Genomic DNA, 243,793 nt, shown 5'->3' on the forward strand with positions numbered 1-243,793 from the left:
ATTGTCTCACAATGAGCTTTTGGGGGACACCTCATATATAAATCATAACAATCTCCAAAACTCTCATGAATAATCAGTTCTTTGATACTCACTTCTCTAATCATCAGAAATGAAAATAATCCCCTGAACTAAATGTGAGTTAACCATCCTCATTTCTCTGCTTCCTTCTTCCCTTTTTTAATGTTAATTCTACCCCCAACCCCAAAACAAACAAACATGGCCAAAGGTATCAAGAGATATAAAAGTGCCTTAGTAGTAATGAGTTAGATAACTAGGGATGAGGGGGACATTGTGGAAAATAAATATAAGATTCAGCCTCTTACCATCATATATTCTTATTCCCTGTGAGCGATGAATGTGTAAATACAAATGGCATATGCTAATTTAGCTGTATGTACAAAGCGCCATGGCACAAGACAGAAGAGAAAAGTCAGTCCATCTGGGGAGGGAAGGATGGTCATTTGTTCAACCCTGGCCCCAGCAAACAGGTTGTGAACATGAGAATTCAGAGAATATCAGTGTGTCTGATGTTCACTGAAAAATCACATACATTTTAGCCACAGTATCAATCAGTTTGGGCTGTTATTACAAAATACCATAGACCAGGTGACTTATAAATAGCAAAAGTATCTAGTAGTTCTGAAGGTGGGAAGTCTGAGACCAGGGTGACAAGCATGGTAGGTTCTGATAAAGGCCTTTTTCAGCTGGTGGACTGCTGACTTCCCATATATCCTCACATGGTAGAAAAGGACAAGAGAGCTTCCTGGGATCCCTTTTGTAAGGTCACTAATCCTACGTGTGAGCAGCCACCCTCATGACCTCATTACTTACCAACATCACACCTCCTAATGCTGACACATTGGAAGTTAGGCTTCAAATACATAGATCTGGGGGGGACACAAACATTCAGTCTATTGCATATAGGGATTAAAGAATTCAATTATTCTTTCATTTTTTTCAATCCCTCCTTAGGCCTTTGATGTTGTTCTTGTTTCTGTTCACTCATCCTAAAAAATCTGAGCTCTACAAAAAAGTTCCAAGTATATTTACTGTGAATAAATGCTCTGTGTGCCAACCTTTGTGGCTGTGAGAGGTACTACGAAGTAGAAAGAGCATTAGGAGAAGAACATTTACTCTGAGTTCACAGGCCTGATGATTATTTTTTATATTTTTCTTTTGCAAAGCTTCACAATATGCTCTGATTTCCTTTTTCTCAGTGGGTTTTTCCACTACTTCTTAATGAAGGCATCATATTTATAACTAACTTCCGGTTATGTTGATTAAATGCAGTAGCATGGCTATTCAGTCCTTGTAAAGCCAGTTGGTTCTGGGTTTTGAGTAGCCAGCTCATCTCAAGATTTAACACTCACAGCTAAGTACGTGCACTATGATTCAACGAATTCTTTTTTTTTTCCCTCCCATTGATGCTATAAAATTCCAGTACAGACCTAGTCTTTAGCAAATACATAGCTAGGATGCTTTATTCCTGAGCTGCATGTACATTTAGCTTATGAGAAAGAATGATATTCATAGTAATTTGAAGAACTTCCGGAGGGGTCTCTATGAGCCATGATTTCCATATTAGTCCCTTTTTTAGGGGGAAAAAACAAGTCTAGGTTGCATACTTGAAATGCTTTCAATCAGCGGCTTCACATGCCAAGCTAAATCCGCTTTCTACTTCCCTGGTCAAATCTCTGAGATTTGTTAAGGGCAGTGGACATTTTCAACTGGTCAGTCCCTTTGTGGAGTCAGAAGTTCCTTTTCTAAGCTCTAAGAAAGTTCACTTGTACAAAATCAGCCACCTAACTGCAGCTTTCTCTCAGCTGGATTTATGAAGGTTTAATCTCCATCATTCCGCTCGAATTGGGGAATTTGACAAACCGCGACTATACATCACTTTGGAAATCCGATTGAGTCCATTGTTTGTCCTTCTTAGTCCCTGAAAATTAGTAACTCTGGAACACCAAAGCCATGGTCACAGACCATAGTATTGTATTATAAATGCAAAGAAGAACAATTTCTGTTTCTACTTTTCGGAGGGGGAGTAGGTGTAGAAAGGATAGTAGAATAAATGGGGCATTAATACCCCATGTATGTATATGATTACATGACCAGTGTGATGCTACATAATGTACAACCAGAAAAATGAGAAGTTATACTCCCAATTATGTATGATGTGCCAAAATGCCTTTTACTGTCATGCATAAGTAATAAGAATCAAAAAGAGAGAGAAGAAAGCAAAGCAATATAATAAAGTGACATAGGGAACAGAGGATGGTTTTTGAATTTAGACAAAAGTGGTTTTGAATCCTAGTACTGTCACACACTAGCTGGAAGATCTTCTATTATTGTGAAATGGACATATTAAAACTAGCATACTAAAATCACTGCAAAATTTAGAGAAAATACATAAGTAAAGCAGTTGCTATTATTATTAACAGTATTATGTTTTGAGAGAGTAAAATAAATAGAATTCCATTAGATAACCACACTACTGAGAAGAGAAAATATGCAGGTAGGAAGGCAAAGCAGACAGATCTCACTGCCCAGGGGATGCACCCCCACTACCAGAAGAAATTCTATAGCCCTCTCTGAAATGCAAAGGGCACACTGTGGAAATGATATGCCAGATAAGTTATTTAGTTGAGGGGGTTGTGACTATCACCTAATTATACATCTTGTGCCTGTGGTTTAATCAAGTGTGCCTAACAGCAGCCTCGTACTAAATAAGAGAAAAAAGGGGTTTTATCAAGCAAGTGACATAGAGTGTGATGGCTGACCCGGGTGTAGAGTGATTTAGCATAGCAAACCATCCAGGTTATATCCCAAACCATGCAGTCAGGCAGCACAAGAACAAAAGTAATTTGGAAGATCTGAGAGTCGTCACCTTTTTATTTAGTAACATCTCTTTTCATTTGTTCCAGCTAATTTTTAAAGTAAACTTCCTACTTTGTTCCTAATTCTTTTACTTCTTGATTTTAATGAGTATATCTATATTATTTATAGTTATCTATGTTGTCCTGGGCCAATTTTATTAGACAAAGATTAAAAAAAAAAAAAAAACCAGTATGAAAGAATTAAAAATGTCATGACATCCTCACTGTTTGGCTCTTCCAAAAACGGTGCATATCTTCAGATAGTTTTCCCAGGCACACAGCTCCGTACTCAGTTTAAATTCAATAAATGCTTCTGGAACCTCTGCTGAAACTACAGACCCATTCTGCCCTCCTCTAATTGACAGCATGACTTTTTTTGAAAGGGAATATGACACTTTCCATTATTATAGATAAGCACTTCTGATGTAGATTAAAAATTCAGGGATTATACTCCAGATTCCAGCATAGATTCAGGTATGAACTCCACAAACAGCAGTTTACAATTTTTAAGCAACAGAAATCACACTAGGAAGAAAAGTGACCATGGTCTACAAACAAAAGATTAAATTATTTCCCCAGATGCAGCTCCTGAATTTTCAAGTTTGAAATAAGTGTCATTTACCCAACTAAAGTTTTTTACAACTGCAGAGGTTTCATAATTAATCTGTAATCACATCTCATTATCTTGACTGAGGGTGTAGCTCAATGGTACAGCAGCACTTGCCAAACACATGAAGCCCTGGGTTCAATCCCCAGAACAATTTAAGAAATAAAAATGTTCATTACTTCTATAAAATATCTAGTTTTCTATAAATGAAACTGAATCATAGACTTTCAAGTGTTTGGGGGCTTCTTACCAGATTAAACATGGAATTTATTGGGGAAATCTCTGTCCTAAATTGGGGAAATTAAGATAGAGATGAGAAAGCCATCAAATTGTCAAACCTGAAAATACTTTGTCCAGAATGAAAAGCATTCAGATAGAATATTCTTACCCAAAAGGCAAAGTTCAATTCAGTATTCCAGAGATCTACCAAATAGTTTAAGGCTAAAAATATGGATAGAAATTCAGGCAAAGTGCTTCATTTATGTATACTGTAAAGTATAAGACTATAAATTAATTACATTTAGAAAATTTAAGGCCAACTAGAAAAAGATCTAACTCAATCTTGAGTAAAATTGCTTATTTGAGGGAAAAAATGAACAAAACTTCCCACTGAGTCAATAGCTATAAACATTTTCACTGGACTTTTGGAAAGTCTTAACACAGCAATATCACAAACATCTGCCAGTTTCCCCGTTTATGTGAAGAACTAAGCAAAATTTCAACTGACATTCATGACTTGGGATTCAAATCTGTCTCCTACTAGAAAAGTTCAGGGATGGCTTTACTATTAAATAACAAGCCTACAGCTGGGGTTCTGGAAGTGTGGTTTGTAGTCAAGTATCATCAATATCGACTAGGACCTCACATCAGTGCAAACTCTAGGGCCCCACTGATTCAGACCTGCTGGATTGGAAATTCTTGTGGGGTGATCCCAGACATCTGTATCACAAGTTTGACAACCACTGGCCTACAGACTTAGTGGTTGCAATGTAAAGGTATTCCTACCTCTTATTCTCTTCTCTGAAACTGTCTGAAAAGAACAAAAAGGAAGAAAAACAAGGAAATTCCATTTTAAGTAATATTAGCTACTACAATACCAAATCAAAAACTATGAAGGAACATAGTGAGATTTGGATTCAATTGAGCATAATAGATGCATACCTTAACAGACCTCAGGCAGAGCATGGAATCCTAAAACGGAAAGAGACACAACCCTGAGGCGCCTGACCAGTGATTTCTTATTTGAAACAGCAAGTGGTAGAGAGTGACAGGCAACGTGGAGCCAAATGAGGAATGAGGCCAATACGCCATCTTTAAAAGTAGTAGGCTGGTATGTGGCAAGGAGAGGTGTCTTAACAGCTACTGTTAAAAATTGATAAAGTAAAATGAATAAACACTAATTCCCTTGCAAGATAAGTAAACTGAAAGAGCATAACTATGTGGTGAAGTGAACGAAATCCTGTTGTCCTCAGGCAGAAATTTTAGAAATAGAATTGAAACAGCATAACCATAATAAAGCTATCTGCTGCCCCAGCCTGCTTCCCTAGCCTTTTCTCAGACTATCGTTCAACAGCTAACCCTCAAAGAATGACCCCATTTAAAGATGGGAAAAAATATCAGAAAAGAGCTGGCATAATACCAAGTTGTATAGATATTACAAGAAAAAAATTGAAAAAATAATGAAAAATAAACACACAAGAATCACATGCCACAAGTATCGAAAAAATATATGATTTCTTCAAATACTTTTCAGTGATACTTTTTAAATCAAAGAAATAGAGCTTTAAAAAAAAAAGAAAAAAATACTTAAATCAAGAAAGAATGGCTCAAAGACCAAAAGGCAAGCCAATAGGAGGATATTAAAAGTGAGCTGGCAGAACATAGCAAGGAAACAGAAGAAATAAATATAATACATTCAGAAAGAAAATCTGCTTAAAGAAGCAGAAGCTTTTTAATGAATACCATTAAAGCTACAGAATTAATTATGGAGGTTAGACTTGAGAACACCAAGTAAAATGAATAGAACAAAAATAAAGAATTAGAAGTCACTAGACAGAATAATTAAAGAGAAATGAAAATGTATATGGAAGACAAATAAGACCCAACATGAAATAGTATAGACCATATTTTATAACCAGATTGCTATGACACTTGAATTTACGATAAAAATTAAGGCCAACACACTGAGAACTGAAACATTCTCATACAATTCCTGAGTCTAACAGGAAATCAACACTAAAATATCCAATTCAAAAGACTGGGGCCTTAACTGGTTCTGATCCTCAGGCATGGTCATCAGCTTAAGTCTTAGAAATAGCCTCTACATACAAATAATAACTTATTTAAAAAAAATCAAGGGAGAGGGAGAGGTGAAAAGATCTCATTTCAATAGCAAATTAATGAGTCAGGGTCCAGCTAGCAAAACAGATTCCTGACATATAATTAAACAGCGAATATAATATTGGAAATATTTATGAAGTTATGAGAAGAGTCAAAAGAGCAAGCAGGGAAAAGTGTTACCCTAAAAAATTAGTAACAGCAGAAAGTTGCTAATATCCTTAAACCAGAAAATAAAGGAAGAGACCATACTCACACTTAGAGTAGTATATGAACTGGACCCATGAGTGTGTAAGAACTCAGACAGCACTGCCTATTGGAAGCTGGGAATATGGAGATACCTGGAGCCACTGAAGAGACTCGACCAGAGCTGCCACCAGCTGCAAGGGTGGGAAACACCTAGAACCTCCCCAGACCTGCCCTCCATATTGTTCCAGTGCCTCCCACTGGCCAAACAGAAGCCAACTGGACAGAGAATCTGGGAAGGTAGTTTACATGGTTTCATTGTCTACCATGCAAACTACAGGGAAAGGGAGAGAATTGAATCTGAAAGCAAATACACAAAAGACTATTATTAGCACAGCAACCAAAAAATAAAAACAAAAATTAAGAGAGAAATAGAAATTTAGCTCCATTTCCATACCTTACTTTAAGGCCTTTAATGGGAAATGTGTCATAGATCAGGTATGTGTTTATTTAATTATTTTAAAATATGGGGTGGGGGCAGGAATATTGTATGTAAGTGCCGTGTCGAAGAAGATGAGCTTCTCTGTCCTCCATAACCCCAATCCCTCTCCACAGAGTGACCACTGTTAATTATTTTGCTTGCACCTGGAAAGGTTTCATATGTAAGCTTGAATATTTTTAAATACCCACAAGCATAAAAATATACATTGTTTTGTCTCACTTATGGATACGCATACATTGGAGACGGACGACAATTTATTTTTTAAAGGCTCTATTTTTTTAATAAGCAGGTGGTTTCCAGGTTTTTGTTATTACAGCCAATATATGACAAAGATGAGGGAGTGCTTCTAAGACCGCCAGGCTATTGTCTTTACATGTCTGGTATCTAAAACAATTCACTTAGCATGTGTTGGGCCAGGGGCAATACCACTAAAAGTAGAGCCTAAGTGGGAGATGGATTTAAAATTAAGTCACAGAAATATGGAGCTCATTTCACTCATATCTCACAATCAGTGTTTCTGATGATTCATACCCATATGTATGGGAATGTTTGGAAGGACATACAGATGTAGCCAATATGTGCATCTTCACCCCAAGGCAGTTGCACATACCAATGTTCTTATGCTCCCCAAAATAAATAAAACCTGATCCCTTCTGTTTTAGCCAGGCCAACTCACTTGTCTCTGAAAAGTTTAAGCTTTCTAAGACTGTGTAGTTGTATGCTCTCGGACTAGATCTTAACCTGGACAGCCCTCAGTTTCTTATTAAAATGAAGGTGTCATATTCATCTATCTTTCCCTTAATTTTCAACGATTCTACTCTTCAGTTCTTGCTGTTACATTTTCAATGCCACAATCAAAAAATAAGTTTCAGAATTAGGCGGAAGATATCCTGAAAACTCACTCGCTAATATTGTAGATTTTCATATAGACTTCTCTCTGTAATCTTTGTATTCTCTTCTTGACTCTTGTGACGCATTAGGAGTTCCTCAAGTCTCCTTCCAGGAAGAAAATCAAAAGAATAATATGTTGAAGAATGAGCATGAGAATGAAATTGTTAAGCATGATATTAAAGTTAGACTGCTATTGTTTTTACGGTCTTCAAAAAGAATAAATTATGATGTGATCCTAAAATAAAAGTTCTATAGGTCATTAATAGCTGTCACATGACAGAACATGCAGTTAAGGCCATAAAAGTTGCCAAATTTTGGAAATGATCATGGACTGTTCAAAGCTCAAAGAGTTCAAAGGGAATACACAGGTCCTGATGGACTATCAGGCAAATTCTGAATATCTGACCATTAAAGCTTTCGGACAATTTCCGAAGGAATTTGTTTAATTTTTGAGTTACATGTAATTCAGTTAAGGAAAAGGCAAAACCAAAAGTTTAATCAAGTTGGGTGTAGTGGCATATGCCTATGATTTGGGAGGCTAAGGCGGGAGGATCACAAGTTTAAGACCAGTCTCAGTAAGTTAGCAACATCCTGCCACAAAATAAAAAATAAAAAGGACTGGGGATGTAGCTCAGTAGTAAAGTGCCCCTGGGTTCAACCTCCATTATCCCTCCCCCCACAAAAAAAAGAAGTTTAATCAAGTAAGAAATGAACATAAAATTCAAGTGCTATTCAACACATTGAATTGTTCTGTTAATTCGAAAGGTGAAACTACCTAAATTGCCCAGTAGGAAGTATGAAAAACAATGAGCTCTCATATCCTTAAACACAACTACCCAAGACCAAAGGTCAAGACCAAAGGTCATCCTGCAGAATCTTTAGACTAGCTGTGTAAAAAATGCACATGCTCAACTTTGGGCTATTGGAGAAAAATAGTGACAGATCTGCTTTAACAAGAAGCTACTCTTGGTTTTTAAAATTATCTTTATGCCCAAGATAGTGTTTTGGAAAGAAGACATTACATAAATAGTTGCATTGAGAAAATAAGACAATTAGCTGAGATATGTTCCAGTAGAATTTTACTGAATTAAAAAGGCTAAAAAATACTGTGAGGACATATATTCAGGATTAATTCATCCCAGGAAAGTTGGGAAATGCTCTACATACAAAGCCAAGTTTTAAATAAAATCGAAGGATAAGATGTAGATCCCCAGTCATGGAAGAGGGGATGGGCAATCCAGTAAGAAAGAACTGCAAGAGTGAGGCACTAGAGCATGTTTGGAGAGAAAAGTGAAAAGTCTAGAATGATTTTTTTGGAGCATAGTGTGTACATTCATGGGAGGAAATCAGTTAGACATGTAGGGTGGGACCACATGTGCTGTGGAGTTTGAGGTATGCCCAAACACCATGGCCTCTTTAATAGCAAGAAACCACGCTAAGCTGTAGAGCCACATGTTTTATCACAGCACATTAATGACCACATGTGAACAGGGAGGAAACTGGAAAATAACCATCAGCCATGGCAATGGCTCAAACATTCTCTTTCTATTTCAGTCTTCAGAGCACCAGCAGGCAAGATGACACTAGAGAGTTACACTTGCTTTACATCATATTAAAATAAGCAGAAACCCAACCATTTCAGCATTTTAAAAACACTAAGATGAAAACTCATGAAACAAAAGTGGTGGAGCTAAATCCATTTCTCAGAGGGTTCTACATCTTTACAATCCTTACCTCATTAATGGAAAGTGCATCCGGGAAATATGTACATACCAGGGTACTGGTGAAACCACAGAGGTCTCATCATTCTGAAACCAAAGGAAAATTTGACTTCTTTTAGAACCTATAAAAGGTAACCATCTTTTCCTCAGCTGTATTTCTCCCTTTTTCCACCATACTGGCCCATGTATGCTCATACATACATTATCCTGGTCTTTGCCAAATTCACACTATACTCAACTCCCTCTTCATGCAATCTGCCTGATTGGCTTCTACCCGTGTCTTCTCCTCCTGAATCAAGTATTGCCGAGCATGTGCAAGAAGCAAGAAATACATTTGATGACATAGTGGTGGCGAAACAAGAATAATGGAGTAAATGGAACACCAAAACATATCAATCACTGGGCCTAGTTTTCAATAATTAATTAACTTTATTACCAGTGCCCATGAATCCAGAAAAAAACACATGCCACTTTTCTCTCACTCACTACAGTCTTGTGCAACCCAACCCCTTCCTTCCCCTTCCACTATGCTTTAGTGGACCCCTTCCACTATGCTTTCACTGAATTTATTAAAATCCTTATGTTTCCTTATTTCATTCATAAAAGTCTTTTCTTCAAACACTATTCCTCACCAAAACCAAAACCAAGCTTTCCCTTGGACATCTCAAAGTTCTAAATATATATACATATTTTTTTTAATTAAGGAAATTTAAAAGATCTTTGCCACAATTATAATAAGTTCTTCTCTTCACTTTCCTCAACTATCAAAGGATAAGGAGAAGTTTTCTGGATCATTTATGTACTTTTTTTCCAGTATTTGATGATGAAGATTTCCCCTTAAACTCAGTTATTGACACATTACAGTTCTGATTTCTTAGAAGTGCCAGCTCAATCACTTCTTAAAGAATTCAGGAAGAGAGAACATTAGGTACTTGAGAGGTGAGGACATTCAAATCACGATATTACTCTGTCTGGGCCAAGATAATCATTAGCTCAAGTCTTTCAGACTCCAGGCCCTTTCCCTGCTGGGTTAGCCGACAAGCCACAGGGATCCATTCTAATGATGAATGGGACCCAAAAATATGAAAGCAAACATCAAAGATCAGCAAGTTAGGGCTGTAGCTAGTGGAGGGCTTACTGAATATGGATTACTATATTTTACATGATGATGAAACTTGGCTGTTTTGAACTTTAAAATGTGGTGTTAGGTCTTTAGAACACCAGTGTTTATCAGACAGAATGTGTTTCGAAGACTTGATTACAAAATCCTGTGCCAGAAACTGGAATCAGGTCTCTAGAGAATTATTAAATTCTGTTTATTCTAGTTACATGAAAGCACATTACAGTACAAAATAAAAAAAATAATGTTAGTAAATTCAGACAACAAATGGTTCTTTGGAAGCTCGGGTGTGACCCTTGTGAGTACAGAGTTTCTGTGAGACATCGGCTAGACATCTCGCTGTGTTTGGGCTGTGCTCATCAGGTTCCCTCCGCATTCTGTCTTTTTCAAGACTGAAACAGATATGAGAAATCTTTCATGCCCAAACCCCCAAGAGGTGAAATTCAGAAGTCTGACTTAAACTTTATCTCAAGTTTGAGTGTTGTTGGGCAGCTCAAAAGATAAAGTCGATGAAAGCAGGTGTTGGAATGGAAGCAAAAATGAAAAGCAAAGACAGCCACACAGTCTCAAGAAATGAAAGCAGCTGAAATGGGAACAGCTCTCCTTGCTTACCCTTCAGAGACAAAGTGGCAGGAAATTGTGAGATTCCTCCCAGAGCCCCACTTGTGAGGAAGCCCATTTAGCAAATGGTATGAGTTGTTGGATCTGTTGTTGTTGGTTTTCTTCCCTGGGAACACGGCACACTGGGGATTCAGCTGCACCACAGAACAGTCTTCTAAACCCTCAGACATGTCAAGTGCAGACTGAGAACAGCTCCTTCTGAGTTTGCAAAGAGCCGTAACTCTCCTTCTTGGCCCACTCCTTCTTGGCACTCTTGAACTGCTGGAGGAAACCTTGTTAGGGGGCCACCATTAGCTCAGACTCACAATAGCTATTCTGAGCAGCACAGGGAACTTGACAAAAGTGACAAGTTTCTATTAAGCCACGAAATGTCTTCAGAGAGAGAAACCCCTAAAATGCAGCCTTCATCTATTTACCAAAATTAGGTCATGTTTTTCATTCTTGACAAAAGTTCTTTTCAACACCAAAAGAAAAAAAAATTAAAGAATCTGGAATAATTTACAATAACAGAAATATAAAGAAAATTATTCCCCAATGTAAATCTGTTGGGGAAGGGTTTTTTTACTATGTATAATAATATCCAGCATTTATTGAGTGCCTGATAGTGCCAAGTAGTACTCTTAAGCATTTTATATGCATTAATTCTTATAATCCCTATAATAAGTCACAATAAATCAGTTGGGTCAATATCAGTATCATCTCTATTTCACATTGAGAAGAATGAGATATGTCACATGTTTGCGGTCCCAGAATGTGAAAATAGAAGAACTGGGACTTGAACTCATTATGACTGGTTCCAGCCTTGGCTTCTTAGCTGCTAGGTCGTGTTTTCATGCTCACCAAAGCTTAGGAAGGTAAGCAGACAAATGAAAATCAAATTCAGAAGTTAAAAATTCTCTTGAATTTTAAACCCTAATAATTGGTCCCACAAGAATCTATGAATACCCAATTTCTCTTTTGGGGCTCTGTGGGTGGGTGCAGAGGCTTCCATTAATGGGGCAGAAGGCATCTTTGGGATCCTTCTCTTCAGACTCAGCATCGCTGTGCCACAGAGGGCTTCAGCAACATTCTCTGTGCTTCCTACACATGTATGAGTGAGAAAGAAAAAGTGAATATACAGCTGGAACAATTGTTCTTCTGTTGATAATAAGCTACATGCATTAGGAATTGTGTCTGACTCACTGTTGTGTCTCCATTGTCTAATACAGCACCTGCCCGTAGCAGACATTGTTACTATTTTCTAAGTGAAGGAACTCAGTCATGTTTGTGTATGTCATTTATGATTACTGTGACTGTATCGTACGTAAATACCTTTATGTTATTATGGATAGGGTTTTCAGTCATTGCAAGTTCATAGAAAACACAGAGTATACTCGGTGACATACACAAAAGACAGCAGGAAAGACTATGAACATTACATTCGTAAAGGAAGAAGGAATTTTTGCTTAAATCTAATTGAAATAAGCCTGACATATACTGTAGACACAATGGAAAATGGTCAAAGAAAATACAGATGATGTTTCTTTAAAGAATTTTTAATAAGTTAGGGGCTCAAATAAATTAGAGACTTTCATTATAATTTATATCTGCCAACTCTTTGTTAAAAAGATTTATTTTAGTGAATATAATTTTATGACACCATCTTTATTGCCAACACAGCTTTGAAAAATGTAGTCTATTAAATAGGATAATAATCCCTATTGAAGACTACACCAAAATAGTAAAAAAAAAAAAAAAAATCAGTTGTATTTCATTCAAAGTAAAAGTGATTAAATTTACCTCATCTCTGGATATGGTATTTGACCTAAATTGCATTTCTGTAGCAGGGTGGAGTTTGAGATCAAAATCACCAGAAAAGTCATGCTTTTAATGAAAGCCAATCTTCTGGCAAATGGGTTAGCACTTTTTGTCCTATTTCTGTGGAATTTTGGTCATGTCTCAGATTCAAAGAATATTCTTTATTCCTATATAACTACATCCTTCAGAAAGATAGGCACCATATCTGCAGTAGCACTTAATTTAATTGACAATTGTGTTTCTTCATTAGCAAAACAAAAGTACATATGAAGAAACCAAGAGAAAACATTACATATTTAAACCCTTCACTTTAAAATTAAAAACATAGATGACTCTGCCTGTCAAATCACTAGAGCTAAAAGGGGACCTTAAAAGTAATCTAGTCCCATCTACTGGTTTCACAAGTAAAGAAATTGGGATAGGGAAAGGGGCAATGATATATTCACAGTCTCACGGTTATTGAAGGACAAAGCCAAGACTTTGACCCAGGTTTTCTGTGCATAATCCAGACATTTTATATGGTCCCATGTTATCTGGCTGCAAGGCTGTACTGTCCAAGTCTCTGGTGAGAGTTCTGGGGCTGGCTTAAACTTGAAGATACAATACAGCCCCCTGGGGATGCTCTGGAATCTGTTTCCTATGCCTCAACCTCATGAGTATATGGGTATTTGCTTCCTTACAGTTGTGTCATAACTTGTGACAGCCTGGATAGATATATGTCATGACCGTGTTTATTTTGTGCTGTTATGTAATTGAGAGAGCTCCAAGAAACTTACTTCACTTGTCAATTAATATCATTGCAATTTTCTGTGAGATTTTTCTAAGTACTCAAATCCACTACTTTTGCCATTATCTGAAAGGAAATCATCCCTTCCTGTTCTTTCTCTTTTATTTTTTTTTTAATAATGGTCCATATACTGGTTCATGGAGTTTGTGAATTTCATGATAAAACAGCACATTTGAGAGTCAGAAAGACAAAACTCTGCTGTAACAAGGGACCTGTGAAGGTTGAGTTGATTTCTGTGTTGTATTGTTCTGTGATACAAACTGAGCCATCAGTCTGCAAGTCAGGAGGGCGATCCTCATGGTGTCGGGCCACCAGGAACAACTTCATCTCTGCTGATGTTCCTGTGAATTTAGTTAAAAAAATTTCCCCCCACAGGCTAACAGCAGAAGTCTGGTGGTTCTCAATGACAGCCTGACACTAGACAGGTTCCTGTCCTTGTGTACCACCCTATCACATTCCCATTTAGAAAACAAACTCCTTCTAGAATAAAGAAGACTATCCACTATTTCATATCCCTTATTCTGCAATAACCTAAAGATAAATAGATATTAAACAGTTCACCATGGCATATGTGATTATAATAAGGAAAGAGCCCTAAGAGTTAGCAGTGAATCCCAACACTGTTCTGTAATTGCACATTTTCCTAAATTTGATTGACACACTTTAGGGATGCAAAAAGCAGGGCCACCAAGGTAACCGCCAACACGATTGCCTCAACCTTTGACTTTATTTGCTCTCTGGGGTCAAATTCTGGGAACACAGATAATGATATAGCAACCTTGCTTGCTTTCACTCCACAGACCTCTTCACAGTCACGTGCTTTTGAACTCAAGAGGACATAACATCTTCTTACTCTCAAAAGTTCTATTCTAGTTCTATTCAAGTAGAAAGAGGTCAATAGAAAAAAGTATGTGAAGCATGGAGTTATCAAGATTATTATTGTAAGTTCCTATTTCTACCTATTGCATTTTAATAGAATTCCAGTTTCATAAAATAAAAATTGTTTGTAAGAGAAATTGGGATAAAATTTGTAAGCTCTATATGTAACCTTTATATTTTTGTATATTATAATTCAGTAATAAAAAGAAAAAGAAGAAACAGTGCAGATATTCTATTATAAGTACTACACAGTCTATTTTCTTTCTTAATTTCTTAGGAGAAATTTCCATTTTCCCTTTGTATGAAATGACTTTAGTCTCATCTCCATTCTATAAAGGTGTTATTTAGTTATGACTTTCATATTTGTGTAATTACTGACAGTTATAACCAATATTTCTCCAAAATAGTCTTGCCGGAAACTGTGGAACTCCATCCTTTTTAATATATTTAGATCTTCACTCACTTTGGTTATTTCTCCAAGAACTTACAAACCAGAATAACTATGGCAATTCTGGTTAATTCTGTACTTTATCTCAGTCATAATCCCACATAGCAAAAACTCCTGAAACTCTTAAATCCATAGTTTGTTTTCAGATATCTAAACTGTTTGTAATTGTGACCCATAAATGACAAGGTGACAAGATGAGGTTCAGGATCCAGAAGGACTTTAGTTAACTGGGCCCTACTCAGTATTGATGCTCCCAGAGTATCTATACCTGGTATGCACCCTGACCTGAATCTGAAGTTGAAGAGAAGCAATCATAATGACAGGTGGAAGAGTGGGTTGGTCTTCATTAACAGTGATTTAAAATTCCTCTTGTTAAGTATAATCATTACCATTCATGCAATGTGCTACATCTTGTATGAATCCTTGACATTAAATTTTCTTACTTGATTTTCACTATCACTCTGTGGTGTATAGTTTCTGATGTTATTCCCATTTTACTGATGATATATGCTTGAATCTCTAAGAGGTAGGATGCACGTACATAGTAGAGTCAAGGGTTGAACTCAGGCTTCTGAATCTAAGACCAAGATCTTAACCTCTCAGAATAGATAAGTAGGTAGGTAAAGCAAAATAAAATAAAATATTTTTTTTTAAAAAGAAAGGAAAGAAGGGAAAGAAAAAAAAGCAAATAACCAGGAATCACTGCTACCTGAGAAACAAATTGATCAATTTCAAATAGACACTTTCAAAAGAAATGCGAATGACACTGAACTTAAGATGTTGAATCTCTCTTAATCAGGATGATGCCACCTGAAAGGACAGTGTATTATTTGTTTAATCATCCATTACATTTGGATGCAAAAGTGAAAAACACTAAAATCTGATTTGAGTAAAGAGAGTTAAATGGGCTCTTCTATATTCTATGTGATTGATATCAGGCAAGAGTTTTTAAGAGGAAATTCAACTTTCTATTTGGAACATTTGACATTTGGGATAGAAATTTAAAAGTGAAATGTATATGAAAAATAATATTTTCAAATGCTTACTCATTTTCTTATTTTCTCCCACATTTTTATGGTTTTCTGTTATTTAAATATTTTATGAGAATATAGTTATATTATCCTGCATAATTTAGAACATTTACATAAAGTTTCAGCTGAAACTCTTGCTGCTTTCTACCTATCATATTCTTTAATCCTACTGTTTTTTGTTATTTTCAGGAGATTTGGGAGAGATGCCTTCTTCATCTTGTCTTGGCAACCTGAGATACTATTGCCACATTCCCCTCATTCTGCTAGCATTAAATTCCATGGCCAGCCCTTCCCTCTGTGTTCTAAGTTGAAGGAAGATATTGAAACTTAATTCTTTTTCAACTGAATCAGGAACCTCTAGCAATGCTTACTTCCTTGCCATTTTGCAAAAACAGGAGGGGTTTCAGGCTTCTGATTCTATCCAATCCCCAGGATCACCCACAAGCACAGGGAAGAGCTCCCCTCCTGTGCCAGCATGACCCTGCCTCCAAGGTCACTCTTTTTCACCTTCATTGCTCTGGGTTTTGCAATGCCTGTTCTTTCCTACCTAATCTCATGCCCTCTGAATTAACCCATTTCCTGCCAAGTACCTGCCTGGTCCTCTCCTTTGCTGGCACTGAATGCCCTTGTTGCTTTATCTATAGTGTCAATGAGATACTCCTTCTCCCCAGCATTTTCTGGACATTCTTGACCCTGAGGGCCTGCATAATGCTGGTTTTCTGATTCAGGGGACTCGGCAACAAGTAAATGTCTTTTAAAAATGGGAAATTTTGTAAAAGGTTACCAACTGCCAATTTCACCAAGTTGGGCCATCAAAAACAAGAAATATTGAATACAACAATCAATCTATGAAAGACATTTTAACACTAAAAATAGGGAAAAGCCATAATCTAAATAAATAAAATGTTTTTCTCAAAAAAAAAAAAAAAAAAAAAAAACAGCATTTAGGCACTCTCTGTGGGGAGATCTAAAATAGGAGAATGCTGAGTTAAAAAATAGCTGAACCTGTCTGTCTCGTATAACAGACACTCTTAGAAGTCTGCAGAATCACTTTTGCAGCCCAGCCCCTACCTCCTCTCCCACCTCAAGGTCAAGAATGAGTCCCTCATCTGCAGAAGCTAAGGGTCACATTAAAAGGTCTTGTCTCTCAGAAACTACATTTATCAACAACTGATTCCAAGCCAGGATGGAAATTCCAGTAAAATGAAGCTCACCTATGCCTGGAGTTCGCTGCCTCTATCACCCAAAGGCCCTAACTAGACCCCTTGTTATGTTCTGTGGCCTGGGATACTTTAAGCTCCCCTTGAAGAATATAGCGTCCCTAAGGTGCAGAGAAGCTGTATTGGTGTGGAAGAAAGGCCGAGAAGGAAACCAGCAGCACCCTCCCCCTAGTGCTTCTTTCATCACAGAAATCCATCATCACTTTATACCTGTCCATAGAAAGGTTTGTCGGGCAATCACCAACACGTTCTCCACTGAGACTTTAAACTCCCAAGTGCACTCTTTATGGATTGTTTTAGGTGAACATAGTTCTTGAAATGAAGTCCTTTTTGATATTTAATAAAGTACATTATATCATTCACCTTGATGACTCATCACAAATTCAAGCCAAAACCAAAAGGCAGAGTTTCTTTTTTTATTGGTTCCAGGTTCCAACTATTTTGACCCAGATATGCTAGCAGTATTTTGACCTACATGTGCTAGCAAGAGAAGTATCCTAACCTTCTGGTTCAGGGCATCAGATCCCATGTTCAGGAAACAGCGAAAGGAAAGGGAAGGAAGAAAGGTAGGCAGTAGCCAAAGTGGCCTGTGCTATGAGAGGAAATTGGTCGATTTTGGTCTACACAAGGGTGTCTAGAAAGTGTAGACTGCACAGATGCCCCATTTCCCCCATGTACCAAGAGAATATTAATAGTTCCCTTTTATAGTGGTATGATTTATTTGCTCCACTCACATTTGGTAGCAAAGGCATTGTCTTGCCCCAGGCTTATTGCTAAATAATACAGAAGCTAGAAGGAAATGTAATAAGAAAGTTGAGAATGTGAAACATGTGGTGAGGTCAGGACACACTCCCACATGCCCACACAACACATGACTTTGTGGTTTCTTCTATCACTATGAACACTACTGCCATTTCTATCACCATCATTAATTAGAATAAAAATTCTTAAAACTTGCTACACCATTCATCTGTAGAGCTAAGTAGGATTATTCCAGGCCTTCAGGCCAAGTTTTCTTAAAACCTAGTTGATTAAAAAGCATTAACATTGTGTTTTGCCAACACTGATTACACTGATTGCTGGCAAGTGTTTATGTGCTAACCAAGACCTAATAAGAGAGATGCAGAAAAGCCTCAGGAGCAGGACACTCACATAGAAGGGGGTACCCAGCAATAACTAAAGTATCTGCTTCCTCTTTGGCGAAAGAATGAAGTTAACTCATGGTCTTCAAGGCACTTCTAGAGCTAACGTTTTATAACTGATGAGCAGACGAGTTTTTAGAGAACATCTGCAGAATGACATGATGTTGAAAATTCTTCAAAGATGGATTAACAATTCTGAGTACTCTACTACATTGTTTTACCTTTATTCCTCCTATCTGTTACTGTGTGCTTATTTCTCATTAACATTGATAATCAAAGAGGGAAGGAAGAGAAATTCTATTAAGTCAAATTTGATGGGATCAAAAGTTGAAGTTCTGAGATTATCTACAAAATTTTCCCACGTATTTAAATTCTCTGAAATATCTTTCTCTGGAGGTGTTAAACAGAAAGAGTGAGCTGTGGTTTGAACCCTAGTGAGCCTAGCAAGATTCATTGCAAAAATCTCCTCTGAAGGAAAATGTCAGGGAAGAAAGCAATGAACGGCTCCTTCTAGAGACCCCGACTGCACCTGGGAATCTGGAAACTCATGTTGTTAGTGATAAGAGTGAAGGCAACCAAAAGACTTTGGTATTTTGAAACAAAGGAAAACCAGAAGCAGTGACTTGCAAGTTCATAGCAATCTTATCTCCTTTGGTTCAGGAGCACTTGTTTGCCGACTAAGTGTTTTCACAAATTTTAAAGTTGTCAACAACTTTTTTGGCATTTGTGAGTTCATGACACTATAGGTAAAATGGCCTACAAAAGGAGGAATAAAATGTTCAGGTTTTGAAGTTATACTCCAAGATTAGGAAAATAAACTATGTCATGAGTGTTTTGCTAGCTCATTTAAACTCCCCAATCCTAACACTTGATTCCCCAAGCAAGGAAACAGAAACAGGGAACATAGTGTGTTCAAAATAAAGCAGAGTGCAGCTTGGATTATGGGTTAAATCCCATATACCATTTATGCTTTCCCCACTTCACCACCATCATTACTATTATCAATGCTTTACCTTAGAGTTAAGCAGTTTGCTAAGTGCTTTCACAATTTTTCTCACTTACATGAACTTCCCAACCCTGTGATATAGACAAAACATTAAGCATTCTGAAACTGTGAAAAATGTAGTGTCCATCACTCTTATCCTCCTCCTCATGCCTACCATCTCTGTAATCATCATCTCCATTAATGGGCACTTTACTAGGTGCCGGTCCTACACTAGGTGTTTCACAGGATCATCACATTTAATCCTCACAACTACCCTATGCAATTATTTCTATGGTACAGATGAGAAAACACAGTTGATTGGGCATTGGATTCAGGGGCATATAACTCTATGCTCAGTGTTCTTTCCAAATTGTTTTAATAATAGAGTTTTAAAAGAACAAAGGAAATGCTAAAGTTTCCTGTTTATTTCATATCTGTTTCCTTTAGTCAGAAATAAGGAAAGAAAGGGGCCATGAAATAAAGTTAAATTCACAGCCTCTTCCTAAAATAAATACTAACAAAATGATATACGCAAAAATATTTCCAAATCTTTTGGAGTTTTACAAATTGCATTAAGGTTGAAATTTCACTTTATTTGCAGCTAAATGCCAATTCTACTTTTTAATCTGCTACCAACAAAACAAACACTCAAAAAAAAAAAAAAAAACTATTCTAAAAAAAAAAAAAAAAAGACTTTGTTTAAAAGCCAGACAGTGTAGGGTGACTTACCATGCCACCCTGGTTGCAGTCTGGTTGGTCTTGACTGCATGAAATTCAGTTTCCACTCAGGAAATATTTAATGAATACTTACTGCATGTTTAGTGTTGAGAAATATAGAAGCAAAAAGAATACTTACTGTTCCTGCCTTTCTAGAGCTTATTATGATACAGATGTCAAAACAGATATGAGAGATTATAGTAAAGTTTTAAAACAGAATATTATCCCAGACCTGGAAATTAGAAGATGATTCCTTACCCCCTCCCAAAAAAAAAAAAAAAAATATATATATATATATATAAATATTTTTTTTTTTCAGAACCAAGCACAGGGCAGCTTGGATTAGGGGTTAAATCCCAATTAGCATATGTGTGTGTGTATATACATATACACACACACATATATATATTTAAATGAAATTATTTAATAATAATATATACCTATATATTTAAATGAAACCTGAAGGAATGTCAATAGTCTGATAAGGAGGTGGCTTAAAGATTTAGGGGACATTGACAAACTTGGGAGAAATCTAAATCCACTTGAGATGAAGAAGGTTTCCATAATCTACTATTGAATATTAGGGTGAATATAGGGGTGAATATTTGGAGAAAAGCAGATTATTATATAAAAGTTCATCCTTAAAACACTTCCCTTACTAAGCCAAGAATTCCCACAGTTATAAGAACCTAGCTTAAAATTCCCCACTCTGGAAGAGGGTGAAGGAAACACTGGTAGTGCCTCAGATAATTAAAATAGGGTTTTCCTCTGCATCCGGAAAAATATGGAGTAGTCGCTCAAAAGGATGTGAGAAGAGAAGGTAGGGCTCAAGAAAGAAAGATGATTGGAGAAGGGATGTAAATGGAGAACAAGAAGCAAACAATATTCTAAGGGAAATAGAAGCCCAGGAACAAAATTTTAAAAACTTATTATGATGAGTTGTCTACTACCTGTATCTGACCTGAAGACTTTATAGCTTCCTATTCCAGATTCATTCATACTGCACCTGAGATCTCAGGGAAAGACCATTAGTTCAGCAGATTTACTTTCCTATGTTCTGCATAGGTTTAACACAGTGGATGAAAAGTAAATATACTACAATCCTTGATTCTTTTCCTTTTATTTGAGGGTCAATTGCTAATTTACTTTAATCATGCATGAGCATTAGTTTTGGACTACTAAAAAGACACCAACTAACAGGATAAGAAAGTAGCCCAAAAGGTGTTACAAAAAGAAGAAAATGGGAGTTTTCCACAATGTGCTGAACATTCTCTATTTGCCCACCTGGAGATACATGTCAATCTTTTCCATCCTCCTCTGCACTACAGCTTGACCTGCATTAGGGAACAACCCTGACTTTCAACTGGGTGTGGTTAGTGGTAAGCACCAACTGACAAGGAGATGAGGACCATGAGATTGATGTCCTTTACCACTTCTGAAGTTTTCCACCAGCCCAGTCTACAACCTTACAAATAGTACTTCCTTTTTCCTTAGGGGCCTAATTTGAATGTGTCATCTCTTTCCTCAGCCCCCAAAGTGGAAAAAGATAGTCTAATCAAATATAAATGCAATGCAACATTAGGGCAAGCATGATGGACAAGAAAAAGGAAGCTTATGAGATAATGTTAAAGTAAGAAATCCATCTAAAAACATCTCTGAGCTTTTGATTTTCCTCTCACACCAAGAAGAGAGAGAACTATCACTACATTGAGAAGAGGTAAGAAAAGAGACAGCCAGAGTCATTTGGACAGTGATTCATGATGACCACTGAGAGATGGAGGATCTGGAGAAATTATTAGGGAGGAGTTGATAATAAGCACACTGTATTTTTCTTTAGCATCCAAAAACAATAGAGCCCTGTAAGTACTTAATGTATGTCTCCAGTGTCATTTTCCCCTCTTCTCAGGCTTAAGTAAGTCCAGCCACAATCGCTTCAGTGACTTTACTGTTAATTCTTTCCAAAATTGAACATTGCCAATTTGGTAATGATTTCATTAAGTTAAAGACCTCAGTCTGCTAATGGTATAGTATCTCTTTATTACCACCATAATAAATTCCTATTGGTGTCCTCTTAGTTATATTCATTAAAGAAATACTAATTTAGCTAAGTGGTGAGTGTTAACTAAGTGAATATGATATAGTTAAATCAATCATCAAATATATATTAACTGTCTCTGCTTCTTAGATGAAAAACATATATTGTACTACATAAGGTAAAGCCGCTCATTTGAATTTCTACAATTTTCCTGTGTTGCTCCTTAAGTAACAATGACAGCTAAATTATTTTTTTCTCAGCCCAGGAGTAATGCGTTGGGCTTCCTATTTAATGACAACAATGTTTTTGTTGCCAAATGCTTCACGTCTTAAATAATGACTTGAATCTTGGCTGCAATTACAAGATAAGCTTTTTCTCATAAACTTTTCACAATGGATTTTCACCAGCTCTTTTATAAAGGAAACTAAAATTTGCATTTAACTTCAAATTCATGTATCTGAGATTGGACACACCATTGGTACAAATAGATGTATTCATAAGGGAATAAAATTTGGTTTAGCATTTTTAAAAAACTATTTTATCCCTAAAAGAAAAGAGGAGAAATGTAACTGAAATCGATGAACAATCAACTGTCATTGAAAGGCAGAGAAAAGGGACTCAAAAGGGCAGGCAGTAAGAGTAGTTTTGTAAATACATTATGCTAACTTCCAAATATGCCCAGAAGAAAACCTATTGACCTTCCAACATTTCTCGGTAACATCTGAGATCCAGACAATATGGCTAAAAGTGGGTTTGATGAATAACAGGATGTAAATTGCCAGAATATAAAAACCATAATAGGTGAGTTCTGTACAGTAAGTGACATCTTCATTGCCCAAGACAGACTGCCTAACAACAGCTATGTTCTAATAAAAGCAAGATGTCCTTGGGAATTAGCAAGAAACTCCTTCTAGGCAAAGTTTTTAGCTCATTTTTTCCAGAACCCAAGCAGAGATTTTGTAAAACCTGAGCATAAACATCCCTAATGCCAGAACTTGAGAAATACCAAACTCCAAACGTGTAGAGAAGTATCTATCCTTGATCTTGGATCCCAGCTCCTTGGCTTGCCCCAAATGTCTCCTTCCTTCAATGTTGCACAAATACTACACACTTTGATGGCAGGTGGGATTTGCCTATATTAGAGTCTCAAATCAAGAAAACATTCAAAACTAAATAAGACAATGGCCAATTCAAAGGCAACATCTGTGGGAAATATGATTGCAACTAAGAAAACTAGTTGTCTATCAGGAGACAAGTGATTCATAAATGTTTCTGGCAACGACTCACACAGATGGAGTGGTGCACACATGCTATTTTTTCCCACTAGGATTTTTGCCTAACACAGCATAAGTGATTGCAGGCCTGAGTGAGTATGCATTAAGATCTGAAGCAAATGTAATGAACTTTCTGATCAAAGCCTCATTGAGTCTTTTCCTGTGTGGTATTTCCCACTCTGGCTTCTTCCCTTCAGTAGGCAACTTGGGGAGGTTCTTGACTGAAATGTTTGTGCAGATGCAAATGTTGTGACTTCCTTCCTGGCGAGGATCTCAACCTTGACAGGATATAGAGAAAGGAAAAATCCGGTGTCTCCTTCCCAGAAGTTATAGAGAAAATGTCATCAGTCCTGTTTGGGTCAGATGAGGCATGACAAAATTAGTCTCTAGTGTGAAGACACCACGCACTCAGATTTTCAGAAAGTTAGAATTGGGCTTTGAGGCTTGTGGTCTACTTCTCATTGTACAGAAACTGAGACACGAGGAGGCAAAACAACCTGCTGGTTTTTATTAGAGTATAATGTTATAATTGTTCTATTATTAATTATTTTAGCCTTTCCTGTTCCTAATAGATTAAGCTTTCTTGTAAGCACATATGCATTGGAAAACATATAGTGTCTATGGAGTCTGGTACCGTCTGCTTTTCTGGCCATCCACTGGGGGTCTTGGAACATGTCTCCTGTGGATGAGGGAAGACTACTGTAAGTGAAGGTCCAGGGATAGGAAGTGATGACAGCTCTGAGAGAAAGTGATAAGGGGACTCTGAGGAGATATTTAAGCAGAAGTTGAACAAATGAGGACATGGTGACCCAAATAGTTATGGGAAGAATTTTCTGAACAAAGAGAACAGTATGTACAAAGTCCAGGAAGCTGCAAGGAGTTTAGTGTGGTGTGAGTGGCTGGTGTGGAGTGAAGCAAGGGCAGCAGTGAGTCTGGGGTCAGAGGCCACTAGAGGGCTTTCAACAAGGACATGAGTTAGCTTATTTGGATTTTTCAAAAGATTATTGTGGCTGTTAGGTGAAGAGTGGATGGAGGGTGGGGAGAAAAGAAATCTGTGAGACTAGTAAGAAGGTGTCTCTCTAAGCAGAACTCAAGTTCCTGAGAACAGGGATTTACTTGGCTTGTTCATCGCTGCAAAAATCATCCCAAGAAGAGTGCCAATCACATTGTAGGTGCCTCATGGGTGTTTGCTGGATGAATGGATGTCTGAGAAATGGGCTAAGGAGGAAGTTGATACTGGCTTGAACTAGGATAATAGCATTAGAGACTGAGAGGAATGTTTGGACTGAATGGATGTTTTGAAAGTGGAACTTATAAGAACAGATCCAAGAGTAGACATGGATCTGTAGAAAGAACTAAAAAAGGACTCCTAAATTTTTTACTTAAGCCTTCTCCTGTGAATAACAATGACTTGGCAACTCAGGAAGAAACAGTTTTAGTGGGGAAAAAATCAAGAATTCTGTCTTGATCATGTTATGTTTCATCTGTATATTGGTCTTTCAAATGGTGATACTGCATAAGCAGTTATATAGAAGTATCTGGAGTTCAAGGAAGAGGTTAAGCTTGGAGATGTAAGTGGACAGAGTTTAAAATTATTGAACACAATAAAGAAGAAATGTAGATTGGGAACTGATGAGGTCCAAGTAGCCTGAAACATTCCAGGATTTGCAGGTCACTAGTGGGAAAAAGAACCAAGAAAGGAATTTTGCCCAACACAAAGTAATAAAAGCAAAATCTGAAAAGAGGGACACCAGGAATGTATCTTAGAAGCCAAGTGATGAAAGTGTATTTTAAAAAGAAGGAGTGGCAAATAGTTTCAGTTGCTCCTGAAAGTTTGAGATGAGGACCAAGAATTGACCACAAGATTCAACAACAACAAGGTCATCAGTGTCACTCACAAGTGGTTTCAGTGGTGTGATGAGGACAAAACCCCCTCTAGAGTGAGTCCAAGAGCAAATGGGAGAGAAAGAAAGGAGACCACAGGAACAGGCAATTTTTCCAGGAAATTTGCCTTATGTAAAAGGAGTCAAAAAACGGGGAAAACTGGAAGAAGAAAAGAGGACAAAAGCAGTGTGTGTGTGTGTGTGTGTGTGTGTGTGTGTGTTGTTTCAGATGAGACATATCATAGCATATTTACATGCTGACAGGAAGATCCAGTAGAAAGGGCAGAATTCATGATGGAGAGAAATAGGATAATCACAAGAGAAAAGTCTGAGTTAGGCAAAAGCAAATGGGACCTGAAGCACAAGCGGCAGGGTTTAGCTTTAGAAAGCAGCGCAGTCAATCCAGAAAGGAAGGAAGGCAGAACATACTGGTATAGATACGATTTGTTGGTAGGAAACAGAGGATGTCCTATTCTGATTGCTTCTTTCATTTTTTCCCAATGAAATAGCAAGTTCATCAGCTAAGAAAAATGGGAAGGGGGGAGTATCTGAGATTAAAAAGAAAGAGAGAGTGAGAGAGAGAGAGAGAGAGAGAAGATGAAGAAACAGTTATAGGAGATTGATTCCCCACAAGACTCTCTATGTCGAACCAGTATGGAATAGAATTGCATCAGAGAACATCAAAAGCAGTCATCCATTTGCCAGAAAGTGAAGGACACTTAGCAGAGCCAGGTGTGGGTAGGTAAGGGGAAGGGGTGGCTCCAGATAAGAAAGAGGTGCAGGAAGACAAGACAGGGGTGTTTTAGAAAACAGACATCTACCTCAACAATTTGAAAAGGAACATCAAGATGGAAGATGTCAGTGTTGCTCTTTATGAAGTTGCAAATGTTAATTAGTAATAAAACATTTTTCTGAATAATAGAGGAAGAAATCTGTCATCTAAAATCACAGGGTTTTTTATTTAAACAACTCGAAATTTAAAAAAAGAGTCACTCTCAAATCATGAAATGTAGGATCCATGAATATTATGACATTTCATTATACAATAATACATCCTTTATAGGTCAAAAGATTAATTACTTGCTAAGTGGAGGTAATCAGCAAGCAATAAAAATAGTGAAAATGACAGAATTATATATTTCTTCTGAGTGCTTGAGATTGTAGGAATCAAAAAAACATTAATCTGAAGGGTTCCATTGTTTATTCTCTGTAGTAGTTTTTATTTTTAGCTGCTTGCTTCTTTTTTTTATGGAAGGTTTTAATTAAGTATTTTTACTGTTTTATAAATCTTTTTCTTAACTACAGTTTTAGATAAGAATTAGATTAAAATCTTTGAGTAGTTTAAGTGTTTCCCTTTCCTTTAACACTTATAAAGCACAAAAGTTCCAATGTGAGAAATTAAACAGCAAAAAAAGCAATATGAAGACATGTCGTAGAAAGCTTGCAACTTCCTTAATTAAAGGAACCATAGCACTGTAGTTTTCCAACTCCTTTCTCACATCACTTTGTGGAGGAGGAGGATGTATAAAATACACATGAGTTCATATACACATACACATACACGCCTGAAGCATTTTTTTTTTTTTCAAACTCAAATGCCTGGTCTTTGTACTTAAATACCAGGAAATTTCCTCATAATAAATGTTCTTTTGTTTTTTCTGAATTAAAAAAGAACTTTCTATTTGAAACATCTTGCATTTTGTTGACTCTAGTCTTGATAGAACGTTTTAAAAGCAATTCAAAATATTCTATGAGGTTAAAACTCTTCTTTTACTTTGAAAGTGTCAAAGTGTCTCCTTCATTCCCCTGTAAGCCCCTCACATTTTTTGGCTGAGTCACACTGGGGGTTTCTGAAGGAACATCACTGTAAGCACAACTGATACCTGCACACACCCATATGGATTTTTTTTTTTTTTTTTTTTTTTTTTTTTTTTTTGCGGTGCTGGGGATCGAACCCAGGGCCTTGTGCTTGCAAGGCAAGCACTCTACCGACTGAGCTATCTCCTCAACCCCCATGTGGATTTCTTTGGGTGAAGTAGAAGCCTTCCTTACCCCATCCAGTCAAACCACAGCTAAGTGACTACTTTCATTCAAGGAGCTGAACTCATCAGAAAAGAAAGAAAAAAGTGTTATTATTTTACAGTATTAATTTCTGTGTAATCAGTGCTCTCTATCTGTCCTGCAATATCAAAGTAAATTGCATAAGCTGAGGGCTGACCAGGAATCTGTGTGATCCAGGTCTAGGTGAAGCAAAGAAATGGAAGTCCTTCAAATTGAGACATGCCCTGGGTTGGAACAATTTGCCAATCCAACTTCAGATAATAGTTTGTTGGAAGTTTAGACTTTGGAGTCATGCCTGTGTACCAGTTCTAGCCACACAATTCAGTGGATGTTTAACCTATAAATGTTGTTTCATTCCTTTGATATAACTGTAAAAATGAGGATAATAATGGCCCTACCTCAAAGAATTGTGAGGTTCAAAAGAAATGATATATTTAAAGTGTTGTAGTGTGAATGCTTGTCCCTTCCAAAACTCATACTGAAATTTAATTGCCATTATTAACATCATTAAGAGGTGAGAAAGGTAAGGAATGATTAGGCCATGAGGTCTTCTCTCTCAGGGGTGGAATTGGTGCTGTTACTAATGGGTGAGTTCAGCTTCCTTTTACCCTCTATTGCCTTTCCTCCTTCCATCATGGGCAGATACACAGAAAGCTCCTTACCTGATGCTGGCCCCTCAGTCTCAGATTTCCCAAACTACAGAGCCATGAGAAAATAAATCTCTGTTCTTTACAAATTACTCAGTACATGGTATTTTTTAACAGCAGCATCAGACAAACAGATATGAGCCTATAAAGATGTGCTATGCGACTGTATCTTAGTTAATACTTCAAAGAGTTCTAATGTTTGGTAGCTAGTTAGCCATGAATGGGCGAGCAAGAAGGACAATGAAGGGTGACTGAAATCCATGGGGAGTCTTACTCTGACAGGCAAGCGCCAGGAAGATGGGACCACCTCCTCCAGCCAAAATTACATTTCCTTCAGAAAACTATTATTTCAAGACCAGGTCACACCCTATCAGGTGGCCTGGACCCTCTCTTACCACCAAAACCACCACAACTCCCAATCACCTTGGCAGTCAAAATATCTAGACCCTCACAAAGAAAGTTTGCTAAGTGCTATTCAAAGAATAATAAAGGGAGTAGGAAATTAAAGTGAAAACAGGGAACTGAATTTTCTTAAAAACTCCAACTCTATGCACTATGCCATCCTCTCTTCAGGGATGCCCATGCAGTTCCTATGCTGTCAGTCAAAAATGAAAAGTTGAACCTTGGGGAACTCTCTGAAAACTTTTCTGAGTCTCTCGGTAAGACTGGAGGGCAGGAAGTGTGTACTATCCTTCTCCTCTCTGAGAGAATCCACTTTATCCCTTGAGAGTGTCCCTTTCCCTTTTACTATCCCTTCTAATAAACTCATGCCTTTTACTCTGAGTGACACATCTGAAATCTTTCTGGTGTGATTGAAAGTGTCAGGATGAAGAGGGGACCTCCAGGGTTGCCTCAGTTTGGCAGTAGGTTGGTGCCCCGTAATACTGTGAGGTAGGCTCTATTAATCTCTGCCTTAGAGATAAAGTACTTGAAGCACACAGGAGTTGGGCAACTTATTCAAGGACACAGCTAGCCACAGCAGAGACAAAATTTCTGCAGTCTGGTTCTGAAAACCATCCTCGTAACTACCACATAATACTGCCTTTCCTAGTTCTTTGTTGTGAAAGTTCCATTGAAAGGGAAGTTACACTCATGGCTAGAATTAGTCAGTAGACGGAGAAGTGGAGGACATGATAACAATGATGCCAGGGAAAATTCAACACTAGGACCCCAACAGGCAGTATTTGCTATTATACCCAATATGACATTACAAAGATAGACATCAAACAGTAGGTGCTGGGGTTTGTGCTCTCCAGAGTTCATGTGTTGGAAACTTAATCTTCAATGTGATAGTGTTGACAGGTGGAAACTTTAAGAGGTGATCAAGACTCCTGAGGCTTCACTTTCATGAATTGATTAATGCCATTATCAAGGGAGTGGGATCCTGATAAAAAGATGTTCTAATACCTCCTCCTCCCTCTCCATGGGCCCCATCTCATGCTCTTTTGCCCTCCTATCTTCCACTATTGGATGATGCCACAAGAAGGCCCCTGCTAGGCCTCAACTTTGGACTTCCAGGCCTTGAAAACTGTAAAAACTAAATCTCCATTCTTCACACATAACCCAGTCACAGGTATTTTGTTATATATTAGTACAAAGCAGATTAGACAGTAGACCAATATCCAAGAATTCTGCAAGAATCTAGGGAAGACCAGCCTATCTGGTGTGTGGAGTTCGTGGAGTGAAGCTTCAAAGCAGGATATACAGATGCAGGTAATTCTTTCACTACCAGATACGGGAGACCACATCTCCCCTTTGTTACCCTGAATACTAAGTTTAATTGGTAAGAAAAATTAGTTCATGCACATAAGATAGTCACAGACCTCAAGGAAAGAGAAATTAAGACAAGGACTAGCTCCATTTTTTTTCAGAGCACCATTCATGGGATGGCAGGCTTTGTTGAGATTGCCTCTTGTCTTCAGTGGGAGATTTTTTACTTTCTTTTCACTGATGAGGACTTGATGATGGTTACACACTTAGGATATTAGTCTGGATACGCTTGGTTGAATTTGAAGGAAAGAAGCATGACTCATGATTCCAGATGGGGCACAAGAGATTACACTGGTCTGAGGCTTCCTTTTCCTTAACCTCTGAGTGCCTGCCCTTTTGCACAGTATCCATCTGCCCTCTTAAGCTGATAATAGTTTAAGGTTTGGGAGTTGTAAATAAGCTTGCTTTTACCATGGTTCTGACCTCTCAAAAGGTTTTATATATATATATATATATATATATATATATATATATATATATATAAAATCCTAAGATCATGTTGTATCTGATTTGCTGCATACTGCAAATAGGTATATAAATTCTTTTTTGATTACTTTCAAAGGGGCTAGAAAAATAGAAGTTAGTCAAACTGAACATCTTTACCCAATTTATACTTACATATAAACTGTGCCTCTCCTCTCTTCTCTTCTGTCCTCCTCTTCTCTTCTCTCCTTTCCTCAGATGTCTCTAAATGGAACTATGAAGACCATCAGCCTATTTACACACACTATCCCTCTTCCCTGTAGGGCAAAACAGCTGTAGGCAGTCAGCACCAATACTAGGGACAGCTCCTTTCCCTGGGGCTTCCCAGCCTGGTTCCCAGTTGTGGTTTTATTGTAAGGCTGACAATAAGTAGCTAGGAGGTTCCCCAACTTCTCATTCTCATATTTTCTTTTAATATCAGAGTTGAACTGAACAATTAAATTTCTTTGCTGTACTATTTTGAGTGCTCTCAAGGTCTAAAAATAGAAAAATGGAGATAAGTAAAGACTTGCAGATAGCATATTTGATTAAGTCCAGTCTTAAGTCAGTATGCACAAATCTAAGAGACTCTTAACTAGCATTTGTTAATCTTAAAAATCTTCAATGGATGCTTGGAATCATGAGGAATGGTGGGTAAGGAAATGCATCAGCATTTCAGGGTCCATCTGGTCTGAGTTGAACTTGCCAGGTTCCTAGAATATTCCACTCCCTCTAGGGCCTCAGCAAGTTCTGTTGATGCTCCCACTAACTTTCAAAAGGACAGAAAGACTGTTCAAGCACAGTTACATTATTCAGACAGAACTTACAAGTATGAGATGGCAATTCTAACTTTATCTGAGCATGTGTCATGACATAGCTCATGTTCTCTAGGACATTTTAGACAGCATCTGGGATTCCCATATCAGGCTTATATGTCTTTCATAGGCATCCACAGCGGTCTGAGTTGCAATGTGGTTTAGAAGCCAGGATTGTTACATTTTGTGTAGTCAGTGTGTCCTGGGGAGGGACCTAATTAAATCTCTTCAGGATAGTTCTAAGGGTGCTCTGATTTGGAAATTGTAGTTTATTCATATCTAACATAGAGTATTTAATTATTACAGAGTAGTCACTAAATTATCCAACCTACTTGTTCTAACTCACAGAGAAATTCATGCTCTATTTCAATGGAATTCCAAGCTATATTTTTTACCTTATTATAGTACTAAATCACTGGCATCTTCAGATATCTCACATTGGGATCTAGCATCTCATGTATATGTTTTTAAGGAAAAATAGGCAAGAGCACAGCTTGTATGGATTTCAAGACTAAAGAAACTTTCTACAACTAATACCTCTCTCAGATTCAATATGTTCAGTTGAGACTTGACACTTGCCCTCAAGTACTAGAGGATTCAGTTAAGTGAACATGTTTAGCAAAATCAGAAAATGAGAAGCTAGGTCCATAAACTCAAGAGAGCTAAGCAAAATCGTGATACAGACTCAAGGACACCAGGGCTACCAGTGGGATTAATCTAGCTTTAAGAGTGGGCCTTGTTTGACCATTTTTAAGTTGAGGGAGGAGACATTTTGTCAAGCTTTGCAACTCTAAGGAAACTCTGTACCTAGATTCTCTTGGCCACAGTAAATATGTATTTAGAAAGAGTTACAGTTGCTGATGGAGCAAGAAATTTTGAAGGGTCTATAAGCTCCTTGAGGGAATAACTTTAAATAAGTTGTTCAGTATTTAATCACTGGATCCTAGAACATGCCTGGCACATTATAAATGCCAGGAATGTTCATTATTGATTGGTGCAGCAACCCAGAAAACAATTCAAGTACCCTATAAGTTTGACAGATATGGCCAAAGTAGCCTTGAGATATCAAGAGTGCTAGATGTCACCTGTTTCTTGGTATTTTCTGGCCATCAAGATCAATTAGTCTTATTAAAATGAACATTTTGCTGACTTTGATCAAAGATTCTGATTTAATACATCTCCTAGAGTGTAATCTTAGAACTTCTTTTTGTCAAGCACCTTATGAGATAAGTCTATAGTGTTTGTAGTCTGAGAACAACTGAACTAACTCCTCCAAAGATATAACTGAGCTGTCTCTAGTCCTGGAACTAGGACCATAGTTGAACTGATATTCATGGGAAATGAGAACAGTGCTGACTTAGGTCTCTTTGAACCATCCCTGGAATAGCCTTATCCTCTGAGAACATCCAGAAGCCTGTCTAGACTCAAATACCTCAGAGGCCCTATGTTGAAGGAAGTGCTTCATATATAAATAGAGAATGTGAGTTTTTCCTGAACATGTCATTCTCAAGGAAGTCATCTGGATGGTGGGTAGGATGGTGGCTTATTCCATTCTGAGTCTCAGAGACTTAGAATTTCAAGGGATATGTAGTAACTAAGTTATGCTACTTTGATATCTATACACCTATCTTAATGATGAAAGCTTGGTTTGGGCTACATCAAGTCAAATTAAAAGGTTAATGTTTCACTCATATTGAAGAGGTATCATATATACCAGAGGATACTTTCAAACCCCAATAAACTCACCCACAGAGGTGAAACGTTCTCAAAAATGTCAGGAGATGTTATCAACTACAGAGATCCCAGTGGGAGAAGTACCTCTATTTCCAGGCACTTTTAATGAAGCATCATATCTGTGGCTGGACAAGATATGGCACATTCACTTGTGAACTATCTTCTATGAGAAGTCTCTAACTTATTACAAGGTAGGTACTTCATAGCACCATGATTGTGTTCCTAGACTTTTATTCAAAAAACTTCTAGATGATTCCAGTAAAAAAAAACTTTGAAAAGAACAGTTCTCCTAAAGAAACTATATTGGTCATTGTAACATCTTCCATGTATTAAATAATTCCTTTTTGTGTCAAAATTACTTGAGCAATGGTGTCTTTGAATGCTTTTGTGACTCCATTTGTTCCAACATAAAACCTCCTATAACCTTGAACATGATAAATAAAAATAAGAAAAGAATTATTAGTAGAGGTGTGATCAGTGGAAATTGACTGACTATAGAGAAGGTCTTGGCCAGAGTGGTTGAAAGTACATATTTAGTATATAAATGTCAGGCAATGCTCTGCCAAACTTGACCTCTGCTTGACAATCCTGTAAGCCCCAGAAAGTGGATCTAGAGCTCAAGAATAAAGCCAGAGCTTCAATTTAATTTCTTATTTACCCACAAAATAAAGATCAGCTTTTAACATCTGACAGAGCTAAGGAATTTCCTGAAAATCAGAAATGGATTTGGAAGGCCTTTCAGTTAACTGTTGCTGCAATAATGCTCCATAACAAATATCCACAAAACATCAGTAATATACAAGGATACACACTTATTTAGTTCGTATGCAATGCATGCCTGTTGAAAGTTAATTAATCCAGACCGGACTTGGCTGGATAGTTCTCCTCCAAATGTCTCTCAATCTTCTTCTGAGACTAGCAGACTATCCTGGGAATGTTACCATCATGGAATTTTCAGGAGTATGAAAGAGCAAGTAGAAAAACATAAAATCTCTAAGTCCTGAGTTCAATACCAGCACACTAAACTTGAACTCGAGTCTATCTTCCAAAATGAGCCCCATGACCAATCCCAAAGTCAAGAGTAGGGAAATAAACTGTAGCCTTTAATGGAAGAAGTTAAATCATCATATGGCAAAGAAGATGAATATGGGGAAGGTCATTGTGATTTTTCCAAAGAGGTACTCAACAAACAGACCAAATGACCAGCAGACCACAATGCATCTTCTACACAGATATGAAGATGACCTGCATCCTAGATCAAGGATGTTTCTACAAAGTGTGTCCCATTTATATGATACTTGGCTTTCGTTAGTATTAAAAGCAGGACAATGAATATTGAATTAAATCTCCTCTGGTCAATGCATACTTTCTGAAATAGCTCTGCAAGAATGAAATTAATGTTCATCCTTCTTGTTAAACATTATTTTTAAAAATTCATTAAGCATATTAGTAATAATTGTGAATAAGTAAAAATAATCAAAATATTTTACAAATCATTTATTATTTGGACACAGTGTGGTGCTCTCTTGTTATTGTACAATAATTACATGGGGAAGGAATAACAACCTCTCTCAGTCTGTGCCAAAGTTTAATGATCTGACCATCTGGGTGTGGATAGCATGAACTTCAAAATTTCTCTTCAGAGATTTCCAAATGCATTCAACTCTCAGTAGGTTTGGCAGTAATTGTAGAAAGAATTGTGTTATGACTACCAAGTGAGAAAGCTAGGCCTATCTGTTAGTTACTTAGGAATTACAATAAGATTGAAAGGAACTCTGTAGGGTCTTGGTAACCATGTCCTTGAATTTTGAATAGGATCTGAGTTTATTCAAATTGCCTTTACCTGGTGATAGTAAAAATATATTTTAGAATCAGAGGACTTAAGATAATAGCCCTTCCTTTGATTTTTGGATCATATTTTCAAGATTGTCATGTGTCTTCACAAACTTTCTTCCTTGTTTTTCTCTTTCAAATGTTTTGCCAGAGTATTTTATCTCAGAATATTTAACCAAGTGCAACTCAGCAGCTGTTCTTAGTTAATATCTTCAGGTTAAATCAGTACACACACTGCAAACTAAAACCTATTCTGAATGCTTGTTTTTAAAGTCAGTAAATGAATGCACAGCTTTGAGACTTGTATCCTACCCCCTCAGCATTCCCCAAACCAGGATGTTCCAAGGAGATCAAATCAGTCAATGCACTTGGGAAAGTGGATGTATTTTTCAAAACACGAACACCATTAAGGAAAAGTAAGAAGCATATTATGTTGGTTACCTGGGTTATTAATGACTATTACTGTAAAATAAGTCTACTCAACCAGTCTCATAATGTCATATAAATAAATAAACATATCTAGATATCATTCAATAAAGCTTCATTCATTAAAGATTCCCATTTGGTTTTCCTCATATTCATCTAGCTTCCAGGTAATGAAGTAATGCTTCAAAAGACTCTTCCCTTAACATAACAACTAGACAAACGTAAACTGTCCCTAAATAGGAAAATCATATAAGGGCTCTTCCAACGTTTTAATATTTCTTAAAATAGGGAACTAGGCTACCAAAAGTTTCTATGACTAGGACATTATAAATGTCCAACCAGAAGTCACAGCAACAACATGAATTCATCTCTCCAAGTAGCCATTTGCCTAGATCAATGACTTCCAGTTTTGACCATAACACACAGTAAAATACACTTTTCATACCACAATTCAGCATGCACAAATTCACACACACACACACACACACACACACACACACACACCACACACACCACACACAAAGTGAAATAAGTTTTAGGAAATGGGGTTTACCCTTGCTACCCAAGATGTACTCTGATGTTTTACTTCTCTTTTATTTAATCATGCTTTCAAATGTGGATGGAAATGCACAGAAAATGATTGCATAGACTGTTAATAGTTGTAACATGCTATTTTGGAGAAGTAGAACCTTAGCAGATGTCAAAGTCCTGTTTTCCCAGAAGTCATGTCCCAAGGCAAAGTTTTGGTGCTTTGGAGCTTTCATTCCAGAGAGCAAGTATGGAAAAAGAAGGAGTCAGGGAAAGGAGGAGGGCACATAAGAAAGGAACAATGCTGAGCTAGCCACACATTCACAAGGAAACACAACCTGCTACCCAGTTACAAGAAAGGGACATGTCTAGGTGGCCACGTGAAAATTATACCTGAGAGGACTATTTTGCAGAGGATGAGGAGGTAGGCAACCTATTGACTGCTAACTCTCCCATTCACATTCTCTCATTAATCAAAATTAATCCTGTTACATTTTCCTGTTCATGTCTAGATTACATCACTGAGTTCTTCTGGGCAGGCTCCTCCAGGAAGGTCACACCTATGCAGAGAACTGCTATGGAAAATATGCCCAGATCTCCCCACAAGGGATCTTGAGACAATCCAAGATGAGGGGATGGTCATACAGCAGTCCCTCATCACCACGGAAATGACACAAGTTGTCACTGTTCTCTAGCAAGAAAATGGAACAAGCAGTCAAGGCCCAGGAGCCATGTAGAGTAAAGGATATTTGAAGTGGCCCTAAAACTGGGGACACTCTATTGGGAAATACACAGATCTCAGAGTTGAACAGGCCAAGTTCAAATACTTACATCTTCCACTCCTCAGCTCTGTGATATCTATGTAAATTGCTTCATCTCTTTAATAGATGATACTAATATCCTTGCAGAGCTGCTATAAAAATTAGCATGTGTATGATTTCCTCTGAAAAGGTCTTTCATGTCATTTATTAGATTTATTCCTAGTTTACTTAAGATAGATAGATAGATAGATAGATAGATAGATAGGGATAGATAGATGGATATTTTTCATCTATTGTTGGGGGTTGCCATTTATGGTTGCCCCTTACAGTGAGGGCAAAGTGCCTTTATCTCAGCACAGTGTAGGTTTTGTTTCCTGTCTCATAACTCAAAGAGGAAATGGAATCTGACAGTTACTAATTCAGTAAATATCTTCTGGACAAAATTAAAATTTAGAAATAGCTAGCTCTCTGGATTTCTGTCTTCACTTACCTATAAATTATCCCAATAATTGCCTCTCATTCATGCTTTAAAGTACCACTAAACAGTATTTTTGATAGTTTTCAGTGAGAAGTTTTGTTTGGGTAACCAACCCATCATATTATAAACAGAAGGCGATATTATACTTGTAAATTATCAGGCACAGGCTAGGCATTCAATACTGTTGTGGTGTTTAGGATTGCAATTTATTCTCCTAGCCTAACCAGCTTGTCTCTCTGTTCCCTTCTCTCTTTCATGAACATGTCACACATGGAAAAAATGACAAGAAGTCTTTAAATTGGTAGGGACGTGATTCTTCACTGATGTTTTTGTTAAGAGAATGTCAACGTTAAGTTCTGAATTCTAGTAATTTGAACCAGAAAAATAGGAAGCCATGCTCATACATTTGTTCCAAGGCTCTCTAATAATAAGACAGGAAAAAGAGAAACAGTTCCTTTATTTTAAGTTGGAAAACAATAACTTTGATCATGCAAAACACAGTGAGGAGTTGAATAAAAAGAACACACACAGATCAAATCATACAGAAAACTTTGCCAGAGAAAGAAAACGAAAGGCCCATTTTTCCTCACAAATTCTAAATATCAGTTGGTTGATGTAAAATAAAATCTTTTCATGGCTGTGCGGCTACATGTGATCAAAACCCAAGTGTTTGATGAGAGTTGCTGCTTCTGTTTAAGGAATGGGAAAGATATATTACATTGTCATTTCAGAACATCTAAACCAGACAGGGTCACAGTAAGGATACTGCTCATGAAAGTCATCATGATCCTAAATCATGAAAGTAAATATGAAAATGCCTAAACACCAGTATCTCTTTACTGTTATCTGTTGCCAAGTTTGTACTGACAGAACTAATTAGAGGAAAAGTGACATTTTCCACATTCATCTCATTGCTAAAATATCAACCACATGACTAGCTTTTGAACTATCAAGATAATGGCAACATTTAACACTTCTCAAGAGAAGATAGAAGCTACAGACCAAAACTGTCACTTAATATCGCTGCCCACTTACAGTTAGGAAGATATGATTCCAAGGACAGCAGTATTTCAAGGGTCTATCTTTAGAAAAGAATCCATCATGATTGAATAGTTCTTTTATTTGTTCATTTGGTTTTGACCAGACATTCTCTATGGATCAAAGTTACTGGAATCCTACATTCTCCTAATTTTAAAATGCAAAGTAGTTAGCCATACTACAGAGAGATATCAAAATCTAAGAGTACTTGGATATTTCCTGCAGGTACAAGAATCCTAAGGAAAGTGAACCTGCAATCAGCTGAGGGCATTCCATTCCCGTCCAAAAGAAATCTAGTCAGGAGACTGTCGACAGTCAGTGGAAAATATAAAGAACCAGTTGTTTCCAAGTCCCCAGAACAAGCCCTGGGAGAGGAATGAATGACTGGGACTGATAGAGATCAAAGGAATGAAGGAGACGTATTTCAGGCACCTGGCTGTCATGCAAAGGAGCTTTACCCTAGAGGATCAAAATGCAAAGGAAGGATCAGGACACCCTGCACAATCCAGAATGGCTATAGGGAAACAAATGTTAGTAATTAGATTGGACACTGATATCAGTAACCAAGGGGGGTGGGGAACACTAATCAAGCAAAATCACATAAAATTTTCAAGAAGATATAAGATAATTCCTGATTTGCTAATTCTGGAATTTGCTTTGAGCATTAGACATTGAATGTGCTGATGATTGGGGCATTCAAATTGTAAACCATAAGGATTCACAGTTACTCCTAGTTACAAACAAAACTAAGGATCTTTGTGGAGAAGAAGCACTTCTATACTTTAAGGGGAGGAGGAAATGGAAAAAAATTAGGTGTTTAAAAGATTCTTTTTTCTTTCTTCACATAATATTAATTGAAGGCTATACCAGAACACCATAAAGTATTCCTGAAAGCATAACTTCCAACCCACACTGAAGTCTTTGGCTCTATACTTATTTTTAATATTTATTTAGTGTTTGTGCCCATGTGGCTCTAGACATTGGACAAAAAGCAGAGGATCCACAAACCTTATCAAATGAAAAAGTACCATTTGTTTGGCTCAAGTGTTATTTTTCTATTGCTTGAATAATAAATCAGCATGAAATTAGTGGCTTAAAATAACATCACTTATTATCTCCCAGTTACATGAGTCAAACATGTAGGCATAGCATGCCTTGACCAGGTCCTCTAACTGAGGATCATAAAGCAGAAATCAGGACGTTGTCAGGGGTAGGGTGTCATCTGAAAGCTCTGGGGTGGATTCTACTTCCAAGCAAAATTCAGTTCCTTATGGTTGTGGGACTGAGGCCTCCATTTCCTCACCATACAGCCTCATCATCTTCAAACCAACAGTAGCACCTCAACTGTTCCCAACTTCCCCTTCTGTTACCAACCAGAAAAAAACAATCTACTTTTCAGTATTTATGCAATTATGTTAAGCCTGCCCAGATAATCCAGGATGATATACCTATTTTAAGTGTCAGTTGATTAATTACAACTGCAAAGTCCTGTGGGTCATAAACCATAACGTATTAATGAGAATAACATCAGGGAGTAGGGAGTCAAATTTCTGCCTACTACAACCCAACTAATTGCAGTGTATGCCAAAAATAAATAAAATGGAATTGTTGGCTGGGAATTAGAGGAGCAATGCTGCCATCATCGTGGACGGAACCACACCTGAATACGTATCATCGACTCTCAGTCTCTTCAGTCTCTTAGCTGTGCTCCCCTCTGAACATAGCCTCATTCTCTCTTACTGCAGAGTAATTTCCTTCAACTCCAAATTCATATATTTCAAGATTAGCAAACCACAAAATAAAGGATTGTCTTTATTCCAGTATTCATTTAGAACCCTCTGTCTGTACTTGGAAGTTAAGTAAAGTGTTCCTGTGATGGTAACGTGGATGGTGCTCCCTCATTCCAATACCATGACAGCTTCCTCTTGATCATGAAACCCACTAAATCCTGCAGAGGATGCTGAGTTTTCACTTTGTCTGAGCTTAATCTTCTTGTCCTCCTTTAGTATATGCTGTGGTGCGATACGCCACATTATCCCACTACTGGGTCTGCTGGGTATGCTCAACCTATCAGCTCATACTTGCAACTTCCTTTATAGCATTGCCCTTGGATGACTGGGAACACCTCGCCCATCTCGCTCAGAGATGTGTGGAAGGGTTCACCATCCCTTATTTACCCCAGGCAACCCATGACTGACTTATGGAGAGGTACAAGAGCCCAGTCCCACTCCACCACCAATAGATACTTTTTAAAAAAATGAAATGAGGAGTTGGTTCTTCAAAAAGATAAATAAAATTGACAAACTTATACCCAGAGCAAGAAAAAGAGAAAAAATTCAAATAAATGAAATCTGAGCTAAAAAGAGATGTTATAACTGTCACCAAAAACATATAAAGGACTATTAGTAAATATTAGAAACAGCATATGCCAACAAATTTGATAACCTAGAAGAAATGGACAAAATCATAGAAATATACCAAGATTAAGTGATGAAAAAACATAAAACCTGAACAGAACAATTAACAACTAACTAGATTGAATAAATAACAAAAAGAGTCCCATCAAAGAAAAGCCTCGGACCAGATGGCCTCACTGCTGAGGTCTACCAAATATTTAAGGAACTAATACCAATTCTTAAATAATTCCAAAGGAAAAAAAATAAAGAGGAGGAAATCTTCCAAACACATTCTCTGAGGCCATCATTACCCAAAACTACATAAGGACACACACACACACAAAAGAGAAGAAAGAAAGAAAACTGCAGACCAATATTCATGATGAACGTAGTAGATGCCAAAATCCTTTAAAAAATACTAGAAAATCAAATGTAACAGTCCTTAAAAAGACTGCTTTGATCAAGTGGAATTTATCCCAGGGTGCAAGAATGGCTGGCTCAACATGTGCAAATCAGTAATTATGATACACTACATCAGAGAATGAAAGAAAAAAAGAATATAACAATAGATGTAGAAAAGGCATTTGATAAAACTACATCCCTTTATGATAAAAAACACCGTAAGAATTAGGTATAGAAAATAACAACCTTCAAAATAAAGAAGACCATATATAATAACCCAATAGTTAAAATGTCCATGCTACTGAAAGCAACCTATGAATTCCATGTAGTTCTATCAAAATACCAAATACCAATGACATTCTTCAAATAACTAGAAAAAAAAATCCTAAAATTTGTATGGGACTATCAAAAAAAAAAAAAAACAGCCAAAGATATCTTCATCAAAAAAGAATGAAGTAGGAGCCATTATACTCCCTGAATTCAAAATATACTACCCCTGTAGTAATCAAAACAGCATGGTATTGGCATCTACACCCTTCTATGCACACAGCAACTCCTTACTCTCATAACTGTAACTCAGTACCTATCTATCAAACTTTCCCCATCTCTTCTCCTTGCTGCTCTCAGACTCTATAACCACCCTTCTACTCTCAACTTCTATGAGATCAGCTTTTTAAAATCTTCTTCCACATGTGATTGAGATTGTGCAACACTTGTCTTTCTGTGCCTGCATTACTTCACTTAGCATAAAGATCTCTAGTTCTATCCATGTATCACAAATGATAGGATTTCATTCTTTTTATGGTTGAATAATATTTCATTGTGTCTACATACCACATTTTCCTTATCTATTCATCAGTTGATGGTCACTGGTTATTTTGATTTCTTGGTAATTGTGAATGCTGCTGCAGTGTACATGGAAGCGAAGATGTCTCTCACATGTAGATTTCATTTCCTTTGTGTATATACCCACTGTGTCATATGGCAGTTCTATTTTTTTTTAATTTTTTGAGAACCTCCAAACTGTTTATAATGGTTATCTTGTTTGACATTCCCATCAACAGTGTGCAAAGGTTGACTTTTCTCCTCATCCTTGCTAGCACTTATTATCTCTTGTCTTTTTGACAATAACCATTCTCAATGGAGTAAGATAATATTTCATTGTGATTTTGATTTACATTTCCCTGATTAATGATAATGAACATTTTTGCATGTATCTTTCAGCCATATATATATCCTCTTTTGAGAAATATCTATTTAGATTTATTGTCCATTTTTAAGTTGAATTTTTATATCATTGAGTTTTTTTAGTTTTTGTCTGTTACTACAGAGCCATAGTAACAAAAACAGCATGGTGTTGGCACCAAAACAGACAAGCAGACCAATGGTATGGAATAGAAGACACAGAGAAGTAGGAAGTAAAATCAAGAATCAATAAATGGAATAGACTCAAACTAAAAAGCTTCTTCACAGCAAAGCAAACAATAATGTGAAGAGAGAGCCTACAGAATGGGAGAATATATTTTCTTCATGCACCTTAGATAGAGCAGTAGTCTCCAGGATATATAAAGAATACAAAAATTCAACACCAAAAAAAAAAAAAAAATAGCCCAATCAATAAATGGGCTAAGAAACTGAGCAGACTCTTCGCAAAAGAAGATAAACAACCAATCAAAAAATATATGAAAACATGTTCATCATCTCTGCAATTAGAGAAATGCAAATTAAAACTACTCTAAGATTTCATCTCACTCTAATCAGAATGGCAGTGATCAAGAACACATGCAACAAAAAATGTTGGTGAGAATGTGGTGAGAAAGGTGCATACACTGCTGGTGGGACTGCAGATTGGTGCAACAATCACGGAAAGCAGTGTGGAGATTCCTCAGAAAACTAGAAATGGAACGACCATTTGATCCAGCTATCCCACTCCTCCATTTATACCCAAAGGACTTAAATCAGCATACTACAGTGACATAGTCACATCAATGTTTATAGCAGCTCAATTCACAATAGCCAAACTATGGAACCAACCTAGACATCCTTCAACAAATGAATAGGTAAAGAAAATGTGGCACATATACACAAAGGAATATTATTCAGCCTTAAAGAAGAATGAAAATATGGCATTTGCAGGTAAATGGATGGAGCTGGAGAATATCATGCTAAGTGAAATAAGTCAATCCCAGAAAAACAAAGGCTGAATGTTTTCTCTGATATGTGGATGCTAATTCAGAATAAGGTGGAGGGGAACTAGGGAAAAATAAAAATACTTTGGATTGTGCAGAGGGGAGTGAAGGGAGGGGAAGAGGTATGGAGGTATGAAGAATAGTAGAATAAATAGGACCTTATTACCCTATAGACATATATGTCTACACGACCTGTGTGATTCTACATCATGTACAACCAGAAGAATGAGAAGTTATACTCCATTTATGTACAATGTGTCAAAATGCATTCTACTGTCATGTATAATTAGAACAAATAAAAAAAGAACAACATAGAGGAGGAAAAGTTTATTTTGCTCATGGTTTCAGAGGTTCACTCCCTGGTTGGCCAACTCCAAAGCCCTAGGCCCAAGGTGAGGTAGACCATCATGGCAGAAGGGTTTGGCAGAGAAAAACAGTTCAGGAGGTGGTAACAGGAAGCACAGAGAGATTTGCTTGCCAGGGACAAAATAACCCTGAAAGTCATGCCCCCAATGACCTGCTTTCTCTAGTAACACCCTACCTGCCTACAGTCACTACCCAGTTTATCCATTGATTAGATTATGGCTCTCATAATCTAATCCTTTCACCTCTGAACATTCTTGCATTGTCTCACACATGAACTTTTGGGGGACACCACATATACAACCCAAAATAGTAACCCATTAATATGTATAATTTTTATGTTTTATGTTTTGGTTTAAAATAAATGAATTTTTTTAAAAAGAGCCCAGCCACCTTGCCTTAAGATTCATACCTCCAAACCAAGTACAGACTCTATCTAAGGTCACATCATTGCTTAACTCCTTTCTCTTACCTATACTGTTTCCTCACTCACAAGTTTTCCTAAACAGCAAGCATTCCAATAACCATGGGCACCTCAGACCTTGTCTTAAGCTCTGCTTTTAGGGGCCCTACCTAAGACACTTCCTGCTAACTACCTAATGTCTCATTTTTGCTCAATTCAGTCAGAGTATGTTTCTGTTTCTGTTGCTTATAATCAAAGTATTGTAAAACTTGTGAGAATCCAGAAAAAGGAAGGAATGGTTAAAGTGCTCTAGAGTTACAACCTGACAAGAGTCATAGGGAAGGTTGTGTTGGGAAGAGTAGGGGAAAAAACAGCCGTTGCAGTCTACTTCACTAGTAGTTATTTTTGAGAGTTTTAAATCTTTGACTAGTTTGTATGATTTATAAGAGCAAGAACCATGTGCTGTATACTGTCCACCTGAATACCTTCATAGCAGGTCCCACAAGTCCTTGCATAAAGCAGATACTCCAAAAATATAGAGGGATCAAGTGTACAAAGGCCAGTTCCCCAGACTGTGATTGCTATCTGCTGAAAGACAACATGGAAACAGACAAATTAAAAGATATTAAAATGCTTTTTCTAACATAGGTCTTATTAATTACAACTAATCTTTACATGATTCATTACAGTTTACACACACATCTACGAAGCCCATCATTTCACTTACTCCCGGTAGCAATACCGAAAGGTGAGTTTTAAAAGCAGCCCCATTTTACAAATGAGCCTCAGAGAGGTAAGAGCCTTGCCCAAAATAGCATGACCAAATATTGAACAAGGGCATCTGGTCATCTGATGCAAATCCTCTCTTCCTTCTCCTACTACATATAACCTCCCTGACTAAGGGAGTTGCTCTCCAACCCCTACCCGCAACTTGGCCTACCCAGGAAGGAGCTTGTGCAAAGTACAAATGTATCCGGGCAGGTGATTTTGTCTTCTACTATTGTACTACAGGGATGTTAGAGTTCATACCAGCTGGGAAAACAGGAGAACTTTCCCAGGTATCAGACTCCCCCTGCCTGCCCACCATCCCCTGAGGGCTCAACAGAAATCATTCTGATCTTGCCTGGCACTGTCCTCAATTTTAGGTGGAAGATTCTTCCAAGTAGAATCTTGGTCTACCCAGGAAGGAGCTTGTGCTCAGTTTTTTGGCACCTGAGCAGCTACACTGTGGTGATCAGAAAGAGTGCACTCTGCAGCCTGCCGCTTGTTTCAAAAGAGATTAATGGTGTCATGAAGGAAAGTCAAAGAGGGTGCCTAAATGACCTGTAAAAGACAGCAGGGGGTGAAGCACACAGGCGCATATGCGAGAGGAAGGCCTGCCCCATTCACAACTCTCCCTTAGGCTCTGTTGTGCTTCTCTAATTCCTGGCATCTATTATTTCAGCTGCAGAGCACTTTGAGTTTCTTCCTCAAGAAGCAAGCAAAGCTTTCTTCATATGTAGTCTCAGTCACATCTTTGAAAACATAATTAATTAGGGTAGTGTGTGGCCACTTCCAAACTAGGAGCCAAAACTTTTCCTTTAACCATTAGCTAAATACCTCCCACCCAAAGAGAGCACCCTCCTTGCTTGTCCTCAGTGCCAAAAAGCAGAGAACAAGTACAGGTCATCTGTATCGAATCTACAGGTATCATCTGGGCCCCACATCTGGCCTTTGAGGTTCAAAAATGCACAGAATCCCATCTGAGTAGCTCTTAAAAAATCCTCTGCAAATCTGTTTGGAATTGTCTGCTGGCGAGAGCATTCACATTCACACCAACAGTGTCTGATTTTCCATTCTTTAATAACATTTTTCTACCTGGGGCCATTGATTTCAAGCTATTTTACTACAGGGATGTTAGAGTTCATACCAGCTGGGAAAACAGGAGAACCTTCCCAGGTATCAGGCTCCCCCTGCCTCCCACCATCCCCTGAGGGCTCACAGAAATCACTCTGATCTCGCCTGGCACTGTCCTCGATTTTAGGTGGAAGGTTCTTCCAAGTAGAATCCCACACACACAGAAGACAAAATCATCTGCCCTGATACATTTGTACTTTGCCCAAGAATTTTAAAGCACCTTTCCAAGAAGCAAAAAATGAAATCTGCCTCCATAAATAATGTTTTGTTGGCCAATATGGTTATAACCAAATTGTATGGGTCACACATTTGCCTATGCTCTTATTTAAGGGTCAGAGAGGTTAAAGGATGCACTCCAAATCTATTCTTAAACCAATTATCTTGGTGCTAAATTCTAAATACAGGGCAATTTCACCTCGCTTTTGTCTTTCAAGCACCCCACTTACAATTTCATTACTTTTAACATTCAGTGCTCATTCATCCCACAAAGGAGAGTGTCAGGCTGAAGAAGAGTTGTCTGAATAGGAAAATGAAGTTCTACTCAGAGTAGATTAAATCAAAGGAATACTGTATTTATGAGGGACCATTCACAAACATGTAGGTTTGGGGTAACTACAAATGCTAGTACAATAACCTAAGAGTGTCAGCTGAGTTTTTAACACCAGTGGGCCAAACAGACAGAGAGGAAGAATTATTAGAATGCAGAAGGTGAGTGTGGTCCCTGGGGTTTAGGTGGAGTTACTATCTTGTGAAGAATAGACTTTTGATAGAGGAAAAGGGGTGTATTTACTTGGCTTCTTCCCTAACTTCCAGACCTCTAGGTCTTCCCTTATCCCAGATTCCTTCAAGGTCTTCCCTTTGGCCAAACCCAAAAGAAAGCCTGAAGACTTGAGAACCCTATTACTCTATCCTACACAGGTCACCCTTTCAGGACCAATAGTTTTGGTAGGTTCTTATGATTCCTAAAAATAATAACAAAATAATTCATGATATGTGTTAGACATGAGTAGTTTATTCCTTCCATTCCTCTAATCCCCTCTATGGTAGTTACTTTATCTTTGCCTTAAAAACATGGAAACTGAGTCTCAAAAACTTTCAGTAACACATTCAGTGGGGTCATACAGCTAGTAATTGGTAATTGCTAACCATTGGTAATGGTTTAAAACTCCATTTCTGTATACCATCAAAGCGAGAGTTCCTAGTATGTTCCACTGCATGTAAAATGCCCATCAATATGCTTAGTTCATAATCAGGTTGAATAAATTATAGCTAGACAGTTGGTAGTAGTAATGATGATAAAAAAAGAGATACCTCTTCCTATGCAATCCCTGTGTGCTATGTGTTGTGCTAAGCCCTTCATGCGTATTACCCCAGTGAATTTTCACACTCACCAATAAATGTTTCCAAGAAAGAAAACTTGCCTCATTGCTGGACAGATGCACAAACTTTGGCCAAGGACTATGTGATAGCTGTGAGAATATGTCTCTTGGATCTCCCTCTGCAGGGAGTGTACTCAACTAACAGCCCCAGGGACCACACTCAAATCTCATCACTACCTTTGTTGCTAGGTCATGCTTTGCCCCAGTTACTCTCAACCAGAGAGAACACAGCACGGACACTAAGTCAGGCCTTTTCCTGCAAGCTGTGGGATTCCTGTGACAGCCAACTTTGGCTTCCCAGTGGCATGGCCAAACTGTTCTTAGAACTGCTCTTCAGTCTAAGATGTTTGCACCAGCGTGTCTCCTCCCTTCTCTTCTTCATTTGTTGTCAGACCTATATTATAATCTGATGTCTCTCCAAAGACATTCCCAGCTCCTTCCCCATTTTCACTTATAAGCATTTCCTCTAAAACTTTCTTGCAAGTTTAATCCTGTCTTCGTGTCTGCTTCTTGGCAGAACCCACTAATACACACCACAGTAGTCTCCCTGAAATTGGAATCTCTGATGTAGCACTATTCAATTATTGAGTATCTGCTGTTTACTAAGTTGCTATAAAAAAAAATGAAAAGTCAATCAACTATCCTCAAGTCACTTATAATTCAGCAACACATTTTTTTATGTACAAAGATATTCTCTCAGCTGCTTACCTGATATACCAGAAGGAGAGACTGTGCTGGGAGGTCAGACTATCCTTTTGTATTTCAAGCTACTATCAGTGGGAATTCCATGTATGTTCCCTGGCAGTGTATTTCTCTGAAAAGTTACTTCTAAATCCAATATCAAACTGTGGTTTTTTTTCAATCCTAAGTGGAAATGGCTTGGCAGGAAGAAAAAAAAAACGAACCAGCTGTCTTTGTCCAACAGTTTAAAATATGTATTTTCCAAGCATCCCATTCTTTCCACTGGTTTTTTATATTTTCAACAAAGACCCCACTCCTTCCCACAAAATACATTTGCACTCGGGAAGTCCTGCTTTCCTCTGAAATAGATGAAGGCAGTAACAAAACCACTGATCTAAAACATCCTTTTTATTTATATAATGGACTACTGTGAGTGCATCCCCCAAACTCAAAGAAAAACAGAAGAATCTTTCCCTGAAATTTTCTTATGCAGGAATTGGACCAGTTTTCTTTTCATTCACTCAAAATGAAGTTTAGGGTATATGTGAGATGCACAAAGGGACAGACACACACACTGCAGAGAAAGCTAATTCTAGTTGTCTTAGTTGTCAAGTCTGAAACATTTTGCACAAACTAAAGATCTAAGAAGTGAAAGACAGTTCAAATTAAAACTTGTCAAACTACCACCTGAAGGGACCAGGGAGCCTCCAAATCTTTAAGATGTCTTCCCATGTGGCAGGATGCCTCTGCTTATACTGAAAACAGCCTGTCAAATTTAAGGAAGAGGTTAATGGAGAAAGTCTGCTTTTCTAGGGGTCTCTAAATTATGTGGCCAGATGTCTTCAGTTATTATTCCTCTGGCATCTAGTTGATTCCAAGAATCCCAGCATGAATTCTGACAAGAACCCAAATATCAGTTCCAAGCCATATCTCCTCAACTATTGCCACAAGTGGTATAGCACCATGCTTGGCCTAGCAGGGGCTTCTGTCAGCTGCCTGGCAGGAATCCCAGCAGAAATCATCCAGGGCGTGGATTCAGCTGAGGGGCAGCACCCTTGCTACCTTATATTTCAGATTCCTCAAATAATTACCTGTATTTGAAAATAATTCTTGATAGAAAGTAGAAGGAAAATGAGAGCATGTCTGATCAATTTTATAAACTTTATTAGGACCTAGGAAAAGTTATCTTTTTACAGAGCCTTCTGCTCTTTTCTGTAGTCTTTAGAATTGCACTGATAGTGTGAGATTTAATTCTAATTTATTTTAAAATGACTCTTCTTGTCATCTTTTAAGGCAGCTTCCTGAGGATAAGACTCAGATTCTATTTCCCTCCTGTCAGTCAAGCATCCCACCCAGAGTGCACTCAGGTTTGCACTTAGCAGAACACCCATAAAAACGTAAGGAAAACTGGATGCCCCAGAAAAGTAAGTCCGTTACTTCCACCTTCAGGTGCATTTTAATTTTTTAGACAACCGCTTGATGACCAAATTATTAAAAGAGAAGAATTTTAATAACTCATGAAGAGAGTTTCTCTAAAAATATACACAGATATATAAAATGAACAATATTCGTCTTTCAGTTTCTGGGATAAAAAGTACATATGCAACCACAGAATTGTTAACTGTTTACTTTTTGATCTGAGGATATTTACAGGATTTTTTTTTTTTTTTTCACTTCTTTTTCTTTCACAACTCACCTTCCTTTGTTAAACGTTCCCGGATATTTCCCTTTCAGACTGAGTCGAAAGGTAATTCTATGAGACACAGAAACATAGGTTGACCAGTGTTTTAGTCAGCATTTTTGCTTCTGTAACCAAAAGACCTGACAAGAGCAATTAGAGGAGGAAAAGTTTATTTGTGGGCTCATGATTTCAGAGTTCTCAGTCCATAGACAGCTGTCTCTATTCTTCAGGGCCTGAAGTAAGGCAGGACATCATAGCGGAACTGTATGATAGAGGAAAGCAGCTGGGGACATGCACCAGGGAGCAGGGAGAGAGCTCCCCTCACCATGGGCAAAATATATACCCGCAAAGGCATGTTCTCAGTGTCCTCCCTCCCCAACCCACACCCACCTGCCTACAGTTACCACCCAGTTAATCCCTATCAGAGGATTAATGCACTGATTAGATGAAGTCTCTCAAAACCCAATCATTTCACTCTGAACTCTCTTGCATTGTCTCACACATGAAGCTTCAGGGAGGTGTCTCACATTTAAACCATAACAACCAGGATGGGTGAAAATGAGATTCCTCTGAGGAAATAGTTAAGATTTTTTTTAAAAAAGATTTATTGATCTTTTATTTTATTTTATTGGTTCTTTTTAGTTATACATGATAGTTGAATCCATTTTGATATAATTTTATAAGCCTGGAATATCTTATTCTAAATAGAACCCCAGTACTTCTCCTCTTTCCCTTTCCCCACCCTGTTTCCTTCCCTATGTTGATCTTTCTGCCATTTACCTATAGTTATTTTTATTTACTTTTTAATTAATTTCTTGTGGATGTACACAATGGTGAGATTCACTGTGTATATGTCATAGGAAAGTTATGTCGGATTCATTTCACTGTCTTTCCTTTTTCTATGCCCCTCCTTTCCCTTTGTCTAATCCACTGAACTTCTATCCCCACCCCTGTTCCACATATCAGAGAAAACATTCAACCTTTGGCTTTTTAGGAACGGCTTATTTCATTTAACATAATAGTTTCCAGATCCATCCATTTACCAGCAAATGTTATAAAGTCATTCTTCTTTATGGCTGAATAATATTCCTTTGTGTATATATACCACATTTTTTTGGTTTTTTTTTTTTATTGTAAACAAATGGGATACATGTTGTTTCTCTGTTTGTACATGAAGTAAAGGCATACCATTTGTGTAATCATAAATTTACATAGGGTAATGTTGTTTGATTCATTCTGTTATTTTTTCCCTTCCCCCCACCCCCTCCCACCCCTCTTTTCCCTCTATACAGCCCTTCCTTCCTCCATTCTTGCCCCCCTCCCTAACCCTAACTCTAACCCTAACACTAATCCCTCCCTCTCCCCATTGTGTGTCATCATCCACTTATTAGCAATATCATTTGTCCTTGGGTTTTTCAGATTGGCTTATCTCACTTAGCATGATAATCTCCAATTTCATCCATTTGCCGACAAATGCCATAATTTTATCATTCTTTATGGCTGAGTAATATTCCACTGTATATATATACCACAGTTTCTTTATCCATTCATCAATTGAAGGACATCTAGGTTGGTTCCACAATCTGGCTATTGTGAATTGAGCAGCTATGAACATTGATGTGGCTGTATCTCTGTAGTATGCTGATTTTAAGTCCTTTGGGTATAGGCCGAGGAGTGGGATAGCTGGGTCAAATGGTGGTTCCATTCCAAGTTTTCTAAGGAATCTCCACATTGCTTTCCAGAGTGGCTGCACTAATTTGCAGCCCCACCAGCAATGTATGAGTGTACCTTTCTCCCCACATCCTCGCCAACACCTGTTGTTGCTTGTATTCTTGATAATTGCCATTCTAATTGGGATGAGATGGAATCTTAGGGTGGTTTTGATTTGCATTTCTCTTATTACTAGAGATGTTGAACACTTTTCCATATGTTTGTTGATTTCTTGTAGATCTTCTTCTGTGAAGTGTCTATTCATTTCCTTAGCCCATTGGTCAATTGGATTATTTGTATTCTTGGTGTAGAGTTTTTTGAGTTCTTTATAGATTCTGGAGATTAGTGCTCTATCTGAAGTATGATTGGCAAAGATTTTCTCCCACTCTGTAGGCTCTTTATTCACATTGATGATAGTTTCCTTTGCTGAGAGAAAACTTTTTAGTTTGCATCTATCCCAGTGATTGATTCTTGCTTTTATTTCTTGTGCTATGGGAGTCCTGTTGAGGAAGTCTGGTCCTAAGCCGACATGTTGAAGATCTGGACCTACTTTTTCTTCTATAAGATGCAGGGTCTCTGGTCTGATTCCGAGGTCCTTAATCCATTTTGAGTTTAATTTCATGCATGGTGAGAGATATGGGTTTAGTTTCATTCTGTTGCATATGGATTTCCAATTCTCCCAGCACCATTTGTTGAAGAGGCTATCTTTTCTCCATTGCATATTTTTGGCACCTTTGTCTAGTATGAGAAAATTGTATTTCTTTGGGTTTGTGTCCATGTCCTCTATTCTGTACCATTGATCTACCTTTCTATTTTGGTACCAATACCATGCAGTTTTTGTTACTATTGCTTTGTAGTAGAGTTGAAGATCTGGTATTGCGATACCACCTGTTTCACTCTTCCTGCTAAGGATTGCTTTAGCTATTCTCGGTTTCTTATCCTTCCAGATGAATTTCATAATTGCTTGCTCTATTTCTGTAAGGTAAGTCATTGGGATTTTAATTGGAATTGCATTGAATCTGTATAGCACTTTTGGTAGTATGGCCATTTTGACAATATTAATTCTTCCTATCCAAGAACATGGGAGATCTTTCCATCTTCTAAGGTTTTCTTTAATTTCTTTCTTTAGTGTTGTATAGTTCTCATTGTAGAGGTCTTTCACCGCTTTTGTGAGATTGATTCCCAAGTATTTTATTTTTTTCGAGGCTATTGTGAATGGGGTAGTTTTCCTAATTATTCTTTCCAAAGATTCATCACTTATGTATAAAAATGCATTAGATTTATGTGCATTGATCTTATAACCCACTACTTTACTGAATTCCCTTATGAGTTCTAAAAGTTTTCTGGTGGAATTTCCTGGTTCCTCTAAGTATATAATCATATCATCAGCAAATAGGGATAGTTTGAGTTCTTCTTTTCCTATTCGTATCCCTTTAATTTCTTTGGTCTGTCTAATTGCTCTGGCTAGAGTTTCAAGGACGATGTTGAATAGAAGTGGTGAAAGAGGGCATCCCTGCCCCTGCCTTGTTGCAGTTTTTAGGTGGAATGCTTTCAGTTTTTCACCATTTAGAATGATATTAGCCATGGGCTTAGCATAGATGGCCTTTACAATGTTAAGGAATGTTCCCACTATCCTATTTTTTCTAGTGTTTTGAGCATGAAGGGATGCTGTATTTTATCAAATGCTTTTTCTGCATCTATTGAAATAATCATGTGATTCTTGACTTTAAGTCTATTGATATGGTGAACTACATTTATTGATTTCCTGATGTTGAACCAACCTTGCATCCCTGGGATGAAACCCACTTGATCATAGTGCACTATCTTTTTAATATGTTTTTGTATGCTAAAATTTTGTTGAGAATTTTTGCATCGATGTTCATTAAGGATATTGGTCTGAAATTTTCTTTCCTTGATGTGTCTCTGTCTGGTTTAGGTATCAGTGTGATATTGACTTCATAGAATGAGTTTGGGAGGGTTCCCTCCTCTTCTATTTTATGGAATACTTTGAGAAGTATTGGAATGAGCTCTTCTTTAAAGGTTTTGTAGAACTCGGCTGAGAACCCATCTGGTCCTGGACTTTTCTTTGTTGGTAGGCTTTTGATGACTTCTTTTATTTCTGTTGAAGGGCACCTAGGTTGGTTCCGTAGCTTACCTATTGTGAATTGAGCTTCTATAAACACTGATGTGGCTATGTCACTATGGTATGCTGATTTTAAGTCCTTTGGATATATATAAAGTAGTGGGATAGATGGGTCAAATGGTGGTTCCATTTCTTGTTTTCTAAGGAATCTCTATACTGCTTTCCAAAGTTGTTGTATCAATTTGCATCCCACCAACAATGTGTGAGTGTCCCTTATTCCCCCACATCCCCACCAACATTTATTGTTACTTGTATTCTTGACAACTGCCATTCTGATTGGAGTGAGATGAAATCTCAGTGTAGTTTTAATTTGCATTTCTCTAATTGCCAAAGATAATGAACATTTTTTCATGTACTTGTTGACTGTAGTTAATTTAAGCTTTAAGAGATATTCCCTCACATTATGTGGAAAGGCATTTTAAGGTGGTTATGTAAGAATTGTCACTTGGAAGGAGTCAACTTTATAACAGGAAGTTTAAATTATTCAAAAGCTAAGGCAGCACTGATCAAAATGTACAGAAGTCATTCTTAATCCACAAGCAGCATTTGCAGTCACTTGTTTTGTTTCATTCCTGGAATAGTTGGAGAAGAGTGATAAAATGAGAGGCAGAGAGGGAAGAGGAAGGTGCTTAAAGAAATCTTACCCTGCCAACTTCTTTTCTCTTCATTCTATGTTCCCTTGATTAGGACAACCATAGTCCTCATTAAAGATAAGTACACAAGGTCCATTTGCATCTAAGAAGAATGTCCTCTATAACTTAAAAGTTACCATACGCATTTGCTGGCACATTTGGTATTACTAATGACCTGAAATATTGAAGAATTTTTCAATTCCTAGACAAAAACACAAATAACCATGTTAGCACTGCAGAGAATTTTTAGTATCTGAATATTTTAGTAATCAAAATGGCCCAGAGCACTTCAGTCTGCTATTAAACACAAACCAACAAAGAAGTGACTTCCACAATGTACAGGTTCCTTCCCTGCCTCCTTTTACTTGTAGCTTCTGTTATGGGGCACAACTTAGACCAATCACTACTGAGAAGTCCAAATTTGAGAGTCTTTATTAAGCTGGCCAGCTGACTGTCTCACACAATTCCCAAAAAAATGGTTATTGGGAGAACAGCCCCGACCATAGGGTGGTAGGTGTTCTTATACCAAAAGTCACATCAGTCATAAGTGTCTGTTGCTATGATTTGAAATTACAAACTAACATCATGACATCATCAACAGAGGGGGAAGTGGGTCAAAATGACCCTTACCTAGGTACAAACTAAAGAATGGTTGTTAACATCCACAAAATCACTATTCACATGGTACATTTTTTAGGAGCAATAGGACTCAAAAGAGAACAATTTTTCTTTACATAGGAATTGTCATTCTGTATTGTTAAATATGTCACACTAAGTCACTGATGATGGGTACAGAGGCAGGGTGTTCCCATGGGAGAAGCTTATTTTCTACATAACATGGAGTCTCAGAGCAAAATGGAGTCTATTTAGTCATTTCCCTTAGAGTCTGGCCTATAACATTCTCATGGAGCCAGATCTGTCAGCCCATCACACTTCTAGCAGTCAAACACTCTTAAAATCCCAAGACCTGCAGCTGGACCTGTTACCACTTACTATTTTATAACTTCAAACAAGTTTCTTCATCTCTAAGCCGGAATTCTCCCACCTATAAAATAGAAATATTTGTATCTATGTTACCTAAACACAAGGGTTCTGTGAAGCTAGAAGGTGGAAACATGTGTGATAGCATTTTATAAATTATAAATTGCTGCATAAGAGATTATGCTGAATAGATTAACTGTCAATGGAAGCCCTTTAAGGGTTGTTGCCTGAGTTCCACTAACCATACCAACAGTTGGGAGTCCTGACCTGACCGTCATGCAGTCTAGGGCAGACCTTCCGTTGACTGAATACAACATGGGGTGGAGTATGAATAAACTGAATCCAAATCAAAACTGTGTTTACCTCACTCCTGACAGATCTCCTGGTAATTAGCATTCCAGAGTTGTTTTCAAGGATAAAAATTGGGAGAGAAATTATAATTGCATTGGTTTAGTGTCTTAAACTGTAAGGAATTGTATTTTCATTATTAAATCATTTTTGGAGAGCCCTTATTAAATGATATAACAAAGGTTTATGTATCTTGTAAGAATATACATAAACATTAATGTTCTTTGCTCAAGTTCTAGAAACTTGGCTCCTTGGATTTCAGTACATATTTTATTCTTCCTACTAAATCATTTCAAATGAATATTCTATGTTAGGGTTATACCTTATATATCCTGCCAGTCAATAGCCAGACTACATTGGCATTTATCCAGATTCTCCTTTTTACATAAATGGTTTTAAAACACATTCTCTATATTACACCCTAATCTCATCCTGGCCCAGCAAAATATACATGATTCAATATAATGCAAATAATATTATGAGAAAAAATTACCAAGGAGTCAAAATGGTGTTATAAAGACTTACTATAAAATCCATATGCTCTCTCTAAAAATGCTCCAAATAAGCACTAGAAAATGACAGTTTAATGCAGTACTGAAAAGGTCAGATCAAGAAACAGGCAGGCTCATGAAACCAAAGCACATGCAAAAGAAATAGCTGAAAGAGTACCATGACTCTTACATGAAGATTTCTGTATAATGTAAGAGTTCTATATGACCAAGGCCCAAATTTCTAGCTTTAAACTTAATATACCTCTGTTTGTATCAGAGACAAAACGGTTTTGTTAGAAACATCAGAAAAAGCAAAACAATATGGGTATTGTGTGTTGCACTAAATTTTAGCTACAAAATACCTTTCTTAGAACTAATAAATGTGAACACCTAGATCTTAAATCTGTACACATAGCAAGATATTACATGTCTGTCTTCCATTTAATTCATGCCTATGATACATAAATATGTTTTCTACAGTTTGTTTCTGTTCTTTCTTTTATTAGAATAATGTTTTTCCAGGATGGAGTGTTTAAATAATTTTTACTTATTTAAGTATATCTTTAAATATGCATCTTTTTAAAGGAAGCTTGAAGGATTTGACAAGGCCTTATAATTCATGAAATTTATAGCCTATTCTAATTCTGTCCCTATATTGCACCACATTCCCATATTCCACATAGAGAAATTGAGGCAGAAAGGAGAAAGTTTGAGAATACTTAGTGATTAAATTCAGTAATAGAGCATGTTTCCAAATTCTTTTTCCTTTAATAGTTTTCTGTAGCTGCCTTAGAAGCCCTTGCTCTGGGCATGATCAGTTCTGACAAACAACTAACTGCTTTTAAAAACAAGAAATTGACTGCTGGAACTCGCTCTAATTGGCATGAGTGAAATCAAAACTCAATAGGACTAAATAACTTTGGCTCAGGCTGCATGACAATTCTGTCAGTAAAACTCTAAAACACAAACATTCAACTGTTAAGCAGAAAAAAAGTTTAAAACTTCAGCATGTCTCTCAATCCAATATAAATCAAAATAAATAATAATAGAGTCATGAGATGCTTCCAAATTGGCTGGGATGAAACAAATCACTGAGATGCAATATAAAATAATGGAAGAGAAGCCCTTTCCTTGAGAGTGGGCAAAGAACCCCAAATAACATGTGCTTTCCCTTCTAGCTTTCCCACCAGGAGGATAGTTACCTGACTAATCTGAAACGGGGGCTGCTGCCTCATTTACCGAGTCCAGAGGGAAATTACAGCCAACCCCCAAACTCCCTTATAATGAGAACTAGACAACAAAGTATTTAACCAGACATTTTCTGTACTGAGAAAAAGCATAATAATATATTTTTTAAGGACCACAGAAATTAGAGGCAGAAAGTAGGATTTCCCAGCATTCTTCTGCCCTAGAATGAGTAGTTGGAATGAAACCCAAAAAAGATTGAATTTTGAGGATTCTTTGGTTTGTGGCTACTGCTAAAGATCCTTGGATTCTATATTCAAAAGTTACCAATTCTTACTGCCACATTGGTAGAATGTGTACTCAAGAGTTGACATTTTTATTGCATTTCTGTAGTCCAATGATGAATCTGTTGAAAAAGAAATTAGGAAAACTATAGCCTTAAGAAAATAAAAATTTGGGACTCAATCTAACAAAGGAAGTAAAGACTCAATCTAACAAAGGAAGTGAAGGACCTCTACAATGAAAATCATAGAACACTAAAGAAAGGAATTGAAGAAGACCTTAGAAGATGGAAAGACCACCCATGTTCTTGGACAAGCAGAATTAATATTGTCAAAATGGCCCTACTATCAAAAATGATACACAGATTCAATACAATTCCCATCAAAATTCCAATGACATTTTTCACAGACTAGGAAAAGCAGTTCTGAAATTCATTTGGAAAAGTAAAGAGACCCAGAATAGCCAAAGTAGTCTTTATCAAGAAAAGTGAAGCAAGAGGCATCTCAACACCAGACTTCAAATTATACTACAAAACTTAATAACAAAACTAGCATGGTATTGGCACCCAAACAGGGATGAAGACCAATGGAATAGAATAGAAGACACAGAGACAAACCCACATAAGTGGACTTATCTCATAATAGATAAAGGAGTCAAAAAACATACACTAGAGGAAAGATAGACTTTTTAACAAATGGTGCTGAAATTCATATGAAAAGAATAAAATTTAACACTTATCTCTCATCCTGGAAAGTCACCTTGAAGTGGATCAAAGGCCTAGGTATTAGACCAGAAACATTGCAGCTGCTAGAGGAAAATGTAGGCCCAATTCTTCAACATGTTGACACAGGAACCATTGTCCTTAACAAGACTCATAAAGCACAAGAAATGAAATAAATATCAATAAGTGTCATGGCATTAAATTAAAAAGCTTCTGCACAGCAAAGGAAAAAAGAGTGTGAAGACAGAGCCTACAGAATGGGAGAAATTTTTTGCCACCTGCTCTTCAGATAGGGCATTAATATCCAGAATATACAAAGAAATTGTCTGTTCATATGTATACTCATATTCCTTCTATTACAAATGCATGACTTTTTGAAAGGAAACTGCCCATAAAGACCACAGAACCATCAATTTGTGAGCTAAAGGACTTTGGAGATCACCTATTCACCTTTCAATACAAAATGAGACTGGTTCAATGAGTCAAATCCTAACCTTCAACACGGGAGTCTCAAATAGAAAATAAATCTATTAGCAAGTTGCTAATGACTTTTAAAACCTATGTTGCAGAATCTTGCTCTTCTATTAAAGGCATGTTCCAACCCTTTCTTGCAAAGTCCAAAAGAAAAAAGAAATTACATTTGACATCCTGCAACTGTTCACTAAATATCAGGAGCCATGTGTACGCATAGCAAGCTCTTTACAACTATGATTTTTGTACATATTTTTTCTATTTTCTTATTCCTTAAGATGTGTTTTTAAAGTTGTATGTAGGAAATGTGTGGTGTAGTATGTGTGTGTGTGTGTGTGTGTGCGTGTGAACCCATGTTTAAGAACTATCATGGGCACAGAGGAAACATGAACAAATGTCTCTGTAGTATTTAAAAAGAACAAGAATCAGTATTAGCAGCTACATGTAATGAATTTTCACTTGAAAATTCCTAAATTTTCTCAGTGGTTATAGTGAATGTAACATAAATAACACCACTTTCCTCTTACAGAGAGAGTGTACAGAATTTATGAGCATGGGCCAATACACTAGAATGTGCCAGTTCATGAATTTTCCTTCACCCCAAGATTACATTTGATAATCAATCTTTTTTGCCTAATAAATCCATATTATAAAGGTCCATATTTCAGTAAAGCTGAAGAACAAATATAGCATGATTCCAGCAAATCTTTGGAGACCAAATGAAAGCTTGTCTGTTAAGAAACTGTAGAAACTGCAGGGTGCAGTGGCGCAGCCTATAATTCCAGCGGCTCAAGAAGCTGAGGCAGGAGGATCATGAGTTCAAAACTAGCCTCAGCAAAAGCAAGGTGCTAAGCAACTCAGTGAGACTCTGTCTCTAAATAAAATACAAATTAGGACTGGGGATGTGGCTCACTGGTTGAGTGGCCCTGAGTTCAATCCAAAATAAAATGAAAGAAAGAAAAAGAAAGAAAAAAGAAAGGAAGGAAGGAAGGAAGGAAGGAAGGAAGGAAGGAAGGAAGGAAGGAAGGAAGGAAGGAAGGAAGGAAGGAAGGAAGGAAGGAAGAAAAAGAAACTGTAGAACCCTAAAACTCAGAACCACCTGATTCAACATCCTCATGTCAGAGATAACATGAAGTCAGGGATTTGAAGTGGTTTACTCATTGTCATAGATGATGGAGTACAAAGTGACTAGAACTTTGAAGACCAGTTTCCTGGAGTTCTCTAGTGGCTCTTCTGACCGACTGACTAATCAACGGCAGAACATTAAGAGAGGTGGTTTATTATGGTCCTTCCTAAAATCAGAATATGGCCCAGATATTTATTAAAAGAATGTTTTTCACCTATGATTTCTAGTTTATTTTGTAAACCAAAACTCCAACCTCTCTAGACTATTACTTCTTAAAACACATTTTTGTTCCCCCGCGGTACTGGGGATCAAACTCAGGGCTTGTGAGGCAAGCACTCTACCAGCTGAGCTAACTCCCCATCCCACCTCCCCCAAACTCTTCAGCCCTACTCTTAAAATAAAAGTCCCATCTATTAAAGGCAGACATTAAGTGTCATCTCCTCCATGTTGGCCTCCTCAGGCTCTAGCCATAAGGGGAGCCTTCCAAGACTGTAGAGGATCTCAACTCTCTCCCTCTGATTCAGCATTTGTTGCATACTTCTGTGCATTGATGTTATTCACACATGCCTTTTACCTACCTCACCACATCTAAAACACACAGATTTTAAGTCAGAACAGCATCTCTCGCTCAGCTACACTTTTGAAAGGGTAACACTGGCCTTTTGGGAAACCCCATTAGTCCTTTGTGGCTGGGGATCACAGTCTGACTTATACTGAATTTTATTTATGCATCTGGGTCCTGCAACAAATTAAGCCCTGATTGTCTAGGATTATGTTTTCTGTTTATTTGCTTTAAAAATAACTTTCATCGGGTGTATTTATATTTGCAGCCACAAATATAATTTTTAGGAAAATTGCATACTAAAAGAGCTTAACCTCATGTCTCTCTTATAGTTGGTAGGCAAAAAGTATACAGCTACATTGCAACAGGAAAATTTCTCTAAAGTGCTATTATAACACTAATACATCCTTTTTTAAAAAGCTGTGTGCTAGTCCATGACATAAATAAACCCACTTTATTAATGATGTTCCTATCATGGATATTTACCCTTGTTTCTGTTTTTTTGCCACTACAAACAAAGCTGTAATAAATAGTCCTATACTCTCGATTCTGCTTTAACAAAATATATGCATCTCTAAAAATCAATATGATAAGCAAAGTTGTGTAATAAAAAAAAAACACAGCTGCTGGGGAAAGTGGTGTTAGGGAAAACAGCATTCAGAAACTTCAAAAAGAAAAGAAACAAATATGTGTATATATATATGTCATTTATATATTACGTGTGTTAAATGTATTTACATATCACTTAATACATATTTTACACATGTGTTATATATTCTGATTTAAAAATATCTGTCTTTTTATATACACATGTTCTTTTTTGAGTTTTTTGAATGCTGTGTATTAAGAAATACATAAATACTACATTAAATATGGCACTTAACCTTGAAGAAGACTTGAAATTTGCTTGAAGAAGAGGGCATCAAGAGGTTGCAGCTTGTGAGTTACTGTGAAGTGGTGGAAGGAGGGTAATTTTAAATCAAATGAAGCATTGTAACAGCAAACATGAATAGGGCACAAAGTAAAAAGATAACTGGAGATATTTGAGTTATCTGTGTTTTGTTCACCAGACATCTTAATTCAGCTGGATGCAGTTTCCTGCCACCCTCTAGTGTATCTTGCAGAAAAAAAAAATGTATATAAGGAATAGCAATAATGGAGAATAGAGTGCTTGCCTAGCATGTGTGAGGCCCTGGAACCATCCCTGGCACCAGAACCACACACACACACACACACACACACACACACACACACACACACCAAAAAGAAAAAGAAAAAAATTACACTAACTTACAGCTCCACAAATCTGATATCTTAACCAGATTTTAATATTACCTTGTGTAAACTTCTGCTAATTTAATGTTTGAAATATTTTCCTGCCTGTGTTGTGTTGTGAAACTACTCTAATAATTTGTCTGGTGTCCAGGAGTAGAGATAAGAATAGTTCATGAAGGGAGTGTATGTTATCTTTCAAAGCCCCTGTATCATCCTCCAACAGCAGAAGGGACTAATATTTAAAGTATGGAGTGACCACCTGGTCCCAGAGGAGTCAAGGAAATGTGATGATTCAAGATTTTTGAGGACATTAGCCCTAAGGCCCTCATTGGAAGTCTCAGGCTCCTTCTGCTTTCTACCTAGGACCCTGATCTTGGGTGTACATTTGCTGAGAGTAAAAATTTAACCTTCTCTGCAATGCCATTACTCCAAAAATTAAGTCCTGGAATTGATCCTCCACCTTTTCTTCCTTCTCTTCGTATGTTGCCAAGAGAATCCTCCAGTCTCCATATTTTACCTTATATAGTTATTGATCACCTTTAGCCCCTTGCCTTGTGTTTCTCCAGTGCACTGTTAGCACCTCATAAAGGCAATCTGCATCCACTGGCCTGGTATTTCTACTTCCTTAGAACCTTTCAAATGCCTTAGATATTGCCCCTGAGAGTTCACTCCCATCACTGGTATCCTATCCCATATCAGCATTTGTGAAAATTCAAATAACTGCACTGCTATGGCATGCCAGAAATTATGTGTCCTCCTATCCCCAAGTCCTCCTTCCAGACATCAGGTGTTCTAGCTCCAAAATTCCATTTAGATTTTCATTCTTTAGACCACTCTAATTGGCATTTCACTTGAGATTCCTGGAAAATAGATTCTAAAATGGAACAATACCCTTTGCAAAGGAGTAAAGAATGAGGATTGGGCAGAGGTTTCGAAATTGAACTACAGTCTGCAGTTGTAACAGGGGACTGAGCCTGTCCTTCAAGAAGCACTGGAGCTAGACTGACCCTTCAAAATTTTCCAGAATGGAGGCAAGGAGGCCAGGTCTTTGTAGGCTCACATAAACCAATTATTTGATGACTCTAGGTGAGGGTATAATCTTGAGCAGAGTAGCTCCCTTTATCCTAGAGCAGTCTCCAGGGAGGTACTCAGTGTTGAGTTGTGTCTATAGCCCAAACTCCTCACAGGTGTGGAAGCAAGCAAGTGCCTCCAACCTGAAGGGGCATCAGGATGCATGACACACTGCGACACACAGCACCCACTACACACTTCAGCAACAGCAAAATAGTTTGAATATAATTTAACCAAGTGATTGGAAAAGATAAAAATCAGGATAAAGATCAAATAAGAAAACAAATGATATAATAAATGAGAAAAGTGACATGCTCAAACAAAAATGTGGTACGAAATTAAAGATATCAGGAAAGGTGCTCATAAATGTCATCATAATGAACAGGCACATTATTAAATTTAGATGTAAGGTACATGGTGAAATTAACTAGTAAATAAAAACAGGGAGGGGTCAAAGAATTACTTTGGCTAAGGGATAAGCTTCTCTATGCACAAGATGTGTCACATCGGCTGCACATCCTCTCCAGCCCTGAGCTTGTCCCCACCTCTAAGGTTACATGCCATCTATAAAATTGTCTACACGCATCTTCAAAAGCATAACTTTTACACCACCGCTCATTGTGCTCAGCCTCGTAGGCAGAAAACAGAAGCGATTCAGGAGATCATCATTCCCCAAATAGATATCATTTCCTGCAATTCCACCAACCACTGCTCAGTTAGCTGTCTGTCTTAAGTAGAAAAAAAGTAGTGGGAAGAAGAGATTAGAAGCACTTGATTCCTCTTCCTCCAATCAGAAAGTTATTAATCAGCATAGATTATTATAGGAAGCATGAATATCATATTTCTGTGGTATACGGTGATCTGACCAGTAATCTAGAATAATCTTCCTCATCTAACTTGGTGTATAAACTGCTCTAGTTGGAGACTCTTGAGACCTGCCATTCCCACCACTTCTGTTTGTGATGCCAAAGAAAATTCTTAACCCTATTAATGGAAGGAACGCCGCCATTTAAAAGAAAGAAAGTCAAGTGAGGTGAGTTTTGAACTTTATTAAAGTCATAGATAAATTATCATGCTATAAAAGAATATAAAATATTATATTATAAATATAAATATCCTACTAACTCACCCAGGGCTAACTGTCAACTCTAATGAGAACTGGCAATCTGACCTACCATGGTCTTCGGATTTTAACAAACCCAAGTTCAAGTCCTGGTTCTGTCAACTAGTAGCTTTGTTTTCTTTTTTCTTTTTTAATTTATTTTCTTTAGAGCTTTGTAGTTATACATAGTAGTTGGGTTCATCCTGACAAAATCATACACGCATGGAATTCTATTTCAGTTCATAATCCCCACCCTTTTTCCTTCCCCTTTCTCCCTCTACACTTCTCTCCCCTCCCTGTTTTCCTTTCTCTGCTCTGTTACACTTCCTTTAACTCATCCATTCATTTATATTGGATTGGTTCTTTTTATTTACACATAAAGGTAAAATTCCCTGTGGTATATTTATAGTAGCTTTGTTTTCATGGGCAAATTATTTTGCTTCTCTAAACTTCAATTACCTCTTACATAAGATACATATATTAATGCTACCTACTTCACAGAGTTATAATAAGAATTATTTTGCAATTACATGAGCAAATAGCACAATACCTCATGCTGAGAAAATCCTCAATAAATTATGTTTATACTAATTAGCATTTTTCTGTAATACTTATTATCTTTATTAATATTCTGAAAGATATCTCCCTTCTCAATGTTCTTGGATTGTGAGAATACAGTCTAACAGAAGCAAAAGTTGGTTTCTTAGTGTTCCAAATTGTGGCCCTCCAGAGGACCAGCAACCCAACTGTGCTTGTTTAATGTGGTTTGTTCTGCGCCATATGCGTGTGGGCTTTTAATAAATGCTATTTGATGATGATGATGAGTTCCTGGAGACAGGGTTGTGTTCAGCAAAGTCACTCCATTATGCTTGGCCTAGCTTTCCACTACTCAACTCCAGGAATGCTCTTGTGAGCCATAGAGAAACTTCTGAAATTTCCATTTGAGGTGAAGTACCACTGCCAGCAGGCCTCTCAAAGGGAGTCATTAACCCTCACCCTTTTTTCTTGTGACTCCTTCCAAACTGACCCTCAGAGGGCTTTCTCAGCAGGCTGCCTGGAGTCCTCAGCATTCCAAAGGCTGTCCTGAGGAAGCCAGGGAGCACAGCCCCAGCTACACAGGCCACTGCTGAAGTCCACCAGACAGAGAAGTTTATTACAACTCCACCAAGAGGAAAGACAAAACCAAGGGCTCACAGTCTGCAGTCCCTAATCAAAACAAAATGAAATACAGCTCCAGGAACCAAAATCAAGTTTAAACTCTGGAAATGTTTGCATTAGAAACAATGCTATATTAAAACACCCCGCCCAAAAACTAAGATCTAAAGCAAAGACTTTTTCTCCCCATAACTTATGTTAAAGTGACTGGGTGGTATAGAGGACTTTTCACTCACTGGAGATCAGTACTTTCAAAAAATCTGAAGCTCTTTTCCATTATTAGTTCATTTTCCAATCCAAGCCAGACCTTTTGCCTGAATTTTGTCTTAATATATTTTCCCCCTGCTATAAAATATTTATCAAGTGTCTTTGAATTAAAAGTCTCTTGTTTCAGATATGACACCTCCCCTATTTTTAGAAGATAAAGTATTTCTTCTTGGTTGAAATATTAACTATCTCACTGACAAAACTCCCACTCTTCCCTTCAAGGGTTGTTGTTGGAAAAGACCCCAGGAGACCCTTGGTACAACCTTCTCAAGTAGGACACTTCAGATAAAGTGATGTAAATCAACAATGCTTCTTTTCAGAATACCTGGGTTCTCCAAACACACAGAGCTAGCTGTGTTGCTTTGCCAGGTCAAGAGAGAGTTCTGTGTTTGACAGGGATGACCTGGACTTTGAGCAACATTATGAGATTTGCAGACAGTCGTCTATGCAGGCTTAGACCTGGTTTCCAAGGTTCATTGAAACTATTGCCTAAAATAGCATAGAAGTGTGAATGGAGAGTCAAGAGAGCAGAAAGGCATCAAATCACATTTGGGGACAGACAGGACACAGGAAGAAGCCTGACACAATTGTGCCTCCACTCAGAAAACTAAAAGACTGTGGGCTTCATGTTGCAAACATCTCAGAATGAGTGGTCTTGCTTTATTGCACACCTAAGTTTATGTGTTTACTGTTGCACTTTTAAGACACTATTTTCTCTTTGATACATTGGATCAAATTTTATAGTCAGTTGATCAATCATTTTATCAAGTCTTTATTCATCCACAGATATTTTGCAACCATATGCCAAAGATCATTTTTTCTATTTGCATTGTGAACAAGTCTGTTGTTACTGGCAATGTGTGTAGGAACTAGTCCTGGTGACCTCCCTGTGAACCCACCAAAAAGTCAAAATTTGCAACTTCTTGTTCGGTGTAAAACTGAGCTTTGACCTTGAGGACTTTGTTGTGGTAGCCTTCCCTAGGAAATCAAAGAGACTGGTCGTTTCCCAAGTCTCCTGAAGCAGTTCTGTTGTGAGAATCTCTTAGAGGCCTTTGAGTAAAAATCTTTCGATTTGATGGTCCAAGTACAAGTTTTCATTGGTATACAGAGGCTGTGATCAGAACAGCAGGTCTTTCATAGGTGACAGGAAGACAAAAGGAGGAGGAAAAATGGTAATGGTATTTTGAGAAAAGAAGTAAAAGAATATAAAAAGTAGCGGGAGTGAGTCTATTTGAGCTGCATGACCATACCAGTTTTGCACTCTTTTTTGGAATGTATCATTTCTGTTATGGAGTCCCTTACATTGTAATTGCTGGCTCTTCTCAGATAGAGAGCAAATACTTCCTCTGCCAATTACAATGGAATTTATACACCTCGGCTGAGAACATTCTGGTAGGTTGGCCTTTATTCCAATTTACTTGGAAGCCCTTCCTGTTGGCCCTATTTTCTTTGCGTCTCAGTTATAAACCCTCCCTAGGAAGTTAGGTCCTGCTATCCGACACCTCCCTCAAATGTTGACATAACTTTTCTCACCAGCAGTTCTCCCTGTCAAAAACAGTTACGTGCACTATCGAATATCTGAAGTCCAGCAGATCATCTTCATGATACACTTCAGGGAGACGCTTAATTTGTAGGTTTATTCATCCATATCCTTCTCTGCTTGTTTGCTGAACCCATGGGACCACTTCTCTCTCTTAAAACCACATGGTTTTGTGAGGGCCAGGATCAGTCAGTATTTCTTGGATGAATATCCATTATGTGCCAAAACCATCCATACGAAACAAAACACAAACAATGAACAGAACTGGAAAGGACCCTACAGCTTTAGTGTAATAATTTCATGTCTTAGACAACAAAATTGAGGACCAAAGGAATAAAATAATTTTTTTCAAGTCATCCTACAACATAGTGGTGAGACTAGAATTAAAAAATCAGTTCTTATCACAACTCCTGGGCATGTTCATGGGGCTTCCAATTTAGTTGCAATGACAACTTGAATTGCATATCATAACTCAAAATCATTTCCATAGAAACTTACATGCTCCCCTGTAGTTAGAAAATTATTTGAAAATACATATGGATGCCTTATCTTAAGATTTTCCATAAAACCAAAGTCTGGAGAGAAAGCTAATGAGTTATTTTATTCTTCCCATTGTTCAAATTCTCACTGACCTCATAGGTAATGGAAAATCTTCCCTATTAACAGTCTTGCAGAGTTGTAAAGTAATAGACAATTCAGTGATGGCCTCAGCAAATAAAAAACTGCCTACCTCAGGAGGTCTGTGAAGAAAAAGCCTTAGAGTTATAAGTAAGAACTGAAATGGGCTCACTTATTCTGACCAGTAACAACTTCGGTAAGTTAGGCTTAATAAAGCATGTAGTTTTATCCAAATCTTTCATGGAAATTAACCCATTCAATACCAAACACATGCCTCAAACATGGTCCAGAGGGCCTCAAAAATTTGTGAATGTGTGCATACATACACATGTGTGAGAGAGCATTTCATCCTTACAACTTTCACTTAAAATTTGTGAACTAACCATATGTGCAGAATACAGGGATTTAGAGAATCATGTGATTCTCAACTTTAAGTCTGTTGATATGGTGATTTACATTTATTGATTGATGGATTTTGAACCAACCTTGCATCCCTGGGATGAAACCCACTTGATCCTGGTGCACTATCTTTTTAATATGTTTTTGTATGTGATTTGCTAAAATTTTGTTAAGAATTTTTGCATCTATATTCATTAGGGATATGGTCTGAAATTTTCTTTCCTTGATGTGTCTTTGTCTGGTTTTGGTATCGGGGTGATATTAGCTTCATAGAATGAGTTTGGAAGGATCCCCCTCCTCTTCTATTTCATGGAATACTTTTGTAAAATTTATTTATATTTTGATTCATTGTACACAAATGGAGTACAACTATTGTTTCTCTGGTTGTACATGAAGTAGAGTCGCACTATTTGTGTAATCATACATGTACATAGGGTAATGATGTTTGTCTCATTCTGTTATTTTTCCTTCCCCCCACCCCTCCCACTCCTCTTTTTCCTCTATGCAACCCATTCTTGCTCCATTCTTGCCTCCTTCTCACACCCCATTATGTATCCTCATCCACTTATCAGAGAGATCATTTGGCCTTTGTATTTGGGGATTGGCTTATCTAACTTAGCATGATATTCTCCAACTGCATCCATTTACCTGCAAATGCCATAATTTTATTCTTCTTTATGGCTGAGTAATATTCCATTGTGTATATATATACCACAGTTTCTTTAACCATTCATCAGTTGAAGGGCATCTAGGTTGGTTCCACAATCTAGCTATTGAACAGCTATGGACATTGATGTGGTTGCATTACTGTAGTATCCTGATTTTAAGTCCTTTGGGTATAGGCCAAGGAGTGGGATAGCTGGGTCAAATGGTGGTTCCATTCCAAGTTTTCTAAGAAATCTCCACACTGCTGTTCAGAATGGGTACACCAATTTGCAACTCCACCAGCAGTATAAAAGTGTACCTTTTTCCCCACATCCACACCAACATCTCTTATTGCTTGTGTACTTGATAATAGCCATTCTAATTGGAGTAAGAGGAAATCTTAGAGTTGCTTTAATTTGCATTTCTCTAATTACTAGAGATGTTGAACACTATTTCATATATTTATTAATTATCTATATATCTTCTATAAAGTGTCTGCTCATTTCCTTAGCCCATTTGTTAATTGGGTTATTTGTATTCTTGGTGTAAAGTTTTTGAGTTCTTTATAGATTCTGGAGATTAGTGCTCTCTCTGAAGTATGTATGGCAAAGATTTTCTCCCAGTCTGTAGGCTCTCTCTTCACATTGCTGATAGTTTCCTTTGCTGGGAAAAAGCTTTTTAGTTTGAATCTATCCCAATTTCCTGCTTTTATTTCTTGTGCTTTGGGAGTCATGTTAAGGAAGTCTGGTCCTAAGACAACATGATGAAGATTTGGACCTACTTTTTCTTCTATCATCTGCAGGGTCTCTGGTCTGATTCTGAGGTCCTTGATCCATTTTGAGTTTAGTTTTGTGCAGGGTGAGAGATAGCAGTTTAGTTTCATTTTGCTGCATATGGATTTCCAGTTTTCCCAGCACCATTTGTTGAAGATGCTACTTTTTCTCCATTGTATGTTTTTGGCACCTTTGTCTAGTATGAGAAAATTGTATTTATTTGACTTTGTGTCTGTGTCCTCTATTCTGTACCATTGATCTACCTATTTTGTTGCCAATACCATACTGTTTTTGTTACTATTGCTCTGTAGTATAGTTGAAGTTCTGGTATTGTGATACTCCCTGCTTTGCTTTTCCTGCTAAGGATTACTTTAGCTATTCTGGGTCTCTTATTCTTCCAAATGAATTTCATTATTGCTTGCTCTGTTTCTATGAGGTACGTCATTGGGATTTTAATTGAAATTGCATTGAATTTGTATAGCACTTTTAGTAGCTTGGCCATTTTGACAGTATTAATTCTGCCTATCCAAGAACATGGGAGATCTTTCCATCTTCTAAGATTTTCTTTAATTTCTTTTTTTAGTGTTCTGTAGTTCTCATTGTAGAGGACTTTCACCTCTTTTGTTAGATTCATTCCCAAGTATTTTTTTTTTTAGGCTATTGTGAATAGGGTAGTTTTCCTAAATTCTCTTTCAGAGGATTCATCACTTATGAATAAAAATGCATTTGATTTATGAGCATTGATCTTGTAACCTGCTACTTTACTGAATTCACTTATGAGTTCTAAAAGTTTTCTGGTGGAATTTCCAGGTTCCTCTGAATATATAATCATGTCATCAGCGAAAAGGGATAGTTTGAGTTCTTCTTTTCCAATTTGTATCCCTTTAATTTCTTTGGTCTGTCTAATTGCTGTGGCTAGAGTTTCAAGGACAATGTTGAATAGAAGTGGTGAAAGAGGGCATCCCTGCCTTGTTCCAGATTTTAGGGGGAATGCTTTCAGTTTTTCTCCATTTAGAATGGTCTTGGCCGTGGACTTAGCATAGATAGCCTTTACAATGTTGAGGAATGTTCCTACTATTCCTATTTTTCTAGTGTTTTGAGCATGAAGAGGTGCTGTATTTTATCAAATGCTTTTTCTGCATCTATTAAAATAATTATGTGATTCTTAACTTTAAGTCTGTTGATGTGGTGAATTACATTTATTGATTTCTGGATGTTGAACCAACCTTGCATCCCTGGGATAAAACCCACTTGACCATGGTGCACTATCTTCTTGATATGATTTTGTATGAGATTTGCTAAAATTTTGTTAAGAATTTTTGCATCTATGTTCATTAAGGATATTGGTCTGAAATTTTCTTTCCTTGATGTGTCTTTGTCTGATTTTGGTATCAGGGTGATATTAGCTTCATAGAATGAGTTAGAAGGGTCCCCTTCTCTTCTATTTCTTGGAATACTTTGAGCCGTATTGGAATGAGCTCTTCTTTGAAGGTCTTGTAGAACCCTGGCTGAGAATCCATCTGGTCCCGGACTTTTCTTTGTTGGTAGACTTTTGATGACTTCTTCTATTTCATTGCTTGAAATTGATCTATTTAAATTGTGTATGTCCTCCTGATTCAGTTAGTCCCTGTATTAGAAGTTGTTATGGTTTGAATTTTTAATGTCCTCTGAAAAACCTCATGGGCTAATCAATGCAGGAATGTTTAGAGGTAAAATAATTAACCTCTTCAGTGTTTTAATCCATAAAATAGATGAATAATTTTAATGGACTACTGGGTGGTGACTCTAAGCAGGTGATGCATGGCTGAATGGCTGAAAATGGAAGGTCACTGGGGCTATGACCTTGTACTATATCTTGCTCCTAGTTTCTCCCCAACTCCCCTCTTTGGTTCCCAGCTGCTAAAAACTATGCAGCTTTCCTCCACCCTTCAGCCATGATGTTCTGCCTCACTCAGGCCCAGGGCAATGCAGTCCATCAACCATGGACTGAACCTCTGAAACCATGAGCTCAAAATAAACTGGTCCATCTCTAAGCTGTTCTTGTCAGTTGTTTCAATTCCAGTAACTCAAAGCTGATGGCACAGAGCCATCTTGCTGAGCCCACATGCCTCCTTCATCTAAGTGTCCCACCTTTTGGCTTGGACTGGACCCCAGATATTGGGAAGAAGACCTATTAAAGGTAATGCCTACTTCAAATTTCTTCTTTCAATTCTCATTCTATGCTGAGGTCCATTCTTGTTTCTGATACGTGGTGCCACTTTTTCAGATCTTTTAATTCTGATTCTTAGCTTCTTTCTGTACAGACCCTTGACAAACTAATGCTATTGTACAATACTGCCTGGATTCCTGGGTTCTCCAAGGTTTCTCAGTTCCAAGGCCTACTTCTCTACAAGCTCCTTTCTTTTCTTTTCTTTTCTTTTTTTCTTCTCTTCTTCTCTTCTCCTCTTTCTCTCTCTCTCTCTCTCTCTCTCTCTCTCTCTCTCTCTCTCTCTCCCTCTCTCTCTCCCTCTCCCTCTCTTTGTTTCCCCCAGTATCACAGATTGAACTCAGAGGTGCTTTACTACTGAGCTATGTCCCTAATCCTTCTTAAAATTTTTTAAATTTTTATTTTGAGAAATGGTCTCACTAAGTTACTGAAGCTGGCCTCAAACTTGAGATCCACCTGCCTTAGCCTCCTAAGTAGCTGAGAAGACAAATGTGAACTACCACAACCAGTCATGCAGTCTAGTTTTTTAATGGTTTTAACCCAAGATACATACAGCTCTTCCTTGATCTGACCTAAGTTACCCTTGAGGCAGCACTGCTAGCACCTTTCTGACTTTCAAGTCAGATCTTCTTGATGTTTTAGAAAAGTGAGTCATCTTGATAAACAGAAGATAGACACATGGAGTTTTAAAGAATATCAGACTGTGGATAAATTCCTCTGAGATACCACCATGATCAATAAGACTCTGAAATTAGCAGAACCCACTTAAGTCTTCCTTTTAAAGAATCCAAACTTTTTTTAACATGTTAAACTTTATGTCAGAAAAATTAAATTTCATTAAAACAAACTTACCCAAGGAATTTGATCTAAAAATATCTTCCTGTTTGTATGTCTGGTTGTTCACATACAGATAATCTCTTGCATTCTATTTGTTCAATTCCAGAATTCAACGAATGATCCTGAACCAATAATAGCCTTTTAATCATTGATTAAAGATTAAAATACCCTGTAGTCTCATGCGGACCAAACAGCAGTCATTTGTATATGTTCAAATAATTATTAATACTAAAAGATGATCTCTTAATTTTTTAGCAAAAACTGATTGAGGCAACACTAATTTCTTATATTCCAGTTAACTGAGATTTTAGACCATCAAAAACTATAGAAATCCATTATAAACCTGATTTTTCAAATGACTTTTGTACGTCCAAGGACTGAGCATTGGTTCCTTAAAATACAACTACACTGAGATAACATAGTTAAACCTACATGTATCAGTAACTGTACTTGATAAAGTAATTTAAGTCTTTAAGCCTGAGTCCTCTTATTTGTACAATAGGAGTGGCAGGGGTCCAACAAAATGAATCAAAGTCACTTCCAAGTGTGAAAGGTTACTTGCTTATGTGACTTCTATAACATTATTTATGTATCACCTAAATATTAATCTTGTCCTCTGGCAATTAAAAAAAAACATAAGCACAAAATAAAATCTTATACGACTTCTCTAGTGTTCTAAAAGCCTGTGTTTCTCATTGACTCTAAAAGGAGTTCTGCAGATGTGGGAGGAAGAACATAAATAGTGTGTACCTTTGCAAAGTGAAACTGAACCACTGTGAGCCAGCCAGCTGCACCCAGAGTGACTTCATTTGAGCTTGAGTTGATACCTGGCACTCAAACCAACTATGCCAAGATCCCTGATCCAATTTTATTTGCAACAAGAATGTGTTTGGAGACTCAAGGGAGGACATTTATTTGCCTGGAGATTAAAGACAGAGATACTAGAACTAATTTGCAAGTCGTTGGTTGTTATAGGAAATTTCCCCAAACAGAAATATTTGCCATGTTTTCTGGGTTTTGTTTGTTTCTTTGTTAGTTTGTTTTTACATTTTAAACCAGCATTCTGTTGTGCATCTAGCATGTACCAAACAGTAGTAGACTCTCGGGGTAGAAGGATATAGAAAGCGTAATTCTTGATCTTCGGCTCTGTTGAAGAGACAAGATGTACACAAATAGAAGTAGTACATGCAGTATGGGTTGATCCACAGTAACTGAAAACAACATTCTCCGAGAATTTCAAGTAGATATTTGGTAGTCAACACAAGTCATTGTAACATGTATCACACAGGCATATATGTATGTGCGCATACATGCACATTTGTGCATGCACACACACACACACACACACACACACACACACTTGTTGTAAGCCAGGAAACATGACCTTGACAACTAAATATTTTAAGAAAACAATAATGAGCTGAACAAACTTGGTGGCAATTCAGTGCGGTTTGTAATAATAACTAGTGCACTTATTTCATGCCACTAAAAAAAATGTTATTTGGTGTTCTAGCAGATGAGTAAATCTGGTCAAAGGAGGTAGACATTGCATATGCATCATCCTATTGAGTGAATTGTTTCTTGAAAACACTAAATAAAGGCAAGATGAATGACTTCCCCAATATTGTGTGCTTGGGATTTCTGACAACCTCGTTTAATACTTTCTAATTTTCATTCTTTTCACCCAAAGAGTTTTTAAGGGAGTCCCTAGTATCTTAAATAAAAATAATATACTTAGTAGAAATTACAGCATAAACCTGAGTTTCTATGTGCAGTTTAAGCTTCCTTACAAGATTGACCACATGTATATAACTATTCTCTCTCCCAAATGCACTAAAATGTAAGTAGTGAAATATATGGATATAGATCCTAGAAAACAAAAGCAAAATGAGAAAGCAGGCAACAGAGTATGAGAGATTGCATCAACTTTTTGGAAAAGTGATGTAGCAGTGGTAAATAATTTAGTTTATAGAGGATTACAATCTCAAGTGCCTGAAAAGGGTTGTTCTAGGTCAGGTTCTTTAGAAGCAGAAGTCAAAATGGAAATCCAGGCATAAATAATGTATTGATGAAGTGCTCTCAGGAAAACTTGTAGTAAAATGAGGGAACCGGGTACAGTGAAAATGCTAGGCAAAACTGTGATTTCAGAGAAAGTCTAACCTCTGCCTGATCTCATAGAAAGCTCTGGAGAATAAAGTGCTCCAACAAATATTCCTTCCAGATGGAAGGATTCAAGACATCAATCATCCAGTGGTCACAGGGCTGCTCCAGGCAGAGGGAGAAAAGTGTAATGTCCCATGTTTATCTGGGCCAAGAGGTTCTCCTGAACTAAGTACAATCTTTCAAACAAGTGAGCAGGAGTGAGCCATTAGCAGCCAGAATCTCGAGCAGCAGGAGGCTGGACACACACCTTCCATAAAGGTGATCAAGACGTGGCACCCACAGCATCTTCTCTAGTCCACCCTTGCACAGCTTAGTCCATCTGCTTTGCACATAAACTTTACTCCATCAGGTCACTACTTCTTTGGGGATCGAGTTGGTCACAATTTCCAGAAAAATTTACAGAAGGAGAATTAGTGGGATGAGCTACTGCCCCACTGCTGAGATATACTATGTATTATTTATCATTCATATTCATACAGATTACCTACTGGAAACAATGCAACATATAGTGATCATTGATTTCAGGAAAATGCTGTATCCTGAAGAAAAATGCCCAGCATTTGTGGATGTCAGTAAATCCCTCAACTGCATCATCAGAAGGTCTTTCCAAAGTTATATCAGGCAAATTGTGTCCAGAAAAGGCTACAGGTGTAAGCCATTAGCAAGCAACACACCCGCAAGCCAGGAAATCTGTGCACCAACCTAGTAAAGGGAATTTGGCCCTCCACTAAGGAGGGCCTGCTACAGGAAGATCAACAAAAATCAAAAATGGAGCTGATTCATATTTCAAAAACCTCAAATGGCTGAGGATTTTGAAGAATAGAGGTAATATAAGCAACAAAAACAAACCATCAAAAGAATTTAGATTTTCAAATAAGTAAGAAATAAATGGCATTAAATTAGAAAGGGTACTTGGAAAAAGAAATGATCCAGAGAAATAAATTACTCTTAGAAAGTAGAAATGTGTATTATACAACAAAAAATTTCAATGAAGGATTAGAAGATAAGTCAAGGATATCTCTCAAAAGTACAATAAAAAGATCTGAAAAATAGAAGAGAAGGGAGAATGTATAGTCAGCAAATTCTAATATTCAACAAGAGTCCTGGAAACACATAACAGAAGAAATGGGGAAAGAAAATCATTAGTAAAATATTCAAGAAAATTTCCCCAGTTAGACATGCCTCCATGCAGAGAGCCCACTAAACATGTACACAAAGAAAAGACCTCTAAAGCATACTTCATAACAAATATCTAAAACACACCCAGGATAAAGAGTGCTGAACTATCCAGAGAAGAAAGGTCATATGCTGAAGAACTAGAATTGTACTTGGACCTTGAGAGCCTATTTGGAAGTTCTAGTAGAGGAGGGCAGCTACTCATATACCCTTAACCAAAGAACTGTCTTCTTCTATCTGGAAGGTCATCCTCTTCAATGGAACCTGTATCTTTGGGAGGCAAGCACATGGAGCATGAGGAACCCCCACCCCACCACTGCAAGCCAGCCAGATCAGCCAAATCAACCCCAGTGATCAATAGGATGACAGATGTCACAGCCAGATCTCCCTCACATCCTAGAATTATATTTGGGAAGGTAAGTTATGATAGTCGTTTCCAAGATAGTAATTAATGTTCTTTATACTTCCTTTGCATGGAAATTTTGAATAAATATAATAATAAATAAATAATGTTAGCAATCCTTGTTTACATAAATCCCTCTTTGTTATTCTCACTTTGTTAATCATCTCTTCTTTGGGTGGCAATAATATCTTCCCTTTTCAACATTAGTCTATTTGCACTCCAAAATCATCATTACTCAATGATCATCCCTAGTAATGCAACCAATTCCCAGTTTTCATAGTGGATTTTTCAGAAACCTAAATTCAATACTTGTATTCCCTTGCTACTTGAATTTGGAGGAATTGCATTGCTTGTTAGCACCTCCATCAAGAGTGTTAAGTGAGAGGGAGGAAGCAAAACTTAAGACTCATATTAAGACTCAATATTCTGTTGAGAACCATAAAATCTTAAAGTTGGAAGTAATCCCCAAAATAATATTTTCCAATCAATGCTGAAATCTCCTCTACACTATCTCTAACACATATTAACTACAGCCAGATTGTGCTTGAGCATTTTGGATAGTAAAAGACCCTATGTCCAGTTTCTTTAATTTTGCAGTCTTTTCCATGTTAGCAGTTCAAATGGAAGCTCTTAGAGGGTGGCTGAAAGCAATATTTAAATTCGGTCAGGGAATAATAATGTTTTATATATTTTGATTCACATTCCCCTCCCCCTCTCTCTCTCTCTCTCTCTCTCTCTCTCTCTCTCTCTCTCTCTCTCTCTCTCTCTCTCTCTCTCTCTTTCTCTCTCTCTCTCTCTCTCTCTCTCTCTCTCTCTCTCACACACACACACACATACACACACACACACACACGCACACACACATACAATATTCTTCAAGCAAAAAAGAAAGAAGTAAATGCTTCCAAAAATGTTTTGTTAGCAATACCTCACCCCCAATATTTCTTTTGGGTCAGGAAGAAAGGTTTGGGAGAAGGAGAGGGAGGAAAGAAAGTAGTAAACTGAAGAATGAGTCCTTTGGTAGCTTGTCATCCCTCTTCTGCTCTCACCCCTTCACCATCCACCACGTGAGGACACAGCAAGAAAGTGGCCATCTGCAAACCAAGACGCGGGTCTCTACCAGAACCTGGTCATGCTGACACACCTATCTCAGACTTCTAAACTCTAGAAATAAATTTCCATCATTCAGACCATCTAGTTATGGTATTTTGTTATGGTAGCCCAAGATGATTTATACAATTAGTCTTAGAAAGGATGTTTTAAGTAAATTAACCTTTTAAATGACACATAAAAACTTAGAAATTATATGAATTTAAAGATCACCACGTGATGATTCAATACATGTACACATTATGCAATGCTTGAATCAAGTTGAACATATCTCTCTCTTCAAACATGTATCCTTGCTTTGTGGTGAAAATACTCAAGATACTTTCTTCTATGTTTTTTAAATAAATGTATATTATTGCCATCTTCAGTCACCCCACTGTGCAGTAGCACACCAGAGCTTACTCCTACCTAAATGTACCTTAGTTAACTTTGATTTTGACCCAGCTATCCCACTCCTTGGCCTATACCCAAAGGACTTAAAATCAGCATACTACAGAGATACAGCCACATGAATGTTCATAGCTGCTCAATTCACAATAGCCAGACTGTGGAACCAACCTAGATGCCCTTCAATTGATGAGTGGATAAAGAAACTGTGGTATATATATACAATGGAATATTACTCAGCCATAAAGAATGATAAAATTATGGCATTTGCAGGCAAATGGATGAAATTGGAAAATATCATGCTAAGTGAGATAAGCCAATCTCAAAAAGCCAAAGGACGAATGATATCGCTAATAAGTGGAGGATGACACATAATGGGGGGGAGGGAAGGGTTAGTGTTAGGGTTAGAGTTAGGGTTAGGGAGGGGGGCAAGTATGGAGGAAGGAAGTACTGTATAGAGGGTAAAGATGGGTGGGAGGGGTGGGGGGAAGGGAAAAAATAACAGAATGAATCAAACAACATTACTCTATGTAAATTTATGATTACACAAATGGTATGCCTTTATGCCATATACAAACAGAGAAACAACATGTATCCCATTTGTTTACAATAAAAAAAAATTTTAAAAATTAAAAAATAAAAAATAAAAAAAATTTTTAAAAAATTTAAAAAAAAATTTGTCCAGGAATTTATCAAAGTTGAAAATAGTTTCTTTCATACTTTAATTTAATACTCACAATTTAAAAGATGTTTCAGATTTGCTTTTGTTCCTGTCACTTATTCCATTTTAACTTGTTGATTTTTTGAAGAGAGCAGACACAATGTGGAGGAAGACAGACCCTCCTAAGAGTGCGACTGAATGCTCAGATCCTGGATTTGGACTTAGAGAGATTGTTTAACACCTCTGCTCCTTAGTTCCTCTTCTGTAAAATGGAGGGCTGGAATCTGAAGTGATCTCAATCTCTTCTCCATCTTTAGAATTCTTCAAATCCTAAATCTAAAGGACCATGTAATATTGAAAGAAAAGGAACAGATATGTAACCAAGTTGGTTGAATCTTGTAAAGAACTTGGAGAATGGGTAAAAGGAGTCATAACTACCTTCTAACCAAGCCATAGACATAGACATCTCTGTAAGGAAGCTGAAGTTTTCCTATCAAGGATGAAGTGTCCTAAAAATGACATCACGCTAAAAAGTGTGACAAAAAGATTACAGTTGAGGTCTCCAATTGTAGTCCATAAATTTCTTTTCTGCTTAAAATTATTCCTTCATCCAACATAGATTCAGGACTGAGGACAAAGACAAAAATGAAGCCTGTTCATGCCCCTTAGAGCTGAGGAGCACTTTTTTAGAGTTTTATAATGAACCCAGTGAACGTAAGTAAGTGTAGGGCTTCACATCTTGCTGAGCAATATACACTTTCCATTTAATACAAAAAACGCACACATAGAAAAAGCAGCATCTCATAGATTTGGGGAATTGTAATGTTAAAAGTTGCTTCAGAGACTTTCTTCCCTGAAGCCTCTTCAGATGGCTTTGGGGACAGCAATCTGTTTCCTTGTTGGAGCTTCCACAGCATTTGTTTCTCTTTCTGTGATTGCATCATATCATATTGTAGTAGACATTTAAATGTGACTAGATAGCAAGGGACACCAGACTGAGAACCAAGACCTCATCTGTCCGGGACCTGGCACTGACTCTGACCTACAGCTAGTACTCAGTATTGGGTTTGATAGACCAGGGAGGAGAATCTTAATTGAATGAGAAGAGGCTGAGGTCTGTAACTACTTGTACAGGACTTTAGGTGACCCAGGTGTGACAGAGCCAGAACACTAGATCTCTGAGCTTCAATAGCTTGTGATTAAGGAACTGGCATCTGGCCCAATCCACAATTGTGTGTCCCCTGGGAAGTAATAAGAAAGGCTAACATTAAGAAGAAAAAAAGCAAAATTTAAAACAAGAGAAGGTGTAAAATCAAAAGCAAACTGGTGTGAATAGCCATTTCCCCAAAGAAAAGAAAATACAAAAAATGCCAAAAACACAAGAAACGATTTTCAGTATCATTAGGCATCAGGGAAAAGCAAATTAAAGCCACAGTGAGATACTACTTCAAACTCACCAGAATGGCTGTGATCAGAACAAAACAATGAAGATAAAATAAGAAATTTGGTCAACAAATATATACCCAAAGCCATGCCCCAATTCCCACCTCTTCCAGCCACACCCTACCACTTCAGTTACCACTCAGTTAATCCCTATCAGGGGATTAAATCACTGATTGGGTTAAGACTCTCACAACCCAATCATTTCTCCTCTGAACCTTCTTGCATCGTCTCACACATGAGCTTTGGGGAGATCACATCTAAACCATAACAAGCCCAAAAGTTATCCAACCTGCCTCCTGACTACCTTCTTCATAACTGCCTAAGTTGAAGAGAACTGTTTATCCCCAAGTCCCTGCCTACACCTAGAAGACAATGAGTACAGACACAAAGGTGTCCAGTTCATCAAAATCCACAAAGCACTGAACTGACCATTGCATTCAGTAGAAGTTCAATGCATGAATGTGGTGACTTAGGGAACAAACCTGCTCTTCCCCTCAAAAGCACATCATCCATTTGATAGATAAGATGAGGACACAGGAGAGCAGATCTGTGGATGAACTTGGTAGATAGGAAGCTATTCCCCAATGCATTCTGTATAGGGTTATAGACAAACAACAATGGCAACCTTCCACAAAATGACACACTTAATACTCTATGGTCCCATTGGGTAGGGCCATGTGAATAGTTTTGAAAAATAGGTTAAGGACCTAAGGGTTACTTCTGGATCAAGCATTACTGTTAATCCCATTTACACCTCTCCTTTCTGCTGCATAGTGACTGGTGACTGCTGAGATGGTGACTGTTCCATTAGGCACATGAGGAACTGTGGGTGTCATGGAGACCTCAACTGATTCACATGGACATTTCATAAACCACTTAAATTCTGAGGTTGATTTTGTTTCTGCAGCATAGCCTTGTCTTCCCTGACTGAGTCAAGTTTCTAAAGTACAGGTTATATGTGAAAAGTGTAATTTTACTGGAACATGCTTGACCACAAGGAACTGAAGGTGATCAGATGCATAGTTTAAGTTGGATAACACAAACTTCTAAATCCAAAAGATATATTGAAGTCTAAAAGATATATTGAAGGAGGAAGTACTACAGATGAGAAAAACAGTTAACTTGTTCATCCTAGAGACAGTGACAAAGAAGAAACTAAAAGTAAGGGTATGCTCAGTCAGTATCAGGTGTCAAGGCATGGATCATGAGACTCAAGAGAGAGGAGTGAAGACAGATAACCAAGGTCTAAACAGAGGGACCCCAAGGCAGGACACGCCAAAAGCTGATCAAAAAGGACGAAAAACCCATGGCTGGGTGGAGAGTTGTATTAGTTTTCTATTGCTGCTGCATCAAATCACCACAAACTCAGTGTATTAAAACAACATGAACTTAGTACCTTACAGATCTGTAGAGCAGCAGGTGTAGTGCCTCCAGTGTAGAGTCTCCAGGGAGTGATCCATTTCCTTTCCAGCTTCTATAAGATGCCTACATTACTAGACTCATGCAGTCATTTCTCCATCTCCAAATTGAGCAAGGAGGCATCTCCCTGACTCTTCAGTTTTCAGATCTCTTTTCTGACCACAACCAGAAAAGCTGTCCCACTTTTAAGGACTTTTGGTAATTAGGTTGTACCCATATACATAATCCAGAACAATCTCCCCATTTTAAGATCTATAAGTCAATCACATTTACAAAGTCTCTTTTGCCACATAAAGTAACTTATTCACAGGATCCAAGGATGGGGACATGAACATCCTTGGAAGACCATCACTCTTCCTACTACCATAACCAAGTATTAAGAATTGGGAAAAAGGCACACTTTTACATTGCTGGTGGAGTTGGAAATTGGTGCAGCCACTCTGAAAGCCGTGTAGAGAATCCTCAGAAAACTTGGAATGGACCCACCTTTTGAACCAGTTATCCCACTCCTCAGTTTATATCCAAAGGACTTAAAATTAGCATACTACAGTAGCACAGCCACATCAATGTTTATAGCAGCTCAGTTCACAATAGCTAGATTGTGGAACCAACATAGATGCCCTTCTATTGATGAATGGATAAATAAACTGTGGTATATATATACAATGGAATATTATTCAGCCATAAAGAAGAATATATTATGGCATTTGCAGATAAATGGATGGAATTGGAGAATATCATGCTCAGTGAAATAAGCCAATCCCAAAAAAACCAAAGGCCGAATGTCTTCCCTGATAAGTGGATGATTATATATAATAGGGGTGGGGGTGGGGTGAGAGAAGAATGGAGGAACTTTAGATTACACAGAGGTAAATGAGAAGGAGAGAAGTATGAAAGATGGTGGAATGAGACAGACATCATTACCCTATGTACACATATGATTATATTAATGGTATGAATCTACATCATGTACAACCATAGAAACGAAATGATGTACCCCATTTGTGTACAATGAATCAAAATGTGGTCCATAAAAATAAGAAAAAAAGAATAAGGAAGACAGTCAAAAAATAAATTTGGTACTAGACAGGAAAATGGCTGTATTCTAATGTATTCTAAACTATAGAAGGCCAGTCTTTTGTACACTGGTTCTTGTCCTGAGGCGCATCAAGGTCAACTCAATGGTTTAAATCAGAAGCGATTAGGTCTGAACTTGGCCTGTGAAAAGAAGCAGCATACTGCAGACAGCAGTGTTCACAGTGCAAAGAAGTGGCATTCTGCAGACAGCAGTGTTCACAATGCTTTGGGATTATTCCTTGGCATCAACAAATGCAGGTAATGAATGAATCAGTGGGTGAAATGTCAACCAAATAAACAGGTCTTGACCACATCTGGATACAGAAGGTAGAGGAGAGAAAATAAATTAAAAAAAAAAAAAAAAAAAAAGCCAATAGAGCAGCTAGGAGAGGTAAAAGGCTAGACCCTGAGAAAAAACATGGAAGAAGGTTGGAAGGAATTTCTTCTAAATGTGCTTGAAAGTATCATTGCTTCTTTCACAAAGATGAAGGAGTGAATGTATTGGCAAATAGATGTAAGCTAGAGAAATATGAGAAATTATATTAATTGTATGTTTAGAAAAGGATTATTGGCCAGATGTTTTCAGGAAACCAAAAACTATACATAGCTTTTGTTAAAAAGGATCACAAAACCTTGTAATTAGGAGAGTGGGATCATTTTTAAATGAGTTTTTATCAATAAAGGAACCTAAATGGATAGGACCATGTTTTAATTATGAAATGATCTTTTTGAAATAGATGTCTGCAGGGGAGGCATGCTGCATCTGGATCCACTGACTCTGTAAAATATAGTGAAAACTGAAAAGTATAATAAATCACAACCCCTGTAAGCAACACACGATTAAGTTTCTTTCTGGCTTTTGCACAATGGTGGCAATGGCTGTAATCCAGAACATAAACAAAAACTCATATGGAAGCAACAAACACATTTAAAATAAAACTTATATTATTCCCCAGTCCAAAGAACTTTTTGTCTAGGACTTTGTGACTTATTTATATTTCTGAGTAACTCCGCCCAGTGAATAAAAACCACATATTAGTACCAAAAAAGGCAGCATTTACATAGTCTAATGATTCCCATATATGGATGATAGATGCACATGCCAAGAAGCTTGGAAATTCCTTTTTGGAAATTGACTTAATGAGTCGGTGACAAGTGAAGTGTGTGCATAGTCAGTTTGATGCTAACCCAGATATTTATATTCTCATCTCTGGAAATGCAAGCCACTTGTTCTCCATTACCAATAAGCTTTAAAACAACACATAAATAATGGGCACACTGCCATAAGTTGAATTTGCTAAAAACAGTCCCAGGGCATCAAAGAAACCAAAGCTTTAACCACTGCTAATGCAATGTGAGAGTTGTTGGGAATGACACAAGTCTTAACCTCCTTGCTTCTTGAAGCTTACTTGAGGGACTTGACAAACAATGATAAACAAGGACCAGAAAGAATCAATTTGGCCTGCCACTTGAATTATGGGTTCTTCTAGATCGCCACATTGATTATTCTACTAATGTAGATTGTTTCTGGTTAAACATAAAACAACACTGACTTTGCATGCCACCCAATATGTTTGTTTACTGTATATTCACTCATATGGGAGATGAAATGAAATTGAAAATTTCTACTGGGACTTCCTACTTCTTTGCCAACATATAATTGAGGATTTTATAAAGAGTGGCCAAAATGAACTGATTCCATTCTATGGAAAAGTGAACAAGAATATGCCATTATATGATATCTATAACATACAACCACGAGAGTGTTCATCTGAAGTTTACCAAGTTTACCACCAATCCATCTATCATTTAACTAGGATGCCTAGAGCCATATTCAACTCTCTCTTGGTCTTCTTCTGTTTCTGTTTCCAGTCACTATGTCATCTTTAATCCAGATACAAGCTGGTGCAATGAGGTTTTACCTCGTTAATCTTGATGTCCTCTCTCTTAGCACCACACCCTGATTTCTATCCTAGTAGACCCCATCAAACTTGGTGCCCCTGTTATTTTTATTCATCCAAACACATTTTCCATAAATATTTACTGGATATGAATCTATGTTCCAGGCACCATGGAAGGCACTGAAGGTGGATTGGATCAAAGACAGATGTTTGATTCTCAACTTCCCCTAACAGATCCATTTTCAACCCTATTCCTCTAGCTATGCCCCTTGAGTCTTAAATATTTCGGTACCTCAGTATCCCCTGACCTATGGCCTGGCATTGATCATTAGGTGAGCATCCCAGACAAGCAGACCCTGGTTCTCAATTCAGGACACAGAGAAGATCCATGCAACATTAGTGCCTTGGTCCTCGTTTGGCACTTGAGCATCACATCACAGGGAATGGTCTCTTCTTGGTGTCTGGGCAGCTGCTATAATGCAGTTGTAATTACTTAATGCCTACAATTGCTTAGAGGTCAATGATGAATGTCAAAGGAATCTATTCCCCTTCTATTTTTACTTTGATTATTTTTATGTCTACTCTTAATGATTTTATAGAAATCTGTGCCATGGATATCAGGAAATGAATCTCTTTGGTACCACTCATTTCCTTTCCATATACAAATTGAGGAGAAAGGGAAGTTTCCAAATGATCCCTACTGAGTTCTCTATATCAGAATTTCTAACAAATCTGTACAAAATTCTTTGCTATAAGTGAGTGATTTGATTGGATTTCAGTAAGGACTTCCTCCTCCCCATTCCATTATGATCTAATATTAAGCCAATCTGATTTGTTCAGGCAAATGTAATGGCATGTTGACACTGAGTCGAGCCACCTGAAGTATAACTCCTCCACGTGGTACAGTATCTACATGCATGAAGATATCACCACACATATTAGAAAAGTCTCCTCTTGGCAGTGTGGTGAAAAGGAGAAAATTGTCCACAACATTTGAAAGAAGGAAAACACTGCTTTTTATAATTACAAGGATTCTCCAGCCATAGAGCTCAGTGATTTTCTGATATAGTAAAGCCAGGAACTACTGGAACAGTGTTTCTCTTCTTCATCTACCAAGATGAAAAACAATACTTGCACAACACTAATTATAGCTAATAAAAATCAAATGAGATAATATACATGTATAAATGCATGTATATTATATAAAAAGTCTCATGGACTATATATATTTAAGATTAAGTGTTGATGTTGATAGTTGTGCTAGTCCTTGTGATGGAGTATGGCAATTTTTCTCACAGGGTTTCTCAGTTTAGGGCCTGCAGAGAACCCCTCCTAGGAGAAGTCTCTTGGGGAGTGATCAGAGTGTGAGTTGGTTTTGTTGTCAAATAACCAAGTATGATATATACCCTTCAGAATTTGAAGAAGCACATTAGCCATTCAAGGCTCAGCACTGCTCTACTATAAAGAAATCTGTTTAATTCTTATAATGCAGAATTTATGAAACATAAATTGATATGAAATACTTTTTCTACATAACACATGATAATGTTCCAAGATTCTAGAGTCCCACAGAGCATGGTTGTCATTTAAAGAAAATGGGGAATGAGGTGCTTACCTCAACCAAATGCTCACTGTAATTGGCCAACTTCTTCCCCTCATAAGATCCCAAACTCTGCTCTATATTAACAGCATGAAAGGTGAGATTCTTAATTTATGATTAAAACCACTGACACTAACATCCCCTTCAAAAATTAGGACCTATATTTGGAATCTCTTTTTTAGATCCTACTATTTACCGTTTTTTACACATATACATATACTACTTTTGCCAATATGATAATAATCAGAGAAAAATATATTCATGGATTTAGTGATGTGTGAACCACGGAGACTCAGAATGGAAATAAATCAGCAAATAACTGTTAGTGTGATTAGTCGTATGCTAGTGCATTAGGTAACACAGAGTTTTCTGCTTTCAAGGAATTCTGTATTTTTGATTTCTTAATTTGAGAAAATTATGGTCTTCAAGGTAGAAGTAAGGATAAAATAACACAAATTAAAATAATAATCAACATTTTTTTATGCAAACATAAACATGAGTTATCTTCAGAAATGTCACCAACAGTAATAAACCCTCCTGGTCCAGACCCAGAGAAAGTGAGGAATGGAGAAACCCATTCCATCTTGAACAGTGTTCTTCTATTGCCACATGGCCAGTCGCAGTCCTGCTATGATAATAAATCTAATACAGAAAATCCAATTAAAAAATTTCAAGAAAGTATACAAAGTGCCTAAAAGATCAACTAAGTCAAAGACTTACTTAGAATGAGAAAATTATAATACAGAAGAAATGAAGATAAGAAAAGTAGGTGAAACTAAGAGTGATAAAAACTCCTGTAAAAACCAATAGGACAAAAACAATGAGTCAGGACATAGAGAGTTTTATAGAATCTGATCACATTTTTTAAGTCTCACTTCTTAGCAGATCATGTCTGTTCCCATTCCCTTATCTAATAATGCAATATCCAATTAATGATGTGCATAGCGATGACGTGCTTAAGATTATCTGGCAAAGAGACTTACCTATCTCCTTATATTGCAGAATAAAAGTCCAAGGATGTGACTTACCTTCTAGGAAAATAAGTGGGCTGCCAGAAATGAAAAGATGTGGAACTGGCACACTAAGTATGCTCACAAAACCATATGGTGAATCTAAGCAGAAATGACAAGGGTCAACCATTATAGGCCACATTTAGGAAATAATTTCATGAATAATATAGAAGTGTGTGGGGCTCTAAGTTATCTCCCTTATTTCACGGAAACTCTCTAAGGATATCGTGGAAAATGTTTTCTTTTTAAAGGAAGTGGGTGGGAACCACATACCACACATGAGCCATCACAAACGGTGCAAAACTAAGTGGCTCTGGTTTTTTAGTGCATTTAGGATTAGGTGCAACTTACTGTTCAGCCAGTCCATCAAAACTCAGTGAGTGATGGTGTATACTGAAGAGTGTATTCTGACCCTTCTTATATGAAAGAAATGTTGAAATATGTCTGCTCAGATAACCCTTCCACCTTCCCTGACTCACCTGGCATGAAGAGACAGTTTGCAGGTCAACATACAGACTGAGCCTCCAGATGGTCAACCCAAAAATAGAAAGCACAAATTGTATCTTCATCCCCAAAAGCACAGAGAAGGAGCAGGCCTTTTCTTTTGTATGTGTTTCCTGATGGCATTTTCTGACTTACACCTTAAGTTATCATCTCAAAGCTCCTGCAAATTCACAAGTACCATTAGGGCCCCAACAGCCCATTACTTAGCTCCCTTATAAACCTTACCACGTTGAATGGAAATTACCTATTTATCTTTCTCTCTCCCTCACACACTGTTTAAATTCCTCAAAAATGGAAATAAAACCATATTGGCCTTTGGAACCCCAGAGCCTTCTAGAAACATAGTAGGTTCAAAAGTTTTGTTTTTTATTTTATTTTGAACCAAATGGGGTAAAAGGATCTGAGAATAGAGAAAGGTAAGAGAAAGAGTATTTAATTATTTATTTTTAAAAAAGACTCTACTATTCAAAGATGGGTATTGACGACCTACTCTATTCTTGGTGTAGTTTCAGGAAATGGAAAGAACAGTGAAGTTGAGGAGAAAAAAGGTGAGCATATGCATAAGATGAGATAGACAGAAAAAAAAAAAGTACAGGTACTAAGAGAAGTACCAATTTTCCTGGGAGATTCAGAAAACATTTCCTGAAGAAGTGGTGTTGAAATGATAAAGGATTTGAGCAGTGTTAATGGGTGGACCCAGGGGCAGGAGCTCCATCAGTCCAGAGGGAAGTTGAAAAGCGGTGGGAGTTGACATAGTGAAAGGCAGACAGTATCCCCTGACAGAAGCATGAGGCATGCAAATGAGATTGGAACGAAAACTTGGGTTCAAACATTGGAAATGGACCTTCAATACCAGAATACAAATTTACAAATAATGTGACACCATCAAGGGTGTCTGAACAGGGACATGACATAAACACTGCTCTGAAGGAACCCACGAGGTGATCTGGAGATGAGGCATACCAACCTGAGGCTGGGTACCTGTGAGATTGCTCACCACAAGTCTGAGTTCCTCATGAAAATCTTAGGTTGTATGACTCCAAGCAGGAAATATTGAATTTATTAAAATTGAATATGAAATAAATACTGGTAAGAGTTTAAGAAAATAGACCATGACTAGGAAGAATGGAGAATAAAAGATAAAGCAGAGATAAAGAATTAATCACCAAGCAAAGGCTAGGATTAAGACAATTCCCATATTTTAAGTAGGTTCTAAGTTAGCACATAGAAGGAGTAAACTATAATTCTCTACTACCCTAGGAGGCTTTGATTTTTCCACTCCGGAGGCAGGAAGAAATTCCTGGGCTATTTTGCTCTTTCCTATTACACCGACCCCATGAGGGAGAATTCCCACAAAGAAATTGGAACAGGAGAAAGGTCGGCATGACTTTAGATGGATATTGATTATAAGGAAGGTAAAAACTAGGAAATAGTTTGGAGTCCTTAATAAAAGTCTAATTGTTTGGGAAACTAGGAAGAGTTATAATAATTTAGTCCATAGCCAAAAGGACAATCAGTTGGGCATGCAGCTCCAGAGACTGAGACAGGAGGACCACAAGTTCAAGGCCATCCTCATTATTAAGCGAGAACTTAAGTAACTTCAAAAGACCCTGTCTCAAAATTAAAAATTAAAAAAGGCTGGGACGTAGCTCAGTGGTAAAGTGCCCCTGGGTTAAATGCGCAGGACCAAAAATGAGGACAATCAAATTTTCCAAATTAAATAAATAAAGGAGTACAGCACTGTGGAGAAGGAGCCGTTTACAGTGGGAACAGAAAACTGCTTAGGTAATCAAACCAATTTGTTTGTTTGTCAAGGAAATCTGAGGCATTGGAGAGAATTTTCAGAAACCAGAAATTTGTGTGGTATGGTTACATTTCCATCAATCATAGGAAAATTACTACTTGATTCTGAGGAAGAAAGTTTAAAAGATAATGGCTGGGCCTGGGAAACTTCCGCCACGTTATGAAACTTAGGCAATGGTGATGGTTAAGTGACAATGTACACTCCACCTTTTAGAACTCTGTATCTAGAATACAGACAAGGTTTAGTTTTAGGATGCACCCCCTTGTAGCAAACACTGGACTACTACACTATGAGCTTTTCCTCCCATGCCTAAAATTAAGCATGTGTTGTCATTGACTGTTGGGTTAACTTCATAGGCATCCACTGACTGGCATGAAGCAGGCATCTGAAAAGCAGAAGGGACTTTAGAGAATGTCTAGTTAAGCTGCCTTGTTTTACAAATACGAGAACTGAGTCCAAAAAGCATAAAATACCTGCCCCAAGTTTTCATGGGTAGTTGGTAGCGGAGTTGAATCTTAAACCCCAGATATTCCAACTCCCCATCCAGTGCTCTTTACAAAACCAGTGGAAGTTGGGCAGCAGTCATCTGTGGAATGACTAGACCAACAGGAAAACAGTGGCTTACAAGATGCAATGGTCTTTTGCAACACATAAGAGGTGTACTTTTCTTCTCTGCTGTGAAGCAGTTTGTGATTTTTATAAATAAAACCCTATTTTAAATGCCCCAGGAGAGTTGGCAATTTTAAGGACTTTACAAGCCAGGGTCATATTTGATGATGGTTAGTTCAGGCTCAGGCTGAGTAACTGATGGATCATTTGATTGATGGAAAGCAACTTCTTTATACTACAGTTCAAATTGTCAGATTTGCTTGAAGCAAGAACACCTGTCTATGATTCTTGCTTAGAACAAAAGCCAACCTCATTTGCAACTTGAAGCACTTAGGAGTAACAGGAAGAACCAAAACTTGACATCTGCCAAGAGCAACACATACAAATAATTGGAAGTTAGCTATTTGAGAACATGGATGTGAATATCCAGCTTTTAGAGCCAGATTCCACTATTTTCCAAGCCCAGATCCTTTTAAATCTCAAGTATCTAAGAGACTGTTCTCCTCTGACACAGAGTAGACACCACCCTTCACATTAGTCTCATTTGTCAACCTGATCACACCCTGGGAGGGTCCTGTCTTCCAATTTCCTTCTTGCAACCACACAGGGCACTGTTAGGGAAATTGGATTAGAGCCTCCTCCATTTCTGCCACCTTACTCAGGTCCCAAGTCTGCAGAATACAGCCACTTACTTCTGTTTCTAAGTATGCTAATGCCTTGGGACATGCAGGCAAGCGTTTATCTACAAAGTTACAATAAAGACTGTATCCTGAAAAAGATGAAAGGTTGGTAATATTCCACTACCATCATGTTATTCTACTGCTCAAAAGTCTTTGTTGCCTAGAATACAGTCAGACTATGGAGGTGACATTAAGGCCTTCCACCGGCTGATCTCACCTCTCTTTCCTACTTCACAGCCTTGTTGTTCTACTACTTGGACCCTTCCCTTCACCTAGGCTAGCTTATTCATCAATGTCTGAACATTCCTGTGCTTTCCCCAGGTACACACATTCCCTCTCTCGCCTGCCATGCACTGGAGTTCATCACCCTCCTGTCCAGATGCTACCTTCCATGACCCAGTTCAAATGCCACTTCCTAACTGAAGTCTCTTAACCACCTAATTAACAGAAGTTCATGCTTTTTTTCACCTCCACAAGAACAAAGCTACACTCTTGTTTTTCTCTGCTTTAAATATTTCCACACTGGTATTCATTCTTAATAGATATTTGTTAATTGATTGATTCTGAATAATCCCCATCCCTCCAAAAAAGGTTTACCTTTGCAAAGGACTTGAAAGTAAGGGGTTCATCTATAGCTGGTATTGCAACCACACAGTGGAAACTTCAGAGCATCTAGCATGTTGTCATTGGATTCCTTTCTTTTCACCAAACTAGGTCTTTCAACCCTCAGTCACCTTTGGAGAGACTCTAGGAAGGGCACACTAGAGTCAGCACAGATCACCTTCCTGGATTCCCAGCTCCTTGTCCAGATCTGCTACTGAATCAGATTCAGGCAAGTGTGAACTGGAGAAACAAACTAATCACTAGCTCCATCCAAACAAAATGAAAGGAGGGCTTTTGTTATGTTGGCTGGGTATTGAGGTTTGAAATAAGGGAGTGAAGGAGGGAAAGGGAGAAGAAAAACACAGCTTACAGCTGTCAATTGCCTTCTCTTTCAGTGTACTTTTCTTGCCTTTTTTTTTTTTTTTTTTTTCTATTTTTCACAACTATGTGATGGAACTGGAATGTTTGGGAGGCATTAAATTTAATCAGGATTGAAAAGAAGATTTACTCTCGCCCAATGGGGATGTTCACTAACGTGCTTTATCATCTAGACCCTCCTCTACCTAGGTTTTCTTTTGTTTGCCCAGAGCACATTTCTTTGCTAAATTAAAAAGTACCAGAATTGTAATCCTGCCTATAAATCCATGTTTGGTTTCAGAGTTCAGTCCCAGGATAGATTGGCCCTGTTTCCAGGGCCAGTAACATGGGTTCTTCATGTCTAGACTTCACTTAATGGGTTTGAATTCTTCCTCAAAAGACATACTATTTGAGAAGAGAAAAACTGAGTAGAGAGAGTCAAATCAAATAGCACATGGGCAGAAAAGTTAAGGTTAAAGTTTTAGCTAAGTACTCATTAATTTTTTAATTCATTCATTAAATAAACAACCCCTGGCTAGTCTCTGTGTCAGTGCTCACTGATGTCATTTATTCATTTATTCAGTGTAGTCAGACTACACATATGTATTGAGCACTTATATACTGCTAGCTAGTAAGCCCCTTGTTAGTACTTGTTACAGCCAAAAAATTTTACTGAATGTAAGATGAATAAGAGATACAAAAACAAAAAGTTGAGCTTAAGATCAATAAGCAGCATCACAAAGCATCATGAGCAAATTTGAATAACTGCTTTAATTTCTGTTTATGAGAAAATCTTCAAGTTTTTATTCCATGTATCATTCATCTTTCACTATATCCTCAGCACATGGGATTTTACTTTGTTGACTACCAGGTGTACTCAGTTGAGAATGAGCTTTGTTACAAAGGAATGGATTGGTTTGGGACTTGAGAGACAGATGAGAATAAGTCTATAAAAAACGAAGTCCAGTGTAAACTTAGCACCTATGGGGGCAAGTATGATTATTATTTGAATGGCACCACTGGGTAATTTCTTAATAGATTCTTTTAAAATCTTTTTTATAGCTGTGGACATTTTCTAGACCAATGGCTCTTGGAGAGGAGAGTAAATTGCCCCCTCTGAGTCATTTAACTTAATGAAGAGATTTTTTATTTTCACACCTAGTGGAAAGCTACAGGGTGAGTAGCAGTAGTGGCATCTGATGATGAGAGGCCAGGGATGCTGCTCAACATTCTAGAATGCACAGAAGAGGTCCAAAATGTGAGCACTACAGAGTTTGAGAAACCCTGCCCTCTAATCATTAGTTTTCCTTTTCCTGGTGCCTGGTGCCACCCAAAGACATCCACACCTAACTGGAAATCACACTAGGTGTTCTATATAGCACTCTTGTGCACTGAAAAGTGCAGAAGGTTTTCAAGCTCACTAGCTGTGTGGTTCTACCTCTTGTTAGCTTGAGCTAGTTGCTTAACCTCTTTAAGATCCCTTTCATTTAAAAAAAATCTCCATAATATGGATCATAACTAACTCCCCCAGTTGTAGTGAGCACTGACTGACCAAGTATATGTGCATACATATATATTCAGTAAAAGTCATGCCTTATTCTACCGGCCTACCCATCCTTCCCCCTGCTTCTCCCTTTCCCTCTCAATACCCCCACCCCTGAGTCTCAAGTTTGCTCCCTTAAAATGCTTTGATTCCTTCGGTGGCAAAAATCAGGCTTGGGCTAGGAAGTGAGTCACCACTCAGCAGCGAAAGAAGCTTGTTTTTCTTTCTCTGAGTGCATTTCTTAATAATTTCAGCCTGATCCTTGGGCCCTTGTTGGTTGAATCCTCCCTGAATGTTTAAGACATACGGAGAAAGGGCTGTGACACCACGATGTTTTCCAATCATTGGGAAGGAGAGTTTTTTAAATACCGAAAATAACCAGAGGGCAGAGAGCCCTGAAATCCTATGTTACATAAGCAGACGTTGGAGGAACGGGCTGGTTCCTCTCCACAAGCAAGTCTCCATTGATACACCTTTATGCTGCTCAAGTGTCAAGAGGAGACTTGGGGGCTGAACACTGCAGGAGCAAGGAGCACTTTCCTGTCAAATCAGCGTTGGCTGGACTGATGAGGAATGGGCTGGGTCTTGCTGGCGGCCGGTAGCACCGTGGCTTCGGATGCAGCAGGGGCTTTACCGGCTCGCGGCGGTGTGTGTGTGGGTGCCCTCGCGCTCCAGGTCCGGGTCTGGGTCCACCCACTCGGACGCCCAGCCTCCCCCTCCTTTGCCTCGCTTATGAACCCTTCCGTTTGCCCGAACCGTTATTTAGCTTTTCAAATTCACAGAAAACACCTTTAATATTAACTGTCACACCACAACTCCCCCCACCAAATGTCAATCAAAGCCGAAAAATAATCCCATTCCCAATTTCTTCCAGATCTTGCTTCTCAGTCTCTCTGTGTTTCTCTCCCTCCCTCCCTGCTGTCCCCCACCCGGCCCCCATTCATTTCCTCCCCGACTTTTCCCCATTTGTGGTCTAGATCTCTTTCTGTCTTTCTCTCCCTCTCTCTCTTGCCGGTTTCCACTCCTTCCTCCTCCCCCCACCCATCCCTGTCTCTCCTCCCTCTTGCAGGCAATCGGCTCTGCCCTCTCCGCCCTCTCCGCCCCTCCCCAGAGAAGTGTCCAGCTCCTCCCGGGGCTGCCCGCCCGCCGCTGCTCCTTCCCTGCCCACCTACTATGAGGAGCAGCTCCTCCCACCTGCCCATAAAAGCCAAGTGCATGTTACCAGCAGCGGATCAGAGCACTTCCCTGGTCCTCTCCGTGGGAGCCCGCGAGCCTGTCTCCCTGATCTTACGTGCTCAAGGTAAGACACTTCTGCAGGCAGCTGACCTATTAGGGGTTGCTGCGGGGGAAATAGTCAGGTCTGGGCAATGCGCTCACCGTTTGGCTAGAGTTAATTCTTATGGATGCCCCATCAGTTGCTAGTTACAGCAACTGGTTTGAAAACAAACTTCTGTTTGAACAGTAAAATAAAACTCCTTTTCGGTAGAAACAGCAGCATAAATATTACAAAACCCTTTTCTCTTTTTAAATCCCTTTTCCTCTTCTTGCTAACTGTTGCCAAGGTTAAAATGTATCTGTTTCGGTGTTAATGCTGACGTTTTTCATTGTAAATATTTCACATATCAGCAGGGGCAAGGAAAACATTGTCCCATTGTCAAAAATGTACTTTAAAAGAAGACAATTAGCTTCCTAAAAATAGCACAGTCAAAAGGTCTGCTAACAATTTTGCCATGTTTTCCAAACCCCCCAAGACAGCTTCTGTGAGTCCTTTTAAAAAAATATCTTTCCAGGTTTAAGTGCTTGGAAAAAGTGATGTGAACGGGTGCCCTTTGCACAGGGACAGTAATCAGGTGGCTGGTAGATAGGAAAGAACAAATCCAAATTTACAAGCTGGGGCAGGATGAGCTCTCACAAAGCTATCTTTTCACCACGTCCTAAAAAGAATTGTGTTGGGACGACAAGAGTACATAAAAGAACTTCATGAATTTCTATACACACACCTAAACATAAAGCATTTCAATATGTTTCACAGTAAGAGAAAAATACAGGCCAGATTATACAATACTTCTGTGTACACCAAACTTCTATAAAGAAAGATCAGCTAGAGGGGATTTGAAAGTTTTAATCCTCCTCACCACCCCCTCTTCCTTCATATAACAAAACCTACCTGATTGGCCACTGATTCTCACACAACTATGCTGTGTTTAAGCTACCCTCTGGGAAAAAAACCAATCTATTCTCCCTGAGGTGGAAAGAGTGTTGTGCACCTGTGAGAGCAAACCACAGTCTGCTGCTACTTCTATAAAAGCAAGACTTTTGGTCCATTCAGTTTGCCATCAAAATCTGTGGGTTGTGTGGGATGAAACTCTCTCATGTGGGAGAAAAACCCTCTTCAAATGTTTCCTCTGGGGAATTGCACAAGACCGCTTAGAGAAGGCAAACTAAAGCTGCCAGTCAGGAAACCAAACCACTATTTTGGCCCTTAAGGTTCTTAAAGTAAGAGAAACCCATTCCCTTTTCTTTTTTGGTTGTTGGTTTATATTGTTTCACAGGAAAAGATAAAACTAACCAAAGCTGTACAAAATTCTCCCCTGTTAAAGAAACTAGAATCATTGTTAGACATTTGACTTAGGACCTTTCAACCGCAAAAGAAATAACAGAGATAATTTAAAATTCTATTTCAGATAGAATGAAGGGATTTAATACTACTACTCAAATGAAAGAGTTATATGTAAACCTTTCTGTCATGTTAAATTTTTTTTCATTGGAAAAAATTATTTCAAGGGAATGCGGTTTCCTTTAAGAAAATAACATAAGATTGCTATTGGCCAAGATAATATGTGACCTACCTTTTATCTCAAGCCACAGTGCAGATGGCTTGCTTCATATCTGATGTAACTGGCTAATCAACCATGACAAGAGCACAGGTATGAGACAAGGCCAAACCAAGTGTGTGGTACGTCCAAGTTCTTCCTTTATGGTAGCGCCTGACTCTTGCCCATCATCACAAGGATGAACACACACCATGTCAGTCACTAGATTCCTTGTGCAGTTATCTTTTCCAGGGTAGCGGGGAATGTTCCCCGTGTGAAAGAGCTCCCTGTTATTCCTAAATTTGGGGATGAAAAGCGTTCTCTGGGGGTTTGCTTCTGCTTTGCCTGGCAGTTAGTCCACTGGACCAGCTATGAACCATTTAACAGTAACTGCCTTTCCTATGTGCCATCAGGTTCAACCCCCTAAATAACTAACTGGGTGAGATCATCTTAGATTGTTGGTGATCTAACCCTCCCAGGGGCCTTTACCAGTCAAACTGATTCCTTCCACAGGGCACACATTAAGCAAATTGGCACTTCCCTTCTTAAGTTTTTAGAAAACTCAGTGATGAGGTTTCAAACAGTTACCCCAGCATTGCCCCTTCTGCCCAGGATGTAGTAATATGAGTCTCCTGTTTTGTGTTTCGTTTTTTTTTGTTTTTTTTTTTTTGTTTTTTTTTTTTTTTTTTTTCCTTTCTAAGCTGCCCCTGAGTCAGATTCTTGGCTATATCAACATTATTGCAACAGGCTTTGATTGATTTCTTAACATTTCTCAAAAAAGAGAAGATAAGCGGCTACCCCTTTCAGGAGAGACACAAGAAGGTGCTTTGCTGACTTTCAGGGCCTACCATACTTAGAGAAACAAACACTTTAGATATTCTACTATTGTTAAAATTACAAAATGTGTCTTCTCCATGATCAAAAAGCATATGCTCCTTTATTACCTTTGCAAAAAAAGAAAGAAAGAAAGAAATCAAAGACAGGAGGATGGGAATGAATAAGGAATTAAGAGTGAAGCTGGGGAAATCACAGAAAAACAATCAGGATCTCTGTTAGAAACACAACCCTTGCTGCTGTCATTTATGTAGGATCTGAGGGGATGAAGAAGAGCAAAATCCATGTCTGCTCTTGATTGTTTGTTTCTCTCAAGGAGAGTTTTGCCACTGACAAGTTAAGATCCATCTCTTAACTTGTTCTTCTCCTTAGTCCTCCTTCTCTGACAGAAGAGAACAACTTAGTCCTAGAGACAAAAAATGATTCAGGTCTGTCCTACATTAAAATCCACAGGAATCTCCCAGTTATAATTTTAAAAGCTAAATTATAAGCATAAAGCCTTCAAATGTATTTTTAGATAATGGGTAGGTCACATCAGCAAAACCAGTCTAACTCTTCGGGAAGGTACAGTGTTGGGTGATTATTTATTTGCAGGTTAGAAGCAGCAATTTACTCCTTCTCCAGTGTCACCCACCCTGGTATTGGTGACTGCAGAGTGATTAAGACATAAACGTAATTCCCAATCCCTGCTACTCCAAGTAACCACTGAGAAACAGGTCTTTCTGCACATGTCATCTTCCTTCTCTTCAGCCATCCCCCCATAAATATGTATGTGCATAATTTAAGGAAGGCAACTGATCTTGAGGCTTGGGAGAGCAGTCTTGTGAGAGAGAAGTGCACTGTTCTAACTACTAAGAACAAAAGAAGAGGAGATGAAGAGGTTAAGGGGACAAAGAAAGTCTTGTGGAATCTAGAGAAGCTTTGTCTTTAGCATTGTGTGAAAAAGATCTCTCACTACCTAATGCATCTAGAAAAGAGGGGGTGGGGAGAAAGGAGGGAGAAGGGAGAGAGAGAGAGAGAGAGAGAGAGAGAGACAGAGAGACAGAGAGAGAGAAAGGAGCTTTTGTTACCAAATGCTAAAAAATATAATGAGAAAGATCTCTCAATGGCCTGGCAGTCATTAACAGCTGTTCACACCCCATAGAACTAAATTATAGCTTTGCTAACTCCCCTTTTCTAGAGAACTGAGGAAGCATGAAGATTGAGAGAGAGTTAACCACATTTCAGCACCAACAGGCTAGTCAAAGATGATCGGTAATTATTTGCTGTTTGAGGAAGGAGGTTCTTTGTCCTCTTTCCTCAAACAAGTAGATTTGCAGGAATGAAGTTAAAGGGAATCACACAAGGTGGAAATATTCACAACCTGGAAGCCCTGCGTAAATAGATCCACCAAGGCAGTGATATCACATTAGATGAAACTGAAGTAAATTAAACAAAATCATTCTCCAAAACTAATCATCATCACCTAAAATAATGAATTCTGATTTCTCAATGTCCCATAGGAGCTAAAGTGGCAATTGAAGCTGATTATGTGATGTATTAAAAGATGCCTGATGATTCACCCTCAGTGTCCTTTATTTGGGACTCACTTCCTTTTCCCTTCCTGGAAAACAAAAACTGGCCCTTCTCTCCTTCAGCAAAACCTTCTCAGAACGTGCAGACACAGTCACAGTGCCTTTGCACCACAGCCTCTGTTTTTTCAGTAGAAGAAATCTCTTCAATTCTTATAGATCAAGTTTTTGGAGTACCACTCATACCTGTGGCTTTTCTCATTACCCAAAGTCTCCACAGACTTCTCTTAAATAGGATATAAATTTTCACTCCATCAAATAAAAAATTTTCACATTTTTTTCTAAACCTTAATTCATAGTCCTAGAAAAAAGATCATTTAGAATTGCTCCTTGCCTTCAGTAAATTCCCTGAGATGAGATTTCTATAGAAGTACTTAAAAAAAAATTTCAGTCTCTATTCTAACTTCTTGAAGATTAAAAGAACTTAGAGAATCCAAAATATAAATGCTGGAAGGAACTTTGGAGCTAATTTTAACTAAAAGTTCATTTTACAGATGAGAAAAGTCAGAAAGGTTGAAGTCTTTCCCAAGGTCACTCAGATGAGTGTAGCAGAACCAAGGTCAAGTAGCAGAACTCTGTAGTCAATGCTCCGTCTTGAGTAACTTTGATGGGTCTCCCCACACAATGTGAATCTAAGGTGTCTCTGACCATGCTGAGCATCCTGTAAAAACTCAATGGATAGGGTTCTCAGAAACCACCGCTGTAGGGGTGTAGACTACAGTTATACCTCTGACCCGGAATGTCTAGGAAACACTGATACAAACACCTGTGAGGAGTGAAGTCACCGATCAACACCTTCATCGTATGTATTTCCCTATTCCAGAAACTGGCACCTAGTAGCTGCTGGGTAAATCTGTGTTTGGTGGAAGAAATTATGAAATTTTTTTTAATTTAAAAAAACAGCTGTTCTACTTTTACCTGAGTTCTACAAGTTATATTATTTTCTGAATATGATTTCAGAGTAAGATCTCACTCTAATATTTATGTGACAGAACATTAATGTTAACATATTAATGTTTGATGACATAATATAATCTTCCTCCTCTTCCACCCAACAGACAATGCGTTGCCAGTTTAATCACCTTGTACCTTCCCAAGTCTTTAAGGAGAGAAAGAGCTAAATACATGTGATAGACAGTCAGACAAAATATGAGGAGCATGCTGATTGGGGGCAAGGAGGGATGATCAGGATCCACCAGTACAAAGATAGGAAGGTGCAGCCATGAGAGTTCACACCTCTGAAACAAAGGAAAGACTCCAGAGAAATTCCAGGTGCTGGAGAAGGGGTTTTGATGATTGTCTGAAGCCAGACCCTCCATTTTGGAAATGAATGCCTATCTGGGTCAGTATTCTTTAAGCCCGGCACCATTAAAAGATGGGATCACACTGGTAAAAAATGTATAAGCTTTCTATTCAAACTATTCAAATCTATTTATCTTTCTATTCAATCTATTCAAACTCTTCTTTACCCTTCACTGGACTTCAACTGGAAAAAGAGCCTCATTTGACCTCATTTTAGACTTGTCTCTGACCAACATAATAACTATGGATGTCAAGACATCAAAATATTCTCTGCTGAGATAACAACACAATTATTGATAACACAGAAAATCCCTCTACTATAGAAATTAATGAAGGTAGAAAAAAATATTCTTGTATCATTTCTGGAAGCATTTTACCCTGAATAAGTGGACAGATGTTACCCCAGATGCTTCTCCACTTTCCTCTAAAGCATGTCTGACAGTTGTTTGCATATCTTTGAAATAGTATTTTGATTTTTGAAATTGATTCATTGTATGTTAAAATGTACATAATCTATGACTAAGTTTAAGCATCATTGTGAAAACATCCTCCTAAGTCTTTCTTGAAGGCTGCCTCTATTGAACTCTCCATTGATGTGTTTACATCACAGAATATTGAGGCATTGGCTCATTTGATGTGCTGAGACCAAAGCAATTAATCACTCTATGTGCTACTTTTCCAACTAACTGAATAGATCTGGGTGTGGGTGTGAGCTGTTGGCTTCTCCAGGCAATTTCATGTATCCAGTCTGTTGAGGAGCATCTCCAGTCCTTTCTGTTACTAGATAAAACTGCTGTTTTTCTAGAAATTTGGCCTCCATATACTAAGGCAAGTAAAGCAGTTTTATATAGAACTTTCACTACCAGGCAGTGGAAGGGTTAAATCACCAGCTACCTTCAGCTTAGTGGGAAGACTTCACATCATAAAAGGTGCCTGAGAGCATGTGGAGAAACTGGGACACATTTTGCCAGCAATCATCCCATTTAATGTTGCTTCCAACTGTCATACCATTTACATGGTAAAGCTAAGTCTAAACTTGGTTCATAAATTCAAAGTGAAAACTGTACATTATTATATTTATTGAAAAATTTCTACTTAGTGATTGCCCAGTCTGAACAAGGCGGAGTCATAACATTCATCAATGCAATCCATCCAAACAAGCGGTCTCTTATTAAAGGCGGATATAAGATAAGGCCAAGAAGTACATGGAGGGAGACACTAGGTGGAGCTAAGAATTTGTGACTTAGGTAGCCAAGATTGTTGAGGTTGGAAGAATGAGGGAAGAAAAGGAATCTGTAGCAAAATATGCTATTGGATCCACAATTCCTAGTTTTAAAATGACATGTCGTCTCCCTTCCAGCTCCCAGTTTATTCCAATCCTTAACTGCCCACATGAGTGGAAGAGAGGTTGTTCACCAGTAGAGGGAGCCAGGGGGCTGAGCCTTTCAGATAGGAACCTGTTGCCAGGGGGTACCTTCAGATTTGAATTTTTCCGATAAAAAGCAGAGTAAGGTGTCTATTACAATCAGTGGCTAGAGAGTTCCTAAAATTGTTAGTTTTTATTTTCAAAAAATGCCTAATTTAAGCCTCTAGGAATAAATCACCCACATTTCAGCAATGCCAGAAATGTCCAGGCTTGCAGAAGTTTATTTGAAAGAAAACCAAAGCAATCTTAGAAAATATTCTTTCCAAGGCTACCACCAGCCAAGACTGAATCTAAATGCTCAATTCAGTAATAAACAAACTCTGGCAGCTGGAGGTCAATGAGAGACAAGCACAAAGAGGACGAAAGATCTGCCATAACTAGACCTTCCCTTGTCAGCAGGACAAGAGGAAGGAGCTAGAGAGAAGACAGAAATGGGTCAGACAAGCTTCTCCCACCAACACGACCCAGAACCTGCTTCCCTGGATGTGGATCTCTAGGGAGCAGCCAGGGCCTTGCCTAGACTGAAGTGAATACCTTTCTGTTGAACATTTCCATTGCACAGCTGTGTGGGGATGACTTGTTAAGACTTGAGACACTTGCATAATTCAGAACCCTTTGGGGGATAGAGATCAATTAGAACCATAAAAATAAATCTTTGGCACACCAGAGAAGGACTGCTTTCTTTGTAACAAAAAAAAAAAAAATTATGACATTCGCAGCAAAACAGAGTAATCCTCTCTCTAAGGCTATTTCTGATGTCAATGGAGATGAAGCTATGGAGATGGTATGCATGTGGCTCAGGAATCCTCCATTCCAAAAAATTCTTCAGCATTTTAATCTCAAAAACACCTTGACTCTCTCTCTGGGGTCTGGGACAAATCACTAATCTGTGTGTGTGTGTGTGTGTGTGTGTGTGTGTGTGTGTGTGTGTGTGTGTGAGTGTGTGTGTGTGTGTGTATAAATATAGATATATATATATGTATATATATATATATATATGTAGATAAATATATGTACCTTAGAAAGAACAATTCTCAAATAACCACTCTCTTTATCAGTTAGACACTCATGGAGTCTTGCCCAGTGTTTTATAGAATGAGGCCTCTTCATCATGGCTATTTATTTAGTATGGTAAATGGATTATACTCAAAACACCTGGGAATGGCTTGTGGTATTTATGAGGAACCAGTCAAAATGGGATAAAGTTTCAAATAGGCACGTATCCTTCCAAGATGTAGCAAGAGCATTCTTGTTTCTTAGAATACAGAGGATAATCCCACATGTCTCAAAAGACCAGACAAGGTCAAGGGCAAGTGGAAAGGGGGAAAGAAACAATAATTAAATTACGGCTTAAAAAGCCTCAAAAGGCCTACGTTTAGCAATCCATATTTTGACACCAGTTAAAGGGGAATTTCTCCCTCACACGCACAAAAAGGATTTGTAAACTAAAATTCAACTTCAAGTATGGAAATATGATATTTTAATAATAATTGTTATATTGTATAAAATCTCTTCATCCCCTTTTCAACATTTTCTAAAGTTCTTTTCAAAGCACTACTACCTGGTATAGGTGTTTATATTAATATTTGGTGGCAGCTCTCCCCTACCTAAGAGTATGTCTTGGTATTGGTATTTTATGGAACAGCTTGCAAACACTTTGGAAGTCACTTCCTACTTCATTATTTCAAGATCTTCTGTAACATGGTATTTTCAGTGTTGCTATTTATTATGTAATACATATTGAGCATCAATATAGGTTACGTGTTTTGATAAACCATAAATTAAGAAACAATCCCAGTGTGATACATTTCTAAACCTGTGTGGAAAAGGAACAAAAAGAACAAATGGACATACTTTGTTCAAGGACTCAATTCTTTATCATAGTAACAATAATAATGGTGGAAATGTCAATATTATTAAACTTTCTCCTCTTCAACCTTCATTTCTAAAAAGAAAAAAAAAAACTCTTCATGTCCTCGGACAGATTAAAATTGTTTCTTCCTTCTCTCTTCTTTCTCATTCTCTGAATATTTTGTTATAGAGAATTGGCCAACAATGAGCAATAAATTCAATAAACAAGGAGCTTAGATAATTCTGTGAACTGGCTCATCAATTTCCGAGCTGACAATTTTGTTTTGACTTTACTTGTCATTAATTAGCTGATATCGTAAGCCAGATATCTTCTTTGAACACTTGCCTTCTTGCTATCATTAGGGGGCCTAATGTCAATAATAGGAAAACACTTACTGATAGTCTATTATAATTTACTCCATCTGAGATTATTTATCTATGACACTCAGGACTTCCACCCCTTAAGTTTCCCTATTTCTCTTAGGTCTTACTTTGGGAATTCTCTTTCTCTTTCACAAGCGCTTAGAGGTCCATACTTGAAAAGTGACAAGAGTCAAGTTACTCTAAGAAAATAAGAATCCCATAGTCATCCAAGAGAGAAAAACTCAAACTCATCATTAATAATAGTTAGAATAATAGAAAATATTAATTGTCTAACAAAACCAGACATTGTACTTGATTGTACTTGTCCCATTTTCCCTATTCTTCATATCAACCAAAAAAAAAAAAAAAAATCTTAACCATGAGGAAATTGAGCCTCCACTCTGTCGAGCAGACACACAGCTAGGAAGCAGCAGAGCCAGTATGTCCATCCAAGTCTCAGTCCAAAGCCCATCATCTTCCTGCATCTCAATGCTGCCTCTCATGTCTGGTCCTATTATAAAAGGAAGAAAAAAACATCAACTCCCGTGGCAGTGCCTCTGACTCATAAAGTGACAGAATTCCAGTGGCTCTGTTCCTAGACACTGCTGACTGGCTCTGTTTCTTGCTTAATACTGTGATTTTAATTTCTTTTTCCTTTGTGTATTTTTATTTCTAAAATTTTGTTGTCATTCCAGAGCCAAAAAAGTAAGAATTTTATAATTAAAAAAAAGAAAAAAAAAAAAAACACACATCATTTGTCCCATGGGTAATTCTGAAGGGCTAAGTTTTCTCCATGAAGTCCTCAAGTGATTGCAAGTTGTTTGGCATCAATCTGGTAAGGAGAGTGACAGTCTAGCATGTCGTTTTTAGTGAATTAGAAAGTTCCATGATAATACATGAAGCAGACTAGAAAAAGGCACTTCAACACATTAAGAAAACTTGAATCTAGCTCCCCAGATTATTCCCTTTGGAGTTGCTTTTACTATAACCTGAAGTCTGATGATGAGACTCAAGACAACTCTGTTGTCTACCCTGGCTGTTTAACCTGAAGTTAAAGTATATATGGAAATAAGTATACCACAGCCCTCTCTTTGCGATGAGCCAAAGACAGAAAAAGGAAACCTGGTTCTCCTTTGGTCATATTCTGCCTTACTTTCCTTTGCTTTTGCATTTGATCTTCCTTCTCTGAATGTAACATTCCCCCCACTTAAACTGTTGGAATAAACTGTACTCCTGTCCTAAGATTCAGGTTCACTGTCTTCTCCTGCCCAAGCTGCCCTGTGCCCCTCCTTCATGCTCCTAAGTCTCTGTGCACAGTCTTGTCACGATCATCTCCACTCTATAATAGCATTGACCTGATTTATGTATCTATCCCTATGTGTTTATCTAGCTCCTTGTGAAAGAGTGATGATTTTCTCAGAACCCTCGATGCTTGGCACATGATGGAAACTTAATACATGTAGAAAGGAGAGAAGAGAAAAGCAGGAAGGGAGAATAAAGTGGATGGGTAGCGAATTAGAAGCCTTTAAACATGCTTCTCTGTCCTCACAGAGTGTCCTCTAAAAGGCACAATTTAGTCTCAATCCATTCTTGGAGCCTTGATATAATCAGAGTATTTCCAGACAAAGTGAGTTGCTTCACATTCTGTAAAGTTAGAAAGAATGAAAGTACTGAATAAAATTGGTAGCACTCTGACTCTCTGGGCCTCATGAAATGACCACAACTGCTCCCCTGACGTTCCTGTAATTTTTCTGAGAGGATCAAGAATGGAGTCTCCATATCTCTCCTTCCCAGTATGTAATATGAATGTGCATTTTTCCTCTCTCTGTGTGTGTTTGCACATACATACACAGATACACACACACATATAGTGTCACGAGGCTTTGACTCAATTTTGAAGCTAACCTTGGAGCACAAAATGAAGTCTTTATTGGCATGCAGATATTAAATATTGGACTCCTATTTATCAAATTGTACAAAGGAAAATTATTTTCTGGGTGGTGCCGTTGTTCTAGGATTATGAGTATCCTGGTCAAAAATATTCATTGCCAATGAGGTATGGTGGAACACACCTGCAATCCCAGCTCCCAGGAGGCAGAGGATCGCAAGTTTGAAGACAGCAATCTAATGAGACCCCATCTCAAAAGTAAAATAAAAAGGATTGGGGAGGTAGCTCAGTGTTAGAGCACTTACCTAGCACTTACAAGGCTCTGAATTTGATCCCCAGTGCTACAAAAAAACTGGGATATATACATATATACAAATGTGTATGCACATGTATACAAATGCACATGTACACATATTAAATAACATTATGAAATGTAGAACAAATGCCTCAGCTTGACATTCAAGTCCCTCAACTTATCACAATCTCTCATTCCATCCTCATTCCCCTCAAGTTTATAACAGAAATTTGATCTAAGTCAGGTAGACTTTCTTCCAGACATTCCTTTTTTCCCATTCTCCTTTTCACGTGTCAAAATAACCATAATTTCAAGGTTATTTTAAACCTTCCTAAATATTACAGCCTGTACTGATCCTTTCCTGTTCATGACTGACAAGTTACTCTTGTCAGTAACATGCCTGACCATGGTCATGGCCCATTAGAACTCTCTGCAATGAGAGAGTCCAATATGGTGGCTGCCAGCCACATATGGCTACTGAACACTTGAAATGTGGCTAGTGTAACTTAGGTGCCGAATTTTAAAATTGCATTCTAATCTCTTTAAATTTAAAATTACATAGCTACATGTGGCTAGTGGATACTGTATTGGATAATACAGAATGTTTAACTTTACATGTGCTATAGCTTAAGTTCCTCAGTGAGAATATAAACTACTGAATAAGAAGTACTTTTTTGTATCTCCAGTGAATGCTATGACCACAGTAGTGTTTGTTAAATGTGTTCAGTATGTTGCTTGACTCCTGGGTGTGCTTCTTAACTGTTATATGTCTTAAAGAATTCCACTTCCCTACACCTATAACTTTAATAACATTGTACGTATGGTGTTTGCCTTATTTTTTTTCCTTAAATTTAGTGGTTCTAAATCCCTCAGAATTGCACCATAATGTTCCTTGGACCCTTTATCACCATGTAAACCAAATGATGTGCAATAATTTGAACTGAACTTCTGAATGAGAGAGTTCCATCATTTGTTGTCATCTCTTCTTTTTTCCCATTGGGGGAAAAGTATGGTTTAAATATGCACTGAAGCAGGGCACAGTGGTACATGCCTGTAATCCCAGCAACTCAGGAGGCTAAAGCAGGAGGATTAGGAGTTCTAGGGCAACCTCAGCAATTTAGTGAGCCATTCAGCAACTTAGTGAGACCCTGTCTTAAAATAAAAATTAAAAAGCTCTGGGATGTAGCTCATTGGTGAAGTGCTGCTAGGTTCAATCCTCAGTCTACCCACTCCCCCCCAAAAAAATACCCATACAGTTACTTTCTTCATTTGACCGTTTCTACAGAGGAAGACTGTCCCTGGGTATCTGAAACAAGTACAGTTAGCAGATTATTGCTTCTTCCTCCTGAAACCACACTAGTTTCTGAGGGAAAACAACTCTTTACCATAGATTTTCCCAGAACTTTTTCGTCTCTCCTTCTGCATTCCATAGTGGACAACCTGAGGCACTGTAAAAAGCTACCACTTCACCAGCAGGTCAGGGGAGGTAGCGTGTCTTTGGAATTTGACAATGAAGTGCCCCTGGCACTTGCTGGCTTATGGATGGCCCTTCAGGAATCATAATGCCTGCAGACCAACCATGCAATAAAATCCTGTGCCTGGCAAAGCCAAGGGCACAGTGATCAAACAGCCTGGCTGCAGATTAAGTTCTAACTTATTAATAAGCCTTCAGAAAATAAACCCGAGTGAGTCTCTAGCAGCAATAGTTTACAGAGATGTTTAATGATTTCAGAGGTCAACAACACCACATGCCTTCCTTCTGACTCAGCAAAGAGCAGGACAAGGGCAAAAGAGCCACTTGAAAAGCCAGGCAATCAGCTGTCTCTTTTCTATTGAGAGCTAAGTTTATTTGGAATGACTGGAAAAAAACCTCCAATGAAAACTTCTTCTGAAGTAACAATATAATTTATCCTGCTATCATGAGCCAGACGACATCAAGAAATAATTATGGGTGTGTATTTTTCCCCTGCCTCATAAAATGTTTACAAATTGTAGCATAAGCAAGCTTTAGAGTCAATGGTAAAGATATCAATAACATTTAACTTGTAAATTTTTTATATTTAGCTATAAAAGAATCATCATGTGTTTAAATCACATTCAAATACATATAAATAAAATTCCCATCTACAGACACGAGCCAGTGGCTAAAGAAAGATTCCCTGACTCTTTTTCCTCAGAGAAAGTGCACTGGAGATGTCTGGTATCTTGCATTCATGAAAGAGAATTCACTGTCACCATATCAGCAAAAGAGGGCTAGCAAGGATCTTAATGTGGGAACTTTCAAACATGAAAATAATCTATAAATAGTGATGATGATGATAGCAATTTACTTTTGTAGAGCAACTTACAGTTTACAATAAGTATTTTAAATGCTTAAAAATATTAAGTAAATTCCTCAGCATCATTGTGAGAGCATTGCAGCTGGAATATGAACCTATGTCATCCTATTCCTGAAGTCCCCTTCTTTGTACAAATCCAGGCTGATCTTTAACATTATTATATCCAGGAATGGTTCAGAGCACTTCAGTAGCATAAAATGGAAACTGCAAACTACTTAGGAAACCAGAACTACTTAGGGAACCAGATTCCATGATGAAGAAAGTGCTTTTCAAGAAGCATAGATCACTTTGAGTATGGATATTTAAACCATATTAATTTTTCCAATCCATGAACATAGGAGGTCTTTCCATCTTTTAGTGTCTTCAACTTCTTTCACCAGTATTTTGTGATTGTCATTGTAGAGGTCTTTTAATTGCTTGCTTACTTTTATTCCTAAATTATTTTATGTATTTATTATTTAATGTGTGACTATTCCAAATGGGACTGATTTCAGGATTTCTTTGTCAGCAAATTTGTTATTGATGTGTAGAAAAGCTACTGGGTTTTGTGTGTTTATTTTGTATCCTACCCTTTACTGGATTCATTTGTCAGTTCTACTAGTTTTGGTGGAGGCAACATACCAAAAAGATACTTGCAAACCCATGTATATCGTGGCAAGATTCACAATGCTAAGGTATGGAATTAGAGAAGACATAGTGTACATACACAGTAGAGGATAATTTAGCCATAAAGAAGAATAAAATCATGTCATTTGCAAGTGGAGGACATCAGATTAAGCAAAACAAGACAGAAACATAAAACAAGTACCACATGTGGAAACTGAAAATAAATAAATAAGAAGACCTGAAAGTAGAATAGTGATTATTGGAACTAGGAAGGGTGCCGGAGGCAAAGGGAGGGCAAGGGACAAAGAAGGGTGCATGGGTGTGATCAATGCACACTGTATGAGTGACGGAAAATACTACAGTGAATTAAATTAAGCTGTACAATTCATGTATTAAATTTAAAAAAAAAACTATATGCTGATTAAATTTCATAAAAGAGGAGAATACAAACTTCCCTCAATAATAGAACAGTAAACATGCATCAAGGATTGAGCCTACAGAAATGGTTTTGGAGATTGTCTTCCATACCATGTATGATTTCAAAGGATTCACTTAAACTGTCAATTATTTTAATGACATTTTAAAACCCCCTTTATATTTAATGTCCAAAGACATGCCACACATGAAGAAAAAAGAAAATACTATGCATTATCTATGGGAAGTCACTACTCCCTATTGTGAATAAAAAACACTGAATTTAATATAAGAAGTTCTGGAACTGAGTCCTACTTCCATCGCCTAACAATGCAGCCACCCTTGACAAGACAGAATCTCACTGAGTCTTTTTTCTCTCTGCCCCTTAGGATTGTCATGGCAGTCAAATAAGGTAACACAAAGGAAGTGTCTGGTACTCTGAAGGTGCTCAGTAATTTACTTAATGGTGAACAGTTATTGAATGCTTACTTCAGTGCCAGCAGAGTGGACATTTGGGAGAGAATGGTCTTCAAGACTTGCTTTCTATATATTGCAAAAAAAAAGAAAGAAAAAAAAAAAAAAAAGCACTAAGGATCACTTTGCCTCACAGTTTTTTAGTGAACTCTGGATTCCCACTCCAGGGTCCTGCTTTGAACTGGTTATTGTGGTAATATGAGCTATTTTGGGGTTGATATATGTTTCTGGTCCTTGGGGAATTTTTGTTTCATTTTGGTTTAAAAAATGATTGCTTTTGGGGTTTTGTTTTGTTGTTCTTTGCTTGCACTAAATGGCAATATTTCCATCCTCCTACCATTTCCAGTCCTCCTACCAATTCCCCAAAGAAGGAAATCGTCACGGTTTCATAGTCCCTTCCCAGTTCAAGGGCACCTTATTCCCTTAACCATGTTAATACATATTATGTATATGTACACACACACACACACACACACACACACACACACACACACACAGCTATGGCCCTGGGTATTTCAGCTAAGATTTTTAACTCCCATGGGCTTCTGGAGTTTCCAGCTGCTATGCTCCACAGCACTCCTGTTGAGGTTGCCAGCATCCCAAATGCATCTTAGCCCCTGTGTTTTGGTGCAAAAATAGACCTCCTCAAGCCATGTGCATATGCCCAACACGTTTAATGTCAGTTCATCAGAATCCTACCTTACATGAATTCTGTTCTTCTGCTAAAAATGTCCTAACATTTTTACTACTGTGCCTTGATTATTAAGAAGCCTTTCAATTCAGTTTTCCTCAAGAAAATGATTCTATGCTGCCCATTGTTGGAATAAGGAAAATTGCAAGCTATAGTTGAAGGTATTTTAGTTCATAAAGGAAAAGGAAGAAGAATCATCAAAGTTCACCCTCAATTTCAATGATCCCAATTTTGTTTGGTTTGGATTCCAATCTCTACCTCACTTATTCCTTTAACCAATATCTACTGAGAACCTACCATGTGCTGAGTCCCACATAGATACCATCGAAGTGTGTTTCACCTGCACCCATGGTTTGTAACTAAAAGGCATAGAAGCTTGTCACTTGGGGCATAAATGTACAAGGAATGTAAGAATCTCTCTCTTCGTTTTCCTCAAAGGGAAGGCCTCTTTTTATGTTTTTTTCCATGCTAAAGTGTTTTGAGCCTTCCCTGGGGCCAGTGTCTTCTCACAACACACCCATCCCCACCCAGCAGAAGGCTCTCAGTCAAGAACTGTCAGAGATAATAAATCTGAACTCCATCTCACTCCCTAAGTGCCAAAAAGATAACAAGTCAGCAGTTTACTAAGTGTCTTTTCAGACATTCAGCACACTTACCTAAAAATGCACAAAACAATAAACTGTCTTTTATTTGATACTCTCTCAACTAAAATTATGAGATCTTCTGTTTGCTACCAAGATAGTACAATCAATACTGTTGGTCCTAGGGATAATCCTGAAACACAGAGAGATCCTGAGGTCCTGGACAGAGTCAAGCACATAGCATTCACCATTTGTCGAATGATATCAAAATCGCTGCAGAAAAAATTAAATTATTGCAAACTGAGTTTTAGAAGCAAAATATATCCAAGGTAACATTTAATTTATCTCAAGTTCTAATTTCTGAAAATTTCAACTCTATAGTACACAAAGGAGGACAAAAAGTTTAAGTCAAAAATGCTCAGAGAATAGAAGGTAGAGGTCATTAAGATCCTCACTTCCAGCCTGTTTGCTTTTACCTTACAAATAATTCTGATAAACATGATTCTCTAAGTTCTAAGAACATAACTAGAAAAGGGAAAGGAGCCAATAGGTAAGTGTACTTAACAGCAGGAAGAATCAGAAGTATGGAAGCCCAGAAATAGAAGAAAAGAAAAAAGCTTTCAAAAAGATAAGGATTTAAAAGCATGATACCATTCATTATGGAAACAAATAGTCATGCAACCTTAGGAAATTCCTAAAGAAGTCACTGAATCACAGGGGATGTAAATTTGTTGACATTTGTTTAATCACATCTTCAAAGGATTAATGAAATTATGTATTTTAAAGGTACCAAAACAAGCATATTTTGGCCCTTAAAGAGTGAAATGTTAACTATTAGGGAAATTTTAATTATCTAAAATGTCTCATTCCCTGAAAAATCTGAAAAAAGTGGGGGTTATCTAATGATCATTCACAACTACATGCATGCATACAAATTGTATGCCTGTTAAATTAGAAAATTTTCATTTCCCTAATATGTAGTATAACAGATTATTAATTTCTTGGTTGTCAGCTTCCAATAAAATCTTGATTAAAGTGGTTACCTAAAATCCATAACCTTGAGTTCCTACTTTCTTTTCATCTAATGCAGCTGAGACCAGGGAAATTACCTCACTCTCAGTGACTCAATTTATCTATTTGTATAATGAGAAAAACAAAAACTGGCCTCAAAGGGATCTGGTGGACTTTGTTCCTATTTCAAAACTTGGAAATGTTTAATATAAATCCCAATAATATCATATTTTAGGGTTATTATTTTTTAAACAAAGACCCCTACAAGGAAAAGATGCAAAGGAAGTCAGTCTTTCTTTCCCTGCTTTTCTTTCCTTACAATCTTTCTTTTCCAAAGAACACAACAAAGAAATAAAGAGCCAAATACACTGACTCGGTCTTTTTCTAATAGTGCTGTGGTCAATTTGCTCCTGCATAAAAAAAGTAGTAGTGAAGCTTTGAACTCTGGGTTTTGGAAGGCCAATAGTGGAAAAATGTCTTTAGCAAAAAGAACGGCACATTCCAAATCTGTCCAGTACTGTCCAGTGTTACAGATTTGGAAGAAAAGTCTACTTGGGTATGCTGTGCCCCGTGAAGCCCTTTTCTGTTGTCAGACTTTTTGAATGAGAAATGGTTGAATTTTGCCTTTCAATGAAATTTTGAGTTGTTTGTTGTTGTTGTTGTTGTTTATTTGTTTAAGACTTATTTCAATACGGTTTCTCAGCTTCAACTTGCTTTGAGAACAAATAGAAGAATGGCATAACTTTGCACCTGGAAAAACTGGCTCTATTCTTTGGGAGGAAAAGTTTTACATGCTTCAGAAAACTAAAAAGGCACTGAGAATCTTCACTAAGAGATTTCTAATCCTAACATTGGTTATTACATCCCCAGGTGAACCATATGTCATGCCTTTGGTTTTCTTAGATGTTGCTTTTGGAAAGTCTGTCACATTCTAACATAGTCATATGACTATAATGTACAAGAGGCATTCATACATGTTAACTCACTTGATAGATGCCTTTGCCTTCTTAAAGTTTGCTAGTTGCTTCTCATTTTTCTGTTTTAATATTTAAAGACACTAAAAGTCTGAAAAATAATACTGCTGGTACATTTCTAAATGACTAGTGTCATTCTTTGACTGATAAGATTGAGCAGTTGTCTTACCCTACATACCATTCAATTGAGGAATTTGTGTCACTAGTCAAGTCTCATTACTAAAACGCTCTATGGGACAGCTCAAAGACGTCTTCACTCTTTTCTTCTAGAGAGGAAAAAACACCCTCAATGTACTTTTACCAAACACCCCTCTAACCTGCAGACCATCCTGTCCTCTGCCTCTTGCCTGCTGTCAAAGTGGGAGAGATGCTTCTCTTCCCACATGCCCTCCCTTGTCTATTCTCTGAGCACTTCCCATCTCCCCGACCTTGGAGACTTTACTCTGAATTATTTGCACCACGTGTCACATTCAGTGTACTTTGAGTGAAGACCAGATTGTCACTCACTCCTGTTTCAAAGCTTTCAGAGATATTTCAGAGGACTCAGCATCCAGACTCTGTCTTAGGATTTACCAGGCCTTTTGCCCTCAGGCCTGCCCATCTTTTCCAGCCTCCTTCTTTGCCACATCACCTACTTTGTCAACATAGGAGCCGCAGCTCTTTTTGAAAGTGCAACAGCTCTTACCTTTTAGGACTTCCATTCACATTGTTCTGTTCTTTCTGCCTTCTCATCCCATCCCAGTTCCCTAAGCACACCCAGCAGCCTTTTTTGACATGCTAGACTAGATGAGATGGCCCAGCTATGTGCTCACACCTTGCCAACACCCCTCTGTGACACCCAACACTCCCAGTGTTTCTGTTTAATTAACTGGCTGTCTCCACTGCTGGCCTATATTCCCCATTATAGCTTGAACTGAGTCTGCCTTACCAAGCAGTGTGTCTTAGGCACAAAAACCAAGTGCAGGTCTTTGGTATGGCTGAATAATAAATAATAAATAATTAATAATAATAATAATAAAGAGTACACAAACGAAAATGAAAATCAGAGAAACACAGATATCAGAGACAAAGTATCAGTTTCAAAGGTCAGTCAGGGGTTTAGAAAAAGTGAGTGGTAACAAACCCAGCAAAGGGCCAAGAGATGAGAGTAAAAAAAAAAAAAAAAAAAAATTTTTTGGTGATTTCACCCACTGTTATACTTACTATGCAGTCAGGGATAGACCATTAAGAATTAAAGTTGCAGTAGGCTTTTGATAACCTTTTCAGATTGAATAAGTTCCCTTCTAGAAAAAAGAGAAAAGGAAAAGTGAGTGGTCAACAGTCTGATCAAAGGAGTCTTCCAAAATCAAGAAATCTATAGCAACCACAATTTCAAGACAGGAAGAAAAGGTGTAAGGCAGGCCCTGAGCAATAATGCAAACAAAACTGGTAATCACAGTACCCAGCTCTCTCTCAACCTTCTCCTGGGCAGTTGCTCTGAACATTTTAAAGTGTGGTCCAAGGACTACCTGCATGGTGACTGCACATCCCTGACTAGACTTACTGAATCTTGTCTCATGGGTGGGGCTGAAATGTGCATTTTTAACCAGCATTTTAGATGATTCTGTGCACCTTAAGATCCTATGACTGGAAGTGGGAACCATGACAATAGTCGGCTGAGAAAAGAAAACAAAAGTAAAAAACAAATGCTTTTCCTGATGGTGTGAGATCAGCACAGCAGGCCTCCTTTGCTCCACATGCAAAGCATGATATGGCTCCTGGATTAGGCCACCTTTGCCTGCTTCTTCCGTGATGAGCTAATGCATAGCTGACTCATGGTTGGCCCTTAGATGTTCCAACACAAGTCATGTGGGGGGGCCTGTTTTCACAGTGCATTAGTCACCACCCCCACCTAACTTCTCACTGCTGCCTCTTTTTTCCTGTTTGGGTCATGGCCCGGTGTAATCCATCTGTGCATTCCGTCTGGACAGATGAACATTTAACCAACATTCAATAAAACAATAACCCCTTGTCTAGGACCTGGACAAAGTGCTAATAATAATAACTATTAATCCATTGTAAGTGATTACTCCTCTGAGAAAAACAAAAACGCCCCCTTCAGCCTCACTGACACTGTGGTTTTAAAGCCCTTTCCAATTTTGCATTATTGTCAAAGAAAAATAATTAGATATGGCTGACTGACAAAAATATCTAGAAAGTTCTATGTGAGGAAAGAGGCTCATTTCAAACCAAAATTTCCTGTTTTGATCTTGTGCTCCAAGTAGTCTCATTTTTTCCTTTGGGTTTTACATATATTTTTGTCGTTTTTGGTCATGCCCATAATCTGTCATGCTCACAATGAGTCCAGAATAAACACTCAATTTCTGTTGCTCTTCTCTTATTTATAGCTTAAATTATCCTTCACCTTCCTCCTGAGACCCTGTTCTATCACTGGCCACTTGACATCAGTGCGCTGCACCTTTAGTTCCCAGTAAACTAGAATGCATGTGATATGGGCAAGAAAAACAATACATCTTGACTTTCCCAAAGTAGTTTGAATCAAATGTTTTAAGTGTAATTGAAAACATATTTTTACAAGCAAATAGAGCCAATAAACTAGGAAAGCCATATGGAAGCACCAGGCCTAACTTCTCTGGTTTTTTAATAAACTGCAGTAGAGGACCTTACCAACAGTAAGACATTTATGTTCCAACCCGGAATCATGCAGGACAAGTAAGTGCAGTTCATCACAAATGCTCTGTGCAGAAAGTTCCGGCAAAGAAAGAAGAGAAAATGCACGTGGGCACCATGGTTTTTATAACCTCCTTGATGTTCCTGTGGGGACCTGCATGCCTTTACACAGGTGGTATGATCAAAGTGGGAACATGACATTACCTTTTTTCCCTCTGGTCTCAAGATCTAAAAGCCTAATTTTCTTCTGTTATCATTATTGTTTTAAATTATAACCACAAAGGAAATATCCTCCTGGGCCAGCCAGATCCTTTTCTCAACTGCAGTGACAAAATTCCCAGAAAACTGATGGTACATTGTCTGCCACTATCCCTGTGTCACCCATGCAGTCATCTCTGCCTTTTCAGTCCCTGAAAGTGGAAGCATGTGGTGGCACAGTGGCCCTGGCAATGGGAAGAGAGTTCTGGGCCATGAGATTGAGTCCTTGGCATACACTGGCTCATTCCGGCACACTGGCTTCTCCTATTTCTCTAGCTATGAATTGGAGCAGATTTGTATACTCAGTTTATAAAATGGCACCATTCATTAAGAAATCACTTGAGGTAAAAGAACTAATTATAGAGTTTTTAATAAAAAATAAAGTAAAAACTTTTACCCTAGGGCTGGTGGTAGATCCAACTTCTGGGTTGTAAGTTTTTTTTTTTTGTTTTTTTTTTTTAATCAAATATACATGTTAAGTTCCAGGGAACATGATTTGACTCAAATTTGTTTAATAGTTTAACCATGATGTAACAGGCTCTTATTGTACAGAACAGAGTAGTTATGTATTAAAATATCCTTTGCAATGTCCTTGGCAATTTTTTAAGTACATCTCTTCTGTGGACTGGCATGAAATGAAGATGGGAAGACTGGTCATACACTGTTAAGAGTCTAAGTTGGAACAACTTTTGTAGGTTGCACTAGTAATGCCACTCCAAGAATTTCTCCTCTCATGTGTAGGATAGATGTGCATAGACCCACGTGAATGCCTTATGATACAAGAATAATGGTGTTCATCAAAGGGCACAATGAAAAAAGGCAGCCAACAAAGTGGGGAAAAATGCTTACAAAACACGTCTTATAAGAGATTCATATTCATCATATATAAAGAACTCCTAATACAATCATAGCAAACCCATTCAGAAACTAAGTACTTAGATGTTTCTGCAAAAATGTAAAAGTAACCAACATGTGCATGAAAAGATGCTTACCATCATTAATCATTAGGGAGATACAAACCAAAACCACAGTGAGAGACCACCTCACACTCATTAGGAGAACTATTATCAAAATATAAAGAGAGAGAGAGAGAGAAGGAACAAAGGAAGGGAGGTAAGGAGGGAGGGAGGGAGGGAGGGAGGGAGGAAGGAAGGAAGGAAGGAAGGAAGGAAGGAAGGAAGGAAGGAGGGAGTAAGAGAGAGGAAAAGAGAAAAAACTTAAAAGAACAAAAGAAGAGAAAGAAAGAGGAAAGCACAAGTACTAGCAGGATATGGAAAAGCTGGAACCCTGAGCGATGTGAATGGGAATGTAAAATGGCACAGCTTCTATGAAATACAGTATGACAGTTCCTAAAAACAAAATTACAAATAGGATTACAATATGATCCAACAATTTCACTTTTAAGCATAAACCCAAAAGAATTGAAAGCAAGGTTTCAAAGAAACATTTGGAGACCCACGTCCATAGCAGCATTATTCCATTCACAAAAGCCAAAATGTGGAAGCAACCCAAATATTCCTCAGCAAAACAACAGGTAAACAAAATGTGGTCCATACATACAATTAAATATTATTCAGCCTTAGAAAGAAAGGGAATTCTAACACTTGCTATAACATGGATGGAGCTTGAGGACATGATGCTAGTGAAGTAAGTCACAAAAGGACAAATTCTGTATGATTGCATTTTATGATGTAGCTAGGGTAGTCCAATTCATAGAAAATAAAAGTAGAATGGTGGTTACTGGGGCTGCTGGCAGGAGGTAGTAAGGAATTACTGTGTAATAGATATAGTTTTGGTTTGTGAGACTAAAAATGTTACGGATATTGGTTGCACAACCATGTGAATATATTTATCACTTGAATTGTACACTTAAAAATGGATAAGATTAAATTTTTGCCTTTAGGTATTTTATTCAGTGATATATATATATATATTATTAAACTTTTGCATTTGATAGACTATATTTTTTTAGAGAAGTCTTAAGTTCATGGCAAAATGAAGTTCACAGAAAATACAGGGATTTCCCACACACACCCTGCCCCCACCCATGCACAGCCCCACTACAGGGGTGCATTTGTTACAACTGATAAACCTACATTGACACATCATTATTACACAGAGTCCATGGTTTACATAAGAGTTCACTGTTGGTAACTTTTATGTTATATATGTTTTACTACAGTTTTTAAAGGAGAATGCCATTAATTAATGATGATGAAAGGATAGAGAAAGCATGCAAGTTTTTCAAATGGGAAAGAGCCATTGTAAAAAATTGCATGCGTCCCTTAAAAAGATGCTGTCTATATGCATTCATTAACTTAGAAGGATATAGTGGATTTGTTTGGACTTGAAAAGCAATTTCCAGAATAACATGCTTATAATGACTACATTAGTTTGCCAGGGCCTATGTAACAAAATACCACACACTGGGTGACTTAGAAAATACTCTGAACTCTAGAAATTCAAGACCAGAGCCCAGGAAGAGAGTTTCCTTGAAAGTCTGTGAGGAAATATCTGTTCCATGCTTCTAACAGCAATTTTTAGCATTCTTTTGCTTGGAGATGATGCATTTCTCTAATCTCTGTCTTCATCTTCACATGGTGTTCTCCCCGCGCGCATGATTATCTCTGGTCCCAAATTTCCCCTTAGAAATTTAGATTTCTTAGTCATCTTAGGAACTCACACTACTCCAATGACCTTGTTTTAACTGATTACATCTGCAAAAACTGTATTTCAAAATAAGATCACATGCTAATTTATTGATGGTTAGGACTTCAACATATACATTTGGGAGGACACAATTCAACCCATAACAATTATCTCATTTTTTTATAATTAGAAAGTTAAATACATGTATATATACATATATGTACATATGTGGGTGCATATAAATGAATATATAGAGGACTGAATGGTAGACAACAAGATGATAATTGGTCGTACCCCTGAGAAAGGGTAGGGAGTGAGGAGAATAGGTAAGCAGTACTTAACACTTTTGAATAGGTTGAAAAATGTCCAGCAAGAATACATAACTATTGCAAATTTAAGCAAGCAATTTAAAAGCTTTTCATGTACCTTATAGGTACCAATCAAGGTAAATATAAGCCTGCCTGAGAAAGAAAGGGAACCACAATTAAGTGTTCCAAAATTGGAACACTTTTAAGATATAAATGTTTTAAAAAGTAGTATTTTATATGTTCCCTAAGAAAATGCTTTTGAGTCACTGGCAGAGTGGAATTAACACTGAACTTGGAGTTTGAAGAGCTGGATGGAGTTCCATTTTTGACATTAGTTGGCATGTGACCTTAGGTTCTTCACCATACTGGCATGTGCATTTTTATCTTTAAATGTTTCTGTAGATTTCAGAGGTGTAGCCCCTCAGTCTATGTTTATTCAGATCTGGCTCATATATGAATGTTGTGCATCACAACAAAGTTTGAGCACAAAAATAGCCAACCATCACTTCTCTTAAACAAAGATCTGAACACAGAGACCATTCGGCTGAGCTGTATTTGAAGGCCAACATATCAATGTTTTATGATCAGGCAGTTGGGTTCTTCACTCTGCTTCTGCCCTCCATGAATGCTGTGGGAAGGACAGCAGGCCACTGCAGACCAATATCCAAAGATGGACAAACTCCACAGACTTACGCTCCTCTGTGGCTTCTTTTCATTTCTTCATTCAGTCAGGGCATAATTGCTAAGTACCCATTATGAACCGGGAATGCCTAGATTCATTGAAGAATAAAATAACAAAATAGATTTATTGATCATCAAAATAACATCCCTATTCAGTTCAAGGAGGTTAAGTTTTTGGATGAAACAGACAAAAAAAAAAAAAAGTAAGCGATTACAAGACAATGTAAATGTAAAGTTTTGGTAAAAGAATTACAGGGGACTGGGAGAGCCCAACTTTCTGAGTTAGGAACCCCGACTCAGACTGGAAAAGTTTTCCAGCAACTTCTTTTTGCATTTTGTCAAATGAGCTTTCAAATTGTTGAGTTAGAAAATTTTGCCCAGTCCCCACTGGCTTTCCAAGAAATCTATCCTCCCGGGTGTCTATGACAGCTGGGGAGGGACATGACTCAGACTGGGAGTAATAAAGTCCCCATGGCTCAACAGCTCCAAAGACATAATTTCTTAACTTGAATGTTTCTTTCAACTTTCTGAATGGTGCCATGTTCTTACTCTAGGTAGGTGAATCCATCTGCCAATTCTAGATTTAATAGGTTTGTAGATATTTGCTCACAAATCTTGAGAATAATGAGGAATATTTACTTGTCCCCATCAGAATCAACATCTAACACAGCCCACTCCTCACTCTAGTTACTAAGCATGTCTATCAAACATGAAGTATCCCTCTCAAAGTCCCCCAAATGTGTTTATTGGTTTTTTCCAGCACAGCAAATGCCAGAGTGACAGGACTCACTTCTCTTTGATGTTTGCTTTCAGTGCCTCAGAATTCTTGCTTCCTGCCCTGTTTCTTAATGATGGGCTGCAAAACTCAAGCAAGTATACCACTTTTGGGGAGTTTTCTTTTAGGAGGAATTCTAATCAATATGGTGGTAACAATGTTTTGCTTTGTCTTTCACTGCAATAAGCTCTATAAATATACTGAATCCCAACAAAAACTGATGTCTGACTCTTTGACCTAAAAGTCTTAATTCCCAATAATGCCCACTACCATTTACCCCTATAACTGATTTTCTGAAGATACACACACACACACACACACACACACACACAAATCTACACTGGAGGGAAACAAGATTACCAAGAAAGTAATGAAAATGGTGACTTTTCCCACCCACACAGAAAGTCCTACATCCCTTATTGAAACCAGGTTTTGTTTTTTGGATTTTTTTTTTTTTTTTTTTTTTTGGTGGGTATTTTTTGTAATCCAGATTTTTTAAAAATTTTCCTATGCACCTAAGAAAATCAATTAGTTTAAGTTGTTTCCTAATCCATGTCATCCTTGGTTAACAAAGATATAAGTTTCCTCAAATTATGTCCTACTATAATTCTATCAATTCCCCTATCATAATTTTTAGCATATAATGAACACCCCATTACAGATCATTGATTTAGATTAGGAATGGGCAGGGGAATCCAACACAAATGGCATACCCCTAATTACCAAATACTCTTTGTATATAAAAGCAAACTCAGAGCTGAGTCTATCTGTGGGACCTATGTAAAATCTATACCACTGAATTAATTTTATAAGCATGTTCTCCCACCATAGAAAGAATATGATTATATAGAATCCAAAATGCAAAGTACTATTGTTGTTTTTTGTTCATAGTTGGTCTTTCTCCTACTTAAATGTAAGCTCTCAAGAGCAGGAACTTTGTTTTTGTTCTCTGATTGCTGTATCCTCAGGGCCCAGACAACGCCAGGCACAATGTAGGCCAGGCCCTTCACTACATATATTGAATGAGTGAATGTAATAAGGTTTTTTTCCTTAAATCATGGATTTCAGACTGGCTCTACTGATTCATCTTTTGCTGCCCTTTAACAATATTATAAGTATATTCTATTACTTTTGGGTCATTTTCAACAATTAAAGATTCAATTCAATTTAAAACTTCAATCTCAAATCCAATGGAAATCTTTCTCCTTTCCCATGAATGGTCAGATTTGAACTCTGGTCTTTACCCCTCCTCCCAGCTCAGAATGCTTCTGTGGATGCTAGACATGTCCTGACTCTAGTCCTGACACCATTCTTCTCATTCCCTTTGGTGATGAATGGCCTAGCTACTCAAGTTTTGCACGGGGTAGAACAAGGGAGAAGAAGTGGATTGACTTTTGTTTTTTGTTTTTTTGTTTTGTTTTGTTTTGTTTTAGATTTTTGTTTTGTTTTGTTTTGCATTACTTAATTTGCTGGAGTCGAAGTGCTTTTTCCATTGACTAACATATTCATTGGGTCCACGTATGACCCTCTAGCAGCAATGCTGCCTCTCGTGGGACCTATGTGCAAGTTTTTTGGAGGATTCTGGGAAGAATGAATAGGAAGCATTCACCTGTCCACTATACACTTCCTTGAAGCAGAAACAGCTTCCATCCTCCCTCAATCACCAGGAGCCTCTTACTCCCGCCTGGGAATTCCACCCAAGTTATTTTTGGTGAAATCCTAAGAAACACACATCTTCACTACCTCCAAAAGTGGGAATGTGAACTGCTGCATGCCCCCTTATTCTCCTGGGTACTGCCATTTCTCAGACAAGAAGGGTCAGGCTCTACTTATCCTAGGCATTCTCAACTTTCAGCAGAGAATTTCTTGGAGCTCGGACCTCTTATGTCTTAGCCTCTCACTTGGCTTCATAGAGTAGAGAGCATAACCATCTCCCTTTTTTCCACAGGAAAAACTTCTCTATATGATTGCTGACATCCATGGGTGGATGTTCTTAGCCCCAACTCTCCTCCATCTTGTTGTCCCTTCACAGATAGATGTAGAGGGGAGGGGAATGTAAATGTAAATGTTTGGTGACTGCAAACATGTTCTTCTGGGCCTCTTAGTAAACCTGCACTGAGGTGCAAGGAACAATTGATGAATTATTTGTGGTACATAAAATATTCCTTTTTGTATTCATGTCTCTCTCAGGGACTAACAGAGTACCTGGTTCTGCAAGCAATGGTTGAAGACACTCAATAATTTTTCAGTTGTATTCTTGATGCAGAATTAAGTAATTTAGATATTGACCCATAATTACAGACTTTGAACTGAAGCCTGCTAGAAGAAACTTGTGGGTTTCTTGTCCTCCGTCCTAATAAAATCATGGAGAATTCCCACCCCTGCAAGAACTTCTAAACCCTCACCTCTGAACCATCTTAAGAGTCAGAGATGGTGACTCCCCAGGTACTCCAATCATCAGAGAATCTCCCATGTGAGGAAATAACAAGAGACAATATTTTTTAAATTACATCCCCATACATAGGGGGGATTAAAGACAGAAACATTTGAAAATGAAACAGTCTTCCATCTTTACTTGCTACAAGCTCCTTGGCCTCAAAATGCCTCATTAGCTACTGGAATCCAATGTCATTGGAGTCCCAAAACAGAAACATTTGAACACAGTTCTCAGATATTTAATACCCTCCTCCTTGGGACTTGATTCATATTGTTGATTTTATCATTGGGTTCTTTGGTATGTGTTGTTTTCTTTCTCATTCAGTTTCATCAACTCTTTTGGATTCTCATTAAACGTCTTAGATGCATACCTCCCTAATATAACACTCAGGGAATAAAAATTCAGATTAGTGTGGGAAGTTATTGGGCAAGGATGAATTATTTTAATTTTGTTGGTTTCAACTTTCCATTGAAACTTCTCTCTTTTTTTTTAGTTGTAGATGGACACAATATCTATATTTTATTTATTTATTTTTATTTGGTGGTAAGGATCAAATCCAGTGCCTCACATGTGCTAGGCAAGTGTTCTACCACTGAGCCACAACCCCAGCCCCTGTCTCATGTTCTTACTACAAGCTGATTTCCCTCTCTGTGCTTCTGCTGCTCCCTCAATAATAAGGAATACCATCTATTTTTTCTCAAAACCTATGTGAATTGAATAAAATATTTGTATAACAAAAATTTGAGTTTCTAGAAGAAATTCCTACTGTTCTATCACAAGTTACATAATTAAATATGCATTCCTTGACAAGTCTTAAACTCTAGTCATCATTTTTCTGATTTTCCAATTTAGGACCAGGGAAATTGATTACGTACTTATTATTTAATTCTATAGCAGGTTCTGTGGAAAATGTTTGTCATGCATCATTATTTTATTATATATTCATGATATCTCTCTCTGAAAGGAGAAATAATCTACATTTTATAGATGAAGAAACAGGTTCTTGCACAGTATGTGCCTGGGCTAGTTAATGATGGAACCTGAATCCAAACCCTCATGCATTTAATTCCAAAGCCCTAGTTCATAACTGCTACAATCTGCTACTACCCTAAATGAGCTGAGTTTCCTCAACTATTTTTTTGAGTCCCACCTCCTAAGTCATTTTTTCATTGCAAAGGGGATTATTGGGAAACTATTATTCCTAGTTTTGAACATAATAAAAACTAGCCTATCTTAATTTGGGGGGCTACTTTTATGCTGTGAATAGTGAAGATAAAAGAAATAACAGGGAGATTGATCTTCTTTGGCTTTTTAAAAAATATTCTATCCTAAAGAAATAGTTTTATTTTTATTTTAAATAATCCAAGTAGAGATTATACAACTTTCCTCAGAAGACATTGCTTACTAATGAAAGGAAGAATTTTTCTGTCTGATGTGGCTCCCTTTTGTTCTAATATGTTGTCTTATCGTCAGTACTTTGGAGTGAATTTGATTATTGCTTTCTCATGATGGGAAAAAAGAGGACAGAATGTGCTTAAGGGAAGATACACAAATATCGTATTGAGACACCACAAGGAATGTTGATTCCTTTTTGCAGTTGGTGTCCAGGATTGTCTGTTTGCATGGATTAAAAATAGAAGGAATGAAATGTTCACAGATGGACAGATGAGCTGCTCAAAGGAACAAGAAAAGTGTACCTCATCATCTGCTTCTCTTTTAAGTAGCAAAGATTCAGTATTATCTATGTCTGTTTTTTCCCCACTTTTTGGAGAAATAACACATCAGGAAGAGGGTGGAGAGGAAGGAAAGGTAGTTCCAATTGAAAGATAGACTGATTTCATCAAGAATTATCTAATAGGCTTAATACGAATTATCGTCTCCATATGTGCTGGCCCAAAAAAGTGAAAAATGTCTTTACCATCAGTTTTTGAGATAGTGAATCATGATTTTCCTATCATCTAAACACTCAGTGAAAGGAAAGAAACATTTGAAAAGATAATACAGCAAATTTTAAAAAATAGAAATGAATGAGAATTTGTAGACCTCCCCCTTCCCCACCCCGGCACTTTGGCAGAGCTATTATAAATAGCATTTTTTTAAACCGTCTGGCTAAAACAAAACAAATGTTTCCTGTCAGCATGGAAAAAGAAATTCCTGTCTAAAATTGTGTTATCTGGTTTTTAGTCCATTTAATTAAGAAAGCTGTTAAATGTCATGCTACATGTCATCAAATGCCCTTTTTTCAAAACTGATTTCAATTTTGCATAAGTTCATTCCAACTTTTGTGTTCTCGCTACTTAATCATTTAGAGATTTATTTTAAGTAGACATCATTTCTAAAAGTGGAAAATACATGATTTTTGCCAAGACTCCTTTTCACACTTCAGACTTAAAAAGATAACAGAATATAGAAATATATTGAAGATCAAGTCATCCACTAAAATGTAATAGTCTGACACATATCGTTCATACATTTAAGGAGAAAAACTGAGATAAAGAAACTTCTGAAGTGGAGTTGAGCTATAGTAAGTCTTGCTCTTTAGTTTTTCACATTAAAAAACCTGAGACTTAGAACTTGAATTAAATAAAGGTCATAAAGTTGGTAACAGCTGATTTCCTTTCTATAAAACCAGTGAAGTTCTTTACTACCGCACTGTTCACAGGACATATGTTAAGCAGTTACTATATGCCAGATGCAATGTTAGCATCTGGTAACACAAAAATGAATAAGAAAGGGTGTCAAGTCTGAAGAGGTGACAATATAAGACAGAATCAATTAAATGAATTGCAAAGTAAATTTCCATATAACAAATGACTTAGAAACTTATCAGCTTAAAATGATATGTATTTTTTATCTCACAGCTTTACTGGATCAGGAAAAAGGCATAGCTTCTTTTGGTCCTCGCCCTCAGGGTCTCTCACAAGACTATGATCAAGGTGTCACTAAGAGCTGAGGTCTCATCTGAAGTTCAAGAAGAGAAGGATTTACATGCAAGCACATGTTGTTGTCAGAATTTAGTTCTTCATGGCCTGTGAGACTGAGGTCTTCAGTGTCTTGCTAGCCTTTTCTGAAGACCACCATTAATTCCTTGCCACATGGACTTCCCAGCATTACTACTTCCTTTATCAAATTTTGCATGTCAAGAAAGCCACAGAATCAGCTAACCTGATGGAGGCAGAGATAATTGAGGGCTAGAGTTTATCCATAACAAAATTTTATAAGCATTTGATAAGCATTTAGAAAGGGAAAGACAGAGAGCATGTGGAGATCAGGGGGACAAGCACTAAAACAGACTAAGAAAGATGAGCTGCCGTTTGAGTTAAATTGAAAGGATAAGGGGTCATTAGATCAGTGATGAAGGAAACAAGGTCATTCCAGACCCGAGCAGAATCTGTAAATGCATGTGGCAAAAAATCACAACACTGTTAATGTCTTTATACTTGAGTTGGAATGGCACAATATCAGATAATTAAGAATAATGCTTTTTATTTAGGATTGATAAATTTTAGAGTTGTAAACTCTGGATGGAAAAACTAGGACTCAGAGAGATCAAGCCTGGCACATGATAGATGTTCAATAAGTAACAAATAAATGAATGAATGAGCAAATGAAATGCCTTCATAGCCAGAGAAATGAAATTCCACTTCCATATCTCACATAATGACCATACAAGTCAACGTTTTTCTGTTTAAGAAAGATAGGAAGGATAAGGTTACAAGTATGAAGAGGTAGACACAGATGTTTTATAGTAAGAATACTAAAGATAGACAGAACCTGATTTGGGGGGAAAAAAAAAGTAAGTTTAGATTTCACTTCTAGTATCTAATTGCTGTGGTATAATTCATACTCTTTGAGGGGTGATGCTCTTGCAGACATGTAGAAAAATAATGAAATTTTTGCTAGTTCTACACAGGTGAGGTGGAATTTCCACAGTCTTATTCTTCAGCTCACCAAAATCCTATACAATTTCTGACTCAAAAACATATGAAATGCAACATCTCTAGAACCCAAAGCAAGGAATGTTTATATTTCATCTGACTTAGCATTTTTGCCTCAGTGTAAAACATATTTTTCAGCTGAAGAGCTTACTTTGCAGAGAGAGAGAGACTAGGAGATGGTATTTGAAAGTATAATTCCTTTCTCTGCCAAATTCTCTACAAATGTACAACAGACTCAAAATCCTTAAGAAAAACATTTTTTTAAAGAATATGAAACAAGAACTAGTGGAAGGAAGATGATTTCCAAAAAATTGGATCAAAATTATAAAAAGAAATATGAAAAAAAAAAGGTAATAAGATACGATTTCAAAACATCCTTTGAGAAAATGATAGAGAAAACAATTCTCCAGATGTGTTAAGGTTAGGAACTTTTTTTTTTTTTATATCTTCAATGAGAGAATGTTCTAAGGTAGGAAATTTAAAGATCTTAATTACACACATCATTTTTAACTGTAGGTAAAAATCATATATATTTGCATATGACATGATGTTTTGATGTAGATATGTATTTTGGAGTGGCTAACTCAAGGTGTTTAATATATGAATTATCTCATACACTTAGGTTTTGTGGTAAGAACATTTAAAAACTAGTCTCGGCAATATTCAAATATCTGTATTAACTCTAGTCACCATGATGTACAAGAGAGCCCTTGAATTTATTCCTCCTGTCTCACTGAAATTTTGTGTCCTTCAACCAACATCTGCCCAACATGCCCAGACCCCCACCTCTGGTAATCACCATTTTACTATTTGTTCAACATTTTTGCAGTCCACATAACAAGTGTTATTGAAGATGTGGAGAAAAACAAACCCTTGCATATTGGTGGTGAGAATGTAAATTAGTAGAGTTATTTTGGAAAACAGTAAGAAGATGCATCAAAAAATGTAAAACTAGAACTCCCATGTGATCCAGCAATCCACTCCCAGGTATATATGCAACAGAAATGACATCAGTAAGTCAAAGAGAAACCTGCACTCATGCTCATTGCAGCATACCTCACAATAGCCAATATATGTACATCAGATTTTGACAGAAGTACATATTGAATCATCTAGAATACACCAAACTGCTACAAAATAAAAAAAGCAATGGTTTATGAACTTAATCAATTTAATTGTCTTCCATAGAACATGCTGATTGGATTATGTAGAGTTTACCACTTCAGAATTTGAGATAAAAGACACAGCTAATTCAGAACTGGTGAAACCTGAAGTGTTCCATAGAGACACTAATCCACATTGACTCTCTACAGTGCAGAGAAGTAAATATTATTAATAACTTCCTCATTTTCAGAAGTGATATTGAAAAGAGATGTACAAAATCTTTTGTCTATTTCAATAGCTAAATTTCCTTTCTTTAACACTTAGGATTATATTCTGAATATTCTTCTTATGTCTTCAGCTTATTTAGCTCTTTAAGACATAAATTGAGTTTCTTACTTAAATAACATTTTTTTTAATTAAAATCTTCCACTTCTAGAATTTAGATTTGTTTTTTTTTCTTTTAACTATCTACCTGTTTTTCTTTTCAATATGCTCGTGGCTTTTCTTACAATTTTTATTTGCTCTGTTATCACTGATCATTTTCAATACACTTATTTTTAAGTCCCTTAGATAATTATACTATTGATAATTTAGCTAATAGAATTTTTTCATTTCTTGCATTAGCTAACTCTTAAGCAGTGAGCTTTTGCTTGTGTTTTGTGATTTTGGTCTATGAGGTCATTTTCAGAGAGAATAACTTCCCATGTATATACTAAATATTCCCTGATCAATAGAGATCCCTTTTGGAGTAGTTTTTCATTTTCTTTTGCTGGAGTATTTCAAGTTTCACTGGTTCTAGATGTGTTTTACCTTAGAATTGTGTTTGTAGATTGCTTGGTTTTGCAAATTCAGGTCTCATGAGCAGTCCAGATTTGGGCTTCCAATTTCCACAAAAGTTCTTCCACCCATGGCCCAGGGAATACAGATTTTTTGCATGTCACAAACCCACACTAAATTCCAGCACTGTCTGTAGACTAGACTAGCTTCTTTTATGAATTGTGTAGACTGTTTTCAGATGTATTTCGCCATAGTACAAGGACCTTTAGACATTGGCTTCTAAGGCATATACCCTGTTAATACCATTGACCTGCTTGGCATCAGCCATCGCTCTCTACAATCACTTACGTTCCCTCTATTTCCTGCTACTTAGTGATTTCCCTTTCTGGCTTTTGAACTCAGTTTTGACCTTTTTTAAAAATGTATATTGTAGCTGGTATTACTATGTATTTTGAGTTAGAAGGTATGCTTATCACCTCTGCTTAGTCAGCCAATTTTCCCAGGAATTAATTTTGAAACTGAAAAAAAAAAGTGATTTTCTAGTTAGATGGCATATTGAAATGGTGTTTTACAAGTGAGAAATAGACTCACTTCTATGAATTATCAAACTTTCATTTCTGTTGACTCCCTCCACTTTTTGTGGAGTTTTAAGAAATTCTTTGTAGTGAAAAAGTAATTCAAGATCATCAATCCATCAAAATTACTACATGTGGTTAGTGAATAGGCAACATAGCTCAGTGTTACTTACTTTGGCACCAAAATACGAGAGAGAAGGGCTCGATTACACTCAATTGAAAGTCCTTAAATTTTCTAGCCAAAAGTGTTTTGAGTGACTTTTCAGACGCAGATACTGGGAACATCCTGTTTCCCTTCAAAATATATTATGAGAGTACCACCCATGAGTTTGTCTAAGTCATTTTACATCTCTATACATTAAAACAATTTCTTGCCTTTGGTTTGAATAATATGAGTTTATTATTCATCATGCCAAACAGTATTAGTCCTTAGCATTTATATGAAAGTAAATTTTGAAGAACAACATTGTAGGTAGGAAATCCTTTTTCTTGTTTTTTATTATTATTTTACCTTCTCTGCCTTTCTTTCTCTCTTATTCTGAGACAATTTTTTTATGGTGAACAAATGGGGTACAACTTGTTTCTCTGGTTGTACATGAAGTAGAGGCATACCATTTGTGTAATCATACATTTACATAGGGTAATGGTGTTTGATTCATTCTGTTATTTTTTCCTTCCCTCCACCCCTCCCACCCCTCTTTTCCCTCTATACAGTCCTTCCTTCCTCCATTCTTGCCTCCCTCCTACCTTCCATTATGTATCTTCATATTCTGAGACAATTTTGGTGTAAGGTTATTTCTTTTAAAAAATCATTTTCTGTACCATTTTTAAAGTAGCAAAGCATAGATGTTAAGATTGCCTGGGTTTAAATTCAGCCTCTATCACTTACTACTGACTGTGTGTGACCATGAACAAACTTTTCACTGTCCACATCTGGACAATAATGATGATGATATTAATCATAGTGCCTACCACATAGATCTGTTCTAAGAACTAAATGAGTTAATACATAGAGAGCTATACTTGAGATAGCCTTCAGTATGTCAGTTATTATATTTCAAATTCCCATGAAGCTTTTTACAGACATTTCTAGAACCTAGCCTAATGATTTCATGGTTTTATGGGAAAATCTTAAGGCACAATATCTCAGGACATACAGGAAGAAACCATTCTGTGCTATTGTCTTCCATGGGTTCTTGCTTCCTTCATGAATGTATACCTTGAAAATAATGAATCCAAATAACTTTCCTTTCTTTAATCAAAACCCTTATTGAAATTGTTTATAGATCTCGAGAATGGAGGGAGTTGGGGCAAATTAATAACCCTTCAGCTCTGTGACCCTCACCTCCCTGCTGGTCCTATGGGCCAAAATAAGCATGCTTGGCAAGAAATGCCTTGCTTACTCCACCCTGTCAACGAGGAGGTGAAGGGTTTAGACTGTGAATTGCTACTCCACCCAGATTCTGTTCCATTTTTAATATACCTTTGTGATAAAGTGTATTGTATCCATTAAAAAAAAAAAAAATCCTTGAAGGTGTGGCTGACAAGAAGGAAAGCAATATCCTGCCACTGCCTCAGACATGAAAGGTCCTCTAGCCCCAGTTCATGACCCACCCTCTCAATTCTGGCTGTTCAGCTCAGGTTCCACATTTTGTTCACTGAAAGCAACAACATTCACATACCCCAACACCTGGGAAAATGCCAGAATTTGTCCCTGGCAAACACCCAGCTATGTGATTGAGTTCACAATGGCCAGTTACAGAAAGAATATCAACACACCTTGCTTTCTTCAACAAACCTGTTACTGAAACTGCATGAAAATCAAATGTTCACAAATTGAATCACTTCTTAAATGCATTAGGAAGTTGCTGTTTAATGAACAATAAAACTCCTTTAAAAGTAATAATGAACCTTCCTTTTGCTTATATGTTTTCGTGTTTAGAAGTTTGGAACCTGGTTTTCCTCAAAGCAAAACAAACCAATAGCATTAGTTTCTCTACTACTCATGGCATCTAATGCTCAGCTTTCTTCTGGAGAATATTAAGTTTCCCTGATCTCTGAAGCTCCTTCCAGATCAAAATACACTATCTTCCAAAGTCAGCCTAAGAATAGAGATGTGGCCTTTGGCTTGGTTATTTCTGATTTTCTCATTCCCTCCATTGTTGAGGGGAAGGATGAGCTTCTACTAAGAGTTTTTTGCCTACCTTCATTGGATACTTCACCTGGGGTTGCCATGCCTGACTTGGTGGACATGACCGAGAGAGCTAGAGTCACAAAAACACATTTTGAAGGACCTTCAGAGGTTTCTTTGTATGGCTACCTTTTCTGCTTTATTTTTGGTCATGTAAAAAAAAATTATTTTAAAATTTTGAGAGTGCCTCTAACAACGTATATATTAGGACCTCCTGCCTGGATGTTCCCTAGAACATAAGACACTATGTACAATATTTTGTTGTTTGCTGTTAGTGGCAGTGATGCAATAAAGGGAAACCCATATTCACTCCATTTCACATGCTGGAAAAGAGTACTACAAGTTAATTTAGTTACTCGCCAAAGTCATCCAGCCAAAGATGCTTGATTTTCTGATAGAATTACTAGGCTTCATTCTTGAGGTTGAAATGCCTGACACCAGACAAACTTTAGATAGTAGCTTTCTTATCATAGCCACCAAATGTCACACATCACTCTCTTCACCAGGGAGTTCATACATTCACCAACTCATTCCTGGAATATACTTGAGAACAAAAAGCAGCTGGATATTGGCCAAATTATATATTACATTGTATACATGTATGAATATGTAACAACAAATCCCATCAAAGTGTACAACTATAATGCAACAATTTAAAATGAGAAAAATTTTAAAAACTAAAAGAAAAAAAATAAAGGCAGCTGAAAGGTGATACCTCAAATATTAATGAGGTAATGGTGGTGTGCCTCAACTAACCTATGCCACAAGGCTCCAAACACAAGCACAAGTTGTATTTTGACCTCTTCTGTGATCAAATAAATAACTTCCCCATTAGTGCAAGCATTTGAAGTCACAGAGATAAAAAGAAAAAAAAGGTGTGATTCAATCCATATTAAGCCGCCTCTTTAATGGCATGAATAAATGTGATATTCAATTTGAAATGCCTTGGAAAACTTCAAAAAATTGATAATCTTATTTGGTATCATTATTTATTGCAGGAAACATGACATTGTAAAACTATCAGTGTACATTAAAAGGATCATTAGCATATATTGATAAAATAATTTATGCTAAAAATATGATCATTTTTATGAAGTTATTACCAAACTGTCACAAAAGAAATAGAAAAATCTGAAGTCAGACATTATTAAAGAAATTAAATTTGTTTTTATGAATTTATCCACAAAGAAAAATCCATATCCAGATAGCCTGATCAGTGAATTATTCCCAACTTTACAGAAGCAGCTAATCTTATATAAACTAATCTTATATAAACATTTACAGAGAACAGAAAAAAAGAGATAAGGGACACATTCCCACTATTTAACAACTCAACATAATCTTGATGCCAAAACCTGATAAGGATATTAGAGGAAAGGAAAAGAGCAGACACATACATACAAAAATCATGAAATATTAACGTGACCAAGGATTTTTTTACAGAAATGCAAGGATAGTTTATGATTCAAAAACCAGTCAGTGGGACTGGGATTGTAGCTCAGTAGTAGAGCACTTGCCTAGCATGTGTGAGGCACTGGGTTTGATTCTCAGCACCACATATAAGTAAGTAAAATAAATGTCCATTGACAACTGAAATATATTTTTAAAAAAATCAATGTAATTCATCAATAAATTCAATATATTCAGAAAATAACATTTGATAAAATTTGACACCTGTTCATGATAAAAGTGCCTTGCAAACCTCAGGGAGTTCCTCAATGTGTTGAAGTACACACAGGAGATTTGCAGTAAAATTGTGCCCGTTTGTGACTGTCAGAATAAGACAAAGGGGCCCAATATCAGCATGTTTATTCAATGATTGTGGAATCCTAGTCAATGCAATAGGGAAAGAAACAGAAATAAAAGCCATGAGAATTAGGAAGAAAAAGTAAAATTTTCATTATTCATTCTTAAATTAATAAATGCATTTATCAAGCCCATGATATACAAGATCAATATTCAAAAATTAAATTAATTGATCAATACAAACAATAAACAAAAAATGAAGATTTTTTTAGAAGATATCATTTCCAATAGCATTAAAACATCAGTTTTAACAGATATGTTCAAAAAATTTAATGAACATCAAGAAATGACTGCTTCAAGTATTACAAAAATCTAATGGGACAAGTAATAAATAGATTCAAAATCTATATAATTCTTTTTTTTTTTTTTTTTTTTTTGGTACCTTTTGGTACCAGAGATTGAATCCAGGGGTGCTTAGCTGCTGAGCCACATCACCACATCACCAGACCATTTTATTTTTTATTTTGAGACAGAGTCTTGCTAAGTTGCTTAGGAACTCACTAACTTTGCTGAGGCTGCCTTTGAACTTATAATCCTCCTGCCTCAGTCTCCCTAGTCACTGGGATTACAGGCGTGTGCCACCATGCCCAGCTACAACTCATTTTTAATAATCATTTTCTAAAAGTAATTTTCAAATCTTTCTTCTTCCTGTTGATTGTTGGCTGCTTCCTTTCTCAAAGGTAAACTATCACAGCTATATGAATTTGTGGAACTGGAATGGCCTTCAGGAAACTTTCTATGGAAGTCTTCAGTCTTAAGTTGGTTTTATATCTTAAAGGAAAAGTATAAAATGAGAATAAATTAATACAGAAAATCAAAAGTATCTTAATAGCACCATCCTATATGAAATCAGATAACTTATTCATGTAGAACACCTTACAGCATGTCACATGAAAACATACAAGGTACTTAAACAAATCATTTCAAACTAATACAGAACTTCTAAACCCTACCTCAGGCAAAGTTTAGAGCATTCAAATGCTGTGTGACTTGATGAAGCATTTGCTAGACCCCAGGGCCAACTTCAAATCCTCTTTTCACTCCTCCAGACTTTCCATACAGTTCCTCACTCAGAACAGTTCCAGCTGTCTATGGGAAGGCTCCACAAGACAAAGGGCTAGAATTTGGCCATGTTCACGCAGACCACAAATGAATTACCCAGAGTGTGCTGGCAGAAGGACTTGAGTGCAAGGACATGGGAAAATCTGCACAGGTTGCCAATGGTTTGTGAAAATTGTGAGAAAAGAGAAGAGTTTTGTTTTGTTTTGTGTTTAATCTTACTAGCATAATCCACAGGACAACATGAGCACATTCCAGTCAATCCACTTCATAGACATGATCTCACTGGTCTCCCCAACATCCCTACAAGGAAATGAGGGGGACAAGTATGACTCCACCTTTTAGGCCAAAGCCCTATTCTTCACTCCCACTTGTGGCTAGAAGTGGGTGGAACAAATTTAAACAGAGGAACAAATTACCATCTTCCCTGTTGTCTGACCCCTCGGTGTGGGTGAGCAAGTTTGCCTTTCCCTGCTTGAGGCCACACAATTCCCAAAACAACTTGTCTGAAATGTTGGAGACTGAGTCACTGGCCAGTGATAATTCTCAAACAACTGCTGGTTTGTTTCTCAGCCGCTGCCTGGCCATGCTGACTTGGACACAGTACAACAATACATAATGAAAGTGCCTGGGCTGTTATGTTCCTCATCGGCCCGAAGGAGACTAGAAAGGGAAGTCAACCATGAATATGGAAGGGGAGGTATTTGCACTTTAGCACTCAGCTAAAGAGAAGGTCTGAGACCAGGAAAAGCACATTGGCTGTCCAGAAGTTTTCCTAGACAATAAAGGAGATCTCTATTTTTCCAATATATATATATATATATTTTTTTTTTTTTGCCTAAAATGGTATTGTTTTTCAAGATATATTTCACTTCTTTCTTATGTATGCTATTTTTTTTAAATCTGTGGCAGAATTGTTTAAATTCTCCATCAAAACAGCTACTAGTAATTAGAATGTTGAGAAGAGATCATATAATAATATGATATAATAATAAAAGTTTATTTCTTTGGTAGTTTTTTCCCACACTGGGAAATACAAGATAATTATTCAAAGACCAGTTCCTAGGACTCATCTGATTATCCTATATTTAAAAATATGGTTAAATTTTTCTTTCTCTCACTAGAAATAAGATTTTCTGAAACATGTAGATTATACAAAAGCAGATTATTCTCCATATAAATGTTGACATACATACTCTGCCCACATGGCTATCTCTTTGGGATGGGAATTCAACAACTTCTTGCAGTCATCTGAGATGAGCACCATATGGGGCAAAATAATGCATTATTTTACCAAAGCTTTCAGAGCCTAGAAAAATAGCCCAAAGAATAAAATTGTTCCATTCTGAGCCAAGGTTGCAATCTTCTTCATCCAAGATGTGTTTGGAAACAGTCATTAGGTAATTGCTAAAACCCAGGAAGATCATTTTAAGAATATGAAACCATATTACCTTTGATTTCCCTTTTCTGTGTTTAATTCAGTTAGAAGCTAGACACTTGGGAAGTGACATTTGTATAACATCAAATAAATGGAGACCCAGGGAACAACCACCTTGCCTCCATGTTCTCTTTCCAAGACCTGTTACTACTTTCTTTCTATAGTTCCCAGAAAATGCAAGAATTAACTATGTTCACTAAATTATGGAAAGTCTTCCTGTGCATTTATGGAATATAGTTTTCAGTCTGCCTTAGGCAATTGCATTTGATACATCATAGCAAACTGCTGAAAACAACAGTCTGAAAGGCAGTTCATAACTCTGAATAAAGAGCTTTGAAATGGAAGTTAGAATACTTCACTCTTTCATTAACTTGGTGTGTGACCTTAAGAAAAAGTCACTTAACCTCTCTTAAGCCATGCTTGCTTCATCTGTCAGATGGGAGAAGATAAGTTCTTTCCACAGGTCTTTCCAGAATATTCTTTTTTTTTGCAAATTGGTTTATGTTTGTAGAAAAGATTCGATCTGTTCTTCACCATGGCAATGGTGAAGTCAGAATCTCTGTTTGGGATAGTGAGAAAAACAGACCAATACATTTACAAGATTAATTACTGTGGCTAAAAGATATATAAATATGGATTGGGATGTATTTTGAATATGCACAGAAATTTCCATTGCTGGATCACTTCATTAACAACTGTTACTTCACCCATCCCCAGTTGAGAAATTCCAGTGACTCTAGGTCAGCAATTATGGGCCCTATTTATTATCTAAGAAAGATCTCTTGTATTTTCCATCTGTGAAATTTTCACACCAGTGGCCTTGTTCCTTAGGATCCAAAGGAGACTAAAAAATTCAAGGGAAGAAAAAAAAAAAAAGACTTATTAAAAAAAAGTTTAAAAGAGGTAGGAAGAGTTTCTGACTGGAGAGTGTATTTAGTCTAGAAACAAAAACTTTGAAGTGTGGCTTCATAAAAGACATCAAGAATATGAAAGACCAGCTGTTCTCTATTTCCTCAAAGACTAGAACCTGAGGAAACCGCCTTCAATTATTACAGCAGGTGGCACTTTGGGTTCAAGCCAAAGAAGACTTTCCTGGTTAGGTCCCTGAAACAAGGCACTGAAGGAGATTTCCACCACCTCCCAAGGATACAGAACACTTGGGACAGATATGATCTGATACCAGCTCATGTGTATGAAAGATATCTACATTCAAGTTTGTGTGAAGTACGTCACCTTCGTTATTTTCTTTCATCTTTGTAACAACCCTGTTAAAGGGGTGTTATCATTATTCTTATTTTAGAGAAGTCTAACAAGCAGAGGAGTGTCACATGAACCCAGAGAATTGGATTCCAGAGCTGGCTCTCTTCACCATTGGGCTGTACTGCTTTCTGTGGAGGACTGATTCTTGCATAGTTAGTTGCAGTTTTATTTGGAATAAGAAAGGGAAGCTATTGGATTTGACCTTCAAATGTAGAAAGGCCTTTTTATTCAAAGAAATACAATCTGAAGTTTTCCATCTCTACCAACTCTCAAATAATTGGAAATGGCATACGTGGTTTGGAGTTGTATAAAGAGTAGATCATATAAGAACTATAAGAACTCACCAACTTGGTGATCTTGGGCATCTGACCTAACCTCTCTGATGCTGTTTCCTCTTTTACCTTTTCAGCGTTATACAATGAGCACATGCTTAATATCAGTAATTCAATGATGAGTAAAATTTGAGTAATGAGAAAAATAATAACTAGTGCATGGTATTGTTGGATTTTGTATGCATCGAACCTGAGTTCCCTCCCTGCTTTCCCATTTGCACAAGGGATTCAGGTTGCAGAAAGAACTTCATAACATTAAGTGTGAAATATGCTCCTTGGTATAAAAAGGAAGAATTATTTTCTGAACAAAAGATGCCTTTATGAACTTTCAGAAAGAAATCACCAGAAGGATATTATTTATTTTCTCTTTGGCACCCGTAGAATTTTCCATACCTTTATTACAGACTTATCATATTTTAATTATTCCTTGACCTTTCCTCTCTACCAAGAGACTCTGAATTCTAGAAAACAAAATCTATCCTTGGCTCCTCTCTGTATTTTCCAATTTCATGCCAAGCCAGGACCTAGTAGCCACTCATAAAATATTTGTTGAATGAATAAATAAAGAATAAATGAATGAGAGTTCTTGGTTGGAAAAAAGAAAAAAATCACAAAGTAGAAAATGTAAATTGGAATTTATTTTACATATAAATACTGATAAACCATTCATTGGAAATGAAAATAATTCTTGTTTTGTTTAGACGTGGGAAGAGCTATAATTAAGCACAATTTGTAAACATCACTAATGATTATTTAAAAATTCCAGAACTCCCTTCTTGTCAGCTCTTGAGAATCAAAATAAATTCTAGCTTTAGAAATGAAGTGTGTAGTCCTAGGAAGCAGGTGGAAAGGACCACATGATTTCTTCCAATCTGAACGTTGGTGACTCGGTGGTTCCAAATGAACACTTGAACTCTTCCCAAATCATTCTTTCCTTCTGTGCCACCGACAAGCTCTCATTAAAAGAAGAGTTTTAATACATAATCCACTATTGTGATATTACAAGCATTCCACTTTTTGCATAAGCACATGCTTTCAGCACAGCAGAAGTGTTTTGACTGTGGACTAGTAGAGACTGGGATATTGTCTCTGTAAGACAAAACTAATAGGCTGAAAATGGAACACTTCACAAAACCAGGTTTGAAGGTCCAGAATTGAAATGAGTTTTTTCTTGAGCAAATAGACTAAACTGTTCAGAGCAGCCAAATAGGTCCAGGTTCATGGGCCCTGATTCAGGGAACCCTGAAATTTCATAGCATTCTGCACTCCTTCAGGCTTGTCACTTAGCGGGTGATGTAACTGTACTGAAACTGCATTTAGAGCATGAATTTATAAGAAGGGATGCTATGGTTTGAAACCTAAATGTCCCCCAAAGTCTCTTGTATTGAAGGCTTGGAACCCAGTTGACAATGCTATTGGGAGGTCCTGGAGGCTTTAGGAGGTAGAACCTGGTTGGAGGCAGTAAGTCATTGGAGGCACACCCCTGAAGGGTATACTGGGACCCCACCATCAACTCTTTCTCTTTGCTTCCTGGCCACCATGAGATGAGCAGCTTTGTTTCACCAGACTCCCACCATGATGTGCCTTACCACAGACCTATAGCAATGGGGCCAAGCAACCCTGGACTGAAACCTCTGAAAGTATTAGCCAAAATAATCCCTTTCTCTTTTTAAATTGTTTTTCTCAGGTATTTTGTCACAGCAATAGAAAGCTAAGTTAACTCTCTGTGTATCATGCCACTTGTGAAACTACTAGAAACTGTGCATGAAACTCTACTGAACATTTCATATACATTCTCTGTACCTCTAAAAAGAGTTTTGTAAGGTAGGGCTCATTATTTCCATTTTAAATGTGTAGAAATAGGGCAAACTGCTCTTGGATGTCTATATTCAGATTCAAGTGTACCTCTTTGTTTGCCCTTCTAAAGTGGAAGAACTAGAGTGCTGTTGGTTCATCTACAAACACTGAGTCTGAAAACTGTGAAAAGACAACCCGGGGACACAAAGCATTACTGAATGAACAGCTGACAACCTTTACTAAGAGCTTATCACTCAGTTCAGTCCTGTTGGCCCTCTTTCTTCTGCTGTGGTGGAGAGTTTTTTGATCTCGGTAACCCATTTCCTATTGCCTTTTGCAAATTGTCAGTATTTATTTTATTAAGTGAATCATTTCTTCAGGTAGAAATATATGTTTTCTTTATAATGTTTGAGCCTACACCTTGTAGAGTGAGTTTCTGAACAGGAATCGTGCTTCCATTACCTAATTGCAAAGATTTGCCAAATTTTAAAAAGGCATTGGGAATGGGAGGCAGTGCAAGAATTCAAGTGAACCTCCAGGTCTCGCTCTTAAAAGAAATGGAACTATTTTGAGGGCTGGATTATCATGACTGTGTTATCATCCTATTTGTTGGTGTGATTACAGCTAAAATGGAAGAATGAAAGCCACTGCTTTTCTCCCTACTTTCTCTGGTGATACTTAAAACTGAATTACACTATTGATAAAGATAATCTGAGTATTTGGCAGATTTTAGCCATCTTTTAAAAGCATTAATATATCACTTTAGTGCCTCACTCTGAGGAATAAATAAAATTTATTCTTAATGTGATAAAGACTCAACGAACTAAAATAAAAGCTCAGAGAGCAAGAAAAATAAATAAATGCAAATGATGCAAAACATGGCATTCAAAACCAATGAAAAGTAATACTGCCTAATTCTTACAGTTATCAAATGTTGATAAAAGGAATAAGAATGTGTATGCTCATGGTGTGCCCCACATATGGGTATCTTCCAATGTCACATATTTTAAACACTAATTTAAATATTATGTGCAAAACCATGACACAATATTAATCATTCTACTGAATAATAAAATTTGTATATAATTTGCATCATTGCTAATCTTCCGTCTCAGATGCCCTCATGATCTTACAAATTTGCCAAATTAGAATATGTCAATGTGAAGTTAAATGAGGCTTATCCTTCTCTACAGTGAGGCACTACTGACTCCACATGTTCAGTGTGACCCCCAAATGACATTGGCTGACCTCTTTAACTGCCATCTCTGAAAGTCCACAGGCCATGTGGAACCACCTAACAGCAGGCAGATCAGTGGTTTCCAAGACAAATAAATGGAATTTGAGCTATGCCTCCATTGCTTACAGGCTTTTGATATTAGAAAAGTCACTGAATTTCAATTCTTTTAGCCCCCATCTCCTAGTCTATAAAATATGATAACAATGACAAAGAATGGTAAGGCTACAGAAAAGCCTCTTTTTGCACTGTTAAGCCTTCTGCAAAGTTTTGCTATCTCTCTGTGTTCACGTATCAAAATGTTATGTGCAAAACCATGACACAATATTAATTTACTCACATTCTACTGGATAACAAAGTTAGTATATGATTGTGTGTGTGTGTGTGTGTGTTTGTGTGTGTGCATGTACTAACATTGAGGACTAAAATATTCTAAAACTTTTACATTTCACAAATGGAGAGTGTTCATGAGAGGATTGCACTCTGTGGAGGAGGTCAGGTGTGGGAGGCTGTGGCTGGGTGGCAGGCAGCAGATGTGCAACAGAGCACTAATGAATACACATACTAGTGCTGGCCATTACAAGATCCTGTGCTTCCAAGGCCAATCGACTGCTTACAGATATCCCTAATATGGGCCAGGAAAAACCTCATATTATCTTTATTTAGAGTTCAAGCTGAATATCAGTGAGACTTTGTTGAGAAATATAATAATCTTTTAATAACAATGAACAGTACAGTTGTCATAAAAATAAATGAAACCATGTGAGAGCATAACAAATGTTTGAATTTTGACAATTTGCAAATAATTGTGCAGCCACTATCAAAATAGTTCTGTATTCTCTGCATCTTCCAATGGACTTGAATACTTATTTTACCCAGAATTTGTCTCTTAAGGCAGAACAGAGGAATTTGATTTACTTAAGATTCTATCAACCAGCTGTTACACCCACCAGCAGCTCACCAAAATGATCATGAATATTCAAAATCCCAAAAAGCACCTCCCAAATCCTTAGAGGAAAAAAAAAGGAAAAAAAAAATGTTCCAACTAGGATAGTTATAGATATAACTGTATGTTGTCTTCTCTATGGTAAAGATATCTATTTATGTTATTTATATTACGGAAATGCTTATCCACTCCCAAACTATTGAAAACAATTGTGTATCTGTTTCTTACTGCTACTGTAACAAATTTACATGAATTTAGTGGCACCAAACAACAGAAATTTAACATTTTACAGTTCTGGAGTTTGGAAATCCAAAATGTTCTCATAGGCTCACGTCATGGTGTCAGTAGGGCTGCATTCTTTCTGGAGGTTCCTGGGGAAGATTCGGGTCCTTCCCCTTCCCAGCTTCTACAGGCTGCTTCCTCCACCTTCAGAGTGAGTGCATCACTGCCATCTCGGCTTCCCTCATCACGTCTCTTTTCCTGCCTCTCTTGCCCCTGCCTCCCTCTCAGAATCACCCTTTGATTAGATGAATTCAGCTCAAACCATTCTGGATAATCTCTCCATCTCAAGGTCCTTCACTTAACTATATCTTCAAAGTCTCATTTGCCACTTAAAATAGCATATTCATAGCTTCTGGGGATTGGGATATGAGTGTTTAGAGGGGATCCATTATTCAACAGATGGTTTCTTATGTTATCATTACTCCTTCTCTGAAGAAAAATAATGCATTAGGAGTCTAAAAATTGTGTTTAAGTATGCCCAATGAGCCATGGAATTGAACTCTGCAATCATGATGTCCAGTTCTTTCTACATAAGTCTGTATGCCTCTCGTCTTTGTCACCATGGACATTTTGGACCAGATATTTCTTTATTGTATAAATTTATACTGTACATTGTAGGAGATTTAGAAATACTCCTTAGCTTTTCGCTGGATACCAATAGCATGCATTCCCAACAGTTCGACAAACAAAAATGCCTCCACACAAAACCAAATATTCCTTGGGGTGGAAAAAAATCACCCTCAGTGGAGAACCACCATTCTCAACAGAAAGCAGCCTAATTATTATAATGACCTCTTTAAGGGCAATTACTCTGAGAAGACAGAAGATCCAGCAATATTAATCAATGGCTAATCTTAAGGATGCAAGTGGTAGTCATTTATCTCAGCACTGTAGGCGAAATTTATGAGTGGTTTTATTTATCCAAAAGATAAGAAAGTCAGAATTAAATCTTCATCCCTGGCACTATCTCAGCTCCATTACATGTTCAAGTGTGGTATGACAAAGGAGGCTGTCTGCTCTTTGAGTGTCAAGCTGAGTGATGCTTTAGTATGCAGCATCTCCCAAAGACTAAGCCTGTCAGGGCAGGAACCAAGTCTTACTGTCTTTGTTTTCACAGAGCATAATCCCTCCATATAAACCCAGCATCCTTTCCATTATACTCTGATGGGTCTCAAAGGGTCACAGTGTTTCTGAAAAAACATAGGTCAGGCCCTAAGACTCACTTGTTGGTTAATTCCCTGAACACTGTGCACTTCTATCACAATCTTTTTGCCATTATTTACTAGGTATTTGTCTTTAAGTTGACTTGCTTTTTAAAACATAAATACTTCTTTAGCAATAATATACATGGAATCACGTATTTTAGAATACTATTGTAATTCTTCTAAAATGCATTAAATTAAATGCAGAACTATAAAATGTTTAACTGGTGTCCATGTGCCATTATTTATATATTTCATCATCAGATGCACACACAATATTTTGAAAAACATTGCCCTGGAGGAAACCAACATCGGCAAAAGCTCAACTTTTTTATTTTTAGCTTTAAAAATATCTCTGTCATCTGCTTAGCTTCCTCAGAGATGAAGGAATAGTACAGTACAAAGAATCACATTGCTCATAGAGATACTGGAAACCAGAGAGAAGACCTCAGGCTACTCTTCACACACTTCCCTAAAAATCCTCTCATCTTTCTTTCAAATATACATTAGTTAAAATATACATATGGTTGGAGCTGAAATTGTGAAAATAAATGAGATAGTATGGCCAAAACACTGAGCCCAGAATGCCTCCTAAGACTGGTAAAGACACAAAATGTTATCAAAGAGGGTTTTAGCATTGGAAGGGACATGAGAGACGTACCAAGTGACATGGTCCTCAGACTGAGAGTCATGGTACCAGGAAGTCTTACATGGGGTGTACTACTCCATTGTTGTGTGAGCTTAGGCAAATCGCTTTGCTTTCCTAGGACCTACCTAGTGTCATCTACAGAATAAGAGCACTGGGGATGGAAATCATCTAGCACCTTGCATGAATCAGCATCACCTGGGATGGTGTTAAACCTGTAGAAACTAGGGCCGTCTCAGACCTGCTGAATCACAATCTGCCTCTTTCCAAGAGCCCCATGTGAATCAGAACACGCTTTCTAACTCGGTTCCTAGCACCTTGGACCATTTCCCCACGTACCTCCACTGCCCCTCAAGCACTCTCATGGTGCCTCATTCTAAGGGCAGAATTAGTAATTAGAATTAATTTCTGGAAAAGCAACACTAATCCAAACCTCTCTTTTGACATATAAGGAAACGGAGCCCAGAGAGGGAAAGCAGACTCCCTAAAGACACACAGATAGGAAAGAACAGAGCCCAGATTTCATTATTAGTTTTCCAATGTGGTTGATTGTACTGTTTCAAGAGAACATTACCAAAGTAGTGGAGTAAAATTGCCAAGTAGGAATGTTACAACAAATGAATAGCAGTGCTTTTCTTCTCATGGAAAAGCCTTTTTATATTTTAAGTTTAAAAATGACTGCTTTTTAATGAAATTATGTTATTCCTGGAGGTCCTTAGAGAAGAATCAAGTTACAGGGCGTCTTATTCCTCTTGCAGGCAGTGGGAAAGCCTCTATACTCGGGCCAGATGCTGGCTCCCCCTTTCCTCCCTCTCCTACCACCGGCCCCTCCACCCCCCACACACCACCGCCACCACATGTGGCTCAATTATGAATAACAGCAGAAACCACATGAGTCCACCGTGTAGGATGATCACAAGCCCAGTTTTCATCAATGACCCCATTAACCACTAGCATTTATCTTCTCTAATTTCAGAAACTTCTCTCATTCAGAACCATATATACTAGACAGCCACGGAGGAATGAATGGCTAGGAGAATAATATCATGGCCACTTGTAAACAATTTCACCATACTCATAAAATCAGGTGAAAGGGACATGCATGTATTTCCCGGATGACAAGTGTCTCTTTTCACCTTGATACAACATTTTCCAATTTATTCCCACTTCTCTTTTTACTTTTGTCATCAATGGGGTCCAAAAACAAGGGAAATTAGTCCTACCAGAGTTAAGAAGAGTAACAAATTCGTTTTGATGAACAGCTGATCATACTGCATGAAGCTTAGCAAGTTGCACACTTCAGTTCGCTTCAAGACTGTCCAAGTTTTGTGTGAGAAAAAAAGTTCTAGGTGCTGTACTGAAAAAAAAAAAACAAGAAAAAAATTGCATAATGCCGTGTTGACTCTGAAAATGAGTTGCCCCTTGACTCTGAAAATGAGTTGCCCCTCCTTCATGCATTTTGAACGATTATCATCAGAGAATCATCGAACTAAATACATCAAAAGTTAACTTGAGCATTTCTTGGATACTTGAAAAATCTCAATTACTTTTATCGCTCTTTGACTCTTTGCTTCCTGTAAATCTTTGTAACTCTGAGGGATTCTTTGTTTTTATTCTCTTTGTCTTGTACAAAATTGCAGGGCTTTTTTGACAGAGCAGAATTCTTTAGTGTGATGAGATTGGGTGATTTACAAAGTTTACCCAAATAATAAAAATATCTAGCATGCAAATAGGAAGCTGAGAATTAAGTGAAAGGCATCTCCCTCTTCTCAAGAAACTTGTGATGATTGGCAGAAATAGAAACTGCCGTGGATCATTATAAAAGGTATAGAGAATATAATTAGCATCCTCTCCCACCAGTAACAATTGTTAAGAACACTCATCTTAAATCAAGGTCCATCCAAATAATTAATAGATTTTCATGCCAAGCTTCTATATCTGTGCTATTCAATAGAAACATGGAAGCCATATATGTAATTTTCTGTACAGCCACATTTAAAAAGTAAAATGAAATAGGCAAAATTAATTTCAATAATATATTTCATTTAACCCAATATGTTTGAAATATTATTTCTACATAGTCAAAATTAAAATTGCTAATGAGATATTTTACATCAGTCTCCACAAAGTATGTTAATATTAAAAGAATAGAAGCTGGTCTTTTGGAAAAAAAGAGTCGAGTTTTTAAACTATTAAAAAAAGCCATTTTCAATGATAATCCAGCATAAGCCTTAAGATAATTTAATCAGTATGGTTTCTTTTTTTCTATCAATAGATCCCCAGAGAAAGTAAAGATTTTTCTCATCAATAATTACTTATTCTATGGATGAGAGTTACAGTTCATGGTCAGGTTTCTCCAAAAATATTAAAATACTTAAAAAGCAGAAGACCAGAGAAAACATCTAGCTGTGTGTGCGCGCTCCCCCCCCCACTCTCTCTCTCCCTTCCTCCCTCTCCTTTATCCTCCCTCCTATTTTTATTTCTGTCATAGCACTCCCATAATTTGTAAATTGCTCATTTATGTAGTTGATCTCCTTCTTTTTCATAGAATATATATTCCAAAAGACAAGAACAAAAGGTCTTGACCTGTTACACTCAGAATGGCTTCCTGCTGCCTAGGTCACAAGAATCACTGAATATTTGTGAGACAAAAATAAAAAACAAAGTAAGGAATCAACTATAACAGTATAAAGAGAATGGTTTTCATTATTAATAATGCACTCTACATTCTAAATATTGTTTTTCCTAATAACAGGTAGAATAAACAAAGAGAAAAGCACATCAGAAGTTTTGCCTCTCTGACACTTTCCATTCTTGCATGTTAAGCATAATTTTTTCTGGGCTGGGGTTGTGGCTCAGTGGTAGAGCGCTTGCCTAGCACGTGTGAGGCACTGGGTTCAATCCTCAGCACCACATAAAAATAAATAAATAAAATAAAGGTATTGTGTGCATTTACAACTAAATTTAAAAAAAAAAAAAAAGAATAACTTTTTCTTTCAAATGTTCTCAAGATGAACAAGACTTACAGCTTCCAGGTAAGTCCAGGTTTCACCTTCAGGGCTAGAGAGGATCTGCTGGGGGCTTCTACCACAGGCAGCCTAGACCAGGGAGAACTAGTCTGAGAGTCAGGGTGTTTTCACCAGAAGCAGCAGACCGCTGAGTCCAAAGGAAAGCTTGACGCAGGTCAGGGAGGGAAAGCAAAGATGGAAGAGCAGGGTTGTAGAAACATCCTTCTGAGGGCAGCAGAGGGCCTGGCACCACTGAAGGCCTGTCTGTATTGGACCAGTGACTGGCAATGACCAGTGACTGACAGTTGACTGCCCAGGCTCCTGCACAGAGACATAGAGCAACCCTTCATTAGCTCCCAGGACTGTACAGTAAATGTACCACCATAACAAAGTCTAAAACCAGCCATACTCCCACCAGATTCTGACCACCAGACCTCAAGGTCCCAACCAAGTTTTCATAAATGGGACATTTTAGAATTCATGTGACAGATTTAGGCATAACTAACTCAGATCTATTTTTTTCATACTTCCATTATCTGCCTCTCAAACCCACATTTTCCTTGAGTTTTTGCATTTTAAAAAGGGTCATTTGTCAAAATTTAGTTGGTTTGCTACCATCCCCACCTGAAATATACAAAAATTTAAATAATGCCCCAAAGACCTGACTGTCTGTCTGAGCTATAAAATGTTCCCTGTTAACTACACAAGACATTAAAGGAGTAGCTAATATAAAGAAATTTTTAAGATGATTAGATCTGCTAATAAATGTTATAGGTTTATGACTCAGAGTGGAATTAGTCAGATTAGGAAGTTAAAAGGCAAACAACCAAATTGTTTAAAATTCTGGCATTTCCCTAAAGAGATGGGGAAAGCTGAGATAACAGTGTTTTAGGGAGTTAATTGAAAATGCTTTGGCACCAAAGAGGTGACTTAAGAATTTTTCAACACCTAGGAGCAACTCTAGCTTGAGAAATATACAAGTCTAACAATGAAGGTTATAAATTCTCAATGGAAAAAAAAGATAATAAAAAGCTTGAGATAGGTAAGATTCAATGCATCCAGAAGGTCAGTTTCTCTCAGAGAATTTTTGAATACACACCTGAGCATTCTATATTTACTCCGAATTTATATCCCTCTTCATGCCCAAATGTATTTCCCCCCTTACTGATAGCTAGGGATACTTGGCCAGCTCCAAATACAAACATCGGTGTAAGAGAAATGCCAGATATCAGAGAAGGATCTAGAGTAAGTACTCAAGCCACTTATTGATTCAAAAAGGAATTTCATAAGCTCTCACTCCACTCAATGGACACCTTGACATGAAGAAACCTGATAGAACACAAAGCTGATCTCTGTTCTCTGGAACTGATAGTCAAACTGGAGAAAGAGAGAGAGAGAGAGAGAGAGAGAGAGAGAGAGAGAGAATTCACAATTAGAAGTTAAACCACTCCATAAAACACAGTACAATAGGGCTGGACATGGAGCTCAGTGGCAGATTGTTTGCTTAGAACGATGGAGCCCTGGGTTCAATCCTCAGCACCATGAAAAAAAAAAAAAAAGAAAGAAAGAAAAGAAACACCAATCCCCCAACTTCTATCATGTTGCTGTTTAATTTGCTCTGTACTACTTGTCACCCTCTGAAATTATCTGGTGTGTTTGTTTATTGTCAGTATATTCATTATTTATGTCTCTCCTGCTAGGGTATATGTTCTATGGAAGGTGGGAACCCCCACATCTCCCAATGCCCAGAACAGAACATTAGTTGAATGATGAACATCAATGTTAATGATGAATAAAATATATCACTTACAACTGTATACCATTTAGTACTCAATGAGATGCAGATAACATGAGCGCCATGCATTAGAAAGGAAGTAGAGTGAGTGGGCGAGATTCTATGATTAACGGAGTTTCCATCAAAGAGGGAGGCCATTGAAGATAAGTCAAATTTGAAGAAGTGGAGACGTTCCCTTGCCAGAGTGAGGTGGAATGGGAAAAGCAGAAACAAGTACCACTGACAGAATAGTTATAACTAGCTCCACGTGATAAATGATCAAAACTAAAACTCCCAACACAAAACCCCAACTGCATTAAAAATGTCAATCTCTGCATCACTTATATTAAAAGTCTACAGTCATAAAAGATTCCTCTTCCCCTTCACCCAAGAGCCAGCTCCACATCCTAAAGTCTCTATTTCAGTCCTTCCTCTTTTCCCTCTCCTCCACTCACACCACCAGTGCCTTAACCAAGCCCTCATTAACATTTACTTGAACCATTGCAACAGACTTGGACTTGTCTTCAATGCCCCCTATCTGCCTTCCAGTAGATAGTCCTCGTTTTGCCTCTAGTTGATCCATGTGACAGATAAATTACAACTTCTCCCTGCCTCAGTCTCACCTCTACAGTGAGGAACTGGGATGGGCTAAAATCATCTTCCTACTCTCATGTCATGGAACCTGTGACATTTCTGTCCTCTACAAAACCTACCACCATACTTTGGACAGAAGGATGATCAAAGGTTATTTCCTTTTAAGGTGATTGAGTTGCACTTTGCATATAATCCTATTGAAAAATTATCTACAAAAATTCTGTTAGAATTTCTTTCTTAGAATTCTTTGTAGATATTTCTTTCTTTCTACGTTTAACCTTCTCAAATACATTTACAATCTGAGCACAAGGTTTTCTCCATTCTAACCAAAGTATAATTGGTTAATTTTCCATTGTAAGGAAAAAAATCTAGTTAGAATAGTTTTTAAATCAAGGTTTGAAGAGTTGAGCTAACTATTCATTTTGAACAAATATATCCTATCTCTCTCCCTCTCTCTCTCTCTCTCTCAGATACACACACACACACACACACACACACACACACACAATTTACTTACACATTTGAAGTGTAAACAATCTAGTCATTTTGACTACAGGGTCATGCTTAAAATATGTGTTCAAATTGCTGAGCATCAATGAAATAATTAGATGAATAAAAAATGTATTAGAGCAGCACTTCCCAAATACTAATATGTGTGTGAATCATCTGGAGATGCCATGAAAAAGCAGGTTCTGGAGCAAGGGCTGAGACTCTTCATTTCTAACAAACTCCCAAGTGACACTGAAGGCACTAACCTGGGAACAAAGGTACACATGCACAGGGGAAACTCAGAGACCACTGTGTCAAATGTCCTGTGTTTACAGGTGAGGTAGGTTGAGGCCCAGACTTATGGAGGAAGGGATGTGCCCTGGGTCCCCGGTTAGCACTCACAGGAGTGGAAGCAGCACAGACACACTAGGACACGGGGCCTCTGTACAGTGTAGACATAGATGGGTATCCTCACTCTGCTCCATCCCACGTGGCAGGAGGAGCCACACTGTTGGAAGAGCAGCAAGCTTCTCACCACCTTCTACCACAGGAATGCCACTTTCCCATTTACTAGTCTCAGAGGCTTACCTCCAACCCACCAAGGAGCGAATCAGGAGGAATATTCCTAATTCTGCCAAATCTGTTTGACTACCTTTTTTTTTTTTTTTTCATTTTTAACATACCTTTACCAAAACCTAGAGAGAAAAGATAAGTGTGTTCTAATTTTATTTAACTAAGATTATGAAATCAGAGGCCCAGACATAGACACACTGTACTACCAGAATATTGCTGAGGCATCCTTTGTGTGTGTGCGTGTGCCACATGCATGATGGACATTGGACTACATTCTGCTTACTCCATGGAAGTTCCATGTCTACAAACACACAGGCTGTCTGACTTGCACTTCGAAAGTTCTAATAGCTTCCCATGAATAGACTTCCCCAATCTTTCCCCTATAGTTTCATGATTTGGGGTCAGACTCAGATGATCAGAACTTGTTTATAAGAAGAAAGGCAATGCAAGAGAATTACTGAAGCAATGGTGTGGATTTCTTTTCCTCTGGTAAGGACCAGAGGTCACTCAGCTCATAAGAAAGTATCTAAAACCATAGCAAGGTCCTGGCTTAGGAAACTGGGAAACAGAGCACTTGTTTCTAGTTTAGTCTATTAAAAATATCAACCTTGAATTCAGTTTGGTTTCAATTTACTTTTCACAAAACACATATTCAGTGAAAGATCTTGGGTTTGTGTTTTCCTTTCTACTTGCAAATTTTACCCCATTGAAAACATGAAAAGAGAAAAATAATGGTGCTAACCAGAGCCAAACATAATATGGGTGGACACAGTACAAACTTTCCCTTAAAAAATTCTACCCTAGACATAATGAGTGAGATTTTTCCTCAATAGGAAAAGAAAGCATGTCCTTCAGCAGCAGAGCATTCACTGTCAATAGGACGCAATGGGTGCCCTGAGGACCTGCATTCTTTCCCCAACTCTGGAAGACAAAAGGGGGAGACTGGAGTAAGCAGAGTGTTCACTGGATGAGAATGTTATCCTCCTGACTTTGTCCTCCTGCAAGTAGAAGTTTAATGAAATGAGGGGTCCTTTCTCTGTCATCTGTGAATCCCATGGCTGTAACCTGTGACACTAAAACCTATCCCTATACTCTTTTACCCTGTATGTAAAAACCTCTCAGCTGTCAACTTTCTCTTAATTATGAAACCCTAGAAGTCATTCAGTTTAGATCTGGGAGGCCATTAGAGAGCATCCCCCAAGCATGTCTGACCGCAATGAAATATTAATATTTCTTAATAAGAGACAGGGCCAAGACTTTCATTCACAATCCCATACTCTTTTCCCTATAGCAGGTTTACAGCAAAGAGTGAAAGAGCGACTTGGAAAGCACTTTAATGTGACTAGGAACCATTGCTGTTCTCCACACTCTTGTCCTTTTATCATTAACTGTAAACTGAAGAAGTTGTCTCCCTCATAATGATATTTTGAAGACCCCCATTGACTCTCCCAGCCCTACCCCACATCAACAGTGTCCACTATCAGAGATTCTGAACTTCAGGCTGGGCATTGCCCTCTTTCTGGTTCTGTCATAAAATGAAAATATCCCTGAGAGAAACGAAACTTGAAGTCATTGACATACAACTCTGTTAAGAAACAATTTCTCAGGCTGGGGATATAGCTCAGTTGGTAGGTTGCTTGCCTTCCAAGCACAAGGCCCTGGGTTCAATCCCCAGCACCACAAAAAAAAAAAAAAAAAAAAAAAAAAAAAAAATTTCTCTCTCCACCATGGTTCAAATATGGCCCTAATTTGAGTATCAGAAATCCCAAAAAAGAGAGAAAAGCACTCAAAGCAGAGAAGTAGTATGCCAAACTTAACCTGCTTCACAGTTTGACTTAAGCTGGTCTTCAGCCATATTTTAAACATCATTGAGATTCCATAATAGAGAAGCAACAAAATCTATGTAGAGTCTAGTTGCTTCTAGTAACTGTAGCTGTGAAATGACTAGTGCCCAAAAAGATTATAAAAAAGCAAAAGCTGTCGCTCTCCATTGAATCAAGACCTTTTCCTGGTTACTAATATTCCAGAGGAAGTGCTGGGGGGATTTCAGTTTATGTAAAATAATAACAAAGACAATATTGGTGATGGTGGTGATGGTGACAATGAGGACAGGTGTGCTAGGTTCTTCTAAGTGCTGTCATTCATTCATCCGTCCATTCATTCATTCAACACTCATTCATTTCCTCCTCTCGGTGAGGCACTGTTACATACTGGGGATTCAGTAGTAAAAGAAAAAAGTAAAATCTCTGGCCTTCATGCACCTTGCATTCTAGTGAGGATGCAGGGATAGCAAGAAAACAAGGAGATGCATGATATGTAGGATGCAAAGATCCATGGAGAAAAGTGAAGCAAGATAAAGGAAACAAGTATTGTTGGGTGGAGTTACCTTTTTATAAACATGATCCAGGAAGGCCACAGTGTAGAAGTGACATCAAGCAATGGCTGAAAAGAAATTAAGGTGTAAGATATGAGAATTTCTAAGGAAGAATGTTCAAGCAGAGGGAACAGCCTATGCAAATTCCTGAACAGAGAGCACAATTGGTGTGTCTGAAGAACAGCAGGAAACTAATGGGGGCAGAGACTGATGGGGGAGAAAAGTGGTAGAAGCTGAAGTCAGAGAGAGTCCTGGGATTCTCAACATGCAGGACCTCGTAAACTGATTGATCTGATTCATGCTTTAAAATAATCCTCTGGAGCTGGGGAAGTGGCTAAGTGGCACAGCAAGTGCTCAGCCTATGAGAGGCCCTGGATTCCATCCCCAGAACAAACTAAAAACTAGGAGAAAAAAATTTATTCTGCCTGCTTTGTTTAGATGGGCTTTTAAGATGGAGGCTTCAACAGGTGCTATATTACATTATTTAAGTCCCTTGGGTTACGAGATTTGTACTGTTTCCCAATTAACAGATGACAAAACTGAGGCAGAAAAGTTACACAGATGGTAAATAGCAGATTCAGGGTAATGGCTTGGCAGCTGGCTCCAGAAGTCATGCTTTTTGCCTTCTGTACTCCATCCCTCCTCAATAAAGAAGCCAAATTCTGAAGTAAGGAAAACCGATGCAAATATTCTTGGATGGAGACCACTAGGGATTGTTCTAATTGGGGGAAGAAGCATTCTATTTTCTTTATTGCACTAACCATTTTCTATTTTGTAGACAATGAGTCAGAAACAGGAGGCTTTGTCATAATATTATAGTTTCAAGAGTACAGGAGTTATTAGCAAAACCTACTAATGTCCCAATTACCAGAATTGTCATTAGCAACACTGCAAAGGGGCCTTGTGCACTTCTTTGCCAGCCTGCCAAGAGTTCAAAGAAATATGGAAAGGACTGAGCTATCATTTCAGGAGTCACTCTGTCAAATTACTCTTCAGTGGTTCTCAACTCATTCCTAGACAACCTAGGTTTCTCCAGTTACTTAAAGCTGGCAAAGAAATTCTCTATACTATGTGTTTTTTTATTCACTTCAATTCTGCTCTATAATTCTCTTAAAAATTAAATGCCTGTTTTAGTCAACTTTTGTGTTGCTGCAACCAAAAGACCTAAGAAGAACAATTAGAGGAGGAAAGCTTTATTTTGGAGCCCACAGTTTCAGAGGTCTCAGTTCATAGATGATCAACTCCATTCCTTAGGACTCCAGGTAAGACCGAATGCTATGGTGGAAGAATGTGGTGGAGGGAAGAAGATCAAGACATCACACTAAGAAGCAGAGAGAGAGAGAGAGACTGCACTCACCGAGGATAAAATACATCTCTCAAAGGCATGCCCCCAGTGACATACGTTCTCAGCCACCCTTACCTGCCTACAGTCACCACTCAGTTAAACCCTATTAGGGGATTAGCACACTGACTGGATTCAGGGTCTCATAACCCAACCATTTCACCTCTAAATCTTTTTTCATTGCCTCACACATGAGCTTTTGGGGGACACCTAACATCTAAACCATAACAATGCCTGATTGCTAAAAGTTCTAAAAGAAATTTTTCATTAAATCCTTTCAATATCATATTTGAACAAAATGAAAAGTCACTAAACTAGCTTCTTTTATGATGGGCCACCGTTTTAGAATTATCAAAATTGTGATGTGAAATATTAGGGAAATACTTAAGGGAAATGTAACCACATATAATTAATGATTATGTAACAGAAGTTGTACCTCAAGCATAATATCTTTCTTATTTGTTTTTTAGAGATTGTCTAAAATTTGAATGAATTGAATGAATCCCACCAAATAACCAAATACCCAACTCAGCTCAAAGAAAATTCATCATATGATTTTACCACTTTAAAGGAAAACTAGATAAGTATTAGGTATAGGATCTTCAATGCTTAAAGAATTGACAGCCTGTTGAGAAGACAAGATTCATATATTGTATAACAAAAAGAAAAAATTCTATAAAGATAAATAGTTAATAACAAGGTTGAAGTAGATGTGGCAACAGCCCTTTTCTCTGGGAGCAGCTTCTTGAAGCACCAGACTTCCTTAGCACTCACTTCTTCCTGCCAGTCAGATCCCTTCCATTCTCTGAGCTCTTAAGACTCTGAGCAGCCTGGGTTATTTTACTTTATGTTATTAAACTTCTGAATGACCAATTTGTGTAAAGTTCATTGCTACACCTCTAAGGATGTTCCTTCTCCTCTCACCCAGGTGGAGAGCCACTAACTGATAGAGCAGGGATTTTGATTGCTTGAGAAAAGAGAGCCTGCGTCAGGCAAATTTGAACAAGGATCCCCTGAACAGGATGACAGTTCCAGGCCAGGTACCCAGTAGTCAGCCTCTAACAGCAAGAAGGTACAAGAAGTCTGGGAGTTTGAGAAATTAGATATTAGAAGTTGGAATAGGAACCCAGCAAGGAAGGTATCCTTCAGATTTGACAGGCAGGGCTTTATATCTCAGAAATAGGTGACAACTCCATAACTTTTTCTTCTAGTATACATGCTATTTTGCTTCCAGCCCCCACAAAACAAGGTAATGGGAGAATTATTTGATTCAAAAACCCAGTTTCTCATTAGAATTCCCAAGTAGTTCTGCTGCACAGTCAGGTTTGGGAATCACTACAAGAGTTTATTTATTCATGTAACGAATTTATGGAACCCTTGTTATGAATTAAGGAGGCCTCTGAGAACCCAACTTCCATCGTTTCTGTAGGAATCTATGCTATGAATTCCCAACTACTGATTTATGCTTTTGGGAACTCTTCTCAGTGGTAAATAGAGGGTTCTTTATATTCTTTCTCTATCAGAATTCACATGCTGCCTTCTTAATTGCAGCATTAAAGTCTAGAAAAAGGGATTGCAGACCACTTGATTTTATTTATTTCTCTTTTATTATGCTTGAATTATTTGCATAATAGGAAAAATTCATGCTATGGCATTTTTATAAAGATCCTGAGAGAGCTATCTATCACAATACTGGTTGAAAAAAACATAATACAGGACAGATCACTTGATTTACATAGTCTGCACAGAAAGCAACATGGTTAACATTTCTAAAATAAGATGTCAAAAGTTTACTTATTCATAAGAAACCAAGAGATGTTGTTTCTATTTGTGGGATAAATAAACTCCTGTCCTAGGTATGATCCTTTTAGGGGAATAATAGACACAGTAAAAAAATGAAAAAAAGTTTTGCTTATTCAATTCAATTTTATTGCTTTCCCAGGGTAGAATAAATATGATGCTAAATAATCAATAATGCCTGTTTTGAAATGTCAATGATTTTTTTTTCACAGCATGCACTATATATTTGTATCTCTTTCTATTCTATTTTTTCACAAATATTTTGGGCATTTTAGAAAAAAGACACAAATTATATGGTTCCTAATCATAACTACAGCAAACCAAGCAGCAGTACAATAAATTGCTGCAATGTCAGGAGAAATATGTAGCCTCTACATACAGTTTGGAAAAGAAAAGGGTAATGTAGTCTTACCCTTCCTATGACCTCACCCCACTCCCCCTATGAAAGAATACCCACACAGGTTTGTGTTTGCACTTGCCCTCTTCAGCACTGGAAAAATAGTGACAGTGTGAACTTTTCACAGTCAGAAAGCATGTTAATCTGCAGTTCAGGACTTCAAGTTTCCTAACATAATCTTATTTGAAAAAATAAGGAATTTTCTCAATGAAAACCAGCTTTGTTTCCAGGGTGGATTTTTTTTTTTTTTTTTTTTTTTTTTTTTTTTTTTTTTTTTTTTTTTTTTTCCTCTCTCTCTCTCTCTCTTTGTTTCTTACCTAGGTCCAAGCTAAGGTGAATTGGAAGCTCAGAGTCATTTTCCCAAAACATACCTAAGGAAAAATAAATTTTTCCAACCCTGAGTAGAATTGTTCAGCTTTAGAATTCTGAAACTTTAAACACACTTTCAGACTGGTTGCCTGGTGTCCTTACCTAATGTCCTATGTGTTTTGAGCATGGAAAACAGTTCTGATTCCTTGTTTGGTTAGGACTCATAAATATGGTGTTTGTCATTTGCCTTCTATGTAGAACATAAATTACTCCAATTCAGTCACCCTGATGTGCATAAACACTTAACTCACCTTTATATCCGATCTTTTCAGGCCCGCAATGATAGTAACTACTTAAGAAAGATACATAGACCTTGCTGTTTGTGGTAAAGTTGGCTTTTCTTGGAATTCTGCAACAGGAACATTCTCATAAGCAAATACCAAGGAAAAGAGCTAAGTGTAAGGAAGTAAGGGAGCTGCACCAATCTTGTTGGATCAATGCCTTGGATTGATTTATCGACGTGTTTTTCAAGTGCTTAACTTTCCTTGTTCCAAAACTATTGGGGTCAGCATACAATGAGACAGAGAATGTAGTAAGAAAAAAAAAAAAATTTTAAGAAAGTAAAAAGGAAAATGGGACAGTATAGAAAAGCAAATGGAGTGTGCAAGAAGGGGCACACCCAGCACACTCATGAAGACGGGCTGCACAGTTGTGAGAGGCAGGCCACAGACAGGGTCTGGCCTTCGTGGCAGATCTTGTGAATGGAAAACAAGATCAGTCACAAACATAGGCAAAATTAATCTCCTGGTCACGACCATTGCTGACACAGTGGGAGGGTGGCTGCACTGGTCTGAGGCAGAATCCCCAAGCCCTCAAGCCTACAGATGGCACCAGGCATTGGTTCAATGTCACTTCCAACTGGAGGACACCGTCTGCTTTCTATCAGTGCTGAAACCAGGGAGCTTCACACCTCAGTTGAACATTACCCCTAACTGTAACTATCCCTCATTCCTCAGGGCATGCATGTGCTTAACTCTCTCCCTGATGAGGTTGGTAGGTGTGTTTAGGAAGAGGTCACTGGGCTGTGTCTTGCTTCATTTTGATTTTGGTCCTGATTTGTTAGGGTTTAGGGAAGTCAGAAGATCTACATAATTGGGCCTGGGCACTACCTAATTGGGGTATTTCTAGAAAGAAAATTGGAAAAAGTACCATCAAGAAAAAAAATAAGAAAAATAAAAATAAATATCAAATAAACAATCAAATTGAATTGATGGAATTAAAAGTGTACATCTATGTACATACATTTAATAAAATAATAGCTACTCTAATAGTTTTACATTAGATGCTACTCTAAGAGTTTTACATTTCATTTATTTAATCCTCCCAACAAACATCTGAGATAGACTATTACCTGTTTTATAGATGTAAAAACTGGAACTCAGAAAGGTGAAATGACCTCCTCAACATCACATAGCTAGTGGATGGCACAGTTGGGATTGGAACCCTACATTAATTAACTTTGTGTCACTGCTACCAAAATACCCAACAAGAGTACCTTATAATGACTCATGATCTATTAGTCTCAGTCCATGGTTGACCCACTCCATTTCTCTGGGCCTGACATTGGGCAGAACATCATGGTGGAAGGTCATGATGGAGGAAAGCTGTTTAGTTCATGGCAACTGGAAAATAGACAGACTGAGATGAAGAGCCAGGGAGAAGATCAACCCTTCCAGTGCATCTCCCCAATGACCTACTTCCTCCAAAGAGGTCCCACCTCCCATAGTCCATTTGACTATCAATGGATTAATCAATCAAATGTATTAATCCACTGATGAGATCAAAGTCCTCAGATTCCCCAATCTTTTCACCTCTGAGCATTGCTGCATTCCCTAACACTTGACTTCATGTCCATTAAAAAACAAAAAAAGGTTAAAATGAAAATCCCAGAGTATTACTTGCACAAACCCTACACTGTCCCCAATCCTCTTCTCAAAGACATCGCTGCTTATATGGTGAGCAGGCATCTGAGGACGCACTGGGCAAGTTCTGACCTAGAACTGGAGACTACCAAAGACGCCAGATGCCTCAAGACAGTCTGTGGTCAGCGATATAACTCTTGAGGAGTGTCTGTCCCTAATTCCTCATTTCTCTTTCACGGCTGGGTCTCGGTTCCCTTTTGCCCACATCAAAAGCTAAGATGCTCACTTCTCTAACTTGGCCCATTGACTTGCCTTGCCAGAGAATCACCAGCTTGAATTATTCTGATGATAAAACTTTCCGCCTGAGGCTAGAGCCCACTTCCTCCACCCGTCTTTGATCTCTGCAGAATTTTTCTTTTTTGGAAAAACCATACTGGCAGGCACACCAAACTCCTTCCACATACTTGAGATTTTACAGTGGCTTTTTTGGAACTCTTGTATTTTACATGTCAGTCGATCTCTGCTGGATGGGGCCCCGCAAGGACCTGTTGACACCTCCCAGCAGAATTTCACAAAATGTTCTAGGAAGAGATAATTTTCTAATTATAACACCAAATTCTGCTTATGAAGGCATTTTCCAACCACTCCATTTCCAGTGGTGGGAATAGTCTGAGGGTGAAATTATCCTAGGGTGCATACTTTCTTTTCCTTTCTCCAAGTCTAACTCATTTTTTTTTTTCCTTTCGAGTACTAGGAAGTATTGCCTAGAAAACGAGACTTTTCTTTCCAAAGGCTCACCTGAGAGTGCAGCCTTAAAGAAATGTTACTTTTTTTCAGACTCACACCTGGAAGCAATGGAACCAGGGCTCTTCCCCTGGACCAGCTGGATCAGGACCTCAGAGAAATACTGCCTGTCACTTTTGGCCTCCTTGGCCCTTTTTGTTCCTTTACTTCCTGGACAGCTCTTCCTCCAGCCACCAGTTAGAAAGGCAAATCCCTCTCAGCCTTCAACCCATGGTTGAGCTTCCCTCTCAAAACAGGCTTCCCTAATGAGTTGATCTTAAACAAGTAGGGAATGGAATGGTTACCAGAGATCAGGAAAAGTGAGGGAAAGGAGATGGAGAGGGAATGGTTAATGAGTACCAAGTTAGACAGAAGGAATTACTTCTCATGGTCTATAGCATGGCAGGATAACTATGGTTGACAGCAATTAATTTGATTTTGGGGTGTTCCCAATACAGAGAAATAATATATGCCTGACATGATAGTATGCCAGTTACCCTGATCTAATTATTACACATTGTATACAAGGATTGAAAAGACACACTGTACCCATAAATATGTACAATCACTATGTGCCAATATGTGTGTTTTATGTGTGTGTGTGTGTGTGTGTGTGTGTGTGTGTGTGTGTATAGGCACCCTTCTCTGACACACTATACCAGTATTCCCCAACTCTGGCCTGTGGATCACCTGCACCAGAATGATCCTCCATTCAAAGACCTGAATGTCACCCAACTTTAAGGAGATTCTTATGCACATAAAAGTTTGAGAACCTGTGTTCTAAACAGTTAAATCTCATACTATGCCCTCCCCTGGGGTCCCTATCTGGCTTCTCATCATTATGGTAATGGACCTGTTGAATGTGTATCTCTAATCAATCATGAACCTGTCAGTACAAGGACATAGTTGCAGAGCTTGGCACTCTAACTTGTAATAGTTGCTCAACAAATATTTGCTGACCCACATTGAAGTAAATCAATCTCTCAGAGCTGTTTTTCTTTCTTAAGGAATCCTCAATTTCAGGAATTAGTTTCATTTCACTTTTTAGAGATAGCAGCACAGCAATTAAAAGATATTTAAATGAGGAATTTAGTAAAAAAAAAAAAAAAAATCGGTACCCAGTTGGGTACAGAGGTACACACCTATAATCCCAGTGGCTCAGGAGGCTAAGGCAGGAGGATCACAAGCAGTTCAGAATTCTCATACATCTTTCAGTATTGAATCTGACCTTCTATCCATTCTATTGGACCCTTATGAACACTAGCAATATTCTGAATTTAACACGGACCTTATCCATAACTAAGTTAATTTTTACTCACAAGATAAACCTTTTTGTATAATGTTTTTTGAAATATTTAAGAACAAAGCTTAAAAAGCAAAGAGCTTTCACATAAAAATTCAGTTAAAGGGAGTGGAACATAAGGAAATCCTTTTTATTCACTCACAACTCCTCTTTCTCATGCATGACTTGTCTTGGTGTGAGGATCGGGGAGAATCTCGGGACAATATGTGCTACTTCAGTAGACAGTATAATTTTTTTTTAAATCCATCCACTCATTGAAATGCCATTTACCTCCACATTTTGTCAAATGTGTGTGTGGGCGTGCATGTGCACACACATTTAACTCACTAAAAACGTAGTGTCACAGGAACCGAGTGCTGGGTTACGTGTTATACTAGAAAAGATGACCTAGGAATCCCCGAGCAAAGGAGCAATGCTGTCATCAGTAGAACTGGGACATTTCCCAGATTGTAGACTGGGCTTCTCACCAAATATTCTCTCTTCTTACTCCATCCATAAAAGAGGTGGCATCCACGGGGAGGAGCAGGCTGTGACAGAGCGAAAGCCACAGTGCAAATAAATAAACCCACTCCATCATGCCCATCCCCACCTAGCACTAATAGAAGAATTTAAGGCAGAAAAAAAATAGAATTGTTTATTTTAAGGAATGCTAGTTATGTCTGAATAAAAGGGACATTGTTAAGCTAAGCTGTTTCCAGTGCCCCATAAACAAAATTCCAAGTAACACTGAAGCTGAGGAAATTCAAGCATAAAGGAAGAGATTTCCACTGACCTTCCACAAGTTGAATCCACTTGGTCAGCTACTGTCAGGAGAAACAGCCAGTCTGTTGATTTTCAAGAACAATCTTTGTGCCAAGAACAGGTATTATATTATTATTCCTATTTAACAGGTAAGATGATAGTTTAGAAGCATTAAGTAGCTGGTCACATGCACACAAATAGTAAGTGATAAATTTATTATTAAAAATCAGGCTACATTAGTTCAGGCATATACTTCATGCACTATTAAGAATCTGGAAACTTCTGCCGTTCGGTCATAAATTTCTTAATGAATCAGAAAAATGTGAGGTAGAAAAAAAATACTTTATTTTCTTGGCGTAATTAATGGTCTCACTCGAGGACCTTGCCTATAGGAGAAATTCACCACTTTAACTTTCCCTAGGTGCCAAAGAGCAAATATGTCCTCACACTATGCATGATGGAAGAGAGGGTCCTAAGAGAGCTTGACTACCCTAAGCAACTTAGTGTGACAATTCCAAAACTGCTGGATTTTTTTTTTCCAGTTGCCAATCTTTGCAGTGGTCAGGCTGCTTTTTTCCCTCATTATCTCACATATGAAGTCACCTCTTTTTTCTGGTTTGGAAGTAAGGAGACAATCTGAAAGCCTTCTGACTTGGAGCAACAACAAGAAATAAGAGAAAGCAAAAAAAAAAAAAAAAAAAAAAGTGTGATGGTTATTCAGTAGTTGCATAAAATAGATTGAACTAAGGTCTGAAAATTCAGACCTTTAACAGAAACAAGTGTCACAGTCACCATATGATTAATTGTTTTGTTTTCAGCCTTCTAAAAACACTTTCTCTTCTCTTCTCAAAGCTCTCCTCCCCCCACCCCCCACCCCACCGCCCTTTCTTTTTCAAAACTCCTGGGATTCTTTTGCACATCTGCAAAACCCATGTCAGTTCCAGGTTTCTCTTCTAGCATTGAACCAATCTGGCTTCCAGCCTTGGAAAAGGAAATCAGTTCTCACCAGACAAACAAATGGAGGTGACCTAATACCTGAGGGACCCTGACTGATAAATGGCAAAGGATTTCAGGCCTGTCTGGTCCTCAGACCACTGACAAACGGAACTACGTCAGAGGTCTGTGGCAAACTGACGAGGTGATTTAAAAAAAAAAAAACAGGTGAATTTAACTTTCAGAATAAAGGGAGAGGATGGGTATAGAGAGAATTATAGGATCAAACTAAGCAGGGTGATTTTTTTTAAGATAATTTTTTTTTCATGGTGCTGGGGATTGAACCCAGGGACTTGTACATGAGAGGCAAGCACTCTGCCAACTGAGCTATATCCCTAGCCCTAAGAGAAGATTTTTAGGAAAATAGTCATCAAAGTGTGGTTAATATTTTCTAACTCTCTCCCACCTTAATGATGGTTTAGGTCTTCAAAACTGGGGCTAGTAAAGGGAAAAAAGGGGGCATTTTGATACTATCAATAAATAGAAGCAATGTTCCTGGTTTGTGATTTTCTTTCCTCTAATAAAAATATTTGAGCCTTTCAGGATTTTGTTGACCTCTATTAAATTCAGGTAAACTTGGAAGTGAACAAAACAGAAAACCTGTAGGTGTTGGAAAGGGATAAAGCCATACTTCAGAATGGGAGATTTTAAAAGGTTAGGAGAGAATGCGTTTAGGGCCATTTGGAGAAGAAACCAAAAATCAGATCCTATTATCCCACCAAGAACTATGAAAAAAAAAAAAAAAAAAACTGAGTTATTTGTGGCTATTCAAGTGTTACTTTCTTTGAGAAAAGAAAAACTCCAAACAATTCCTGGAAACCCTACCTCTCTAAGAAGATGGCATTTTTGTGAATTGAGAATAAAGGCATCAGGAACATATGGAGTACATTTTCCCGTTGAACACTGATTTGTTTAAAATTGAGGGGAAAACCACTTGGCAAGGTATACTGGCCAAGCCAATGGCAAAAGTCATTTCAGTTTACCCTGATTCCTTTCCATGGTCCACCTCCCAGCCTGCCGGACGTCCGGGCACATGATTTATAAGACCTGAATTGAAAACCAAGCAGCTGAGGATGCCCAAAGAATGCGACTTTCTCTTGGCCTATGAAACACAGCCCTGCCCTTTTTGCACCCTATCTGAAGATAACATGAGGGGAAAGATCTAAACATTTTCCAGAAACAAAGTGAAATTTAAAAAGCCTCAGTAGTGACTGTTTTTTGAAGGATTACTTACCTAGTCTAAAGAAGAGCTCATAGTAGGGAATCAGGTATGAAACCTTTCCAAAACTAGTGACTCACCACCCTCACCCCCAGTTTGCCCAGGTCTCTCCCGGTTTTAGTACCGAAAGTCCCAAATCCCTGGAACCCCCTCAGTCCCAGGCAAACTGGTATGGTTGATCACTCAGCTAGGAGCCTTAGGATTCCTTTGTGACTCAAAAGTAGAGAAATGAAAGTCCTATACCAACACTGAGAACAACTCATACAACCGGAACAAGGCAAAAGAAAAAAGAAAAAAGAAAAAAAAAAAAAGTCATGAAAACTCTGCTAGAGTCCTTATTTTGAGGCAGATCTCTGCCGTGTGCTTTATGAACATTTTCTCAGTCTTGAGAGTTACTTAGTATTGTACCCATTTTGCTGATGAGGAGTCTAAAGGCACAGAGAAATTCAAGTAACCTGCCCAGTTCACACAAATAGTAAAGATAGAATAAATATCATGAAGTATGTTGAACTTTATGAAGAACAGCTTCTTCCCTTCCACTTTTCACCACTTAAAGATTCCTCATGCACCATGTGCAACTTCTTTTAAGTTTTAGGATGGAATTAGAACAGGGCATATCCTTTCTCTTTTTTGCTACCCCAGGAATTTGCTAGATGCCAGATGCTCCCTCAAGAAACAGACTAAGGAAGAGAGAAACCAGTAAATCTAAGGCTTGTTAAATGGCAATTGGTTTAGCACCTCCTAAAACAGATCCACGAGCTTCTATGGAATAATGCTATAAACTCTTAACAGCAAGGTTACTTGAGACCTGCACCAGTAAGACCTGCAGTGCCTTCTCTCTAAAGCATTCTTTCAGCCGTTGATCCTGAGCACTGGGCAACCTCTTGAGTTAAGCACCCTGCCAGACAGCTGCTGTGAGCTCTATTTAATCCTCCTCTCAAGGAGCAGTGGTATTGTTTGAATAAAGTTGCCACTGTAATTGCTTGGTTTACCATTTAAGAGTATTACAGGCTCTAGGAGTGGATTTGTGAAGAAAAGATAATTTTTAAAATTTTAACAGAGTTCTATTGAGTATGTATTTGCACAAGAGAAAACAACTTGCCCCAGACTGGCCATTGAAGGATTTATCTTATTAGGGGAAGCTGTTTTACTTAATCTGGCTTTCTATATAAAAACAGAATGCTGGGAACTTGTGGCTCTGATGATAGGGGAGGAGAAAAAGGTAGTCAGGCTGTATCTCCAGATTAACACTTAAAATAGGGGCAAATGGAAAACACATCCAACTGGGAGTCTAAACATAGATGCACTTGGATGACAAAGTCAGACTTTCACATTTTAAATGAGTGCCTCTGACATACCTCTCCCTGAACATGTCTAAAAACACATGTATTTATGATGAGTGGGCCAGAGACCACCACCACACAATTCTGGCTGTAAGGCAAGTAGCTCTATTTTTTTTTTTTTTTTTTTTTTTTCTTTTTAATGCATCCACACCATCTGTTTTTGACTTTGTGTTCTACTGGACTTCCTAAAACTTGACCCACCTCAATGCCACCACCATGGTATTACATCGTTTCCCCCAAGGGTACCCTTCACTGCGAGAGCAAAGCATAAGCACTTGGACCAGCAGCTAGAAGAAAGCAGTCTCTAAAGCCTATCCCATCAAGTTTCCCATTCCTAAAAACAAAGGACTCAAGGAACTCTTGATTTAGGTTTCTAGTGCTTCCCAAAATTTCAACAGAAGTACTGATGAAATGGAAGCTATCGTGAGGAACTGACCTTTGTTCTGGGGCAGTTACAACTTAAATACAGTCTGCATCCTTGACCACCTGTGAGCAGCTCCCTTTATGCTCATTGGTGACAATCCTAGGGATCCATTTCCATTCATCCCTCCATCAATCATCTATCCACCTATCTTTCATTCATTCGGCAAATACATGAACCATGATTTTAGGATCCAGAGTACAGCAAATAAAAGGGGAGAGAAATTTTCTTCTCTGAAGGGGCTCTCACCCTAATGAAAAGACAAAAAATAAACAAAAATATATATATATATTTTCAGATGACAAATCTCAAAGCATAATTTATGCTTCCAGAATTTGCCTCTGTAATCAGTCTTCAGCCTCCAGATATAACTTTTTTTTTTTAATGTATCTCAGGACAAGCAAAAATTTGTTAGAGTCAGAGCTACACAAACTGTCAGCAATGAGAAAATAATTCTCCCTAGGATCTGAGGAAGTGAGACAATAAGCAAAGGCATGCCTTTTAATTTTGCAATCCTCCCCTTGAAAGGAAAAATTTGATTGAGTCACTAGTAAGTGGGAATGCTAAAAGTGGGGTTAGGGTGGGGCCCTGAAATGTTTAGTCTCTAGACCAATCTGCAAGACTAGTGGCCTCCTGGAGATTACATCTCTGAACACTCTATTATTTTTTCATATTTCATGAAGTCTGTAAGAGAGAATTAAAGGTCTTTATGCATTCATACTGGGACATTTCTCAGATTGCCTTTTGTTAAAATAATTGTACTTTATACTAGTATAATCCTTTTTATTTAAAAGTGGAAGAATTTGCAATTGGCAAACTGCTTGCTATGTGATATTATTTGAGTCCAAATTTAACCCTAGTATGCCACATCTTAGCTTACCATGCTCTGTCATACAGTTTGGGGATTATAGGACCAGGAGTAATATGGTAGAGTAGGGCAATAGTTCTGTCATTAGACTTAGTAACTGACTGGAGCATGAATATGAGTAAAAGACATCTCTGAGCATTCTAATTTTCATGTTGGTAAGGATGCACCCTGTCTGTCTGGGAAAGCTCATTCGTCAGACTGGCATCTTTAACAAGAACTCAGGGAGTTGCACTGGGAAAAATTACTTCGAAGACACATACTCCATTGGAATGATTAGAACCAAAATGCAAATTCACTAAATCCCTGAAGATAATACATAATTATTTAATAGTACTGACAATAGCATTTTTATGCGCATGTTCTAAAACCCTCTACGTAAAGAAAGCTTATTAAATCAGAATTTCAGTCAGCACACTTTGTAAACAATGCTGGACAAAATAGAAATCCAGACAATTAATGTAGCAGGTGGCCTTCCTGTCCTCAGAGATGACTCTTGACTCCTCTCTTCAGGAGATCAATTCCTTGCACAAGTCACAACAGCAGTCAGTCCTCTGCATTTCTTTGCATGACTTTTGAACTTGGGGGAGGAGCGGGTATTTCTCTAACCCCTTGGTGCTGAATGTTTGACCTTAAAGCTTGCTGCTTGCTCCTTTTTTGTCTCAGTCCTCATGACTACAAATGCTATTATTAGTCATAAGATTGTTCAGTCCCTTTGAAATTCCAACCATGGTATTTGACTCTCTGCCCTCAACATATTAGGAAATTCAAATTCCTAATCATTTACAAAAGATCTAATTCTTCAGCATTTATTTTGCATTTTCCTACCTCCATATGAAACAAGACCTATGGTAAATGTTAGCAATGTTGTACCCTTGAGTCCTTCACTGAGAAAGAAAATAACATTTCCTAGGGGAAGTGTCTAAGTGGATCTCACTCTAGCCACTGGTAAGTGAACTTATGAGAGTCAAACCTCTATTTTGTGCCAGGCATAATGGTCCATGCCTAAAATCCCAGGGACTCCAGAGGCTAAGGCAAAAGGATCACAAGTTCAAGGTCGGCCTCAGCAACTTAACAAAGCCCTAAGCAACTTAGCAAGACCCTATCTTAAAATAAAAAATAAATTAAAAGGACTGGTGATTTGGCTCTGTGGTTAAGGAACCCTGAGTAGAGTGTTCCTGGTACCAATTCCCATTACAAAAACAAAACAAAACAAAAAACAAAACAAAACAAAAAATACTCTTTATTTTATACTACATACAGAAGACATTTATGTGAGGGGTTATTATATAAATGATGTGTATTACATATGAAATTCCTGGTACAAAATAAACATTCAGTAAATAGCATATTTTATTCAGTATCATAATGGTCATCATTACTCATTTATGTAAAGGTAGGAACTAACTGAGCATTATTTTGCATTTCAGCTTATGTCTGGCAAGGCATATTTTAGCCTTAAAATCTTTACTCTGATGATTTCACTGACATGTCCCCACCAAGTCATGAAACATCCAACATACCACTTAAAATAATCCACATAAGAGAAACCTAGACTGTTAGTTTAGTCTGAAAAATCTATCCTATACCACCCATCATAAGAGGTCACATAGGTTTGAAAATGGAAAAGGAATGATTGTCATATATCTTAGTGCTCAAAATGTTACTAGTAATCAAATGATTGAACCCTATTTATTGATGTGAAAACTGAGGTCTAAGTAACTTTTACAAGATCATGCAATTTAAGTAATGAGTTAATATTAGAAGAAGGCCAGGTCCAAATTAGGTTTATAGCTTAAAATCTCTTACTCCAGTGATATGTCTTACACTTTTTTAAAAAGGGTGATTTTTCAGAGATCTTGACCTACCCAGTATTACAAACTGGGACTAGATAAAGATGGAACTAGATTACTTGTTGTCAGTAGAATTGCCCAGTTCAATTGCTCTCTAAAGTTCCAACTCTACATATTTGACAGTCATTCTACCTGTCATTATTCAGGATGTGCTTCACTGAAGGAACACAGGCTGTTCATTGGTCTTCACAGTGTTTCTTCTCTTCTAACCAGACTAGTGTCCTTAAGATTCCTGTTTTCTACTGAGTATGATATTCTCTCCATTTTTTCTCATGTGCATCTTATCTTCCCAATTACACTCTTGGCCCCTTGAAGACAAGTTTTCTAATTTGCTGGGATGAACAAGCTCAGAGTAGAATTTCCTTTAATAGTTGATCAGGCAGCAGGGCAGAGAAGAGAACAAACATTTTCTTGTTTCTCCAATCATTCTGGGAGTCCACATCATTTAAGTTCTGGGAATCCACAAATATTAATACAAAAACTGAAAACAGGCAAGTTTGATTTAGGTTTTGAACTAATTAGAACTAATCAGAGAGAGCAGGGAAGAACAACAGATAGGCTACTTCTAATTCCACCCTACAATCCTTCTTTGAAATGTAGAGAAAACCCACGTAAGACCTGCAGGAGTGACTGATACTTCCTTCGAAATGAGATTTCTACCTCTCTGCAGCATTAATTCTGGTAATGTGTCCCATCCTTAGCCTTGAATATTTCCCCTAGGATAAGAAAAACTTTACTGAATCCATGTGATGAAAAATAGATAATTTGAGAGAATTTGATAGTAAAAAAAATTCAATTTACATGCTTATACTAGAATGTCACCGTATCACATAGGGAAGTGGCATTGGGAACATCTTAGAAAAAGACTTCTAATTGTAGTTTCTTTTTATTTAGCATGTATTTATTGAGTGCCTCATGAAAATGATGATGATGATGATGATAGATTAGTAAATGCTAAACAAAAATAAGAACAAGTCAAAGGGCCCACATTCAGGTGACAATCTGGGTTTGAATTCAAGTTAGTACTCTTTACCTGTATAGGCAAGGTACTTAGTATTTCTGTGTCTCACTTTTCTTATTTAGTAGGATCAAAATAGTAATAACTCAGAGACTTGTTGTAAGGATTAAAATTAGATTATACATGATAAAACATTTAAGTGTCTAGCACATAGTAAGTACTCAGTAAATATTATCTATTTATCATTGCTATAATCAAAGACTCTGTGTGTTGGACAATTTTACATATTTTAGCAGATATAAATTTTTGAAAAACTTGTTTTTGTGTTCACTGATAGATTTCAGACATCAAAAGGAGTCCCTAACCCAGGGAAGACATTCAGGAAATAATTGTAGCATGAAGGAAGGGTTTCATTTACTCCCCACATCAGTCTTAGAGTATGGCAAGCACACTGAATATACCAGTAAGCCAAAGAGTATTCTCACTTTCAGGTCTGGTGGGTGGGGTGGGAAGCAGGATGAGCAAGGGAAACAGACAAGTCCATAGGCAGTTCCTACCCGGGTGATGGCTCTAATGAAGTAGCATAGGGCATTTTGGATCAGATATGAGGAACACCTGATCCAAACTCAAGGGAATAGGCAAGGCTGTCTGGAGGAAAAGACATCCAGACTGAGATGTGACGGATGAACAAGAGAGGCAAGAGGGTACAGCAAATCTACCAAGTAAGAAGGCATTGTGACTTCCTTATCTAAATGTAGGCAATTCCCTCTGATGAAGTGTGAAGTAAAGAGAAGAGAAAGGACACTCTAGAGATGAACAGGGCAGTGAGTGCTGTGAACCTGGGCTTGAACCTAATGGCATACGGGCCATTAAATTACTTAAGTGGGTGAGTGACACAGGCTTTGGAATGAACACCATGGTGACTCCCTCCCCCCTCCCTCTGAATCCTCAGAGTTCTAATTATGCATTAAGCTAGACCAACTTTGCTATCCATTTGCATATTTGTGAGTCCACATTATTAGAATTAATTTTTTTTTATTATTATCAAACCCAAGCCTACCTTTGACCATCTTAGTGACAGTGGTTTCTTTGACCAAAACTATCCTAAAGCTTATGGACCCAAATCCTGTGGGTAGGTAGTTCTTACTGAAAGTAGATCCATTTAGATATGTTGTGTCATAGAATTTCTTAAAATTTCTCACTGGTTACCTTCCCAATACCACATTATATTTCAGCCAATAAATAGTTCTTTACCATGCTTATAGCAAAGGAGGCAGTTAACCTTTTGGACATGGTGACCCAGCCTCAGAATGAGTATTTTTTTTATTATTTTCTAATACTAAATGGCAGGTGGAGAATTTTCAGGGAAAGAAGTGGGTGGCAAAATGTAAAACAAAAAAGATCCAGATCCTTACATACTTTCCAACACGTTCTTGATGTTGATCTTAATGTACATGTGTACTCTATCCCTTGGCTGATCTCTGTATGGTCTCCCTGATAACCTGAATTTTTCTCTTTCATAATTCAAGGTGAGAACACTATTTAAGTATAATAATGATATATAAATCTTCAGCAGGAACTTCATGGGAATTCTATTTACCAAAAAGTTGCCTTTCATATATACATATCATGCAAAGTGACATAAATTAAAATCTAAATTAATGTGACAGCCTTGATTAAAACAAACTTTCCTTTCACTGAGCCATATGTGAATTGGTTTGTCATAGCAGAAGGAGCTGCTTGGTGGTTACAGTGTGGAGAAAATGAAAGACTAGGCCAGATATTCAAAAGCTGAGACTTAGCACTGAACTGTGCACTAAGAAAAGGCAAACTTTATTCCAGGAATCAAAATGGAGGAAAGATCATCTAGGTCATGAATTCTGAAGGATGGTGAAGGGCTTCTGAAAACAGAGCCAACTGAAGGGAAGACCCTCTTAAAGGGTTCTCTTACCCTTCCTTAACCCTCCGCTGTGTTGCTGGTGATTTCCATGTGGTGAGAAAAATGACAGGAGAAAAGAAGGAACTGGGCAGAAGAGGAGTGACAGACAAGAAGGAGGAGGAGGAGAAGGAGGAAAGAAAGGGATTAAAAGGTGAAAGATGGGTCTGGGGATATAGCTCTGTTGGTTGAGTTCTTATGTCACATGCACAAGGCCCTGGGTTCAATCCCCACCACCACAAAAAAAGGGGGGGGGGGTGAAAGAAGTGGGGAGAGCATGCTCTAAAGCATCCAGAACACAGGGATTAACACCAAAGACAGTGAAGTGCAAGCATGCCGGGCCTCTTGCTCACCACTAGCTCCAACACCAAGCTGGGTGATTGCCAGGCGGCGCGCCTACTAGTCAAAAAGTACAAATGTTATTCGGGGACATGTAATGTGAAGTATGTAGCATAAGATAGAATAAAAAGATTAAAGGAAGCATTTAAAAAGTCAGCGGACTGCTCAGCAGACCAGTCAGTGAACCAGGGAACCCAGAGCACTGGCTTTGTACTCACATGGCACAAGAAGCCACCAGAGCAACCCAGATGGGCAGGGCTGAGACCAAAGGGAAGAGAGGCATGGTTATGCTCACAGGAGAGCAAAGGAAATGCTAAAGCCAGGTAGATTTGTTGCTAAGGCAGAAAGTAAATGGCTGACAACCTCCTAACAGAAGAGGGGCTTAAAATTTATAACAAGTGTCCATTCCACTTTGATATCTGGAGTATGACTGAATTCAGACTTCCCTTGTTGAATTAGCTATTAGATTGGATGAAGTACCTTTTTCAAGTCAGGCAGAAAATGACTTTATGAAAGGCTTGTGTATAAGACAAGAGACAAGGGAGGGTCAGGCTGATGGGGGAGAAAGGCAAAAGAGCAGAATTAAGTAGAAGACCTCTGAGAATATTGCAGCAGGCACTGGGTGTTGATGAGGGAAGTGGTGTGGTGAGCCCCCATGTGCCCTTTGAGGCTTTATTTGAAGTGCAGCAAAAGTTTAAGGGAAATGAAGAGGAAATTGACACTTGATAGATAATCACAGGAGAAACAGATCTTCCCCCTAAATAACGCTGCCCCAGACTTTTTTCAATGCCCTACTTTTGAGGAGCCTTTCAATAATGTTTTTAAATTCCATAGTACTTAAGTTTTTGGAATAAAGGAATTATCTTTTAAAGGGTATTTTGTGTGTCATCATATTCTCAAAAGGCTCCTTTTATTAGTATGTACTTGAAAGATCCTAGGGCATGAAAGACAGGAAACATCCATGTGGACAGAGTACACTGAGAATGACCGCCTCCTTTCCAGGTGACCTAAACATCACTTAATAAAAACACATATGACATCAGTGGCCTTACAAAACATTCAAGAAATAATAAACTGAAAAATGATTCAACATATGCAAAAACTCAATAAGCTGTAAACTTATACCCTTTGACATTAATGTATCATATAAGCAGTAATATATACCTGAGAGGAGTAATATTAAAATATGTAACTTATACCTCAACAGAGAAATTAAAAATGTGATTTAGAGGTTCTTCCTTGAGAAGTCAGTGATACAATGGTATGCATTGATCATTGTAGGTAGAAGTCATGGTAACTAAGAGAGAGTTGCTTTTTTTTTTTTTTTTTTTCCTTTTGGTTAGAATACTTAGAACATATTCAGAGAATTATTGAGTATTAAGGGTAAATAGAGTCCTAAAGTTATTTTGTCCTACTCTCCATTATGGTTGCAGAAAGCATTCCTTCCATCATGATATCTGGAGGCAAATTACTTGCCCAAGATGTTAAAAGCTAGGGAGTGCCCATCTGTATCTTGAGACTACACTCAAGGAAGCATAGAGGATGAACTCCAGCATTATTTTAGATTATTACGACCTAACCAATAAAGTCTGATTGGAATTAGAGAAATGGGACATACTGATGTGTCAATATGTGTAGAATGAACCTCTTGAAATCAATTATGAAAACACAATTTTAAGTAGCCTTTAGCAAGTTATCTGATCTTGAGGAAAAAGCCAGAGGCTTTTAAAAAGAGAAAAAAATATACATAAATAGATGACATCTGAAATAGAAGTCATGTGTATCCAGGAAAGAAGCCTGAGGTGTGTGTTTCACAGCTGCATTTAGAGAAATGGCTATTGGGGGGTAGTCATCTCTTCTCTAATGAAGAAAGAAGAGGAAATGAATTTAAATTACAACCAAAGGAATTTATGTTAGATGGAAAGATCTTATTGGCAGTGAAGGTTTTATAAACCCTGGAAAATATTCCTGGGGAGGTTTTCAAATTCCCTATCTGGATGTATTTAAAAGAAGAGAGATATCTATCAGCCTAGGGTGGATGAAGTAGAGACCTGCCTGGAATTTGCTTTCAGCTGAATTCTGTGAGTACAGATTAGTTTCTGACAATGTTCAGGACGTCAAAGACAGAAAATGCTAGACAATGGCAAGCAATGTTGCCCTTAAAAAAAAAAAAAACAAAACTCTCTCTCTCTCACACACACACACACACACACACACACACACACACACACACACAAAACCTCACCCAAAGCAACCATTTCCTTGGAAAATCAATTGGCGTTTGCTAGTTGGCTATAAGAGGAATGTACAATTATAATTCATTCTGGTTTTTATTTTCTTTTTAGCCTGCTTTCCACTGGAAAGAAGTCTTATGAAATCTCTCTGGCAGGCTATGCCCTGCTTAATACGTTTTTATTTTCCTTCTCTGAGCTGGTTACAACCAAATCCCTTAGAAAATAACTTCAATCTAAGTAGTAATACTTGTGCCCTCAGAGTCTATCTCCATGAAGGAAATATCCTGTCCCCTCACTCCAACGAGAAACTTCTTTCCTCTCTCATTGAAAGGAGAGGAATGAATCCACCACCACCATCACCTCTCTTCTTCCTTATCTTCACATAGACTCCAACAAGTTCTCTGCAACCTGCAGGATTTCCTCTCATTCTCAACATACAAACAGCACATGCGCTAACAGTTCATACGAAAATCCCCTAATTTGTTGTACTTCTCTGTTTATACAGCTGTGCATCTGTTTGCCCCCATTGTTTTCACTGCATCAATTGTCTGCTTTTTATGGTGAGCTCCTAAAGGCAAGGTCTGGCGTCTGTTTAATTTACTTTGCACAGTGCTGCGTGTGCACGTGCAGAGGGGCACTGGGAGATCGGGCCTGGCAGTAATGGTTCCAGGCATGACTGGATACTCAACATGAAAATATTACCATGTATTAACCAAGTCAGGAGATAATGGACTCAGTCTGCTGAATCTGTGTCATCCTTGGGTTCCTCCTGTATAGAGCACATGAAAGCCATAAATGCTGCCAGGGATCATCAGGGTACTGAGCCATGTGGACAAGAATCTGGTCAGCAACTGAAGGGCTAATAAACCAGGGGCAAAAACGCACAGAAAACAAGGCTGCATTTGTCTGGGAGTTTGTCCTCCATTATGATCCTTCTTTCTCTTGTATATGCACTGGCTCTTGCTGGGGTTTTCAGTTCAAAGCATCATTAGGCAATACCCATTGCCACAGACACTCCACAGAAGATGCCCAAGTCTCAAACACTCCACAGAAGACTATCGAGTTCCTAGTATCTTGGCATTCTTTTTCTTTGTGTTTATAGCTTATGGGGAACAAATTTATTTTTACCGGAATTCATATTTCTTTCTTCCCACCAATTTCTACACAAACACCCTCCAACCTTCCTTTAATGTCTGTCTTGTTTACTGACCCAAGACAGCAGAAATGAGTGAATCCACATTTTGTCAAATTAAAAATTTTGAATGCCTGTTCATCCCTAGGAGTCTTCAAACTTAGGTTTCCAAAGGACAGAATGATTGATGAAAATCCTTCCCTCAGGGGAAGCAAAGGAAATGACATTTCATTGAATTCAACAAATATTTTCTGGGCACCAATTATGAGCCATCCAATGTGTGCTGGAGAAAGAGGGAAACAAAACAGAAAGCCTCTGGGGGTGGGGGGAATGTGTGTGTCTACAAGAGAGTTCATTTAAGTTCGTATTAAGTGATCTTAAATATAAGAAAGTTGCTTATTATAGGTTTTGGTGAGGATTAATTGATATATACTTAACTATTTGTAACACAGAGCTTGGCACAGAAGACATCCTCGATAAGTAATGGCTGTTACTATTACGGCTGAGTTATAGCTTCAATTTCAGCATTTTTAAAGAGATTTCTCTCTGTAAATCAAATTTCAACTTGGATTATGAGCAATATGGTTGGATTTTTTTTTTTTTTTCTTTTGGTGGGGCGAGATAACCATCACATTTAAATTAAAAAAATAAAATGCTGTCATCTAAAACACTGAAATCACTATCTTCTCACCAAGAGTGGAGCTTAATCACCCCGATGCCTAGAGTCTGATTCCCATTCAAGGTTCTTATCAAGGTTTGGGGTGTGTCGGAACCTTGTTCATTTCCCAAACACACAGCACATTTTTCTCTCCTTCTTGTTCCTTCCTACTGTGGTCTGGTTCATGGTTACTTCACAAAACAAGTGACTACCAAAATAAACTTGAAGTTTTTCACAATGATTTGAAAGGTACAATGATTGGTCTTAAACTGTAATAAATCTACTTTTTACTAGAGATAAAACTAAGTCCAATTTTAGTCAGTCAAGGAATTTCTTTTTTAATTTTCCCGAATAGATTCACAGATCATCTTAGATGAAATGTAATATCTAATCGATCAATTGCATGGATGAATATATGAACTAATTATAATGCAAATAACAAGATGACTAAGTGCAAGAATGTCATAACATAAATAGCCCAAGAAAAACACTTATTTACCTTGTAGGTTTTGGTTCAATTTAAAATTTGTTCCATAATACCAAATATCTAAGTAAATAAAGGGAGACTTCATGCCAATTTCTTTTTGAATATTTACCATTTACCATTTGACATAGCCTTTCTTTTTCTCATACTCTGTTATTTGGAAGACCTCTGGCCATGTCTTGAAACACTATTATATTCTCTATCTGATGGTTCATTAGATGGTGTTATTTTAAAAGGGCTAGAATTTTACCTTTCATATTGTTTCATCAGGGATAAGAAACATCAGGGAAACACTTGATATATCTCTGTCTTTGCAAAAGTGTCAGAAATATGCACCTAGAATAAAAATCTCAGAGATGTTTTCTTCAAATATCACCATTTAAGGCCCTGGTTTTAGATTCCAACCAGGGAAGCTTCTATACTTCAGCTCTTTAAAGGCACCAGTTCTCCAATTTATTCACATATCGAAGTAGTAATTTTTCACTTCTACCTTCCTTGTTCTAAACCAATAGTGTCCAAATATTTCACATGTTTTAGGTATTGAGATTTATTCTCAGTCTTTTCTTTCACAAAGTCATTTAGACTTTGATCCTTTGTAACAATAAGAATGGCCCTGAGACCATTATGTGGGTTTTATAAACAAAGGAAAATTAATGTCTTTCCAGTCATAAGTTACTTAAAAGAAAGCCAGTGATCTATCAGTTTAGACCTCCAATGGTGGTTTAGTGTAACCTTAGCATAAATTTCCCTTCCTCTAATTTATCAAGATTTAGTTGCTAATTAAGAACAAATCCTGTTCAAGTAGAAATGGACTTGGCAATCAGAGTTTTCTCTGAAACAGTACAACCTTGAATTTTTGTGAAAAAAAAGGGTTAAGGGGTTTGAAAGATGAAAAAATGGGTTCTCTCCATCCTTCCAAACATTATGAGGAGCCATGGAACCAAATCAGATGCAATACTCTATGGGAACATAAGATCAGCTTCCAGGAACCTCAAGTGCATCACACAGTTGTCTTGTCTTTTTCTAATTCCATAAACAACTCAAATGTGAAATTCCTACGGAAATCTTGTATTCAATTTAACGGCATGTTAATCAATGAACATTTGGCAGGCAATTGTCATGAATCAGTGAAATAAAATATAGTATCACCTGAAAAACTTGAAACTAAACCCTAGGATGATGTCAGTGGGGCAAAAGGTATTTCCTTTGTTTTGCTGATTCCTTATTGACCAATCTTCTCCTTCAACATTGTGTGAAATAATAGAATCTTTCATCTCACTGTCTTTCTTCATTTATTGCACAATTCTCAGGACTAGTTGAGACTCCACAGATAACACAATGAGCAAGGAGAATGGCTCAAGAGACATGTTTAACAAACTTGTATTTCCTTTCCTTTAAGACACTTAAGAATGTGATCAGCCTGCTTTGTAGAGGAAATTCAAAACTCTTGGAGGAGATGATTGTTGAAACACATAGTGAAACTTTTGCCTAAATGTCTGAGAGAGTGCTATATACTTTCTGAAATGTTATGGCATGTCTATAAATAGCAATGAAGAATAACAGTTAAGATTTTTCTCATGGGCTTTATAGAAATAGAACTCAATACTGCAGAATCTTGTGATCTTACCTGATCATTGAGGTCCACCCCACAAAGTTCCTGCATCCCAGAAGAGAAGCTTTAACTTCCATCCATCCACCCAGTGGAATCACGAGGACATCTCATTCTAGAGGCTTGTATTTAACCAGTCTCAAAAAAAAAAAAAATGAAATCCTGTTTTCAACCCTTTCAATGATGAAAGAGAAGTCTTTTTAGTAAAACTTGTTCCTTATCCAGGAAATAAATCACGCATTCGGCAGCAATACAAATATTGATAGGAGGTGAGCATTCCTCCTTTCAAAGCAAGGACCCTGTTGAGTGATGACATAGTTTAAAAGTGTTTGATTTGACAAGGGAATACTCATCATTCTCCTGAAAAAAAAAATATGCTGTTGTGATTTTGTTTGTGTATTTTTTCTTTTTCAAAATCAAAGCAATATGCTTAACTCTAATTAGAGCCATCAAAACCTTTCAAAATGCCCATAGAGTTTATAATTTCTGGCTTTAAAAAAATAATCTCAAGTGCTATTGCTTTTGCCCTGCTAAGTTTTGTGTTTCAGAAGCACAAAAAGTGTTTCTTTATAAGGAGTCCAATAAGTACTTATGAAACACCTACCATGTGCCAGGCCTGGTTCTGGTTGCAAGAGGTACTACAGTAAACAAAACAAACAAGTTCCCAGAGTTCAAGAAGGGGTTGAGGGAGGAAGAGTTGATGTTGAGGCAATCTATAAGTGTTATGATTTGGATATGATGTGTCCCCCAAAAGTTCCTGTGTTAATTCAGGAATATTCAGAGGTGAAATGATTAGATTATAAGAGCTCTAACCTGCCGGTCCGTCATAATTTGAATGGATTAGCTGGATGGTAACTATAGGTAAGTGTATGGCTGAACTCACTGGGGCAAGCTCTGGAAGGGTGCATCTTCCCTGCAGCCCCTCCCCCTTTCTCTCTCTGCTTCCTGGCTGCCATTAGCTGAATAACTTTCTTTCCCGGTGCCATTCTGCCATGATGTTCTGCCCCACCTTGAGCACTGAGCAATGGAGTCTGCTGACATGGACTGAACCTCTGAAACTGTAAGCCCAAAATAAACTTTTCCTCTTCTAAAATATTTTAGTCACAATAATGAAAGCCTAACTAACACAATAAGTAAATAAGATGTAAGAAAAACATAACTTCTACTATGGAACTGAAAAGAGTAAGATTAAAGAAATATGAAAGGCTGAGGCAAGAGGATCACAAGTTCAAAGCCAGTCTCAGCAACAGTGAGGCACTAAGCAACTCAGTGAGACCTTGTCTCTAAAATAAAATACAAAAATAGGACTGAGGATGTGGCTCAGTGGTAGAGTTCCCCTAAGTTCAATCCCCAGTACCATGCCAAAAAAAATATGCAGATTAATGATTGACTTTTGGTTGGATGGTCAAGAAAGACCTTCCTGAGGAAATGACATTCAGGGTGAGATTTAAATGTCAAAGGACCCAGCAGTGCAGTGTTCTGGGGAAAGAACATTAGAGGAAGAGGAACATCAAAGGCCTAAAAGTGAAGACCAACACTATTTCCATAAAAAAGCCAGTATGGCTAGAGGATACAGGACAAGAAGAAAAAGACAAGGTTGGTAGGTAGACAGAGTAAGAATCCAGTGAGGAGAGGAATTCAGAGTTATCCCAAGTGCTGCCAATAGCCATTGGGAATAAGAGGAGGGATATATATGCTGGAGAATGACATGATCTGATTTACATTTTTCAAAGTTCACCCTATCTGTTGCATGGAGAACAAGAATGGATGCATATTTATTTTAATTAGAACCATTGAAGAATTGTAAGCAAGAAAACAAACTCACTTATTTTAGTTTTTGTTTTCAAAATCTCAGGCTGTGGTATAGGGACTGAACAACAATAGAAAAGGACATGTGGAGAGAGGGAGCCAGGTGGAAAAAAATTCAGTGAATTTGGAAAGTAATGCAAATTTGGATATGTAGCTCAAATGGTGTTCTGGGTGGTAAGAAAAGAGGCAAAATTATTGGAAAACTATTGTGTTTATTATTTATAAACACATTAATATAAAAGTATGCATTATTAGTCAAAAATATATAACTTCATTTAATAATTACTATAACAAATGAAATAGGTACTTAAACCCATTTTTCTTACATGAAAACCCATTTTCATAGTTTTAATTAAATTTGGTAAATCAACTTTCCAAATACTCAACAAAAAGTAAATGGCAAATCCAGAATTCATGCTTGATCTATATGACCATAAATCCTTAGATTTTTCTACTTTGCTGGTGTCCCCAGGTCAGAATTAACAAATAAAATATCTTCAAATTCTAATTCTAAGTAATAAAATAATATTCTACAATATAAAGTACATAGTCTATTTAAGTGTCTTGATTGACAGTTTTTATAATTTTCTCCCATAAATAGATACAAACACTTTATATATTATTTTACATTAATTTCTGGTTACTTCATGATTTGAATTGCTAGATTCCTAGAATCATCAAAGAAAAGAGATATTTTTAAAGTTCTGAATATATAATATTAATTTATTTTACAGAAAATTTGCACAATATACACTCTCACTTAACCCAAACCAACATTATTTTTTTCTTCTTTTCCAATTTGATTACCAAAATTTTAACTTCATCATTTAATTTTCATTTTCTTAATTACTAATGAGGTTAATTGCTTTCTTACGTGCTTATTAGCCTTTATTTCTTTCTCTCTCTTTTTTTTTTTTTTTTTTTTTGGTAAATTATCTGTTCACTTAATTTCCCATTTTACTATATAGTATTAATTTTTTTTGCTCTATGAGAAGGATATTAACACTGTTGCAACTTTTGCCAATAATTTCCCAGGATGTCTTTTACATTCAAGTTTTTAATTTTTGTAAAACTATACATACAAGAGAGTATGCTTTAATTATCTTTGCTGTATAACAAACCACATCTAAATTTAGTAGTTTAAAACAACAAAATTTACTTTACCTCACAATTTTAGGGGTTGAGAATTCAGGAAGGTCTGGCTTACTGACCTGGCAAACTGGCCAAGATTTCCTCCTCTTCTTCACACAGCAACTGCATAATTAAATGCATGGTCCAACCTGCATTTATTAGATGAATCTTCAAGTATGTCACTGATGGAAATTTAAGGATGAAAAAAAATTAAAAATTAAGTTAAATGAATGAAGTCATAATATCTAGGATCTAAAGAATCTGAAGACTTTAAATATATTAGTTGGAGGAATAATGTCCTTGATTTTTGTATACACTTTGCAAATGATATTTTTAAATGAATTATAAAGCAATGAAAGAAACCACAAAGCAAAAAAAAGAGATAAATTTATTTATATAAATACTTAAAAACAATTGCATATAAAAATCATCATGAACAAATTGAAAGCTGAAGGGGAATTGTTTCATCCCTTAAAACCTTCTGCAGGTTTTAAAGATGGCCACCAGTTCTTTGACTTGCCTCTGTGTTCCTTACCATGGAATCTGGGAGAGCTTATAACTGCTTTGACAAATCCAGCACAGTGGAGGAGGTAGTGTAACATCTGAAGCTGGGTGATACAGGCCCCTTAGGTTGCTGCCTTGTTTGCTGTAATGCTGTTTTTTTGAGCCCTGAACCTCTAAGTAAGAAGTCTAACTACCTTAAAACAACCGTACAGGAGAAGTCACATATAAGTGCTCCTATGATAATACCAGCAAAGCTCAGGCTCCTTCTATCCTTGTTAGGATGTTAAAATATGTCTGTTAAACCATTTTGGACTTTTCCAGAAATGGAAGATTCCCAAATCACCTTTGGCTAACCAGAACGTTATCAATGTCTGAATATCCACAAGTTGAGCCAAAGTTCAGAATGCTGCTGTATCTACACTTTGGGCCTTAACAAACGTGCAGGCTCCATAGTGAAGGTCATATGTCTGAGCCTGGGCCTTGTACTTTGGGGATTCTTCTGTTTTATAGATATTTATTGACTAGAAGACATCCATTTTGTGACAAGTGCCAAATGCAGAGAAACTCTAGAACCATTCTTCAATGTGATAGACACTAGTCACAGCTAGATTAGTTGAAATTAATTAAAATTAAAGAAGTGAAATTTTAAGTCTTCAATCATACTAGTATGTGACAAGCAGCTACAATATTGAACAGTATAAATAGAGAACATTTGCATTGTTACAGAAAGTTTTACTGGACAGTACTGCTCTAGAATATATCACTTATATTACATTACAAAAACTCTAAATTGGATACTCAATTCTGTATTCATTTCCTAATTAACAAATACTTGCTTTCAAATCTTTTTATTTATCTCAATGTCTTTTTATTTATCTCAATGTAGTTGTTCCTACTTAAATCTGATTTTTGTTTGTTTGGGTTTTGATGTTGTTGTTGTTGTAGATGGACATGATACCTTTATTTTACTTATTTTTATGTGGTGCCGAGGATAAAACCCAGCGCCTCACACATACTAGACAAGTGCTCTGCCACTGAACTACAGTCTCAGCCCTTAAATCTGTTTTTAACTATAAATATGAATATTTCCTGAACAAGTTTCTGTACAAAACACACAAAAAAATAAAAATAGGAAATATCTGTTGCTTCAAACAGAGTTAAATTTCTGAAATTCAATTCAAGAGGAGAGAAATCACATATAGTTTATAGGGAAAAAAACTCTAGATGATAGTGGATTTATAAAGTGTATTCAAATAATTAAATCACATCAAAAGTCAAACTAAAACCTAAAAAATGTTGCCAAATTAAAGCCCTATCAATCCTGACTTGGTAAATAACTAAGAATAATGTATAACTCAAATACTGTTGTATACAAATTTTATAGAAAATGTATTGCTCAAAAAAATTCATTTTTCTTAAATAAACCTAGTTTTCTCCCTGAGATATTATTTCCTCATAAATTTACTTCTTCTTTAGCAAATGTCCAAATCTTTTCTAAATTATCTCAAATCTATATTAATGAGAAATGAATTAGTGAAACTTTGGTACATAAAAACATAAGCAATACATTGTCTAGTCTAGTTAGACAAAAACTGTGTAACACATGGTAGTCAGCTTTCTATCACTGTATCAAAAACCAGTGATAACTTAAAAGGAGGAAAAGGTTTATTTATGCTCACGGTTTCAGGGCTTTCAGTCTATGGTCATTTGGCCTTGTTATTTGGGGCCAGTGGCAGCACAGTGCATCATGGCAGAAGTGAGTGGCAGAGGAGACTGCTCACCCACCTCATGGCAGCAAGGAAGCAACAGAGAGAGAGGAGGGGCCAGGGTTCCAATATCCCCTTCAAGGGCATGCCACCCAATAATCTAACTCCCTTCCACTAGGCCTTACCTTCTAAATGTTCCACTTCCCAATGGCCCCACAGCTGGTGACCAAGCCTTCAACTGGGGGACATTTCAGATTCAAACTATAGCAATCTATGTGTAAAAATAAATAAATGCATACTTGGTTACATAAGAAATGAAAAACATATTCTCTTCTATTCAACATAAAAGAATTTCTATTATATACTAAATGTACACTTAAAATTTTGGTAAATAATAGCATTTTTAATGAAATATATATTTATATATTCCTATCATGTAATATTTCCTACGATCCAGAAACTTTGATAGTAATTATGCTTTTTATTGTCATTCCAATTGAGTAAGAGTCCTCTATTTTCTACTTTAGAAGCTGTTCTGGAAGTAGAGGAGCATCTGGCAAAGAGACCGAAGCCGGACCCACGGGTGCCACAGCAAGGCATAAGCAAGGACTTTGGTCCTAGATTCCACAGGCCAGCCAAGTCTAAATGTAAGTGTCGGGGCAGGAGCCCAGTCTCAGGGTGGTCCACTGGCGAAGCAGCCCATCACTGTCTAGGCACACACTGGCATTTGACAGACAGGTGTCCAGCTGCCTAGACATCCTATCTCCCATTCTATCTACACCTCTACAAAAGCCTCAGACGATTGCTACTAATACCAGGTTTTTAAATCCTCTATAGTAAAATTCTGTGCAGAGTGTGATCCTCGCTGATTTTTAAGTCCAGGCATGTTGAAATTGAGTCTTAAAATAATCATTTCCATAGGACCTGACTAGGTATCCAAGTGTTCACCAGATGCTAGCAGCTAGAATTTGCAAAGGAAAATTGCTAACTTAAGCTTCTTTTCATGATTCAGCAGAGGATTTTAAGTAATAAAAGATCTGGAGATTTGTAAAATAAATAATTCCAGTGCAAATGGGAAAATTAAAATAATCTTATCATCTCCCAGACATGGCTATATGTATTTTTCTACCATTATCATATTTCTCTTAATTGGGCCAATTTTTTTTCCGGCTGATATTTTATAGTTTTGAGTTATGAGCTGTAATGAACAAATGATTCCTTTCAGATGACTGAAGTGATATGTACTAAATTTTCCTAGAGACAATCTAGAATGTATGAAACAGAGCATGATATAACAAAAATGGTTTTATTCACATGTGATATTGAATATATCCACAGTGAAAAATAATAACAGCATGCCAGAATCTCTTTTATTCCTTAATTGATGTCTCAGTAAAAGCAATAAAAATATAAAGTACATCATTAACTTTTGAACTTTGATGGGGGAAAAAAAAAAACACAACATACCATCCATTTCTGACAAGTAGACATTATCTCATAGTATCCGCAGCCATCCTATGCTTATTACTATTGCCTGCTCCTAAGTGTGACTTTTGGACACACAGCTCAATATTTCCTAATATATAATAGTACAATGGCTTTTATACTCCATTTAATTTTATTTCATTATCGAAGGAATGAATTGCTAAGATTCCTCAGATTCTTGTGTTCTTGCTGAGAGTGCACCTGAACAACAAGACAAGCATGGCATCTAGCCCTACTAATGCCACATGGCCACATCCTGTCTAGAGTGAATCCACTCAGAGCTCCTGGAGAAATGCGAATACATTAATGATTTTATGAAGGCATTTCATTTTTAATATAGGTACCACTAATTATCTTGGTAGAATTCCATCAAAGCCAGATGTTCTCCAAATGAAATACTTCTAATACAGGACCATTAAATTAAAAAAATACGTGCTTATTTAAGCAGTGGGTCATAGGACTCAAGCTGATCAAGGATTGTGGAGAAGCTGGTGAAAAAGACAGGACATGAACTACATTCATAAAGTCAGGGTAAGGCTCTGAACTCAATCCAAAGAAACTGTAAATGTTGCAACCATAACAAGCTCAGCTTCTGGATTTCTTGTAACAAAATCTTGTTGCCAAGGGCATTGATGGGCTCACCCAGTAAAAAATTACAATAATAATGTTAAACTAAATCATAAAAAATGCAGAAGGTGGTTATTACAGGGCAGAGGAGAGGAATTGCTTGTAAAGTTATGATGGAAATATCAAAAAATTCATTTTATTGGACTTTGAAAAAATTAAGCTCTTTGTTTTTAAACTAAGGTGCAGAAGCAATAAAATGTAAATGTTACTCAATAATTCAACAGTCAACAGCAATGATTCAGCAAGTGAAAATAAAAATTATCTCTCTTCAATCTGGTCACCAATTCTGACTGTCCTGAAATTTAGATATGACAGTTGACTAATGAAAATAATCTGTTGAAAGTTATTTTAAAGAATTTTCATGGAAAAAAGAATAAGAAACTTTTTAAATGTCTTTTTCTCTGTGAAAATGAAAATGGTTTATGCTTAATTTCATATGGTATAAGACTCTAAATATTTTATTTAGTTTTTAAGTTCTATGAAGTTCACTTGACAAAATGTAGACAATGACCAAAAAAATTCAAATGTAAATATCATAATAGGCATCCAAATGGGGAAATTGAAACAAATCGTAACTAATCCTCCATGTATCCTCTAAAAGTATAGGATGTAACATTTCAGATTATTTTTGAGTAATCTGGAATTTCCTTTCTAATCATCTTTCTACCTTCCAAAACTATAGATCCATCATTCACATATCATAGACATTTTAGGGACAGATTTCATATTGTCCTCAAGTTAAATCATATGTGTATGTGACAATTATCATAGAAACAAATTCCCTTTGATCATTAGTATCTAATACACACAGCAAGTATGGGTTAAACTGACTTGTTCCAACTTGTATTTAACACTAATATGTCTCTTGGATTCACAATAGAGAGATGGTGTCTTTCACGTGGGAATTAATGAGCTACATCTGTAACCAAAAATATATATGGAAAACCTGCTGAATTGTCCATATCCATATCTGTTTTATTAATCAAGCCCACTGCAGAAGGGCTTTCTTGTGGCTGTACTATATTTTGGAGATAAATAGAGTAGGGAAACCACAGTTCAATTTAAAAGTTGTTTGAAACTTTGAAGAACATGGAGTTTTATATTATATGACAGCAATAAAGTCCAATCCTTGATGGTTATAATTCTGAGTATGTAAGTATATAAATATCCTGTATGTATAATTTTACTACAGAACATGACAATAGCCAAAAAGACCCTAAGTGTTCAATATGGAATTTACTTCTTACTGCCATTCTCTTTTCTCATTTTTTTTAATAAAAAAATTTTTTAAAAGTTAAAAATATATATATGTAAGTAGTTTGGTATGAGTAGCCTTTAACTGAAGCAGATGGCTGGAAGTCAGAAACCTAGATTCTATCCTTGATTCTCCCACCAACTTGGAATGTGGCCTTGGGCAAGTCATGACAGCAAATCTACAATAAAAGAGGTAATAATGCCTTACATGTGTATGGTGCTGTATGATCTAAGAGAGCACTCTCATATGTGATATCTTATTTAATCTCCCCACCCCCAGCCTCCTGAGAGCAGTATGTTAGTTATTAACCATTCCCAATATAAAGAGGAGGAATCTGAGACCCAGAGAAACTAAATCACTCATTCATACTTCTATCAATATCAAACATCAGAGCCAGGAGCAGAACATTCCAAGAATCCAGGCTGATCTTTGTCTTTCCCTTGACACATTGTCACCCTGGTGGCTCCTATCTTGGCAAAATAGGAATGACTGCAGTGCCTTATTGAGCACTTGAAACGTGACCAGTCCCCATTGAGATGTGCTATGACTCTAAACTACATGCCAAACTTCTGAGACTTGGAATGAAAAAAAAAAATGCAAAATACCTTGTTAATACTTTTTATATTGGTCATATGTTCAATAATAGTATTGATATCCTGAGTTAAATAAAATCAATAAACATAAATCAATACATTAATAAATATAATTCAGTAAGATTAATTTCACCTCTCTTTTCATTTTTTTAATGCAGTTACTAGAAAACATAATGTTACATGTGCCACTGCTGTTAACATTTCTGTTGGACTGGCTGCAGTAGAGGATTCCGTTGTTCAGTGCTCATGATACTGATTTCACATAACTGAACTTGTTTATGCACCTGCCTTGATGTGGCTGACAAAAATTTCCTGAGATGCTATCAGAGTGGGGTATAAATTAGCCACAGTGATTCAGCCATTTTCATACATCTTCCCCATGCAGAGAAAAATTCAGGCTTCATCCTTTTATGCCTCAAATTGCTCATTCATTAAAAAGTTCATTTTATACTTCTTGAATGCTTGAAAGCCTCAGAAGTAAAAATGCCAGGGAAAGAATTATAAATTATATTTATGATAGTATAGTACTGCCTATTTTAAAATACATTCCCAATAAACATTTCAAGTGAATAAGATATTGGACTGTTAGTTTAATATTTAAAATGTAAAATAATGATAATACATACATTTGTTATCTAATAAATTTTATTCTCCCTACTAAGTTGTTAGGATATTTCATATATAATCCCAGAAGTAGCTTATTCCTGTTTTGAAAAATCTAACTGAATATCCATGGAAAAAAATAGATTCTTGTTTCCAAAAATGTATATATATAGTAAGAATTTTATATATATATAAAGTATATATGTATATAATATATATACATATACATATTATATATATAATATATGTACATGTAGGAAGAAACAGCCCAAAGTACTAAAAGCTAATTTAACATTTACTGTGCCCTACACTAAAAGTTAGACTACAATTATGTCTCTTAACCTTCATAATAGGGCTTTGAAAATCAGCCACATGGATAAGAAACCAAAACTCTTAACCATTATTGCTTCTTACTTCAATGCTATTTGAAATCACAATGCAACATACCATGACAGTATTAGAATATTTGGAATTGATTCCCTTTTATTCATTTCAGCTCCACAAGTGTTTACCAAGCAAGTGCAATGGATCGGGGAGAGTTCTAGACCCTGAGGGAGTCTTGAGCAATATGGTTTGAGCTCTGTCCATAAAATACACAAGTTGGTAGACTTGTGAACATATTTTTTGAAAAATGTGTACTAACAACAGTTAATAAAGGGTGGGTTGCTATTTTCATTCTAAAGGGCTTCTTTTTGATACAATAGAAATCTTTCTAGCATCATTTCCTAGTGTGTTAAAACTTACCTATTGTGTATAAAGGTCTAGTGTAAAAAAATAATATGTAGCATGAATTTCAGTTATTTGCTTTCCTCTCTGTTATACCCATTTGGAAGGAAGTAAACTGAAACTACCTTAAATCTTTTCTGGAATAAGTAAGTGTGAAAACAATAGGAACATAAATCAGAATGGCACTAAAAATCTCAAAATAGTGAAAATTAAAAAGCTTTACAACTTTTTATACAATAATATTATCTTTGAAGGTAGAAATTTAAAATAATGTGTAAATGCTATATATTAATGTTTAAAAGAAGATATCAAAATAGTGTATGTTTTCAATTTCTTAATGGTCATGCTAACCTAGAACAAAATAAGAAAAAAAATATTACATATTGCTTTTATAATAAGTAAATTGAAAAATTATTGCAACTGACTTAAAAAATGATTGTAAATGAGAAACACAATAATTGGGGGTAAGGGGCATTAAATGCAAATTTTGTTCTCAATCACAAAATTTTTGATAATAATAGCAGTGTTTTGTAGATTCTTCTTTCAGTATGTTAATGCCCTTCCTTTGATTCAACTTCCATAGGCAAGGGAGGTAAAAATTGCTTTGGGTTTCAGGTTTTCTTGAGAAAGCAGTGTGAATCTCATCTGTGAGCACAAGTGTAAAGATCAAGGTTGTAACATGAGCTCATAACACTGAAAGTTGTGATTGTAGCAATCAGAAAAGGGATTGTATAAAGGACACCTCTTCCACCTTACAACAAGCTGGCTGTCACTCTTTTCTAATGGCATCTGTTTCAAACATGCCTTAGTGTTAGCCCCTGACATGTGTAAAATGTGGAAATACATCATACACCTTTGGACTGAATAAGGTGTTAGTGATCCTGAAAAGTGAAATATAGAGTTATTTTAGGAATTGTACTGAAAAATGCATGGAGAAATATTTGGTCTGATAACTGCTCTATGAAAACACTAAAACTCATTTCTGAGTTTTCTTTGTACCATTTAATCTTATTAAATCATCAATCCACACACCATTAGAGATGAAAGGGGCCTTCTAGATTATTTCATCCAATACCAATATTTTGCAAATGCAAAACTGATGGAGCAGAAAAACGATTTTCTCAGGAAAAAGTAAAATCACTCAAAAAAATCCCAAAGAATCCAAGAACATCTGGAAGCTTACTTAGGAAGAACTAGGCACAATATTCCAAATCCTACCAGAACTTTAATTACAACTTGAATTTTCAGTTTGTTTGTGGGCGCTCCTGTGCAATGAACGGAAGTTGCTAATGTTGACAATGAAAAGCACAGTCATACTGAATACTTGGAAAGTAAAAACCAAAAATATAACAAAGCCCGTGATTTCAGACCACATCACTCACTCATTACTCAGCTTCCTTTCTCCAGTGAGTCAAATAATTGAAATGCACTTTTTTTGCCACTTTTCAAACACAATTCACCTATTATCATGAGAAATTGTCTACTTCCAAAGTTGCCAATAGACAAAATAATGGGACATGCATTCCTTGTGTTTATAATAACACCAAAAACCTCATGGATTTAGGCATTGATGAAAAATATACTTCTAATAAAAATTTTGTATTAAGAATATATTTCTTGTCTTCTACAAATACATACCTACCTCACATTATGGAGATCATCCTGGAAGAAGTAATTTTTTTTTTTCTACCAGGGGTACTCAGCCATTTTTAATATTTTATTAGAGACAGAGTCTCACTGAGTTGCTTAGAGCCTAGCTAAGTTGCTGAGACTGGGATTGAACCCTCAATCCTGCCTCAACCTCCCAAGTCACTGGGATTACAGGCGTGCACCACCACACCTGTCAAGAGGTAAATATTAAAACTGGTTTTCTAAGTTCAATGTCTGTCTATGCAATAGAAGTGGTAACACTTGATTTTAAGGAAAACAGAACAGCATTTGCTTGCCCATTGTCATCTGTAAAATGAAGATGAGTAGACTCTTGCAAAGTTATTTAAGAATTAAATCATTTAATAATAGATGTAAAATGTGCTCAGAACAGTGCTTGAACACATAGTTAACATTCAATAATTGCCAACTAGTACTAGTGGTGGTAGTATTTACAACATAATTCCTCTGCAGCATCTTTTTTGAAACAAAACTTGTGATTCCCCACACTGTTTCATGGCTCCAAATACAAACTGGACCCTCATTCCAAATGCCCTCCCTCCCTGGCTTCTCCAGCTAATAAACTCTTAGTCACACCCTAGGTTCAGTTCTGCAGTTTCCTACTCTTACCTATCTTTCCTAATCCCAAGGCTCTCTGCATATACCCCTCTCTTATAAACTTGAGATGAGTTTCTTTACTTGATTCCCCCTCATTCCCACCACACACATACATACACTCACATGCATGCACACACACACATACATATGTGTGGACACAGCATATGCACACACACACGTACAGGTGCATGCACACACAAGCATGCTCACACCTATACATACACACATATGCATACAACTGGACCTAAACGAATGCAATCATAATTTTTATATTCCCATGATATGCTTATTGAAATGAATGAACAAACTCTTGTATAAATAAATGTCAGAGTGGATTTTTTTCCCATCAGAATGAGATGTGTACCTGGTGGTCTCAGTCTCGAGGAGGGAGGTAGAGAGAAAAGGGCATGGTGGGAGGAGCTGGGACATACAACCTTAGCTACCCTGGACCCTAGCTCTGCCACAAACCAAGACTGAGACTTTGATCATATTTAAAGGCATCCACCTTACTTTTTCCAGTGCTTTGTTTAACTTCTCAGTGTCCCTCTGGGGAAAATGTGAGTGCTGGATAAATTGTTCTCTGAGAACCTTTCCAGTGTCAACATTTATGTGATGCTGAACACTGGTTTATCTCAGTGGTTCTCAAATATTAGCAGGCATCAGAATCATCCATAAGGCTTATTAAAATGCCAATTTCCTGGTCATCAGATCTGATGAAGCCCAAGAATACTGAGATTGCTGGTTGGGGGAACACGTTTTTAAAACTGCTGATTAATCTTCTTAACACAGGATCCTGATACTGTCTGGTTATCACCTGACCTAAAGCACTCCCAAATATGCAAATTCACACTAGGATTAGGAGGCTGCCACCAGGACTGACGCCTATGGGCGAACCCCAAGAGTAACTACAGAAGGCAAAATTTGCAATCTACAGTTTCGTTCAAGGCTCACCTTGTGGGGAAAGAACAGCCCAAGTTCAAGGCTACAGGGCAAAGAAAGCACTGATGCCCGGGTTTCACCCATTGGTTTCGACCTGCCGCGGCTGATTTTATGGATCACAATTGCCATCTAGTGACAATTTTGTATTACTGCTTTGAGGCAGCAGGAACTGACACTCTTGTTTGCAAACTGCTTGCTTTACAAAACCATGTTCAAGAAGAGAACCCTTAAGAATAAGTTCTAATATGCTCTTGTCTTGTTTACATTCATATCTCAGGACTATAAAAATAAACACAAATATAGCACTTATTATGTGCTATGCACTATTTTACATATATTCAATTATTCGTAATTGCACAATGATATAGCTACAACTCTTTTCCCCATTATAGAGACAGGAAATGTAACCAAGATTGTACAAAGGAATTAAGAGACTTGCCTGAGGCTACCTGGCTGGAAGAAGGGTAGAGCAGAGATTGAACGTAGACAGCTTCTGGGAAAATACTACAATGGCCAGCCTCTCTTATTAGCAATTTCAAATGTAGTTGCTGAAAAGATATTAAATCAATCTAAGTGTTCCCCAGTAGATTAATGAATAAAGAAAATATGGTTTATATATCCAACAAAAGACTATTCACCCATAAAAAGAAGGAAATCCTGTCATTCACGACAACATGGATGAACCCAGAGGACATTATGTTAAATGCAATACATCAGGCATAAAATGACAAAAAAAAAAAAAAAAAGACCTTGTGATCTCACTTACAGGGAGTCTAAAAGAGTTGGTCTCATAAAAATGCAAAGTAGAATGGTTGTTGCCAGTGGCTGAGGCAATTGTGTAAGGTGGAGAGGGGGTTGAGATGTTGGTCAAGGGATATGAAAGTATAGCTAGCCAAGAGGAATTAATTCAAAAGATCAAATGTACAGTATCATGTTACACAATGATGATATATTGTATTCTTGAAAAATGCTAAGAGAGAGTAGCTGTTAAGTGTTCTCACCACAAAAATGATAGCTACATGAGGTAATGGATATGTTAATTGGTTAAATTTCAGCATTCCAAAATGTATATATGTTTCAAATTATGTTATTCATAACAAAAACATACAGGTTTATTCATCAATATAAGTAAATAAACTTGAGAAAATAAAACAGTTGCTAAAATAAGTGGGATCCATAGTTATCAGCTCCCAGATTTGGGTCCCCAAAATTTAATAAAATACACATTGAAGCATTAATTTTTGCTGATTATTCCAAGTGAAATCAGCCCATGTGCAATAGCTAAAGAAATGCTTCTACCTTCATAAAGCCCAAGGTAATACACCAAAAAGAGCACTGACTTGGCATTAGACATGGAATCAGTTTCCAACTTGCTATGCAACCTTGGACAAGTCATTTAAACTTCCTGGGTGCCATGTTTTCGCATATGTAAAATAGAAAAATAAAAGCATAGTTTACATAGTCCTATAACTCTCAAAAGTATAGTTTGGGAGTTCTGTAAAGCCAGACTTAAATTCAAAACCACTCACCTCTTCCAGTGAATATGATCACAAAAGCAAACAGGAAGGTGATAGTCAGTAACCATATTGGTCTTGTTCAAATTATCTTGCATATGTGAAAGACGCCAGGACAATAGATGTGATCTCCTGATTTATTGTCCAGAAGTACCAGCAGTAAATAATAACACTCATGTTTGCAGAAGCAAAAAGCTTAAAAAGGGAGATCCACATTCCATTTCTCTTCCTGGATTTTGTATTTGGCCTGTGTGCTGAACTCTGCACCTCTGCCTGTTCTGAACCTTCTAAGAGTCCTCTCCAAAGGACTCCATGCAGAAAAGTCACATATTTGCCAGTGGATTGAGGTCCATTCTCCCATGCTCCAGCTTTCTAGTATCAGAGATCTCCTTGGATTTAAAAACCTGTGCTTGAAAATCCTTGTAGCTCCTCATCTAAAACACCTCAGTTACCAAACCACTTACTATTTGAATAGACCAAATACTATTAGATGTTTATCAAGCCAAATACTCACATTTCCTGTGTGTGTGTGTATATGTGTGTGTGTGTGTGTGTGTGTGTGTGTGTGTGTGTGTGTGTGTGTGTGTGTGTGTGTGTCTAAGACTTGCTGGAATAAGGATTCATGGTAATAAAGAAAAACAAACATATAGACAGAAGAATAAAGGGTAATCATTAAATTAGAGTAAGATAAAATATTAGCACCACACATTAATAAATTTCTTTGTATCATTTCAAGTATTTGCATGTGTCTCATCACCTAATTAGGCTAGGTGTTATCATCAGCTCTGCTTGAGAAGGGAAAGAAGTCTAAGCAAAGAAATGTGAAGGAAAATGATAGAAATTGAGACACAGAAATTTTAACCAGCTTGAAAAAAAATTAACGAATGGCTGAAAGTCCACTTATCTTAATTATTAGTCTGTACTTGCCCCTCAATCATAGTTTAACAATCAAATCCTGATGTAAGACAACTGCCCTCTGATATATGAATTAGAAAAAAGCTCTTTATACAAATATAGTAGAAGTAAAGGATTAATGACTTAAAAGATAATAAAAACTATAAACTCAATAAATATGTTGAGAATTTGTTATATACCTGGAACTATTGTAGGTTTACGGATTTTGCAGTGAATGAGGCCCAGAATGCCACTCTGCCCTCAGAGCTTTATTATCTGTAGTTGGAGAGAAGATAATAAATGAAAAAATAAACAATTATGTTCTACAATGTCTGATGACAAAGAAAACCCAAGTAAGATAGGACAAAGAACAATGTAGTGGCAATGATGCCTTAAATTGGACAGTCAGGGCAGGTGTCTCTGAGGAGATCTGCAGGAGGCGAAGTCACATGTGAAGGAAGATCAGGAAGATCTGGAAGGAGCAAAGAGAACAGCAAGTAAGAAGGCCCAGCACTGGGAGCTAGTTTGGCTTGTTTCAGGATAGCAAGGAGACCCCTCAGCCAAGCCAAGTGACTAACAAGAAGGCAGAGTCAGATCATGCTGGCCTCTCCAACTGTGCAGCAGAGCTCAGAGCCTGTGTGAACTGCAGTAGGGAGTCACGGGAGGGTTTTGAACACAGGCACCACAGAACCTGGTATGCTTCTTTAAATCATTGCTCTAACTTCTTTGAGGAATTAGACTGGGGTCAGAAGAGCGGCAAGGACTTCAGGAGTTGTTCAGTGGTCTAGGCAAAACATAATCAGTGTCCTGGTGATAGTGATTCAGAATGTATTTTTATGAGAGAGACCATAAAATCTGTTATGGTTAGGATATGTGGGAAAAGGAGATATCAGAAATGTCTCCTGGACTTTGAGACTGAAAAAGTAGTCAAGTACCATTTACTGATACCGTTTTATTTTTGGAAACTATAACCCTTTAATAGTATCAGCTAACTTGATTTTTAAATTAATTTTTGAAAGTGCAAAAAAGTTAACTTTTAATTTAATTTCAAGAAATTTTAATTCAAGACTCTTCAGGAAATGTCACCCCTCCACCCCTTTTAAGGAGACACTGTATAGAGCAACAGTGACATTCTACGGCATAGCTTCTGACTTTGGAACAATCTGGAATCAGACCATGAGCCTGAAATGGTATGAAAGTTCTCAAGTTTGTAAAAAGTTTCAAAGACTCATGCCCAGAGAATTTTTTTTAAAAATTCATGCTTTCTGTTTAGGAGGCTTTTATAAATAGGAATAATGAAAGATTAGCTCTCTATTCTTTCAAGAAGTACAAGGTAGAATTTCACAGTTCAGTTAAAAGGAATGTTAAGTATTGGCCTGAGATTTATTAGGCTCTTGAGAAAGAAATGTAACAGTGGAAATGGGGGAGAAACGTGCTTGGCCTGTGAGCCAGTGGCACTTTTGTGGGAACCAGAGTCTTGAACTTCCGGGCAGTTATGTTGTGCCGGGCTTGGCCTGAGAGATCTGGGGACGGTGCCATCACACCACCCATACATGGTCAATAAAAGCAAGAAAACACTTGGGGTAAAAAGACTTACCCCAAACCATCAGTCAATAAGGGATAGAGCCAAAACCATATAAACAGAAGTTTAAAGATAAGCACGGAAAGTATTTTATTCATACACAGAGAAAACTTAAAGGGCCAACACATACCAAGGAAACAGGGTTCCTTCCTTGGCTCCCACTTTAGAGAATGACCCCTTTTCAATACTTTAGTTTCTCAGATGAGGACTAATTAGCTATGATCATTTCTACACAGGGAGAAGAAATGAAATTCTCATGGCCTACAAAGGCCATAAAGATAAGGATCTTTCTATCTTCTATATTGCTGTGTCCCCAGCAAGTAGATCTGTGCCTGGCACACACTTTGTAGTCAGTGAATCTCTCTCTTTTTTTTTTTTTTTTTTTTTTTTTTTTTTTTTTTGCGGTGCTAGGGATTTGAACCCAGGGCCTTGTGCTTGTGAGGCAAGCACTCTACCAATTGAGCTATATCCCCAACCCCTCAGTGAATTTCTGTTGAGTAAAGAAGACCTTGTATCAACTGCTAAATTAAAGAGGAAAAAGAAAGTAGAAAAGAATCTTTTCTATTTTGTTTTTATACAAAAAAACTAAATTATCAGGTGAAACCTAATAAAAATATAGCAAAAGGAAGTTTTTCCCCTGGTAGAGCATCTCTTGTCTAATATATGGTTTTTCTCTGATATCAAACTCTTATTGCCAGATATAACTCATTGACATTGATTAAGCATTAATAGACATTTACCTTAGGTCCTTCCAGTTTTTAAGGAGTCTACATTTCTCACTCATTTTTCATTCTCTTTCTTAGGAGGGACTGTCAACTTAAACAGCTAGGTAAAAAACAGAATAATTGACAGGCTAGGAGCCCCAAATTCTGGCTTCCTTTGATCACTTTATCAATTCAGTCTACACTTATAAGATCCATGTCTAAGATTCTAACTTGACTTTAATTTGCATGAGTACACTTTGCCCTTGTCAGTTCTGACCTCGTGCTCAGAGCTGGTCCCTTTTCCAACACCATTAGCAGCCACCATCATTGACCATAGCAGCCTCCAGAGTAGTAATGTATAGTAACTATAAAGACAGAAAAATGAGAAATGATTAAAGGAAGTGGAGGTGACATATCTGTGGCCAGACTAAGCCCCTTTAAGGAAAGTATTTGATGGGAAAACAAAAGTCTCAGCACAGAAACTAGTCTGGACTCTAGAGGCTGTTATGCTCAGCCTCAGGCAGATCAGCATAAATCTGTTCTTGTAGCCTGTGTTATTTGAGGTCGTTGAATCTAAGACCTTTTTTTTTTTTTTTTATGTGTATAAGTCATTCTGAAGTGAGAAAAGGAAAAGGATACATTGTGGTAGAAATCCAAGGAGAAATAATAAAATAAATCTTTCCCATCTTCCCTTTTGATGACATCACACTTTAAAAACAGGTGTAGGGAGGAACTCCAGAGAGGAGTTTCAAGATAGCCTGAAATTCTAAAAGGTAAAAGCATTCTCTTTCCATGAAGAGTGTCAGACAAACCTCCAACACCACAGCCTAAAGCTGGTCAATCCAAAACACACAAATATCCCCAGCCAGCTCAAGATCACTGACAAAGTTAGGCCTGAGGACTTTGGGATGTTAATTGTGAAACACAATTTCATGATGTTTATGGCTCCATAAACCAGACAGAGCTCTTCTTGAGTCTTCTGAGGTGTCCCTCACAGTGGGTACAATTATTTATCCTTGATGCTATAACACGATTTATATTCAAAAGAATGACAATTTAATCAGTTTTTTACTAAGACTATGGCTTAGTAGACATAATAATCAACTAGAACAAGCTTGTAGAAAATGCACATTTCTGACCCCCTCCCCAAGCCTATCAGACTCCATGAGGACACAATGGGCAGCAAGGAAGGCCAGGGAGTGAGATGCAAATGGTCAGGAAACCACCCATGGAGAGGCACTCCACAGAGTGTGATGTGAGCTCCCAGCAGTCAGGACTCTCTTAGAGAAACTTCATTCCCTGCACTGCAATGAGACTTGAACTTGGTAGAGACAATGACTACTTTGGTGAATGAAAATCAATTAGCATTAACAGACTGGGGCATTATTCTAAGCGCTGTAATGCATTAACTCACTTAATCCTCCCCGTAAGGCGCTATTATTAGCCTTGACAACAGCTGGGCACTTTGACTGCATACTGTGCAGAAAATGGTCCAGTGCTGGCACCTCTTCAGGAAGATCTTTCTTGACTACCTAAGGAAAGTTACACCAATCCCATCACAAGATTCTGTTCCTTTTCTTTGTAGCACTTACTTTTATCTAAAATCACCTTGTTTGTTTTATTGCATTGCTCCCTCCACTAAAGTATAAGCTCCATGAGAACAGGAGTTAGTTTTCTATGTCACTGTCTGGAGGCACAGGGCCTGACTCACAACAAACACCAAGGAAATGCTTGTTAAACAAATGCATTTAACAAATATGTGATAAATGCAATGTAAAGAAGAGGGATTTGCTATATAATTTATTAAAACTTGTGAAATTTTATTATAAGTATTAAAAGTGAAAGAAAGAATTCTATCCCAAAAATAGTCCTAAAAATTATTTCATGATCTATGGTGTCCCAAGTCACAGCATGGACATGAGAAAAAGAGAGAACTAAGTAAAGGTTAAAATGTAAAGTTAGGATAGATTTCTCACTCTGTGGCTTCAATTTTTTGAGTGCAATAAACTTTCAGGACATCAGACACACTGTGTTGAAACATATGTGAAGAATATATTCCAGAATCAAATACACATGATTTTTAGATTAACCAATATTTTGATTGACCACACAACAACTGCCTTACTAGTTCATAAAGCTGTAGCTACATGACATTAAAAGAGCAAGTTATAACAATGAATTCAAGCCAGATGCTTTAATAGTAAGAAGAATGAATAGACCAATTCAGTCCAAAGAATGAATGTGTCAGAATCATTGATTATGTTGCCCTATGCCAACAAAATCATAATTAGGACATGACCAGCAGTAGGATCAGAAGAGAAATTTTTAAACTTTAGATGAGTTTTAAAATGAGCTTCTCATACAATATAGATCAAAACGGTGGTTCTTTTGAATAGGACCACTTGCTAGCTGAGGTCATGTCAATGCTAGTCAAGCCCCTACAGTATTCCTACTATGGATGATTACATTGCACTCTTTCTTCTCTTTATATATGGTGTGGGTCTCAGACAAACAATAGTCCATCCTAGGAATTGCTGTTGAATGGAACTTTATATTCCAAATGATTTTTACATTTCTACTAAAATGCCAGACAGTAAATGTTGTCAGTGATGTTGTTGGAAAGAACATACTCAAAATCAACTCAAAACTTCAAAGAAAGCTGTTCTTGTTTTATTTTAAGAATGCTATGATCATGCAAGGACTTGGCCATACCTAGGTTGGCTTCATTAGTCATCTCAGAGCATGTTCATAGATCATGGAAAAATCTTTCCATTTTTGAGGAACTGCTGGTCTCCGATCACATTTATTTTGGTCAATCACTGAAGCTTAGTATGAAAATTGGAAGTACCAAAATAGATGGAGGGAGGAACAGAAGAAGGAGTAAGGTCGCTCTGACTACAAAAAGGCAAAAATTCTTTTTTTGCAATGAACTCCACCTAGGAAAATTTTAGCTGCCCTTCCTCCCATTGAGAAATATTTAATTAAAATATTTTAAAAGATAGTGAGGAATTGATTTTCATTCTAAAAATTTCCAATCTAGGCAAGAACAAAGATAATTTCTATGTTCACTGCCCAAGCCCTCAAAAACATCTGGATTAACTCAATGCCAGATTTAGCACGTTTTGTTTTCCATTTTATGAGCAAAACATGATTTGGATAACAAATTTTCTGAGGCTCATGCATATTGCTGAGAACCTCTGTCATTTCCTTATCAGAAGCAACAGGAGAAATTCCAAATATGAAGAATCACTGAGATTTATGGTCTCCATTCCCAGCCTGACACTTGGCTCAGCATAGAGAGTGAGCAGCCAAAAAGAAGTCCTCTGCTAAGGTATGAAGGCAACTGGCTGCTTGTGGAGTCCAGACTTGGGAGTGACACAAAGGAAGGTTTGGGTTTTTACACGGCCAGCAAAACCTAGTCTGTTTGAAGTTGGATCAATTGATTTCTTGAACATTTCAAATAAGCAAAATTCTACAGGAAATGGGAGCCAGATGCATTTTTAACTCAGGATGAGAGTAGAAACTAGTCATACCACATCCTCTAGTTTCATTTTGGCCTTCCCGATAGACTTAAACTCTCCAGAACTATACCCACACAACATGCATATAGAAACAGTCATTAAATAAACTTGGGAAGAGTAGAGATTTTCTTATTCAAATAACCAGGGAAACAGTATGTGTCTGATATGTATCAATTTAAAAAAAAAAAATACTTCATCAATTTGGGAAGGGTTCTAAATGCTTAGGAAGAAGCATCAACTGTGAAGCAGGCATAGTATTGGCTATTTTGACAAGCCCATAGAAGGAAGTTATTGCTTTCACTGTAACCTTAAGAAACCAAGGTTCATAGATACAGTGATTTGCCAGAGACCACATGATTATAAATGGAGAGAATAAGATTGACTCAACAAAGGAGTCCCCAGCCAAGTCTCAAAAATAGGTAGGAGGAATAGGTTCTAGTGTTTCTAGGGGGACAACAGGTTTCAGTAACCTGCCATACATTTAACAATGAATGAGAAAAGGGAAGCCTAAAGTCTCCGAACAAAAATAAACAATAAGGATCCAGCACAGTGGCACACACCCATAATCTCACTGACTTGGGAGACTGAGACAGAAGGATCACAAGCAAGATGGAGAGATCCTTCATCCTGGGCAACTTAATGAACCCCTGTCTCAAAATAAAAATTGGAAAGGACTAAGGATGTAGCTTAGTGGTAGAGTGACCTTGGGTTCAATGCCCAGTACCAAGGAAAAAAGGAAGACAGAGAGAAAGAGAGAGAGAGAGAGAGAGAGACTGAGGTAAGGAAGGGAGGGAGGGAGGGAGGGATAGAGGGGGAGGGGAGGGTAAGTCAAGGGATAGGGAGATGGAAATGCTAATTACCCTGATTTAATCAGCATACATTTTACATGTTTTGAAATATTATACTTTACCCCATAAACATATACAACTATCACATTACTTAAAAAGAAAAAAGTGATATTTTTAAAGGAGTCCCTGTTGATTCTCAGGGTTGAACCCAAATGGAAAGACTCTGATTATTCAGACTGAGTTTCTTCTACACTTGCTATTGGTAGTTTGCCCCTCCCTGCACGTGTACAGGAAGGAATTGGCAGCCTCTCTGGAAGCTGTAACTACCAGGTCAGGAGTCATTAGTAGTCCTGTGTGTGCCAGGAACACCACCTCACCAGGCAGAACAACCTACATGCAACTTCCCCCAGGAACCCGAAGCGGGAAGGAAAGGGTTTTTCCCTCTTTCCCATACTCTCTACCTTCAGAAAAAACTGATACTGTCACCTAGCCATTCCTGGCTGCTACCTTGTAAACACCTTGTTCTTTGTACTCGTGACTTTCACAGAAGATAGAATGTTCTTTTTTGTTTTTTTTAGATGAAATATTCTTTTCATCTTGATTTCACATATGCTGCCCAGAGGTTCCCAGGTTTTCTGGAATTTTTATTAAGAATTCCAGATATTCCAGCAATAATTTTTAGACACCACAACTTTGGCTTGACAGAGAGTAGATACATACCATGTTTGATATAACCAACCTCTAGGGATTTACCCTCTGCTTTCTTCAGCTTTTTCTTCAAGTGAAATTGTCCCATTATTGGTTTAGATTTATTAATGTGATCATATTTCTCTTCCCAGAAATCAAATTTGGAAGATAAAGAAAGGATGAAAATGGTAATTAATAGTCTTCCCTAGTATTATGTTAGTTCTCCTCTGCTCTTGCATTGAAACTACCTGATCCATTTCTTGGGCGTTTCTGTATTGGCAAAGAAAATCACAGATATTTTAGTGTGATGGGTTTTTTTCTGTATATATGTATGTTATTTAGGATTTCCCCTAACATTCATGATGCTTGGACAAGAGTTCCAAAGGAAGCCCACATGCCATACATTTTAATGTTTAAGTTATGAATTGAGCTTTAATAAACCATTAAATAACTTGTGCTCTATCTCTCTACTTTGGCAAAAACAACTTCACAACAACCTAGAAGGCCAAATTCAAATTTTAAATTCTCGGATTCTTGGAATTATGCCTCAGAATGCAGAGGTGCAGGAACCCAATCTGCCCCTCCAGTCTTTATTCCCACTACCAGCTCTGCCATGGACCACAGCAGGTTTCACAGACATGCATTCAATACCCAGCTTGCTTAGACAAGCTCTATCCACTTCTCCCAGCAAACAACTGCTCGTGGACCCCATGTTGGTCCCAACACTGTACCCAAGTGAGTCAGGGTCCAGGAGACCAGACCCTGAGAAAAGTCTGTTTAAATACTGGAAAGTTCTCAAAATTATCACTACAGCAAATTCTAGGGTCCTGTATATCCAGAGCATGTTCTAGAAGGGTATGAGCTCTGCAAAGGACAATAGCTTGGTTTCTCACCCCCTGGAAGTTGGAGGATGCCTGGCTGGAGGAAAGTCAGAGCAGAAGCCCCACCTGGATAGTGCTTAGAGTTAATTATCCCTGTTGCAATGGCTAAGTGGGAATTAATCACATTCGCTGAACACCTTTCATGTATAGTCTCTAGGTAACAGTAAAATGTATCTCAAAAGATTTAGAACTAGAGGTTCAAGATCAATAGCTTCAACTAAGTCAAGACATCTGTACCTCAACAGCACTGAGGATTATGCAATTTGCTCTTTGAATTACAAGTGCATTCTTCTGATATCCTGCCCCAATTTCCAATGGTCAAAAGCCAATGAAGAAGCAGAGTGTTTTAACAATGAATTATTCTCTAACATGGAAATAACTTTAATTAAGAGAGAGTACAAGCACATATTTCATTGTCATAAATTTCTTTAGAAGATAAAACAAGCAGAAGGCAGAGAAATGTACTCTGGGAGATGAGAGGGAGGGATTGATTCTTTGGGTTTACATTTGTTCCAAGTGAGACAGGCTGGGTTTCCCCTGGCTGTCCAATCTTCTGGATCCACTCCTGCCTCCATCAATAATGATAACAATAACAGCTAATACTTACATTACAGTAACTCTGTTAGACACCATTCTAAGCATTTTCACACACATTCACTTATTTAATTTGCCCAAAAGTTCTATAAGGTATGCACTATTAATATACCCTTGTTTCATTGAGGATGAATTTGAGAATTTCTCCCTGCCAAAAAACAGGAAAAGGAAATTGAATTTTGAAAGAAAAAAGACTTGCCCAAGTCTCATTGACAAATAAAGAATTGAAGTAGGATTTGAGCCAGGCAGTATGATTCTAGGGTCTGTGCCCCCAGCAAAATGTCCTCCTGCTTCTTGAGGTGATCTGCCATTGAAGAAGTAGCCAATTCATCCACTAGTCACCCTCCACTCTACCATGTCCCACACATAACTATGCATTTGGCCCTGGTAATTGGGAGCTTGACCTAGAAGAGTTGTGTCTTTGGCTGACCCAGGATTTTCTGTATTGGGGAGATAAGAACAGCCTCCTCCTTCTTAGGCCCAATGGCCATTACCTACCAGAAGCCAAAGAAACCACAACAGCCCAAAATTCTTTCAACACCTAATTGAACTTTCTTAAGAGGATCTTTGTGCATGAGAATTTTCTTATTTTCTTGTCCTTAGGGTTCTATGAAACATTAGAGATTGTGCCTTATCTTTATTTCCAATTCCTTAGTTCTTTGCATACAAGAGGTATTCAGAAACTTTCAAATGAAGTTCTACTGTATTCTTCAAAACCTTATTTTAAATCTGGTTACTTAATTTGAATACAAAGAGCAAAACAACATTTGTATAAAAGTTCCAAATTCAATTGTGGTTGGACATGAATATGGAAAGTGTGTGTGTCTGTGCGCCTGCGTGTGTGTGTTCCCTATTTAACATTCCCATTCAGATGGGTGATTTATTTAATAGTTAGGTACCTGATGATAGACTTCTTGCATTCAAATTCTAGTCCTGCTACTTACTGATTGTGGGATTTGGGATATTATTTAAACTCTCTATGACTTTTTCCTCACAGGTAAGTAGGAATGATCATGATGATTGCTTACACCTCAGGCAGATTTTTCTGAGAATTAAATGAGTCAATCAATCGGGTGTTTAAGTGAATTAATCAATGTGGGATATTTTTATCAGTGTCTGGAAAAAATAATTTCTCTACGAATGTTTGCTGACATGCTAAACTGTCCCATAATTGAAGTACCCATATGGTTATCTTTCAGTACATAAAATAATAAAATTTCTTAAGGTATTGATAAGGCAGTTAATCATATTTTCTCTGAATGGTTATTACAAAATTAGGAATAATAATAGTTCATAAAAATTACTTAGCATCATATAACCAGGAACAATAGAATATAATACATGCCATATTAGCCACCAAGTATAGGTGACAAAAAGCTGTATCATAGAGGTGTGGTTCACAGAGACAGGCTCTTGATTATCATGGTATCAGCTAATTCGCTATCCTCTCTTCTCTGAAAAGCTTCACCCTCTGCACCCTCTAAGAATAACAGGGAGCAGAGACATCAGCCTTAGCTCTAGTGAGCTTCAGTTGCTACAGTTACTCAAACTCACACTGAACAACACCAAAAGAATAAATCCCACAGTTCCCAGTCAACATCCCATCCATTCAGCAAAGCATACCCAGTAGAACAGACAATACAATGAGAACCCACAACATGAGTTTGTATGTGTGTTTATACTCTCCACAGTGAAGACAGGGAATTACTGTGGGATCGCTGTATCCAAAACATTTCAAAGTATACACTCCACTTTAAGTCCTTTTTGAAGACAAAAATTCTTCCTTAATAAACTTAACCTCTGCTGCACAAACCCTTCCCAAACTGCTCCCTCGGTATTATTCAAGGCTTAGCTATGTGGTATCTTCTCATTCTTATTAGTAAAATGGAGAGATAGGGCAGCCAGAGTAATTCTCAGTTGGTCCTTTAATTCCTTTTGGTCAGATCTGTGTTCTTGGCCCCTAGTCTAAGAATGTTGATATTTTATAGTCCCTCCTCTTTCTATTGTGCATTTCCCATGCAGCCTCAACTTTCCATTACAGTATGCTCTAAATTTATTAATATCTCATTTTATTTTTACTAGATTTTTTTTATTTTTTACAGACTGCATTTTGATTCATTGTACACAAATGGGGTACATCATTTTGTTTCTATGATTGTGCATGATGTAGATTCATACCATTTGTGTAATCATACATGTACATAGGGTAATGATTGTCTCATTCCACCATATTTCATACTCCCCCTCCCTCTCATTTCCCTCTATGTAATCTAAATTTCCTCCATTCTTCTCTCACCCCCCCACCCCCCCACTCCCATTATATATCATCATCCACTTATCAGGGAAAACATTCGATTCGGCCTTTGATTTTTTGGGGATTGGCATATTTCACTTAGCATGATATTCTCCAATTCATCCATTTATCTGCAAATGCCATAATATTATTCTTCTTTATGGCTGAATAATATTCCATTGTGTATATATTCCAGAATCCTCAGAAAACTTGGAATGGACCCACCATTTGACCCAGTTATCCCACTCCTCAGTTTATACCCAAAGGACTTAAAATTAGCTTACTACACTAACCTAGCCACATCAATGTTTATAGCAGCTCAATTCACAATAGCTAGATTGTGGAACCAACCTAGATGCTCTTCATCAGATGAATGGATAAAGAAACTGTGGTATATATAGATATTCTTAATACCTTTCTCTTCTCCAACACAATGGATGCATACTCAAAAATATTAAAATTACCTTTTTATTTCATGAAAGTATACTAAACACCATTCAATACAAGGTAAAGTGACTATTACCACAGGTCTAATTCCTAGGTCTTTGATTCCCTCTGAGTTGAGTTTTGCACAGGGAGAGAGGTAGGGGTTAAATTTCATTCTGCTACATATGGATTTCCAGTTTTTCCAACACCATTTGTTGATGAGGCTATCTTTTCTCCAATGTATGTTTACGGCACCATTGTCTAGTATAAGATAAATTTATTTCTGTGTATTTGTCTCTGTGTCTCCTATTCTGTTCCATTGGTCTTCATGTCTGTTTTGATACCAATACCATGCCATTTTTGTTACTATAGTTTTGTAGTATAATTTAAGGTCTGGTATTGTGATGCCTTCTGCTTTGCTTTTCTTGCTAAGGATTGCTATGTCTATTTTGGGTCTCTTATTCTCTCAAATCAGTTTCATGATTGCTTTTCTGTTTCTATGAGAAACATCACTGGAATTTTAATAGGAATTGCATTAAATCTGTATAGCGCTTTTGGTAGTGTGCCCATTTTGACAATATTAATTCTGCCTATTCAAGAATATGGGAGATCTTTTCATCTTCTAAGGTCTTCAATTTCTTTTCTTTAGTGTTGCATGGTTATCATTGTAGAGGCCTTTCGCCTCTTTTGTTAGATTGATTACCAAGGTTTTTCTTTTTGTTTTGTTTTTTTGAGGCTATTGCAAATAGGATAGTTTTCCTAATCTCCCTTTCAGCTGATTCATCATTGGTGTATAGGAATGTGATTGATTTGTGGGTGTTAATTTTATATGCTTCTACTTTGCTGAATTCATTTATAAGTTCTAGAAGTTTTCTGATGGAGTTTTTGGGTCTTCTAAATATAGAATTATGTCATTGGCAAAAAGGATAGTTTCTGTTTTTCTATTCATGTCCCTTTAATTTCTTTCTTTTGCCTTATTTCTCTGGTTAAAATTTCAAGGACAATGCTGAATAGAAGTGGTAAAAGAGTGTATTCCTGTCTTGTTCCAATGACTATTACCAAAAGAACTTTTTTCTCTCTCTCTTTTGGTACCAGGAATTATACCAAGGGGCAATTATCTACTGAACCACATTCCCAGCCATTTTTATTTTTTATAAGTTTCTTAGGTCCTGGATAAGTTGCTGAGGTTGGTTTTGAACTTTCAATTCTCCTGCCTCAGTCTCCCAAGACATTGGGATTATAGATGTGCACCACTGAGCCTGGCTAAGATACAGTAATTCTATATAAGATGCTAGCTTTAAAAAAGCAGGAAATGTTACTTCTTTTATGCATGATTGTTTTTTAAAATAAATTTACCTAAGTTACCAAAATTTGTTGATAAAAATTGTATCAAAATCCTGGTGAACCCTGGAACCACAGAAATAAGAATGAATACAAAACTACGTAAGGCATATTATTATAGCCACCTTTGTTGAGTTGCTAAGCAACTAGCAGACATTTGTTACTAAATATGATCCCCATAAAGATTCTTACTCCCATTTTCCAGGCTAAGAAATGGAGGTTCCCAAGGTTTCATAGATAGCAAGAAGCAGAGCCAGGATGCAAATCCAGGTGGCTTGGATTCTCCAGCACGCATGCTCTTTTCACATTGCAAGCCATCGGGTCCCCCATATGGTCCCCAATCACTGCAGAATCCTTGGGAAGAAAGACCTGAAACTCAAATAGCTCATCCAATCCATGCATTTAAGACTGAGAAACAAATGACCACTACAATTAACTGGGAAAGGAAACCTAAACCTTTATATTCCTGGTTCCTTATATAATCTTTCCCTGATACCTCATTTTCCCATAGTGTTTTCCTTGAGAAAGAAGATAATAAATCCTAGGGGGTTGAAGAATATGATACTATTAAAATTAACATTCATCATAGTAATTGGACCTGAATTTCAGAATCCAAAGTTACTAACAGTTAAAGATGATGTCCTATAGGGAAGGACGACTCTCTTAGGATATTGTATCACATATCCATGTGAGCGATTAACTCCTTTGACGGCTTCTTTGCATGTGTTACGCTTCGACAATAATTGTAGTGCCATTATTCCTTCAAAGAGATGATTCCTTTTGCAAGACAGAAAAACGACTCAGTCCACCTTTACCCTGTGGGTTTGATCCCACAGTTCAAAAGGTAACACTGCTAAGAATACAGTGCCATTTCCTTTAGAGATTTCTTCCTCTGGTAACTTGGGAGCCCACCTTTCGTACCACTTGTTATTAATCCTAAAGCTCCTCAGACACAAGGTTTTCATTTAATATTTAGCTTTGGCAAAGAGACATTTTTAAGTTTCTCCAGCCCAAAGCTTGGAAAACAGCTAAGGAAATGTAGCCAGGAGAACTCTACAACAATATTTTTTTTAAACTTCATATGTTCAGATTTTAAAATACATACATTTATCTTTTCTTCAGGAACAGCAATAACTCTAAGCTGACAAGATTTTTATTAATGTTCTTGGTAACAGCTGGTGGACCCAACATGTTTTTTTGGAAAAAGAAAAAAAAGAGAGAAACCTCAAATACCTCCCATTTACCCACGATGACCTGGCTCCATTCTTGATAGGATTACAAGTGTTTCATAAAGTCACATTTTATTAGGATGAACCCTTTGTTCCAACCCAAATACACTGTAGCCCATCATCACTGTTTCAGTTGATTACCAAAAAGCAACTCAACACATAATGCATCCTGCTACTGAGCCTGAGAATCACAAGGTGCAGACAAAGTGTGCAGGTGCATGATGTGGTAAAAGAAAGAGCAGATTCTCCAAAGGACAGAAGTGGAAAATCAACATTAGAAGAATTATTTCTAAATGCTGGCCTTGGGAAAAGAATATGGCTCCATTCTCCTTTTGATTGTGAAATAAGAATATTGTTATAGATTATAAAATACAAAGAAAATTTGTCTCCACATAACTAAAATTTGTTTGATTAGCATGTAACCAATCTTATTTCAAACATGAAATAAAACCATAATTGGTTACATTAAGATGAATTAACAGCAGAGATGAAAGGGCAACATAAATATTCCTTTTAGCCAAAAAGGTTCCATACTCCTGGATAAGGGGTTGTCTAAACTCAACCTCTTGAAAGTTAAGGAATACCAAAGGAGACATTTCCCCCTCTGTGCAATTGTTCTCACAATCAAGCATCAGCCTGAATTAATACATACTAGAATGACCACATGAGACCACAGCTTATAAAATACCGATGGCAGAGTAGGACTTCAGGTGCTATGTGCAATTGCACACTAAGGGTTGATATTTATCAATCAATATCTACCACCTTCAGAGCACTGTCTATGGAAAAATCTCATTTACTCTTCATGGCACCCAAGTGTAATATGTTTTATTAGCTATCACCATTCTGTAGGTGAAGAGTAGGAGGTGCAGAGAGGTAAGTAGCTTTCCCAAGGTCACACAGACCGTAGGGGACAGAGGCAGCATGTAAACTTAAGTGTCTAGTTTAGATTCCACATGTATAACTGCCCTACTGTGCTGTTTCCTACACTAACCATCATACCAGCCAGAATCCCAGAAAAGGGCCTGCAGGTGCCTGGCAGATATTAGCATAGCCCCTCAGACACCAAACTGTCCCTTCTCATCACCCTCAGTCTCTCAAGCTACCACAGGGCTTCCTTCCTGAGGGACCATGACTTTCCAACTGCCCAGCTTGTACCATCCCACAAGGATAATGATCTCCATTAGAACCAAGAAGAAGTTAATCTTATCAAAGTTATTATACGCCTGGGTGAATGACTTATTAGGCTATTCCCATGACAGAATACTTTCCTTTCAGAAGTGGGTCTTGTTAACTTACCTGAATCATACAGGAGAGGAGTTTGTTGTTATTTGGTTGCTTTTTTGGTGCCTTTATTATAAAGAGAACAGCACTTGCATCCTGAAAGAAGCTGAAGTCCTAGCTCTGTCAGTATCAACCATTTTGAATTGTGCAATATTCCGAGTCTCTGGGTCTTCATCTCATTTTTTAATTAAACACAATAGTATATGTCTAGCATTTAACATATTGCTTGGGACATGATGGGGCATTCAATAAATGCCAGTCCATATCCTATTTCCCCAGCATTTCCAAGAGTTTCAGAACCATGGAACTAACCCCTGACATAGACTGCCATTATTTGACCAAGGAAATCAGATTGACAAGATTTCTTGTGAATAATGAGAACAAGCGTTCTGTTCTCTGCCTTCTCAGCAGCCTGCCAACTATTCATGGGCTCCTTAGAAAATGAGAATGAATCTGCAGAGACTCTGGAGGCTGGTGCAATCAGTGCTGTCACTGCCGCTTCACAAGAGACCAACACTCATGATGTTGGTATTAAGCTGTACTATATGCCTGGGGTGGGAGGCGGACTTAGCAAGGCCAATTTACTCAGGTTTTGCTTGGCCCTCAGGTATAGGGAGAAGCACTTCTAGAATGAGGGTTTTATGGCTTACTTTCAGAAGTGGTAGGTGGTAGGTCAGAGAATTAGCTTATGGCCCATTTCAGGGGAATAAGACAGGACAAGGTCACAGAGTGGCTGGCCTTCATGATTCTGAGATTTTCTTAGTTTCCTCCAGTTTAAAATAACATTCAGTATGCCAAAGTATCATCTGTGGGAATGAGGGGGTTGATATCCTGCACCCTGACAATGCCAAATGGCATACCCCCTTTATTAAAGAGATCCTTAATTATTACCAACAAACTTATCCATTCACTCAATGACACATATTCACCAAGGATGATGTACCAAAGGTTGAACCGAGTTCTGAGGTATGCAGAAATCAAAGGAAGCCATCAAATTGCTGTCTGGTAGCTCAGGTGAAATAAGAGAGGTCAGGAAAGTGTGGTACACACTCGGGACACAGAATCATGTTCTGGGAGCAATGCTCACCATCCATGGTGCCATGCAATCATTCATATTTCACCTTTTTGCTGAGTGCTTACCATAATGCTGATGCTGGGGAAATAGCCCAGTGACTAAGACAGGTCAAGTCCCTTCCCACAAAGTTGGCAGACATAGCCAGGGAGATTGGACAATGAGTAAATCAATAAGCAGGATAACTTCAGCTATTGGAGCTATTGGGAAATTCCACAAATGAGGCAACGAGACAGAGAGTGACTGGGTCTGGACACTGTCCTGGCCAGCAGGGTTAGGGAAGTCTTCTCTGTGGGGATGGAATTTAGCTGAGGCTCTATTGACATAAAAAGGAGTCAGTCCTGGGCAGAGCTGGGAAGACCATTCTTACAGGAAGAGTAGCATTCCAGAAAGGTCCTGGCAGGACCAAATCAGACACTCTGAAGAACAGAGAGAGGGTCAGCGGGGCTGGTGCATAGTCAACGGGTAGAGGCAGACTGAGGGACTGGTGCGGACCAAACAAGACAGAAATCTGTAAGCCCTTGCAGGGAGTTTGGATTGAATTCGAAGAATAATAGAAGCTATTGAAGAGTTTTCAGCAGAAGGATGAACAAAGAGTATTTACATAATCATAATCACATTTTTTTTGTACTAGGGATTGAACCCAGAGGTGCTTAACCACTGAGTCATTTTTATTTTTATTTTTATATTTATTTTGAGACAGGGTCTTGCTAAGTCGCTTAGGGTATTGCTAAATTGCTGAGGCTGGCTTTGAACTCTGAATCCTCCTGCCTCCGCCTCCCAAGCCGCTGGGATTACAGGCGTGTACCACTGCACTCAACTACATAATCGCATTTTAACAAAGTTAATGAATTAGATTTGGAGTAGGATTAACAAACCACAAAAGATTCTTAGGGCAGTAAAACTACTCTGTGTGATACTACAATGGTGGATGCCTGTCAGTATCCATTTGTCAAAACCTATAGGATATACAATACCAAGAGAGAATTTTCCTGCAAAAGTGGACTTAAGATGTTTATGATGTGCCAGTGATAGTTCATCATCTGTAATAAATGCACCATTCTAGTACAGGATGTTAATGTTTAGGAAGGTTAAGGTTTAGAAGAGAGATTATGCAAGAACTCTGTACCTTTCACTCAATTTTGCTATAAACCTAAAACTGCTCTAACAAACTCTATTTTTAAAAAGTAGTACAAGGTAGAAAAGCAAAATCATGTTATATAAAAAGGAGGGTGCAAGTTTATGTGCAGGAACTCAGTGGGAAATCCTGGGTCACACAATGATCCATGATCACTCAGAGAAAGACCACTGAAAACACCATGATTTCTCCCAGCCATCACTGGGTGAGCAGGACTTGGGATGCAGAGAATACTGTTTGCCAGCCTTCCTGCCAATACTTTGACTATTAGGAACAACAACCGAGACATAGGGATATTTTTTCACTCAGCCAAATTTCCCTCTTTAGGCATTGAGGCCAGGGACTCTTCTAGTGGCTTTAATCCAGAGTGTCCTACAGGATAAAGCCACAGGAAGTAGACTAGCAGACAGAATTCCTGTATGTTATATGCTTGTTGTGTGAAAACCTCTGGCAAGTGATTTATCCTTTCTGGGTCTTCATTTCCTTATCTACAAAGACAATATAACAGCACCTGCTTCCCAGGGTCATTGTATTAAATGGGATGATTTATGTCAAGCACCTAGCAGTGTCTGGCACTTGGTAAACTTTCACTCAAAGGTTGTGACTTTTTATATTTTCATTACAATGAGTCTAACTGTTTATAGGATCCTAAGCCCTCACAAAATATGTGTTCAATGAGTTTTTAATAATAACAGGGCTTCAAGTAACCCCTGGTAGTGCCAGTGCTATGACTGGCTACCATGGCACATGGAGCAGGCACTTCCAGATTTTTAAGGGAAATGGTAACCAGGAGTAAGACAGACCCTCCTTTAACAATATATCACCAACATTGATGTTTCTCCTCTGATTGTTATCCACACCTGTGTGTTTCATGAATTAGATAAGACACAAAATAAACTAATTCTGGTAACTACCATTTCTAAACACATAGGTTCATCTTTATTTTGAAGATTTTTTAGAAAACAACTTTGTAGTAACCTCAGCTCTTTGAAAGAAAAGCCTCATGTAAATTATAGTGGGTAATAACATTTTCTGTGTTCAACCCAAAGGTCCTTTAACAAATGCTGAAAATGTCCATTTCTATACCAAATCAGAACTCAGAACCAAGCAGCAGCTAATCTCTGTGTCTCTGTGTGCTCTGCCTGCATTGGTAACAAGAGGTAGAGAGGGACAGAAACAATAGCTTGGAAGATAAATCCATGTGTAGATGATACACATCTGTGTATTTCATGAAAAAGAAACCTTCTATACAGGTTATGATGCCATTTGATTTTCTTAGATGCTAGAACAAGTAAGGTTCAGCAGTAAGAATCTGTTTTGGTTCTTTTTAAAATTTAGAATATCATATACATTAAATAACATATAGGTTTAGTAATTCTTCTTATGCATAACTCATTAGTTTTTTCAATGTGTTTGCATAAGGCCAGATACAGACAATTCAATAGTTATTTATGTTTGCTATGCAACGTCCTATATTTGCATTTCTTGCAAGTCTCCTTCAGAACAATATTAAAATAAGTTTGTTTTTTATGGATACACATCAAGGACTGGAGAGCAGAGGAAGCTTAATCACATGCTGAGAGGTGGAGGGAAGCCAGCATGAGATTGTAAAAATGCTGGCAATTAACGTCCAAGTGAGTTAGTCAGCCCAACACACACCATCAGGAGTTGAATATTTCCCTGTTACTAACTTCACAGAGATGGAAACTGACGCAGAAAAAGGGTCTGAGCATTCAACTCTCAGCTAGCCAACTCTGAGCTGTGAGTCATTCCAGGACAGGGACCTCATTCTCCACTCATTACTGTGTCTCCAGCACCTGGCATTTGCAAAGTACTGGATAATGCTGAATGGATGGATAGATGGATTAATTAATTAATGGGTGAACACATTTCTTTGCATTCTTCTTATTTTGAATTCCAATTTCTAAGTAGAGGACTGAGGGAGGATCTGGAGTTTATTATGCAAACAAAGGCAAATGGCCAACCAGTGTTCATTAGGGAAAATTTATAGAGAGAGAAGTAGCAGCAGTGTGAGGGTCCTCCTTATTCTTGGCACATTCCAGACTAGGGTTGTACACAAAGATCCAGCAGGCCTGGAAGTCAAACTCCAGGCAAGAGCCCCTGCCCTGAGGACTAGGAGGCATTTAAACTGTCTGATTAGAGAAGCATCAGTCCTACTCCTGGTGTGATCAGAGACTAAGATAAAATAGAAATACAACTGTGGCAGAACCTTGGCTCCAGTCCCCGCTGGCCACTCATCAATCAGGGCTGAAGGGAGAATCTGCCTCTCTCCTGCCTAGAGGATGGGGTCCAAGCCTTACAGCTCTAGCTCTCTAATGTGGTAAGCTAGTGTCAGGATTCACCACGTCCATGTGCATGTTAGGAAAGCAACAGCCCCTTCCATGACAGAATGTGGCAAGAGATGGCTGAAGTCCAAGCCTTGCAAACAACCAGATTGTTATCTTAAATCAAAATTTAGGACTAGGCTATAACGAGTCTCTATGGAGCTTTGCTGGTGGTGAACTCCTCTCCTGGAAGACCAGCCTACAGGGGATCCCTCTTGAATACATTAACTCCTGCCTCTTAATGGTCATGTAGGAGACACACATTAATCATGACACCACGACTAGCCATTCTTCCCAGTACCTGCTGGGTTAGCGTTCATGCCTCCATTTCACACTCTCACCTCTGCAAGGTACTATCTACCTTCTACCTCCATATTAGTCTTTCCCTATTCCCAGGAAGGGCAACCCACCCAGACCTCTCAAACTGCCCCAGGCCCAAGGCTCCAAGATGCCCTGAGTCCCAGTGCCTTGGGCTCTGTTAGACAAATTTTGGTCTGTATTAGCTTTCCCAAACTCTGAAGGTTTAATAGAAGTTTCAGGTACACAGCAGACCTATGGAAGAGGGTTTGAGCTCCAGGTATGCATGAGTGCTTTTGAGTGCCACCCTAATCGTACTGCATTGGCATCTCCTCCTTGCTTACAAGAAGTCTGTCATGGAATTCAGTGAAGAGGGAAGATGATTTTGATTCTTGGGTCTCATTGTAACCTTTGAAGGACATTAGTCTTAATTCTGGCTCAGGATCAAATGGGTTGTTAAGATTGTAAACGTAAGGTGGGAATCAGAAATCTAGGAAGAAGCAAAGACATCAATAATAGAGATGGGAAAGGACAAGTGAAAGAAAAAAAGCAGGTAGAAGAGAAAAGCCCACAAACAGAAAGCCTGATGAGGAAACAGTACTGGTTTCTTTGCATCTTTTCCACACTCATTTATTTCCCTCAGCTTTCCATGGAAGCAGAAGTGATATCATAGTCATGCTTGAATCCTTCATAGTTCCTTGCATCATGGTTCAAAAAATGTTTGTTGAATGGGACAAACAGAAAACTAAAGCAGCATGTGGTAATGAGCTTGGTGGAATGTGTCATTAACACTAACCCAGTCCTCACTGCATGCCAAGTGGTTAGCTTCGTTTTATAAGCAAACAAAATAGAGCATAGATGAAAATAGTTCATTCTAGTGGCACTGTCCATGACAGTAGTTCATCTCTTGGGGGAATTTTTGTTCTTAATACCCACTTTCTATTACTGTGTTCCAGCAGAGAAGCCAGAAGCCATAGGAAGAAGAATGAATGACCCATGGCCACACCAGAGACCAGTAGCAAATTCAGCACCAATGCTCATATTTTCCAACTTTTAAGGCTAGAAGTCTGAGCAGAACCCTATAGAACTTTCTGTCCCAGAGGAGACACAGATTATATATAAGTTTTTCAGGTGGATGAATAAAATATAAAATGTTGAGAAAGTATAAATAAATTGCAGACTATATGAAGTCGAAATGGGATCATGACAACAGATCCCTAATCTGTTTGCTATTAGCGGGGAGAACAAGGTTGCATTCTGCTCTTCTGGAATTCAGACACACTTTCTGGTATTTAAAGGAATACAAGGAAAGCTCACACAGGCTGAGCTGTCTCCTTGTAATGTAAATACCTTTCCAATGGGAAAAAAATTACTAAAAGATGGTGAGTCTGTCTTCCGACAATATTTCCCAGACATTTTTTCAGTGTTAACAAAGCTCTCTTGGAGTGTAACTAAGTGTGTCTGAGGAGTGGTAACTTTAAAGTGAAGGAAAGGAAAATTTCAATAAGAACCAAGTTGCCCCAACTCTCCCTTTATTTTTAAACAGAATCATCAAAGGGCAGCTAACGGAAATATACTTAAGTGGCATTAATTCATCCCTAAGAGCACTCTCCAAGAGTTTTATTGCTACATAAGGGAAAGCCATAAACCAGCGGGAAGAGAAAGCAAAGAAAATAAGTCTGGGGAGTCCTCTTGTGCAAGAAAGTGAGCAGGTGGTCAATAATGTATCCTTGGCTGGTTTCCCCAGCAAGGAGACAGAAATCTGTGGTCCACAAAACAGACAATCACGGGAAGAAAAAACTGGAATTTTGCAAAGTGTTGTTGAAGAGTTCACATGAATATGAAACAATAAAATATTCATGTCTCCCTCTCCTCTCGACTCTCATCCGATTTCATGTTAATGCTTGACTCCGCAAACTATTGCCTGACTCTTTCCAATACCTGGCATGGCTGAAAGAGATTGAAAAGGACTGGGGTGGCTATGAATGAGGACACTGTGTCTTTAGACTTGCAAGTGTCCTTAGGTATCAGTTAATCTAACACTTTTGGTTTTACAAACAAGGCAATGGCATCTCAGAGGTTACTTTTGTAGAAGGAGAGAACTTCAGAGATTGTCACTTGAGACCTGAAAATCAGACAAGGGATTTAGAAAAATGTCTCTGTGAGGGCTGGGGAGATAGCTCAGTTGGTAGAGTGTTTGCCTTGCATGTACAAGGCCCTGGGTTCAATCCCCAGGACTGCAAAAAAGGAAAAAAAAAAAAAAGCCTCTGTGATACTGTCATTCAATTCAAGCCAAGTCTGAGATCTTTATGTTCGTCTAAAAAGACTCTTACAAACATCCTGCAAATGAATGAAAATTATCACCAATCTCAAGATTGTTTTACAGTCAGTCAACCCTTCTCCATTCTTTACAGGATTCTTAAAGTCAAAAATAGCACTCTTTATTAATTTCTAAAGAAGAATAGCTATTATACAGGATTTTCCATCCTTGTGAGGGGGCAACAGACACCAGAATACACAATTAAAAGAATGCAAATGAAAATAGTAGGAAGGGCTGGGGTTGTGGCTCAGTGGCAGAGCACTTGCCTGGCATGTGTGAGGCCCTGGGTTCAATCCCCAACACCACATATAAATAAATAAATAAAATAAAGGTCCATTGACAACTAAAATAAATTTTAAAAAAGAAAAAAGAAAGTAGTAGGAAGAGGAAACTGCAGGTTTGATTCAGCAGATAGAGTGCTGTCCCAACCATCACCCCACCACGGTCTTATTGTAACATTTAGAGCCAGGTGCAGTGGTGCACACTTGTAATCCCAGCAACTTGGGAGACTGAGGCAAGAGGATCGCAAGTTTGAGGCCAGCTTGGGCAATATAGTGAGACCTTGCGTCAAAAAAAAAAAGGTGGGGAGAGGGGGTTGGGAATGTAGCTCAGTAGTAGAGCGCCCCTAGGTTCAAAAAGGGGTTTTTTTGTTTGTTTGTTTTGTTTGTATGTTTTTTTTGTTTTTTACTATATAAATTAAATTGAACCAAAATTAGTTTCAAAATCATTTGGAAAAGGCAGGGGACAGCATGAAAAATGTTGCCATTTATATATTTGTTTTACAGCATTTATCAAGTCATGAACTATGTGCAAAGAAAATTCCCAAAGGTAAATGTCTAATCTTTTTACTCCAGGAACTTGAGTGAGCTCTAATATGGAGGGTCTCTCCCTTTACCTCACTCCTAGAACTTTTGACTAAGAATTCATTCTTTAAAATAAATTATAGATTTGCTTGAACTGTGGGAAAATGAACTTTTTTATTTAAACAAATGCTCGTGGTTAAATACAGTTTGGAATTTATTTGGCATTTTGGATTTGAGATTCCTATTTTTGCTATCTATAAAAGAAACAAATATTGAACTGTTTTTTTTTTTTTTTCAGAGACAAAACTCAATATGATTTTGAAGCAGAAGTCTGAGGGAGAATCTTTTAGATATAACTCTTGAAATATGGTAAACACTAAATAAGTGTTCATGAGAGCAGTGTATTATTCATGTACCTGAAAATAGCAAGGAAAGATCAAGCTTCTAAAAGAGTTGTAAGCTGATTATTGTCCTGACCTAAAAGTTTATAGCTATTATTACTTGTGGATTTTAGTTCCTTCAGCAGTAAAATACAGTCTCAATTCTGCAGTCACTTTCACAAGGCCAATGCACTGCTATCACCTCATAGAAATGTCTTGTGTTCTCTGGATTTCAAAGCTGAAGCCAAATTCCCAAAGCACAAAGGCTGTAGAGGGGCCAGTTCTGAGAGGGAAGGGAAGTGGGAGGAGATCCAGCCCTTGAAACACTATTTGCATAGGGTTGGCAGGTGGGGAAGCAGACCCTGTCCTTGCTACCTACTTATTAAGAATGCTCATGACCATGTCTTTGGAATCTCAGCCAAGGAGACATTTGGTCTGCCTACTTTTCTAATCTGTCTGGAACAGAGCAAGAACAAAAATCATTACCTTTCAAATTCTTCAAAGTAAGACAGCAATAAAGGATCATGAAATCTGTGCTCAAGATCCCCTCTCCTTCCTCCCTCTTCTTCTTCTCCTCTTCTTTCTCCTTTTCCTTCTTATTCCTCTTCTTTACTTAGGTAATAGCTAACACATAACCTGTAGTATATTGAAGCACTTTACTTGCATCAATTCCCTGAATCCCCTTAACAACCTCCTGAGACAGGTCATGTTATCATCATCCCCAATTTATCACAAAGAAATCAAGGCACAGATAGGTTAAGTAATTTGCCTAAGATCTCAAATCTATTAAGTGATGGAATCAGAATTTAATTCAGGCTGTTTAGCTCAAAGTTACTGTTCTTAATCATTACTCCAAAAAACTGTTCTTTAGCCATCTTAGCTGACCAATGTCTGATTTTAGATGTTTTGATAAGGGTAAAAAGTACCTTCCACTTCCCTCTTCCCTCTACTGAGCATTCCTATTTATTCTTCATCTCTTAGTTCTGATACAGTCCCCCAAGGACTTTGTACCTTACCAACTTCAAGTCTGTTTTGTCTTTATTGAAGCACTTATACTAGATTTGGATCTTACTTTAAACCATCCACTAGAAACTTCTGAGAGTAGATCATTGGTTCACCTTCATTTACTATTCCTGGCCTACTACCATAGTGTCTAAAAATTCAACAGAATGCTAAATTTAGTAATTGAAGAAACTAACTAACACAGTGGAGGCAATCAATGCCAGGACTTACATTTTTTAATTATTTTTACAGACTGCATTTTGATTCATTGTACACAAATGGGGTACAACTTTTCATTTCCATGATTGTACACAATGTAGATTCACAGCACTCATGTAATCATACATGTACATAGGGTAATAATGTCTGTCTCAGTCCGCTATCTTTCCTTCCCCCACACTTAAAATTTTAAGCAAATCAAGGCACAAGAAATCCCCAAACAGCCCTTTAGAATGAGAGATGTTGAGACCACCCGCTGCAAAGGTTCCCAGCAGCCCAAGGCTAGACTCTGCCCCACGAGGCATATTATGTTTTGAGAGGAGGGGAAGGGTACTGTTTTTCTCCCAGATAATGTTTTTTAAAAAGCCAAAAGTTTTAAAGAAGAGGCACAGTGTGTGTCCTGATTTCTGGTTTCTCTTGATGAAGTTGGAAGAACCGCTCAAACTAGGGGCGCATGCCCAAGACCAGCAGTACTTGTGCAGTTAGCCACACTGGCTCAGGAGTGACAAGTGCTCCCCACTGCCACCAACTGGGCAGTCTCCTCCAGTGTCCCGCGCCCCTCACTACTTCCTCCCGCATGGGGCGCCCATCCCATCTAATTAATTTCCTTGATTTTACAATTTAGTAAAAGGAGGCCTTAAAAAGGATTCGAAGACATCATCCCAGAGAAGGTTTCAGAGAAGACCACACCCCGAGTCCTCCTCCACCCAAGTGGTGCCCATTTCACACTCTCCAAGAGTCTATGTTAATGCAGCATGTTTATCAATGAAACTCCGCTTTTTATGTGAATTCTTGAGCCTCCTAAGAGGTTTTGCTCATAAAAAGCAAAGTTCCTTACACACTTCCAGCCTCCACAGCAAATGTATCCTTAAGACCTGGCATCTTTCACATAATTCTCTCTCTTCTCTTTTCTCCACTTCCATTTTTTCTGAAAAATGGTCAGTGGATTAACTGTGAAACCCTTATGATTTTTCCTCCCAGACAGCACATCCATCTCTCTCTCCCTCAAAATAAATTCCACCCTTTAAATAAATGGAACTTCCAATACCCAGATAGCTGTGGCTTGGTTGCACTCCGCGTTTTGCCTGTTCAAAGGGCAGGATGTTACCACGTAGGCTAATTATCTGACTGAGCTGCGGTTGAAAAGCGGTGGATTTTAGAGACTGCCCTCTCCGTGGCTGACAATTTATCACAATTTGGTGTTTTAGGCTTAGTCCCAGCTTGAGAACTAAATTTTTTAAATTTAAATTCATTGTTGGGAATAGTCCTGTGAAATGATTTCTGCTACTCTTGAACCACACAACAGAGAAAAAAAACAAATCCACATTTTCACTGACCAAGAAATTGTTGAATTGTTTTAGTTCTTTCATAATTCAGAAATTGCCAGGGCTAAATATTGCAACTTTAGTAGGATTGCTATTCTGACCAGAGATTAGCTTTGTGTGTGGAAGTGGGTAAGGGGTAGGAGGAGCCAACTTTGGAAGACATTAATTATTATTATTTTCCATGTGCTGTTGATTTAATGTTTTCTCCATGTGTGATAAAAATTCTAGGGTTTGACTTTTAATATCAAGTCATTCAAGGTTAAATTACTCAAATAATCTTTGCTAAATAAGATGTCAGACCCACAAAAATAATGTGGGTCTGAAGCCCAGAAGTAAAGAAGAAAACAATCATTGGCCATTTCATGCCCTCTATCTCCTGCCTCTAAGCCCACAGACACATATGTACCCACACAGTAATTTAATTATTAAGCATTTTAGTCTTATGGAGAAATGAATTAGGTTAGGATTTGTTCCTTGTCTGGGAGGATTTTGTGAGTTTCATAGTTTCCTATGAAAATAACAGAATGAACAATCTACTGTCATAATAGCCTGCTCATTAAAGAGAATGCTAATAGGAAGTCAGTTGCTCCCTTATCTTCTGAGTACACTGGAAGAGGAAGTTCACAGAATGAGACAGAGAAAACAGGCTTCCCATGTTCTGGCACCATCCTCAAAAATCACCCAAACACCACTGTTCTCAAAGGTTCTCCCTCCTGCTTCCAGGAAGTGCCCTCGCTGAATAGGAACTGAGCTCACTGTACTTTAATTTGCAACCTCGATTTTCAAGCTCTCATCAGAGAGTCTACGTAAGAATTACCATTAATTGAAGTTTCACCTAAATTCTCAACCTCCTTGACTGAGATGCTGTGCAATAGTGAAGTACCTAAGAAGACACACAGAATTGCAAAGAAGGAAAAAAGTGGGAGTCCATATGCAAGCTATCTGGTCCTCCCTATCCCTTCCTCCCTCCTTCCACACGACAAGGCTGTCCCAGGCCTCCTTACTCCTTAAAACTTAAAGGACCCAGAAGAAGGCCATTCAGGAAACAAATCATCTGCTTTGTTTCTTTTTACCTAATATGGTTTAAACTTCCTAGTTTCTGTGACCTGACATCCTTTGAGAATGAGCCTAATCTTATTGTTTTACTTTATTGAATTAATCCTTGTTACAAAGGATCACTTCAACCTCAACTCCCAACCTTTCACTGCATATCACAAGCACATTGTGAGCTGTGTTGGTTGAAGGTCACTTGTAATTCCATAGGTCTCACTCAACAAGAGTTTAGGATGAGATAGAAGTGACTGTGGTGAAGAAATATGTATGAAATTTATATTTTATATAACAGTAACAGTGTGATTGTTGGCTCTTAATAAATGTCTGTACAATGGTCAGATTTAGTGGATTACTATGGATGAAATTTTCCTACGCATTTTTTCCTTGCAAAGACCTGAAAACATCATGATTTTACACTACGCTATTTATTCAAACTATACAAGGCCAGAGAAGAAAGATGCTTACAAGAATAACAGAGCGTTCTACAGTCCTCCTAGGGAAAACAGCAAAGAATTTATTTGCTGTGCAACACTTAGTCTTAGGAAGCCCTCACCATCACCTACTTTACTGTAGAGCTACCTCACGATTTTATAGCTTCAATTCTTCTTATAAAATGAAAAAACATAACTCCTTAAAGGTGATGGGGTCACACCTAGTCACTAACCTGCTTCGCCTTCCCAAGGTACATATTTTGGATTTACTTGTTATTCTTACATCAGGAGGCATAGTCAATAGTTGCTAAATGACTTTGCAAGAATTTTTGAGCCAAAACATTGTAGGAAGACATTTTAATTTATAAGCATTTTTTAAAATGTTCTCAGTAAGCCTCGCATTTTTATTCAATCTTCGAATATTGTTTTGGTTTTTGTTTTCTTGCTTTTTTAAGTCACACATCCTTTTTTAATCCCTAAACTTTGTTTCGTATTTAGGTCCTTCCTTCACCTTCTGGTCCTGTACAGTTTTCTTATCAGAGGAGTATTTACAGAGAGGTTATACAAATGCTCCTTCTTCCATCCCCAACTGTAAGAAGGGAGATTGGAATAGTAAAAAGTAACTGAAAGTATGAGATTAATCTAATTTTGGGACATCTAAAAACTTGAGCACTGAAACTCATAAATTCATTTAACTGTGAAATTTACATGTGTTTTTCAATTCATTTACTAGAAATCTTTAGAGCTGGAGGGAACTTCAAGTCATCTAGCTAATGTCCTCATTCTGCAAATGAAGGAAATGACACCCAGTTGGGATAGGTGACTTGCTTAGGTCAGAACTAGATATTAGGTACTCTGTTCTTTGGAAACAATGATGCTTTCATATTATGGGAAGAAAAAAAATTCCACTTTAGAATTTTCTCTTGTAAGAGTTCTCTCAAGTGTTTTATAAACTATTTAGCAGCTGACACTATTCCAGTTAGAGAAACAAAAGGAGTTAATTTCAGGCTTCAAATATGTGAGCTATTATTTTAAGAAAAATATTCTCCAGATGTTTCCCACCTCCTTTGAGAATGGAAAAAAGAGGAAATGAGCTTAAAGTTCAGCAGAAGAGATTCAGATTAGATATTAGGAAATCTACTGTGAAATACTGCAATTGGTTACTGGGAATGTTGTGAAATCTCCTCCTCTGGAGAGATTTTGGAATGTGGTGGTTGGCCATTCAATTCATGGGGGTTATGTGGGTGGCCCATTTCTAAAGCTGGGGGCAAACCCTACTTGACTTTTCAAGTTCAGCAGGTCCCATGAGGTCATCCTCTGCCTATCGCTAGTAGGAGGGATGGATGACTGCTCTTAATTATAGCAGGATTCAGGATTCATCAGTGAAGTTTATAATTCAAGCTCAGTTATACATTTATATCAGTCCTGATAGGTGTAAATGGACAGATGAACTAAAATCCACAAATGCTCATTGGATGGTTTCACCTACTGTCTCCAGTGGATTGATTGATCAGCATCTGATAGGCTTATTAATTTGAGTTCCACCTCAGCATATTCACCTCAGCAGTGGCTTTCAGACTTCATGAATAACTAGTCTAAAAAGCAGAGAGTATGGGATCCAGTCCAAGATCTTGTTCTATATATAATAGACAAATTCTTTCAACCAGCAATAAAGCCTTGATATTTGAAAAACAAGATAGAGCACAATGAGTACAGTTTGACAAAACTATACCTAATAAAACAAAGTAGGAAGCTTATTAGCTAATGTATTGGATGGTGGCCTCTAGAAGTAATCATACAGGAATTTTAGATTTCTAACTTGGAATGTAACAGGGATAAGCAGAATTTCAGTGAAATAATCAGCATAGGATGGGGAAATATCAATTGAAAGAATTTCTAATGTCAGAAAAAGACCTAACAAATGGGACTGGGGTTGTGGCTCATTGGTAGAGTGCTTGCCTAGCACATGTGAGACTCTGGGTTCAATCCTCAGCACCACAGGAAAATAAATAAATTTTAAAAAGGTATTGTGTCCATCTACAACAGCAAAAAGACCTAACAAATGGATGTAGTATTAAAGATATGACATATTTGAAGTATGTCCATGGTGCCAACACAAAGTAAGTGTTCAAAAATGTTGCTAAGAAAGACTATAATATAGATGCTCTCTGCCCCTTCATTCCCCAGCCATTCTTGGGGATGGCCTGTTTCTGTTACAGTCACTGGTTTTGCCCAGTTCCTGTCTGGGCACAGCAGTGAATGCTTCTTCTCAATACCCAAAATAATCCATTCCCGCCAAAGGATCAGGTTTTCAGAATATTTTTCAACATAGGAAATAAAAAGGTGAGAACTTAAGATAGAAATCCTGTAACAAACATCCAAATGTCTCTCTCTCTCTCTCTCTCTCTCTCTCTCTCTCTCTCTCTCTCTCTCTCTCTCTGTGTGTGTGTCTCTCTTCACTGCTCCTCCACTAAAGATCTGCTTTTCTCTGAGTCTCCAGGAGGGGCAATGAATGCTGCTGGGCACACTTAACATCCTCAGGATTCACATAGGGGGACGAATTTCTCCACGCTTTATTATTTAGAGTTGCTTCTATCTTCCCTGAAAAACCAGATGCCAGCCCATCCAGGCATAGAAATCTCAATCCCCACTACAAAATGGGTCTTAAAGAGCATTATCTCAGAGAACATGCCAACCCCTACGCCTGTGCCGCCCTCTCCCACTTTTTCTCCATAACATGTGAAATGCCACATATTTACATTATTTACTTCTTGTGCCCTTACCAAAGCATAATCCTCAAACTATTAAAAACATAATTCTCATATATAGTGAACATAAGTCAAAGTTTTATGCAACAGGATGACAAAGCTGATTCAAAACAAAATATTAAAAATCTTTAAATTTCTGATAATCAGTAAATAAAAAGAATGTTAAGAAAATGTTAAGTTAGGGGCTGAGGAGATAGCTCAGTCGGTAGAGTGCTTGCCTTGTAAGCAAAAGGCCCTGGGTTCAATCCCCAGCACCCAAAAAAGAAAAAAGAAAATGTTAAGTTAGATACAAACTGGTTAATATTATAAAAGACAAAAAAAAAAAAAAAATGGTCCTGAGAGGGGTTAATTAGAATAGTTTGTAGAGTTATTAATATCTGTAATACTAATTGATTATGCAACAAAGTTAAATATCTCTGGTAAGTTGACCCCAGTGTAGCTTGTCTGAATGTTTTTAGCATGATAATAAAAGATCACATGATCATCCTTTGTCTTAGCTTTATAAGCAATTTGGGGATATGGTTTCTTAACATTCCCTTTTCCAACCCCACCCGCCATCACAAAGCTATATGTGCACAACCATATGTGAACCAAAAAAGTAAGTTTCCCTTACAGGGTTTTTCAGATGATCTTTAAAAAGCAGCAAAGTCATGTGACAAGCTAATAGAGTGTTCCCATCATTTTAAGAGTCAGATCAAAAATAGGAAAGCTTCCTGTCATAGGCAGGATTTTAAATAGAGAGTGAGGTTCTAATATTTTCAAAAGCCCCTAACCATCTTAAGAGTATTCAGTGTGAGGATCCATCAATAATCATCTAGAAAGTCTAAAGACTATCACTCCTTTTCCTTGTCCTCAGGAAGCTCACAGTCATGTTAAGTCTAATAGGATTTTTTTAAAAGAAAGAAAAAGGGAAAAATGCAAGCTCAGTTACAACTGCATTCAGTTTTGTGTTGAGCTTTTAGTAGAACTAGTAGAACAATGAGGATTGAGAAAGTGAGGCTTGGGGGAGGTGATCAGGGTATGTGCTCATGAATGGGATTAGTACCCTTACAAAAAAGACCCCTGAGAACTCTCTTGCACCTTGCATCGCAGAAGAATGCAGTGAGAAGTTGGTCATCTCTGAACCAAGAACATGCCCTCAGCAGATACCCAATCTGCTGGCATCTCAATTCTGGACTTCCCAGCCTCCAGAATTGCAAGCAATACATTTCTACTGTCCGAACCACCCAGTTGGAGGTACTTTGTTGTAGTAGTCCAGGCAAACCAAAAGCCACTATTAAAATGACAAGAATACTCATAAGGCAATCTATTATCCTGTCATATGACTTGTTATACAGCATTCGAATCTGAAATTGTAAAATTTATTTTTAACCTATCACCTGTTTCCCCATACTAGAATGTGAGTTCTTTTTAATTGACCTCTGTTTCTCCTGTATCCAGAAAATTATTAACAATTTGAATCTGCTCAGTAAATATCTACACATAACAAATGAATTTATCTGAGAAATGCAAAAAGAGAAAATTTTCTTTGAGAGGCACAGAGAAGCCCAGAAGGCAGTTCTGGTGAACAGTGGAAGAGGATTCTGCCTGACTGTCCCGGTCTTCAGGGGGCAAACCTTAGGCTCTTGAGAAGCTAAAAATTCTGTGTAAGGGCAAGAGTGGGGCACAGAGGACTGGCCCAGGAGCATAAGGGAGAGGCTTGTCCACGCCATACAGCACAGACACAGATGTGTCATTAGCCCTGTGTGTGAGAGAAAGTTGGATTGAGAGCAAGGATTGAAGGTTTAAATGCTTAAACATTCCTTTGGATAGCAAACCAAAATCTCATGAGGATAAATGTACGAACAGAATGCTTAGGAGCATCTGAAATAATATATATTATGTTATCCTGCTATGTACATTACAGGTCACATGAGGGAACCAAAACTCACTGTGGCCCTGCCCAAATATAGGGAACCATTTAGGGCTATTCAAAATGATTAGGTTTGGCAACTGGGACACCAGAATAAATGGTTAGACTGGTTTGATTTTTCTTTTTCTTTTCTTTTTTTTTTTTTTTTTTTCTTTTGCCTTTTTTAAAAAGTACATTTTAATGGCCCTTATTGTTTTACTCATGTTAGGTTTATCATTATTGCAGTTAACCTCACATTTACTTTGGCTAGTATCCCTCTTTGAAAATCTGACATTTCAGTTGGTTTGGATTTGCCTTTTTGGTTGTGCTCCATTAATAACTTAAATTTTAATAGTACTTTTCATCTTACAAAGAATTCATACTAACATTTTTACCCTTAAGCAGCTCTGAAGGAGAGGCAGAGATTATAATTTCTACTTTATAGTTGAGGAAACTGAGGCACAGTAAAGATGAAGGACTTACCCAAAGCCATAGGCATGGAGAACGGCAGAGCTAAAACTCTACTCAAACACAAGTCCTTTGACTTCTACAGGGTGTTTCCTATATAACATGGCAGCCATCTCTAAGCCAGCCTAGATGGCAAACATCCAGTGTCTACACACGTCGGATATACTTATCTTCATGTATACACACACTCCCCAGATGTTAAATAGAAATTAGGGGGGAAATCAAGGAGAACTCACAATACTATTGTGTTCTGCCTTCTCAGAAAAAGAAGAGAAGCAAGAACACCCACTACCACCATTTCCTCCCAGCAAGAATTCTGAGGTCCCTTCTTCTACCAGGTGTTTGTATAATATTACACAAATCTGATGTTCTTTTGAGTGATTTGAGAGAACCACCACACCGCTTTGACCACCAAAAATGTCCTCAGGGACAGGAGGGAAATTAGTAAGGATAAGTCAAGCAGTAAATTTTAACCAGGGCCCCTATATAAATATTCAAGTTAAAACTGAACAAAGTTTATTTAAATAAAGAGCCAAAGAAATGGCAGATGGCAAGTCTAAGGAGGTGGTTTCAGGGAGAGAAAGGCCAAGCCTCTGACAGGAAGTAATGGAAGGGAAGCAGGATCCCACTGGGTCTTTGGTATTCAACTGGTCTTCCAGGCATTTTGCCTACCTCCAGTTTTCCAGTATTTCACTAGATTGTCCTGGTTTGAAGATTATTAAGTATAATCCAACACATTTACTGCATTGATGGAAGGCTGAAGGGCCAAACATGCCAGCTTATTATTAAAGACATCACCACAAGTTTAAGATTCAATAATTGAATTCATGCATTCCCAAAAGCAGAATTTGGGCCCACCTTATACATTACCAGGTATTACCACACATTTCCGGTATGGTGTAACGCACTCAGGTGACTACCTGAAAGAAACTGAGTGTAGAGCCAGACAGGGTCTGAGAAAACAACTAAGCTCTACTTTTAGTAAATGAAGAACCTGAAGAGGTTTTTGTTTAGATACACATGACTAGACAAGAAATAATTTCCGTACTCAATGTTGAGTGGAAAAAAAAAAGAAACAGAAGTATGTATAGTATTATAAAATTTGTATTTTAAAGAGATTTATATCATATTGTATATTCATAGACTATCTCTGAAAAAAATATGTGGAAATAATCAGAAAAAGTATTGCTTCTAAGGGAAGGGATTTGAAAAAACAGAAGTAGGAGGGAAATTTACTTTTTTTCAGAATGTCTTTTGCTAATTACTACTAGTGTACACACCTGTCACCCCTGCTAAAGTGATATAAGCTCCTTGAGGGTAGGATTCATTGACCATACTACATCCATGTTTATAATCCCTGGTTGGGCCTACCATTGTTTCTGGTGAGAATTCAACAAATTATTTTTGAGTACTTATGGCAGATTTTCCTTTTCCATCTAAAATAAATTTGACTATTAATGAGTATAAATCAATACTAATTTTTGTGGCTTTTTTTCCCAAATGTTTTATAACACTCATTCTTAGAGGAACAGAAAATAACAGTTTTCTATCTTTTCTCATTTTACAGGTATATGTATTTTCAGAGTATGCTTGAAATAAAACAGTTCTTTAGACTATTCTAATTTACGAAATGGAGAAAGTTTTATAAATCCTACTGCTGACAAATGTTGCTTCATTTTTCCCCCGAAGGAGAAAAAAAAATGATTAGTTAGTATATTTAGAAAAATTGGAAAGCAGTGAATTTTGTGGTAGGGATTCATATTGAATATTTTCTTAGGTGCTTTTTATTATCCAGTCCTTTTGTAGCCTGTTCACACTCTTGGCATTACCCTTGAATAGGATGTCGCAAATTCAATGCACATTTTCTAAGAAGTGGGAAACTAAGATCCTGAATTAAGTAAGGCAGAAGTAAAGAAAACAAACTCCCATGAAAATGGAAATTAAATTACATATAGAAAGGTTTTTTCAAAGTGTTCGGAAGATTGTGAAAAAGTGCCACTTCTTTCTCTCCCCCCCTCCTCTCTCCAGCATTATGATGAGACTGCACTAGGATTCCAATTTTCATAAAGTCCCTCAATAGAGTATGAGAGTACCGCGGGTGCAGGGCCATGAGGGTACCACGGGTGGGGGTGGGGCGGGAGAACGGAACAGATCCCAGGGTGTGTCGCGCTTGCCCTCTAGTGTGCGTCTGCTCGTACTGCATCTCCCGGGACTTCGCTCCTCAACCTAAACTGAGGTCTTCTCAAGCTGGTTTTTATAAACAGATAAATCCCATTTGTATTTTTCCTGTTAGCTGCTAATTTGCAAAGAGTTCTGCTAAAGGACTTAGAAACAGTTTATTCTTGTGAGTAGTCAAACATATCCCTCTATCTTATTTATGCAACGGATTTGCTTTGCAAACTCCTTTCTTTCATAAAAGTGCAAAGATAAAATTTAATAGGCTCCAAATTCAATTAGCCAAATTCTAAACTGATGACTTCATAGTATTTAAGTATAAAAAAGAAATGTTCATAGTTGTAATAGTGATTTTTTTTTAAATGACATTTCAGGGCTGTTACATGGAACATCTTTACTCCAATTCAGAAGATCTCTGCAGGTTTGGGTGGTGTTTGCTTTTACATTTATTTTACGTTTACATTCATAGTTACATTTATTTGTGACCAAATAAAAGCACACAAAAGGCATCTTAGCAGATGAAAAATCTCTGTCCCTGGCATAAAGCCTATAAATTCTTAACTATTTCCAATTTATATAGAATTCTGGCACTTATTAACAAAGCCTAAATGCCACCAAATTTGCAGAATCTAGCCTTGTAAGATTAGTTCTGTGCAACTGCAGAACACCCAACATACAAGTGGATTAAAGAAGATAAAACTTTGTTTCTCTATTGGGTAAACCAATTGTAAATTCAAGGATGGGCAGAGTGCCTCCACATTCAACTAGAGCTAAGATTTCTTTAAACTTGTTGCTCTACCAGCCTCAATGCATAGCCTCTTGTCCCAGCTGCCTGGTCCACTCCAGGCAACATGTCAGCATTCCAACAACAAAAAGAAAGAAAGGGAAGAACATGCTTATTTCCTATTAGAATTCTTCTTGGAACTTGCGCTGATTTTAACTACACCCAGTTGGCTGGAACTTTGTCGCAAGAACACACCTAACTAAAATGTCTTCAGTAAGGGTTGCTCTACTCCCAGCTGAAAATCAGGGCTTCCAATACTATGGAAAAGGTGGGGGCAGAATTGATATTCGGAGACCACCAACAGTCTCTGCCACAGCCTCTATTCTCACCAGTTACCTTCTTTTGACAGAAGCCACACTTCTGGATTTTTATTTTTGTTTGATTGTGGTTTTTTTCTATTAAAAAATTACATCTTTATTCCACCTGCCTTCCATCCATATAGTTCTGATGAGAAGAGACTGTATTTCCTCTATCTTTTCCCCATTCTTTCTCTAAGCAAACGGCAGTGCCTGGGCCTGCAGGTTTTCACTGTGTTGGTGCCTTCCTTCCACAGGTGATGGCCGTGCCACCTGGGCCTCTGAAGCTGCTGGGACTGCTGCTCACCATTTCCCTAAGCTCCATCAGGCTCGTTCAGGCTGGTGCATACTATGGAATCAAGCCGCTGCCACCTCAAATTCCTCCTCAGATGCCACCGCAAATTCCACAATACCAGCCCCTGGGCCAGCAAGTACCTCACATGCCTTTGGGCAAAGATGGCCTTTCCATGGGCAAGGAGATGCCCCATTTGCAATATGGCAAAGAGTATCCACACCTACCCCAGTATATGAAGGAGATTCAACCAGTGCCAAGAATGGGCAAGGAAGCAGTGCCCAAGAAAGGCAAAGGTAACCTCACACCAGCAGGCTGTCCTAAAACAACAACTTTCCAACCTCCGAAAGGATGGAGGGCTGTAGAAGATGAATTTTAGAAATTTTCATTTTAGAAATTGTTGACATTTATTCAATTCCTACTCTATTTCAAATTCTATTCTTGAAAAATCCAAGTCTTAAAGAAAGATTCATGGGTTTGATCACCAGCGCCACACACGCATACCCCACCCACACACACTCAAAAAAAAAAAAAAAGATAAAATTACAATTTTATGTTTGACTTTGTCATTATAACTAGCATCAGATGAATCAAAATATATTTAATCACAAATACTCAATCTCCTTATTTATTTTATTTATTTATTTATTCCAATATTCAGCAACTGGGACTGGGAATGTGGCTCAGAGGTAGAGTGCTTACCACCACCCCCAAAAATTAGAAATAAGTTTTTTAAAAATCCAGCAACTCTCTAGAGACAATCTATTTTTATGTCAGGCTCTGGGCCTGATGTTACAGGATCAAGCAGTGGGAAAGAAAAAAGAAAGGTATCGAGTCAGTCTTCTGAACCAGGGGAAGAGAGCTCTAAGGACCAGGTGTATTAAGAAAAAAAACACATGAAAGCATCTTGCAAACTAGGTGTCAGATAAATGCAAGTGGTTTTAACACTGCTCTAATTAAGCTACACATGTCAGTCAATAAATCAGCAGAAGGGATTAAAAAGTACAGACTGAATCTAGATGGCACCTAAAGATTTGCCCTCATTACTTTCTATAGAGTTATCAGAAATACAGTATTGGGCTAAACTGTGGAATCAACTTAGGTACCTTCAACAAATGAATGGATAAAGAAATTGTAGTATATATACACAATGGAATATTACTCAGCCTTAAAGAATAATGAAATTATGACATTTGTGGGTAAATGGATGGAACTGAAGAAAATCATGCTAAGTGAAATAAGTCAATACCGAAGGACACAGACTGAATGTTTTCTCTGATATGCTGTTCTAATTTACAATACAAGGGGGTGGGGCTAGGGAAGGCGGAGGGGAGAGTAGGGGAGGGGGACAATATGAGGGTAGGAAGGATAGTATAATGAATTGGACATTATTACCCTGTGTGCATATACGATTACATGACCTGTGTAACTCTACATCATGTACAACAAGATGAATGAGAAGTTATACTCCATTTATATATGATGTGTCAAAATGTATTCTACTATCATATATAACTAAAATTAGAACAAATAAAAAAGAAACACAGTACCGATAGGAAAAATAGCTGCATCAGAATGGCAATGACCTTTGAGGAAGTGGAGGTTATTACCCAAGCCCCCACAATCACAGGAAGATTCACTCTGGAGAACTGCTGAATTTGGCACTCTGAGGCCTTGGGGTCTGGATCCCAGAGAGAACGAAACCTAGTCATTTGACCTCCCTGAGCCTATTTGTCTTCATCTTTAAAGTAAGGCTTTTGACAGAATCAGTGACCTAAGATAAGTAGTGCTGAGGAAACACTAAAACATCACAGGAAGTTTTAGTTGCTGCAGCTGGTCTTTCACATATCCTCAGTCACAACGGAGTATGTCCCAGGCACTGTGCTGTACGGCAGGGACTTCTGACAGAGATGTGACCCTTCCCCAAGACACTTCCTCGACATGGTAACTACGCAGCTTTCTGTTTGGAAATAACATTCCTTAATGGTGCTATGGTAGTATCTCAGCTTAAGAGAAGTATTCCCAATTTTCTTCTCTTTAGGAGGTAGTATACCACTCTGGGGATTATTTCAACTTTTTTCTCCCTGCTTTCTGTTCTGTTGTTGTTATTGTTATTGTTCATGGACATTTTATTTATTTATTTATTTATTTATTTATTTATATGTGGTGCTGAGAATTGAACCCAGTGCTTCACACATGTTAGGCAAGCCCTCTACCACTGAGCCACAACCCCAGCCCTCTCTGCTTCCCTTCTTTTTTTTTTTTTTTTTTTTGGTACTGGGGATCGAACTCAGGGCCTTGTGCTTACGAGGCAAGCACTCTACCAGCTGAGCTATCTCCCCAGCCCCTGCTTCTCTTCTTAAATGGCCTGCCTGTGGGTTTTGGTACCCCTTTGTACCTTTTATCCTATTTGAAAAAATATGTGAGTTCTATGTTCAATTTACTTCCCTGTAAAAGTTCCCTATTTTGCTCTGTAACAGTATAATGGTCAGGATTAAGATGCTATTATTGGTTAAAATCAGACTTTGGGATGGGAGATATAGCTCAGTTGGTAGAGAGCTTGCCTCACAAGTACAAGGCCATGGGTTCAATCCCCAGCACCGGAAAAAAAAAAAAAATCAGACTTTGGGGCTATATATTTCATTTCTTCTTGAAACCCATTATTCCCAGCAGCATGGAAGATACAGAGTTGTGTTTATCTGCAAGGCACATATAGAACAGTATAACAAATGCACTTTGTATTTCAGGATTGATTTAAGAAGGTGTAACAACACCTTTCCTATCTATTCTCTAATCTTGAGTGTGCTGTATTACCCTTGCTATACAGATAGGCGAGCAAAGGTGCTGATAGCAAAAGCTACCCAGCAGATACCTCATGCTAAGACAGGAAGGATAAGCAGAGTTTCCTGGTCTAAACCAAGATCTCTTCCTTATCCAAACTACTTGTCATCCTAAAATATCTTCTTTACCTCTCCTGTTTAAAAGTCAAATTTGCCTATGAGAAATAATTAAGTTAAATAATTAATATTGGAGGGTTGGTAAATCTTACAGCACAGTAGAGAAATAAAGCAAATTCATTGACTGTAGAGGACAGATACAGAAAGACATTAATGAACTACATACAAAATAAAATACTTTCCTTCCTTCCTGAGTCCACCTGATGACTTCCATCATCCACATCATACTGTATTTCAACACATGAGGAAATATCATTTAGCTCTGAATTATTATATTTAAAAATCAGCCAGGGATAAAAAGATAAATACCATATGTTCTCGTTCTATAACTAGAATCTAAAACAATCCAACTCATTGAAACTGAGACTAGACTGGTGGGGAATAGGAAGATGATGGTTGAAGGAAACTAAGCCTCAGGCAGGGGGAATATGGTTTCAAATGGTAGGTTCTTTTTTTTTTTTTTAAGATCTGTTGCACAGTTTGGTGAATATAGTTAATAATAACATTATACATTTCAAAACCGCTTTGAGTACATTTCAAATATTGTCACCACAAAAATAAGCATTTAAGAGGATATATATGCTAATTATCTGGATTTAATTATTCTATATTATAGCCATAAATCGTAATAATTTGTAACTATATACAATTATATAGTTATCACTTGTCAATTTATTTAAAAATTGAAAATAAAATTTTAAAACCAAAAAGATCATGGAAAAATATTACTGTAAGTAGGAAAAATAGAAAAAGAAATAAAAACAGAGAATGACTCCAACGCTGTTTTAGATAGATACATACATATCTATAATAAATAAGATGAAAATACATATAAATGTGAAGTGTTTATCTCTGAGTACTGAGCTTATAGGCAATTTTGAATTTTCCTTGCACATCTTTGAGCTTTCTAGTTTCTCTATGATGAACACACCAAATTATCTTCAAGTTTCGTAGTTGGAAAAAAGTTGCTTCATTACTTTTTAGCTTTTTCGACTTAACCAATGCTCATATAAGCAGCTGCACATATCAGTTCTCAAAACAATACCTCAAATAGAAAAAACAAATTACCAGGTTGGTTTCCCTTTAAGTATTTATATTACACAGTCCTGGAAGATGAACACATGAGTTCTAGTCTTTCCTCTCCCTAAGTAAGGTGTCCAAATAATGATCACCATTACTTTGTTGAAATAAAAGATAACTAACCTTCTTCTCTCCCTCTCCCTCTGTCTCTTTCTCTATCTCCCTCTCTCCTTCCTCTACCTCTCTATCTTCTTTATCAGCAGAAATACCATTAGCCAGTTTACGAGGAGAGCAAGGTCCCCGTGGAGAACCTGGCCCAAGAGGACCACCTGGGCCCCCTGGCTTGCCAGGTCATGGGATACCTGGGATCAAAGGGAAACCAGGGCCACAAGGATATCCAGGAGTTGGAAAGCCAGGTATGCCTGGAATGCCAGGGAAGCCAGGAGCCATGGGAATGCCTGGGGCCAAGGGCGAAATTGGACCCAAAGGGGAAATTGGGCCAATGGGGATCCCAGGACCACAAGGACCTCCAGGGCCTCACGGACTTCCTGGCGTTGGAAAGCCAGGTGGGCCAGGGCTACCAGGGCAACCAGGAGCAAAGGGTGATAGAGGACCCAAGGGACCACCAGGACCTCCAGGCCTTCAGGGTCCTAAAGGAGAGAAAGGCTTTGGGATGCCAGGTTTGCCAGGCCTGAAGGGTCCTCCAGGTATGCACGGCCCGCCTGGCCCTGTCGGACTGCCAGGTGTGGGAAAACCAGGAGTGACAGGCTTCCCTGGGCCCCAGGGCCCTCTGGGAAAGCCAGGACCTCCAGGGGAACCTGGCCCACAAGGCCCTATAGGAGTGCCAGGGGTTCAAGGACCTCCTGGGATGCCTGGAGTTGGAAAGCCAGGCCAGGATGGGATCCCTGGCCAGCCAGGATTTCCAGGAGGCAAGGGGGAGCAAGGACTACCAGGGCTGCCAGGACCCCCGGGCCTTCCAGGGATCGGGAAACCAGGTTTCCCAGGACCTAAAGGTGACCGGGGCGTGGGGGGTGTTCCTGGGGCTCTTGGACCAAGAGGTGAGAAAGGACCAGTAGGTGCCCCTGGGATGGGAGGACCCCCAGGAGAGCCAGGCCTGCCTGGAATCCCAGGTCCTATGGGCCCTCCAGGTGCTATTGGTTTCCCTGGGCCCAAAGGAGAAGGTGGGGTTGTGGGGCCACAGGGGCCACCAGGTCCCAAAGGTGAGCCAGGGCTTCAGGGTTTCCCAGGAAAGCCAGGTTTCCTTGGTGAAGTAGGACCCCCGGGCATGAGAGGTTTGCCAGGTCCCATAGGGCCCAAGGGGGAAGCTGGACATAAAGGATTGCCAGGGCTCCCTGGTGTTCCAGGGCTACTTGGACCAAAAGGAGAACCAGGCATTCCAGGGGATCAGGGACTACAGGGCCCCCCAGGTATCCCAGGGATTGCAGGCCCTAGTGGCCCCATTGGACCACCTGGGATTCCAGGCCCCAAAGGAGAACCAGGCCTTCCAGGACCTCCAGGGTTCCCTGGTGTAGGGAAACCCGGGGTGGCAGGCCTTCATGGCCCCCCAGGGAAACCTGGTGCTCTCGGTCCTCAAGGCCAGCCTGGCCTTCCAGGGCCCCCGGGTCCTCCAGGGCCCCCGGGCCCCCCAGCTGTGATGCCCCCTACACAACCACCCCAAGGAGAGTATCTGCCAGATATGGGGCTGGGAATTGATGGTGTGAAGCCCCCCCATGCCTATGGGGCTAAGAAAGGCAAGAACGGAGGTCCGGCCTACGAGATGCCTGCATTTACTGCTGAGCTGACCGCACCTTTCCCGCCGGTGGGGGCCCCAGTGAAGTTTGACAAGCTGCTCTATAACGGCAGACAGAACTACAACCCGCAGACGGGCATCTTCACCTGCGAGGTCCCTGGTGTCTACTACTTTGTATACCATGTTCACTGCAAGGGAGGCAACGTGTGGGTTGCTCTGTTCAAGAACAACGAGCCCATGATGTACACATACGACGAGTACAAGAAGGGCTTTCTGGACCAGGCATCTGGGAGTGCCGTGCTGCTGCTCAGGCCCGGGGACCGGGTGTTCCTCCAGATGCCCTCGGAACAGGCTGCGGGACTCTATGCTGGGCAGTACGTCCATTCTTCCTTTTCAGGATATTTATTGTATCCCATGTAAAGAAAAAGAAAAAGAAAAAAAAAGAAAAGAAATAAGAGAGAGATTTAATAGAAGACAAGAAAATGATGCACAAAAAAATTCAGATGAAAAACATAATTGCTTCAGAACATTTATATAGTTGGAAAGTTATATTTAAGTGAAAATTCAGACCATCATGTACAAATAATGACTAAGACGCATGTTTAATACTCTGCACAGCAGCTTGTCATTGAAAACGATGGGATAGGTTCATGTATCAAGTACTGACCCTTGTTTGTGTTGTACCCACTGGAATCACATTAGCTATTGTATGTTTTTTGCTCTCACGATAACCTGCTTATTCAGATCAGTCAACATGTCAGTACAAAAGATCATAGCTAAGGAAAATCACTCATATTGTTTCCTTTAAAGTATTTATGAATATGCCTTAGAGAAATGTCAGTGATAACAATTACATACCATATTTACTTTCATAATTTCCTCTCCATCTGTGCAGATACCTTGCCATGGAATGTTGGGGGGAGTTCTGTAGTGTTACTGTCTCAGTGGGAGTGGGAGAAGGACGTGGGAACCTTAGTCCTTTTTAGTCCGAGGGCTATTTCTCTGGTGACAGAGGCTGGTTTTTGTTTTGTTTTGTTTTATCAATAAGGAGTTCTAGTCAGAATCGTATGTCTGGAGCCGAAAAAAAAGGGACAGAGTACCCTTGTATATGTGCTGAGCACTGGGTAGGAGCCAATGTGAGGCAGGAGACAGAGCCCCACAGGAAGTAACAAACCAGTGGGGAGACATGAGCAGTGATTAACTCATTTATTCCTCAAAGACTTCTTTTAGAGTTGTTCTGTGACTTATTTTTGTTTTTAATTCCCTCCATGTAATTTCTACTATGGCCCAACCAACATAAATACCTGGAAGGCATAAAGAAAAAAAAAGTGACTCTTCAACACACTTTCCAGTTTTGTGGAATATTTATTATTGATAGAATTATCAATGGTGTTTACATGCATTGAAAATTTCCCTCCTTTGCCTACACACACAAACAATCACAGTGAGGTTTGAACCATAGAGATATCAATATTCTTTAGTAGCTGAAGAATATCTCCCTGTGTCATATGTAAGCATATTCATGTGTCATCTGAGGTTCCAAATCAATTTCCAAATGTCAAGCTGTTTTTTTATTTGGGGGAAAAAAATTCAAAATTTATAGGAAAAGAAATTTCTATTTAAGAAAGTAATTGTGCAGTTTGACATTTAAAAAGTGGTGTGATGCTTCCAGGTGTAGATACTCAAATAATGGGAAAATAATGATCTCTTCAGCAGAGATCTGTGGAAGTGATATCCAGAATGCCATAGGGCACAATGGCCCTGGCCATCTATGTGGCCCCTTTAGCACAAGTCAACAAATAAAACAAACTTGAAAGGAAGACACAAATCATTGTCCAGGTTTTCATTTAGGCACATACTGACTGATTCAAGCATTGATCAAAACAGACAAATCACTTCGAGTCTGCTATTAGCTGTGGATGCTATTAGACACTGGAGAAATGATATGGAGCATAATAGTAAAATCATATATTTTTTGCAAAAATTTAGTGAGGACATAGATATAGATGGGAAAATACACAAAAAGCACAAGGAAATGTGTCTATGTAAAAGTGGAATCATTTTTGGACTGGAGGTGCAGCTCAGTACACAAGGCCCTGGGATTAATCCCAGTACCACAAAATAATAATAATAATAATAATAGGAATTATTTTTACCATCACAAAAGTTCTTCTCTTGCCCTAATATATATCTTTCCCTGTGCAGTATACAAGCATTGTTTCTTCTGTTTTTTAAAAATAGAAATGAGTTCATTACCCCAAAATTTCTTATTCACTGCTAATTAGATAATGCACTTTTCCTATTGAAAAGACATCCTACCCAAACCTCATTTTCAAAGTGGCCAGCATTTATGTAGCCATATATCCTTTGGGTTGCTCTTGAAGATGCTGGTTTGGGGCTGGTGACTTTGGAGGTAATAAATTCACTGGGCTCCTTCTGCCAAATAGCTACACTGACATGGCTTGGAGGCAAGTCAGACCATCTGATCTGTAAAGTTGTATTTATCTGTACATGTATGGACTCTTAATTTCCATCAAGCAAGAGAGAAATTGTCTCTTTAATTAAAAACAAATTCACTTTTCAAAATATCTTCCAACTTATTTATTGGTTGTTACGCAATTGCCTATATATATATATATGTATGTGTGTATGTTTATTATCAGGCATATGCTTCTAACTTTTAGATGGAGGAGGAGCAAAATCTATGCCAGATACTGTGTATTCTACAATGGTGCTAATCTCAGAGCTAAATGATACTTCATTTAATTTAAAACAGAGTTTTAAATAAATATCTATGTACCTGTATTTCCCTTTTGAGTGTTGCACATCATGTTAACACATTCATGTAAAAGCAGATAAAACAAGCGCATGTTCTAAAGTCTAGGGACAATAATATGATCCCTATTTCATTCAAAATTAACTAAACTTTTTCATGTGAAATGGACCAAACTTGCATTTTTCTTATTTAAATACAGTTTTAATACAGCATGACATCCCCCAGGGGAAAAGAAAGAGTGTCTGTAGTGGGTGACAGTCCTCACATATTTTACAGAATTCAATGAACGGTGAACAGACTGGTAACTTGTTTGAGTTTCCATGATAGATTTGAGACTTAATGGCAAATCATTTTTGTATTTAAATTTTTGTACTGATTTGAAAAAAAAAAGTCATTAAATATCTTTGAAAGTATATTTCTCTCTTGTTCATGTTGCTCTGTGGTACTGTATAAACCTCATAAGTCCCTTCACATATACATTGTAGCAATTAGCAGCTGAACTAGAGGCCCAGCAGGACAATTGATTAACAGCTCTGGGTGTAAGCAATCCAAGGCTCAATGGCAACCGGGCAAGGGCCCAGTTTCCTTCTATCTTGTTGCTCTTCCAAACATGTTGCCCTTCTCTCCGCTGTCTAACATCATACACAGCCCAGCTAATGGGAGGGTGGAAAGCAGAAGGGGAGGGTGTGCTTTCTGTCTTGAAAAACCCAAACCAACCACTGCATAGAGCACTCCCTCCCACCAGCATTGCTGGGAATGTAGTCACCTCGCCAGCAAGCTGCAAGATGGGGTGGGAAACTGAAGATTCATTCTGCGTAACTCCATGCCCAGCTAAAAACCAGGGGTTCTATTAGGAAGGGAGAACAGATAATAGGACAGAGTTTGCTGCTGCATCAGCAACATCCATCATCAAAGAAAGGACTGCCACAGTCCTCTCTTCTCCCACAAGAAACCAGTCTTCAAATAATCCAGTCTATTTCCCTATGCCACTCCAGAGCCAAATATTGGGAAGGGAGATAGTGCTGAGGGTAGTCACAGAGCAGAACCAGACCTGTTTCAAGAACCTAAAGGTCTCAGTAAGTATCACTGATAAGGAAAGAGTTCTCTTATGGTGACTTATAAAGCCCTGAGTGATTGTAACTTATCATATCTATAATATGACAAAGGGACTGTTTACATCATTGGATGGGCAGGTATGTATTTCCAGTCTATGACGGTTATGTATTAAGCCGTCAGTGTGGAAACTCAGTTCCCTCATAGCCCAGTGGTTCTGTTTCATTCCAGAACTATTTTGGGAAATCTGTCATTCTGAAGATACTTCCATCCCATCTTGTTGGCTTACAGTAGGTGAACAGAAGGATGAGTACAGAGACATAGCAGGGAGGATTAATGATTAGAATTCAGAATGCTGGACCAGTGGGGCCAAGCCAGTATCACTGGGACTGAATAAAAAATCTCAAAATAGACATCATATTTACAGTGCATATGTAGAAGCCCTTTATATTTAACTAAGTAGCCCCTGTTTTGTGCCCAATACACTAGGTGATATGGGGCAAAAAAAGCAACAGAAAACATAACCCTTTTCCTTAAAAATATTATCTTCTGCTTGGAGAATCTGAAGATGTTTGCTTTAAAAGCCAGTTTCCAAGAGCAGGGTGATGTGATGGTGACTGGATGCATATAAACTAGAGAAACCCAGAAAGAGAAAGACCAAGCCATGCTGCCTTTCTGGGGAGCACCTCTCTGTTTTACTGCAGTATAAACTCTTCCTCGCCCCCGGGACACAGAGGAAGCTTTACCTCCCCTTTGCACTGTTCCTATTACCATAATCGAGGCAACCTCTCCCCACATCACCACCCCGCCTCGTATGTTCTGTCCCTTCACTATTTTTTTTTTTTTTTCCTGCTCTGTCCATGGCTCTAATTGGAGAACAAGATTCATGGCGGGTAGGCGCTTCATTTTTTCCTCTTTGGATCCACAGCCCATCTCAGAGTAATAGTCCCAATACCAGGGTTGAGGGAATAATGAATTTCTCAAGGATGCTGTGGGCAGGAGTCCTCATTTGGAGGTGAGTTAGACTGAAAGGCAGGAAACTCACTTCCAGCTCTGATATTCCACAATTTTACAGAGGCTCACTGTGGGGCCAAACTTAATTTCAGTAGGGTGCAGTGGTGCACACCTGTAATCCCAGTGGCTCAGGAGACTGAAGCAGGAGGATCATGAGTTCAAAGCCAGCCTCTGCAACTTAACGAGGTCCTAAGCAACTCACCGAGACCCTGTCTCTAAAGAAAATACTTAAAGAAGCACTGGGGATGTGGCTCAGTGTTTAAGTGTCCCTGGGTTCAATCCCTGGTACAAAAAAAAAAAAAAAAAACCTTAATTTCAGATAATTTATTAGAGGTGGTTTCTTAAAGAAATGAAGAATTTTAATGAAGGGAACGTGAAGGAATTCCAAGAGGAATGGGGCTAGGTTAAGGGGTTGGGAAGGGAAGGAAGCTAAGATCAAGGGCAATGACTCAACTAGATCAGAGCATCTATCCAAGAACTAGTGAAGGAAGTTGAATAACCAAAGGAGGATCAGGTGATCCAACACTGCACCCACAGGTAAGAGACAGTTCCATCTTATCTAGTATGAAATAAGATGATGTTGTAGGTCCTTAAGTGGGAAAGTGGTGTAAAAATCAGCATTTGATGAAAATCATTTTGATGATTGTCTGAGGACAGCACCAGAAAAAGGAAAGTACAGGCTGTAAAGCCACTTAGGACCAGAAGAGCTTTCCTCCAGGACGGCAGCGGCAGGCGTGGCAAAGGCCCTAGAGGAATCTTTGGAGGGAGGAGAGAAGTCAGATGGATTCCGTTGCAATTCCCAGTCTAACGTCAAGGTCTGGTAATTGAAATAAAGAAGAATGGAAAAGCTGAAAAACTGAACTGAACTTGGGTACAATACTGGACAACCTTATTACAGGGAAGGAAACTTGACCCCAAAGTAGTTCCCCCCATCTTGGAAGGTAGGATGGGGTTATCAATGCAAGTGGGTAGTCCAAGAGTAGAGTCCATATAGGCGAGACAAAGGGCAGACACCCAGTTTCTTTAAGGACTTGTTGAATTTGACCTGATGGTGGGTATACTGTTACCTAGAGTGTAAATATTAGAAATTCACTTCCTCAGTCTAGAGGCTAGAAGACCTGAGGGCAAGAGCAAGGTGTCCATAGGGTTGGTTTCTTCTAAGGTCTCTCCTCTTGGTTTGGGGATGGTCATCAGCTCCCCGTGCCTTCACTTGATCTCCCAATCACCATTATAAGGATATTAGTCATACTGGGTTAGGGTCTACCCTTGTTACCTCATATTAATTTAATGGCTTTTTTAAAAAGCCATATTTCCAAATACAGTCACATTTTGAAATATCAGGAGTTCAGGATTCAATATATGAATTTGGGGGATTACAATTTAGCCTACAACATGCCTGTGCTCCAGATGTGCCTTTGGTAAGAAGAAAAAAGGGAGAGCGACCTGGTGACCCCTTGTGGTAAGAGGTAGATAAAGGTAGCAGCAATCATGTTTTACAACATTTTGGAAGTTTTTCCCTCAATGGTTCATGTTACTCTTAAAATGCAAGTTTTCATATCACGAATAACAAAAATATCCTATGGAGTAACCTTTTTCTTTTAGCAAAGAGTCATACATCATTTGTGATGTGGCTTCATTTTCAAAACCAATCCTTTTGCCAGGATAAATTTTATTCTCATGTTATTTTTTTATGAAGGGGAACAGCTATTCATGAGTTTTATTATCAGGGGAAAATTGTTAATGCCTAGGGAGAAGTATAATAAAATTTACATTAAAATGAGAGACGTCATCATCCCACTTTAACAAGTAATCCAGAAGCTTCTTGTGTGATGCTGAAATGCAGGACCATTTCATCAAAGTTTCCTTTGAGGTACTCACAAGCTTTCCAAATATTTTTTTTATTCACTATCTTACTATGAGTAAAAATAGATTTTTTTTATTAGCATCAAAAGCACTTCTAAATTAAAGTTTCTAAATCTCATGGAGAGCTACATTTCATATACCTTGTTAAAACCATCAAGACCAAAATTAATTTTATAATGAACATAGCCAAGTCAGTTCTCCTCTGACAAATGAGTGGCTGGCAGCAGTTTTCACATCTGCTCTTCATTCGTGGGATGAGAAACACAATGGGAAAAACTGACGGAACATTTATAGCTCCCTGCTTGCCTGCTACTAATAATCATCTTTCTTCAACAAAGATGATGATGTCCTTGTCATTTGCTCTGCCAAACAAGAGTCACCAATATGAGGGCTCTGGGATCAGACTGCCTGAGAATAAATCTCAGTCCTCTATTTACCAGCGGTGATACCCTCAGTCAATTATTTAACCTCTCTAAACTTCAGCTTATGCAACTGTAAACTAGTAAATGATAACCCTAACTATCTTTCACAGTAGTTGGACAGGTGAAATAGTAGGGTGTGGTTTGCAGGTGGCGCAATTGCTACCATTTACTGAGTGCACACCATTGACCAGAAACTGCTTTAACGGGTTGTATCCATTACCTTAGTTACTCCTATAATACCTCTAGTATTAGTCCATGTTAGAGCTGGAGAAACTGAGGCATAGTAACTTGTCTGAGATCTAATAAATGACAATGCCAGGATTTTAACTCAGGTACCTGGCTTGTGGTCTGTAGTCTTAGCCTTTACATCGTCTGGCCTCACGGAAGGAGACAATTGTTCACAGTTAACTAAGAAGCAAACTACTGTAGTGAGGGTTTGAATGAAGACAAAGCTCAGTTGTTTCATGGTCATTGTCCTTACCAGAGTCGAGTAAAATAACCAGCTATCAGATGATATTGGCAGGTATTGTGGTAACTTCCTCATCCCTTAGGGATATGGGGATAGCTGATTTAAAAACTGAAGGCACCACCATAAACTTACTAGAATGGCTACTATCAAAACAAATAAATGAGCAAAAAAAAAAAAAAAAAAAAGGAAAATAAATGTTGGCAAAGATGTGGAGAGATTGGAACCATTGTGCACTACTGTGAGATGGTCCATTGTACCACTGTGAAAAACAATATGGTGGTTCCTCAAAGAAATGTAAAATAGAACCACCATATGATCTAGCATTTCCACTTCTAGGTATATAATCAAAAGAACTGAAATCATAGACTCAAGTAGATCTGTATATATTCATACTTCTAGCATTATTCACAATATATAAAAAGTGAAAGTAACTCAAACTGTTTTTCTGTAAATAGATACACAAAATGTATATATAATAAAATATATGTGTTGTAGAAAGTAAAAAAAAAATATGACATATGGTTCACCATGGATGAATTTTAAGGGCATTGTGCTAAGATAAAAGGCAGTTTCAAAGCAAATACCGTATGAACTTATTTGAGGTACCTAGAGTAGTCAAATTCACAGAGACAGAAAGCAGAATGGTGGTCTCCAGGGTTTGGAGGGAGAGAAAACGGAGAGGTTTCAGTTTTGCAAGATGAAAGAGAGTACTGGAGATGGATGGTGGTGGTGGTTGCAAAACAATGTGAATGTGCTTCATACCCTTAACAGAACACTTACAAAAGGTGAGGATGGTAAGTTTCAAACTATGTGTATTGTCCCAAAATTTTAAAATTATAAAAGTTGAAAAAGAAAAGGGAAAACTACTTGTTGATAAGAATAACTCATCACAGCAGGTAATTGGAAACGACTTCCAGCAGCCTCCCTTACCTCCACATTCACCACAGCAGTCACCAAATGGGTAAAGGGTTCCAAACATCATTGTGGTCCAGAAACCATGAGTCACAGACTCTCCAGGAAGTTTCTGCAGACCATGGCAACTGCCACTTAATCTGTCTTCTCTCTTCCAGGGTATGTTTTCTGGGGACCTTAAGACCTAGCTGCTATAGGCAGACACTCCACTTTCACCCAGTGATCCCAAAATGCAAACTAAATTGACTAGGTTTCTTTTTATTCTCCAACACCAAAAATGCAACTTCCACTAGAATATTTCTGGTTCAAAAGTTGAAATTACTTGGGCTGGGGTTGTGGCTCAGTGGTAGAGTGGTTGCCTGGCATGTGTGACATCCTCAGCACTGCATATAAATAAATATATTAAATAAAGTTCTATTGACAACTAAAAAAAATTTAAAAAAAAAAAAAAAGTGAAGTTACAGATCATGTTTCCCCTCTCTAAAGGAGGGTATATTTATGAAACCTACACACACTTAAGATATAAGATGAACAAAAGTTTTAATTCAAGTACATGACCTCACCAGACCCTGTGGGAAAAGAGGAAAAACAGCCATTCTTGCTAAGAAGGACCAATAAGGGAAGCAAGCATGGTTTCAGCTACTTTCCCGTCCCCCAAGGAACAAGGTCTCCCTCTTGTGGCCAGAGAAAAAATAGCAGTTCAACAAGCTCATTTTCATCAGACTTTTTCTTAAATGAATTCTGGCGTCAGGATTTCAGAGAGGACATGGTGGGGATGGTTTGTCTCTGCTCCATGTCTGGGGCCACAGCTTGGGGTCTATCAAAAGTCGAATCCTGGAATCTTTTGGAGGTATCTTTATTTATAGGTCTGGCAGTGGACACTGGTTGTCAGCAGGAACCTCAACTGAACTATGGGCCAGAAGACCTACCAGTGTTTTTTCCATGTGATTTCTCTGTGTGGTCTCTCGTGGGCTTCTGCACAGCATGACACCTGGGTTCCAAGTGAGCATACCAAGTGAGCAAAGTGAAAAGGCATAATATTTGAAAGATCTCGCCTCAGAAGCCACAGATCATTTCTACTGCATTCCACCAGTTGAGATGATAATATGCCCAGGTTCAAGGAAAGGGAACAAAGACCACACCACTAATGAAGGAGTGTCAAGGTTGTATCATAAGGAGAGCGTGTAGGTGGAAGATACTGGGGGCCATCTGTTATTGTTTACATATAAGGTGTTCCCCAAAAGCTCGTGTATAAGACAATGCAAAAAAGTTCAGAGATGAAATGATTGGGTTATGAGAACTTAACCTAATCAGTGCATTTTAATCTGCTGATAGGAATTAACTGGGTAGCAACTGTAGTCAGGTAGGATATGGTTGGAGGAGGTGGGTCATTGGGGGCATGCCTTTGGGATATGTATTTCATCCCTGGTAAGCAGAGCATTCTCTCCGCTTCCTGATTCTCATGTCCTGAGCAGGTATCCTCCATCATACCCTTCTGCCTTGATGTTCTGCCTCACGTCAGGCCCAGGGCAATGGAGTTGGCCTTTTATGGACTGAGACCTCTGAAACTGTGAGCTCCAAATAAACTTTTCCTTTTCTACATTGTTCTTGTTGGATCTTTTGATCACAGCAATAAAAAAGCTGACAAAAACACCATCTTTGAAAATCATATATTCTGCCACATTGTCTCCATTGTTTGGTGCTTTGTGGGTGGAGGACACTCTCTAGTAGACGCAGACATGGGACACAATGATCCATACTCTTTGTGCCCGCTTCCTGTGTGTTCTTCTACATGCCTCTTCCCCCCATCTCTTTGTTATTGGACTTCCAATATTCTATCTTCCAGGATTTTGATCCAATCAACCACACCATTT

General features: G+C 37.9%; 1 protein-coding gene across 3 annotated transcripts; it reads left to right on the forward strand.

The window, feature by feature from the left end:
• The first annotated feature begins 93,271 nt into the window (after nucleotides 1-93,271).
• On the forward strand, nucleotides 93,272-236,599 carry COL8A1 (collagen type VIII alpha 1 chain). Of its 3 annotated transcripts, none has more exons than XM_079100542.1 (4): nucleotides 93,272-93,292; nucleotides 180,921-181,040; nucleotides 227,649-227,979; nucleotides 231,921-236,599. In XM_079100542.1, the coding sequence occupies exons 3-4, from the start codon at nucleotides 227,652-227,654 to the stop codon at nucleotides 233,828-233,830; spliced, it is 2,238 nt and encodes a 745-aa protein (XP_078956668.1). In that variant the 5' UTR covers nucleotides 93,272-93,292; nucleotides 180,921-181,040; nucleotides 227,649-227,651; the 3' UTR covers nucleotides 233,831-236,599. The 3 variants fall into 3 exon arrangements, with proteins under 3 accessions (XP_078956668.1, XP_078956670.1, XP_078956669.1); XM_079100544.1 differs by having other exon boundaries at nucleotides 231,924-236,599; XM_079100543.1 differs by lacking the exon at nucleotides 93,272-93,292 and adding an exon at nucleotides 149,806-153,016.
• Nucleotides 236,600-243,793: the final 7,194 nt, after the last annotated feature.

Source organism: Sciurus vulgaris (assembly GCF_902686455.1).
Source record: "Sciurus vulgaris genome assembly, chromosome: 10".
NCBI classification, from domain to species: domain Eukaryota; kingdom Metazoa; phylum Chordata; class Mammalia; order Rodentia; family Sciuridae; genus Sciurus; species Sciurus vulgaris.

Coding starts and splice junctions, on each gene's coding strand:
- COL8A1 (XM_079100542.1), top strand. CDS start 227,652: ATGGCCGTGCCACCTGGGCCTCTGAAGCTGCTGGGACTGCTGCTCACC. Junction 227,980..231,920: donor AGTGCCCAAGAAAGGCAAAG/GTAACCTCACAC, acceptor CTTCTTTATCAG/CAGAAATACCATTAGCCAGT.